The 257,155-nt window shown below is 41.5% G+C and overlaps 1 protein-coding gene across 3 annotated transcripts; it reads right to left on the bottom strand.

The window, feature by feature from the left end:
- Positions 1 to 14,901: 14,901 nt before the first annotated feature.
- MMP16 (matrix metallopeptidase 16) lies at positions 14,902 to 187,515 on the bottom strand. Of its 3 annotated transcripts, XM_053395711.1 has the most exons (11): positions 186,608 to 187,515; positions 112,125 to 112,273; positions 104,458 to 104,472; positions 99,457 to 99,579; positions 89,131 to 89,435; positions 74,995 to 75,156; positions 70,963 to 71,177; positions 43,310 to 43,448; positions 31,420 to 31,570; positions 23,346 to 23,461; positions 14,902 to 15,730 (listed from the first exon to the last, which is right to left on the bottom strand). In XM_053395711.1, exons 1-11 carry the CDS (start codon positions 186,737 to 186,739, stop codon positions 15,396 to 15,398), a joined length of 1,842 nt encoding a protein of 613 aa, XP_053251686.1. In that variant the 5' UTR covers positions 186,740 to 187,515; the 3' UTR covers positions 14,902 to 15,395. The 3 variants fall into 3 exon arrangements, with proteins under 3 accessions (XP_053251686.1, XP_053251687.1, XP_053251688.1); XM_053395712.1 differs by lacking the exon at positions 104,458 to 104,472 and having other exon boundaries at positions 186,608 to 187,511; XM_053395713.1 differs by lacking the exons at positions 104,458 to 104,472; positions 112,125 to 112,273 and having other exon boundaries at positions 186,608 to 186,626.
- Between the last annotated feature and the right edge of the window lie 69,640 nt (positions 187,516 to 257,155).

The following is a 257,155-nucleotide window of genomic DNA, read 5'->3' as shown; positions in this document are numbered from 1 at the left end:
ATGCTAGACTAGATGGACCTTTCAGCACAACTTTTCTTGTGTTTTAAGTCTAGTCCTTTATGCACAGAAAACAGATAACTTATCGCCAGGGCACTCTGGGTTGATTAAACAGTAGAGAGAGATGTCTGGAAGAAGCATTGCCGATGACCATATTAGCCTGCTCTTCACAAATCAAGAAAGCCATAAATGAGAGCTTGGAGTCATAGTGAACAGCTTGATGAAGATGCCAATGAAGTGTGTGACAGCTGTGAAAAGGTTACATCACATGTAAGGGATCATTAGGAAAGGGATTGAAAATAAAATTGCCGATATTGTAAGGCCATTATAAAATCTACAGTGCATTCAGAGTCGGAATACTGTGTGCAGTTCTGGTTTTCTTGCATCAAAAAGATTGTTGTAGAAAAGTTTCAGAAAAGGACAACCCAAATTATCAAGTCGCTAGAACAACTCCCCTATGAGCAATAGCTACAGTATTTGCATTTGCATGGTAGGAGTGTATGCAATTATCCATGATGTGCCTTCAAGAGGTAATGTCTAAGCTATAAAGGGGTCTTCAACACTTGTCCATAATTATTCTAATGATTTGTTTCCAAGTTGTCCTGCTCTAAGTGTAGAGATTGATGAGATGTGGGATAAGGTTTTTCCTGTGCTAGCACCTAAAATTAGGAAAATATTGAGGAAAGCAAAAAATAAACTGAAACATCTATGTCAAATAAAACACATTTTACACACACACACACACACTTTCTAATACCCTTTCTCAAGGAGGCTATTTTGGGAAAGTTGCCTTTCTGTCTAGCAGTTCAAGAGAGCCTTAGGCCAATTGTGTCAGTAGTAGCTTGAGGCCAGTGTCCCAAATTCCAAATATCATGCAAAGAGTTGAAAAGTGCATAGTTTGTGTTTGTGTTTTACTCAAAGTTGAGTAAAAGGGCAGACATGCACTATCAAAAATAGATTCACAGGCCAGAGGTCAACACTGTTTTACATTCACAGAGAAGCTAACCACTGACCCCACATTTGGGCACTAGTCATGTCATACGTTTCCTTCATTCAGTTTATCTGCTTTTACACTTCCTGTAAAAATTGTCCTGTAACTCTTATGTGAATTCTAGAAGTGGAAGTGCTCTATAAAGATAAACAAAGGGCATCCATGAAGTCATGCAAATATGCTATTCATAATTTGATCCTTCAGGTAGTTATTTTCTTCTGACTTCCAGTTTATACGCATGGGGGCACCATTCGGGAAGTGTAGCTGGAGTGGCAGAAGTGATTTCTCTCTCTTTGTGTTTTACTGAAACTTTAGCACATCTCTAGCCTCCCACCAATAGCATTTGAAAAGTCAGAAGGCCATCTATGTAGTTCAGTCCTCCAACTATCTGAAAAGCAAACTCAACTGAGTTCAATTCGAGATTCCCTCATCAATTACAATTTTTTATTTAAATAACTCTATGAGAAAAACCTCATTTCTGCCTAAAGAGCTCTAAATGAACTAGTAATGTTGCTTGTGTTACAATAAATTGGTTTAAACCCTTCTGTTTGTTGTCCTCCACACAAATCTCAGCTCTAACACAGCAAGGCTAGCACTCACAGCTGGCAATTTTCAAGGCTCCAGGGACTCCATTGGTCCAGCTCAATTATTCCCCTGAGCCATGGGGGGAAAGAAGCTGTGCATTCCATGTGTTTGTCTAATAAAACCTCCTAATCTAAGCAGCCAACAGCATGTAGGAAGATGTTTTTTTACAGGCTCTGCTGGTGGCCCTTAACATTTTCATGACAGCTTTAGCTTATAGCGAGACAATGGGGGGGGGTGTCTTCCCATATACCTGTGTTGAGTGCAATGCATTTATTGTCCCATGCTGTGGAACAGCCTTCAACAACTTGGTTTAGGACTTTCAGGCCAAACCAGCTGTTTGCGTGGACAGGTGGAGTCCCCCAAACCCTGGGCAGCCCCCATGTGGAATAACGACTTAAGACAACATGCTATGGGATTAAAATTGGCCACAACTTTATTATGTTTCAGATGTGGGTAGACCTTGGCTCAGGCATTGGGCGTTTATCCCTCCCAGTCCCCCGCCACGGATCTGGGGAACATCAGGGCTTTCCAGTGTGTGAGGAGGATGGGCTGGCTCTGGAGAACATATGTTCAAGCAGAGAGAGCCCGCCCCCATTACGCCGCCATTGCGGGGGAGAGCAATGATGACCTCTAGGCGTACGGCCAAAGCCTCCCCTCAAACAACCCCTTTAACGGGGAACTCTGGTATCGCCGCCGCAAAGAGAAAGGGGGATGTGGGTCACTGCTATACGCCCACCCCCATTTAGGGAAGATAGACTAAAGGATTCCGCCCAAGGCCTAATACCGCCCAAGTTGTGATGTTTGCTACAGGAAAGGCAAACCTGCCAATGCAGGAGAATTCCTTTCCGGCCCTTCAACAGTGACCTTGACGTAGCAGCACCCGCGTACCTGTGGAGAAAAGGTTAACCTGCAAAAGAAGACTTAACTGAGGGTGGGTAGGGTGGGAGAAGCTCTGGAGCCAACTGACGATTCCCAGGTAAGATCCTCCCCTTATTGTGTGGGCAGGGTGGTCCCTCCCCCACCTGGCCTGATCAACTTTGCAACGCCTCCCCAGACAGGATTGGGCAACTGGCTGAGGTAGGTGGAGGCCTCCAGGCATTCCACTTGGGGATGGTGAAGCCAAGCCTGTGCTAATGGTGCCACATAGGGTCCAGGGGGCTGTGTGGTCATTGTGGGAGTTGTAGTCCAAAACATCTGAATGAAGCGCACCAGGTTGGCTGAAGAACAATTTTGAGACAAATAGCATTTGAAACGTTTCATCCCTTTCATCAGCAGCACCATGATCTCCGGTGGGCAGGTTTCTCCACCCACTACATATGTATCCCCTCCACCACATGCCATAAGTATGAAGCAGATAAACGCAGAAGGTGCTCGCTTCCTGCTGTTCAAATCGGACAACAATCTAAATGAAACCACGACAGATTTAAGAAACGCTGCTTCTGCTTTCTTATTTATTGACAGGTTTTGTTTTTTTAATTACAACACAATGAAATGATGGTAAGTACATAAGATAGTATAAAAAAAGCAATTTTTAACCCTTCCCTTGGTTAAGACACTTACAGCAGACGAGAACTGCCCCACCCCGGACCCCCCTCCTCAAATGAAAACAAAAAAATAAATAGAAATTAATAAATAGAAAACAAATCACTGCACAGCCCTTAACTCTTTGATTGCCAGGACAAGAACCAAAAAGACAATTCTAGCATGTGACGTTTTAATTTCGTGGTTAAAGGTTGCCGCAGCAGTCAAAGGGTTATTATACTATTGTAAACATAAGTATTTTGTTCAAAAATGTTCAGTCATGTAATGAGTGAACAGCAATGAGATTAATATCATGACCCCTTGACCTTTAATTATGCAATATTATAAGGAGTTAAACGATAATAGCTTGGTGAGCTGGTACATAGATTAGTTAACCCATTTTTTTTTATTTAATAGTGCACTATGAGGCCTTCATTTACTAATAAAAGAATGTGTGTATAATAAAACACTGTTAAATGCATTGATCAAGAAATTAAAGAAACAATGAAAAAAAATCTGTCTAAGCACCACAAATTTTTGCCTGATTATATCTGACAGTCAATATACACTTTAGCACCATTTAGTCAGCCTTGGTTTTGCACACAAACAAGCTTTGTGTTTGTCCATAGAAACTACTTGAAAGAGAAAAAAATGGTATTTATTAAAAAATATTATTAATGCAAAGAATGTTGTGGGAGTCGTACAGTAACATAAAATTAAAGTAATGTAAAAGAAATCAGCTCTCTGAAAATGGGAAAATGCTGTCACTGTCTCTTTGCTTACATGCAGCACTGTGAACCAAACTCTGGCATAGAATATGTATGTGCACAAGCGGGGGAAAGTAAGACCGAATACCTTAACACAGGTGTATAGAGCTTGCTGTTTTGATGGATCTCATACAGTGTGACCACCATAGCAACAACTACCTGTATAAAGGAGTTAGTTCTGATAAAGCATTTAGGCATAATAGGCAGTTTCCATTCTGGCTTGTTTTTAGGGCTACCTAAAAGACATTTTCAGATGTTTTCTGGTTAAAGGCATGTAACTCAAAACCAGATGTGGTTTAATTTAAGAGTAGACCTTGTATGTGTAGAGTCAAGAAAAGGATTTTTAACCAAAAAAGGGGGAGTTAATACATTGATTTTATAATAAGCAGAACATATCAGAACACACTTCTGCTCCCCTGTGCTAACACATTTTAATCATAGCATGCACAACCCTATGTGCTAAATTCCACAGGGCATGTAATCCACATCTTACTGGAGTTACAAAGAAAATTCTCATTGGTCTTCAAGTCTCTTGATAGCATCTTGTGCCTAATACCCTGACTAAATATTTTCTGACAACATGTGTAACAAAATCTTGGGAGCTATTTATTTTAATAGGAGAGAAAGTCCACTTTGGAGGTTATCTGAAGCACAAAACCAACTGGGAATCCCCTGCCTGCTGATTCTTATCTCCCTGTAGACTCCCAATTTAGGAAGTCAAACACACATTTGGAACTCTGCAGAGAAAAGCAATTTAGGGGCATAGTATAGAATGGAGAAACAGTATGGAAGGGATTATCCCTTCTCATTGTTTTTTTGTTGTTGCTCCAATTCTCCCCCTCTCAATGTGGATTTTACTTCATTTAAATTGCCATTGGTCTTTTGGTGCACACATTTGCTTGTACGATTTGATTAGGTCTATAGAGGTGGAGGAAATCAACCATACATCTGTCCAAAGACCAGTTGCAGAAATATAAAGGGTCAGATGTGGGAGAAAAATTGGTTTCTCATCATGCACTGGGAACAGCGGATGCTGAAATACAGGAAGGCAGCCAAGGGTCAGAATATAAATCGTTTCCTAGATCATTTCCAGCAAAAGGCAAGTGACATTGAATAAATATGAATAATGCTGTGGAAACAACTAAATTTTTATTGTAAGCAAACAGACTGGCAGTAAACCAGCATTTAATTTAGGAGAATGGGTAACAACAACACTTTTCTGAATCATATACTAAAATATGCCCATATCCCCTGAAATCTTGAACTGCCATGTCATGTAAATGACAAAAAAGTTACCATCATGCTTCAGCCATGACAAGAAATAAATAGGTCACCTGTAAATAGCTCCTGTACACATATTCCACAGAATAAACTGCCAATATCTATAGATCTGCAGCTCTTCCTGCAAATCTACAAAACTTCCAGGGCTCAGATAAACAGTACGGGCTCTGGAGAGGAATTATTTAGCTGCAGAGGCTGGCAGCTATAAGGATAAACTAACAGAGGGCACAGAGAGAGTATCTCACCATCTCAGGACTCTTATCTGCGGGGAAAGGAACAGGGGCATCCCAGACTCAGTTCTTATTAGGCCGAAGTGATTACGATGGGTGATCAGAGCTGTGCGATGGAGGCACACAAACACTGTCCACAGGGAATTCTACAAAGCAGCAAACATTTGGACAGCAAAAGGAAAGGCTCAACAACAAGCATTTTTAATAATAAAACTGAAAGGCACCTGTGCAAATGAATGCTAATTTTGTTGAAACCCAAGCCTATGTAATGCTGTCATCCCAGCATTGGCCCACATAAAATAACACCAAGCCAACTTGACTGCCTTTTACATCACTTTGGAGGCAGGGGAAAATCACCAAGCTGCTGTCTTTAAACACTCTAATTGAAGGGAATGGTTTCTGGTGGTGCTATTTATTTTTCTCTTGTTGGGGTGCAAGTCAATGGCTGAATGAAATTAAAAGTCAAAGATATGTCTCACCATGTTGGGGGGGGGGGGTTCGATGTTAATCCAATCTAAATGGAAAGCACAAAGATGCCAGTCAAATAGTGAGAGTATACCAAATCTGCGCAGCAACAGCTGACAAAGCAGATACACACACAAAGAAGAATTTTATTTGGGGCGAGTTGAATATCTTTATTAGGTGGCCAAAAACATTGCTCGAAGAAAAGCAAAATGCCCATTTTATGAAGGAACGGAGGCCTTTGTTTGCAGTTGATTCAGACCTGTTGACTTAATTATCATATCCCAGTATATTTCAGCTGGTTTATAGATTGGTCCACTGGACGACTTTCCAAAGCCTATACAATACGCTTGGATTGACATTGTTCATTTTGCCCTGCTGGAAGCTCGCTGTTTCACATAGAAAACAAGTATAATGAAGAGCACATGCACATCTCGGGAATTTATTTATTTATTTCATTAAAAATTATATACTGCTGATGGTTTTTGGTTTTTTAACTACTTCAAAGCGGCTTACAAAAAAATTGAGTGTGATGTTTTCCATATCCTTAACCACATAAATATTTTAGCATAGAAATGTTTATTTTTATTTGATAACTTTCATGAGACTATAACAACTTAGAAAGCTTGGGACACTTTTCTGCCAAAGCTGACTTCTCAGTCCTATTTAGCTTTTTAGAGAAAGCGCTTGAGGTGCTATTGGTGGACAGCAGCGGCACTTTTCTATGAAGATTAAAGTGCCAGGGTTCCTGTGAAAGCCGCTTTATCTTCTTGCCATGCCTTGTCAACAACACAGGACTGGCCGTGCTATACAGCATGGTGGTACAGGCTGTTTCAAACAGCAGGACTTAGAGGATAGATGAGGACAGGAATTGATGTTCGAAATGGTACAGAATTTTTAAAGTGCTGGCCCTAGAAGTGTTAGTGAATAGGTTGCCATTTGGTGATCAGCTTCAAGCGGGATAATTACTTGGTCTGGCACTATAACAATGGCACATTTGTTTATTTACTAAAAGATCTTTACCTCTCCCTCCGCCCAAAAAACAACAATCAGGTATCAGGGCAGTGAATAAAATATGACCAATAATGGTCATACTGCCATAGATAAAAGCATAAAACTCAATCTAAACAGCTTTGTAAGAGAAAGTAAAACCACAATAGGACTAAACAGCTAAAACACCAGTCCCAACATGTAAGTTTTGACCAGGTGCCAAGAGAATAACAGAACCAGCACCAACTATACTTCTGTGAGATGTCGTAATAGACAAGCATCTGATCCACATTGACAAGACACATGTAGAAGGTACTTTAAGACAGTTTTCTTCAACCCTGGATCTCCAAACCTTGGACTGCAGGTCCCACCACCCCTGACCATTAGCTATAGTGAGGGTTTCAGTTGAACGTCTGGGGAACCAAGGTTGAAGAACACAGCTTTAAGAAAAGCCTCCTTAGCAGCTCTTAAAACAGATGTGAATCTGTTTTGCAAACCTCCTGACCATAATTTCATTACGGGGACAGGCCCTCTTCCATCACAACTGTGTTGGACTGCTTCACAAGCACTTCCTTGAGCTATTATGCTTTTAGTTGGCTATTCATTTATTTCAGGCACCCTTTACACATTAGGTTGGTGTGTGTGTGTGTGTGTGTGTGTGTGTGTGTGTGTGTGTGTTATGTGGTTCATTAATGAAATCATGGCCATGTCAGCAATAAAATAGCATGGCCACAGGCTTTACAAACGGGACACGTGAATACAGTTACTTGAAACCTAGTGGCATACATGTCATTGGTTACCATGACAATCAACGAGCCTTACTGAGAAGCGGGTCCATTTCCTTTGTATGTTCAGTAGTTGGTAGAATTGCCACAATAAAGTCACGTATGGGGTTATTTCAAATGATAATGACACTGCCGTTGCCCTGGCTTCCTGCTGGGTTTTGCACATGATCATTTTGTAGCAATAGCTTATATGCATACTGGCACAGTCCAAAGATTATGTATTAATGAAGCCCTTGCTAAACTGATGCCCTTGAGATGTTTTGAACTGCAACCCCCATCATTCCTAGCCTGCATGGTTGTGCTTGCTTGGGCTGATGGATGATATAATCCAAAACATTTGGAGGGCACCAGGTTGGATAAAGTGGCATGGATACAGGCTTCTCCTTGACAACAGAGATTTTTTTTTAGGCCTGCACTGTGTTGTTCTTAACTGAGGCACTTTCAACAACTGTTTTAGGGGTAGGAATACTGCACACACTTCTAAAGTCCCTGCCTTAAGCTTGTGTAAAAGGGAACATGAACCGTATCCGTTTTGCTCTCATTTTCGGCCTCCGTGTTAATACCTAACTAATCGGCACTTTATTTATACGGGTCCACTAGTCCTTCATCTGTGCAATATGACATGTAAGAAACATAAGGCCTAAGGGTTGAAAAGAAAAGAAAAAGTAGATGTCTCCCCCTTCTTGTTGAATACACCACCCAACGTCTTTATTTCCCCAGAACTAAACAAACAAACAAACAAACAAACAAACAAACAACTAAGGCAAACAGGAGTGGCATGTCTTGTAAGAGAGATTTGACTTGCTATATCAGACAATGCTGGGTGGCAATCGGTCCCATCTTGTTATTCTGGCTGCACTTACTGTTTGGCTGACCTGTATACCAACTGGTTTTACAAGAGGGCAGCAGATTATAGAATCTGCATTGTTTGGCCAGCTGTGTTATCTTCTAAAGCCACAGGCACCTGTTACACATTGGAGGCTACAAGCAAACCTTTCAAATAAACAGGCAACCTCGTTTTTTTCTTCCAATATATGCAGTTCAAGCATCTATCTGCAAGATGACGAGTACTTAGACCTCACTCGAGGGTTTCCATTTTCTGAGTTCTTACCAACAAGCCAGAATAGGATCCTGTGCTTTGTTAGATATTGAAGCTGGCATTTTATTCAGATCAGCATGGTGGCACCAGGAAACAAGCAGAGGTATTCATTATAAAATGAGCACACAACCCAACATGAACTAGCAGGGCCAGCGTCCAAATGCAGGACACTAAAATGTTCACCAGTGGAATAGTTGCAGGGATATGCTTCCCCAAATCAGATATTGAATAACAGAATTGTAGCGGGACCATGAGAATCATTTAGTCCAATGCCCTGCAATGCAAGAATCTTTTGCCTAACATTGGGCTTGATGTTACTAAGGTCTTACTCCTCTGTACATTTACTTGGGAGTAAGCTGCATTGAATAAATGAGATTTCTAAATAAGCATGTACAATAAAGAAGTATGGAAATGGGCTGCGCAATAATGGATTGAATAGATAAGAGAAATATATATTACATAGGTTCACAGATCACATGTAGGTGAGTGAGACAACACCATTGTGAGTGGTCTGTTAATCATCTCAGTAACCAAGTTAGACAAGAGAATCTCATTACTAAACTGAATTGCATTGTTTAGTGTTTTCATACACTTTTGTTCTATGTTTAGCTGCATTTTTATGCTTCTTAAAACCATATCCTGCCTCAAAAACACCACCAAGAAGTTATAAAATGCATATTATGTTTAAGTCAGGGAGACTTAGAAAGGGCTCCTTTGGAGCAAGATCATATTCCTTCCAATTCAGCATACCAAGTAATCACCTACAAAAGTATTTACTTAAATTTCATTCCCCCCTCCCCCATAAATGTTTAACCCAGAAAGATTTTTTTTCCTGGTTTATGGCAAATAATATTGTGCTACTTATCCATTTACACAACACACCATAATGATAAACTGCAATAGATTGATGACATCTATATTTTTGCATTGCACTGATCCACATTGTGGACTGTGACAATATGACTACAGATGCCTTATTCAAAACAGCTTCTCTCCACTGATCCCATGTATTATAGATATGAAACTCATGCTTTCACTGTCCACTTCATGCATCTGATGAAGTAGGCTCTTGCCTACAGAATGCTCTTGCTACAACAAATTTGTTTGCTTTTGAGGAGCCACGGGACTCTTTCTGGTTTTTATTGAAAACAGATGCCATTTATTCAAAATTCAATGCTGTTTTTTCATGCTAAAATTGGGCAGACCCATTTATTCAAAATTCAATGCTGTTTTTTCATGCTAAAATTAGAGATCATGTTAAGGTTCTCACCAATAGATGAGCGAGAAAGCAGCCTTTTAAAAGGGTTGGATGGACTTCAGACAAAATGCTAATCAATTATCAGTTTCCCCCCGCATTGTGACTTAAAAAAAATCTTGTTGGAATTCAACATCTAAACTGGTAAATTCACATTCTTATTTTTGAACTTTTTAAGTGAAGACACACAAATTTCTAAAATTAGCTTGAACACATAGGGTACAAGATCCTGGGGGAAACTATCAAATGATTGCTTCATAAAATAGAAATTTGTAATAGAAAAGCTAATACAACTTTGACCTGCATGGCAAAATCATGCCCAAACTTTTTTTCAATTCACCTTCTCTCTGTATATAATATATAATGCACTTTTAAATATATCGACTTATTAAGCATTCACATAACCATGATGTACCTTATATCAAGCACAGCACATTATCACACTTACCTTCCTGCATAATAATTACTGTACGTTAAATCCTCCAAATATAAACATTTGTATTACCTTATAAAAAGAGCAACCAGCAACATGCTCAGCTTCTTCATTGCTTTCCAGGAAATCACTGTACTGAAATTCTATGCTTCCATGAGATCGATTTTGAAAGTAGAGCAAAATGTTCAAGTGAATGAGGGAACAGAAATAAATTGAAGCACTGTACTCATGTAACGTATAGGCTACAGTGAAGATCCAAAATGTAGTGAACAATGATATTCATGCACCGATTCCGTGAATGTCCTTCCACTTTTCAGACACATATAAGTGAGAGCTGCCGATCACATTCAGGCAGCTATCAACAGTCACTAGGGAATCTTGAGGTTTTAAGACAGTCACAACAATTGTTTAGGATCTCCAGTGTTTACATGGGAATGCCAACACTCACCAAATTTTGGATTCTTCTAAGCACTTCCAAGTATTTAAAGAACAAATGTGAGTAGGAAGTGTGTAGAGAGTGCACGGCTGTGTGCTCTGTTCCTATCCCAAAGTCCCTGCTGGCTCCATTCCTGGCCTTCCCAGGAATGAGAGGGAAGATCTAGAAGGTCTTCTAAGTGTGTTTAGCTAAAGGTGCTCAGATGCCTCCTGGAATCAGGAACCTGGTATTGCAGGCAGGGCTCCTGATCACGGCAAGGCTTCTAATCTTGTCCAGCCAAATGCACCTAACCTGCCCCCTCCTTTAGACTGCAGGGATGAGGCAGATGAAGATATTGGGGGTGAAGTTGGCCCACAGCCCTTCTACACACTTTATGCCCTCACACATTCTTTGAATGACTGAACAGGGCTACAGTAACATAAAAATCTATTGCCTACAGTAAAACAACAGCAAAACTAAAACATCTGAATTAAGCTCATCTTAGCTTCAGTTATCCCAGGGTCAACACCAGGACAAAGGGACAGGTTCTTTTTTTTGCCTATAACAGACCATGATTTCTAGATTTCTGCCTGAGGCAAAATAGGAACCATTTCATGGTTTTGCCAGCTAATAGGTATGTTTAGAAAGCAAGGTGGAGCAGAGGACTTCACAGATTGCTCTATGTTTGCAGATGTGGTCAACCAAGGTACTCCTGTACCAACAACTAAAATGGATATACTGGTGAAATGCAATGGTTGCATAGTGGCTCAGCCTTTAGGATACTGCACACAGCACCTCTAAGACTCTCCAAAATGCTATTGGCATTGCATATGTGCTACAAAGCAACCCATTTCTCCTTATTTTTGTTATCCAGCCACACTTCTATATATGCTCGGAGAAAAACAATACCTTGCAATGCTGTATAGGATGCCTCACATGATTATAAAACAGACCCTCAATTCAAAACAAAGCAAAACCCCAAATCATGTTCAATTGAATAAAAAGGCATACTAATCTTCATGCTATGCTCAATATAAATATAAATTCAAGGCAGTCGAGCTATTTGTTACCAAAAAATAATGTGTATATATACTTACACTCTCTAAAAAATGATTCAGTAAGGTGGATTAGGAAATCACTAACAAACGGTCTTGAGTCTAGTATAAAAAACTTTGACGTAAAAGCCAATGGTGGCCATTTTCAAGTATTTTAGTGTGTTTTAGAATGTCATCATCTATAATGAGTCATTTGCAGAAAGGACTGGTTTTATACAGAAAATTGAACCAAAATTAAACAGAAATTCATTTCCACTGCAGTTCATTTTTAGAGTGTGCATGTATACATAGCAACTGTTCCATCTAGGTACTATCTGCTACAAATACTGGGCACATTCCATAGGGAAATTTTCCTGTACCAACTGCCCAGTGAAATACATGGGAGCTGAGCAAGAACGCTGCCAGGTGCTACCTGTTGGTTTCCACCAGTCTTGGGGATGGGGGCTCCTCCATGTATTACAGCCATTTCCCTTCTCTAAAATAAGTGAATGTTTGGACAATGTATAGATAGGACTCTTTTTGTTGTAAAAGCCTAGTCCCAATCCAAATTAGATCAGCCACACCAGATTTCCCACTGAGTTTGTGCCGGTTTGCAAGTTAAAGGTCAAAGAGCAAAGACATCAAACAGTACACTGTAAGGAAATTCAGACAGCAAAGGTTTTTTTTTTCTTTTCTTTTCCACAGAAGACTATGTTTAACTCAGTAATGACAATCAACAGATCAATAAAGTTCAAGGCAAGCTGTTCATTGTTTCAAAAGCTACTCCCCTGGAATCCCAGCTTTCATAAAAAGCCAGGTATCTGACATGTGGGGTGCATCCTTTCTGAACACCTTTAATAAGTTCACAGCCTAGTGACTGTAAAAAGCCTGTCACTGCAAGAAGCAGTTCCTAAAATCAATAAAAAGAGGTCTGTCAGTTGCTGACTTTTCTCTAGGAAAAAATATTGATACATAACCTGCCCTGCAGGTCACATGAAAATGACAATACTGCTGTTAGCACAAATATTACACATGATGACGCAATGCTTTGGTGCTCCCTTGGTTCTGTCAGTGATTTAATGCACAGCTAAATGCCAGAGGACTTGTGACCCTTTGGGAACTAAGGCAAACGCCCGATTGGCAACACTTTGCAATGGGAGGGGCAGCACCATGAAACGCCAGAGTCCTTGCTCTCTGGTTTCCATTGGAACTGTTATCTGCACCTGCATATCTACATGATGCAAGGCAAACAGAATAATCCTGCAATACAGTTTAAAAACACAAGAGTTAAGCAGAACACAAACTCAAGCGCTACGCTAGTTGTTGGACAAGCGAGTTCCACCTGGTTCCATCATCAATCCCATGCTCCTGTTGCTCTCAGACTGGAGAAAGACAAAAGCTTTTATGAGAGTTGAAGGTGATATGACAGGAGCATTGTTTCTTGGGATGTCGAAAGTGATTTCTCTTTTCCCCGCTGTCATTTCTAATCAATGGGTTTTGCAGCACTACAGAGACTGCAAAAACAATGAACAGAGATACATCCCATAGCCAACGTTGCCTCTATCATACTTCCTTCATCTTGCTAAAAACCGCAGCTGTCTGTCTCGAGACTTACTCGCTTCTAGCTTTTCAGTCTCAGCCACTGTGGTTCGCTGTTACACTGCCCATACCCATGTAAAAGCACTGTAGCAAAATGAAAGGGAATCTGCATGGCAACACATTGGTGTCACACATTGCAAACATTGCCATGTTTGTTGGTGTGTGGTGGCAATGAAAACAAAATATTTAGGATATACACTATCAATAGCATAAATGGATGTCAGGTCCTTGTTACTGGTGGCTACCATTGCATGGAGCAATGAAGACTGGATAAAAGAAGCAACAGAGATGTGGGAGGACTCCTGCAATGGCTTGGCATAGCACATCTTGAGAAACCAAAGACCAGCTATACTTGCAGCCACTTGTATTCTGTCTGCTGCAATGTCTTGTTTTAAAATAATGATTATCTAATATTGTTTGCTTCTGTTATATCACCATCAACAGAGTGAGCAAATCATTTTTTTAAAACGCTCTCTTATTTTAGGTTATTCTAATTGTGTGGTATCTAATCCACTTAGAGACCTACCAACCTGCCATGTGACCTGCCAATCATGATGACTTCTGGCATACTGGTCTCAGCTGCCATGTTTTGTTATGGTACTATATCGCGCCATATGGAAACTAGAGTGCATAAAGTCACTAGAAAGGAGGAGAGGCAGAAACAGAAGTCAATGATGCTAAGAGGGAAGGAAGGAGACGATTTGCAGAACTGATATGGTTTATGGACCACCTACAAAGGAACTTGTAAATCACAGGAAATAAGTTTTAGAATCCAGAATCTTTTTAAGCTGTGCGTTCCTATAATTTCCAGACTGCCAATGTTCACAGCCCTTGAAACTCTGAAAACCTATAGTTCTCAAAGGGTCACAGATTACACAAACCTAATACTAGCATTATGTTTCTCTGTAACATTAAGTGTCACTTTAGTTCACTGCAATCTACTTCACAGGCTTGCTGCATTCTGCTATGGTTTCAACATTAAGTGTTCTTGACAGACCTGTGGAAGGCCTGGGGCTGCTGGCCTGGTACAGCTCGGGGGGGGGGAAAGAAAGGAAAAAGAAGAGGAGGAGGCAGGAAACCAAAAAAATCTAAACCAATCAATAAAAAAGATACTATCTGAATATAGTAATGAATATAAATGTGTTAAAACATTGAGGACATAGCTCAGAACAGCTGTATAAAACACAAAATGAATGTATCATTAAGGCTGTTACTATATTGCAGATATTTTGGCCCCTTATTTGTTGGAAAATGGCTGTCCAAACAGTCTGAATTCCTGTGTGTCATCCTGGTCTCCCACTTAACAAAAATTATGAGTAGGAGTATAGGACTATATCCGTAGCTGACAGAAAGCAATCCTCTTTGGAGACAAAGCTGTTTTGGGTCTTCACACTTCCTGAAAGTTCCATTGTGATTGTTGTGTTATAGTTGCTCTATCTTTTCTCTTTTTTTAAAAAAAAAAAAATTGATTACATTTTTTATTATTTTTTTTTTGTTTTTTAAACCTCACGCAAAACTCTTTCAAAGGGGAGCAGGCTTCAAAGGGGACAGAAAAAACCCCAACAGAGACACTGGAGACGCTTCTTGTTTTCCCATATTTTTGCTGTAATATTTCCTCTTCTTTATGGAAAAATCCCGATAGTTTTGCATTGGGTGTACTGAGCGTGCAGAGAGGAAAAAGGCTAGAACCGAATGACAAAGAAAGACAAAAGGACTGGAGGAACGGCAGATACTGTGTACGATGGAAGCTTCCCACTGGAGTGAACTCTTACTTCCTGTGCAGGGTGCAGGCAGCCCCCTGGGTTTTAAAGATCAGCCCTGGTCGAGGGGCTGGACAGATGCCTGCTCCTAGATAGGAAACTGCATAACAGCTCTTCGGTTGATCTCAAGTTACCACGAACTCCTATGAGAGAGAGAGGGAGAGAGAGAGAGAGAGAGACATACCCCTACATCACACCCACTCTTGCATAGAGCGTTTGCAGTACAGTATGTGGCGGGGTGTTCCTTTCCTCTTGAACTGGAACACAGTGTAAACCAAGACAAGGAGGCACAGGGCCAGGATGCAGGGAATGACAATGGCTATGGCTTTCACAGTGCTGGCTGTGTTGTCCAGTTTGATGACAATGTCTACGTCATCCTGAGGGCTGTGTCGGTCTTTGTCCCGGTCTGCTGGTCCATCACAACCCATAAAATCTTTTAGGATGGATCTGGGGTATCCAGGTTCTACTTTGAGCATCTGGTTGTTGAATTTCCAGTATTCTTTGCCTTTGTAGAAATACGTGAAGCCTGAGGAAGAAAAGTGTGAATGTTTCAATGAGTTGCAATTTCGTCATGTCCAAAGTCAACAAAAGACAAGGAGCTGCTGAAACTTTGGAGTTAACAAGCAGGATTAAAACTGACATTTGGAAATTAATACAACGTATCCCGCCATTGCCAATATCCACCCAATAGGATCTCGCTACTCCATACCTTATTTGCAGCAACAATTGCTTCAAAACTCCCATATCTTCATCGCACCATTCTGCACAGTCAAACCTCGGTTGTCTAACATAATCCGTTCCGGAAGCCTGTCTGGATTCCAAAACATCCGACAACCGAGGCACAGCTTCCAATTGGCTACAAGAGCTTCTTGCACTCAAGTGGAAGCCGCCTTGGACATTCAGCTTCCGAAAAATGTTTGAAAACCTTACTTCTGGGTTTTTGGCGTTCAGGAGTTGAAACGTAAGATACCAGGGGCTTTCGGGATCTGAGGTTTGACCGTACAGGGTTCTGCCAATTATTGTGAAATAAAAAATATATCTTTGCTACACCCTGCATTTTAAAACTTGTACCTGGCAAGTACTTAGAAACCTCATGGCTGAACATTAACTCCCAACATCTGATTAGTGGATAAATAGAAAGGATGATAGAAAAGAGCTTTAGAAACCCCATACTTGTCATCAAACATGCTTTTCAGCTTCGGTTGTGTGAAATGCTACTGTAATATATGTTTAGGCCTCTTCTGATACATCTTTCTGGTATTTATTCCAGAAAGCATTCTCCTAATATGGACTGCTGGGATTTTAAAAAAAAACCTATTTTATTGTTGGTTTGTATTTTAGGATATTAGTTGTGGTTTTATTGTGAGTGGACTTGAGTGCACTTTACTGTACCAAACTGAGATTGAAAACAAGTTTTGAAAATTAGATAAACCTTAATTTTTATATTCAATAAAATTTGTCTGTTGAATAAACTTTGTCACAATTCTAGCTGCAGAGTTGGTAAATACAGTACCCATATCTGCATAGACAATACCAAAGCTTTTTCTTTGGGGCGACGCTGGGGTATGCATACTCCTAAATAGTTTGTGAAACTTTGTAATTTTCTCTATTTACTGTATTTATTTTTCCTGATTTGAACTATAAAATGGTGATTTTCTTGAGTCAAAATAAACATTTTTTTAGGAAAAAAAAGCACTGGACAATATTGAGCTAAATTGACCAGTTGTCTGACTCAGCAGCTTCATATGTTCCTATCATAATGCCATCATGTGTTCCCAATATACATACTCAAAGAAAAAGAAAAAAGATAATCGGAATAGCCCTTCCCTCACAGAACATTCTTTTTCTGACAACTTTATAGGGCATGTTGGTTTTTTCAAAAAAGACATGTCTTAATGTTGAAAAAAGTACGTCTGCTGAGAAACCAACGCATCAAAGCAATCCTTTGTTATGCACAGGAAACTGTATATGCATAACCCAACAAAACTGGGATTTTTTTTTAAAGTCCCATTAATTTAAGTGGGGAAGATTGAAGCATAATTTCGCTTGTGTCATGTCCTAAATGCCTATCTTCCCTAACTTTATGAAACAACCAAGACGGATGCATTTAGACCAGTGGAGCAGTGGCGTAGTGTGGGGGGTGCAGGGGGGGCCGGCCGCACCGGCCGCAACATCTGGGGTTAGGGCAAATCCACGGGTTAGGGGGTGCAAATCCACGGATTAGGGGGCGCAAATCCACAGGTTAGGGGGCGCAAATTACTTGCCTTGCCCCAGGTGCTGACAACCCACGCTACGCCACTGCAGTGGAGTGATTTAAGATCCTTATTTAAAATTGACATTTAAATAGGATCATAAATTATGCTCACCCTGAGTCCTGTTTGCTCAAAGAGCCCCTACCCAGCTTGGGAACATTGGTCAATTATAGCAAATTACAGCACTGTGCTAGACCCACCTACATTGCTCCTCCCTCTCGACTGTCTGGGTTGATTCTGTTCCCTATTACTTCTATGTCTTTGAGAGGAAATGCTGTATTAACTCTGCCAATGGAAAGCAGGTGTGCACAGCTTCAGATTTTCTGCAGGGAGCTAGAATTTGATCATTCAAGTGCAATCCAGGATAATTAAAAATGGTGCCTAATTGCAGAAATGCTGCTTTCCTGCCAAATAATCCAAAGCATTTGACTGGCCCAGATGAAAAGTGGCACCGATCCAGTCTGAAACAAACTTTCACAATGGGTGAACTTCCTCCTACTGTTTAAAAACTGTGCACAAATAGCTGGAGCGTTCTCTATCTTTACTATGTCACAGTTTGCATTCTGCAGTATTATAGGTCCCCAGAAAAGAAAATAAGAAGAATGGGCTTCATTTGTGATGCAAATAGTACTAATTGGAAAGTTTAGGTTCGATGCTAGTTTCAACTGCTTACACAAAAATGGGTTTTTGAAATTGCACTGCAGAGAGGAAAAACCTCTTTAGAGCATCTCATTTTCTATTCAAAATAGACCCAAACGCTTTCACCCATCACCATTTTTTGTTAGTTTCATGATGGAATAATATAAAAATCTTGTGCTATTGCTGTTATTTATTTTAATTGTCCTTCAGAAATTCTAGTGCGTAAGATATTACATGGGGTACTTGGGACTGTTGCAGGGTTTATTATCTCATAAATTTGTCCATTACTAGAAAACAGTAGCACAATGGAAATTGTCTTTCTTCCCAAAACTTTCTCCTTAAATATTATTTCCATATTAATTGACAACATATATCCTGTTGCCCCCACCTTCTTTGTTTCTTATATTCTGCCCATCAGCAAGTTGTGTTGCTTCTCCTGATACAACGTTGCAAAAGCACAGCCCTACCTTTCTGCCTCCTCAGCAAAATCTCTAATACACTTCCAATCATGTCTTACCGACCCACTGCAATATTCTCTGCATTTCCATTGTCACACCTTTTCTCAACTCTGTTCTAAACTCTACCACAAAATCATTTACCTTGTTTGTTCTTCAAACAACATTCCTTGTCAAAGTCTGTGTGACTTTCTGTTTCCTCCCATGTCCACCACAAACACCCAGTCCCTTCCTGGCCTTCTCTCAACCATCATGAACCAGTGTATTCCTGTAACCTCTCCTTCTACCCCATTACTCTCAGCCATCTAAAGGTCTCCTGCTCCCATAAGAGTCATCCACATGGTTGGCAATTTATATGCAAACAACTGGAGTACCTCTTTTTGGTGTTTAACAAAATAATATATGTTTACATCAAGTGTGCTACTGAAAATCAGCATAATTTGCTCACTCTGTTGCTGGTTGGGTTGGAAAATGCATAACTTGATGATGCTGTAAAATATACTGCATGTTACAGTGAAGGAGGAGAGAACTTGAAATAGGGAGAAATGTCATTTTTGGTGGCAGCTCCCCTTACCTAATTGTAATGCATAACTCTGCCCCAAGTCCTGCTAAAATGTATAAAACTTCCTTCTAAAGCTTTCTGCATAACTCAAAAGCTTACACATCTTTTTTTCTCAAACAGAGCTGGTCCTGTTGAAGATATTTCTTACTATCAAGAAGCTTTCAAAAGTAGACGTAAGAATAGGAGACATATATCTCAGTTTCTGTTGTTTTTAATCAAGCAACACAAATGTTTCTCCCCTCCCCCAAAATGAACAAGGAAGCTAAAAGGATTAGCGCTATATTAATGAAAGATGTTGTTTAATTGGAAGCAGTTCCTCTGAAGTTTCTCCCCTGAAGCTATCTGGTACAATTTCAAGTCAAATCTTTATCTGAAGAGTAGAAGAGAAATGGTTTCAGGCAAAAATTCATCAGAGTTCTCTGAAAGTAGGTTGTGGGGTTTCTCATTTGCTTGTTTCATTGTCCGTTGATGCAATCACCAATTGAGCCATGCAGGGATCTTGACTTTGGGGGACAATTCACAGCACTGTTCCTTGCAGGCTTCACCAGGCAACTTTCAATACTTAGTTTTCCTTCTCCGAGAGCCCAGAGGATTTCTTACATTTAGCCTCGAAGAAACGACATTAACAACAACACAACACAAAGGCAAAAACGGCTCGCTCCTTAATTGTATTGTCTGCCTAGGTCTCAGGTATCTTTGCTGTTATTTTAGTAACTGAAAACCAATGAAGTTCAGTGTGACCTCAGGGCCACTTCACACACTACAGAAAAAGAATGAATCCCCATGTCTCCTCAGTGAATTGACCGTGATTTTGCTGAAACATTTCAAGAGAACCCACTCATCTCAAAATGCCTCGGAAACACTCTGCTGTGAAGTGCAATTGGTTCAGGTTTCCAGGCATTCATTTACTGTATGTTTTCAGACACACAGGTGCCCTTTACAGAAAATTTACTGACCTGCACTGAAAATATGGAGGTCCATTCCCCGCCCCGCCCCCCGTACTGCACAGCTATTTACACATAAATAAAATGGAAATTATTGCATCCTGAAAGCAAAGGCTGGAATCTCTGGGCTAGTTTTGTAGCCCTCTGACTGGGAAGCAGCGAAACTCCACTCACATTCTATCACAGGGGACAACAACACAACCCCCCTATTATTTCTGGTGTTGTTGTTTTTCTTTGCCATCACTGTGCAAAGTATGAGTGGAGAAGTCCCTGTCCTAAGAGGCTTACAGTCTATCATTCAACATAGATAAGACATAGGTGAAAGGAGAGGGAAAAGGCAAGAGTGCTATCATAGAAGAATATGTAGCTATTTCAGTTTCACCTACTTAGTCCTATATTTAGGGCTGCTACCTTTGGTCAGGCAAAATACAAGACAGATTGCTGGTTGGGGGGCACAATACTCTCATGACACCAAATCCTGCCCCCCCCCGTGGAGGCGGGTTCCTCACATTCAGCTTCCCACCTCCCTCAGCAACTTGGCCCCACTCTTTCACTCAACTCACATAGACAGCCAGGGGCCGGGGATAGATGGCCAGCTGCCATGGGCAACTTGAGTTGCAGCTCCAGCCTCTCACCCATGCTGGCAGCAGAAGAGCACGGAGGAAGAGGGAGGAGGAAAGGGCAGGGTGGTGCAGAGGGCCAAGTGGTGGGGCTGAAGAGGGGCAGCAGCAAAAGGGAAGAAAGGAATGGGCGAAGGAGACCACTTCTTTCCTCTTCCCTCTATTGTCGCTTACGCCAGGCCGCGTTCCTCATCAGCTGCTCTGACAGCGATGCAGCCGCCATTTTGGGCCAGCTGTCTCTCTCTCATGCCCGACAGTGTTAAGGAAGGGAGGGGTGCTCCTGGGGTTGGTGGGGATAATACAGTAGATATAGTAGTGGTGAGGACATTGATGATGATAATTTATTATTTACATCCTGTCCATCTGGCTGGGTTTATTTCTTTGACATCTGATGGGAGGGCGTTCCACAGGGCGGGCACCACTACTGAGAAGGCCCTCTGCCTGGTTCCCTTTAACCTCACTTCTCGCAGTGACAGAACCACCAGAAATCCCTTAGAGCTGGACCTCAGTGTCTGGGTTGAATGATGGGGGTGGAGATGTTCCTTCAGGTATACTAACAGGGAGCGAGGAGAAGGGAGATGGGCAGGGGGCACCAACCAATGAATGGGATCTACCCTCTGCCCTGTCTGCCTAAACCCTCTCTCTCACTCTCCACCAGACCCATCCTTTCCCCGCATATTCTGAGGAGGATGAACTCAAATATTGGGGAAAAGGTGTCCTGTTTGAAATCCACACAGGGCAGGGGGCACTTTTGTCCAGAACAGGGACGGTCACATTTTCTAAGGACAGGTGGCAACCCTACCTTATATTATAGTGATTAGAAGGTGCAGCAAAGGCTTTATTTGCACATCAGTATGATGCACTGAAAATATAGTGGTACCTCGGTTTTCGGACATCTCAGAAGTCGAACGTTTCGGCTTTTGAACAGTGAAAACCCAGAAGTAACTGCTTCAGTTTTTGAACGATTTTCAGAAACCACATGGCTTCCATATTGAGTTTTCCGGATGGAAATGCATGCTTTGGTTTCCGAACATTTCGGAAGTCAAATGGTCTTCTGGAATGGATTACGTTTGAAAACTGAGGTACCACTGTACTTGTGATATGTCCACAACTCCCACTTGCATGTTTATTGGTTAAATGTAATACATTTAAGGAAGCCAGCTAATACAGCATGAGATTACTCTTATCAGCTCTGATTCACATATAGAGCATATTTGTGTGCAACAACAGCACCATTCACTGCTGTGAATCTGGGAATGCTCTCCCCAACCTCACACACACCTTACAGAAGTGAATGAAGATGCCTTGACACATTTAGCACTCTGTATTTACACTGGAGCCAAATTTAATTGAAATGCATTTCCAATCCTACCTAGTGCATCAGATACTATATATACTTTAACACAAGTCTTTATAGTTTTCATGGCAATAAATGTAAGAACACAGTGTTGCACAAACTAGTTTCCTGCTGCAAAAAAGAAAAAGAAAGAAAAAAGAAACTTCCGCCCTCACACACCCAAAATGCTCAGCTCAGGAAAGATTTTCTATTGATGGATGAAACAGACTTAAAGCAAGGAAGTGATTAAGAGTATTCCCGAGAAGAAAATGTTGTCTGCAGAAATTAGATATTTGAGCCAAAGGAAGGAATAAAGATTCTAAACTAGGGGGAAATGTCTCATAATCTTTTACAGGGGAGACACGTCCTGAGGGAAGAAGGAAGGGACAAAAAAAAACCCAATCTCTGTTAAATCAATCACATGTGGAGAGCTAGAGGTACGTAGCAAGTGAAACTGGTTGCAATCCCATATCTTTATTTCACTCTCAAGACCACATCATCAAATTGTTAAGGGCAGTAATTAATATGCACATAATGACGACTTTCAGCATCAAGAAAAGTCTATGGTGCTTTGTCTTAGTCCAGGGGTTATAGTGGTTACATAAATGTGCAATATAGTTTAGCTATAACTTTGCAATAAATAATTTAGTACTGATGTAAACTTAGGTTCAAAACCACTGGGTCATCCTTTGCTCTTCTTTATTTTGCATCAGATAGCAATGAACTTGTGATAACACTTTGCAATTGTGTGCTCCACAGCACAAAAGTAGATTCACCTGGATAAAGCCAATGGGGCAAAAATTTGCACAACGCAAGCAAATTATACTCCAGACTAAATCCAGAAGCGGTGAGCCAGTGTTTGGAGAATAAGGTTCAAAGTGATAGAGAAACAGCATACACAAGAGATGGGCAAACTCTAACAAGAAAATCCCATTCTGGATTAATTTGGAAATGACTCTATATTATTGTAATCTGCAGCAAATAGCAGCTCTGGGTGGCAAATTTTCAGTGAATGAATGACATGGGGAGAAATGTATATTTACACTTCCCCTGTTCCACCATCTTGATCTATGAGTCTGAAGAAAGAGGAGGGGATTCCCAATCACTGGATTCAAAGATTAATATGGAAAAAATCTGAGAACAAATAGAATATTTTAAAAATTCCTAGAAATCCAAAATCATCTATTTATAGGTGTGCTGACATGGGGTTACAAAGCAGTGTAAATTCAGGTAGCAAGGCACAGGTCGAAAAAGTGAGGTACTTAAAAGATGGTCTGCAGATCAGGAAGATTGTTTTATTAAAGAACAATAACATGCACAAGAAGCTACGTACCATTTTCTTTGTGGACAAAGGCTCCCTGAGGTGATTCCGGGATACCTTTCCATATTGTGATTGGTTTGGGATAACCAGGATCCATAGTTCTCATATCTTCACTGTACCTCCAGTACCTAATAAACAAAGCTACATGATTAGAATATGCATTAATGAATGCCTATTTTCAATGTCAGAAAAGAAACACTGAGTGCAATTATGAAATCAGGGCAACAACATCCTTCCTGCTTTAGGTACATTCCCAGGTAACAAAGGCGTTTTATCTGCTTGCCGATTGGACAGCTGTTTCTAGTAAGGGCACAGTAGATAAAAAGATTTGCCTAGTTTGAAAACCAAATCAACAAGCGCCTTCTGCATAATCAGAACAACTCTGATGCCTAGGGGTTCTACAAAGCCGCACAAGGAGGAACATTATATGCAAAGATCCATAATAATGTTTCAGTTGAAGTTTTAATCACACACAAGCCATTAAACTCTGAGTTAAGGTTCCCACAGCAATCTTAACTCTTCTCTTATGAATGCTTTACAGGAGTCTTTTGTTACCCAATCATGCAATATGCATTAAATAATTCAATATGCTGAATTCTGTACATGCTAAATCTGGGTACAGAGAAATATTTGCAGTAAAACAAAACAACAACAGCAGCAGTAGTGCACAAATTCAGAGTTGCTAAGGCTGTATTCCTATGGATATTTACACAGGAGTAAGCCCCACATAATACAGTGGACCTTACTTCTGAGTAATGTGCACAAGATTACACTTCAATACTATTTTAAAGCAAGGTGTTGTCAATATGCTTAAGATGTGAAGTTTTATTTCTCTGTTACATCTGAATCAGGAAAAGCTGTGAGAGACGCAGAGGGGTATCTGGATGCAATGTAGGGGCAATAAAGTGAGTCTGAATCCTGAGAAGACGGAGTCTTGTTGGTTGGGTGGTTACCAGATTTTGCTTATTATGTGGGCTGCTTGTGATTGCCTAACCATGTTCTTGCAATGTGCTGTGAGCAGTGCTCAGCACCAAAAGGTAGAGGAAGCCCCAGTGTTGTCCCAGCCAAAGCAAAGTGGGTTACAACTTTGTAGGCCACACAAAGGGTCGGTCATGAAGGAAGCGCTAAGCCAAAACTTCTGCCCTATCAGTTCAGGGTTCTTTTAATCCTGCTTGTCATGGTTTTTTAAAAAATCTGGCTTTAAACATGCAGCTGCACTTCCACCTCCACCTGCATGACAGTGAGTCTTTCAGAAAACAATTGGGTGCTCTTCCGTGTGCATTGAATTGAGCAGCTTATCTTATAGAAATTGCTGGGTTTTCCCCATAATATTTCTAAAAAATAAATCTTTATTTTAGAGGCTTCCTCCCAGCAGAAGTTCACTGTGCATGCCAAATATATTTTGTTGCTGATCTGCCAAAGGCTTTTTGTTTTCAAGATTAAGCTTAAAATCATGTGCGATGTTTTGAGACGAAGTCATTTTAGTTATTAGAAAAAAAGGCTTCTATCCATTCCCTAAAGCATGAATAAAACTCTTTTTTCTTCATGTTTTATGATAGGTGAGAAAAGAGATGAGTGGTCTTTCTGCAGTATTTTCACAGTCAATAAAAATTCACTTTCGGTCACAACTATGTGTCAGAAATTACATATGAATGAAGAGACACACACAGGAGGGGGGAGTGTTTCAAAACAAGAAAGCAATTTGTATAATTTTCATTGAAAATGGCCATTTGATCCTACACTCTCAAATGCAATATGCATTAGTCTTCCTCAGGTATTAATCCCATCATAACATTAATGGGGAATGTTGCCACATTGCTCGACCACCTCTAGACATCTATGCATTGGGTTAGATGTCTGTTCTAAAGAAGCCTGTGTGTGAGCTCATCCATAGACTTCTTCACAACAGATGTCCCAGCAGGAGCGTCCTTGATACTGGGGAACTGGTCAGCAGTGTGGACCCACCCCCTGGTAACTATAGACTATATTCTTCACATGATTCAGACATGGAGGCTATCTTAAGTTCTCAGTTCATCAGAGGTTTAACAAAACAGTCTGAGACATGCTAATTCAGAAGTAAATTTGATTTACTTAATGGCAATCTGACCAATAACTGAGGTCTTTGGGGGAGCGACTGTTAATGGTCAGATGCATGGCTCATTTTCTCCAGGAGCTGTGTGCTCTATACTGTGAGCCAAATTTTATGGAACTCCTTTCCAGTTGAAGTCAACCAAGCCCCCTCCCATTCAAATTTCTAGTCCCTACTGAAGACTTTATTTCAGCAAGCATTTCAAACACCAGGACTGGTGAGATGAGAATGATAGTGAGATTGAACACATTATTGAGAAGAAAATGAAGGCCTTTCAGATATGGCAAAGAGATAGAAACTATGCCACTATGAAAAAAACCCTATGCCAATGCTAAGGCTGAGGTTCAAAGAAGAACTAGAGAACTAAAGAACACCTGGTAGATAAAAAAAAGCTCAAGAGATTCAGCACTTAGCTGACACTCATGATGCACAGAGTTTCTTTAAAGTCACAATGACCACCTATGGACCAATAAATAATGGCATATGCTCCCTACGCTCAACAGATGGTACCACACTTCTAAAAGATAAAGAAACTATTGCATTACACTGGAAAGAACATTACCAGCATCTCCTTAGCCACAGCTGCTGAGGTCTTCTCAAAACTTCCACAAAAACAAATTAGAGATGAGCTTTCAGTATCTCCAAATCTGGGAGAGTTGTGTACAGCTATTAACCAAATGAAAAACAACAAAGCCAGCAGACCTGATGGGATGCCTTCCGATGTCTTCAAAGTGGGCGGAAGTGAACTTACACAACAACTTCACAACCTCATTGAAAAAATCTGGGAGAGAAAGCAGATCCCAGCAGACTTTACAGATGCCAAAATTATCAACCTTTTTTTAAAAAAGGTGATAGAATGGACTGTGGAAACTATTGAGGCATCTCTTTATTAGCTGAGGCCAGCAAAATTCTTGCAAGGATCTTAGCAAACTGTCTTCTAACTATATCTGAGGCTACACTTCCTGAATCCCAAAATGGTTTTTGACCTTCTAGGGGGACAGTGGACATGATTTTCACCACTCAACAGCTTCAAGAAAAATGCAGAGAGCAAAACCAACCCCTGTATATGGTGTTTATTGACCTAAGGCCTTCAACACTGTAAATAGTAATGCCCTGAGGACTGTCCTTCTGAAAATTGGCTGCCCAGATAAATTTGTGAACATCCTCCAGCTCCTCCACGATAATATGACAGCAACAATCGCAGATAACAATGGCTCTCAAAGTGAACCATTCACAGTGGGATCAGATGTTAAACGGGATTGTGTTATCGCCCCAACTCAATTTATTATTTTCATTGTCATGTTCCTACACATTGTTGAAGGAAAACTCCCCAGCGGGGTAGAAATCATATATCAAACAGATGTGAAAGTTCTTTAACTTGGGTAGTTTGAAAGCAAAGAGTAAGGCTATTGTAACTTCCATCATCAAGCTTCAATATGCTGATGACAACATAGTGTGTGCATACTCAGAGTATGACCTCCAGAACATCCTAAATATCTTCACAGAAGCTTACGAAAAGCTTGGCCTATCACTCAACATCCAAAAAACCAAAGTGCTGCACCAACAAGCACAAAACAACCCTTCTGCAGTTCCACAAATCCAACTTAACATTTTAACATTGGAAAATGTTGATCACTTCTACCTGGGTAGCTATCTTTCCACAAGGGCTGACATTGATGCTGAAATCCAGCATTGCCTGAGCTCTGCGAGTGCAGCTTTCTCCCGAATGAAGTGAAGAGTGTTTGAGGACTGGGACATTCTCAGGGAAACAAAAATGCTTGTTTACAAAGCTATTGTACTACCAACCTTACACTTGTGAAACATGGACCACTTATAAATGTCATCTCTAACTCCTCGAAAGATTCCACCAAGGTGTCTCTGAAAAAAATTGCATATCACTTGGGAAGACAGGCGAACTAATGCCAGTTTACTGGAAAAAGCAAAGATCACCAGTGTTGAAGCAATGATTCGTCAACATCAACTTCGTTGGACTGGTCATGTTGTACGGATGCCTGATTATCATCCTCCAAAACAGCTACTCTATTCTGAACTTAAAAATGAAAAGCATAATGCTGGTGGTCAACAAAAGAGGTTTAAATACTTTCTCAAGGCAAATCTAAAAAAATTTAATATAAACACTGACAACTGGGAAATACTGGTCTGTGAGTGGTCCAGTTGGAGAATAGCCTTTACCACAGGCGTCATGGGCTTTGAAGACGCTCGAATTCAGGACAAAATGGAGAAACATGCTAAGAGGAAGGAACGTTTGGCAAACCCTCACCTTGATCAACTCCCACCCAGAAACCTATGTCCCCACTGTGGAACGACATGGGGATCCAGAACTGGCCTCCACAGTCACTTACGGACTCACTGTTAAAACCGTGTTTATGGAAGACAATCTTACTCAGCTACGACTGATTGCCAAAGAAGAAAGAAGATTCCAGTAGGTATTTTAACTGAATTCTGTTTTTATAGCTTTAATCTTTATTGTGTACTATTCGATTTAAGCACTATATAAATGCCCCAAAATTATATTATATGGGGGAGTGTATTTATTGATTTTGTTTTGCTCCTGTTTTTATTATATAATTTATGTTTTTATCTTGTATGTTTACTTTGTCAGCCATCCTGAGAAGTACGGATGAAGGGTAGTTTACAAACTGAATAAATAAAAAATAATAAAATAAATAAATGTATAAACCAAATCAAACACAGAGCTGAATTCTCAGGATTTTTTTAAAAAAAATTTAGAAGAAGGGTGCCTGCACATAGATTAAAATCACTGAACAAATGAAGTCCATCTTTCCATGTACAGATAAAGAGATTCACTAGTGGCAAAATTCAAAAATAAAATGGGTTTGATCACCATGGCCTCCAATTACAAAGCCTCAAGTGAGTTCAGAAACAGGGTAATAAGGGGAAGAGAGCCAATTGGTTTTTATAAAAAAGCAAAAACAAAACCAACAGGCATTCAAGCAAAGTATAGATAAAGTCATCTGGCACTGTCTCTTGCACAGCTCTAGCAAATTTAACTGAATTCTGCCGGGCAAACCCTACTTCATGGGATTAATTCAAGATTGTACTCAGTAGAAAAATCAGCATAGATTTATCCAGCATGGTTATGTACTTTTCTATTTATTTCACTTCTTTGGGACTTCCTCATTCATGTGTACATTCTCCTTGTGGTTTTCCAGGCACATTTTTCTCCTATGAGGACTGCAGCATATTTTCACGGTCTTAGCAGGGAGGCCATTTTGCTTCTTTGACTTTGGCATCACCTCTCGCCTGTCTCTTTCATGCCTGACAACCTCATTGCTACTAAAGAAGCAACGGTGGGTTGTCCTAATTCAGAAAGAAAACCGTAATAGGCTTATTCATGCAATTAAAACCAGCAGGAGGATTCAACTCTAACATTACATTAAGAAGGGGGGGGAGGAAGGTGATATAAACAATATGTACTGTGAAGCTTAGTGGGATATGGGCTTATTCCCACTGGTGGTCAATATCCTGTAATAGCTCAATTATCTTAGCATGGCTCATGTTCTTCGATCTTCTTCTTACATACTGTATTGCATTTATGTCCTGCTGAGGTTCATTATGCTTGCTACAGTTCTAAGTAGCAGCCTCTCCATCAGCAGAAGTTTCCTTTGATAGTTCCCTCTAGGTTGATTTTTTTTAAGTATATTGCTCAAGCTAATAGTATTTTAGGAAGACCTTGACTTAGCATAGCTGCCTTTGGAAATAAACCTACTATACAAAACCTCAATCGAATAAAACTTACAGAAAGTGTAAGTCACAAATGCAGAAACAGGATGCCAACCATTGTCTTGGTCCCAAGAACCTGCAGGTTGAAAACTGTTGCCCAGGAATAAACTTTTAAAAAATAACAAATCTCCCTATCTGCAGGAGACAAACTATAGGACAGGTTTTGTTCACAGTAGATGCTGATTGCAATATGCTTGAAATTAAGCATACTTTTCAGGCGTCAAGATGTTGCCTACTTCTTCTCCCAAGGCTGGTACACAGAAAAGAAGGCTCCATTTATAAAACTGATTGTGACAGTCTTCATAATATAGACTTATATAGCTCAGAAAGGCAAACAAAATTAGCAGCACAGTTGGGGAAAAGATTTAAACAGCATGCATGCTTGCAGGGATGCAACTGAGAGTCTCACACACTCCATAGAGCTCCTACTGCCTATGGTGCCCAGTAAAATTGTTGGTGCTGTATTCTTCTTTCTCTCTCTTTTTATTTCTTTTTATCTTTATTTCTTATTTCTTTATTTCTTGTGTTTTCTCTTTCACATTTTCCTTCTATCCACTCTACTTTTGCCTGCGTTTTATCTTTTGAGAAATGCACAGGAAGGTGATGGATGGAAGGTGAAAGATCCTGTATGAAGATCCTGGGAGAAGGAAGGGAAGCTACCAGGTGACTCCTGGGAAGGTCCATACCCTTTTGTGTGAAACAAGCGTTAAGTTCCACCTCTGCTAGAGCGCTTTGTATTTTTTCTTTCTTCTCCTCTTTCTCTTTTTCCCCTTTTATGTTATTTTCTTTTTTCATTTTCATTTAGATTAATCTGTTTTTATTGTATTTTATGCTGAAAATATATATATGAAAATATATATATGAAAAAACACCAGGAAATCTAGTTACACACACAGGGTTCATTCCCTGAATTGCATATATACACAATGTTATTCAATATACTGAGAGCTTCTATATATTCAAGTGCTTCCAAGTGGATTTGAATATTAGAGGAAGGCCCATAACTATTTACAGCTGCACAGCTGTGACCTGACCATGAAGGAAATGAGGAAAAGTCCATTCCCCTGTGGTTTCTATAAGCATCTAGGCAACAGGAGTTGCACTTTGGTCAGTGCTACACATTCAGGAGCTCCAAATCTCACACAGAACTTCCAAATAAGCAAGGACATCTCAGTGTTAAGGTAGCTCCATATATATCTCCCTTGTGAAAGGTTGAAATCATTGAGATACTATCAAAGTAGAAAACATGAGATAGGCAGAAAAATATTTTGGTGGTGCCAAGATCCCCTTAAGACAGATAGAAGTCACAGCATGACTTCCCATCGCCTTTAGGGTCCAAGGGGGAATTGATTCATGCCCCTGTACTAGACGTTCTGCTCTCTGCTAATCTTTCTGCAGAAGGACAAAACACTAGGACCAATCTTTGCCACAGATTCATCTTGGTCCAAAATAAGGCAGCAGGAAGTTGGGGAGACAGAGCAGCAGGGAACTGGAGCAAGGTAGAGCTAAATCTCCTTCCTCTTCTATCAGTGCTTGTTTGCCATGTTGAGGTAAACCCTGCTTAACTACCAAGAGCACTGAGGATTAAAACAATGCATTAACAAAAGTCACAGTTCATTTTAGAAGCAATCCATGCACAACACTTGCTTCACACAAATAACATAATGCATAAAGCTAAACTGCTCTGAGAGTACGAAGCAGATTGTAGGTCTTCCGTCATCCTCCATTTCTGTCGCCAAACTCATACTGAAATTGTAACACTTTGTTTTCAGTGTTGTGACCCTAAATTCTTTTGTGCTAGGATTTCAAAAGTACAAGCACAGAAGTGAAGGGAGATAGAAAAATATGCAAATTCATTGAAAACTTTCAGTACCTAGGTCTCTGAAGTTATTTGACATCACCTGTAAGATGTATATAAAACAATTAATTGCAGGCTAAATGAAAATAAATGGCAAATGAACGTGCACAGTAGAACCTGAAACCTCAGAGACTTGCTTCCCTTGACAGAGAAGATTTATAATAGTTGGGCAAACACAAAAGATACAGATCTTAACCTGTGTGGAAGCGTACATATAAAGCCCTGAAATAGTAAACAGTCAACCCAACACTAAAAATTCCATGTGTGTAATATTTTTCACAAGGCCATTGGAAAACAAAGGAACACAACCAGTCATACACAAATGCTATGAAAATAACAGGTTGATTAGTCCCTTCCAGGATGACTATACCAACCTATCTCCTTTGAAGAAGTAGGTTTTCCCAACGTCTTCCCACCAAATTGCTGAATCAATACCATGGGGTGGAATCCCACTGCCCAATGTTATCAAGTCATGAGGATATCCTGGCTGGAGAGTGGTGTCCTTGAAGACCCAGAACTTGTTACCTGAGAGCAGAGGGAAGGGAGAAAGATCCACATTAGCTTCTCGTACTATCATTTGTTGATAAATGCATCCAACAGGCTCTTTCCCTTGAACTCTCCCCAAGAAATATGTAAGACATTAATTAGAAAAAAGAACACAACAGAACACAATGCAGATATCAACATATGAACCAATATCCAGACATTGGCTGTCATTCCTCAGAATTCCAAATATGCTGCAGAATCCAAAATTCCAAATGGAGCAGGCCGCCACAATTTGTGCTGTGGATCACCAAGCTGAAAGCAGCTCGTCAACCATGAATGGTGGCCCACCAAGAGACTTCATATGCTGCTTGGCTGTAAAAATGGGTTGTGGTGAGCTGATGATTCATGGCTACTGGGCTGCTTTTAGTAGGTCATGAGAGGTGGAGGCCTGCTGTATTTGAATTCTGCAGCATGTTATGAGCTGCCACGGAGTGAAAGGCTTTGTCTGTGGTAAGATCAAGAAATGCCCAAGTTTAGCAAGCTGCTTGAGCTACAGAACTGGAAAAACTTCAGCTGATGATGTAGTTCCTTAGAAGCAGGCTGTCAATTTGTAGTGCGGACATGCCGCAAGACACCCTTAGGCATAGAAGCTAATGGGAAAGTGGATACATTTCTCAACACCAATCATTTTAGAAAATGACATGTACAAAAATGGGAACCCATATCCTTTCTTGTGCTTAACAAAGTATCCAGGCAGACTTGCCTCACGTACACATATCGGCCCTTAGGCACTGTTTTTGTTACAAACATTTTTAAATTCACCCCAAAGATTGAGGATCAAGTCTGCGCTAGAGTCACTGTGATGGAAAAACCAGAGGGTTGCTTCACGGTTTGTTTTATAGATATCCCTCTGCGGCATTAAATAAGGGAAGTCTTAAAGAGTAATAAGAGGATGCAGGGGGAAAATCAGGAAATAGTTTGGTTTCTTCGGCCAGTATCTTTGAGATTTACAGCATCTCCTTTTGTCACATTTTTAATTAGGAAATGGGATACGGTTTCAATCCTTCCCATGCTCAACTTGCGAACTAAATCTTTCATCAGCTCCTTTGCAACTGCTTAAAAATCCGCTTTCAAGCATGAGAATGCTCCTACTCCTACATTTCAGATACATTCTTCTTATTCAAGAAAACATTCACGTCATTCTATTGCCTCCCCAATATGCATCACTAGCAGTTGGGGTCGTTACAACTTACCTGGATGGAAGTTGGGTAGGGCAGAGTGATGGTGAGGTTGGGACTATGAAGGCACTCCAGTGGGAGGGCAAGAGAGGTTCTGCTGGTGTGTCTTGGTAGCCCCAACCTCACAGTGCCATCCAGGTAAGCCACAGAGAGCAGCACTGTGGCTCTGATCTACCACACAAATGTGGCATACTGATATGCACCATTGTTTTGATGCTCTCCTCCCCAGTGGAACACATCCAAGATATTCAGGATCCATTCAGGTGCTTTTAAACTGCATTCATAGCGAAGTGGTGATGATGCACGTGCTGCTTCTATCTCAAACCATGTCACAATGAGTGGAGAGAACTGAAGGGGGATAGTAGGTGTGTTTGTCTGAACGTAAATACGTTCCCTGTGATTGGGAACAGTGTGTGAACAGGATTTTCGATCACAAGGAGGATTGCAATTATTCTGTCCAACATATTTATGACCCAATGAATCCAGCCCAGAGACCAGTGCCTCCTCAATAAGCATCACTGCCCTTTCACCCTTTGTGTCCATCTGTGGGCCACTGTTGGCTTTCAGGTTCACGGCACCAGACTGTATTGCTTCGTGGCACACAAGTTGCACAGACATGTCTTACACTGTGTGACCCTTTATTTAAGCAAGGCATGGTTTCCTGAACAATAACTACAAAAGTACCTAACACTGCATAGGCAAATGGAACTGCGAGTTATATTTGCCTCTCAGATCCTACCCAGCTGATACCTTTTCCTCTGATATTTAGGACTAAACAAATTTAAACTCTAGAAGCTATCCGGATATATGTTATTTGAGTCTCTTGGGCAATGGCAACAGTAATTATTTATATGCAAGATTTCTATTGGTTTCAGACTGATGGAGATGTATTATGCATGCAGGAGATGACGGGCTTATACTGCCACAGCTGTCATCATTATTTGTAGCATGCGCCGTATATAACAAACTCAAGATTTACATGACTGCAGGTTTTCTTTGAGAGAGAAAGTTTATTTTCTGATTCTTCAGCTCAAGGAGTTATATGAGAAAGCATCTGGATTTCAGTAGGAGAAGGAGGTCAGAGAGCTGCACATTTCAGGAGTTTCAGCAAAGAAACAGAACGAGAGCCTTCAATCTGAGAAGTGCATACTGAAAAGGAATTTAAGATAAGAAGCAGGCAAAAAATTTTTTAAAAAAATTATCAAGTTGAAAAATTTACCTGTGGGGATCAGTTCCAACGTTATCTATCACCCTTTGTGGTGAGCACAGTTTAGTTTAGTTAGGTGGGTGCTGAACAAGGCAGGCCATAATATTTGTATTGTCTCTACCATGCATTTCAGCCCAAATGTGTGTACTGTCTCTCCCCCTCTCCCTACAGCCCTTATGTTGGAGGGGTAATATTTGATAAGTCCTCTAATGAACTCTCCAAACAGCATTGGATGAGTCACTATCACATCCTCTGTTTGGAATCTGTACAATGGGAATATCAATGCCCTTTATCTCAGGGCTTTAGAAAGGTTAAGTATGAGAGATTCTAAAGTGTTCCATCTGTATGTTAAAAGTGCTATAAAATTAACATTGACATTTATATTTACCTCATGTAGCAAAGAGATTAAAAGTGTTAGCAGGGTACTGGAAAGTTCCTTATTTCAAATCTCAGAGCAGTCAGGAATCATTAGGCAAGTTGCTATCTCTGAGCCAAAGCAAATACTTTTTAAAAATTTATTATTATTATTATTATTATTTGTTTTTATTACCCACCCTTCAAGAAGGTCTCAAGTTGGGTTACAGCATATAGAAACACAATGCAATTAAAATAATAAAAAAACTAACCCCACCCATAACCCCCAAACAATAATTCAATATGACACATTACAAGGAGGGTACCATAGCCAATTTTCAATAGAAAAGTTCTATTGTTCAATTTTCTTTTCTTTCTTTTTTTAAAATAATATTTATTAAAGTTTCAGAAAAAGTTACAAAAGTAAGAAAAAGAAAAAAGAAGAAGCAAAAAATACAAAATACAGAAAAAATAAAAACAATTAAAAATAAATCAATCTTTCCATGTCTTGTCTTTCATTTACTTGTTTCCCTGACCTCCTCACACCTCCCTTTTTTGTATTCCAGTTCAGTTAGTTAATTCAGCAAATCCTTTCCCTCTTTGCTTCTATCTTAAACTTTTATCTTAATATATTACAACTTTACATTCTCCCCTGTTAACAATCCATTTTTACATACTCCTTTGTAACATTACTGCTAAAACCACTTAACTTCATCCCAGCATCATTCTAACATTCATTAATTTTACAGTATTTCTGTAGGTAGTCTTTAAATTTCTTCCAATCTTCTTCCAACGACTCTTCTCCCTGGTCTCGGATTCTGCCAGTCATTTCCGCCAGTTCCATATAGTCCATGACCTTCATCTGCCATTCTTCCAGGGTGGGTAGATCTTGTGTCTTCCAATACTTTGCAAGGAGTATTCTTGCTGCTGTTGTAGCATACATAAAGAAAGTTCTATCCTTCTTTGGCACCAATTGGCCGACCATGCCCAGGAGAAAGGCCTCTGGTTTCTTCAGGAAGGTATATTTAAATACCTTTTTCATTTCATTATAGATCATCTCCCAGAATATTGTTCAATTTTCAAAGAAAAGACAAATAAATCTGCTCTCTCAGAAGCATTGAGCCTGGTTCCAAAAGTCATAAGGAGGATTGAAAATATGTCGAAAGAATTAAAAGACCTGCTAGGTGTCTTCTTTGAATAAACAGTCTTCCATCTATGTGATTTCAAGGGCCTTCAAGAGCTACTCCTTTGTAGTAGGCGCAGATGCTAATCTTTCGGTTAAACTCTTTTACAGTGTTGCAAATATTGCATAACACTGCAGACAACAGGGTTTTTTTCCTGGCCAGCCTTCCTATTAAGCTGTTCTATGGCACAGTGGCACAGACAGAACAGGTGAGAAGCTGGGCTGCAAACGTCTGTTGCTGTTTTGCATTTATCTACAAGACTTCACTTGATCCTCAAGCTCATTCTATCTGTATCACATATTCATTTTGCTTTCAGCATGCCTTTTCCTTACACTTGCTTCACTTAAATAAAATAAAATCCCTGAATTTCTATGCAGGCAGTGTTACTTGCTTCTTACCCATATCCTGCCAGTAAATTTTAGCTTTCAAAATGAAGCTGTCAAATAGTGGGATGAGTGGTGTTGAAAGTTATGGCAGCACCAGTGTGAATTTTACAACAACTTTGCTACTGCTGCATTTGGGCTTGGCACAAGTTTTAGCGCCTTTGACAGTTAGCTTTTAGCACTGCTTAAATTTCTTGTCACACTAGGAAGAATTTCACAATCTGCATCCCTGCCAGTTAAAAAATATTTACAGACTTATCTGGCATTTCCTCATTACCTATCCTACAGGAAAACTACCATGGAATGCTATGAAAGAATATTGCTATATTTTAATTAGGTGTTCATGCTATATTACCAAACAGCAAAGTTTCTGTACATTCTGAGCCGTTATGCAGAAGATTAAGTACATATCTAAGCACTAAATAGATAAATAAAGATGGGTTTTATGCTATTCGTTTCATTTTTTTCACTCAAGTATCAACTTAAAATGATATTTTACACTTCCATTTGGGATAGTAAAATGCTATTTTCAATCAATATTTGAATGGCCATACAGCACTTTAATGAAATCCAGCCAAGATTTCATAGAAGGAAGATACATTTCAAAATAGGTATATTTTGAATATACCAACTGTACTAAAGAGATAGGGTTTCCTTCTGGCCTCACCTGCGACTGGTGTGTGGCCTTCTGAAAGTTGACCCATGTTTGAGGGGGTTCGGGGCCGTGCAATGTCACCATGCCATGCACGCATGATGTCAGCACACCCCACAGCATGCTCACAGTGTGTGTGCATGCCCCACGGGATGCTGATGCCACTCGTACACACAACGGGGAGGGGGGGCTGACGTGTCATGAAGATGCCCCATGGAGTGCATGTGCAGAGCTTTGATGGAGCCTTGACCCCCTGCCCTCCTACTTGGTGCCGGTGCCAGCCAGCCTGCCCCAACTCACTTCTACGCATTCAATGTACAGTCATACCTCTTGTTACGTTCGGTTCAGGTTACGTTCTTTCAGAATACGTCCCGCGGTGAACCAGAAGTAATGGAACGGGTTACTTCTGGGTTTCATGGCTCGGGCATGCGCAGACGCTCAAAATGGCGTCACGCGCATGCGCAGAAGTGGTGAATCACAGCCCACACACACGCAGACACTGGTCACGTTCTGCTCATGTTGTGAACGGGGCTCCAGAATGGATCCCGTTTGCAACCAGAGGTACCACTGTATGTGGATATACAGTTTTAATAGGGGTCTTCAGGCAGATTTTATCATTATACAACTCTAATCACTGACGTGTGAATTAAAAACAACAACAACTCTCAGTTGTCGGATGAATTTTAATTAATTGACCTTCCTCTATAAAATAGTACATTATTAGGAGTATAGATGAAATGAATCCAGCTTGAGCCAATTATCCCTTTTTTCTTTTTTCTTTGGTACGCAGGGCAAGAAAAAAATAACTAAGTGCTAGAATGTCTAAGATTTCCCATTCACTGTATTATGAAACAATATTTGAACCATATATTTTAAAAGCTTCATGTTCTTGAGAAATTTCTAAAACTGATTTTTTAAAAAATATATATATAGGGGTCAGCTGAGAAAAGCCAGAAACATTGGCTCTGCCCATTGGCTCTCTCCCACACAGGCAAGGCATAGCCTTTTGAAGTTCCACTCCTTCAGCCTCAATGGTGAAAGAGGCTTGGCAAAGCTCCCCCCTTTGGCTTGGCATTACAAGAGTTTAAATGGTCCTTTGGCTGGGTCTTGGCTTGAGAGAAAACGGCTCAGGATTCTATAGACCTAATTTGAGCAACAAATTCCAAAAGGGGAACGTAGAATCCAAATGAAATTAAAATAACTAAATAGAAGTCACATGCAATCACAGACTGAGCAGACAGCAAGGCTGTGATAGGAGATAATGATATAGGAAACACAGGGTGAAGACAGACAGACTTTCTGTGTGTGGTAGAATTGGTTTTGACACTGATCTGAGCAAGTGGTGCTCAACCAGAAGTGACCCAGGAAAGACAAGGCACCATGGGACGTCACTGTGCTCCATGAAGAAAGCCAACCACAAGGATTTCACAGCCTATACTGGCCTCTTACTGAGCCTTCCCACAGAAATTAGTAGCTCCTCCCATCCCCGTTGATAATCGTTTATTTTGTTTGCATTGGTTCAGAGAGAGTCTAGTTGAAAGAACAGTGCCTCAGGATATGGACTTAGAGGCAGTAAATTATGGGAGGGGGAGCATTTAATGTTCCTATCAGACATGTTCTTTTGCCATTTAAATTGGTCTCCTCAGATTCAGGGTAGGACAGATTCAGGTTGCAAAACAGACTCTCCTCTGTTGTGTCTCATTTTGCCCTGGGACCATATTGTTCCAAAGTTCTGGGAAGGGGGTCAGATGATGCTCCTTCCCTTTGAAGATTTTCCTAAATAGCCCCAAGTGCTGTGCTGCCACAGACAGTCACCTATACTGTCTAGCATGCTGGATGTCTAGCATGGAAATGTGACCATGTGGTAGAATCACAGAATTGTAGAGTTGGAAGGAGCCACGAGGGTCATATAGTCCAACCCGCGGCAATGCAGCAATTTCCCCCCCCCCCAATGTGGGGCTCAGACACACAACCCTGAGATTAAGAGCCTCATGCTCTGCCAACTGAGCTATCCCAATGTTTAAGATTAGATTCATAAATTTGCTCCTGCAAATCTGAATTTTCAGCAACAGTATTGCATTGCATGTTAGTCTGTGACGAAGAACCTACCCCAGATATAGGACAGTGGCTTAGCTATATCAAATGGAAGAAGGGTGGTAGGAATGTAATGTATATCCACAAAAAACCAGCCATGCCAATGGGAACTGACATTTCCTTCACTAAGTGATTTTCATAGGACCCATAATTTGTTATGTAAGGGACTTTCTTAAGAAAGAATGCGGACAAAATATGTTTGCCATATTATAATAAAGGCAGTTGTTTCAAAGTTGCTTAAGGGTTCAAAGTAAAACTAATCTTCTAGAGAAGGATTAGAGGACAACATGCTTTTGAGAGGTGTAAAATGATTAGATAAATCTAAAAGAAAAATGGTTCGGCAGACTCATCTTACTCTGAAATTTCATTACATGGTAATAAAACATGATTGAATTCTGTGGTTTGCATGCAGTAATATAAACATAACACATGGGGAGGAAAAGATTCAGGCCTTTTCTGAAGATTAAAAATGTTTTTGTCTGCAATGTGTGTCTGCTGGCTCTTACAACAGATGCCAATGGACCATATTACAAAAGCAGTGAACATGACAACAAATTGGCAGTGTTTACTTGGGAGTAAGCAACATATAGTTAAATGGTGATTACTCCCAAGAAAGTGTGCACGGGACTGGTGACTAAGATTCATTATTTCTATTTCAGAGCATAGGAGAAAAATGGAGTTGGGCTACAGTAGATGGTTTTTCTTCGTCAGGCCATCTATCAATCACTGTGAAAGAATATTCAAAGTCTGAGCTAATGGTCCTTAGCAAACAGGAAGAATGCAGCTTTCATCATACATATGAAGATACATTGAGTTGGTAAACTATGTTCTACTCAGAGTACTCACTGAAATTAATGTACCTAAGTCAGCCATCTTTATTCATTTCAATGAATTAATTAATTCCAAGTATGACTAACATGGGCTACAACCTAACTCACTTATGGACACTGTTGGGGCACTTCCCTGTCCCCTAAAACACTGAAGTTTCAAGTATGAACACTAGAAACCAATTAGACAGAAATTCTCCACACACTCTCACATCTAGAAAGTCAAGTGAAGACATCCTTGAAACATACTACATGAAAGCAGGAGCTGTCCTCTTCACATGCCTGAACCAGACCCAGCTTGGAATGAGGGTGGGTGGGAATGTCAGAAAACAATATGAAATCTATATATGCAGAATGCAAACTTACTAGTATTATAAATGCACTGAAATAAAAATGCATGTCTTTGTGTCTTTGTAAAATGATGCCAACAGTATGTCTGCTTAAAACTCCAAACTCACGATGCATTAACATTCTCTCTAGTGGTCTGACTTTTGCTGCTAGTGCTCACATTTTCTCTCTTTCTAGTGGTTTCACTTCCATTGCTTATGTTTACTAAACTGGTGTGTGAGTGGGAAGCCTGTGGTCTCTTGATATACTGGGCCACAACTCCCACCTTCCCTAATTATTGGTTATGCTGATTGAGGCTCATAGGAGTTGGAGTCCAGCAACATCTGAAGGGCCATAGTTTCCCCGCCCCTGATGCAACTAAGCAATGGATTACCATGTGCATGAATGGTGGCATTTATGAGAACAATCACCAGGGAATGGTGGTGGCCTCACAAGGCCTCGATCCTGGCCAATTGCTGGTTAACTCAATCACCTCCAAAAAGAGACAGCTATAGCTATACCTGGAAACCCACCATTCTGTATCCCACCCCCCAAACCTTGATAATTATTTTCTCCCAAGGAGCAGCTACAGTAAAAAAAGGAAGCCGAAAGAGAAGTTGATGTGCCTAACTCTGGCCACAACAGCAACAACTGCAACTTACCTCAGACAAAGGGGAAGACACTGAGGAAGCTATTGAGAGAAAGGGGAAAAGGAAAGCAGTTTCAGGGGAGAGCTATAAAGCGGTGACAGAGCAAGAAGTATTGGGGTCTAGAAAGAAACAACAGAGCTGGGAATAGGAGAAAGAATCAAAGAAAGAAAGCCATGGAGTTGGGGTGCAGGAGAAGATGTAAGTATGATGGGGTGGGAACAGGGTGTTTCTGAATACCAGTCCCTGGGGAACGCAAGTGGGAGAGTACTACTGTGCTCATGTGCTGGTTATGGGCTACCATTTTGCATCTGGCTGGCCACTGTGTGAACAGAATAGGCTCTGCAAGGCCTACATTCTCAGCATGCCCAGCAGGTATGGTAAACTTAATGCACACAACAGAGCAGCCATTTTGAATTAAGATGGATGATACTATGCCATGTTTGTATCATGCTTGTGGTCTGATCCAGCAACCCTCTTCTTAACATCTTTGCTAGGGGTTTTAAAGGTCCCTGATGGCGTTTCATCTACCCTCCTCACAAACCTTTTGAGCTACAGTATTTTTCAGTCCTTATTAACTACACAGTTAAATTTGAGCGTTTTCATCTAATTCCCTTATTGTTGTTAATGTAAAAAATGCTCGTTTAACAAATCTCGCTTTATAAATAATCATATCCTACACGGATTTTCACTCCCAATGAGCAGGTTGCAATGATAAACTAGTATTTATTCAACATACAGTATAATTTTCACATTACACTCAAATTAGATGCATATTTAAGACCTTTAATTTTAAGGAACAGCTGACGCCTGGTGCAAAAAAAAGTGGGAAACACACCGAAAAATTGGGGGGGGCACAGGCTGCTGAAAAACAGTTCATTCCACATGCCATATTTTCTGGGCTTTATGCAATTTTTAATTATGACGAATATTTGCATAAAAGCAGGAACTTTATTAATAATTCATTTCCCACCTGAACACTGTAATGTCACTGTATTGGAAGGAAATAAATTATAATATAACACAGGTGACATGATAAGCAAGATAAACAACTGATGCTTAAAATAAGTAACTCTGATTAGAAGGGGGGAAAGGAAAATTAGAGGGGAGAAGTGTATCTTTCTATAGTTCATGCTATTTAAAGCACAAAAATTGCACAACCAGCAGCACAGTCCCATGCATATTAATCCAGAATTGATTCCCGCTATGATCAGTGGAGCTTATTCACAAGTAAAGGTGCATAAGATTGCAAGCTGAAAACAGGGTAGTTTACACTGGTGGTGGGGGAGATACAATTTAGCTATGATAAAGCGTGTTCTCCTTCATGGAGAGCACGTGTTGCGGTGGGGGCCGCCAGGACACTCCAAAGTTAGGGGCGGGCTAATTGATCGTTGGCCACTGATGCGATTGGGGCTTCCCTTGTTGTTGGGAAGAAGTTAATGTTGCCATTTATTGATTGACAGCCAGAAATACTAAAACTCCTTGCACGAGGCTAGGGCTTCCTCTTTTTGCCCGTGCATCGGATTGCCCGTCCCTCCCTCCCTAGAATAGGGTTGTTTGGTAGGAATTTTGTCCATCTGACTGATTGGCTGGGGCCATTTTGTTTTTGCCTATTGCGTAGCAAATCGTCACAACTTGTAAGGTTCGCGGTTAGGCATTGGTTTATGGTTTGGTTGGTTGAGGGGCATGGATTGGCTGTGCCTACCCCTCTAATGCTGCTACTGCAAGGGATTCCGTTAAAGGAATTGGGAGCTAACTATTGCTTGTCCACTCTGTCAAGGGGGCTCGGGCCATAGCAATGAGCTCCTGGTTGCATTTGGGGTGAGGGCAGGTTCCCGGCTCCATGTAACCCCCAAGTGTATTCCCCTATTCTGACTTTCGCATCGTGCGGAATGTCAGTCTGTCCCCCATGGTGGGGGCAGATAGTCGCAACCAATGCCTACACAACCACTCACAAATTTGTATTTTAATAAAGTTGTAGCCAAAATTATGCCAAAAATCTTAAACAAAAATTTCTGTGATGTGTGAGTTATTGGGGTGGACCTGGGGACCTCGACACACAACTATAAAACAATGAACAGCAATGTAGGAAAATTCAAGTAGCACAAAGCCCATAAAAGAATAAAAAGTTTGGGAAAATAAAAAGATCTTTGCCAGAATGATAACAAAGTGGGTGCCAAGCAAGATGCTCTGAGGAGAATGTTTTAAAATTGTAGTTTGACCACTAAGAAGACTCTCTCCATGGTAGCTCCCTGCCTTAACTGAGATATGGAAGGGGGCACACATAGAGATCCCTCTATTGAATTTCTTAAGAGTATGGGAGGGTATGTATGAAGACAGGCAGTCCTTCAAATGCCCTGTTTCTAAGCTGTGATGGTCAAAAACTGTTGCTTTGAATTGAGTCCAGAAGCAGACCAGAAGCTATAGATACAGCACAGACACAGTAATCTGGCAGCCATATACTGAAGTAATTCTAGTTTCCAAACCTTTGAAGATACTCCCATTGTGTCAGAATTCTAGTCTAACCCGAAAGTTACTAGTGATATCACTCATAAATTCAGAAACCCTTTCTCCAAGTGGGATACCTTCCTGATAAGGTCCCAGATGAATACAGAGAAATCTGTGGGGAGATCTTGGCTATAGCTTCCCCAGTTGCAGTGGGCAGCATTTCGTAGGAAGATTCGGCTACTGTCTTAACTCTGATTAAAAGAGCACTTTATCTAGGAGTGTAAACAAGTTATATTCCAAAAATTGCTTCTGTAGTTGGTCATCCTCATTTCCATGTAATAACTCTCCAAATGCAACATGTCAGCAAGTTTCTTAAATGAATTTTTACTCGGCTCTTCGTGTAATTTCACTTCTTACCTTTAAAGAAAACAAAATTCCCATCACTGTTTTCATAAACTGCATCAATACTTGGCGGCAGCCCCCTCCAGAAGTAAGTAATCTGCATGGGGTATCCATCCATCACTCGGTTGTTTCTGACACGCCAAAACCACTGATCCTGGAAACAAACAAATGTACCTCTTATAACATTTGAAGGCACCACTGTTTCAAAGATACAGAATGTTACTTAGCCTTACCTGCGGACAACTATTTTTTAAATATATTTCTGTATTTCAGCATGTGTTTTAATTAGCACTGGCCTATTAAATGCAGTGGGACACGGGTGGCGCTGTGGGTTAAACCACAGAGCCTAGGACTTGTCAATCAGAAGGTTGGCGGTTCGAATCCCCGTGACGGGGTGAGCTCCCATTGCTCGGTCCCTGCTCCTGCCAACCTAGCAGTTCGAAAGCATGTCAAAGTGCAAGTAGATAAATAGGCACCGCTCCGGCGGGAAGGTAAACGGCGTTTCCGTGCACTGCTCTGGTTCACCAGAAGCGGCTTAGTCATGCTGGCCACATGACCCAGAAGCTGTACGCCGGCTCCCTCAGCCAATAAAGCGAGATGACCGCCGCAACCCCAGACTCGGTCACGACTAGACCTAATGGTCAGGGGTCCCTTTACCTTACCTATTAAATGCATTGGAGAACTCAGGGATGCACTGGTGCACCAGTGGCAGCACCAGATTGGCTCTGCCACTGTGTCTGTACAGCCCAAACATTGCCTCGCCCACCACCCACATTTCAGTAAACAGCATTGCCACTACTAAGAAGCTTTGACCTCCTGACGTATCTATATTACATAGCATCTAATCATGGCAATCCTAGGAATATGCCATATGCCCCCCTCCATTTTAAAAAAAGGTGGATGGTACATCAAGACTGGCATCAGAAATACACTGTTTTCCATGCATACATTTTTGAACGGTATTTAAACAAAATGCTTCTGCTTAAGGCCCAAATTGAACCTACGGAAACACACAACGCTAAATAAGGATAGTGAGCAAAGAAAGGTATGCTGGCTGGGGCTGATGAGAGTTGTACTCCAGAACAACGGGAGGGCACCAGGTTGGCAAAGATTAGTCTGGGAGAAAGATGGTCTAAGAGAACACACTACAAGATAATATCCATTGAATGAATGGCCATTGTTAACCTGATGTTTTCATAACACAACCCTCATTCCAACTACAGTGTTAATGGGGAAACTGTCATAGTGTCATCAGTTGTTTCCCTCTTTTTCTCTTTCTTCAAAGCTTTTGGGAAAATAATGTATACATGTGTACAGGTATTAGAGGTTACCGTGTGTATATACATCTACACACACACACACACAAATACATACATACAGTCTTTTAGTATTGTTACTCTGAGGTGAAAACAAAGAAGTCATCACTATCCTCAAGTGAAAGTCAGGTGGCTCTTCAGCGTTTTTTCACTGCTTTTGAAAAACATGTGTTTGTTAAATTGCGAAGCAGCATCAACACTAAAGCAGTTCATCTTTGTAAGTGAGAAAAGAAAAGAAAAATAAGATCACTATTTGGTTGGTTATCTTCCAGGATTTACAGTACTATGTTAAATGCAGCTATAATTATACAACTGGAAGACAATTTTCTTCTTCTACATGGCTGTTCTTTCCTTAGTCTTTAATGGATTACTGCTATTTACCTAATGTATTTCTCCTTCCTAAATGACTTTAGCTCTTTTATTAGTGCTTTAATTTATACAAACAAAGGCAATCTTCCAGGCTCAAGTCTTCCTTGAGGCCAGCCAACTGCTCTGCTCCTTCATCCTAAACATATGGGTAAATTTCAGCAGCACAGGAAAAAATACGTGACACATCTTCAGATGCCCTTTTTCTTATTTATTTCACAAATCCAAGATTCAGCACAAGTGCTAAGAATAATCACTAGTAACCTGACACAAATTAAACTGAAGCCCTGAAATATTGTACTGCACATGCCTTCCTCTCTGCAAAAGGTTCCTGCATTTTCCAAGACTGGTTGCTCATGGCACAAAGAACACTGCCGCATACAAAGCCAGCCCACTGGTCCATCTAGATCAGGGATAGGAGATCCTTTTCTCTGCATTTCCTTGTGGCCAGCCTTCCACATGATGGTGATGAGAATGGACAAAGTTGGCAGTGTGTGGGATCACCCCACACTTTCTCATGCATGTGCACACACACACACACCCATTTGCCACTGCTCATCTGTTTCCAAATCAGCTGGGCAACAGGTGTAAGAGATCACCAGGAGCAGCTGCTTAGAACTTCCCTCCCTGTGATCTGTCCCCTTTCAGGAGACCAGGAAGCAGATTAACAGTAGTGAAGACTGAGCTTTTCCTTTTGAATCAATCCAGGCACCTTGAAATGTTGGCGCTCAACACTTTGCAGTTCACCTTTCCCAACACAGGGAGCTCACGAGCTCCTTTGATGTTTGCAATGATCCACCCACCTCTCCTTTCTGCTACTGCATGAAGTGGGAGTTCCCAATGGGAGCATTTTTGTGATCATGTATGGACTGCTGTAGGGACGCGGGTGGCGCTGTGGGTAAAAGCCTCAGCGCCTAGGGCTTGCCGATCAAAAGGTCGGCAGTTCGAATCCCCGCGGCGGGGTGAGCTCCCATTGTTCGGTCCCAGCGCCTGCCAACCTAGCAGTTCGAAAGCACTCCCGGGTGCAAGTAGATAAATAGGGACCGCTTACTAGCGGGAAGGTAAACGGCGTTTCCATGTGCGGCTCTGGCTCGCCAGGGTAGCTTCGTCACGCTGGCCACGTGACCCGGAAGTGTCTGCGGACAGCGCTGGCCCCCGGCCTCTTGAGTGAGATGGGCGCACAACCCTAGAGTCTGTCAAGACTGGCCCGTACGGGCAGGGGTACCTTTACCTTTTTATGGACTGCTGCTGAAGAGGGACGGCACTCAGGAGATGTTGGCTGGCTGGTTCAAACAGTTGTGCAGACCAAATACAGCCCATGGGATTCCGGTTCTCTAGTCCAATGTACACTAACTATCAGCGGCTCTCCAGGATTTCAGACCAAAGTATTTCCTGAGCCAGCCTGAAGATTCCTACTCCCATGCCTCTGGGAACTTCAGAAAGTCACTGCGGTGCTATCTGCAGCAAGCACCTCAAATACTGATATATATATTTTGAGGACCTTTCCCTAATATACACATTTATGTAGGCTATTTTCATTAAATATTTGCAGTTTTATGCACACTTTCTTTTAATAAATACATTTTTGTACAGTTTTTTTGGTTTCATCGAGGGAAAGGATATCAGTTGTTGGGAATCACAAATGGAGGAAGTGCTGTTGCATTTGTGTCCTGTTTGCAGTGTTTCCATAGGCATGGTTGGCCACTGTTAGAACAGGATGCTAGACTATGGCCTTCCAGAGCCACCTTCAGTTCTTATGAAGCCAAATAAGTCAGATAAACTCTATGGTGTCTGGGTGTGAAAGATGCTCTAGTTAGTGACGAGTATAAAGTTAACAAAACTCTGTTGAGGATTACAAGACTTCTTTCTTGGGGGGAGGACGCTAGTATGAAAACTTGGCATAATCAGAAATCCTGAAAATCTCAAGAGAGTTTTGTTCAATTTTTATCCATTGCTAACTAAAGCATATCTCATATGCCCACATCATAAAGTTTATGTGGCTTGTTAGGCTACCCTTTTCTACTGTGAGCCACTCCAGGCTTTAAGATCTACTGCAGCACTTAAGGGGGGACAGTAAAGCAATTTTTAGGATTAATTGCTCAACATCAAAGATGAAAAAAAGGCAAACAGAAAAATTAAATTCTCTCTTTGGGAAACAGATCTCTAGAAATGCCTAACCAAAATGCATTTCTCAAATCACAGTTGTCAACCACCTAAAATTTTATTTAAGGGCAAAAGATGAGGCTAGGGAATAAAGTTAAGGGAAGGCCTGTTCAAAATGGGCATTAGGAAGCACATTTTCACTCAGACACTAACAAATGCCTAGAACAGTTTGCAGAGGAAGTTTTTGAGGCGTCATCAATCAAAGGGGGACTAGATGCTGCTCTGGGAAAAATGACGCAGTGGTAAGTCTCATAGGGCAAATTCCTTTTTGTCATCCCTAAAGATTAGGTTTGGTGCTATTATTTCCTTTCCTCCTTTTTTCTCTCTTACACAAAGTTCATTTATATTTAATATGATGTGAAAACATGCAAGCCAGAAACAGATTGCTGTTGAAAAGGATTGATATTTATTTCTACCTCCATTAGACCACAATTTTCTTCCATAGCCTTCTGATCTTTAACTCAAGAAGCAAGGCAGTTCACAATACTCAGTTGAATTTCACATTCATAAAAGAGATGTTGAAAATGCTGTTTTCTCCCTACTGAAAGATTGATGTCTTCAGTTTATATATGAACAGTTGAGATTTTTTGAAGGAAGCAGTGCTTTATTACAGAGAGTTTTTGCACCCCATCCTCACTACAGATCAGAGGACAGGGCAACTTACAGCACAGCATACAATATGAACAGTAAGATGACATATAAAGTGAAATGAAATAATGCATCCATTATAAAAACAACAATAAGCCTCAACTGCAATCAATATCAACATATGCATGAGGTAGCTATAAAATTTAATACCCAGTAGTCAAAGAAGGAAGTGGGGAAAGGGAGCAACGGATGAGAATATGACAGAGTGTATGGCTGGAGAATATCAGTAACATTCTCTTTGTGAATGAAGGGGTAGATACAAAATCAGATAACAAGGAATTGTAGAAAAATCAAAGTATGAGCTTTTCTTTTATATGAAAGCCCATATATCAGGACTGCACAACTTTATGAATTAGTTAGTTATGTTAAATAGTTCCCAAACAGAGAAATAACTAAGATCACTAAAACAAGTTGTTGTTTTTTTAATAGAAAAGTAATAAACCAAACAAATTACTGGCAGCACAACCAAAAAATACAAGTTAAATCAGAGCTTAGGTTTGTATCTCTGTTTGCTAGAGAAAAGGCTCTAGCATTAGTGGATGCTAATGCATCACCAGAATCCAATGCAATAGCTCACTGCACAACAGATTGTACAATCCATTGTGCAATGAAGTTACCAGCAACCTGCTTACGAATTCTCTTGTGCAATGGTATTCCATAGGCAAAAGACATTTTACCAGCAGAACAATGATAGTATAAGTGATTTTCTTGGGGGGGGAGGGGTGTTGCAAAGTGCACATGATCACATTACTGTAAATGACTTTAACAATGGATACAACCCACAGTTACAGCGCTAAAACATTATACCATGTTCTTTTGAGGTGAAAACCTACCACACCACTTCTTTCAATCTATGTGGATGACATAGTTCTCCACATATTTCCCTAAAGCTTTGAAGTTTATGGACACGGGCCAAACTTCCTTACCCGGCTCCAATTTGACAACATGAAATAACATACTCGAGGGATGCTAGAAGCTGACATGTCAAAAAGAATACTATCACAAAGTGCTGCCCCTCCTTGCCCCCTATTCAAGCATCTGAAGTTAGTGAAGGCGCTCAACAGTCACGCTGACAGCTCTGGTGTTTTGTAAAACCCATCAACCTACACGTTACCTGCCGTGAAGGTACCTATCTATCTTTCTGACATCCGCCCTTTCTGAATATAAGCCTCAGTGCAGTAGAAAATCATAGAGCTAGTACATTCCAGTAAACACTAAGAACCTGAATCCAATTTTATCATGCTATGTATTTCTTTTTTTTTTAATCACCACTGACAAAAGATTCGTTGAAATACAGTGGCAGCGCAACACTGAAAGCCTCTAATTTTCTGTTCAAGGTACTGCATATGCATCAGCAAGAGAGCTGTGGCACAGACTTCACGCTAATATAATGCTTCAAGAACCAGGTCTTTCAAGAATAAAAACAGAGGGCAATTTTGCACAGCAGTTATTTCTTGATGTGTGTGTAAAGTATTTATTTTATTTTGACAATATCTACTTTAGAAGTGAGGCAGAAGAAGGAGTTATATTTAATCTATGCTTTTTGACCTTAAACAGTGAAGGCTGTGCCAAAATAGAGAACAATTTAATGCTCCAAAACATCTTTATTTTTCCCTCCGCTTCCTTATGGAGAATGAAGGAAAAGCCTGCATGTCCACTCAGAGGACTAAAGGCCAAATGTGATGGGATGAAGCCCACGAAGAGGACAGTGTGCATATCTTTAAAGGATTTTAGTGGCAGCTGTGCTGAGGGGAATTCAATATGGGACTTTACCACTATGGGGAAGGGGATTTCCCTTCCCCCTCAGTAATTTGTCGAATGAAAAAATCATTCCTCCAACTGCTATATTCCCTGGGCCAGTTGGGATGTGTAGAGAGAAATGTACATATGGAATCTGTAACAGTATATGGACACGTATCTCCAAATAGCAGCTGGGGGAGGTGGGCGGATGCCAACCAGAATTTTCATTGGGTAAATGTCATGGTGGAAAAGGTTAATTCTCCTACTGAAGCACTGTATTCCCAATCTGCCTCCTTTAAGGCAGATTCATGGATCTTATTCACAGATCGTATGTTGTTTGGCCCCAAATATAGATTTTGCATAGTTCTAGATGTTCTGTGGAATAAGCAGTTGAGTACATCTTGAGAAAAGATTCAGAACCCACAAACTGTGATTTAAACAACATTTTGTGGATATTACCTCAGTTCAGGTCAGCCTCCATTGCAGCTTAATCCAAATTCAAACTGAATAAATTTGGAAACCTTAACAGTAATTCCTTGGTCTCAGTCATGCTCCATACCTTTCATGTTACTGACTTTATATAGATATTATGCTAATAAATATATGCACTATATAGACTTTTTGTATAACCTTCTAGTAATTTATGCAAACGTGCAGTGCTTTCTTTCATAACCTCCAACAGGCCTCCTGACAATTTCTGGTTTTATTTCAGTGTCATGGCTAGGTTCCAGTGCAGGGAATTCCATTCTGTCTATTAACTCCCCGTGACCACTGCAAATCAATACAATGTTCTTTATGTCCATAAAGGCTTGCTGCTCTACTGGTTTTCTGTTTATTGAATGCTCATTTAATATACCAACACATTTGCCCACAAAATACAAAATACAAGATCAGTGGCACCTTGGGTACTGCTTTTGTGCAATAGGTACTATATTTGAGGGAGACAGAAAATATTGCTTTGGTTCAATGCTCCCATTCCAAAAGAACTTATGCAGCACAAACCGTGCCACAAATTATATCTTTGGCATTCTATGGACAGCATAATACAGGGAAGTCGCAATATGGGCAAAAGGCGACAGGAAACCACATTCAGTTAAGCACTCTCTGTAGTTTATGGGCATAAAAAGCACACTTTACAACTTGTTTGTTATCATTTCATTTTGCTTTACTGTGAAAAAGCTTCTCACTAAACATAAAATATCATAGAATTGTAGAGTTGGAGGGGACCCTGAGGCTCATCTACGGTAGTCCAAGCCCCTACACTGCAAGAATCTCAACTAATGCACCCATGACAGCCCGACCTCTGCTTAAAAACCTCTGGTGGTCATCTGACCTCTGTTTAAAAACCTCCATTGAAGTAGAGTATACCACCTCCCAAGGGAGTCCATTCCACTGTCGAGTAGCTCTTACTGTCAGAAAGTTATTCCTGATGTTTAGTTAGAACCTCCTTTCTTGTAACTTGTACTTCATTTGTGTCCTAGACTCTGGAGCAGGAGAAAACAAGCTTGCTCCATCTTCCATGTCAAGCCCTTTCAACATTTGAAGATGGCTCTCATATCTCCTCTCAGTCTCCTCTTCTCCATGCTAAACATACCCAACTCCCTTATAATGCTTCCATTTCCCCCTTGTTACCATTGCAATAAAAAATCAAGAAATAGCAGAAGATACACGACGCTAAACATGATAAATATTTAACAGCAGCTGTACACCTTTTCTTGAAAACTTTAGGTCAATCAGAAAATTATAAGGTTTGTAAATGGTCCAAAACTACAATCCTCTTTTTTGTTTCTCAGGCTATATAGTTCTTGTATCTCCATATTGTTAAAAGTATCTAGCTTCCTCACTGTGGATATTACTCTTATTCGCTTGTTAATGTTCTTGTAATGTCTTCACATTCTTTTCTAATTTCACTCACTTCTGCCTTATATGGGCTTTCCAAACTAATCTGTAGCACCAAAATCCCCATTTCATCAGACTTTGTAACAGCAATTTGGAAAATCTTCCATAGTGTAGAAATTTCTCTTCCAGGTTCTTATAGTCTGAGGACGCAATTCTTAATTTATCCCAAACGAAAAATTAATGTCCTTAAAATCTGCTACAGCTTTCCACCAAGCACTGAATTGATGTCCTTTGTTGGATTCCTATTAACATTTGTGAACCTTTTTCTCTTACACTCTGGAGAAAAGTGTGTAATGACTCTGCCTAATATTTATAATGATTAAAATACAGATTGATGTTGATACACTTCGGTCCAGTTTGGATGTTACATTCCTGGCTTAAAGAGTTATAGTTTGTTAAGTAGGGTATAAGTGTTGGATCCAGGTGCTTTCCTCTCCCTTTATCCAGTGGATCGATCCTGGTTTGTTCCCATTGTATCCATTCAGGCATCATGCTAAACCAGAATTTAGTTTGATGTGACTAAGTCTGGGTGATCCTTGGGCTTGCTTGTTCCCTGCTCATTTCTTCTAGTGCAGTTGTTTGGAAGCATTCACTACTATTTTTGCTTAGCTGCAGTTCACTGCTCTGTCCATACTGACAAACTGTGGTTAAGGCTATCTATGGTTTGTTTGAAATAAGAGAATTTGAAATCATAGGTTGAAGTTTCCCTCTTTCAAACAAACCATGGATCATGCCATGTTTCCCTGCTTCGTTTCCCAGTGGTTGGTTTGAGCTCACTTAGTAAACAGATGTTATCTGAGGAGAACCTGAGCTTAGAGGGTTAAACAGCTCAGGGTGTACGCCCTGCCTACAAGTTGGGAGGAGGGGGGAGACTATGCGTCATTTCCGAGAGTCTCCAGCCTTTGTTCTTTTTCTCTACTTTCGCTTTTGAGGAGAGAGGACATGTTTTCACGATGCTGTTCGCTGTGATAGATAATGGACAGTCTGCTGTAAATAAAAACTGCTTCTAGCTGCTAATATCCTGAGTGGACTTTATTTAAGCACACTGAAGAAAGTGCTTGAGTTTACAGCTTTCTCTTGCCGCTGCTTAATCTCTGCGTTTGCTCAGAGCCTTTGGAATGTGGCCTTTGAAGTCCGGAGGCCTAGCAGAACTGCGCAGCCGAAGCGGGCTGGACGCCAAGGCTTATCTGAGCAATAAACATTCTTCATGTTACATCACATTTCTCTGCTTACAGATGCAATTGAGAACAGTAGTTTAAACAGACGAAGACTGAAGTGCTGAAGCTGGACTCTGAAGCGCACAGACTAAGAGACAGCTAATTTCTAGCTCAACAAAATATTATTTTATTTATTTATTATTTAACAAAAATTATATACCATTTACTAGAACAAACCCCTTCATGGATCACTGCCTTGCCATGGCAAAGGGGCTTGAATAACTCAGAGAAGCTATGAGCTATGCCGTGCAGGGCCACCCAAGATGGACAGGTCATAGTGGAGAGTTTTGACCAAACGTGATCCACCTGGAGCAGGAACCGGCAAGCCACTCCAGTATCCCTGCCAAGAAAACTCCATGGACAAAGACAGCAATGACAAACTCAGACAGCATCTTGAAAAGCAGAGACATCACCTTGCCAACAAAGGTCCGTATAGTTAAAGCCATGGTTTTCCCAGTAGTGATGTATGGAAGTGAGAGCTGGACCATAAAGAAGGCTGATCGCCGAAGAATTGATGCTTTTGAATTATGGTGCTAGAGGAGACACTTGAGAGTCCCATGGACTGCAAGAAGATCAAACCTCCCCATTCTTAAGGAAATCAGCCCTGAGTGCTCACTGGAAGGACAGATCGTGAAGCTGAGGCTCCAATACTTTGGCCACCTCATGACAAAAGAAGACTCCCTGGAAAAGACCCTGATGTTGGGAAAGATTGAGGGCACAAGTAGAAGAGGACGACAGAGGACGAGATGGTTGGACAGTGTTCTCGAAGCTACGAAAATAAGTTTGACCAAACTGCGGGAGGCAGTGGAAGACAGGAGTGCCTGGCGTGCTCTGGTCCATGGGGTCACGAAGAGTCGGACACGACTAAACAACAACAACAACAACAAGAGACGACTATGCAGTTTACAATAACTATCTAAAACACTGATTTAAAATACCAAATACAAAACAAACACAAAAAACAAGTTCCATAAAAGTATAGATTTTAAAATGCTAATTTTAAAACACATACTTATTAAATGCATGTGTCAAAATTACAGGCCCAGGTAGGCTTGCTGGAACAATAAAAAAGTTTTTAGCAGACACCAAAAACAATACAGTTAAGGAACTAGCCTAATATAAATGGAAGAGGAATTCTAAAGTGTAGGCGATGCCACGCTAAAATATGAATCCTTTGCAAGTGTGGAATGATAATTATGTGGAACTTGTAAAAGGGCCAGTCCCACAGATCTAAGCAGTTGAGAAGGTTTATTAAGTTAATTAAGCCAGAAGCATTATCTCCGAAGAGCCCCTTTGAGTGTTTTCCCCTGATTGCATGTAAGTGACCCCTAGGCCTGCTCCACATGGACGTTTTGAAGAGCCATTATAATGTCTGCTGGTCTATCATGCAAGCAGGATGACAAATAAAAGGCAGGTGCTAAAATGCAATCTTCAAAAACATAAATAAAAGCTTTATTCGCACCAGTATTTCAATCAAACATTTAACAGCATTTAATTAAATAAATATGCAGGTCAAAGAATCAATCTTGCACTGAATGCGGGAAACCAGACTTATTTTGACATTTAACCACCTTGTACTACATTTCTCCCTTTTGTCAAAAGACAGCAGCAATGGTAGCATCTGTGCTAGCTACCAAGTTCTAGGACAAACACTTTCCTAAACAACAGTAATTTAAAGTAAGTTTTATCTTGGAAAGCTGCGCTCAGGGACAGTACCTCTTTCAGCAGGACCTCGTTTCAGTAGACCTCTTTCCTTTTTGTTTTTGTTGTGGGTTTTTAAAATTCATTTTTCTGTCTGAGCTTGATGGGAGTGAAAAGAAATTAAATGACTTCCCCAAGGCCAGAAAGAATTCAGCAGCTCAGTGTATATTACAACCATCACTGCCTCCACTCCAGTGTCCTTTATTCCAGCCAATAGACTCTGCAACTCTTACATATTCAGCCAAATGCCACATTTTATTAGTTTGATCTGAAGACCTGCTTAGAACAACCACGCTTCTGTATGATTTGCAAATTAGGCCACGTAAGATCAGGAGAATTGAAAAACAAGGGAATACCTGCACACAGAAAAGATGTCTCTTAGCAAAATCAGTTACGTTTTGGCTGACGTATCATAACCAGTTCCAAATATTAACTTGCCAGCATGCTTAGTTTATTTGTCCACACCTTTCATAGGCAACCAGGGACACCTACCGATTATTTCCTCCTTTCTTATAAACCAGTACCTTAGAAACTTTGTATTCTGCTTTCGCTACAGTGGAATAAAATGTCGAATTCAAGCCAGCAGAGCCAGCGAAGCTCTGAGGAATTTGGCCACCTTCCAGGTGCCCGGCTTGAATTCTTGTTGACCTCCTGTCTTCCTCCCGGCAAGATCAAGGGAGGTCTCCAATCGGCGATTCTTCCCAACGTGAAGAAGAACACACCATTCCTCCCCCTCCCATCCCAGGGAGGGGAAAGAGACAGACAGAAATATATTTACATGTCTTTATTCCTGTCTTTCCAGCAGTACAGAGAAACCATGTCTGTACCCTCTCATCACAACTGCAGAGAGAGAATAACTCCACCCATGTACTTCCAGTACAGGGTCATGTGACACTCTGAGCTAACATCCGGTGCTCAGTACACTGTCCCTTGTTCCCACGGTACAGTCCCAAAACATCCACATCCTGTTTACCATTCCAGCCACCTGGAGCTCGCTTCTGCATTGCTCCTTTTTCGTAACATAAAAAGCAGCCTGTTTCATAAAGCTATAGCAACCTAGGCTTGGTAAGTGGGTCAGAGCTGGATGGTTTTCCTGCCCGCAAGAATAATCATCACTCTGAACACTTCTTTTCAGAAAAGTCATGTGCAGAGCCATGCCACCTTTGCTTTAATAGTAGAAGCCAAAAGGCCTAAGGCTGGAGATGCATAAGATAACATCACAGTAATCTAAGACTGTGTTCCGTAGATGCCCTTCCAAGTCTACTTTCAAAACTGATGATATACCAGCAAACAAATGCTAGCTGAAGCCCTTCGGTTTTGCCCTTCTCTGCTGGACCTGTCATTTGCCACCTCTACTGCTCCCTCCACCCAACTATCATCTTCTAACCTCTGATAAGAGAAGTTTCTGGCAAAGCGTGTTCTCCAATAAATGAGAGCACGTGTTGTGGTGTGGGCCGCCGGGCCAGGCCTCTGGTTGCCAGGCAGGTTAATAGTTGTTGCCTGGCATTGGGATTGGATAACCGGGTTGCTGGGGCAAATTGTATGTTGCAAATTGGGTGGGTGGGACCATAGTCTTTAAATATCAGTGCACTCTGGTTTCTCTTTCTCTTTGCAGAGTGCATCGGATCACCCGCCCGCCCGCCCTCTTTTCCGGTTGACCTTGCTTTGCCTGTCATGGGGTCGTCTGCCTTGGCGCAGGGGCCTAGTAGGAATTTTGCCATTTGGTGATTGGCTGTGCCATTTGGTTTTTGCCTACTACTCAGCAATTCGTCACAACTTGTAATGTTGTGGTTAGGCATTGGTTATAATATGCTGGTGGTGGAGGGGTCAGGTTAGGCCATGCCTGCCCCTCCCGTTGCGCTGAAGGGAATTCTGTTAAAGGAATCCTGGGGCTTGCCATGATTTCGTCCAATCCCTGTCATGGGAGCAGGGCCGCCCAATCCCTGTCATGGAAATCCTTGTCATAGGACCGGGCCGGCAAGCTTTCGGGGAGCTGCTGGGGTGAGCGGCGTGGGTCCGACGCTTAGCTCAAATGATCCCCAAGTTAGACTTTCCCTTCTACTGGCTACCGATCGGACCTCGGGATGTCAGTTCTGTCCCAGGCGGGGGGACAGATAGTCATAACCAATGTCTAAACAACCACTCACTGATTTTGTATTTTAATAAAGTTGTGGCCAAAATAGTGCCCAAAAACCAAAACTAAATTACGTGTTATGTGTGAAGTTATTTGAGGGGTGGCCTGGGGACCTACACACGCAACTGGCTGGCAGGGTCTTGTTAGCATACCTCAGCTGGAGGTAGAAGAGGATTCAGAAATAGGTGAAGGGGACAGCAGTAGCAAACTATGGAGCCAGCAGGGAGCTGAAGGATTGAAGGAGTGTCTTCAAGTTGTTGGGCTATTTGACAACTCAGGTGGTATTATTATTATTATTATTATTATTATTATTATTATTATTATTAAACCTCAGTCCAAAGATCACAGGGTGGTTTTAAAAACACAAAAATGCATACCACAATAACAAACAAAAACAATACCCCCACCCCATTAATAATAATAATAAGAAGAAGAAGAAGAAGAAGAAGAAGAAGAAGAAGAAGAAGAAGAAGAAGAAGTAGTTATTTATACCCTGCCCTTCCTGGTTCAAAAACCAAGCTCAGGGCGGCTAACAACAAATTTTAAACACTTAATTGTAAAAGCAGCATAAAATACAGTATAAAAACATGAACAACAAAATTCAAATTTCAGAAATCAATTTAGGGGAAATCCATCTAATAAACATTAGATAATCACCAGGGCTAGCTTGCTGAATTAGTCAATTTAGAAAGCTATAGGTTGGCCAAAGGCCTGGGATGAATGTTTTTGCCTGGCACATATAGATATATAATGAGGGAGTCAGGTGAGCATCCCTGGAAGAGAGCATTATACAAGCTGGGGGTCACTGCAGAATGAAGCGAGCTTGAAGTTAAGTCTGAGCTAAACCAAACCCCTGACTTGGCAATCTTCTTTATAAATCACCCAGGGTGAAGACCTGTTTTCATGGCCTGCAAACATAGCAAACACTTTGTCTCATATTACATAGGAGGAGGAGGAGGTCGCATGCTCTTTTTGATGCCCCAGTTATCACCCAGAATGAAGACAATGTGCTGTGCTCTGAATTGGCCATATTTGTTCTCAAAGTGCTAAATCTAATAGACTATTTGACATAATTACATTCATAATGTGATTCTTGATGCAAACAGATTTTTTTTTTTTAAAAAAGTAAGCTTGCGAGGGGTCTTCCAAAGGACTCCAGGGACTCCAAAAATGTATTTGTGATGCCAAAATCTTCTTCTGTGAACAATCAGGACAGTTTTATTCAGAGCACCTCTGCAGAACCCCATCTAAATTATCTTTATTACATCTGTCTTGTTAAAAGCCAATATAAATAATGGTGGCTGCACTGATTCCCAGCCTGGTTGCTGGCACTGGTACAATCCCACAAACACTCCAATCTGATGTGAGTTGGGGGCATCAGACTGTATTATTTGGCTATAAAATAGAGGGGGGGACATATAAAAGGAAATAATATTGAAGATTAAGTCAAGGACTCGCCTTTGTATTCAGAATCAGTCTCCAAAATGCCAAGTCTACTAGCTACAGCTTTAGTGGGTCTTTGAAATTCCTATTGCTTGGTTTTTATAGGAACCTGAGTAAAGAACATTAGCTCTGTTGCTGCAATCTCACAAAGCCAATTGGATCTTTAAAGCAGTGAAATGGTCGAAGTCATTTCAAAGTAAATAGGGTGTAAATGTAAGTGATTCAAGAACTGGACAGCAATGGGGAACGCACACCTTACATCATTCATTTGATAACTGCAGGTACAGCTTTTCTACCTGCCTGCAGTCGTCATGGACCACTGCCTCTTAGTACATTAGAAGCATGACCCAGCACAACAGGAGTCAAGCTGGGAGGGGATAAAGACCATTCTGCACCGTTTTCATTCAATACAAGTCCATTTAGGGGATCAGCTGCACTATTTCAGCAGGTCCAATTCCTACCCTGCAGACACATCATTCCGTGCAGACTAAACAACTCTCATAGCTGACACCATGAACAGGCTACCTCCTCCTGAAGCACCCTTTCCCATCCTTGAGTCCCCAGATGTTGTTGCGTTACAACTCCCATCATCCCTAGAAGCAGGGCCAGTGGTCAGGGATAATGGGAGTTGTAGTCCAACTACACCTGGAGATCCAAGGTTGAGAAAGGCTGTCCTAAAGTGTCCTGGAGAATGAAGTCTCTGCCTTTTTCTAGGGTGCTTCCTGTGGTCCAGATGGCATGCTGCATCCTGAAGCCAGGAGCATGGGGTGCTGCCCCTTGAGGTTGGGACTACACATTACAACCAAGTTGTGGCCCGCACCAAAACCAGTTGTCCCAGTCTCTTTCTCCTCCCCCTCGTGTAACATTCAGAACATAGCATCATCATGTTTTGAAATCCCCTTCCAGTTGCTGGGGGAAGGAAATGCACAACGTGATGACATTATATCTCACCTTTCCTTTACTAAGCTCATAGGGGAGAGGGGAAAGAAGATGCGAGAAAGTGCCGGAACTGTGGCTTAGTGCCAGCAGACGAATTACATAGGTGGTGATCTTGCCTGAGTATTCAGACCTTTCAGATTCAAATTAAAAGGGACATCTAGAGGGTGACTGGCTATGCACTAACATTGGAACAAAAATGCTGTTGGAATTTAACTAAAGTTAAAGATTTAAATATACCCAGAGTATGTCGTATAACATTTAACAGTTAGATGCAGCAACTGAACTAGTCATAGCCCTCAAACAGGGACGTCCCAAGCATACCAAGACCACAACTACAAAAACGACTGTGGTTTTGCAGTTATCATAATGAATGAAATTGCCTGACTGGGATGGAATGCAACAGAAACCAAAGATCTGTGACTTGAGTGATGTCTTTGTTGAATTTTGGAAAGGTGTGCACAATTTTGATATCAATACTACCACCTCCTTTTCTAATTTGGTCATTTATACTCTTGACCCACATATTTTTATATATTTGTGATTTGTAATCATTAATATTGTTTAAGGATGAATAAACTAAAGCAAAGAAACCCTGAAACTTTCTCTCTTTTCAACACAAAGTGGCATGTCCTATTATTTCTTCCCCCTTCTACCTGTTGTAGCTACTTTTTTTCCATCTCTTGCCACTTTACAGATCCAGCTTTTTCCTTTCCTTTTTATTTCCACAGATAAGAAGCCTTTCATGTTCATCATTCCATTTTATTTCTCTCCTAAACCACTGGACCCCACTCTCTCTTATTTCCCACCAACAATCTAATCTTGGGTTCCCTGTTTCTAAATTTGTGTCCTGCAAGTTTGTTGGAACCCTAGTATGAAAAACTCAGCACATTTCATTAAAGAACTGAATTTTTAAGTCTTGGATTTAGAAACTCAGGCCATCTAAAAATATCTGTTTTCATCCAAATGAAACAAAATTGCAATTCAGTAGCACCAATCTATTAAAAATGCTTGTGTACTTCCATTTTTTCTAAGAATATATATTCAATATAGTTACATACTTGAGGATTAGTCATGCTGTGAATATAGATATGGAAACTAAATAGGAACTATCACGCAATCATACAATCAGACACCTGCTATGCTTCCAGTTAATCAGTGTTATTTTTGCAATACTTTCAATATGAAATCATTATTCATTTTTTCTACATAGCTGGTCAGTATATCATCATCATCATCATCATCATCATTAAGTACAACAACAGCTTTTACAGACTTTTTAAAAATGGAAACGTGTAATTTTTAATACCTGTGTAATGCTATTTGTATGTATGTTGTTTTATAAAGTAATGAATAAAAAACTGGTCCTTACTCCATGAAACTTGCAAATCTTACAAATTCACAATACGAACTTTGAACCCATGTAACCTAAATTGAAGACTGACCTCTATACTGACGCTTATGGACAATGAATACAATAATCCATTGCTGTATGTCAGAAGTAAGTTCCATTAAGTTCAACGAGACTTACTCAAGTAGCCTAGATAACATTGAATATCATTGCATGATAATAAGAAATATAGAGAACCAACATCCCTAGGAGGTCATCAATAATGTGAGAAAACATGGCTGGAATTACTTCCCACCAACGGCATAACAATGTACAGCACAGCTAGTTGTTTCAGAACTTGAACTGTCCATTGGACTGTCGATAACACTTAAAGTGTATGAGATACAGTGGTACCTTGGTTTGCAACCGTTTTGGATTACAACCATGTCAAATCTGGAAGTGCGTGTCCCTTTTTTTATTACAACCCATTTTTTTGGGAGGCCCCATTGGCGACAGTGTGCCTTGGGTTACAACCTGCTTTGGTTTACAACCGGACATCCAGAATGGATTATGGTTGTAAACCAAGGTACCACTGCATAGCAATATTGTTTGTTCGTAAGGACCTGATTGCCCAGCCTGATACTCCTTCTCAATGCTGGAGTGGATAAAAAGCTATGATTCAATAAAAAGATTTTCATTTTCTGACAACTGTTTTAAAATATCTTAATTCAAAGCTAAGGGAGTAATAATCTATGGATGACATTCCAGGAAATGGATTTAGGAAATGCCATTTTGTATATTAGTGTATCATTCGTGGAGCTCATCTAGGCCATTATCTACCTGAGCTCTGGGTTACCAAAGTCTGGGCTATGGCCATACTAATCAGAAGCACAAATAACAAGTTTCATCGATAATACTATTTCATCCATCCCACCACAGAAAAGGTCAATTTTTTTCTACATAAGTAATGTATTTCTCCTAAAAATGGAACACAAAAAAGGTTCTCTTAGCACATAGGTGTGGGAGTATGCAATTCTTCAGATATTTGGACCCCCAGCCAGTTAGGGTGGTTTGCATGGCAAAGCAGGAAGGAACAGTAATTTTACTGAAGAGTTTTTAAATAGACCTCTGAAGCCTTTGTCCTCGTAATTCCTATCCCTATCTGCATGTTCACACTTATCAGTGCCTTCCCATCTTCCACTGGGCACCCACCAACCCCCAAAATATACAGTGGTACCTCGGGTTACATACGCTTCAGGTTACAGATGCTTCAGGTTACAGACTCCGCTAACCCAGAAATATTACCTTGGGTTAAGAACTTTGCTTCAGGATGAGAACAGAAATCGTGCTCCAGCGGCGTGGCGGCAGCAGGAGGCCCCATTAGCTAAAGTGGTGCTTCAGGTTAAGAACAGTTTCAGATTAAGAATGGACCTCCAGAACGAATTAAGTACTTAACCTGAGGTACCACTGTACAGCTCACATACAAAGACATAGAAAACAGAGTGTGGGATTAACTGGATTCCAAGAGGAGGGTTTCACTTCCAGCCAAGCGTGAGGGGATGTTACGAACTATGCTTTTTATATCTTCTGCAATTAATCAAGCTTATGTTTTGTAAAATTGTGTTAATCTTCTATGATCACTACAAGCTTTAAAAAGAAAAAAAAATCCAGTTATAGGAACATTTGCTACAAATTATGTAAGGGGTACTCTAATAAATTATTTTTCATTCAGAAGTCCTCTCCCATCTTTGAATGAGCTTGATTAATTAACATAAATAGGGATAATACCTCTACAGCTGAATGTATTATAGTGTTATACTATTTCGAGAAATATGTACATGCCCATATGTATTATTCAGATGTAAATGCAACTGAAACTAGAGAAGTGTTCCCAAGGGAGTGAAAGCAACGCCATTAAAGATGCTGTTCTGAAGGAATTGTCTGAAGCTTGCAATATTTCCAAATGCAACAAGACAAGCACAACAACTAAATGAAGACTAACAGTGGTCAGAGGCCATTATGTGCTTCGCTCCCTTCCATGCCAGCCCACGAAAACAAAACAACATCACACATTGCACAGAAAATAGTGCTAGCTAAAACTCAAAATTAAATGCAACTAGAGCAAGGGCAAACTATGCAGAATTAATTATACCGTATTAAGAAGCAAAAGTTAACATGGACACTATAGTCACATCCACACCATGCACTGAAAGCATATGTTAAGATTCCTGCTCCGTGATTGCAGTCATGAGATTGTTGTCTATCACATAATGGTGTATGTTTTGACTCCACAGAGTGGGAAGTGACGGAGACAGGATGCTTGTGTTACTGTGTTCCGTGAAGTGGGACTATTGTCCTTTGTTCTTTCTCTTTCCTGTTTGATACTGAAGAGGAAGGAGATGAGTTAAGATGCTCTGAGTATGTATATGAAAATAAATGTAGATTAGCCAAATGCTGAGCTACTGAGTTCTGTTACATGAACTGTGATAACTCTGGAGGTCCCTAAGTGTGCCAATGTCTGTTGGCATCAGTTGCTATGATGTTCGGGCAGAAGAAAGCTTTTGAAGCTCCCAAACGATCAACCAGGAGGGAGAGAACATGCCAGTCGGGCATGTGTCTCTACCAGGGTCCTACTCGAGAGTAGGACGACTCCTGACAGCATATGGCTCCCCTCCAAAAAAATATATCCTGGGAACTGTAGTTTGTTAAGGATGCTGGAAATTGTAGCCCTGTGGGAGGTGAACTACAGTTCCCATGATTCTTCTTTTTTGGGGGGGAGTCCATGTGCTTTCATTGCATGGTGTGGATGTGACTTATGGTAAGACAAGGAAAACAAAGAATAAATCAATTAGGGAAGGACTGGGGTTTAAAGAAATTTCAAAATGTGCAATAAGGAATGGTCAGATGTAACTCAATTTCTAGTGTAGGCACTGAGGAAACTCTTACAGACCCCAATCTTCTTGAAAGTAACTGGTCTCCAAAATTACAGAGTAAGGAATGGATGCCTACTGTTTATCGAGTGATTCAATAAAGGGGTGGAGTTAGTGATTTTTCAGAGTGGGAGCAAAATTTCTTGAGGTTCAGTGTCGGTGGCAGCAGTTCTGCGTTTTTTTTGGGTTTTTCGAAGGGGTAGGATAGGACTTCTGCCTTAGTGTCAGTGAACATTTTCTCTGCAGCCACTAGCTACTATTTTCCCCACCAGAATGATTTCACTTTGTACCACAGCATTTGTGGAAATAGTAGCAGTTGCTAGGAGGTGTTGCCACCACCCTCCCAAAGCTCCTAGAACAGAACTTTTTTACAGAGGAAAGTTATGTTGCTGCCACTACCAGAGAAAACAGCAAAATATAATAGGTTGTCAATTTCTGCTGCTGCTAAGGGAAGGCCTACTGAATATTTTTATTTATTTTTATTTATTTATTTATTTGCTGCTTCCTAAAAAGAACGTCCCCACCAGATTTTTTTGGGGGGGGGGAATCATTTCCCTTGAATGTTGAGCAGAAAGTTCTCCATTGAGAACTTTAGTTCAGACCTTATTCCTGGTGGTCTCTGGGGTTGTCTTGCAGATTCTCCAACTCCCTGTGTGATTGGGTTGAAGCACTCAATAAGAAGCAGCCAGATATCATGGCTGTAAATGCAGCTTCTGAATAAACCACAGCGCCTTCCTCTCTAATCAATGTATTTAGTATTAGGGTCTAATATATTGAATGGAAAAGCCAAGAGAACAAGGGTGTAAAAACCCTGAAGTGTTACTGTTACTTACACTTCCTAGAGTGCTTCTAGAGGCAATTCCAATTGCTTCTCAAAATGTCTACCTAAATTAGTTGAAAGGCTATCGTTTTGTAGTAACAAGAAAATTTAATTAAGCCTTGTGCTTGACGTGCTCTTGCAATTATTCCCCTTGGTTCCATTATAATGTATTTTAATACTACAAGATAACACTTGTTTGTGGTAAAAAAAAACCTGAAGAAACGTCTCAGTGTAATTTTAGATTATTCCTCGCTGTGAATATTTGTAATTATTTTTGTCAATTATGCACTTTTTTTGTTCTCCCGCCAACAGAATATTTTTAATCAGTTCATGCAGTGAACAGATTTGAAAGCAACCTTTCCCCTAGGCCCCTTAAGCAAGCTGATTCCTAAGAATATAGAATATTTTCGATGAGATCTACATTTGATCTATACTAAGAGCGATTTTGTTTGACTAATTACACAGACCTTTGGGGATGCAGAAGCACCACCTTCGAATAAAACATCAGCTAACCTTTTGATCTTTGCTAGACATGTGTCTGTGCATGTAGCCGCTGCTAAAGGAATCAAAATGGATTTCTGTGAAGCTGTCTATTATTTCTATTAATTTCTGAATTGCCTTTCACATGAGTCTCAATGTGATCTGGAAACGTAACATAAAAACAACTGACAGCAAAATTAGGTTAAAGATACAAAATCTTTGTGCAACAAAAATATATCCAGTTTCAATAGTAGTATAATACTATAATAGTAGATACCTGTTGTATCTCATAATTAAGGGACTAGAAACCAGGTGCAGGATGAAATCTTCTCTTAGCACAGTCCCTCAAATTTCCACATCCTACTGAACTTTGCCTTGTCTCTCTGTTGCATTAATCATGGTTAATGCTAACCAGAATTTCACCCCAAACTAAGAACTATCGTATGTAGCCATTTTCAATCACTGTTTTCAAATCCCATGCAAATTATTATTATTATTATTATTATTATTATTATTATTATTATTATTAATTTATTTATTTTATTTATACCTCGGCTATCTGGCTGGGTTTCCCCAGCCACTCTGGGCGGCTTCCAGCAAAATATTAAAATACAGTAGTCTGTCAAACATTAAAAGCTTCCCTAAAGAGGGCTGCCTTCAGATGTCTTCCCACCTCTGTCATCTTCCACTGACCTATTGGCAGTGTCAGCGCTAACTCTCCCTCCGACATTGTCCTCTACTCCAGGCACGTCCAACTCCCAAGAGACTGGGATCAGTATAAAAAAGTATAAAAGTATATACTTTTATAAAAAAAACACTGACAGTGTTCTATGCATTGTCATTGGAGGGAGGAGGAGCATACGTGGGGTGGGTGGATTGCCCAGAGTTATTGAGGGGTGTTTTTAGGAGGGTAGTGCCCAGGGTTGTTGAGCACTTTTGGGGGGAGGATTGCACACAGTCTTTTAGCTTTTTCCTTGTAACTTTTTGTACACGGTAAGGATCCCATGATCTACCAGGAGCAGCTAGGGATCTAATGGCAGCTCGCGATCTACTGGTTGGACATCCCTGCTCTACTCCCTCAAGCAGCTGCTACAATCTCTGAAACTCCACTCCAGAAGAGCAGCAGGGCTGCAGGAATAGTGAAGAGTTTGGATTTGATATCCCACTTTATCACTACCCGAAGGAGTCTCAAAGCAGCTCACAATCTCCTTTTCCCTTCCTCCCCCACAACAAACACTCTGTGAGGTGAGTGGCACTGAGAGACTTCAGAGAAGTGTGACTAGCCCAAGGTCACCCAGCAGCTGCATGTGGAGGAGCGGAGACACAAACCCGGTTCACCAGATTAGGAGTCTACCGCTCTTAACAATTACACCACACTGGTTCTCACCACACCAGTAGGTCTTGAACTGTTGAGACCATCTCTGCTTTAAGAATAAACCCCTGGTGCCTTTGGTGTTGTGTGGAGTCCATCATTTCAACAGCGGATGCAACTGGGTGGGGAAGAGAGCTGCAAACGAACTCCAGATGTGTTTCAGTGCAGTCCTTGCTGGATTTTTCCGCAACTGTACTAATGCCACAAACTGACCACGTGAAAAGAAAGATTCTCAAAGCACACAACTCCAGTTTTTTGGGTGGGTCACACTGGCAATAGATATTAGCAGTGGAAGGGGTGATTACAATGAACACTCCCAAGAACAGAGGCAGTCTAGCTATCCATGTTGGAGCTAGAAAGTGGGGAGAATTTCCAAAATAATATTTGGCTGTTAAAGGCAACCTTCGGCCGAATTCCCAAGGAAACCTCCCTGCCCTGTTTGTCCAGGCAGATAAGGAGATGATGTCAGTATGAGGTACTCAAGATATCAGGCAGTCTGAGGGGAGCAGGTGAGGGGGGGAAGCTTTCATAAAATTAACCATGGTTTGATAATCTGTGGGACAATTTGTGGTTTTTTTATGTGAAACTATATATAGCCACTATAACTGTATTATTAGGGTATGATATTTAATTTTCATGGCTACATTAGATGACTGCCTGCTGAAAGTCCAGCTGATTCTATTTCACTTTTGCGTTCATTATTCTAAAAAAAGATCACTAATTGTTTCTTTCAATCGCTCAAAAGTAAAACCCGCTTACGTGTGCGTTCTGTGCAATTTTGACCTTCTCTCTAACTGCCACACAGTTCAGCAGTAAAATGTACTGCTCCACTACTGGAATCCACAGTTTTTATTTGAATAACATACTTCTGTAGAAATTTCCCAGGCTTCTATTGACAGGCCAGACATTCACAGAGTCAAGCAATCACAAGACAGCTCTATTAACAATCTTGAAGAGGTATGGGATAAATAAATACCTATCACTTTAGAAACAACAATAATAAAATACTGGTGCTTTTCCTTCCCTCCTCAATGCCACTTTATCCTCCATTCTTAATCTTTAATTTCCTATCCCCAAATCCCTTTATAGTGAAATTACTAATCTGCTAATGAGAAACAGCATATTCATCAAAACCAATTAATGTCATATTGTTTGCAGTGATACCTTCTCTCTCTACCCCCTTTCCCTTCAGTTTAATAGGGCTGTTGCTGTTAATGCTCAATCTAAAATGGAATTTTAATTACATGCACAGAGTTTCATATGAAAGATAGTGCAGACTAAACTAATGGGCAGAGGTGACGACAGCTACCATTTCACCGCAATAAAGTCAAATTTGGCCTGTCTTACATTGCATGAAAAAGACGTTGCAATGTTTCTTGACAGCTGCAGTGATAGGAAACATATTTTGCTTGAATTGCTGAAGGAGCACACATTAATTCTTCACAAAATATTTTGTTGCTAGCCAAAGAATACTCTTTATGGTGAAAATAAAGCAGGACTCTATAGGCAAGCCAGTGTGCACATTAGATTTAATCTGCTAGGAGCCCTGAGGCTGCCTGCATTCAATGCGAGTCCTACTTAGAGTAGACCCATTGAAAATAATGAACAAAACTAACTTAGGTCTATTAATTTCAATGGGTCTACTTTGAGTAAAACTTAAGCGACTACAACGCCTGGTTTCAAAATCCCACTCAACCATGAAACTTATTGAGTGGCATTGGAACAAGCTATTGTTTCTCAGTCAAATCACTTCACAAAGTAAAATGGAAAACCACCAAAAGCACATTGAAAGAAGGATTGATAGACAAATGGATAGACTGAACAGTACTCGAAGAGGGAAGCAAGGGAACAGGGATGATTTCAAAGTTGGAATAAAAAGGAAGTGGGTAGCCTAGCCTATGTACAATTAAACCCACCCCAAAAGATGATGCATAGCATCCCACCTCAATCCAAGCAGGGAGCCACTGACCTGCTCTTCTGCATAAGCCGCAAATAATGACCAAGCACCATCCTCTTGGGTAATTTGGAACACTCATGTTTTGATTTCACGCCAAACCACTTAGAAGTTAGACTACAGTCAAGCATTTAACATTTTGTTAAATAAATAAAAACAAATGCATAGTACTAAATGTATAGTACTACTTTGAACTTATGCTGGATATAAAGATGGTTGAATTGTATATAACAACTGAACAGGCACAAAAAGACAACGATGGGTGATATTCAACTAAGTTTTACTCTGAGTAGAACCACTGAAATTAATGAACCTGACTAAGGACCATCAATTTCAATAGGTCTGAATACCACCCCAGAGTTGTGCATTATGACCATTTATCAGGTAACTGAATACCATACAGTATTTTAAATCAATGGTATCAATTTATTGTTCTTTCCTCCTATCTATCTATCTCAACCATTTACATACTGCTTCACACCTCAGTCTGTAAGTCAGGTCTGGGGAATCTTTAGCTTACCCCATGGCCAGCCTTGCTAGGGCTGGTGGGAGTTCTAATTCAGCAACAACTGGAGGTCCAAAGGTTCCTCACACCTGCTCTAAGTAAGGTAAAGCTAAAGGTAAAGGGACCCCTGACCATTAGGTTCAGTTGTGACCGACTCTGGGGTTGCAGCGCTCATCTCGCTTTATTGGCTTTATTGGTACAGCTCCTGGGTCATGTGGCCAGCATGACTAAGCCGCTTCTGGCAAACCAGAGCAGCGCACGGAAACGCCATTTACCTTCCTGCCAGAGCAGTACCTATTTATCTACTTGCGCTTTGATGTGCTTTCAAACTGCTAGGTTGGCAGGAGCAGGAACTGAGCAACAGGAGCTCACCCCGTCGCAGGGATTTGAACCGCCGACCTTCTGATCAGCAAGTCCTAGGCTCTGTGGTTTAACCCACAGCACCACCCGTGTCCCTTAAGTGAGGTAGGGTAAGGTTTAAAAAGTTACAATAAAAATAAAATCAGTTATCCATAAGATCAGAAAACATACTTAAAATGCCTGTTGAAATTAAAAATAAAACTTCTCATTAGGTGATGCACATTCAAGAGTGGGGAGGCCTCTCTGATCTCAACAGGGGTTCCACAGAGTTGGGCCCAGAGTACTGAACACATGGCTCCTGGTGGATACAAGCCGTACATCTGGGCCATGAGGGATCCTCTGAAGACCTCAGTGACCGATTGGGGATATAAGGAGTCAGGCACTTAAAGTATCCTGGACCCAAGATGTTAAGAGTCTTGTAAATGTATAATAAATGCAATGTATAATAAATTCACCATTTTAAGGTAAATTCGCATGAACCCTTCCCAGGCAGAAAGTTCAATTGAATTAAATGGGGCTTACTTCTTAGTAGACCTGTATACCATAATCAGTCAAATGAAACTAGTCTGCCTTAATAAATACTGTTATTATTTTATAATTAAAAGATAGAACCTGGATAGAAATTACAATTGATCTCTTTGTCTAAAGTCACAGGCATAGGCAAGGAATAAGATTAGTATTAGTGATGCACTGAATAATTTAGCTGTGTGTAAAACAAATTAGGGCATGTTCCTTTGTTCATAAGATGGATGGTGCAACAAAGAGGTAGGTATTTTAATATCCTGCTTAATGTCAGCTTAGAAAATGAGATTCTTCCTTAACCTTTCTGCTTCATTCACAAAGATGGATGGCCACAAGGCCCTACAAAGAAAAGCACACAAATGTTTGAGGAGATGATTCAAAGAGTTGGGGCATCTCTTAGAAGTGGGAATCAAAGAAGTCACAATTTTAAAAAAGGAAAATATGCTTTTTATGCTTTCAACTGAATACCTGAAATGAAATTATATAGAATCACCTACCTACGAGTTATCTATTTTTTGAAAAGGAGTAACCACAGGAAACCATGACGTACATTCTGTTAAGTGGCACTATTATGTAATGCTTAGTTACCTAAAGCATTTCAATTTAATCAACTCCAAAATGCTTTAACTCTTGAGATATTATCACTGAAACTGACACATTTGCAATGAGTCCTGTTACATATTATGCAAAATGGCAGAATCACCTGTGTTGAATCACCATTGGCTGTGGATTATGGCGGAAAGTACCGATGCAAGTCCATCAGTCCACTTGATGTACACTGCCAATCTAAGGTTACTTCTATGGAGAAGAAGCAACCAATCCTCCAAGGGGTGGCATTGAATTGGTATTGAGAACAGAATTTCAGTCAGTAGGAAGAAGACGAACATTCATACATCTGATCCTTTCTTTCTTCTTTCTTTTGTTCACACAAAGTCTCTTCCCATACTTCCTGGAGTATATCAACATTCATTGTAGGAAAGAGTCACCAACCTTTTTAGGTAGGTGGGCACATTGGGATTTTTCAGCTAAATAATGTAGATTATGTTCCTACGCTTAATATGGAGAATTTGCAGAACACTATCCCTCAGAAAACTCATTGAACGTACTGAATGATACATTTTGGCAACATCACAGGGTGGTGTGCCAGATCGATATTCTTTTCCAGGAATGAGATTTGCTTTTGTTTGTTGTGTTTGAATCATTAGTGAAATCTTTGCTCCACCATGGCTGCCCAAAAGGCTTTCCAGTCCACAGGATGTCACCATATGGATGCATCTCCAAACAATATGACAACCGAGCCAACCAAAGAGCAGCAACAGCACAAAAAGCCCACAACACCTGTGAAGGGCCTCTTATAACACAGGCTTCCACTAGAAAAAAAACGTATCAAGGCAAGCACAGCACAATGACAAACAGCCTTTATAAAGGGACTGATCTAATTATAAAGTTAAATTACAGGGTTCTTGTAAAGAAAACACAATAACAGCAATGAGCCTGGAAGTGGCTAAGTTCCCAACAAAATCATCCCTATTAGCTTCTATTCATGACTTGAATTATGCCTTTTTATCTCTGCACAGCATTCAGCATTTACTTACCATTAAATTTTGAAGCATTGCAACTTTCTGCTGACATTAATTCATTCCCCAAAATAGAAGACTCCAGCCTTTCCTCTGTTAGACATTTAAGCCATTCAGGTGCTTATTTCCTTGTTTCTTTCTTGAACTTTAGAACAGCAAGAAAGCTCAGGAGCAGAGGCATGATGAATGAGAGGCGGTTTTCGAAAAGGCAGAAATGTTGTCACTTAATCTAACAATAAAAGAGCAGCCTCCTACCTTGAAAACAAACATTTCCCGACGAAGAATGGCTAGAGTGTTAAAATTTCCATCGCAGATGTTGGGCTTGGCTCCAGGGTAAGAAGGCTTGTCTCCTGTGGGTGGCCGTGGAGGTTTAGGCCTGTCATTCTTCCGTGGATCTGCTGGAGGGACAGAACGATGTGGGGGCACTGTTGGCAGAGGTCTTGTTGGTGGCGGGAGTTTGTCAGGTGGCCCTTTGGGGGAAAAAAATGATACTAGCAGATTAACGTCTAGGAGACTGCATACTGTTCAGTTGATGATGCCATGAGCTGAATTGCACAGGAGCTGCAAATTAAACCCACACGAAACAAGCAAATTTGCACAGAAAATCTGGCAAATAAAGGGAGCTGGTATCTCAACAGTGGCTTGCTCGTGGCCCTTAAAATTATGGTGTGGCTGAGTTCCACAGCCTTTATCGCCAATCCTACCAATTAATTGGGATGGAAATGTTCAAACAGTAATCTGCAGTTAAAGCTTAAGTTAATTAATCACACTTGAGTAGCTGATTAGAGCTTGCAGCCCTGTAACTTTTTCCGTTTTTCTTTAAAAAAAATGATTGCTAAACTTCTTAGCAGCAAAGATAAGTCTTAATACACGGTAGCAAAAAATGTCTGCTGCCAGTGTATTTCCTTCTTTACTATAAATTGGGAAATGGACAAATTGGAATTACTTGCTAGCTTCAAGGCCAGACTACTCACACTGAATTAATTAGATCTAATCAACTTCGCATAATTCCGGTCATGCTGAATGTGCATAATTTGGGTTACTGAATTTTTGCTATTTTGATTTGCTGTAAGTTACCAGTAGCTCCAGCTATTTTATACTGCCTTGTTCACTGAAGCCAAATCATACTTAGGGCAACCACTACTCTCCCTGGACAAGAAGTTCTCAAAGAAGAACCTGTGTATAACTGATTCTGAACAGCTGGTGCCTGATTAAAATTGGGATCTAATGTCTAGTCATCACAAATAGTGGCTGAGGAGGCAAACTTGTGTTTGGACTGCATCATTCTAGACTGCAGGTTTCACTGAACATCCGTTTCCTCTGCCAAGGAAGCCATCACTGTGGTTTACAAAAGTATGCATGGTGTGAAATAAGTGGAGATAGGCATTTCTCTTCCTCTCTAAGAAAACTGCAATTTGCAGTCATCCACTAAAATTGACTGGCAGTAGATTCAGGGAAGACAAAAACAATGTGTTTCTTCATGCAAAATGTCGTTAAGTTGTGGAATCTCCCGCCACAAGATATTTGCCAAGGACAATAACCTGTGGGTTAGAGCAGGTGTGGAGAACCTTTCGCTCTCCAGACATTACTGAGCTGAAACGTCAGTCACCACTGACCATTGGCCATGTTTGCTGGGGTTGATGAGAGGGCAATATCTGGAGGGCCAAAGGTTCCCCACACCTGGATTGAAGGATTTCATTTGACAGGTCCATGGATACTCTTTCAATTGTCATGGTGAAATGAAGCCACCAGGTTCAGAGTGCTGGTTGCTAGAAGGCACTTCGTAGTTATGGTGTCATGCCGTGGGGTGGGGGACCAAAGGTGGTTTACATTTTTAAACTACTAAAACAAATACAAAATATAAAACGAAGAGTGACAAGAGCCAATGGTATGTGATTCTTGGCCTGGGCTTCCTTACTTCTGCTGGTCAGGGATGCTGGGAGTTCTAGCCCATCTTAAGTCCACTCTGGGTATGACATAGTTGAATACAACCCTAAATACTTATTGACAAAACCTGCATAACAACTATCCTTAACAAGTCACTGATTCAGTCCACAGCTTCTTACCTAAGGAAACCAATGAACCAGTGAACAATATTTAATCTAAACAGTAAAACAAAGGCCATTGTTGATTTTATCACTGTGGCAGCAGAATCAGGTATCTTCTAGGAGACAATATCTGGTTGAAAAATGCTAAATCCAAACTAAAGTTTCCACGTGCTATTTGCTAGTGATGTCATGTTTAACTTCCCAAGGGCAATAAAACGCTTCAAAGTACAGCTTACAGCTGCTAGATACTGGTATTTAGTATGAAGGCAAAATAACCTTGTCTGGCCCTTCTGTCTAGACTCATGAGGTCATAGAAAACATCTTCTTCTGCTTAACCACACAGGAGAAACCCAACCATTTAATTTCCTCTGTGGAACAGCCTGGATATGATAACACATATGCAACAGAGTGGCATCTACCATGCTGCTCCTATATAATCTTATATCAATGCACCCAATGCTTAGCACCCAGTTCAACAGTGCACATTGGAGCAAGAGAATATTCCTCTCTGCCTGAAGCGGCTTGCATACTAAAAAAACACACACATATTTCTCAGAAAAGAAAAAAGTAAAGGACAGAGAAAGAGGAAGGAACAGCAAACATTATGGTGCAAATAAAAGTCTTAAACAGAAGTTTAAATCAAACTTTAAAATACAAGAAGCCACAATGAATAAATGAACAGAATTCAAAGATGTCAGAAGGCAAATAAAAAAATGGCAGTGCTGATCCTACACCATTTTGGTGGCACCTGGAGTGGGGGGCGAGTGCAAACCCAAATGATGTGTCCATCCTCATCCCATCCAATGATATGTGTTTGCTGAATTTATCTCTGCATGGATCTAAATTGCATGCAGAATATTTGAAAACCTTTGGGCAAAACTCAACCCTGAAAAGGGTTGTTGTGGTGATTTACTACCTTAGCAGTGGTATCGGCTCATTATAAATACTACTTGTTATGCTTATCTTTAGGGGGATGATCTGGCATTTCTAGTACTTAATGGAGAGAAGAGCTCAATTTGCCTGGTGTGAAAGAAAAAAGGGAAATTATCTGTAAGGATATATTGGAATGAGTGAAGAGAGGAGCTCAGTTGGTAGAGCATGGCTCTCTTAAGCTCAGGGTCATGGGATAGAGCCCCATGTTGGGTGAAAAGATTCCTGCACTGCAGGGGGTTGGACTAGACAATCCTCACAGTCCCTTCCAACTCCACAATTCTGTGATTCTGTGAGTCAACTGCAAGCATGTGCTTCAGTGAAGCAATCAAATGGAAAGGATGACTGGAGTGAAGAAGGACCAGGAGCTGAAAACAAATAAAGACTAAGCCAATGGTTTGTCCTGGAGGAAGTCAGCTTACTATGTTTCTAAGATGACTAGAGCAGATATAAGCAATAAGATAGAAGAAAGAGGAAAGAGAAGGGCAAAGGAAAGAGGAAATATTAATATTTTAAGAGAAGTCTAGGTTCTCCTTGAATAAAAAATATTTGTACTACTTGGTTAAATATTGAAGAACATTGTTGCTGTTAAGTGTGGATTTCAGTTCAACTTGTGAACAGTATTTGAAACATGGTGGTTTGGCAAAAGCCCTTGGCTTTATCTCAACACAGAATCAAAATCCCTTCAAGGAAATGGATACAAACAACAAGAACAAATAGTTATTGTAGTTTGCATGTTCATATTTGTTCAGTTGTAAGCACAACCCTCAAGCTACAAAGTCTGACTCGAAATTGTAAGGTAATTCCCAGAAATGTTTAAGAGACATCTACCCCTCCTTTTAACGTTCTAAATATGCTCTAATGCAGGCGTCAGCAAACTTTTTCAGCAGGGGGCCAGTCCACTGTCCCTCAGACCTTGTGGGGGGCCAGACTATATTTTTTGGGGGGATGAACAAATTCCTATGCCCCACAAATAACCCAGAGATGCATTTTAAATAAAAGGACACATTCTATTCATGTAAAAACACACTGATTCCCAGACCATCCGCAGGCAGGATTTAGGAGGTGATTGTGCCAGATCTGGCCCCCGGGCCTTAGTTTGCCTACCCATACATGGAGCTTTTAAACAAGTGGATTTCCCCATTCACTTCAATGAAGGGAACAGATAGTGTGCACACAAGGAGTGCATAAGAAGATGTGCAACCTTCAATGGATGCATAGTGTGCACAACACTGTAGGAGTGTATATATCTGGAAGTGACCCATCCCCATTAAAAAATTTTAATATTTTAAAGAAATAACCAGCATACCATATATCTTTTGGATTCCCTGCAAATCATCATTAGGTAGTTTGAAGTTGTCGGTTTCCATGTACTGGTAAAATGGAGCCATGATGGCAGTAGGGTCATTTGAATGCTCCAGACCCAAAGCATGTCCCAGTTCATGAACTGCAACTAGAAACAAATCGTTCCCTGGAGGAAAAGAAGAAAGAAAGAGGAAAGTTTCAAAACTGCCTTATCAATGCATTCACTGTATTTGACACAAAGCACTTCTTGAATGACTTCAAACCATTTCGTCTACAGTTTAGACATGACCACCCCACACTTCCTCAGGCTCCCTGCTTTATGAGTCAAAAGCTTCCAAAGGAATCTTAAGTATGCTCTTCTTCTGTGTGATTGACTCGTGTGTGGCTGACTATACGTGTGATGCTGGGAAATAAATAATAATAATTTGATTCAAACCTGGAAAAGGTGGGAAAAAGCTGGAGAGTCCTCTTGGTTCATGAGGAGACTCTCCCCAGAGCCCAAAGATGACAGCAGTGAGGGAGGAGAAAACCCCAAAGGGACGGGACACAGTGGGGTTTTGTTTTGGCTATCCAGTCTCCCCACCTAGCTGTGAATGCATGTGCTAGCACATCCTCCAGCCAGCCCTAGAGCAACAATTCTAATTGTGGATATTTATGGATACAGTATTTTTGGTCTGGATTGGAGAGAGTGTGGCAGAGAGGGAGCTTAAAGAGTGTTGAGAGGGTGCTCCCCACTCATGCAATTTTCACTTATTTGTGCTGGGCCCCTGAACATAACCCCCATGTAAGTGGGGGAAAACCTGTACTGAAAAATGTAATGAAAGTGAAAAATAATAATAATGATTTCCACAACTATATTTTTGAAGTTTTTTAAACATCTGGGAGCAAACCTTTCATGGTAAGGACATAGTGAAAAGTAGCCTTGCTTGCCTTCATAAAGCTGCATATTTCATAACAAAGGCTATAGTAAGTAGTAACAATTCATCAAGTATATGAATGCAAGCTTATTTGCCAATTATTATCATTTATTAAATCTGGATACTGCCCTTCATTCGAAGATCACAGGGGATCTCATTTTGTAAAAATACAAAATGAGAACATAAAATACATAATGAAAACAAGAACAAAAGCAAACCAAAAACCACCTTCCCACAACACATTTAAAAGGACAGAATATTAATCAGCAAAAGGCTTGGTTACAGAGAAACATTTTCGCCGGTGCCAAAAGATAAGCAATGAAGGCAGCAGGTGAGCCTTACCCCAAATATCCCAAATTGGAGAAGTGCTTACAAAAGCTGAATAATGACATATTACCATGTTAAGTTTCAAGAACCCCAGAACTAGACTCTGCAATACAACTGGGGGACTTATTTTCAAAGCACAAGTTTCACAAATGAGTGTACCAATATATGTTTCAAACGATGCTTTCAAGATCCTGGGCAGCTGAAGTAGTGGTATGTGATGATGATTGTTGTTATTTAAAAAATTAAGTCTGTTTTGTTTTATGAATCATTCCCTCGAAGCACCATTTTATCAGAGTTCAAGGTCGCTCTTCCGAATTAGAGCATAGGGGGACAGACTAAATTAACCAAGTGTTCACAATGATGAGAAAGTCAAGGGGAATTTCAATAGAAATTGAATTGACACTTCCTTGCTTGGATTTAGCTGGTTTGTTTCCTCCCGGAGCATTGTCTCAAAGCTATTTCATTGTCTAAATGAATATACACAATGGGCTTATATGTGAGCCAAGTTTATTCTACTTTACTGTTGTCCTGTCTACCTGTAAAGCCATGTGAAGCTAAATGACTCGGTATTTTATTTACTTTATATATAGTGTTAATTTCTGGATGAAATCCCCTCAAGGTGGAAAAGGATGATATAAAATTACATTACATTCAAAGCTTTGTAATAATAATGATACCATTAATGCAAAGGGGTATAGTTTAAGGTACACACAGCCAGGACTTTGCTGAAGCTAAGCAGTACAGGATCTGGTTTGTGCCTGAATGGGTGACAACAGCAACAGATGTAAGGTTCTGCACTTAGACAGGGAGAACTACTGGCAAGGACCAGCTGCACAAATATAACTACTGGCTTGCCAATAGTACATGTGAAAAGGATCCAGGGGTTTTAGTGGGCCACAAGCTGAATATGAGTCAACAGTGTGATGCAGTAGCGGGGGGGGGGGTAATGCTATTCTAGGCTGCAACAACAGAAGTATAATGTCCACATTGGAGGGCGTTGCAGTGCATTGGACTAGATGACTATTTGAATCCCTTCCAACTCTACAATTCTATGATTCTATGAACCTGTGAACCATAGACATACCACCTTGGATTCCATGAGAGAAGAAAAGCAAAATATAAATTTAAGAAAGAAAGAAAGGTCAAGAGCAGTTCTTTCAACTGGCCCTGGAAACACACTAGTATAAGGCCAACGGGCACAAAATTGATTTAAGGTGTTCAGACCTCTTAGCCCCAACAAGCACTCAAACAGCCACATTGTGCGAATGAGTTTGATTCTAAAGAAGACATAATTTTATTCTATCTTTATGTTGACCATTATTACATCACTGGATGTTTGAAGGCATTCAGGAAACCTGATAAACCACGAACAAACAGCAAAAATAAATCCTAGTTTCCAGTAACGAGCAAATAGCATTCCTCCCGTAACTACTTTAACCCACTGACTTCCTCTATAGGCAGTTAGGCAACCTGCGAAATTTACATTCCATGCATTCATTCATTTCATTTATATACCGCTTACCATAAAAGCATCTTGAAGCGGTTTACAATAACTAAATACATAGGTGTGTTTAAAGATATGCATACACACACAGCCCATAATAAAGCTATGTCAAATAAATCCATCTAACATGTAACAAAATACATAAAGAATATTCGTGTCCATAAGAATAATATAAATATAATCAGAGCACTACAAGGCAGTATAATATAAATTTTCAAACATCACAACAAAGATACAATTTTCATCCAAGCTCACATTACCACTACAAGCATTCAGAAGAAGAAGAAGAGTTTGGATTTGATATCCCGCCTTTCACTCCCTTTAAGGAGTCTCAAAGCGGCTAACATTCTCCTTTCCCTTCCTCCCCCACAACAAACACTCTGTGAGGTGAGTGGGGCTGAGAGACTTCAAAGAAGTGTGACTGGCCCAAGGTCACCCAGCAGCTGCATGTGGAGGAGCGGGGAAGCGAACCCAGTTCACCAGATTACGAGTCCACCGCTCTTAACCACTACACCACACTGGCTCTCACTACCTCACTACCTCAACCAATACCTATACCTATGTCAACCAATACCTATGTCAACCATACCTATACCTATGTCAACCATGTAAACGTGAAGCACTCATACTCAACAATATGACATCCCCCATAACAAAGGGTCACTGCCAAGCATTTGTATAAAATGAATGCCTAATAGTTGAGACACTATACACACTATACGCATGCCACTATATACTATACACATACCCCACCCCTGCTGAACTAATAGCCCTCTCCCATCTCTCACCTGAGAAGGGCCCAAATCTATATCAGAGCTGGATCTCATGCTGGAGGGAACAGAACTATTTTGATCCACTCGCTCCCAACTATAGTATTACAACATACCCAATACTGCAGAACTTAAAAACCTAAAACACGTGGGGTTTTGGTGTGTGGTTTTTGTTTGTTTGTTGCATTCTGTCATATTATATTTTGTACCACTGAAAGTTCAGGCACTTTCAGATGCTATAAACGATTAAAAGAAGAAGAAGATACAATTCAAGTTGTGTACTTTGTGATTCTTGGATCTAATTCAAACAAGCAGTCATACCGTGCATTGAAATCCACCCGTTGCCCTGAAATCGAGTTGTGCTATTATATGTGTTCTCACTGCCTAGGTTGCACTGATCATTCCAGTTACCTCCTTCTGTGAGGCGTTTAGCGCTCCACAGAACAGCCAAGTATAATTCATGGGTTGCCCACCCCAAATCCCATGGAATAAAAACAAATGTATATATGTTCAAGCCAATGTGGAAATAATAGTTTGCCTATGACAAATTTAGACAAAGGTTTTCTAATCAAGATGGGGAATGACTAGACAGGCTGAGGGAGCTCTTGGCTAATCCATAGAGCTATTCATTTCTCATTAACACTGTGGAGGAAATGCTCTGAACTGTCTGTATTAAACATAAATGTAGCATATAAGTTTGGGGGTAATGGGGTTAACTTGTACATGAAGTTACTCTATCATTAAGGGCAACAATTGGGCAAATATGTAATGAAGAAGACACAGTGGCGTAGTGTGGGGGTGCAGGGGGGGCCGGCCGCACCGGGCGCAACATCTGGGGGGGGCGCGCTCGCCACCTCCGGAGTCGCCAAAGAGCCTCGGGCGCAGGTTGTAGCAGAGCCCCATGTCTCGCGGAACCGACGAGCTGTGCGCACGTCCGGGCTGAAGGCGTCCGGCAGGCAGCGGCTCTCAGCGCTCGCCGCGGTCCCCGCGCGTCAGGACCACGGAGGGCGCGCCAGGCAGCCCCTCCTCACAGCCCCCCCCCCGCCGCCGCCACTGCTGCTGCTGCAGCTGCTGGGCCATGTTGCATTTTCCTCGCCTCTCTGCCCTCCTCCGGGCAAGCGGCGTCGTTTGGGCGGCAGCGCCAGCGGCAACTCGCCTCAGATCACCTGACACGGACCCGCCACCGCCGCCGTGGCTACCTTACCGTAAATACCCCAGCTCAGGCAGCAGCAAGAAGAAGCTGGCGGCGGCGGCAGGTTAGGGGTTAGGGGGTGCAAATTACTTGCCTTGCCCCGGGTTAGGGGGCGCAAATTACTTGCCTTGCCCCGGGTGCTGACAACCCACGCTACTCCGCTGAGAAGACACATTTGTTATTGATATAGTGAGAACAGGATACCTTTTTTCAAAACACAGCTAATAATCTATTACGTTGAAAGTGGGTGTTTACACAAACTGTATATGGCAAGCAATGTTTCTGTGCAGGCCAGTTGCTACTGAGATGAATGAAAACTTGTGCAGGATCAATGCTCAATCAATTCCATCCTAACTCACCAGCTTACTTGCATCATTGCTGTATCAGATACCAAGAATGTGAATGCTGCACTTTCAAGCATCTCTGCCTGAAGTCCTCTCTCTTGCTGTGTCTCAATGCCACATGTGATATATCTACAGTTGAGACACTTGGCTCCCCCAGGGGATTCATCTCTGAGATTCTGCTGGTGCAGGTTCCTGCAGCACAGCTTGGGTCCAGTGTATCAACTGAGCTGGCAGCAATGTGAAATTTACTAGAAGCTGATTATCTGCAGTTCAACAGAGGTTGGGATTTTTTTTTTCCTCCATAAATTTCTCCTGGCTGTTAGCACACCATTGAAAATGAAAATAAATAAATAAATGACTGAGATCAGCCTGTATAGATTTGAAGTATCTTTAATATGAACCCTGTGTTTCTACAATACTCAGAAATTGGTGAGCTCTGTTAAAAGACAATTAATTTATATTACTCTACTGGATTTAAGTCACTTTTCAAATCGGGGAGACTGATGAAAAGAGGCCATGGGTGGACATAAATGTGAAAATGTATGCACAAAATGCCAGTATTGCAGCTTAATAAGCATGAAGGTTTTCTTCAAGTTTCTAAGAGTTAAAGCAGATGATCTGCAAGTTCCCCATATTATTTAAAATAATGCATAAATCACAAGCTTGCAAAAAAGTAAAAGGCATGCTCCTTTCCTGAAACTCAGATAATTAACCTTGATTTTATTCTGCTTCTGAGAGAGACACACACTGCATGTTAAAAATGAAATGATGTACATTTAGAACACAGAATATGTGTGGTAATCTATAAAAAGAGGATGTCTCTGTAAGAAACCATTTGTCCCTCAGCTAAGAATGTGTGGGAATACCAGAGGAAAGAGGTGATTAGCTTTTAAGCTCCTCATCTTCTAAGCCATTTTGACAATGCACAGAAATTGCCCTTCCTCAGGATGTTTACAAGGACTTGCCTCTAGTAAAATGTACTGAACTGTAGCCTTCCTAGCTGTCTTCACATCCCTAATGTTGATTCATTCAATCTAATTTAATTCTTGATTAAATCAGATTAGCTAGATTTGGTGATTTGCTAAGCAATTGGGTTAAACTAGATGAAGTACATCTCTATAAGTCTCTAGGAGGGACGCTTTCTATACTGAGATAAAATGACAGCCAAAGAAGGGTAATAACTCTGAAATGAACATACCTCCGGATTTAAGAAACACTGTTTACTAGGGGCATTGCATGATAAGAATTATTATAACCATTACATTTTTATATAATGTGTGTGTGTTGTTCTGGCTCCCGTCCAAAACCAGTCAATTTTTTGTAGTTAAGTAAAAAAAAGTAAAATTTCATTACAGCCGTTTAATGGTACAAACTCAGCAGCTAGGCAAGAACCGAATTTAAGCCAGGTGCTCTTACAATACAGAGGAATAGCAACAATACGTCCAGTCAAAGAACAAAGGAGAAGATTTGAGAGTCCAAATTAGCAGCAGGAGTTGCAAGACTACATGGGAGCTGTGATGGGAGCGGCTGCAGAGACCACATAACACCGGTCTTGAAAGACCTACATTGGCTCCCAGTACATTTCCAAGCACAATTCAAAGTGTTGGTGCTGACCTTTAAAGCCCTAAACAGCTTTGGTCCAGTATATCTGAAGGAGCGTCTCCACCCCCATCATTCTACCCGGACTCTGAGGTCCAGCACCAAGGGCCTTCTAGCGGTTCCCTCACTGCGAGAAGCCAAGTTACAGGGAACCAGGCAGATGTCCTTCTCGGTAGTGGCGCCTTCCCTGTGGAATGCCCTCCCACCAGATGTCAAAGAGAACAACAACTACCAGACTTTTAGAAGACATCTGAAGGCAGCCCTGTTTAAGGAAGCTTTTAATGTTTGATGTATTATAGTATTTTTAATATTTTTTTGGAAGCCGCCCAGAGTGGCTGGGGAAGCCCAGCCAGATGGGTGGGGTATAAATAATGAATTATTATTATTATTATTATTATTATTATTATTATTATTATTATCCAATAAGTTTCCCTGCCAACCTGGCAAGCTTTGAAGCAGAGGTGGAGAAAGTTCAGCTCTCGTGAAAGACCCTGCCCCTATGAGCATTCTTGAACCAGAGAAAGGTGCTTTTTTGAGGGAAGCAAGTCTCCTCCCTTCTCTTGATGCACCACCTCTCCTTGGGAGAGGTTGCTAGGAGTGCCTCCTCTTCAAAACTTTCCTGTCCAGTCACAGCAGGCTGCATCCCTGAGCACCCTTGAGGGAAGGGGCAGCCCCAGGTCTACTACCTCATCAGGTCTGGATTCACCTGGGGGTAGAGGGCACTTAATCATGTGGGCTCTGCTACATAGCCTCTTACCCCAACTTCTCCTTCTGAATCCCTCACTTTCAGGTACCTTCCATTCCTGATCAGATTCCAAGGGCTCAGAGGAACCATGACATTTTGTACATAAAAAGAAAATTCTGCTCTGTCATTTACCTCTTGTATTTTATATTCTTATTCCTAGATTTATTGTTTAAAGTATGATTGAAAATTATCCTTAATTGTGATATATTATGGAAATGTCTGCTCTTCTTTGGTCTGAACTTTTTTTTATGTACAGTGGTACCTCGGTTTTCGGATGTAATCCATTCCGGAAGACCGTTCGACTTCCAAAACATTCGAAAACTGAGGTGCAGAAAAAAATAAAATAAAATAAAATGTACACACAGTGGAAGCCATTCGACTTCCAAGGCGTGTTTGAAAATGGAAGCATTCCAGGTTTTTGGCGTTCAAAAACTGAAATATTTGACTTCCGAGACATTCAAAAACTGAGGTACCACTGTATTTCTGTCTGTATGGGTATGCACGTTTGCACAAGACAGAAAGGAATACTTGGCCGGGATTCTTGCAACATACGAGTTTATATTCTTTATTTATATAAATATTTTAATTCCAAAACAGCTATCTGAAAACAAATTATAGTATAACTGAATCACATCATCAACCCTTGTTTTTAGAGCTAACCAGTACACACACAAAGAATGAAAAGAAGGGGAGAAAACAAAAAAGGAATAACATGAATGAGAAAAAAGAGAAGAGAAATAAGTTTGTGATATGCAAAGTATTTTTTTAGAAGAAAACAGAAGCACAGCAGAATGATGAGGCGATCAATACATGAAGATAGAGTGGCCATGTGTCCTGCTTTACAGACAACAAGTCCTCTATTTCAAAGGCTATAGGAGGACAACAGGCTTTGAAGACATCCTCTGTTTGAAGGGCTGTGTGGACCAAGTCTAGTTTAAAGATAAAGAACCGTAAGAAGGAAGATAAGGGACCTTGAAATTGGCCATCAGCTGTTATCACCTGGGCAGCATACTGAACAGGTGCCCAGTCCACTATGGTGAGGGATACTGTATTTCTAATTAAATTAGTGTGTGTGTGTGTGTGTGTGTGTGTATCTATCATAAATCAGCATATGCAAATTTCATGCTAATATCTGCCCACTTTTTCTGTCTCATTTCAAAGGGATGTTTGAAAGTAAGACCACCATAAGTGGGGCAGGGTGGTGGTGGGAGGAGGTGAGTTTCCTTATATCCACATTTCTTCTAGTAGATATCATAACACTACTTGATAACATATGGGTACGGGGGATATGTCATCTGAGCAATTTAAAAGCTTGTCCTCTAATATTAATGCCCAAGAATTTTAGAAGTACAGGAGACCTGATATAAGGTCGCTTTTCACCATCTAATGCCTGTCCCCCATCAGGCTTTCATATCAGAGATACATTTAATCAAAGTTGGAGGATGCAATAATTTACGCAGCTGGGACATGGATACTTTGAAATAAGAAAGCCTATTCTTGCTACCATCTCTTAATAGCTCAGCCAGCAAAGCATGAAACTCAACCTCAGGGTTATGGGTTTGAGCCCCGTGTTGGGCAAAAGATTCCTGAATCGCAGGGGGTTGGACTGGATGTCCCTTGCGCTTCCTTCCAACTCTATAATTCTACGATTCAAAGTACAAAAGTAGATAAAACCTCCATCCTGTGGCCTTAATTATACCCAGCATGACCCCACTGTAGCCTCCAAGACTGTTTCCCCCAAATCCTACCCTCCTGTCCCATGCCTGACATAATATTTGATGTCAGGGATGAAGCAGGTGGAAACACAGTTACCAAGGAATGATCAGAACCCTTGAGGAGCTTGGTGCAGGACCCTTGTTGTCGGTGCTGACACCCAGCAACCTGCAGAGATCAGCTGTGCTATAGAATTCCCCACTGGGAACTTCAAAGCTGCCCTTTGCAGCAGAGGGAAGTTGCCACTGGCAAGTCCCTCTTGATGCAATTAGCTGCTTCAGGAGGGATTGCAGACTGGGAGGGGGGCAAAGGAAAAGGGTTAAATTAAAAAATCACTTACACTGCAGTCCCAAGCATGTGCGCTCTACCACAGGTGGTTGCCATGCAAAGCTACAAACAGACACATAAGGCACAGAGCCAAGGAATGCATGTAACATAGTACGTAGTTTGGAAGATGAGTCCCACCTCTCCCGAATTCCCAGGAGAAGTGAGGGCTCAGCCAACAAGGATCCTCTTAAACTCTCAGAAGGCCATTGACCTGAGAACTTTCACAGCTTACAGCCCTGACATAGGCTGACTCCATTTTCTTTTGCAAGTGTTGTAAGAATGTTCTGTAATAGCTTTTGGAAGCCATGACTGAGCTTTAGCAAATGTCTTCAAATAGTTTAATGGTACTGGATGGTTCGTTTGTTACACTGCCTCTCAACCAATACCGGGTAGCTTAGAAGCAAAAGGAAGTGCTACCTCAATACAATGTTCAAGTTGCTTCTTTTGGATGGTGTTTTGTTTTCCCCACAAAACTTTATCGCCCTTGTTGTTTGGGAATTAATACAAATGCTTTCAGATCAGGAGTAACTCCGGCAAGATTTATGAAAGCAGCAGCAACAATATATTAAGGTTTTACTGAGCACTCCAAGAAGTTGTTCATCTCTTTTGAGAAACACAAAATTCAAATTGCCTTCATTAGCAGAGCAATATAGTGTGGAAAATGAGCCTGGTACTTTTCAAGGGGGTTGGCGATTTGCATTTTTGCTAAATAATCAAGCTGTTGCATTCTCCCAGCCTCTTGTAGGACAGAGGAACATGCGAAGAACAATCACTCAACCAGCTAATCCTCTTGACGCTCTGGAGTTCAATTTCGTTTTTAAACAAACTGTCACTGAAGTTCTCGGCTGTTTTATAAGATATTTTAAATGACAGCAGACCATACAAGGACTGTACTCACAGAAACCACCATTTATGCCAGGAGCTGGGGCTGGGGAGTCTAACTCTGAAGAATACCTTATACAGTGGTACCTTGGGTTACATACGCTTCAGGTTACATACGCTTCAGGTTACAGACTCCACTAACCCAGAAATAGTACCTCAGGTTAAGAACTTTCCTTCAGGATGAGAACAGAAATCGTGCTCCGGCGGCACGGCGGCAGCGGGAGGCCCCATTAGCTAAAGTGGTGCTTCAGGTTAAGAACAGTTCCAGGTTAAGAATGGACCTCCGGAACGAATTAAGTACTTAACCCGAGGTGCCACTGTACCTTTAATCTAGTTATATATTTTGCTCCACTGTGACTTTTGGATGTATAAGATAGTGTCTTCACAAAGGGACCTTGCCTGGGGATTTTCGTACCTCAACTCAAAAGGTTAAATGCATTTTTAATTATTTAAATTTTAATTATTTTAATTATTTAAATTAGTTGTTTTGAGAATTTGTATAAGCTTAATTCTGTTGAATTGTGATTCCCCACCCCCATGTAGTTTCAGTGACATTTCTTTAGCGAAAAATTTAACTAATAACTACAAAGTTACAGTAGCCATTACTGATTTAGTACCGGATGGAAGTAAACTGGAGTATGACTGGAGAGGCTAGGAGGAGAAGGTAGGAAAAGCCCTGTTTTGCTAACAGAACTCTGCGTACAGCTCATATGTTTGGGCCTAATTCTGTGAAACTCCCTCCCATTTGAGATCAGACAGAACCCCTCCCTGCTGAACCTCTGGTACTTGATAATGACCTTTTCCAGAAGTCATTTTAAGTGAGTTTTCAGATTTAACTTCACTGAACACAGCTAAGGGAGCAATTCAATTTAGCACTAAGGAGATCACTCCCTTAGCATAAGGCATAAGCATTTCTGCTTGCCTGATGGAACAATCTCTTTCCTCCCTCCTGTGTGTTTCGTTCAGGAGTTTCTCTCAACACTCTCACTGAGCCATTTTTCTCTTTTTGGGGGGAGGGGAGGACCCTGTTGCACTTGGAGAAGTCTTGCATGGGCTTCTGCTAGCAGGTCTAGTTAGCTGGAATATAAATTGTTGATATATACATTGTTGAAGGGCAGTACAAGCAGTGATAGTTGATAGGTGTGCTGTGCCAGTTTACATTTCCTCTTTGTATAATTTTCTTTAGCAAATTGCACAAATTCCTGCTGGTGTGAATGCAATTCAAAAGCACTATAATGTACTGTATTGATTAATATCCAGCAATTTGAATTTGTTATTGAATTATTATAGTGTTCTGCACTAATGGCCACACACACACACACATATGTCATCATCATCTTGTTTGATAACCTGCAGAGTAGATTATTTCTTCTTGTCTAAGAAACACGTTCTGAATATGCTTCCAGGCATCACGTTGTAGAAAAGGGACATTGGGGCAACACTCTGTGATGTGATGTTGACCCAATAATGCCTCAAGTGACATTTATGCCTGATGCTGAGAACTGCTGCACCAGGAAATAGCTACTTCAGAAGAGGAGAGTGCTGATAATTTGTGATGCTGAGCTAGCACAACGACGATGCCACCCTCAGTGGTGCAGACACTGTAACTATACCCCACCAATCACAAAGGTTTAGAATTTGGCAATTAGAGCCTTACATCTACAAACATTTCACATATCCTAGTATCATGACTTATTGCTAGACAACCGAATATTATTAAACTGTGGTAACAGTGGTTTGGCAAGATGAAGCAGCACAGCTGCAGCCACTCTAATATCTCCCCCTTGAAAGTGCAACTTTTCCTTGCATCAGTATCTCTTCAAAAGCCTAGAGATACAGTAAACAGTGCCTCCCTCAGCGCAGCTGCCATGCCCCTTGCACCAGCTTGAGAACCCAGAATTTTGATCCAAGATGCTTTGGCTTTAACACCAACTCCTACACAGCAAGACCCACAACAAAGCGAAAAAGAGTCAATTCCAAAACCATTTGTAAATTTGATCTTTAGTGAGCAGATCAAAGGAAATGCATTGCAGTGGGTATCTGGCGTGTTTCTCCGGTTAGGTCTTTAATTAAAATTCTATCCCATAGCATTTTCTTCTGCTGCTGCTTTGCTATTGAGGTTCCTGGATTACCAAATGCTTCCTCTGATGCCGAGGTGAGATTTAAAGCTCTAAGTACACAGTAAACCATGAGCGGTAGAGTTCATTTTGCTGTCAAGGGGATAGGATTTCATCTGACATAAGTGAGAATCCTATAGGTTTCTGTGATAGTTAAGATCAATAAACTGCTGTCTTATTGAGCCTGCCACGCTGAAAAAAATTGCACCATTTAGATGTGTTACTATGCTGGACTCATCCTAGGTAGTATTAGATTAAATCCTTGTTACGGATATTTAAATGCAAACATTGTTCAATAAAAGGCTGAGTCGGGGGGGGAGGGTGGATCCCTGAAAAAGAAAAGAAAAAAGTCTCCACAGTTACCCCAAACCAATCACTAAACCTCAAGATACATTTTGTGTGCTCATAAAGCCTTAATTACCACTTCTAGCCTTGTCTCCTTGAAGGACCTTTTAATTTGAGTTCAGGATATAGTTCCTTCCTTTTACAGACATCACAAAGCTTTCCCTAACCATCTCAGATAACTATCCTGCCTTAAAAACCACATTGTTTGAACCAGACATCATGCAGCAAGCAAATCCATTTAATGTGCAGTGCAACCCTAAAATGAGGCTACTCAGAAGTAAGAGCTACTGGGTTCAATGGGATTTGTTCCTTGGAGATTAAAATATATATATTTATAATAAGGAGCAAATAAACACATCTATGTTTTCTTTGATATGAACCAGTATGATTCACCTCACCTGCAACCTCCAACCGAATTTATACATAGTGAAGTAGTGAGTGGATGTATTTCTCAATTTCCTACAGCTAATTAGATATTTATTTCTGTCCCCTGCCCATCTTCTTTACCCTTCTTGGTCCCTTCTTGGTTGTGCAAACATTTGGCAGACCAAGAGTTAATACAGTTAATGTCAGAGAGTAATTGAGTTTGGATAGTTATGAAATCAGGTGCTATTCCTTCACCATGTGTAGAATGGGGTGTCCCAGATGGAAATGCTAGGGTTGTCATTTTTCAAAAAGTAAAAATCCGGACAATAAAGTTTGACAAAGTTTTTTAAAAGTTGCACCTGGTTTTCAGCATCGTGATATATCACCAGCTAAACATCATGATATACTGATATATCATGATGTCTGAAATAAGGATGGAGCTATGTAGAGGCACTGGATGGCTTCACAATTTTCCCCACATAGTGATTTTTGCATAGCGCTCTCTCTCTCTCTCTCTCTGTCTCTCTCTCTCTCACACACACACCATGATTCACAATATATTGCCAGGTCAAAAATTATGAAACCGATATCACAATATGGACTTCAAATCAGCATTGGATCAATATATCCCCCAGCCCTAGTATCTGTTCACGCACCAAAAGTTACAATATATGCTATTAGCTTTAAAAATAATAATTCCCAGACATAACATTAACCAGGAGATAAATCTTTATATCATTTTATAGCATACAGTATGTTCAAAATAAAGCCAAGCTCATTGTCTCTGTGAGATAGGAAATTGTGCGACAGGAGATTCCTAGCGTTCCTTTTGCAAAGTTAAATCCAATTGCCAGCAACATTACCGACACTGAAATGCAGCCATGGTGGCTGCTGGGTGCCACATTTAGGTATGCAATCAACCTTCGGTTCTGTATGTACATAATGTACTAGAGATAGAAATGGAGGCTGTTTAAGTATAACTGGGTTCTTACCATCATGATTAGGGTTTCCCAAAGTCCATGGCTCATCTGAGTCAAAATGAGTATCTCCCCCAATTCCTGGCCCGGGAAAGTAAGCGTGAGCCAAAAATCCTCCCTCCCCATCAAAGGGAGAGCTGTCTCCATGAAAACCTGATGCAAAAATGATTGTAATATCCACGTCCCTCTTGCCATTCTCTAGTTCAATGTAAGGAACTTCCTCAAACGTCAGAGGGGTTACATTCTGCCACACGTCAAAGGCACGGCGAATAGCTTTACGGGTTTCAGCATCTCCTACTTTCGGAGTGACGTTCTTTATGCTGCAAACAAACAAAGGTAATGTCCTTATTAGTAACACTGCTCACTTCTGCTTCAAAAGCAATGAATTGTTTTGACACAGTCCGTACTGGGGGAGGGAAATCAGTCTTAAGGGGAAACAGTCAGCATTAATAACACTTAACATTAGCATAGTTCAGAGCACTACACATACATATCCTAGTTAAATATACTCACATGTATTACCTAGCTGTATCCATACATAAGGTTAAGTCAGGATTCTTACCTCCAATATTGCAGATGAGCTGATTGAGGGTGTATAAGGCTTGCCTAAGGCCATCTTTTGAGTTCATGGCAGAGGCAAAAGTTTGAACCAGGGGCCTCCTTAGTCATGCTCAGTCTCTTAGTCACTCTGTTACACAGTGCTTAAGCATTATTAGTAAGTGACTGTTACATCAGATCTTAGTTATCCGATCAGCAGCAGCAAAATTTCTCTCTTCCCCGACTGGTTAAAAATAAACATCTCTCACAAAAACTTATTTGACAGGCAAGAACTGTCTGTTTTCATATTAGATAATAATTACAATTATTTAGTCAAATGATGGCACTTCATTCTGATCAAACAGATGCAAATTATATCTTATTATTGATTATAATTAACAACAGCATAACAGGCTAGGCACCCACCCAAGAAGCACTACACAAAGCATGATAATTAACAGGTACTTTTTAAGGACAGTGAAGCTATTGACTCAATTCTTGGTAACTTAAGTATACAACTATCTCTAATAAAATACAACTGTCAACACCAGTTGTGACGGTAGATCTGCTCCCAATGCCCCACTGGCAAAAGAAACATCCAAACAGAGGAAGAACTCAATGCTGCAGTTTCTACCCATGCTAACCCTCAGGAAAAGGTATATAATAGTCCAATTGGAGAAACTGCAACAGGACCCATGACTGGAAGGAGGCCAGAGTCTGATTTTTGAGAGAGAGAGAGAGAGAGAGAGAGAGAGAGAGAGAGAGAGAGAACACCTTTAGACCCTTCCGGAAAGAATGCTTCCAAGCAAAATGTGCAGGTAATTTTCTAAGCAATTTCTATGAAATATGCCAGCCTACTTGCTCCCGGCTTCCAATCTTTTTAGCCAAAGACTGAAGTCAGAGATGTGATTGACAAGTGGGTTGTTTGGACACCAGGCTATAAGAATGCCTGAGGTGTGAAGGAGCCGTTGTTAGTCTTCAAGTTACCACAAGTCAAACTAATTTTGTGGTCCTTTATTTCATGGGCTTCATTTTGGGAGAAAGGGGGCCCCAACCACCTTAATCTGGCCTTGCGTAGTGCATGGAGAGGAGCTATCACATTACATTGTATTTCCTGTTGCATGGTGGGTGAGTGGGTGTGACAAAGCCACTCCCGAATTTAGGAGGGGGGGGGTGTTGCGGGCTCATGACCCCGCCCACACGCACTCTCGCGGGGCTGGTGCCAGCCCCGCGGGAACCAGGGATTCCCTTTTATTATTCATCTCCTGCAGCCTCAGCCAATCGGCTGGCAGCAGGGGCGGGCCGACCTAGGGGCACTTAAGGTCGGGGCAGCCCTTGGCTCGCCCCTTTTCCTCCTTCGCAGCAGCTGTGTTTTCCCACCCACCCGCCCTTTAGGTTTAGCATTCAGACTTTGCTATGGGCTTTGGCTGGTCGCCGCAAGGGGCCTGGTAGGAGTTTTTCCATTTGGCTAATTGGCTGGAATTTTGAAGCCACTTGGTTTTTTCGCCTACCTCGTAGCAAACGTCACAACTTCTTGGTCTTGGCGGTTAGGCATTGGCCGGGGTATTGTTATGCAAATGAGATCGGGGGGAGGAACGCCATCACCTCCCCCACTTCTTGAAGGGTAGTTCGTTAAAGGACTCCGAGGGGCGTCGCCTCGTCCGAAACCTACGGAGGCTAGGGCCTAAAGCGCGCTCCCGAGCGGTAACTCCTCGGGGAGCGCCTAGGGATGTGCATCTCGGGGGCTCTCCCTGCTGGTGTTTAACCCTTCCCGGTTAGAACCGGATAGTCTGTTAGGGCCAATGCCTAAGCCAATACCGCTCTTTCCTGTAATCAATAAAGTTGTGGCCATTTTTCGCCCATTAACCTAAATTCTGGTGTCCTGTGTCTTTATTTACTCCATCTGTGGGAGGGGGAGGGAATAGCCACGCAACAAGTCTCAAATTACTCAGTCAAACATGAAGGAGAGATGTTCCTGGGACTCGCATGCCACTGGGCTAACATGGGAACACAGCCAGAGAGTCACACAGAAGGCATCTATATCTTTCACCCTAACATGCTCCCTTGGTTTCTTTTCTTTTTTTCCCCAAATTAATATTTTTAGAATAACATTTTCCCCACCCCCCAAGTATGTAACAAATATATATGGAACAAAGGCTTCAGAATGAATATTCTAAAAATATTTCAAAAGGAAACATTCCAGAGCGCAAACATGTTATGTAACAGTTATATAAATTTCCTCCAAATGTGATGCTTTGTCAGAGCAGAAAATTTTCATGAATAAAATCTTGGATGATTCATTGATGCAACATTATAAATCATGCCAGATTATAAGGCACTGCATATCTCCAAAAAGTGCATATAGAGCTCTCATGTTTCCATTTTTTTAAAAAAATTAACCCTGTTATGTTTTACCTAGCCCATTCATAGTCACTGAAAGATCAGGGATTAATTAAGGCTATTAGAACATAAAATGGCAAGTGGGGAGTTGATACCCCTGAAAGCACATAAAATTCAGTGCACAGAAGCAAAATCAAGTTGGGAGAGCTGAGTATGTCTGCAAGTGATGAAGTAACGCAGCCCTCCTCAGTAATCCAAACAAACAGTAATTCAGATGTCTGGATTATCCGAAGACTTTGGATGCCCTCCAAGGCTGGCTGCTGCTGATAGAGGAATGGCTGTCGCTGGCCCTAGCTAAGAACAACAATGCCAAGGGGTTAAGTATTCTTGCCTACAAGCAGGCTGCGTGAGAGTGAGTGCTGGCTATTTGGCCCTTTCTCACTGCTCCCATTCAGTTATAAGCAACCAGTCACAAGCAGCCAAAGCGTCCATGCCACTTTAGTCCTACATTGCCACCATCAGAAGTTATTTGTTTTATATAATTGTAATTCCTTTCTAGTTGCATTTTGACCCAAATTTATTTATTTGTAAGAATTTCTAGACTGCTTGATACACACACAAACCCCCTAAGCTTTATACAAAAGTAATGTAAAAACAATAAAACTGTATAATAAAAAAGCAGAAACAGGTAAATACAGGAATTCAGAAATAACTGGTCCAGTCTTGAGCCCCCAAAATGTCAAAAATTGAGCCCTTGCAATGTCTTGCAATGAAGTGGAGGCACCCCGTGGAAATGCAATGGCCAACTTTATGCGACTCTTCTTAAAAATGTGACACATTTCCAGAGAGTGCCATATTACTCAAAAGATTGTAGTTTAATCCTGAGTACTTGGTTAAGAACAAAAGAAGTGCAGGTAGAGATTGTAGTTTAAAGGAATTACAGCAAATAGACCAGACTCAAATGCGGCCACAACATTTTTGTTTTGTTTTGTTTTATGATTTCATTTCATTTCATTTTAACATCTTGCTGCAGAAAGGAATACAGGCATCTCCATCTTCTAGCACTGGCCTCTGGATTTTTGGCGTACGCTACAAAATTTTGAAGGAGGGCAGCAAGGAGAATCTGTCTCCAGAAGAAATGGGAGGTTTGAAGCAAGAATTAAGTTGAGTTTCCACATACATAGTGGATGAAGGTGGTGGGGGTGGGCCTGACATCCTTCTTCAAATCTTCAGTGGAACACCTGAGTGGGGTCGGAATTACAGCTTGGAATCAGTCACAACAAATACAATCTCAGCTCCACTCTGCTAAAGTGATCTGTTGCAAAACCCAATTGACTTTAATAAGGTCATGATTTCACGTACTGTTTTAGCATCAAGAGCAATCAGTAAATTACAGGCCTAATACTTAGCGGAGAAAGCACTTGTGGTATGCAAATATCATCAGTATGGTGGGACAGCAGTTAACCACCAATGTCCATCTTCTGAAAGCAAAGATTTCCAGAAGACTTTGAGTTTGGTGACCCTTCTAGAATCAGATTCCTCGCCGTAAGGCAAAAAAAAATATAAATTCTGTCCTTGAGCAGAGGACGTTTTGCAGCCATAAACAGAAAAAAGTGACGTTTTGATACATGAACTCTAATAGTAATAACACAAGAGCACAATTTTAAGCATATACACAATTCCGTGTGATAGATGAGCCTGCCTTGTTGATGACAGATGCAGGGAAGGCTGAATTGGAGAAATACATAGTTTTGTGCCATTTTCAATAAACAGGTAAATTGTTAAGTAGTCCCTTTCTGTCAATTTTGCCTTTCCGTCTAAAATGCAGTTGTTCCCAGACATCCACAGTCATATATCTAATCTGTCAAAAAAAAAAAAAAAGCAGCAGCTTGTGACAACAAGCACTATTCTCAATTTGGTAACTACTTTGAACATTTGGTCCTTTTTACAGTATTTTCAATGGTATGGGGAAGACTTCCTTCATGGCAAATCCCTTTCACTGTTACACAATTTGAATAGACACCAAATAAGATGCCAGAAGGCTGTTCTCATATATATAAAAATATAAACACAAACACACATACTACACACACACATATTTTGTGTGTGTGTGTGTGTGTGTGTGTGTGTGTGTGTGTGTGTTTATATAAGTATAAATGTATGTATCAGCCTTTACTGCTTCAACTATGGGTCACAACAGAGAAGAAACAGTAAAATAAACTAGTGAATACAACAACAAAAAATTCCTGTTTCACCTTCTCACCCCTTGCTTTTTCCTGTAAGACCTATTGCAGTCATTAAGAGTCGTCAACAGGCTCATCACAGCTATCTGCCAATCACCCATTCCCACCACCCTTCTGAGTAATACCCCTCCCCACCTTCTCACTATATAGAAGGATCTGGCAACTTCTGTTTCAGTGTATCTGAAGAAGTGTGCATGCACACGAAAGCTCATACCAAGAACTAACTTAGTTGGTCTTTAAGGTGCTACTGGAAGAAAAGAAAAAATTTTGTTTTGAAAAAAATTCCTAAAAGCAGTACAATTTATTATACTAGTGAGAAGGAAGAAAGCTGGTTTGAACTTTAGAAGCTACCAAGGTGAATTCCACCACTGCTAACAGAGTCAATCTTTTCCAAGAAGCCCACAGAAAAATCAGTTTTCTGCAATTCAGATCAATTGGCTTCCCCATCAAGAGAAAGACGTGTTTTGTGACTGACACCAAATTGTTCAGGATGGCATTGACTGTGAAGAGCTCCAACAGGATCTATTTGAACAGGTTGGCTGGAAACTATGAACTAGTTATGACTGTACCATAAAGATCGACTGGAGTTGTGATCCAACAGGTGGCTGTGCAGTGGTCAGTCCAAAATGGAAATGATTATTAGAAAAAGGGTTGAAAAAGAAGATGGTAGCATCTTTGCCTTGGATCCAAAGATAAGTTAACTGAAAGAAATTCACAGAAGGAAAAGTTTCCCAATCTTGCATCTCTACAGCAGTGCCTGCACCTCTCCCGGCAACCACTTGTGCCCTCCTGAATAATGTGGGATGGGGCACAGAGGGCTGCTGAGGGACTGAGTGGATCTCTACCTGCTCTGAGGCAATTAGCCCATCCCAGCTATCTCTCATGTGGCACCACACACTACAGAGATCCCCCACCCACAAAAACCCACCTGGAGAGGTTTTTAATGGAAGGGAATTTTTCCTCCTGGAAAGTTCTTTCAATTAAGTTAGCTTAGGATTCAATGAGTTATATCTACATCTGTTGGATTGTCACTGGATGCCACTGGTTGTCCCCCTAGTCAGTGAGGTTCATTTGATATCAACACAAAACTCCTGTAGGATGCTCTTGTGGTAGATTCAGCAGGTACCTATGGGCCTAACGTTTGTTTGCTGAAAGTATTCGTCACCTCTAGGGGGTGAAGTCAAACTGCTGCTTTAGTAGCACTCAAATGACCTTCCCAGGGCAATAGCCTTGGCCACGTGCATGGAGGCCCTGGGCTACCCAGATAACAACAACAGCAACAACTTATTATTTATACCCCGCCCGTCTGGCTGGGTTTCCCTAGCCACTCTGGGCGGCTTCCAACAAAAGATTAAAATACCATAGTCCTTCAGATATTAAAAGCTTCCCTAAGCAGGGCTGCCTTCAGATGTCTTCTAAAAGTGTGGTAGTTGTTTTTTCCTTTGACATCTGGTGGGAGGGCGTTCCACAGGGCGGGCGCCACTACTGAGAAGGCGCTCTGCCTGGTTCCCTGTAACTTCGCTTCTCGCAGTGAGGGAACCGCCAGAAGGCCCTCAGCACTGGACCTCACCCCGTCCCCTCAGCCTTACTGATGTGGTCCAAAGAAAGCAGAACAATGTGCTTGGCGCCAACTTGGCCGCAGGAGTTGCCAGAAGGAGGCATACAAGATGCCATCCAACCATCTTAGGGACTTCACTTCAGATTTGTGTAGGGTTTACTCCTTAGCTTTTTCTTCTCCATAAGATATCCAGCAAGGCGGTGGAGGTTTTGGATCAGAGTTTTCCTTCTCAACTTGACGAGCCCCATCAGCCTTCTTCCCTCTGCACCACAAGCAGAAACTGCCTGCTTGACCGTTGGACCCACTATTGGTCTCATGTGCTCAATCCAATAGTTATTTTATTATGAACTAATTAAATTAAACCTCCACATCTAGTGACAGCATGCCTCTGAATAACAGTTAACAGTTATGAGTTCCTTGGAAAGCTCTGACTGGCCACTCTGGGAAACAGGACCTGCGACTGAATGAAGCCTTGCCATTGCCCAGCAGGGTCCTTATCTTCTTAACAGACCCCACCTTACAGAAGAAGCCTGCTTCACACTTTGAGAACTTCTACTGAATTCTCAACATAGTTCTTTGAATTATTGATCACACCCATTAAGAAAGCAATTTCGTACAAAGTAAACTCAAGATACTGGGGGAAAATCTTGCTGCCTGGAATACACGACACAGAGAAGAAACAACTAAACACAATATAGGCAACGGAGTGAGGTGGAAACAAAAGATGGTCCAAGAGGGTGTGCAGTTAATCACATTCATTCATTATCCGGGGGGAAAGGGATAGCTAGCAAGTGAGTTTTCCAATTTTTCTGACTATACGTAACAGCTCAAGATGCAGACATCTAAAGCAGACAGCGAGCTCTGTAGCACTTAGTCTCAAAACAAGGTGACTGGCAATAGAATGGGAAATGAAATCCAATGTTGGTAACCGCATAGTGGGAAGAAACCCTAACTTGGCTGTAAATCACTCAGGGAATATAAATCATCAGAATTAGTGTCCCTAAAAGGGAAGGGGGAGAGACTGCTAAAATAAGGGAGGAGAGGAAACAGCTTATTTAAGATTATACCCTGATTTATTCTGGAAGCTTAGGATGAGTAACATCACATTATGATATTAGCATAAAACATTATTCCAGTGCCCTTCTTTTCTTAACTGAGCTACGTTACAAGATTGTACAGGATTTCTCAGAAGAATACACAAGAAGGACTTTGCATGTTTGAAATTTAATATATAAATACAAATGAGTATTGCTCAAGCAAAAAAACAAAAACAAAAAAAAGCCACTTCCTAATCATGTTCAAAGAAAATCCAAACATTTCAGGCAAAGATGTTCTAGGACTATCTCTTCTGCAAGCAAGCTTCATAATATCCCATGTTAAAGATGTAAGGTTGTTTTTTTTTTAATATGCCAATGAAAATATACAGAAAATGAGCAATAGCATGAATAGGTAAAGGTAAAGAGACCCCTGACCATTAGGTCGAGTTGTGACCGACTCTGGGGTTGCGGTGCTCATCTTGCTTTATTGGCTGAGGGAGCCGGCGTACAGCTTCCGGGTCATGTGGCTTGCATGACTAAGCCGCTTCTGGCAAACCAGAGCAGCGCACGGAAACGCCGTTTACCTTCCCGCCAGAGCAGTACCTATTTATCTACTTGCACTTTGACGTGCTTTCGAACTGCTAGGTTGGCAGGAGCAGGGACCGAGCAATGGGAGCTCGCCCCGTCACAGGGATTGGAACTGCCGACTTTCTGATCGGCAAGTCCTAGGCTCTTTGGTTTAACCCACAGCGCCACCCACAATAGGGTCCCATTATTTATACTCCTCATCAGACTAGAACAAGGAAATGCCCTATGAAATTAGGATGAAATTAAGCAAATTGTTTTTGACACTAAAAATTCATTGATCTTTGGAATCATTGGAATTTATACCAAAGTAATGCTTTATACCAAAGTAAGGCCCTCAGTCCATCTAGATGGGATTTGTTTATACTGCAGATCTCCAGGGCTTGAGGCCTACCTGGAGACGCCAGGGATTGAATCCAAGACCTTTTGCCTGCAAATCATGTTCTCTGTTCACTAAGCTATAGTCTTTCCTCTATGGAACCTGCTCTCCTGGGAAGCTACTAAATCTAATAATATAACTCAGTTCAAAACAGTACTAGACAAATCAATAAAATCAATCAATAATGATGAGCAAAGAAGTTCAAAGGATTCACATTCCCATAGTGATGAAAGATCTAAGTACCCTAAATTTCTGGAACTTGTAACAGTGACAGCGCTCACCCATTCTTTGGTTGAAATCTACCTCTGTCACACCAGCCTTAAACATGGATGGCCGTAGCAAACTTCAACTAAGTTACCCTGGCTAAATAGAAAGGTCACAGTGTATATTTCCTCTAATGGACCAGCCTCCACTGTAGAACACAGGTGGAGCCTGTGGGTATTCTGCAAGCTTAGACAGAGTCAATCCCTTGAGCCACTACATCCAACATGCCTCCTAGCTACACTGGCTCTTTGTCTGCATCGTTAAATGTGCTTCTGCCTCTGATTCTGGGCTGTTCTCTGCCACAGCCTTTTCCTGCTCACTAAACCCTGTTGCTTCTTCAGCTTCCAACACCTCCTCCTCCCAGTCTGCTCCCTCTTTTCCATTTGACCAGCGTCCCACCACCAATCCCCTGGCTCTGAGCCTTCTTCCCTTGGGGGTACCCCCAGAGGACCAAAAGCTGCTGTCCCCCACCATTCTTCTGCATCCGGCCAGTCCATGACGCATGTTCTAAAAGTGTTAAGAGAATTACACCTACACACACACACACACACACACACACACAAATACTTCTATAAAGGCATGAAAATGCTTCCTCAGCCACTTGCCAGTTTTTAATCAATCTAATTCCACTTTGGCATAGACTTGAAGGCCCCCAAATCCAGAAAGCACTCCCCGCCTGCCATGACCTGGTGAGCATATTTAGATGAGTAGACCCCACAAGGGACGCGGGTGGCGCTGTGGGTAAAACCTTAGCGCCTAGGACTTGCTGATCGCATGGTCGGCGGTGCGCTCCCGTCGTTCGGTCCCAGCGCCTGCCAACCTAGCAGTTCGAAAGCACCCCCAGGTGCAAGTAGATAAATAGGGACCGCTTACCAGCGGGAAGGTAAACGGCATTCCGTGTGCTGCGCTGGCTCGCCAGATGCAGCTTGTCACGCTGGCCACGTGACCCAGAAGTGTCTCCAGACAGCGCTGGCCTATAGAGTGAGATGAGCACACAACCCTAGAGTCTGTCAAGACTGGCTCGTATGGGCAGGGGTACCTTTACCTTTAGCTTAGACCCCACTTTTGTTCTTCCTGAGCAATTTCCCCAGAAAAGTTGCCAAGGCTGTTGAAAGATGTTCATAGAGGTTTCAAGGGAGGCAAGAGGTTAATTTGATAGTGAGAGCTTCAAAAGAACACTTTATATAATCACGGACCATTTGGACTCCATAAAATCATTCATTGCTTCTGCAGCTCATGAGCATTTTCTCCCAAGACATGCAAATCAATATTTTCAAGCTGCATACCAACATCATTGTCTTTGACAAATCATATCTCAGTAATAGAGCTGCATTTATTTATTTATTTGCAATGCTAAAGCACTTACAAGGGAAAGGGTCACGGCTCTGCTTTCATTACCTGTAAGTGATATGTTTGTGTTGCCACTTCTGTCCTGTTAATGCGTATCGCTTTCGACGAATATTAAATCTGGAGTTGCCTCGTGTCTGATCAGGCACACCGCAACGAGGCTTCTTCATCCAGCTTTAAACAAATAAGGAGACAAAGGAAGAGATCAGTGGCACACAGTGGCAATAACTTCTTAATGCAGCTGACAACCGCTAGCTCATTTCATTAATAAACAGCTATTCTCTCTCTCCACCCTTCCAAGATACGACTCCCACCCACCACACACTTCCACATCTATTCATCTATTTCCTGGCTGGCATTTCTAAATCGCACATCCCTTTAGAATACCCATACAGGGAGACAGAAAGGGGCAAGCAAGCAGATTGGTAGGTGGGGTTGCTACCTGTTCATGATTTGCATGGATCCTTCGTATTCAGGAGCTCTGTGCAAATTAAGCAGGAAATCAACAATGGATGGTGCTTTATGAACTGGGCTCTGATTATGGCTACCTTCAGTTTCTTTTATTTCAAAAAAAAGTGCCTGGAGGGAGAAGGCAGCTCCCTGAGAGAGTAGAGAGCAACAGCAAGAATGATTTATATGTAAAACCTGCTATTAATGGAAGCTGCGGAACCATGGAAGCTGGCTCCCCCCACCCCCAATCAGTCTAGTTTAGTGTGATCTGACTGGCAGGAGCTCTCATGGTTTCTGACAGGTCCTTTCCAGCCCTACCTGAAGATGCCCAGAATTGAACATGGGATTGAGCATGCAAAGCATGCATTGCACCACTGAGCTTCAGCTCTCTCTCTCTCTCTAACCCATATTATAGAAATATAATGCACATTGGAGGAATGAGTAAATGCCCCCTATCTCATTTGCTTACTGTGCCACAGGATGGCTTTGCCGGACATTTCAATCTACCTGCTGAATTTCTAAAATAGCAAAAGCACCGTTTTCTACACTGATCTCTCTCTCCCCACCTCCCACCCCATGCATATCAGGGCATTGATTGAATCTGCACATGATGTGCACAGTATAAGCAGAGCTCTTGATACAATCCTTTTTGCACTGCGTTCTCATGAGTCAATGCACTCATGTGCATCGGCAACATGCGGGGGAGGTGATGTAAATTACAGTAAATGTGCAGTGGAATGAACAAAAATCAAAAGATAGGACACATGACAGGTAACTTTGACAATCAAGTCATTTGGAAACCCCATAACTGGAGAGAGATTCAGACAGGAAGAATTTCATGAGCATTCCTAGTATATTGTGTTCCTTACTCTGAAAACTAAAATTGCTGTGTAAGATAATAACACATTACTATTACTATTACTATTATTAGGTCTGTGACTGGACCTAATGGTCAGGGGTCGCTTTACCTTTTAAGATAATAAAGGTCTATAACGACCATTAGGCTGGGTTGAATACCACCATTATTAGAAACTCACAATTATACCTAATCACAACGACAATGCCCTAATGTTGCATTCCTTTTGAGTCACTGAAACAGTGAATAGCTGAGCTGTTTGTATTTTGCCATGTAACACTAGGAAGCTGCTCTCACTTTCCAAGGTTCACTAATAACTACAGGAGCATTTACAGGCAAATAAAATGCAATTGATTCAAAAAGTAATTCCACAGTTTGGATATAATCCAATACAGAATTAGGACATAGAATTGATTTCCCTTGCCTGAAATTAGCTGAAGTTGGTGCAGGATTGTGGCCTTTGTGTTTAGATGTCTCTCTCTTTTTCAAGTCATTTTTTAAAAATCTGAACAAGCTTCGTTTCATTTCATCTCTAGCCCAAAAACACAGAGGGATTGTTTGGTCTCAGGCTCTGACATAATTGAGCTTCTCATTAGTTTCTTTCCACTAAGAGCAAACAGCCTTAATTAGCAAAATACAGTTTCTCAGTGGAACAAGGGCACAACAACTTCCTGGGCAAAATCCCCTGCATTAATTGGGTGCAAACTCTGTGGGAAAGACCAAAAGATAACCACCTCCACCCACATGGCCACATTCTTCACCTTCAGCCTTCACTTGCATCAAAGGATCAGGCAATGATAAAGTAGCTCCCATGCTGCAGAATGCGCATGGCAGTAGCAATTCAGGGTTGATCAAAACTGAAATAGATCAAAAGTGAGCAGGGAGAATAGGTGTTTGACTTCCAAGGAAAAAGCTAATGAATATTAGATAAATATTAGACTTTCTCTGGAAGTCAGCCAAGCGAGTCAGTCTGAGGGTTTTTATTGTTGTTGCCCTTTTGGCATACAGAAAGACTCCTGCATTCAGCTCAATCCAATATAGAAAAACTGGTCTAGGAAACATTAGGATATTGTTAAGCCTCTGTAGGCAGGCACTCCCCACCCCCACCATTTGTAGCACAACATAACGAGGTTAACTGCAATTCCCATCAGCCCTGACCAATGGTCTTGCCAGCTAGGGATGATGGGAGTTGTAGTCCAAAAACAGCTAGAGACCAAAGTTTGGGAAACCCTGGCTTAGATTAGGTGGGGTAATCATATAAGGGTGGTAGAGGTACAACGGATCCTGTTTTAATGCAGAAGAAAGAGAACCACGTGGAAAGGATGTTCTTCCCATTATTTTAAATGTCAAGCAACTATCAATACCCCATATAATCCCTCCACTAGTTGGGGGGTTAACTCAGCATTCACTGAGCCTACACTAGGTAGAGGGAGTCTTATTAGCTTACAAGGCAATCTTACATGCAAATGATTACACTTAAATATGATAGCCATCTAAAGGGCTGTCATGTGGAGAAAGCTTGTTTTCTCCTGCTCAGGAGGCTAGGACCCAATCCAATGGATTCAAGTTACAAGAAAGGAGATTCTGACTAAACATCATGAAGAACTTTCAGACAGTAAGAGATGTTTGACAGTGGAATGGTCTCCCTTAGGTGCTGCTGCTGGACTCTCCCTGCCAATTCTTTAATTCTATGAAATATGCTCTGAAAATAGGAGAGATGCATTCCCCCATTTGATAATTTGTGTAAAATGGCTGCAATACAAAGAATGACAGAACTAGACCCAGTATGGGCTTTGTGGCCCCAAGTAGCCTCCCCCCCCAAAAAAAAGTATGTAGTCTGGCATCCTATACAGGAAGCCACAAAAAGGGTAAGACAGAATAGAGACTGCTTATCACATAAAGCATCTCCTAAGTCCATCCAGGCATATAAAAGTTCTTTGGTGCGGACAAGCCCTTCAGTATACGTGAACAAACCCTCAGGATTGCAGCCTGTCATTTCATGAAACTGTCACTGAGTCTGAATAGGTATCCAAAATACAGAGGGAACTATCTTTTCTCTTGTCCAACAGGCGCTTTGAGCTCAATACTAGCAAGAGAGATAAAGAAAAGTCTTTTGGAGTCCTCACAATGGAAACCATGTATGCTTACTCTGATAAGAAGAGGCTTCCAATTTAAAATGAACGCTACTAAGAAACCATTCATGGGCTAAAGAAAACAGATCCTTTCTTTAACAAACAATAGTTAGCAGATTTACAGTAACAGCGATGCAGGGATTCAGTCAAATTAAATTCAGGAAATATTATTAGCTGTGAATTCTAATTGCTAGTTCCGCAAACAGAAAATCTCATGGAGTGGGTTTAGTAAACATTTACTAAATATTTAAATGAAGGATGGAGCTGCTTCTCTGACACAGCAAACATTTATTTCTTTTCTCTTGTTGTATGGCTAATATCTTACATGCTTAAAGAATGTACCAACATAAAAATGCAGGTGTCTTCTAGTGAGGTTGAAGGGAAACCAACTCCTTTTAGGCAAAAGTCCTTTCTCCACCCCACAAATAGGCTGAAGTAGCTGGGCTGAGAAACAACAATGCCCCACTGATAAATTCAGAATAAAGACATCACAGAGTTGACCCTGTACAGTGCATAGACATACGGTGAGGCTCACCACCAGCTATCAAGACAGAGACTCGTGTTGAATCTGAACAAGACCTGCAACTTCTGAACCAAGGATTTGTGTCTTGGATAAGTAAAAGGGGAACAACTTTAGCAATTGGCTTCTGCTATCCCCCACCACACACATACTTGCATTGTGCAAGAGTCGGCCTTGTGATACTTACTCAGTTGTGTAACTGCTTCTAACTCCAAAGACCCGACATTTGAAAAATGTTGCTTGATAGCTATCTCCACAATGCTGTTCAAGCACAACTGCCAGAACCTTGCAGACCTTTTGCCTCAAAAGGGAGTGAATTGTAGTGAACTAAAATCATCTGGACTGAACCTACCTTTTAAGTCCACCAATGTAAATTCCCACATATATTTTGATACCTAATTCTAGGCAAGTACAGTTAACTCTGAACATGTGTGGAGGACACAGCACTACAAAATGGATTTGCTTTTAAAATGTTAATGACAGGTCATATCAAGTGCAGCCGGGATATTGCGATCGTTAAGAAAAGACAGCTTAGGTGATGCATTGGATCTGTATAAAACAGGGCTGGGGAACCTGTGGCCCTCCTGGTGAATTGCTGGCCTCCGACTCCCATCATCCCTGATCATTGGTCATGCTGACTGGGGCAGAGGGGAACCAGAGTTGAACAACACAAGAAGGTCCACAGGTTCTCCACCCCTGCTATAAAATCTTTAGGAATTTGCTTCCACTTGCATAGAAAGGTCTCTTTTTCAGATAGCTAAAAAAGACCATCACAATATATTATTTTGATCAGCGGCTGTGACTGATAGACTAAGGGGTCTTCTGAAGAGTGCATGTATGTACTAATTTGTATTTAAAATAAGACTATATTATGTGTTTTTTATAGATTGTATGCACTATAATTTGTAATAATAAAAGGGTGTGATTTATCTTTAAAAATAAACATAGACATCCATAATCTTTCAGATGGTTTTAGCCTGAACAAATGTAAGGGCAACATGCGGTTCTCATGCATTGATACTACAGCTATTACACCAATAAGCAGCACTCATACACATTGCAGTAAGCAAATAACAAAAGACAGATGGTCTCACCTTAAGGTGATATCACTACATCAAACGAAAGAGGCAAGGGATAAAGCAAAAACAAGAACTATTATCCTATGTTAGAAATACTCTACATACATTTATTACACATAGAAATAAAATCTGGAACACAGTACAGAATTATTTGAGAAAAAGGTTGTTGTTTTCAAAAAATATTATTTTTGAAGTCATCTGAATCAGAGATCACCCATTGTTTACACTCACTGCAGATGTAATGGAAATACCTCTTTCCATTACGGAGATTTAAGGAGATTGAGATTAGGCCACAGGACTGTAGCTACATCCCCTCTCTAGAGTATATTTATTTATAAAAAGCATTTATACACCACCTTTGGGCCCTAATACAATTTACTACATTAAACTCATTAAATTATTTAAACCAGAAAGCATTAAAACAAGCCAATCAACAGGCAGATGGTAATTAAAATAAGTCCAAATCTGGGTTGAATTAAATGTTTAATGCATTTGCATTTAAATACACAGGATATGTGAGCACCAATTTAAGCCTCATGTGTGAAAATGACCTTGGACAATGTATTTCAGCGTTTCAGGATGGATAAACATTTTGTAACTTATTTTCCCTCTCATCTTAGCTGTGGCTGAGTGCTACAGTCCAGCCAATAACAGTAAACTATGGTTAAGACTAACTAGGGTTTAACTTTAAAAGGTAAAGGTAAAGGACCCCTGACAGTTAAGTTCAGTTGCAAACGACTGTGGGGTTGCAGCGCTCATCTCGCTTTACTGGCCGGGGGAGCCGGCGTTTGTCCGTAGACAGTTTTTCCAGGTCATGTGGTCAGCATGACTAAGCGAAACCAGAACAGTGCACGGAAACGCCGTTTACCTTCCCGCCGGAGCAGTACCGATTTATCTATTTGCACTCTGACATGCTTTTGAACTGCTAGGTTGGTAGGAGCTGGGACCGAACAATGGGAGCTCACCACATTGCGGGGATTCGAACCGCCGACCTTCCGATCAGCAAGCCCTAGGCTCTGTGGTTTAGACCACAGTGCCACCCGTAGGGTTTAACTTAACTGCTGTTAAATCTCCTACCAACTTCTGACTGCATTAAAGGCAAGAAAGGGCTCAATTGCCATGATCCCCTGACCCACGCTCCATCACTGTTTCTTCCCATCTTCATGGCCAAAATGACAGGCACAAGATGTTTCTAGCTGTGACTTTAACTTCCTATATGCACTACAGGGTTGATTCATAAAAAGGGAATCCACTTTTTTCCAGCATACTTGTGAACTAGGTTGTATGTTGCCATGTTCAAGAGTGGGGACGGAGGAAGCTGCTATCTGGACAAGCCCTCTGTGAGCCAAATCAGTGGCAATGTGTGTTGAAAACAATAATGTTTGCTCCCTTAGATATTACAGAGACAGACAAGGGCTGTAAATAATCCAAATGGCCCATTTTCAACCCTAAGCTTCAAAGCCATGGCTGAGAAGAGCTCTCAGGCCTTGTCAAGCATTTGATGGCATTTTTTTGCAGAGAATATTCTTCCCGTCGTAAAGGGCTTTGTGCTCAAGGGAGGGATTTAGCACAGAAGACAGAATCCACAGGTAGGCAATCAATATTCAAGTTTCATTCCATATCCTTTCATCTCACTAGAACTATTTATAATCCACAGAACATTTTAACCCAAATTCAATTACCCTTCAGAGTAAAGAATTATCATGTCCTATAGCCTTTGTATGCATTTGCTTCGCTTTCCGTTGCAGTGGTCAAAAGAATCGTCCAAGTCACTGTAACAAATACTTCACTATCGTTAGCTTTCAACAAGAGGTATGACTCAATTTATGATGTATGTCGAAGCACAGCTATGGCAAAGAAATATACTGCATGCTGATTTCTGTAACCTAGACACATTCTGTCTAGGACTCTCCTTATTTAATGTAAATGAATTTCACAAACCCTATCTTTATCCCAAGAACACATTTACACTTGTTAGTAATGTATACATTTTAGTGAACTGCATACTTCCCACTGTTTGTTGCTGCTATATTTGTGGATTTCTTTCTTGCATATACTTTTGAGCAGTATTTCTCATTTTTTAAAGCATCATTATTATTATTATAATCATCATCCCATGTCAACTCCTCCACTTCGTAAATGAAATCAGGAACTGATAATAATTGCCAACTGAATGCACATAATCACACATGACAAGTTACACATGGGATTTACTCAGTTTCTCACATAAAAACAACTTCCATGACATCCAATGTAGAGTTGCTCCATTCTCTATCAAATGCTGCTCCACACTGAATAGAATTGTAGATGATTTCCAACATCACTTTTCAAAAAGGAAACAAGTCATGGCTGCTTGGGCTGTGAAATAGTTGTGTTTTCTGGTCCATGTTAAATTGTGTGATAACCTTTCCAGAATAAAAAAGTTTTTAAATGTTTGCGATAGACTCACAGGAAATATTTAGGAATACATGAAGGGAATGGTTATGGTAGAACACCTGCTTTGCATGCAGAAGTTCCAGGTTCAATCCCTGGGCGACTTTTCCCATTAATACTGACCTACCTGGCAGTTGTTCCTTGATAGTTTCCATGCTGCCCTACCAATTTTAAAGGTGAAAGGCCATAATCTCCAATGTTCATTATAAACTAGTATCTTTTGATCTTGTGAACTTTGAAGATCACAAAGATAGATAATAATTCTAGATTAGCCTTAATTCTATTTAGGGTTATCTAGATGCAAAACATCTAAAATATATACTTTCAGGCGTATCCAAGACACATTGTGTTTTGCAAGTCCTTTCCCTCCTGCACACTCAGTCAGAACTTAAAACTACATCAGCAGGAAAAAAAATGCTTAGGAGGACTGAAGCATAACAAATGCTACAACAGCCAAATATCACAAACTACTATGTGCTGTTTGCACAAATAGAAGCAGAGCTGTTTAAGGCTGCATGCTAAATCTTCAGTTCAAAGCATTCTTCCTCGTGTGTTATATTGAAATAGAGCAAACAGTCTTCCAAAGAAACAAAGCTAATTCTGATTTTCCAAATGTTCCTCTTTCAAAGGGAAGACTTTATGAAACCATTATAGAAGGAAATCAGAAGAATTAAGCTGAAGAAATAGGAATAAAGAAAATAAGAAAATTTAAAGAGATAGCCTGGCATTTTTCTTGCACAACATAAAGCTTATTAAAATAATATTTTTCTTCCACATATGTTCCTCTGGCTTTTCCAATCTATATCATTTCCCAGTTTAGTAAGACTGGAATTTCCCCTTGATTTTACTATACTTTAATCTGGTTCTGAATAAGAGGGAGACAGACTTCTAGTTATATGAAGTCAGGCAGATACCAGGCAGATTTCAGACAGCAATATCATCCCTAGGCTGAGGGCACCATAAACAGAAACTCCAATTAAGTCTGTAACAATTCAGTTTGTTACAGCAAGCTTTCACTGCACTAAACCTGCCTCTCCTACAGGGGGCATGGAAACTTCATGTCCAGCTTGTCAAGAATCCTAATGGATGCCTTCCAGCAGGCTTTCACAAATACAGTTTTGCAGAAAAATTGGATCCAATGTGATGCTAATACAAGAACTCTGAGAGGTGACATTGTACAAGTATTTTGAGAGCTGACATTGTTGCACAAGTAGTAGCACTCAAGCTTAAATGTCACCACAGGTATAACAATAACAACGCCAGTTGCACTAGGGGTTTCATAGTATCTTTTGCAAGTGCAAGACAAACATTGGATTTGGCTGTTGTGCTACAATACGGCTGATAGACCCTAGTGGAATGGCTGTACAGTATTACAAGTGGGCTGCCACAATTGGATATCACCCATTGTATTTCATCAGAAAAATACCATGAGAAGTTAGGTGATGCTTGATAAATATAGACTTCAGCAGCCCTCTAGCCAAGGCACACTGCTCATATGAGCGTGTTCCTAATTGAGGCACATATTTTAAAAATTAACATTGTCTTGATGAAAATGCATACCAGATGGTTGCAAAATGTTATCACTTCTTTTTTCCAGCTTGCTATGAAAAGTTAGGTTTCCATACGTTCCATCACAATATGAAAACCTGGAAACAACTGAACAATGTGATTTGTATGAAATTATATTGTTTGTGAGCAGAATGGATGCCCTCAGAAGGTGGTGAACTCTCCTTTTTTGGAGGTTTTAAAGCAGAGGTTGGATGACTATATGTCAGGGAACTTTAGCTATGATTCCTGCATTGCAGCAGGTTGGAGTCCCAACTCTACAATGCTATGATTACATAAGTGGGGGCCAAGGATCTCAACCTATATCACTTTATAAAAGTTTGGATGGGCTAATTGCCTTAGTTAATTGCCATCCTTTCTCCAGGGCCCTTGCTTCTTCTATCCTGGTCTAAATTAAAAGCTAGCAGGTGATATTACAAAAGTAGCTTTGAAGCAATTCCAATAATACAGGTTGTGGGTCTGTCCATTAAAAGGTTTCAGAAGAAACTCCTCTCTATCACCAAGCCTTTGGATTATGGTGAAAATAAAGCTAAAACCTATAAGACTAAGGGATAAATCTAATGCACATCTATTCCCAAGAGTTTATTAGTAGATTTAGTTTTCCTTTAAGCTCTTTTAATTGGCTTGCAGCTCAGCTCAGGAAGTATTTAAGATGATCATCGCAAGTTGCACTCAGCCTGATCAAGAAGATTCTGCTTTTAACTAGAAGATTGCCTCTCAAAAAACTTATATTGGCTATCCTAATTGAAAACAACTTGATTTTTTAAGGGGATTTTAGGTGCAAAACTAAGCACTTGGAAAAGCAAACATCTGAGAACTACTGAATACTCAAAGATACGATGAAAGGTAGTAGAGCAAAATTAGTCAACCTGCTGTAGTCATCTAATGCTATCATCACCAAATGATAGATAGATAGATAGATGATAGATAGATAGATAGATAGATGATATAGATAGATAGATATCACATTTATCGCTGTAAGCAGGGATTCACAGTTTTGATTGCCCTGGTTATCATGGCAAGTGAGATGAAAGGAACTGCAGGCTTCCTCTCCATTCAGAAGTTCTATGCACCTACTGGGAAAAATGCTGTCCCAGTAGTAGGTGGCATGATCTCCCATTGTTGCTGCTGCTTACCAGGGGGCAGAGGGGGAAACTTGAGGTTGGTGTGGCACCACTCTACCACCTAGTTTTGCCCACCAGTTAAACTTGGCTTGTTATGTTTGGGGGGAGATAACAACCTAGCTCACTTGCCTTCAAAGGTTCTAAAGCAGAGCTAAAATAGCTCCATGTCCTGTTCCAATAGCCATGCAAAAGGACTGGAGAAGTACGTTCACACCCGTTTCCTGCTAGCAGGATGAATTCTCCTTTGTAATTCTTTTTGGTGGTTTTAGCTGATGGAATTTTCTTCTCCGCCTCCAACTCACTTAGCAGTTCAGAAAACACACTACTGAAACTGCTGATGCCAATCTCGGATTGGAAAAATCATTTCATTCCACTCACTCATGCATTATTGCACTGAAAAGCAATAAAGAGCAGGCCTCATGGGTGCCCTAAGGGAAGGTGAATGGGTCAGAAATACTTGAACTTTAGGAATTTAGAGAATCCAGCAACAGGCATCATCTTAGCCGTAGACTGAGAAACTACAGGATGCCTTCTAAGAGCTCTAGATTTCAGTAACATATTTCAGATTTAATAGACAGGGGAGAGATTAGAGACAGGGTTCTCTGTTAAGCTAACATGAATGAGCCTTTTGACAGGAGAACAGATCTTCAACTGCTTGAAACTTTTAAATGCCACATTAGTGGCAGTTTGGGAGAAGTTGTACATTTCACCAAAGGAAAATCACCTATTGCAAACTGACAGTAAGGAAAGTTATAAATGGAAAAGGAAAAGATAAAAGAAGTACGTTTTCTCAGTGGTAGTTGCTGCTACCAGACTCCTGGAAGCAGGGATACTGAATGCAGCAAAACAGTTTATATGGAAACTTCATTCTGGATTTGAGAAACTAGGATCACTATCTAGTTTACAGATTGACCACAAGAAATTCGGTGCTACACTATTAAGTGGTCTTATGGCCATGTTGATTTCTTAAAGTTCCCTACACAGATGCACAAATCACCATACTGGCTTGGATTCAATTGTTGAGCATCCTTATTTTAAAACATTTTGAAATCTAGGCTGAAAATTAATGCAGAAGGTCACGTCCAGGGATGTTGGCATACAAAAATGCAAAGCTAAAAGGAACTAAAGGTTTTCCTTACAATTTAATAGTCAGGTGAAAGTACTTAGCATTATAGCTAACAAAGTCATTGTGCAAGTGGAACGGCTTCTGCTCACTCAACAGATTTCTGCTCCCTCATCTCCCCCTGTGCAGCCCTCACATCTGGGGTTCCACCAACTCTCTGGAGCAGTTTTGGGGATGTCTGGCAGTGTTTAGGGGGGAGGAGAGAGAAGGGAAGATCCATAATGTAGGCAGAAGTTGTTCCCCTCACATCATGACTTGATCAGATTCAACTCTTAATCTGATGTCAGTAGAAACAAGGTGATGTGTAATAACTTTTAAAAATAAAAATTAAGATACTGCTCACAAAAAACAAAGGGGGTTTTGCCATTGACACCAATTGGCTGCAGATTCCAACCTTACATATTTTTGGGAATGTCCCACTGGATTCAAACAAAATCACTTCTGGGTGTTTGTATACAGGACTGCAGTCTTAGCCTAAAATCCTGTGTCTACCCAATTATTAGCATTTTTAAAATATAGTGCCATTGATGTACAGAGGTCTGTGCAAAGAACATATAAACTAAATCCTGAAAATTTGGAAGGCAACATACGACTGGGGAAGAAACAAGTGAAAATAAGCAATCTGGGGGACAGGGATGGAGGACAGAATGGGAGAGACAATTGTAGCAGCTTGCCTTTCATTTAAGAATATAACATAAAAAAGAACCTTGCTAGATACGGGCAAAGGCCCATATAGTCTTAACATCCTGTTTCACAGTGGTGAACTACATGCATTTGGGAAGTTCAGTAGCACTTGTGATTCCCAGCAAATGGTATTCATTCACTTTGTCCTTCCTATGACATTTTGGCCTGTGCAAGGTTTCCAGTTTACATAAGTACCAGATAAATGATGACACATGACTACATACATTTCCTCACAATGTTTCTCTAAACATATGCTTTTTTTGCTTCACGCCTATACTGTAAATATGCTTTCAGTGATGGCTGTTTCCCAAACTATCGTTCTAAGAAACTTTCCAGTGTCAAAGCAAGGGGTGACAGCATGTGTGACAGAGAAGCCTATTTTCTATCTACTTTTGAAAGTTATGCCACATATGAAAGCCAATTTCTTCCTCCTAATGTTTCCCACACTAACCTATCAAATGCTTTGTCACCACCATAAAAAATTGTGAAGTGAAAGTATTTCTGTTGAATGTTTATATAAATATTGATTTCCCATGTCTGTTTTTCATCTTCCTTTTCTCTCTTTTTGTGAAATGGACTCTTACTGAAACTTCAATTATATCCTATAGAGTTCCTACATTTTTTCACCAAACATATGTTATATTCAGAGTTACCATTTAGATTTGCAGAGATATCTTAGCTGGTCAAAAACAAAAAAAATTGCACTTCGAGGAGTTTAAAGAAGCAAGAGCAGTCCAGTAACAATTACTTACTCGATTGTGTTCCTGTCCACTTTTCCTGTCATGTTAATGCCATAGAACTGCTGCATAGCAGCTATAGCAGATTTCATTGTCTCTGCAGTGCGCAACACTGACATTCTGGGGTCAGTTGGTGGAAGATAGCCGTACTTTTGTAGCCACACCTATAATGACAAGCATAGTTTGTATTAGGGAAGATTTGCAATCTACTATCCCCTAGGTGCCATCTAGTTAAGCTTTTCTTTCAAACGTTAAAAGATGCAATTCAAACATAGGAAGAACAAATCAAAATGCATTTTCTTAATATTCACTAAGAATGAAATACAGTGCTTATGATCCAATTATTGCAGTGGAATGTGCACACTCTGATATCTCCAGACTGTATCCATAGGCAAGAAAGGTTGTAAGAATAATTATTATATATATCTTATGGATCAGAATAAGGGGCAGCATGGAAGGACCATTTGGTAGACAGGGATGACCTATTTTTATAGAATTGGGTTGTTATTGTTGTTTTAAATGTTGTTTTACAACCCAAGCAGACAGTCCTCACATTACTACCCAGCATCTTCCGGCAATCAGCACCCTCAAGTCCACTGTCAATTATGTCTGCTGAGGTCTCAGGTCAAGGACAACAGCAGTCCCATTTTTTCCTTATTATTATCATCATTATTTTTATACTGTCCTTCATCCGAGGATCACAGTGCTGTTTACAATATAAAAACACAAAAATACATACCATAGTGACAAACAAAAACAATACCCCCAATACACAGTTTAAAAGTCCATAGATTGTTTAATTAGCCAAAGATCAGGGAGAAGAAGAATGTATTTGCTTGGTGCCTATGTAACAAAGGTACCAGGCAGGCCTGCATGGGGAGAGCATTGTATTGAAGCAATGTGGATGCTGCTGACACACACCAAAACATGGGGGCTACACTTGCTTCTTTTAGCCACAATGTTAAAAGCACAGGAAATCTAAGGCCACATTCGTACATTACTATACTTCTCAGAGTCATCAACAATCTATCAAGGGAAGCTCTGTGAGATGAACAGGAATCACCTAACAATTATTGGAACCCTTAGCAAACTACAACTCCCATAATTCTTTTGGGAGGAAACCACAACCGTACTGCTTTAAACGCATGGTGTGGATGTAGCCTGAGAATGCAGTTGGGGGAAGGGGCAACAGTAGCCCCTCAATCCTGGCCCTTTAAACAGAGTCCTAGAACTCACCCTTCACTGTGAAATGAAGCGCTCACAGATTAACATTTTTATTTTGTATTTCATTCAAGACTTTATAGAGATCTTTTAAGCAATACACACACAAACCCTCTCTCTTCCATGTGCTGAACTATAACCAACAAATAGTTGATAAGCATCTGACCTAATTAGCAGTGATGTGGTCTGATTTTCCACATTCAGCTAAGCCACGTTTATCTCTTACACATCCTGGTTTAATTTCCTTTCAAGAAGAAACTCTCACCTTCAGGCCACATCCTTCTTGGATGAAGGCCCTCCTCTAATGTTGTTCTGTTCCATTTGGAACTGTTTCATGTGTTTGTAATGATTTTACCCGTTTTTATAACTGTATTTTATTGTCATAGCCCACCCTAGCATGTTGTAGCAAAGGTAGATTGATCTTATAAATAAATAAAAGACTGTGTCTAGCTTATGTATTTAAAGGTTTGCAACTTACATATTTAAAGGTTTGCAGCTTCCTATCTTGTACCTTGTGAGGAAGTCGTCAAATCACAGTGTGCTGATACTGGGCTAATCACTGTAACTTTCACAATTAGAGTGACAAATCCCCCTCATACTTCACTTGCAATGTCAACTTACACACCATCACTAGATGGAATAAAGGACTGTAAGCTTCACATAAAAGTGAAATGTACACCAGCTATAGAAAGGCAATCCTTAAATATCCACTGTTCATACTAACCATTTATTTTGAAATAACCTATCAGTTCTTGAGGTCTCTAATCCCAAGTCTAGAAGAACATTACCAGCAAAGCATCCCTCTAATGCTAGTGTAATGTCATGAATGGTGTTTGGGCATATCTATGGGTGCTCCTGATCTTGATGTCAGCATCGCCCTTGAGCCAGTACCACCAACTGGACTCATGCACTTCAGCCCCGACTGGGCTAGGCGAGCTGGGTAGCACTTCCAGAGACCACCTTCTGCACAGGAACAGGTCAAAGTGCTGTGGACTCACAGCTTAGAGTTGTGAGCACCGGATTCACTTCCACAAGAAGGCAGCCATTGCACAGCAGAGTACAGCAGAGTATAGCAGAGCATAAACGACTCGGAGAGCGGCTCTGTAGAATAACTACTTTTATTCTATCTACAACTATCATACAACTATATACAGAGCTAAATGAGGTCTAAGCATAAAGAATGCTAAACTGCACTGAGTGTCTGCAGCTGCTCTTAGCAGCAACCTTATCTCTACACACGATCTCTAACACTCAGTCTCTCTCTCTCCGACACACTGACTGACTGACTCTTTGATGTGGTACTGGAGCAGAATAAGTAGAGAGCAGAACACTGCCCCTCCTCTCTGGAGAATCAGCAGAGATCATCAGGAGATTCTTGGATATGGGAGGGGTGAAATCTCCTCACTTAAGCCTGATGTGCTGCCACAGGAAAGCTTTAAGACTTCTCCAGCCACTGACCACATTAATAGTAAGCCACCCTTCAGAGGGACACATGTCACTGGTGGACATGGCTGAAGTACTGCATGCATACACTCACCACAAATACAGACTACACAAGCAACCACACACAAATCCACACATGACAAATGCAAGTACAGAGCACACGCACAGCACTGGGAGATAAAGCTGGTGAGACATTTCCCATGGCTTGCCAGTCCAGATCTGGGACACAGGTTCATGGCAGATATGGCTACCTGTGGCTACTGGCCATGATGGCTATGCCTCCACAGCTGGAGGCAATCATCTGTTTTAGTATTTCAGCTTTCAGGTGTTTATTTATTTTATGATCAAGCAGTGTATAATTTTTTAAATAAATAAATAACATAAAAAAGAATGGAGAGTGCTCTTGTGCTTGGGTCCTGCTTGTGAGTTTGTCACTGTGAGAATAGGATGCTGGACTAGATTGACTTTAAAAGCCCTTTCCTAAGACTGCTGCAGCTTTAACAAGGAGCAATAGCCTGAACATGAAATTACTAATGCAGTCATTCAAGAGACAAGCTTTTTGCCCAATCTGTTTTACACCCTACATAGACATGTTGACGGAACCTTTGTTAAGGAAGTATTATTTATGAACAGGACTTATATGCCTCCTGACAACAAAAATACTCTGGGTGGGTTCCCATAAGGAAATCACCTTGAAAGGAATTAAAACCCTTTTCCTCAACAGGATTTCTTTTGAATAGAATATTATTATTACCTTTATTATATATATATATATATATATATATATATATATATATATATATCCAATAACATTCTGTTGAACAGAAAACCTGGGGTTTCTGAGTATGGTGGTAGGCCACTATATACAATAGGCACAAGACTCTGTTTGAATTTTCTTCTGCAATATATTTGAGACGAGGGGAAAAAAATTGGAATAGTTAACATCCAACAGTATGGAATTATCTGTGTAATTTTCCTATAGGTCTCTCCATTATTTGCAGATGGAGAAGAAACACAGGAATTAATTTCAGCAAATTGCTTCCATAAACGCTGGTACAAAATTAAGTTAGAATTGCTTGGCTCTTCAGCAAGCCTATTAAATCATATTGAGCAATTTAGGAAACATGCACATATTAAGTACACATCAGCCCAAACAGCTTTGTTATTAGAAGGGTCTCAACACATCTGCATAATACAAAATGCACTAACAGATGGTGGTGGGTTAATTTGGCAAGGCCCATAGAGGGATAGTCTACTGAAATCAAATCAGGGGGTCGAAAGGTTGAGCTGCAAAGTTCCTTTTGGGGAAATGATTATTTAAACTGAATCTGACATTTGGTTTTCCAGTTCGGTTTTCATAAAATAAGTTTACAGTTTCCAGTGCTTCAAGCCTGCATCAGCAGATTTGAGGTGCTGCCCATCAAATATCTGCAAAACAGAGGAAGAAAAATTGTGCTCCACTGCCTGCAAAAGCAGCACTCTTTATAAGTTACCTTTTAGTCTATTCAGTTTGCTTTCTTAGAGGTGACTAACAATGTGATTCTATGCATCTTGGCTTGGAATTTAGCTCCACAGAGTTCAGTGCTGCTTTTAGCCCTCCCCAATAAGTGTGTGCAGCGCTGGAGCCTCGGAAAGGATACCTTTGGAATCACAAGTGAATATTCTTTGAGAGGCTCAGATGAGCCAAAAAAGCCCGAGGTTCCACTCGAAAAAAATCATTTCAAAAATGTCAAGAACTAATTTGAAAATAAAAATAGCATGTTATATAACCATATGCACAGAAACAATTTTGGGAATTTTGCAGCGTGGAGAGAAAAAGTCGTGCACGTTGCTTTCGCTGGTGCCAATGGCCCAGTGCCCACTGGCTTCAATGGAAAGAGAAACGAGTACCAAAGTAAATGAATGAAACAGAGGTAGCCTTTATGCCATGGAAGATTATTGCCTCTCCCTTCCCTTTCACACCTTTTCGAAAACTAATCATATCACCACTCCCACTAACACATAGGCCCACTATGTTAAAGCTAAATCCTGATCCATCCATTTTGGTAAACAGAGCCAATGAAAGGTTTTATTCATTCATTTGGCTTTATTATTTTTTTTAAAGCAAACTCTTTTCAAAAATTTGCAGAAACATTAGCAGTCCTGAATATGTAGTTATGCCCAACTTGCTGTATGAAGCAACAAGATCCACACATTTTTATCAAAAGGAAGGGACCCTCAATCTACATCTTGCTGTATGCAGAGCAGGAGATTATAGAGATCACATTTGTGCAGAAAGAATTAAGGAGATAGTGCAACTCTCCTATGAGGAAGGTTCACAAAATTTGAGGCTTCTTAGCTTCAAACAAAATGGGGAGTGAAGTGAGGACATGATAGAGGCTTACAATATTACGCAAGGTGTAGCTAAAGTAGACAGGAAAGAGTTTTGCTCCTATATAAAAAAGGTAAAGGACCCCTGAATGATTAAGTCCAGTCAAAGGTGACCATGGGGTGCAGTGCTTATCTTGCTTTCAGGCCGAGGGAGCCAGCATTTGTCCACAGACAGCTTTCTGGGTCATGTGGCCAGCATGTGCTTCTGGCACAATGGAACATTGTGACGGAAACCAGAGCGCATGGAAATGCCATTTACCTTCCCACCGCAGCGGTACCTATTTATCTTCTTGCACTGGCATGCTTTTGAACTGCTAGGCTGGCAGGAGCTGGGACAGAGCAACAGGAGCTTACCCCATTGCGGTAATTCGAACCGCCGACCTTCCGATCGACAAGCCCAAGAGGCTCAGTGGTTTAGACCACAGCACCACCCGCATCCCTAACTCATCTCCTAACTCAGAACCATCAAAGGAAGTCAAATGTCAGAAGATTCAGGAAAAGAAGTACTTCTTCACACACCCAAGGCTTCACACATAGCCATACTTAAAACTGTGGAATTTGATAATGAAAAATATAATGAAAGCCATCAACTTCAGCCACTCTGAAGGGGTATTAAATACTTCCATGCAGGTAAAAGTTATCAATGGCTACTAGTCTTGATGGCTATTTATTATCTCCAGGATCAGAGGTAGCATGACTCTGAATACCAGGTTGCTGGAGAACAACAGCAAGAGAGTGCTGCTGCAGTCATGCCACAGTGGGAATATAATGCTCAGGTTGTTGGGCTTAGGTGCTTTTCAGCAGTCTGTTCTCATGTCTTTACATAGCCATTTTTAATTTGGTGCCCTGCTTTACGAACAGGTCAGACCACATGATTATAACATGAGAGTTCTATGTTCTGTTCCTCCCTTCTCAGTTCATTGATGTACCTTCCTGCATGACTGCTGTGGTCAGGACTTGGCTGGGAGTCTAGCAGAAAACAGTTGGTTCCTTTATAGCTGCAATTCTATACACCCACAACCTTGTGTTCTCTCCAGATGTTTTGGACTACAACTCCTATCAGGATAAGCCAGCATGGCCAGTGATCAGTGGAAGTCCATTCTAAAGCAATATATTGGGAAAGATCGCTATTAACTGGGAGCAAGTCCCATTGGACTCAACAGAATTTACATATGAAAAGACCTGCATAGGAATGCATTGTGAAATTATATCCAAATATGTGCATGAGACCAAAGACCTACTCAGAGTCTTTCATAGCTAGCTTTTGTTTTTTACTTAAACAAAACCTGTAATTATGCTAGAGTACACTTTAATGTAGGAAACTAGAATGCAAATATACATGTAATAATGAAATAAAATAGCTTTTTGTTGTTGTTTTATCTCATTAATAATTACAAAATATCCAAAAGTGCTTATGGTTTGCTCTCACATGTCACACATACTAATGAGGCAAGACTGTACAGAAAAGCCAAGATCTGAACTCAGCTTTTACAATGATGAGCCCAACCTAAGTCCAGTGCATTATACTGCATCTTTCAGTTATATCAGTTTTGATGAGCTGGAATGGTGCAATGGCTGAGAACTATGAGGGACCTGACTCTGATGTCTGCTCTTGTAATCCTGAGATATTGCTCCTTAACTACATCTAATAAAATATGTAATCTAATAAACCCATGTTCAAAATAGGGTTGATGATTAAATATAATAGTCCTTGTATTCTTGGAGCAATGCTATTAGCATACTATCTATATGAAAGTCATTTTTAAATATTCCAAAATGGCCTCTTAGTCAATACTTATTTTGATTCTCAGTGGTTGCACTTCATCTATGGAACACTCTCTCCTCTGAGATGGAGAGCCAGCTCTTATGGGTTTTCAGTGTCAGCTGAAGACTCACTTTTTCGCTCAGGCTTTTGCTGGTTATTAGTGTCTGACTTTAGTTGTTGCTATATTTCTCTTAGTTATTACTTAATGTTTCATTTTCTCTTGCCTTATTAGTTTTATCACACTGTTGTTTGTGTTTATAGTTCATAGTACCCTGCTCTGGAACTACTTCTGTGATGAAGGGTGGGCTAAAAATATATTTCACTATATTTACTTCTTCACACAATGCACAGATTCATAACTGGTTAGGTCCAGGTTGTGGTAAAAACATCTTTGTGTGAAGGGGGCGATACCTCCCACCCGTACAAGATGATGCTGAGACCACTTCTTATGGAGCCCATCCTGGGTTCAGAATATGTGACTGCTACTACCCACTTACAAATGTCCCTGTTTTAAGAAAAATGTTTGAGAGGCTAATGACAATCTAGCTCCCCATTGTCTGGGAAGAAATTGATTATCTGGACCAATTCCAGTCTGGGTTCAGGCCTGGTTTTGTGACCAAATCTGCCTTGGTTGCTCTGACAGATGACCTTCATCAGGAAAGGGAGAAGGACAGGGAGACTGGAACCCTGTTGATTCCCCTTGATATCTCTGTGGATTTCTATACCAACAACCATGGTATTTTGCTAGATCGACTCTGTGAGTTGGAAGTGGGAGGCTCCATATTATGGTGATTTGGCTCCTACTTCTAGTGTAGTTTCCAGAAGGTAGCATTGGACAACCAGGCCTCAGCTAGGTAACAATAGTGGGAGAGGACTTTTGTGCTCATGTCCTGTTTGTGGGTTTCCATAGGCATGGGAGTGACTTTTGCTGATTCCTCATTCCTCTGCAGCTCCCTGATGTACTCCAAAGGTTGGGGGCACCCTTCAGAACAGTGTGGGAGGTGGTCAGGGATACAACCCCATGTAATCCTGAATCATAGGGAGCTAGCATTACCTTTTGTAGTTGAATAGGTTTATTCTGCTTTAACATATTTGGCAGGGAGCCGCACCTGAAGGGTTTACTGCCAGCATCCAGCTATATTGACCCAATGAGATGAAAATGCAGATTGACAGGGCCAGATTGGTATCAAGAAAATACCTCTTTGCATAACAAACCCAGTAGGATGGATGACTGAACACCTCTTGTATCAACTTGAAAGCTCCCTTGTGATGCATTGTTATGTGATCACCAATCTCAGATAATCTTTCTTAGTTTCGTTTATATGCCACCTTTCTGCCCAAAAGACCTCCCAGGGTGGTTCATAAAAGTTTAAAATACAAATGGTAAATTTGAACAACACCGCAAATTAAGCTCAAATGGCAAAGAATCAAACAACACAACAAATTAAGCTCAAATGACAAAGTTTAAATAACGTCCATCGCCCACTCCCCCCAAAAAGTCAGAAACGCACATCAAGATTAAAAACAATGACTTGGATTCAAAGATGAGTTAATTTGGGGTAGTTTATGGAAGGAAATTTTTCCTCCCCTTTCTCTGACCCTTGAAAAGCCTCTCTGGAGTGGACCCTCCTGAACAATGTGGGATGGGCCACAGGGGGCAAGGAGGGGAGGGGAAATTGTTCTGTGAACCTCCTTAAGTTAAGCACCACAATTTCCCTGGGTCTTGTGCCACGGGCGGGGGTGGGGTGGGAGAGAGATTCCAGCCAAGTCAATGTATTCCTCTGCTTGCTCACCCTTCTCCTTAAACTCTTGCTGACACTGGGTGAAAGTGTTTTTCTACAAGGCTGCCTTTCATCATTCTGCCTAAAATTCCCATTGCATCTTCTTAAGAACATCTCAGGGTAGCATAGAACTTCACACTTTTGACGTGTGGTGGTATAATAACAGAAACCACAAAGGTTTGCCATGAAGATTAAAAAGTACTTCTTTGGAAATAAGTTTAAACACAAGGATAAGTAACATACCCAATGGAGAGACAAGTACAGTCAAATAAACTTAAGAGTTAAACGCCACACACTTTCCTTCCAGCTAAATAGTCCCTATCAATTTAGGAGTCACTAACAATTCTGATGTTAGGATGACACTCTTGATGCCCTTCAGAATGGCATTCATCCCTTTGACCTCTGAGAGCATGCCTTGATCTGCCTACCAAAGCAAATCACTGGGCAGATATAGCTTGGGCCTACATGACTCCTATTGCTCAAGTTCAAGGATATTAGAGGGTCTTAATTCCCCTCTACAGAAAGAACCTATGTGCCACCCTCTCCATCTTCAGTGAATTCTACTACCTTCCAATCTGATCCCTGGAAAAGTTAGACTTAACAAGTTAAGCCTAAATGCAATGTTCCTACTACAGACCTTCATAAGTGAATGGTACCTCTGGGGCTGGTCAGGGGGTGCTGGTTACCAGGAGCTGAGGAGGCCTTGGCATAGCTGTCAAGTGTCCCTTATTTGAAGGGACAGTCCCTTATTCCAGCGCCATGTCCCGCTGCTGTCCCTTATTGATAGATGTCCCTTAAATGTCCCTTAAATGATGTCCCTTAAATTTCAAAGGAAGCAGCTCCTCTCCCTGCCGGCCAGGGAGGAGGGAGGCTCCAACTGTGTTGCTTGGCTGTGTTGCTCACCCAATAAGAAGTCTAAGAACGACTGGGGGGTGGAGCTTGCATGCCTTGTGTGTGGCTAGTTAATGCAAGCTGAGGGGGTTTTTGAATGCTGGACGCCATTTTGTTGTACGTGCTGCTGCAAACTTTGCAGTGCAAAGCCAGGCCGGGGAGCCATCTTAAGTTGAGGCTGCATAGGCCTTGTGGTGCATGTGATTCAGATTCTATTTAGTTGAACCTCTGGTTACGAAGTTGGTTGGACAGTGTTCTCGAAGCTACCAGCATGAGTTTGACCAGACTGCAGGAGGACAGGAAGACTGGAGTGCCTGGAACAGGTGAGGCTGCAGGTCCCTTATTTTGGCTGCTGGTCCCTTATTTTCAAATCTGTAAGCTGACAGCTATGGGCCTTGGAGTAAGCAAGCAAGCAGCGGCAAAGACCAGGGGTGGCAACAGCGGCTGCCCAGAGGGCTCCCAAGGAGAGGGGAGAGGAGAGGAGGCTGAGGGAACACTCCACAAGGGAGGGAGGTTGGGAAAGGGGTGAGAGACTGCCAGCTCTGCAGGCAAGGGTTGGCATAACTGGGCTCTTGAGGCCCACAGGAATGCTGCAGAAAGAATATAGTTGGTCAAGGGAGCTGTGGACTCAAAAAGGTTGAAAATCTATGCCCTACACAAATCCAGAGTGGAGTCCCTAAGACAATTGGATGCTGCTTTGTATGCTTCCTTCTGACAACTCCTACAGCCAAGCTGGTGGCAAACGTATTGCTTGGCTTTCCTTTGGACCATATGATCGAGGCCAAGAAGAGAGTCTTGTCATCTTGGCAGCCCAGGACTTCCATACACACTGTCCAGGCTTCTGCCCCAGCACTTCAGTGCTGATAATGCAGCCGTTTGATTTCATCCTCGAGACAGACGGATGCCAACAAGTTCCTTTTAGTTCTTAACATTTCCATCCTTAAAAACAAAGACACACACCCCTACAGCTGAACTTCCAATAGGTGTTTGCACTGAGCTGTCCAAAATGATGACCAAGCTGCTTCCCTGAGTGGTTACAGTTAATTCAGAAGCCAACTATGATGGACAAGTTGAAATTATTCCCTCTGGCGTGCATTACCTTGTCAACATTAAATTTGGCCTGCCACTAATAATCAAGCGCTACCCATCCGCTTCCTCCAAAGCTCTGTTGATACTTCATGATCATGATGAGTGAATATACCTCACAGACAAACAAAAATCCTTATGTTATGGCAAGCCTCTAAATCTAAGGTGACAGGTAGACTTTGCATTGTTTCTAGCAATATGAGAGCTAACTGAATAGGTGGGATTGGCTGCACATGGAGCCCATCTTTTTACTGGGCGCATCCAGCCTTTCAGTTGGAACCACACTGACAGCTAATGCCTGCCAGCAGTGAGGGCTCACAAAGTCTTATCTGCCCTGCAGGCAACTGCCAAAAGAGCAGCATCTAAGGGCACTGGACCTTGGGGGAATATAAAAGATATTCCTACTCATTTTCATTTGGCGAGGTATGTGCCTGGGAAGGGATGTGATGCTTCAATTCCAGCCTTCCTCATGGTCCTTAATGTCACAAGTGACCCGGTGATCTGAGTGGAAGTTTTACAATCAAATTTGCGTCTGGTGAAATATTCACTGGATGCTCTTAGAATTAACATGGCAAAAGGAAGGGAGAGGGGCACACATCATGGAGTTGATGAGAGAATAACCCTTTTGTAATACACTGCAAGCAAAAATTGGATTCCCTGCTTCAGAGGTAGCATGTGCAATGCCTTTGGCTGTCTTGGACTACAATTTCTATAACCATTGGCTATGGTTACTGAGCCTGATGGAAGTTGCAGTCCATATTATCTGGACAGAGCCAGGGTTGGGGAAGACTGCTCTAGCCTTAGTGAAAAAGCAACATGACAAGGAATAGACTTAGAGAGGGCTGTGTGTGCCAAACAGGTTTTAGGCAGGATTCTTGTTTCCTTCTTTTGTTATTATATGGCTTTGTATCTAAATAGGTATATTTTACAAATTATGTGTATGAATTTGTTGGGTTCATTGCTTAGTTTTGACTGGACTGAAGCCCTGAGGACAGGGGTGGCATCAATATCTGATAGCCCAAAGCATGTTTAGTCCACAGCAAGCACCAGTGAGTTTAATCCTTAGCAGGAGTGCTCAGCACTTCAGCCTAAGTTTGCAATTGCAAGTAAACCTTACTAATAGGGTACTATTCTGACCGAACCAAATACATTTATGCTTAAAAACATATTGCTAGACTCATGCAAAAACTAAATTAAGTACAATAAGGCATGCCAGCAAATTGACTTGAAATAAACTACAACACACACACACACACACACATAAAATAATAATCCACCAGAAGGCCCTTGGAGCTGGACCTCAGTGTCCGGGCTGAATGATGGGAATAGAGACACTGGGCCAAGGCTATTTAGGGATTTAAAGGTCAGCACTTTGAATTGCACTTAGAAACATACTGGGAGCCAATGTAATACACACACACACACACACACACACACACACGTATACACACAAACACACACAGCACATGCAGGCTCAGAATGCCTGTTATAGTTTTGTTTTCCCCTGTAGGATATCTAGAAATTACTAAAATGTCAATGCTACCCATTTAATTAGTGTGCTCCAAATATCTAACTCAATCTCATTTTTTAAACAGTTCATATGAAGGTCAAAGGAAATATAAGTGTTTGTGCTATATTTGAAAGGGATTGCTATTCTTGCTCTCAATGTATATTCTTCTCTCTCTCTCTCTCTCTCTCTCTCTCTCTCTCTCTCATCATTAATGGTAATATTTTCCAGTATCATTTAAATAACTGACCTGATCACTAAACATAAATGTGATCCTAATAATATTACCACTTGTATTCCATGACCACTTCTGATATTACAGCACCAGATAGATCCCCTGGACAGGTTGCAAGTAAGAAGGCGAGCAGATGAGGGCTGGTCTAGAGGGGGTAGGAGTTGGAGGCAGTGCCCTATTTTCCCAAAGAGACCAGCCTCTACTGAACAGCAGCCATTCATTTTTTATCTACCACACAACTCTCCAGGAAATAGTGGGAAATGGTGGTCATCAGAGGGGTTTGCTTTTCCACAATGCCCTGAAGTTCCACTATGTCTGGGGCATTGTGGGAAATTTAAATGGCCGCCCAGGGTAAGGGCATCAGTGCCAGTGGCAACTAGCCCTAAGCAAGAGAAGAAGAAGAAGAAGAAGAAGAAGAAGAAGAAGAAGAAGAGGAGGAGGAGTTGGAGGAGGAGTTTGGATTTGATATCCCGCTTTATCACTACCCGAAGGAGTCTCAAAGTGGCTAACATTCTTCTTTCCCTTCCTCCCCCACAACAAACACTCTGTGAGGTGTGTGGGGCTGAGAGACTTCAAAGAAGTGTGACTAGCCCAAGGTCACCCAGCAGCTGCATGTGGAGGAGCAGGGAATCGAACCCGGTTCACCAGATTACGAGTCTATCGCTCTTAACCACTACACCACACTGGCTCCTGTATTCTCGCTGTGCCTTCCTCCACTGCTGATATCTGGACGCGTGCTCCAGAGTCCATCACTGGAACTAGCTTTCCACTCCTCTCAGAACCAACTCAGTCCCCTCCCAAGTAATCAAAATAAAATCTCCAAACTTCTGGGTTCAGGTGGCAGATGACTGCATGCTTGGGTTGGTAGAACAGGGAGTGCCTGTCAGCCTCTGCTCCTCTGTGAGCCATTTGTCTAACAGATGAGCCAGCAGTCACCTTCTTTTATCCTTGAACTGGAAATTCTGTACACTTTCTGATTGTTGTAACACAGGGTGTGTTTTTTCTGGCGTGTGTTAGCATCTGTGCACGTTTCCTTCTTAAATAGCTAAGAGGAACTTTGAAGGTATCCACTTTCAACAGTAATTATAAAATGGAACATTTCTATTGCCATCATTGTACGAACCTGGCAAATCAGCTCCCACCAAACATTGTGCTGTAATCCTAGTCACAGACGCTGCCAGGGTATCTCCTAAGCAATAAATCAAGTTTACAAAGCCAAAGTCTTATGTCAGAATTATCAGCGCAATATATTATGGAAAGGAACCACAGAGCTTTTGCAAAGGCAACACGCTGAATATTTATCACTACAAAATATATTGCATTTCACAGCACAACATCACATGTTGCTCTAAATAATTAAAAGCAAAGTACATTTGTCAAAATAACTACACACAGTACATCTGCGATGACATCTTAAAAGAACTGCACAGCTACACAAAATTGGTTCTCTTGCTATTCACCCAAAATGAAATTTTATAGGGAAATCAGTACAATTTTTATGACTCCAGAATTACTTAGCATATGGACCAATATTTCCCTGTTTAGGAACAGTTATTGGAATGTACTGAAACTGGGAAAGAGCTGTAGTTTACTGGTGAGACATATGCTTTGCATGCAAAGGGTCCCAGGATCAATGTCCAGGTAGAGCTAGGAAACACCACCGTCTGAAGCTCTGGAGAGACACTGCTAGTCTTGAACACCAATAGTAGCTAGCCTGGTGCCCTCCACCAGATGCTGGACTGCAGCTCCCATTGGCATGGCCAGTGGTTGGGGATAATGAGACTTGCAACCCAACAACATCTAGAGGGCTGCAGGTCAGCCATGCCAGGTGTAGAACTAAATGGACCAAAAGTCTGATTAATGTATGGCAGCTTCCTATGTTCCCAGTGTTCAATGTAATCTATATTTGCAAATCAGGTCTTATATAGGACAAATGTTACATCTGCACCAGCCACCCTCAGTGGTAGCTGGCCTGAGAGATTACCAAGAGCAAGAAGAGGAAATCACCAAATAATGTTTGGCCCTTATACCAAATAGTTTAAGATGGCAATTGTTATCTAACCTCTGAAGCAGTTAAATAATTTATAGTCTGATCAACAACCCACTTAAACTCAAATACTTAGTTTTAAACCAATTTACTCCCATTGAGACACAACAGATAAAATCCAATTACTTTGGGTTAATTGAGATGTGAAGCAGGGTGCTAGTTACTTATAGCTACGATTGCAATGCCATTATGAATCACACTCATGTCACCATTCAGTCTGCCTGGCTTTCTTGTGCAGCAGGATGATGTCAAGAAAAATGGTGCCTAGCACATACATCATTTCAATATTACACCCCCCCAAGGAAATAAAAGCATATTCTTAATAATAAAACTGCTGTTAACTGAATTGTATGCCTTTCTTCTTCTTCAAATCCTTAAAAATACCAAAATTAAGAGAAACGTAGGGATTTCCAAACTAACAGGTGAAGCATTTGCTCAAAATAAAAGCAATATTTACATGAAAAAATTGGCAGTGCTAAAAACATCACTGTATAGAGAGGGCTGTTGGTTTTCCCAGCAAAAGCATCAAAACAAAGTTTTGCATCCCTGATTCCAAAGTAGGGTACAATGGGGTTCAATTAGGAGCCATAGTTGACTCTTAGAGCATAAAAATGCTTCATTATTCTTTCTTAATACACTGACCTCATCGGCTATGTGTCCTTCACAGATGTAATTTTCACAAATTGCTTATATTTCCTGTTTAATAAAGTGTATTTAATTCCTTTTTCCTGTGACAAGAACTTTTAAGCAATGTAAATGGGAGGACGGGGTTGCTAAACAAAAAAAGAAATGAATAGACAGCAAGGTTGAGGTTCACACTGAAGGAGCAGTCAGACCATAGGACTTCTGAACTAGGTGTTCCTTTGCACATTTGCAACAATTTCACCAGGCTTTGATTAGACATCTCCAACAATATTCATCCCACATATGGCATCAGGCAAATTGATACCCCACTAACAATGGTTGGATCTGCCTAGCCACATCTATCGGCCTTACGACTTCTTGTGATTAAATCTTGATTATTTAAATTAATTGACTCGCATTTGATGTGTTCACTCATTTTTTAATCTCAGAAAACAGTGTCGTCGTCCCTCCAGTCCCACTGGACATATGATGCTAGAATTTTAAACAGACTGGCACTGCTTCTGTTTTATGGTGCCCCTGGCAACCTGGTAGATGCTTTATTCTGCTGTGCTTGTATTTTTTATTTTGAAATTTTTACTGGTGATGTTTTTTTTTAATTGATTTTGAACTCTTGAGGAAAAGCTGGATGAAATCATGTTTAAATAAATAAATAGAGTCCCCTAAATAAAACTTGGCTTTCTCCACAACACACACATCATTAAGTCGAGTCATTTTTGGCACATCGGCAGCCTAAAAAAAAAAAAAGTACAATTTTTTCCAACTAAATAAAAATCACCACAAGCAAGCTACTACCGTATTTACTGTCATAAGTGTATGCATTTGGGATTTCACAGGAAGAGACACAGAGTTTCAGCTTTCTGGTAGAGAACCTGCTTTGCATGCAAATTGTCTCAAATTCAATCCCTGGCATTACCAGGTAGGGCTGGTCTGAAACTTTGGAGAGCTGTTACTGTTGTGTATATCATGAATGGGTCTCCAGATCTTGTTGAACGCCAGCTCCCATTAGCACCAGTCAACATGGCCAATGGTCAGGGATGATGGAAGGAGAAGTCCAACAATATTTGGATCACCAAAGGTTTCCCATCCCTTCTGTAAAAAAATAGATAGACAAAGCCTTCCTATGTTCACGGGCAGCTTCATACATCAGATGAAGCCCATGCCACAACAAATACTTTAACCTCCAAAATCAATCACTATTCCAGAAGCACAGCGCTCAACAGACATTGGTGCTAAGCCCCACAGATTCACTTAACACTGTAAACACTATCATTTTACTGTAACTGATCTCAGGAACAATGCCTTTGGTTTTTATTTCACCACGTTCTTATTATATTCCTTTGCCGTGTCTGCAAACACTTAAAGATTTTATGCTTTGCACAGCTGAATATCAAAGCAGTGATATTAATATTACTAGGAGGACCTATGCTCCACTGGATAACTGCTTCAATTAACAAAATGAATTGCCCACACTTTGGATTTTACAAAGTCTTAAAGTAATGCTGGCTGCTGCTTCTCCGCCCCACCTCAACCCCCATCAATGCTCTTGGAATTAAATCCAGATCCAGATGTCCTCCCATATGTGTAACAAATTCCTGCCGACTCCCACATGAGGAAAGGTTTAGGTCTAATGCTCAAGGAAAGTCAGAAGTTTATTATCTAAATGGGATATTATTAAAATTAGCATTAAAGCTTACAGATGTTTTATTTTTCATGATACCCAGTTAAATGAAGTGACAGTAAACAAAGGACAATTATTTCCCTTTTTGTTTTGATCAAAACATGACAGTTCCTTTGCTTTGAAGGGGAGACACTAACTGGAATATATGTTTGGCCAACATGGATTTGTAACATGGCAATACTTGCTAGTAATGTCCTCTTTAGTGTATTTGTCAGCAAATTTGCAGAATATAGCTCAAGGTGGTGCTCACTTATAGCCGTTAAGAACAAGACATATTTCCTTAACTCACACATGGGTTTTCTTGGCTTGGTGGTCAAGAGGATATGAAGCAAGAATCATTTTCTCTCAAGTACTTTGCTGATCGCCGAAGAATTGATGCTTTTGAATTATGGTGCTGGAGGAGACTCTTGAGAGTCCCATGGACTGCAAGAAGATCAAACCTATCCATTCTTAAGGAAATCGGCCCTGAGTGCTCACTGGAAGGACAGATCCTGAAGCTGAGGCTCCAGTACTTTGGCCACCTCATGACAAAAGAAGACTCCCTGGAAAAGACCCTGATGTTCGGAAAGATTGAGGGCACAAGGAGAAGGGGACGACAGAGGACCAGATGGTTGGACAGTGTTCTCGAAGCTACTAGCATGAGTTTGACCAAACTGCGGGAGGCAGTGGAAGACAGGAGTGCCTGATGTGCTCTGGTCCATGGGGTCATGTAGAGTCGGACACGACTAAACGACTAAACAACAACAAAACTTTGTAAGCTCCCTCAGAATGTTCTCAGGACAAACCAAAGAGGGTTTGTAAGAAGAAAACAAATAAATGGATGTTTTGCCTTTTACATGATGTTCATGCCAAACTTGAGCAGGTTGGCCACCAACACGAGCTCAGCTAGAACCGTTCTTCCTCCTCCTCCTCCTCCTCGCCACTGCACCCGGTTTTCTTGCTCACCCACCTCTTGAAAACAGTGGTGGTGAGGAGGAGGAACAGAAGATGCCACTGCCTGCTTACTCATTGGCTCTCTGCCCAGCAAGTGTGCAGGCAGTGGCACTGATGAGAAAGATGAACAGCTGCCACTGCCAATAATAATAATAGTGAGGATTTAGAATCACAGAGGGAGTAAAGGGGACCCAGTGGAGAACATCTTGCTTAAAGGCTCTCCAAAACCTAGAGCAGGCACTGGAAAGGAGAATCCAGTTCACTATTACTGCACAATTCAAAGATTAACATTTGAGGATGGAATAAAAGGAACAGTAAGATTTTCATTTCTTAAAAAGAGACATAACAATAAAAGAACTATTGTAGCCAATTCCCATTTTAGGAATGTTTCCAGCAAGAGCGTCAAATCTTATTATGTATTAACAGCATTTTTAGTTTACAGCCAAATATGCATGTTGACAAGAAGAACAACTCTAAAATGAGTCTCCTCTGTTCTATCAAGATAGGCGAGATTCAATTAAAGATATAGCAGCAGCAAAGGAATAAATGATCACAACTGAATGATTCTTTAACTTAAGATGTACTGATCTTAAACTTGCACTCTCTCGCACATAATGTATGTGAGTGCGCATTATCATTATTCTTTACTGTGGAGCAGATAGACTTTGACTATGTCTGTGTGAGGTTCTTTTCTTTAAAAAAAGCCTCAGATTTCAAAAGCTTAAAATAATACACAGCAACACATACTGATTCATTACAAGAGAACTTTTGGAGTGTAGATTTAACACATTGTCAACGGGGCACAAATCAAAAGACCGACAAAAAGTCACTGGTGGCCTTTCTGAGACAATGAGGTTTTCATGCAATACATGTGTACTACTCATTTGTCATACACAATCCAGATGTTTTTCCTCCTGTTATGAAATGGCTACAGTTTAACAGCACTGGAGAGTCAGCTTCAAGTGAGGAAAGACAGCGTCTGACTATGACTGAGAAGCTCAGTGTTCAAACTGATACTGAGTCTCTAGGTGACCTTGGGCCGAATCATTATATTTCAGCCTAGCCGTCCTCACAGGGTTATTGTGAGGGATTAAATGAGGGGGAGGGAACCATAAGAGCACCTTGAAAACCTTGGAGAAAATGTGGGATACAAATGTAATGGAACATACAGTCTCTTGGAAAAAGTTATTCTTGCTTTCTGATCCATTGCTGTTTTTAACGGCTGTGTGTGCAGTGTGATTGCAAAACCATTATGGGCAAGTACTGGATATTATTACCTGTGAGATATATAAATGGTCAGGAGCTACACTACTCCCCTGCCTACAATGATTTGTGATGACTTTTAATACTGTATTTACTGCTTTGAAAGCTGAGAATACTGGTACTCAATCACAGAAGCCTTCACCTTATGAAATAACCTTCATGTTTGGTTTTTTGAACAAGGGCAAGCCTATCCCCACTTCTCTTTTGCCATTTCTTTCAGCTGCTGCATTAATCTAATTTAGGCTTAGCTTTACTGACTGTTTTGCTACTTTCTTTGCATAGGGTTATGAAAATGAGGGAAACCTAAGTCCAGATACCTGTCCAACTACCACTTGCTATCTCTCAGCCTAACCTACCTCACAAGATTGTTGTGGGGGGGGGATGGGGTGGCCAGCCATATTTACTGCTCTAAGCTCACTGGAAGAAGGCTGGATAAAATAATAATAAATTGCTACGCACTCATAGGTTAGTTTCAAAGATGTGTCCGTGAAGAACACAGATTTCACTCATGGAAGACGCAGTTCTATACATCTATGCTGCATGAGAAAAGTAAAAAATAAATTCAGAAATGCTCTTCTGATTGCACAACCTCCTGGAGGAGAATTGCTAGAGAGAACCCATTGTGTTGCACTAAATGAACCCTGCTATACAAACTGTTGAGTAAGCATTAGCAGAATGGTGTTAGCAAGTGACTATTTTTTCTTTCATTCTTTGGATTCAAAGAAGTCCTGACTGGACAGTACTTCTGGATCTATAAACCACACACAGTGAACATAAGCATTTTTATTATTTCAGGAGGTGGAGAACTTAAATCACTCTACCACTGAAGGCGTCTCCTTTTAAAATATATGATTTGAAAAGGAGCCATTCCAATAGTGTAAGACAATTCACAGAATAACAAGTTTCTTGCTGCTTTGTAAAGTGCTGAAGCAATTTGGGGACACTTGTTGTCAATACAGATACTGGAGCTATCCATTTATCCAATGACAGTATTTCCTTTATATTAAATCTCTGGCTTACCTATAATGATTATACGAGATGGATTTATGCGAAAGAGTCTGAACATTCCATTATGCCAACCGTTCCATCCTTAAGTGTCGTAAAAAGTCATCTTAATAAACATCCTTCAATGAGGTAAGTTAATAAAACAGGTAGAATTTTTTCAGGAGCGGCTTTTTATGCTGTTACTGAATAAAAGGTAGTGCAGTTTAGCAATTTAAGTGTAAATACTTAAAGTGTCCGTCGCTATGATACCTTGATGTTGAAAAGGTGTTAAAAATGTCCCTGAAGGTTATTCAATTCCCTTGCTTAGTCATGAGATGTTTTCCATTATTCCTATTAGAATTTCCTTTTCCTTTTGTGATCACATTGTAACAATAACAGAAATAGAACATTATGCTATGGCCTGATCATGTTATTAGGATAGACACATGGCTGCTATTGAAGGCAGTAGCCCTCTCTTAGGGAAGGTTCAAAGGTTCGATGATACACAGGTTCAATCCCCAATTCCAGGTTGGGCTAGGAAATCAGAGTATCCACTGAATTTGTAAGAATCCCAAATCATATGCTAAATTAGGCCAATTCGGAAAGACTTTGAGCTTGCCCAAGCGAAAGAGGGATCTCTTCAAACTATACCAGGGACCTTCAAACAATTTGGGATACTTTGTGGAGATTCCATTTTATAAAGCTCTGGGGAGGAAATGAAAACATTTCTCATAACTCCCTAGCAGTAGTCATTCCCTCAGAAAGGGCTAACATGTCTGCAGCTTTAATCCAACTCTGCCCCCAAAACAGAGGGGAGATATTGCAGCCTTCTCATAATTATTTATTTTTCCCATAATAGTGAATGAGGGGCCATGATGAGGCACAAGATCTTCAAAATTGGAATTTGGATGCAAGCCAAATCAGACAGCCTACAAATTAGTGTGAACCAAATCAGGCTCCTTTTTGAATCACCAAATCAGGGTCTGAACCAAGTATTGTGGTCTGCGCATATTCCTACTAGGAAAGATTCCTATCTGCAACCAGCCTGGGCAGCGAATACTGGGCTAGATAGACCAAGAGTTTCACTTGGTATAAAGCAGTTTCCTATGTTCGCTTATTCTGTCCTGTTTAGTGGCTGCTAAACACACTGTTGTGACATTCTGGAGTATTTCGCTTTCCCCTACCCCATTTGGTTAGCTGCCACTAGAAATAAATCTTACTGGGCAACAATACCACATCATGCATTTTTATCATTAGATGTCAACAAGGGCAACAGGGGAGGAGAGAACAAGACATAGAGCTTTTTTTCCCTTTAGTGCACCCCTTTGTGTGCCATAAAATTATTTAAAATGCAGGCCACATCCACACCAGATATTTAGGGTGGAATTCAACTCCCTGCTATGACTAATGTTCCATCAACATAAGTATTCCAGCTTGCTTGATGGAATGAACCCCCTCTCCACCCCCACATGCTGTTCTGGGGTGCTCTCCCAACCTTCCCCACCCCAAGCCAATTTGTGGGATGTAAGGGCACATTGGGAGAGGAGGTGGGGAAACCCCACTGTGCAAGTGGAATACCTTGCAAAGAGCAGAGGTGAAATAATAATAATAATAATAATAATAATAATAATAATAATAATAATAATATTATACCCCGCCTATCTGGCTGGGTTTCCCCAGCCACTCTGGGCAGCTATAATAATAATAATAATAATAATAATAATAATAATAATAATAAATGTGGTAAAACATCAAACATTAAAAACTTCCCTAAACAGGGCTGCCTTCAGATGTCTTCTAAAAGTCCCATAGTTGTTTATTTCCTTGACATTTGATGGGAGGGCATTCCACAGGACGGGCGCCACTACTGAGAAGGGCCTTTGCCTAGTTCATTGTAGCTTCACTTCTCGCAGTGAGGGAACCGCCAGAAGGCCAGATATTGACAGACTGGGGTATGTGTGCCATAGGGCCTCACCTGCACCACCTAATATAGGTTGCTGCCCTCAGTGTTAAAGGAAGAGTTAGAAGACAATCCAGTCAACCTTGGTTCATGAAATGGAAGGGGTGCCATTTTGTCTCAAGCAGCAAAGTGTATTTGGCTGGGCCTCAGGGCTTTTTGGCGGGATGTCTCACATAGCCACTGTCACTACATGATGCAACTTCTCATGACTGCGGGAGAAACAAAAATTTTAATATATAAAAATATAAGCATTAAAGGCCTAATGACTACAAGACCTTCTGTATGAAGTCTAAGAATTCAGAGGTTGCCCAATGCAGCAGTAATTTGGGTGCCAAAGTCTTTTTGAACAGAAGTTCCAAGCACAGCAACAAGCAAAAGAGATTATAAAAAGGTAAAGGTACCCCTGCCTGTACGGGCCAGTCGTGTCCGACTCTAGGGTTGTGCGCTCATCTCACTTAAGAGGCCGGGAGCCAGTGCTGTCCGCAGACACTTCCGGGTCACGTGGCCAGCGTGACAAAGCTGCTCTGGCAAGCCAGCACCAGCGCAGCACATGGAAACGCCGTTTACCTTCCCGCTATAAAGCGGTACCTATTTATCTACTTGCACTTAGGGGTGCTTTTGAACTGCTAGGTGGGCCGGAGCTGGGACCGAAAGACGGGAGCTCATCCCGCCGCGGGGATTCGAACCGCCGACCATACGATCGGCAAGTCCTAGGCACTGAGGTTTTACCCACAGCGCCACCCGTGACCCACCAAAAGAGATTATAGGAGAGTGTAAATAAAGAACGAATTGTCTGAAAATCTCAATGCCAAACTTGCAGATTTTTTTTCTAATACCCATCTCACACCTTAATTTCAGCTAGAAGTAACTTTGCTTCCCAGATGATTTATTGCTATTTATCAGTAGATCTGGAACATTTATGTCATGATTAATAAAAATAATTTCAGGGTGCATGATTAACTATACATCACCCACATTGTATAATAATTGGCGATTTTGCTGGTGCCCCAGGGACATAGCATATCTAGGCATTTTGATTCCAAGAGATCTTTCTCAAATGATTAAAATTAACTTGAATAGGTTGACAAATAATCTTTCCAGTGATTTGAAAGGAAGGGCATTACTTAAATTTAGTATCTGAGGGGAAGATTAACACACTTAAGATGAATATTCTGCTGCCGACAATATGGTAATATGATATTTCTCTATATATTCCCCAAGTGTATTTTCAAAAGGTTAATGGGATATTTAGGAAATTTATTTGGGATAATTCTCCACCACATTTCTCACTTAAGAGAATGCAGCTGCCAGTTTCCAGACATTATTTTATACCATAAAGCATATCTTTTAGCACATACAACTGATGGAGAAATTTCTCCTTCTATTTAGAATTTTGTGGGCATCCCTATTTGGATATACAGCTTATATTAAGTTAAACGTTTAACCCAAGATAGAGGTACTAATAGTTATTGTATCCTCAATGTGAGCTGATGGTGAGCAAATGGGGCACTGCCCCGCCAACCTCAGTCTGCCCTCAGCCAGCCTCCATTTGCCTGCCTTCTTTCTTACAGCTGTATCAAGGGGTGGCCTTGCCTCTCATTGGCTGTGGCTCCACCTACTTGCCTTCCACCCAACCAGTACCTATGAGCACCAGGCACCACTGACAGTGCCAACAGATGCAGAAGCTGGGGTAAGCAGGCTTTCTTCCATCTTTCATTTATTTTGCTTGGAGTTCCCACCCAGTAAGACTCTAGTATGGTGATCTCGAATTGACAGTCCAGTTAACACTGCATCCATTCCACCCAGAGTTGAGAGTGGAGTGATATGAGTTAGAAGCTGGAAGCAACAGGCTGGGAAGGCAGAGAGTCAGAGCAATGCTTGATTTCTGCTTGAATCCAAGGCTATGGCTACGGGAAGCAAGCCCCTCTTGAGGGGTAAATGCTGTGAGCCCCTCCATCATAGACTCAGGCTGTATACAGTGGTACCTCAGGTTACATATGCTTCAGGTTACAGTCTCCGCTAACCCAGAAATAGTGCTTCAGTTTAAGAACTTTGCTTCAGGGTGAGAACAGAAATCACGCGGCAGCAGCGGGAGGCCCCATTAGCTAAAGTGGTGCTTCAGGTTAAGAACAGTTTCAGGTTAAGTACGGACCTCCAGAACGAATTAAGTACTTAACCTGAGGTACCATTGTGTGTGTGTGTGTGAATGAACCATATATAGTGGACGCTCGGGTTGCTAACGTGATCCGTGCGGGAGACACGTTCGCAGCCTGCAGCATTCGCAACCCGTGTGTCTGTGAACACGCAGGTTGTGATTTGGTGCCTATGCGCATGCACAAAGCACAATTTAGCACTTCCGTGCATGCGCTGGAACCCAGAACTAACTGTTCCAGTATTTCCAGGTTTGGCGCTGTGCGCAACCCGAAATCGCGCAACCTGAAGCGTCGGTAACCTGAGGTATGACTGCATCTTAAAAACACCAAAGTCTCTGCTGTGCCTCCTTCCGAAGAAACCAAACCCCGAGTAAGTGCCTAGAACTCCTGGAATCTCGCACTATGCAGAGATTGAGGTGGTGTGCAAGTGTGTAGTTTACATCAAGCACATGCATTAAGTAGCAGCCATTTGATAAAGAGAAAGGGTGACATGGCAAGCAGCTAGGATCTGCATATCACCAGGGGAACTTCTAGGATACAAGATCATCTCTTTCCCCTCACCCTATTAATAGCAGAATTTAGCTCGTTATCTTCTTTAAAATTAAGAAGGTTTGGGGCTCTGATTCAATGAAGGGGATATGCATGCCCATCACTCCCAAACTTCAATTATTTCTTTGCTTGCCTCAGGTCCCTAAGGTTCATATTGAATTAATTCTCCAACTAGTTTGCACCTTTGTATTTCTGTCAGGACTGAAAAGTTATTTTTAGCAATTTAATTTGGCCTCTCTCTCTCTCAAGTTGTCAGAGCAAGAGGCCTTCAGAAGGCTAAAGATGAAACATCTGCCTCGTATTCCCTATCATATAAGAACCTTATATAGTGATTATTTGTTTTTAAGTATTCCCTTTGATATGAACATTTGCAACAGTTATTGCTTTTATCAATCATGAGTGAATCTATATTATTAAATCCTCACAAACAAGAATCACCACCAGCCAATATATCAATATTTCCTAGCAAACACCAGAAAGTTAATTATACTAATTTCACACACTAACGATTTTGCCATCCGCTTATAAACCTCTGGGGCCCTCTTTTTCTTTTATTCGTATTAACCATTCCAAAACAAACTTGAAAATTGCTTCACAAGCCATGTTTTGTAACCTGGTGCTATTGCTATATTTCATTTAAATTCTCATTTAGCATGACACTTGGTAAAATTGTCTTTCGATAAGGTTGAGAGTTGCTACATAGTATTTTTACATGTGTCATATTGGGTCAAGTTCCATTGAGCAAATGGGACTTTGATGATCCTATCTGAAGAGAAAAGGGTCCGTTGTGACAACCAAACCTCTTATATTCGGTATTATTATGCCTACAGCACTTTTCAGCATGTGAAGTACAATTATTGTTCCATTTACTTTCATCTCTTATATGACTTGCCCAGCAGAACAAGGATTTCTTTACCAACAGGCTGCCTCATGGAGCTTTATAACAAGGGGGGGCAGGGAGGGAAAAGTGCATTCAAAAAATGGCTCTTCTGTTTCCCTTGAAAAAAGATATCCTTAAGTTACAAAATCTTTTTCTTTGCTCCTAATTTAAATTATGGAAACTCTGCGTTTGGTAACTAATTCCATATAGTTCTCCTTTATTCTGATTCTTAGAGCACCAATGGTTTTGTGACCCGCCTAAATATGGTAAACATAAGGGATGGAAGGAAAAATGTTTATACACCATCCAGGCTCACCTTTATGAGCCATAATAAGGATTAGGTGTGCAGCCAAAAGCAAGTAGGTAGGGGAAACACGTGGTCTCCCAAATTCCAACTCCCATCAGCCTCCGCAAACATGAGACTGCAATCATAAAATTTCACACTCTCCCACCCTTTTACACACACACACACACACACAAACACACACATATATATATATAACCCCAGTGCATTCAGTTCTGTACTAGGTTAGAGATTATTTGAGCCACAATTAGAACATTCTTCATTCTTAAATCTGATCAGAGCCGCCTTTACCCAGGGGTGCAGGGCACCCAGGGACCAAATTCTGGGGGGCACCAGGTGCCCACTGCTTAAGCTGCCTAAGTATTGAGCTGCTATGTGGCAGCGGGGTGAGCAGCACCTTTGACAGTGGCGACAGGCAGGCGGCGCAAGCTCAGTCATGTCAAAGGTGCTGCTGACCCCGAGTGAAACATTGCAAATTCTTCCCAAGAAGAATTAATATATGTGCACTTGCAAGGGCTCTCCCAGCTCCTCTAGAAATAAGGTTGATCCCACAATGAAAGGCTCTCCCATGCATGCGCGCAATGCCCGCTCATCTCATCTTCAGACACCTCCCTATGACCATAAACGCATGCGTAGAGTCTTTACACCAACTACCAATGTATTCTTTGTCTTCTTTAGAAAAGCTGGTTTAAAACACACACAAAAACTTCCTTTTGGAGCCATGCAGGCGTGAGCACTATTTATCAAATGATAACAGTGACATAAGCATAATAAAAGTTAATTTGGGGGCTAAGCTAAATTTGGGAGGGTGCTGGGCAGATCTTTGTAACCCGGCGGTGCATATGCTTAAGACGGCCCTGAATCTGATGTTGTTGTTGTTGTTTAGTCATTTAGTTGTGTCCAACTCTTCATGACCCCATGGACCAGAGCACGCCAGGCACTCTTGTCTTCCACTGCCTCCCGCAGTTTGGTCAAACTCATGCTGGTAGCTTCGAGAACACTATCCAACCATCTCGTCCTCTGCCGTCCCCTTCTCCTTGTGCCCTCCATCTTTCCCAACATCAGGGTCTTTTCCAAGGAGTCTTCTCTTCTCATGAGGTGGCCAAAGTATTGGAGTCTCAGCTTCAGGATCTGTCCTTCCAGTGAGCACTCAGGGCTGATTTCCTTAAGAATGGATAGGTTTGATCTTCTTGCAGTCCATGGGACTCTCAAGAGTCTCCTCCAGCACCATAATTCAAAAGCATAAATTATTCGGCGATCAGCCTTCTTTATGGTCCAGCTCCCACTTCCATACATCACTACTGGGAAAACCATTCCACTAGAAAGTTTTTGCCACAATATGCTTTGTTTTTCATTTTTAGCTAATGCTCCAGATAGGTTGTTAAAATTTCTACATGGAGAACAGCATATATAAACCACAGAGTCTGAACATTTAGAGGACACAGGTGAGGTTAGAAAACAGTTTTAGAAGACAGCATTATACAAGGCACTCTTGTAAATTCTTATTTTATTAAACTCAATGTAGCCACTGAGTCCATCTGTCTAAAATAAAAGCAGATTAAAGCTATATTAAACATAACAGAAGGTCAATGGTAATCTTCTTAACATGATTATTTAAGCTTATACAAATATATTAAAATACTTACACCCTAATCCTAAACATTTATATTGGCATATCTGCTTGCAGCACTAATATAGCATCCTGCTTTCAGGTGCTGAGTTAGCACAGCAGTGGGTATGCTCTTTGTTAGGAATTTTTCTGCTGAATTAAAAAGTTTTAGGACCAGACTGTGAAGACAAATGCCATAAATTTTAACAGGCTATTTCTAGAATCCCCAAAGTACAGGAGCTTAAATGGTAGACAAGAAAACTAGTGACTCTCTTACCATGCTTTTGGCTAGAAGACCATGTAACCCCAGTTTAATACAGTGGTACCTTGGGTTACATACCCCTCAGGTTACAGACGCTTCAGGTTACAGACTCCGCTAACCCAGAAATAGTACCTTGGGTTAAGAACTTTGCTTCAGGATGAGAATAGAAATCGCGCGGCGGCGGGAGGTCCCATTAGCTAAAGTGGTGTCTCAGGTTAAGAACAGTTTCAGGTTAAGAATGGACCTCCAGAACGAATTAAGTACGTAACCAGAGGTACCACTGTATTCTCTTTTTACCAAGATGGACAGGCCTTAATTAATCAAACCAATGGCTGCATCCATTTCTGCCCGCCCGCCCGCCATAGGTTACTACTTCGACTTGATCTTATTAGTGCAGGCACTGATAATGAAGTTTTACTATGCAAATCACACCCTCCTCATGTAATTACCATTGTGTGAGGAGGGAAGAGTGTTCCCTCTGTCACATCACATTGCTATCCTTGCCCCCACAGTGCTTCACACATTGGAGGCTGAACTGCTATATACTCAGGCTCATCACGCAATTTAGAACCCTGATCTTCCCTATTACAGAAATTTAGCCTGCAGTGTGTGAAGGGCTGTGAGATATGCAACAGTGACACAATGGAGGCAGTGGGGACAGGGAGCATTCCCTCATGTTCCCCCTGACATGATGGTAATCCCCTGGGGGAAAGCATGCTTAATAGTTCTAGAGTTACTTGCTACTTGGTTCTATGTTCTGTCTCCTGAACACAACTGAGCAAATAGCTAAATCAGGCAAGAACTAGGTCCACAGTGAATACTGGTCCACAGTGAATACTGAAACTGGAATCTCAGAATGCAGGAGAGGAGATTCAGCTATTACTCAGCTCTGAAAAGGGAAAGGGATGAAGCTCTGCAGATGTTTTTGGACTTCAGTTCCCCTAGGCTGTAGACAGCATGGACAATGGTGAGGGAAAGTGGGAGTTATGCTCCAAAAGCATTTGGAGAACGACAGGTTCTCTATCCCTTCTTTAGCCTTCTTCCTTGTCCATGAAATTGAAATTGCTTCTCAGTACCACTCAAGCGGCAAGGTAAGCCAGGAGGATGGGAAACTAGACTTGGCTATTCCACAGCATTAGCTAACTGTATCATTTACTGTTTTGCAGTCTCTCATATATGATGAAGCATCATGGTAGCCTTTGTTTTGCTGACTTAAGCTTCTTTGCTGAGAAATCTCATATAACACACACACACACATACATACACACATATGCAGAGCAACTCTTTTATGGATAAAACTTCTAAAATATTATTACATATTTCATTATGTAATTTAGGTCATCTTTCATTAAAGCAAGCAAGCAGAGTGCTAATTGTTAATTCAATCATGATTTGCCAGAGAAACTCAATACTTTTCCCTCTGGCAAGTACTGGAATCTGGTTAAGTAGTAATAGTGTTAAATTACAGTAATCCGAACAGCATGAAATCAAGCGATGCAAATTCCAGTAAATTCTCAAGTTGCAGATTTGAAATCTGGTACTGGTACAAAATCGCTTCACAACACTTGGGGAGGGGATAGGGTTCATAGAAACAGTTTCAGACACCATAGCGACACTAGCCAGTATCACATTTCATGTTAGAATCAGTGATGATGTGTGTGTGTGTTTAATAGAAACATTAAAAGCAAAAAATGTTAAGGTACCTAATCGTGTTGGAGGTGCTGGAGGAGACTCTTGAGAGTCCCATGGACTGCAAGAAGATCAAACCTATCCATTCTTAAGGAAATCTGCCCTGAGTGCTCACTGGAAGGACAGATCCTGAAACTGAGACTCCAATACTTTGGCCACCTCATGAGAAGACTCCCTAGAAAAGACCCTGATGTTGGGAAAGATGGAGGGCACAAGGAGAAGGGGACGACAGAGGACGAGATGGTTGGATAGTGTTCTCGAAGCTACCAGCATGAGTTTGACCAAACTGCGGGAGGCAGTGGAAGACAGGAGTGCCTGGCGTGCTCTGGTCCATGGGGTCACGAAGAGTCGGACACGACTAAACGACTAAATAACAACAACAAACCTAATCGTGTACATCTGCTTTTCTTAATTACATCTCTTTGCAATTTCTGAAAACCTACACAACAATATGTAGGGGAACTTCTTTTCCATATCAAAAAGAGAGATTTTTTTTAAAAAAAGTAATCATCACCAGAAAAAAGAGTGGTCAACATATTTACAAAAAGTTATTATTTCTTAAATCTATTGTTTGGTGCTTGCCACTGAGCTTCCTGCTCAAACTCCTCTCTTACAGTCCCAATTATATTTCCTCCTTTCCCCTCCTAACGTTTCCTATTCCAGGCTAAGGCCAAAGACTATCAAAGCCTTCTCTGCTCCTGTCCCAAGACGACTCCTTGCCCTACCATAGTATATCCTCTTCACGCCAAGTTCCATCTCTCTCTCTTCCTTTCTCCCTATCCCCCTTAACAGCAACAGAATGCATTGCTCTGAGCCAAGTCAACCCTATGCCTCCTGTCACGTACACATTCTGCTGGTGCGGTGCACACACGTCCTAATAATTTGTTGTTGTTTAGTCGTGTCCGACTTTTCGTGACCCCATGGACCAGAGCACGCCAGGCACTTCTGTCTTCCACTGCCTCCCGCAGTTTGGTCAAACTCATGCTGGTAGCTTCAAGAACACTGTCCAACCATCTCGTCCTCTGTCATCCCCTTCTCCTTGTGCCCTCCATCTTTCCCAACATCAGGGTCTTTTCCAGGGAGTCTTCTCTTCTCATGAGGTGGCCAAAGTATTGGAGCCTCAGCTTCACGATCTTAAGAGTGGAGAGGTTTGATCTTGCAGTCCATGGGACTCTCAAGAGAGTCCTATTAGACTCTTGAGAGTCCTAATAATAATAATTGGCAAAGCATTCGCCTTCCAGCATTTCCATCCCTGCATTTGGGTGTCCCCTCTCTGGGAATTATCCGTAAGAAGGAAGCTGTGGCTCCCAGGCTCCATCAACAGTTTGTGCACATCCTCCTCCTCCTCCTCACACAACAAAGGTACCTCACATCCTGAAGCTGAAAGCAGTGAGGTGTTGAATAATCCATCAGTGACACATCACTTGACATATGTGTGGATGCGTGAATCAGCTCTTAAGAGGTGCCATCCTACGTGATGCAGCAGTAAATTAAAAAGTCTCTCTCGTCATTACCAGGGATCTATGATTTCCAAGCCTTTTCAAAGCTTACTGTGGCATCAGGGAGAGGTTACATGGTTCTCTTGAACCTAGGAAAGTTTGAAATGGGGCTTAGACATTTGAAAGCAGTGAGACTCCTCATGGCTTTCCAACAGCCATCAGAGTCAGAATGGTATAGGGAGTTGTCCTTATCCTACCCTCCCACCAGTGAAGGCACTAAGAAAGTCACTAGAGGTCAAACAGCTTTCTAAGTTTCTACAACACTGAGTGTGTAACTAGTTGCCAGGGATGACCAAACTTGGGATCTGAATATTGTGATGTAAAAAATTTTAAACGAGAAGGTGTACACTGTACAAATACAAAAATACAAGGGAAGGGGTTTTTTTTGCCTGTTTCTGGACAAAGTGGAGCAAAACCACCAATGCTAGCAATCCAAGTATCAGTGGAAGCAGTGGTTTCTGTATGTCAGAGATGAGGAATCCATGGCACTGCAGGTTTTATTGGGCTTGAACTCCCATCAGTTTCAAATAGTGTGGTCTATGGTCAGGGATGACTGCAATCAAACAACATCTGGAAGGTGAGAGGGTTCATATCCCTGCTATATGTGTTGCTTTGTAAGAAAGGGCTATCACTAGTAATAATTTAAGAAACTATTTCAGATTCATAGTTATACAAACTAATAATACTGGAAGTATTAACATATCATCCCCCCCACTCCATGAAATAAGGGAAATGTGCTACTGGTTACAAATGAAAGCTTTAGCTAAAATTACCAAAACATTGCCTGTAAGGTACTCATGAAACATCTGAGACAGCTTTGTTTCCTTGGTTGGGGAGTATTCTACATGCTTTCAGGTAAACTGGCTAGATGATATGATTCTTTCCCTCTGGAGTCATATAATATGGAAATAGCTTTTCAGAGGATGACATACATTGCCCAGGTTGAGAATAACAAGTACTTTCTCATTTTCTAAATATGTGAGCCGACAACTGGGAAAGAACTGTTTATAATGTATTGAACTAATGTAACTTACTCTGTTCAGTGATAGTGCACACTTAGATCTTACAGGCAGAATGGTGGGAAATCTGTCTTCCAGGAAAGAATCTTTTAAGAAAACACACATATCCAATAAAAAATTAAATATGTCAAGATTGCCTATCTATGAGGCAAAAAGACTTTACAGAGTTCTGTACGGACCAGATAAATGTCTGCCAGTCTGAGAGGCAGGAAGTCCAAGGGGAGGGAAAGTCCTTTATCATACTACTACCATGACAACATTTTACTTGTGGTGGCAGCAGTGTCACAGCTGGGCTAAGTACACATCCATCGCTTCTGCTTGGCATCTTTTCTGGCACTGTTTACTCTGCATGGGCTGCAGCTCCTTCTCGAGGCAAACTGTTTTCTCTCTCACACACGACTTAGCGCTTGAAACTGAAGAGGATCCATTGAATATGTGCATTTTATGATAAATGATAAATTCACCATAAAATGGCATTTACCATTAATTCTTAAATGCTTCTTTACTTAAGCCAGTGCCTTTGGTATTTGGCACATTTTATCCTTTCCCACCATCATTTACAGGTAATGAGTTCACAGTTAATGTCCCAAAAAGAAAACCTTGTGACATAATTGTTTCACAATCAGCATCTTAAGAGGCACCAGCATTCACTGAATTTCCAGACATCTGCTGTTTTCATAAAAATATTTTTTATGGAACTTCCTTTCATCATTTTAACTATCATTTGATGCAACATTGTGGTTTATTTTAAAATTAAATGCCCACAACATTTGTCATTCTTTTAGAATACCACAAGGTTACCACTCTGCTAAGCATAGATGATACCATGAGGTCAACTAACAGAGAACAAGGTCTAGGTACAGAAGTGCCTTCATATTTCATGATATTTCATGCCAGCAGTGGTTAAATTTTAGATTACCTAATGAAACAACCATGTTTTGAAGTCTCTGGCTGTGTGTAATGAAAGTATATCTCTAGGCTACTATGTTCAGGGTCAAATACAGAGGGGGAAAGAGAAATCAATCATTTACATAAGCAGCCCATCTAGCAGTCCTAAAAACCTGCTATTTGCTCGGTTTTTAAGCAAAGCATGAGGGTGACAAGGTTAAAAAGGAAGTTGGACTGCTTTGTCAAAGCTTTTCTGAAATTTTATTTGATAAGCAGGCTAAGACATCCCAGGAAAATGTGATTATTAAAGTATCTGTATAAGTGTGATTGCATGACAACTGTTCAGTTAAGTGCTGTATTTAAAACTGTCTTGCCTTTCCATTTCTACTACACATATTGGAAGCTAACATTTCTCCTTAACCTGTTAAATATTGTTATGAGTTTGGGGTGTTAAGGTGGATGCCAGACCCCTCTAATCTCTGAATCCAGCAAGTATTAGAATTTAATCAGTGCTTCGAATTCTTGGAATAGCCAGGCTAGCCTCCTGGTGAGATGATAGCCTGGGAGATGAGCCATTAAGGGGGATTAAGGGGCTCAGTGCAAGATGGCAAGTGGGTTGGGAGCCCTCCCTTAACACATAAAGCCATAGTTTAGGGTAAAATGTTTTGGGGCAGTGATAGGACCAAGAAGTAAAACAGCAAGCTGCAAAGAGAGAAGAAGAAGAGTTTGGATTTGATATCCTGCTTTATCACTACCCAAAGGAGTCTCAAAGCGGCTAACATTCTCCTTTCCCTTCTTCCCCCATAACAAACACTCTGTGAGGTGAGTAGGGCTGAGAGATTCAGAGAAGTGTGACTAGCCCAAAGTCACCCAGCAGCTGCATATGGAGGAGCAGGGAAGCAAACCTGGTTCCCCAGATTACGAGTCTACCGCTCTTAACCACTACACTACACTGGCAGAGCAATTTTGAGACCAATGTATTATTTCTGTTGGCTGTGGCTATGGAAGAAACAAGACCCTTTTGGGGTGTTAATGCTGTGAACCCCTCCATGGTAGGCTTAGGTTGTATATATGTTTAAATAAACCATATATCATAAAGACACAGCAGTCTACACTGTGCTCATTTCCAAAAGAACCCTGATTATGTGCCTGGAACACCTGGAATTCTGCACCACTTGGAGACTGGGGTGGCGTGCAACAATATAATGCTTCCATACTTTTCACAGAATCATAGAATTGTAAGGGACCCCAAGGGTCAGCTATTCCAACCCCTTGCAGAGCAAGAATCTCAACTAAAGCACCTATGGCAGATGGCCATCCAACCTCTGCTTTAAAACTTTCAATGAAGGAGAGTCCACAACCTCCCAAGGGAGTCCATTCCACTGTCAAACAACTCTTACTATCAGAAAGTTATTCCTGATATTTAGTTGGAATCTCATTTTGCAATCATTTGAATCTATTGCTTCGAGTCCTAGGCTCCATATCAGGAGAAAACAAGCTTGCGTCATCTTCCACGTGACAGCCTTTTCCATTCTTGAAGATGCCTATCATATCTCCTCTCATTCTCCTCTTTTCCAGGCTAAACATACACAACTCCCCTAACCGTTCCTCACAAGGCTTGGTTTCCAGACCCTTGATCATCTTGGTTGCCTTCCTCTGCACACATTCCAGCTTTCCAATGTCATTTCTCAAATTTTAGTCTCCAGAACTGGATACAAGACAGAATAGAGTGGTTACTATTATTTCCCTTGATCTTCACACTTTATTTTCAAACTCTGTTATGGACAATTCTGGGATTTCTCAAAAGCTTATCATGTGATCCTCAATGAGAAGTTCAGTGATGGAAAGCACTGTTTCCGAATGTTAGTGTCATAATAGTTAGCTAAAGCTTTGCATGCTTATGGGGAACATACTTGGCTAAAGCTATATATGCTCATACTATCTACTGCACCAACAGTTTTCCAGATGGAGAATACACACAGTGGCATTTGTAGCACATATGGCAAACAGGACCTGGCACAACACAATTTGATCCAGAAGGCTCAGGCTCTCTCGCTCTTGCCTCTGGCACTCTATAATCTGGATTATACACATAAATCTGTTTATGTCTAAAGGATCACACCGAGTGCAGGCTAGACGACCTTCAGGATCCTTCAGATCCTTTAACTTTGCATACTGGTCAATACCTGCACTGAGACCCCATGAAACATATTCCATTGTTAACTACATACAGTGAGCAGGCTCAGCAGTCTTTTGTGTGAAGTATCATTATTTAAAGAAATGCAGCCATGGGATAAATTCCTACCTTAAACATTTCACAAAGGAAAACAGTTTTTCCACTGTTTTGATTACAGAAACCTGCTCCCATCTCAGAATCTAGACTAAATAAGAGACAGATGTGCTCATTGCATGTATGGCCCCTTAATACTTGTCTGTCCTGAAAGTGCTTTAAATTTATTTGTAGTTTGTTTTGAAATAGATAAACCAGAATATGGATCATGCTGGCTGCAGCTAATTGGCAAATGGAAGTCCAGCCACATATGGTAGGTCACGGGTTTCTCACCTTGGTTTAGTAAAGGATGAGAGCCTAAATGACTGCAATAGAAAAGAATGTAGAATGTGACAGTGCAAACCAGGGTTTCTCAAACTTAGTTCTCTAGCTGTTTTGGACTGCAGTTCCCCTCATCCCTCACCACTGGTCCTGCTAGCCAGGGATGATGGGAGTTGTAGTTCAAAAGATGGGAGTGGCCAGACCTGGTGAAATTTTAATTCCTTACCCCTACGGTTATGATTCGTGGGTTCCCACTTAATTTTATTTTGATTTTAAATGTGATTCAAATTGTATTTTAAACTCATCGTTTGATTTTGTGTTTTTAATATATTTTATATATTTGGTGTTAGCCGCCCTGAGCCCAGTCTCAGTCCAGGAGGGCAGGGTATAAATTATTATTGTTATTGTTATTATTTAAAAAAACAGCTGGAGACCAGAGTTTGGGAAACCCTGGTGTAAACAAACATATATGTGTAAACAAGAGTGTAGGTGTGGGTAGAGACAAACTTTGTGGCACTGCATGGTCAATTGTATGACTCCCATATTCCCCCTGATATAGCAAAGCCAGCAGTTGCATAAAATACTGCACACAGGGAATGAGGGACAGAGATGGTATGCCCCACGGAGGACCTTAAGGTCCATAAATAGCAACACTTAGAGGTCCCGGGCCCCAAGGAAGTTAGATTAGCCTCAGCCAGAGCCAGGGCTTTTTCAACACTGGCTCCGGCCTGGTGGAACGCTCTGTCTCATGAGACCAGGGCCCTGCAGGATCTGATTTCTTTCCGCAGGGCCTGTAAGACAGAGTTGTTCGGCCTGGCCTTTGGCTTGGAGTCAATTTGATCCCCCCCTTCTTTTTTCCTTTCTCCTCCTGTGATGAGGCTGCATTTTAATGTTTTAATGTTTCAATGTTTTAATGTTGTATTTTAATCTTGTTTTTAAGTTGTATTCATTCAACTTGTTTTTATTATTGCTTGTTAGCTGCCCTGAGCCCGGCCTTGGCTGGGGAGGGTGGGGTATAAATAAAATTTATTGTTATTATTATTATTTAAGGTTTTGACCATGCATTTACTAAGAGCATGTCAAATTCCACCCCAGGTTGCAGTAATATCGCTAACTCTGGGGGGGGGGGGAGCAGTTCTGAGTTTTCAAAGAAAAGAAAATACCTTCAGCCACGTACTAGGAGGCTGCCAAATTCTGTGTGGCTGCTATAGCAAATGCTTGCTTCCAAGCCGTATTTCTCTCGCTTTGTTTCCTCCTGATGGCTAAGGATATAATCAATACATTTTTATCCTTCCCACGGAACTGTCAGCTCTACAGTGTTAGAAAACGGAACATTTTCTTTTCATATTCAGCTTCCTTTCACACATTGATTTTTCTTCCTGTGCCTGGAACAGAGCAGAAACTTTACATCCCCCCATTTGTTGAAACACAAACAACTTCAGCTTAAATCACTGCTCAAAGCAGCAGCTTATCCAAGTTGAGCGTTTGCTTCCTGACATCAAGACAGATTTGGGGAATATCAAGTGCTTTGCAAGCATTCCTCAACAGGTAAGAAGGGAACTAAACGCCTACCTTGCAATTCATAAATTTAAGAATTTCTCTTGCAATAACAGATACTGTGAGACATCGGTGGATGGACAACTTATTTCCTGATATGCGGCATTCAGTGGAACCTGGAAGAACCACAAACAGAAACCTACGATATACGATATCTTTATTGTCATTGTCCCATGCAGAACAGCAGGATTGGGTAAGAAAAAGAGCAAAGGATGGTGCTGATTTGATATGGAGAACTTGCCTACTCAAACTCTATCAAGCAATGAACACCAGATAAGAGTATCTTCAGACTTTGCACTATAGGGCTTTGCCATGCTTCAAAGAAGACCCAAGAAGGCCATTTCTTTTTTTAAAAAAAATAATTTTTATTAACCGGCCAATCAAATCAAATTAAATCACATCACATAAATTCCGAATTACAAAGCCGAATTTTAAATTTTGTTGGGGGGACGCATATTTCAAGATCCGAAGGGGGATTCTGATCATCTTCTTGCTGCTGCATTAATGTCCAAATCAATCCAAATCAGTCCAAACAGAGTTCATAATTCTATCCAGTCTTATCTTGCTGTTTCCACATCACATCTTGTTCATATATTTTCTCTTTTTTCTTTATGATCTCTTCTGATAGTCTCCTTAAGCTGATAAACACCAATAATAATCCTGTGTGAATTTTTCCGTTCTTCCAATCCTCAAATCGAGATGGTTTCCATATATCATCACCTTCATAGATAACATCGCTCTTTCCATCATTAATCTCGCAAAACTGTCGCTCTTAAGTCCCTCTGAGGAGTTTCACCCACAATATATAAACAGCTCTATTTCTCTCTTTCTCCTCCCAGACTCAAGACCTCCGACAGAACTTCCCAATATGGCGACGGCATTTTTAACCGCATCATTCCAAAGCTCTTATACATTCCACGCTCTTCTTAAAACATGCTTTGGTTCGAAAGTTTATCTCCACACAGCCTTAAATCCACAGCTTAAGTCTTTAAAACGACATTTCTGACTCGTGAGGGGAGGGGATCCTTGTTTAATCACATAAGGAAAGAAAGGAAAGTTTTCCCCCCTCCCCCATCAGTCATTTGCCATACCGTATGTTGGCGTATCTTCTCATGTTTTATCAGAGATCTCTTCTGTTAGCAGTCTTTACTCCCCCTCCTTCCTTGAAATATGTGCATTCCTTCATCCAAATTGTTTCTTTTGAAGTTTTTGCAGCTAGTGGCGCGGATCAGGGACGGCGTCCAGGAGCGCTGGAATGCCACAGGAGGGCTTTGTGCCTAGTGCCCCCATCCCCACAAATTCGGGAGTGGTATAGGGCACAGCATGCAAGGGCAGTTCCCACCACCATCCGGGGGGGGGTAGGGAGGCTAATTACTCCCATCATAGCCTCCAAATTACCTCGTGTGGGTCGGAGAGATGTTATTGTCAGCCATCTTCCGATGCGCCCCCTAGTGGCCCCCCCCAAGAAGGCTATTTCATTCCTCTCCACAAAGTAGTTTACAAAATCCCAGACTCCTCTAAACTGGCTGTATTCCGCCCATCTGCCAGTTACAGACAGGGATACATGTCCCCTCAAATGGTAAATATTACAGTAATAGCTTTAGCAACCAAGTGCAGCAGGATGAAGCTCCTTCAGTAGCTCATCAGATGCAGTTTAGCTCAGTCGAGTTAAATTAAGGTCACAGGTTGAAGTACAGCTCCCTTCAGCCGACGAATTCTGGGATAAGCATGGCTGGCTCTATATTGCTACAGTAGGTCTGAAAAATGTGTGAGAAAGCTTGTTTCCATTTCAGCTTATTTCTATATACAGCAAGGCTTACCACAATAGCTTTCATTTACTGGAAGTTTGCCTCAATGCAGTTTTAATTGAGTTCTAATCTACCTGCCTCACAGACTGTCCTATACCTACAGCAGTATGCTTAGAGGGGAGTTTTTTTGGGGGGGGGTATTCCTCTGTGAATTACTTAAGCATGGTTTCAGATGGATCTCTCTATTCAGCATGCAAAAGTTTCATTTTTACAGTGTCAAGAAGAAACATTTCAAAGCATGCTGACTAAGAATGAGAGCTGTCCATGGTTTGACTTTCATCTCTTTGTCTAATAACATTGCATAACCTCTGTCCTTAAAATGTGTGGGCTCAGTAAAAACTGGCTTACCTTGCCAGACTGTTGTAATGGTTTTCTAGAGTTTGAATACCACCCAATCAACTAAGTTTTACTCAGAATAGAACTACTGAAATTATGGGACCAAACTTAGTAATGTTCATTTATTTCCATTGGTCTAGGCGGGGTAAAACTTAATCAACTGCTACTCTGAAGGACTTTGAGCACTTAAGAATGCAATACTAAATACTATTTTCAAGGAGCTAGTATTAGCGTGGAGAAAAGAGCAGAAGGGTACAGATTTTTACTACAGGCTATAATGTAACTTAAGTGGGGATAGGCAAGAAATGAAGATAGGTTTGCTGTGATTTGAGGTTTTCTAACAGCCTATTTCATCAGACGCCATCAAAAGCCAATGAGCTACATTAAGCTGCATCTTGAAATCTTTTGCTGCATCTTCTGCCTGTCCATTAAATATACTATTTATATTCTTTTGCATAGAAGAGGATAAGATCTCCTTCTAATACTCGTGTACTATAAATATAAGGTATAGATGCCTTATCATCTCGCTGGCAAGCACAGAAAGTATAGAGAGCAACCCATCTTACTAGTGAATGCTTCTAAAATAAGAGCAGAGCAGAACTCACAGAGATGATGGACGAGCAGAGTCATATCGACCTGCTATGTGAAAAATAGCCCACATTACAAAATTCCACCCGCAAGTAATGTTTGCACATTCTGAAAAGACTTGCAAGGTAAAACATGATTAGAAAATAACTGTGTGTGTGCACGCACACACAACGTACTATAACTTTGTTTTGCCTCATGTGAGATCAGTATAAACAGTGGCATTAATCGCTGTCATTTATAGCAAATGGTTATTAGTTCAGCCGCATTGAGTAATAAACTGCATATACCCATCTGCCCATCCAGCAGCTTGAGTGAGCATGCTGAGGCTCTAAGCCATGGGTAGGCAAACTAAGGCCCAGGGGCCGGATCCAGCCCAATTGCCTTCTAAATCCAGCCCACAGACGGTCCAGGAATCAGCGTGTTTTTACATGAGTAGAATGTGTCCTTTTATTTAAAATGCGTTTCTGGGTTATTTGTGGAGCCTGCCTGGTGTTTTTACATGAGTAGAATGTGTGTTTTTATTTAAAATGCATCTCTGGGTTAGTTGTGGAGCATAGGAATTCGTTCATTTTTATTTTTTATTTCAAAATATAGTCCGGCCCCCCACAAGGTCTGAGGGACAGTGGACTGGCCCCCTGCTGAAAAAGTTTGCTGACCCCTGCTCTAAGTTCTGTGCAAGCCCTTTCCCATTTTTTCCAGTATTGGGGAACGATCCAGACATTTTGCCCATGAAGCATTTTCTGACACTGAAGAGCAGTACTCACACAGCTGCACTTGAGCCCTATTTGACTTTGGATCACAGCCATACCACACGAAAACAATACACTGTAGCTGCATAAGCAGACGGTTGTAAACAATAATGAGATTCACATAATCATTTATTTATTTATTTATTTAGCGAAAACTTTCTCAGTCTGAAAATGTGAGCCATGGCTTACGCCCTATCACGTAAGAAAAGAGAGAAGGGGATGATTATTTTCTTACTATAACCACACCATAAAACTTTTGGTTTTCCTCTTGTAGAAAATTATATCTCTCTATTTTCTTGTGTTTGAGCCACTTCCTCCACTATTTGCAATATCTGTATACTAATCTTCCATCATAACATTCCTAACCAAAAAGAAACTCAAAATAATATCAGTCAAAACAACAATTTAAACCACAAATCAACAATTTAAACAAAAACAAAACCCAGCAGGTTAAACAAGGGCATACCATTACATTTTCAAAATTGCCAGGTAAAAAAGGCGTAACAAAATAAGGTGCATTTACTCTCCTCCAAATGGGAAGAACTATGCCAACCTGACCTTAAGAGGGAAAGAACTGCCCAGCTTAGAAGCCACTGCAGACAAGACCCTGTTCCTAATTTAAAACAGTATAATGATCTATAGCACTACCAGAACACAGAACAACAAAAAACAGACAAGGTGAATCCAAATCTAAATTGGATCATAACTTTGGTTGGCCAGGTCAATTATCCTTAACCAACTGTTCATCAGCTGTTTCAGTCTCCCGCTGTTTCAACTCAACCTGCTAATTTCAGGAAGAGATCATCCTTCATTCTATCTTGCGCTAGGGAGGAACTTGTACTTCTGGTCCATGCCAATTTTACACATTTCCATCCACAAATCCATTCCATCCCATTTTCACATTAACTAATGTCCTAAGAGGGTGGGGATGTGAACAAACAGCTAGAATGAGGATCAGGTAGTCTATTCCTACCTGCAAGGAAGGGGGGAGAGCTCTGAATAGCACTCCATTCTTAGGAATAAACATGAAATGTTAATTCCTGGAGCTGTGTGTGTGTGAACCAGGAAGGCATAATGAGACTCTCCAGCCCTTTATTATCACAGTATTTTTGAGAACCCAGATACAGAAAACAAAATGTACTGTGACACTCTGAACATATGCAGTTGACACTTGCATTTTAATGAGCAGATACCATTTAGCCACAGACAATGGTCTTTCCTATCACTAATACATATGCTTTAGTTTTTTATTGCTGCATAAAAATGCAATTATAGAACAGCTACATGGAGTAGGGGGTGGAATCACCAAAATCAATAACTGAGATAGGCATCTCTGGGCAATAAATTGTAAATCTGCAATAAATGATTAATTAGGCCTTACTATCCCACAGCTGCATTCCCAGTTTGGGAAAATGGAAAGTATATTGCACATAAGCAGCATACACCAAGAGTTTATCTTGCCGCAAGACCATATGGAAGACTGTCCCCATAGATTCTGTATCCTGTAGTGGCATAACATCTGCTGTGCATAGCAACACTTATCTGATGTAATAAGGCCTTCTGTTCTCTGGCATTCTGAGTCATAAAACATTCATTTTTCACCATCCATAAGTTCATCTCACAGTCCATTCAAGGTGGGTTGAACACAATTAGAGCTTCAGCACATATAATCATAATGAACACACGTTTGATTGTTTTGTGATTTCAGGGTGGCCTTTGAACTTCAAGGTGTCTGAAGAGGAGGGAGAATTGCTGCAGAAAAACAGAGGTCTTGCGTCCCAGTGGCTGCTTAGCTCCAAAGAACCTTTTTTTCTAACAAAAGTGGCTGTCAGAATTTTATGACACATATTTGCAAGAACGTGGGTGACACATATTTGCAAGGGACGTGGGTGGCGCTGTGGGTTAAACCACAGAGCCTAGGACTTGCTGATCAGAAGGTCGACGGTTCATCTCCCCGCAACGGGGTGAGCTCCTGTTGTTCAGTCCCAGCTCCTGCCAACCTAGCAGTTCGAAAGCACGTCAAAGTGCAAGTAGATAAATAGGTACCGCTCCGGTGGGAAGGTACACGGCGTTTCCGTGCGCTGCTCTAGTTCACCAGAAGCGGCTTAGTCCTGCTGGCCACATGACCCGGAAGCTGTACGCCGGCTCCCTCGGCCAATAAAGCGAGATGAGCGCCGCAACCCCAGAGTCGGCCACAACTGGACCCAATGGTCAGGGGTCCCTTTACCTTTACCTATTTGCAAGAAGCGTTCGGTCCAACTTGAGGGATGCAGTGTCTCAAGAAGTTCACACTATTAAAAAACTTTTGGCCATGTTTGTAAGGCAAGCTAGCCAAAATATTCATTATATAATCATTGAATTGTAGAGTTGGACGGAATCATAAAGGTCTTCTGGTCCAACCTCCTGCAACGCAGGAATCTTTTTGCCCAACATGGGGCTCAAACCCACAACCCTGAGATTGTGAGTCTCAAGCTCTACCAACTGAGCTATCCCACATAGTTCACATGCTTCATGATGCCTTGACTACCCTTGCTCTGGGGCCTAATAGATACACCACCAGGAGCCTTCCCTGAACGTAATGCCCCAAAGTACATTTGGATGCAAGGACAATGAAAGAGGTGGTTATGGAAATCATTAATTGGAGCAGTATGACACTGTGAATTATTGAAAATTGGGATCAGGACTCCAAAGGTGTTTGGACCCAAGTTGTGAAGAGCTTGGGAGTTGGAATTTCTGCAAAAGTAGAAGTGAAATGACAAGCTGTGCACAGACTCCAATGTCTGCACTGGAGTAGGTTAGAATCAGGGCAATTGACTGTCTATGACTTGACTGCTATTTAATTTTCTGTGAAACAACCAAAAAAGCCCTTTTGCGGGTAGCAGTAGGACATTTAGTTACAGAGAGAGTTCATTTCAGAAAGTCATGTACTGCCATATATATATATATATATATATATATATATATATATATATATATATGTGGTATTTTATATTTCCTTAGTCTGTTTGGTTAGATTTTGTTTTAAAGAAAAATTGTAAAATTCAAGTGCTGGCCCCAGTTTCAGGATAAATGCCAAGGAGAACTGTTCAGTCTGGTGAAAAATATTCACACATACTCATATTAACATTGCATGGTGAGCCAGAAATAAAGGATTACAACGGTTTAGAATTTGATGCCGCTGTTGTGAAATAGTGATGAACTAACTTAGTGGTGGCGATTTCATTGTAAATTAGCCCAAGTCTTTATCTTCATTTCCATTGTTCTAAATTGGTTCTTTAAATACTTGACCATTATTTCAAAATATTGGATGGGTCCACTGATAATCAAAGGGGAGGATGTGTGAGGAGAGAGCACATGGCCCTTATTGTCACATTCATACACTTTTTCTGAAGATAATCAATGGGGTCAATTAACGGACTGGGGCACTCTGCTGGGAGAACTAGTAGGGCATAGGAACCTATAGCTGTATAGTCCAAGACAGGCAAACACAGAGGTAAGAAAGGCAGGTTTATTCAGGAAAAGAGGCATGCACTCAACTCTCTGACTTTGGCTATCGGTCTTCACCCATTTCCTTGAAAGCTACAGAACCTATTCCAGAAATTTTCAGTGTTTTTCCCAAGGCTACTGCAAGGCCTAATGAAACTGTAGCAATAGCCATTTGCATTGACACTAGGTACAATATTTTTCGCTCTATAGGACGCACTTTTGCCCCTCCAAAAATGAAGGGGAAATGTGTGTGCATCCTATGGAGCGAATGCAGGCTCCGCTGCGCTCCCCGGGCTTCAGGCTTCAGGCTGCTATCCACAAGCCTTCGGAGTGTGGGGGGAACTCCCGCTGCGCTCTGAAGGCTAGCAGATAGCTGCCTGAAGCCCGGGGAGCGCAGCAGGAGTTGGCGCTGCACTCCCCGGGCTTCAGGCTGCAGGCTGCTATTCACAAGCCTTCTGAGTTTTCAATTTTCAATGACTCACAGTGTCATACAGCTATCCGCAAGCCTTTGGAGCGCGCCCCCAGCCCTGCAAGCTCCAGGAGCGGCGGCAAGGCTGCGTGCAACCTTGCCGCCGCTCCCGGACCTGCTCTGGGGGCTGGGGTCGGGGAAAGCTTGGGCTTCCCCCACCCCAGCCCCACGGCTAAAAACAAAGCCAGACAGCGAGCAGGATCCATCCCGCTCGCTGTCTTGGCTTCTGCCAAAGCCGCACGCAGCCTCTCCTAGCTGGAGAGGTTGCGCGTGGCTAAAGAGGAAGCCAAGACAACCAACAGGATGGATTCCGCTAGCTGTCTTGGCTTCTTTGCTCTTTGGGGCTGGGGGGAATATTTTTTTTCTTTATTCCCCCCCCCCTAAAAACTAGGTGCGCCCTATAGTCCGGTGCGCCCTATGGTGCGAAAAATATGGTATTTTTTTCACCAGGACTAGAGAAGAGGGCAGCTATGGTGGCTGGGAGAACTAGTGTAGGAACCGTGCCAAACTAGTTATGAACTGAGTTTGAATGTTACTTGTAATTCTACTGTATTCCAAACCCTCAAATTCTACTACAGAGAGCTGCTTCCCTTGCCTTGCCTAGAATCATAGAACTGTAGAGTTGGAAGAGACCACAAGGATCATCTAGTCCAACCCCCTGCAATGCAATAATATTTTACCCAATGTGGGTCTTGAACCCACAAACCAAAGACTGAGAGTCTAATGCTCTACCAACTGAGCTGTCCTAATGCTAGCATGTCAGCCAAGAGGTGCACCTCATAGGTTGCCTGCCTAACATTTGTAGAAATGAGTTTAGGAATTACAGTACAAAAGGAAGCTTTAAAAAGATTATATAACATAGGGACAAAGTTTCAAGGGGGGTATATAATGTATTGTAAATGAGAAACAGTATGTGGTCACATAATTAAAGACAAAGTGAATATGTGAAAGAGGTTGATATCAATTGAAGTCAAGCCTGACTTTGTATGCTTAGCTGTGGACCATGTAGTATAATTTACAGGAAAAAATAACTCCTGCAGTGGAAAAATATATATTACAAAGTACTTGCAGTTACCAGAATGTCTGGTCACTTACCAGACAAAAAGAAAGCACCACATTCACTACTGGAATTACAGAAGTGAATATAGTTTTAAAGAGGTGTGGAGTACTAAATACCTTACTGCAGCCATACTACTTACTGCAGTCCACTCATCTATCATGTTCAAATAATAGGGCTGGCCTACCTTACAGGGTTATGGTAAGAGTTGCTGAAAGAATGACTATAAAGCTTTTCAAACACTCAAATGAAGTTCCATGTTTAATTATTTTAAAAACAAACTAAAACACATCTACCCTCAAAGGGCTTGGAGGGAGTGGGCAATTCTGTTAGTCTAGACTGGCCACAACCTTCAGAAGCAACTCAGCTTCATTTAAATAAACATTCACATCTTTCTTGATTAAAGAACAATTTATGTGATGAAGGAATGATATAATGGATTGTATAAAATAGCAGTATATAACAAGGAGGGAACCAATCAGAAATGGAAGCTGAGGGAAGTCCAGGAGGGAGGAGGTGATGATGTGTAATATGTATGTTATTGATATGAGATGTTTGTAATGATAGAAAAGAAAATCAATTAGAAGAAGAAGAAGAAGAAGCAACTCAGCTTCCTCGTGCTATCACATTGTGAATTGTCAGCTAAACCATCATTTTGCTCCAGATACAACATTGTCACAATATTCAAGGCTCCGTCCTCATTAGCTACAGCAGAAATCCAGCCGTTATAGAGTAAGCAAAGCAAATTATAAACATACCATAAAATATTTTATTCTGGTTCTTCTGAACAGGGACAATATATACACTCACTGTATGTAAAACATGCTAGAAGAAATCAATGAACTCAAACCACATTTTTACAATAAATACAATTTCTCCCTTTTCCCCCTTTTTTAACAGAAGTACAGTAGGATAATAGGCCATTAGGCCAAACCACCTAGAGAGTTTACAGAATACGCTTGAAGATTTTCAAAGAGGATATCCTCTTTAGGGTGGAGCAGGGACTGGATATCCCACACTGGATCTCTTCCAATTTCATGACTGTATAATAACTCTCAGCTTGCAAGGATTGGCAATTTACAGCCTGCAAGATTTCTTGTGATCAGAGGTCTGAGAAGGACACACAGAATGCAAGAGACACACATTTATTGCATGAGAACAGATGCAAACACTGAGCACAGGCTTTTCATGGCTTTCTGTACTATCTCAGCTATTTGGATGGGAAAAGTTACTTGTCCGAAAGTCTTTTCCAAGTCAAGTGTCCTTACGTAAATTTCATTTTTCCAGCCCATTCATTTGAATGCAAAACAAACACAAGGCAAATGGGGGGGAATAATCAATTATGTATCATTTGCAAACTGAAAGCAACAGCAACAGTGAATACCAATTATATTCACTGGATTTATTTCCATTCTGGACCTTGATGAATAAGCAAAAGTTGGCAATTCCCATTTCCATTGGAATTCTCTGATATCTCTAGTATGAAGTCAGGCACTTACACAGAGGTGTGGGTTATTTTAACTAGCAAGCTACCTGCTGAGTCAAATTCAGATTAAATTTCTTCCCTAGTTAATATAAGTGACAGTTGGATGACTTTCAAAGTCCACTTACTATTCGCCAAGGAACATTTCATACAACTGAAGCCCCTTTTTAGAAGCAAACCATTCTGCTGGTGGGGGGGGGGATGGAAGGTTCTGGAGGAGTGCAAAATTGGTCCATCTCTGAGACAAGCATCAATTTGGGCAGTGACCTCCATTGCATAATACCATGGTGTTGAAAAGGAGAGAACCAGTGCTGAAGACATTTTCAAAATGAGGTGGGCCACTGAATCTTCTCCTGTACCCTTGAGACTTTTGTCTCTCCTTTCACACAGATATCAAAGATGCTATGGGATCGTTGTTTTAACTGAGCCAGGATGATGTGGAACTGGCAGAATAATTTACAGGTTTGCTAGGCCAGCCCACAACTTCCCACCTTCAAAAAGCTTCTATTCAGAACCTCCTTCATATACAGCAAACAACTGAGTGATGAGAACCCACCATGATATTTGCCTTTGAATACAGTAGTTACGTTTAAAGGGGTATTTCAAACTGTGCAATCACTACTCATAGCAAGGAGATACATTGTGCACTATAGCACAAGCAACAAAATGTTTTTGAGAATGAAAAACTTGGTTTGAAATAGACACATGAGTTATTGGGGTTCAAATATCTAAAGGGCTGTCACATGAAAGATGGAGAAAGCTGGTTTTCTCCTACTCTGGAGGGTAGCACTCGAATTAATGGTTTCAAGTTACAATATTCCAAACTTTTTGACTGTAAGAGTGGAACAGTCCCTCAGCAAGTTGTGGACTCTCCTTCATTGGTTGATAAGCAGAGACTGCCATGAATGCTTTAGTTGAGATTCCTGCATTGCAAAGGTTTGGACTAGGTGACCCTCGGAGTCCATTTCAGTTCTACAACTCTCTGACTCTACGGCTCTAAATCAAAAACTTCCTGCCAAAAGCACACTCAAAAGGCTTTTGTGCACCGAGTAGGATTGTTTATTCCTTTCCTTTATACAGGAAATATAATCAGTATTTTTGAAGCTGAAAAGTGTTTACTTAATCTACAGCTAACACAAAATATGTCTGCTGTGGTAAAAGAAAAGAGTGTTGTGCGCCTTAACAGAAACAGCTCATTCAACTTTAATTGAAAACTAAAGATATATAAACCTTACAAATTCTATTTCATTACTTCTTTCTGTTCCTGGTCCAAACCATTTGGGTTATGGAGACTTCTGGGTTAGCGCCAACGACGAATGGTGGAGTTCCTCCGATCGGAGGAACGGGCTCCGTGGAAATTGGGTCTTCCTGCCGTGGCGAAGGCGGGGGCCCGCTAGAAATCCCAGGCAGAGAAGCCTGGGAACGTGGGGTTCGGCAGAGCACCAAGAGCGCCTCCCCTACTCACGAGGAAACCCCTTTTCGGGGCTCCGGAGTGAAGTGGGGTGAGCAGCGCGGTGCTGCGAACCGATCGCTATTTCCATGGAGGGAAGCCGCGCAGCCATCGCCGGAGAGCGCTGACTTTTTCCTGATGACATTTGGACTTTAAATCAAGTACCCGTGAGTAAAAACAGAGAATTGGATCAAGAAATTTGCAAAATTTATGAATTAGGCACAAGCGGGAAGGTTTAAACAGGAAGTCCGCCTTCCGCTTTTTGTATATAGACTGAAGCAAAGACCTTGCAAACTAACAGCCTGGAAAACTGCTTTAAAGTTGGAAATTTCCTGCATCCACAACTAATAAAACCCCCTTGAGAGCAGAAGAAAAAGGGGGGGAATTTGACTGTTTAATCCTGCAGGAGGAGAGTAAAGGAATTTAAGTTTCCATCGTCCCAAACCTGGGGACGGGGTGTCGGGACAGAAATTGTTTGAGACGTCCATTGATTGAAAGTGGAGTGCTTTGACAGATAGTTAAAAAAAAAAGAAGAGAAACAAATTAACTTCAACGCTACCTTCTGCATTTCTGTATTTTAAAGATACAAAGTATTTGAAAATCGAAAGGATTTGAAATCGAAAGTAATCTCCTTTGTTGGATACATTTTAAAAATGGATACAAAAAGAAACTGTGTCCCCTAGAGGGAGCCTATCAGTTTGTTGTTGTAGTTTACTTGGACTTCACAGCTGCAAGATTTGGATCGTGGGACCAGTCGTTTGACCTTGAATAAAAATGTGTTGGGAGGAAAGTTTAGAGTCTGCCCCTGGCATGACAAATGCCTTGCTGGAGCAGCTGCATGAGAAAATGAATTTGATGCATGAAAAATTGGACTTGATGAGCGCTGTGGCCAGCGAATATGATTTAACAGGGAATAAGGATAAAGAAGTTATACAGCGACCAACTCAAGAATCTGGTTTGACAAGGCAAGTCCAAGGGCAGATGAAGAAAGAAGAGGCAGTGATTACTCCTCAAACAACACAAATGGAGAGATCCAAAGTCCTGCAGGAACAAAAGATACTGATTGAACTTGGAGAGTGCTGGGAAGTGTTTGAAGTCAAGGAAGCTCTTAACTCTAGTGGGACTTTGAAACAGGTGAACAACTATCTTTTGGATAAATACTTTTTGGATTACAAAGATGACGACGGGGAATGGGACTGGGGGGAAGAGGCCAGCCTGACGAAGGAAAATGGAAATTACTACTGGATGGAATCCTCCGGAGACCCACTCCCCAAGAAGCTAATAACAGACAAAGAAGTGCGCAAGCATAAACAAGGACAAGAAAATGTGCAGAGGGGGCCAAGAAGAGACTTAAGGGCCTCGGATATAAGAACACCAGATTGATGGACTGGATGTAATGGACAGAAAGGACTGACATGACCCGAAACCAGGAAGAAGGGACGTTGGATAAAAAATTAGAGATATTAAGGGAATTTTTTTTTTTTGTTAATTTTGGAATTAGTGTAACATTAATGAAATATCAGGGAACATGTTGGAAAGGAACCAAATTGGCTTTAGCAGAAATGATTTAAGGAGATATGAATGAATATGATGTAAATTTTGAAACTTTAAAATTTTTTATGATAAAACAAGGTTAAAAAGATTAAGGTAAATTGAATAACAGATTATATTAAAAGATGGAAAGGTTATGTCGAATTAATTGATAAAATAGATTGTGAAGATTAAGCATTTAAATTAAAATTGAGAAACATGGGAAGAATTTGCTGGAATAACGAATTAAACTAGAATACAAAAAGGGAAGTGTGAGGAGGTTCAAGAAATAGGCAAATGGAAAGTTGTAATTTGAGATTTGTATTTTTTCTTTTTTCTTTTTTTGGGTTTTATCTTTTTCTCTTAATTTTTGCTGTATTTTTCTGTTTTTCTTGTTTTTGTTTTTGTATTGATGAAATTCTGAATAAATATCATTTAAAAAAAAACAAACCATTTGGGTTATGAACATCAGCCAAACAAAGGGGGGTGGGCAGAGAAAATGTGGCAACTTCGTGGTATCAGCCTTCCTTACTAGAGTATTTGTATTTTAAAGGTGTCCAATGGGCGTTTTAAAGTCACTCATCTTATTTTCTGCACATTTAGTCCTGAGTACTCATTTCCACTCCAGCAAGATAAGTGTCCTGTATCTTATTATTATCCATCTTTTAGACTTTAAAATTTAGAGTGCTCACTACATTAAGAAGTTCTACTAGCTTCAAGTGGGATGTGTCCCAAAAACAGATAGAGACCGTTTTTCCAGACTTTGAAATGGAAAGAAGTCAAAATTCCCAGAAGCTGGTCAACTGAGGTTCTAAAAATATGACAGCTCCTTTAAAACAGGCAAGTAGCATTGGGCAGTAGTATCGCAGTAAGTAGCATTGTTGCAGGGCTGGCAGCTAAATATTGCATATTTGTCTCCTACCCCCTCAAAAAATGGAATAAGCATGTAGGGCCCCTTTAAGAGGAAGGGAAGGATATAAGAAATAAAACACAAATGTGAAATATATTCCAGCTCGGCCCACTCTTGCTGCAGGCAGCGACCTGTGCATCATTTGGGATCTGGAGTAGTCTGCCTGGAGGAAGGCCAACCCAGCTCAGCTGGGAGACAACCTGATATATTTGGAATGCTGCCATTATTGCAACATATACAGTATAAGGAAAGGTTTATTAATATTTTGGTGGGTTTTCAAGCAAAAGTATTGAAATTATTATTAATTCCGCAATGAAAACTCAGGCACAAAGCCACACAAAACGCAAGTGTAGATTTCACGGAGAATTTTTCAGCTGCTGTGCAAGCCTGACTGCAGCTGAAAACTGAACAACAGTTCAGTCTTGCCCTCCCCCATGCTTCAGGGGAGTTGTCCATCTTTTACCAAAAAAAAAAATGCTCTGCAAACATTTGTGTACTTATTCACAAAGCAAAACCTACCCAAAAATGCAAAACTGCTCTGGTAATTGAGGGCAGGCATCTTGGCACCATCATGGGGGCATTCAATCAGTACCATGTGTGTTCCTAGACGTGGGAATCACCAATCCACAGTGCCTCTGTCTTCCCCAGGTTCAAGGACAGCACAAGCTTTTGTGGACTCAAGCCAGATGCAAGGATGGCAGATGCTTAAAGCAGAAACACGTGGGTGTCATTCCACATGGGAGACTGTTTCTGTGAGATGGTCTCCAACTCATCTCACATGCAAACACAGCCCCCGTCTACACACCTTTTTTTCTGGAACATGAGAGTCTTATGTTGGTGCAGTTCATTCAGACGAAACCATTTATTTATTCGTACATTTACACAAATTGCATCCTGACCTTACGAGCTGTTCAACAATAAAATGGACTACTTCATAAGTTGGTGGGCTCTCCTTCACTGAAGGTTTTTAAACAGAGCTTTGGTAGCCATCTGTCAGGTATTATCTGGGATAGCTCAGTTGGTAGAACATGAGACCCTTAATCTCAAGAATCATGGGTTTGAGCTCCATGTTGGGCAAAAGATTCCTGCAATGCTGCAAGGGGTTGGACTTGATGACCCTCGTGGTCCCTTCCAACTCCATGATTCTATTAAGATTCCTACATTGCAGGGGGTTGGACTAGGTGGCCTTCGTGGTCCCTTCCAACCCTACATTTTTATGATTCTAAGTATTTCTACTCCCTCAGTAACTACAGTTTGTCACATGGAATGACAAACTGCTTTGTTTGCATGCTCTCCCCGCAAGCAGCTAGCCCACCATGACATAACATACAAATCAGCCTTCATCACCCAACAATCTCTCTAGCAAAATCCCTAGTTGCTTCATAACAATAAAGTATCCAATGTACACAGAAAAGAGTGGGGACAGTCTACCACTGGTCTAGCCTCCATTTCTACAATGCACAGAATTCTTCCCATCTTCACTTAGTATAATTGCTAACTATGGAAACATATAAAATGATAAAACAGAACAAAACAAAACCACTGAAATTGTTGCAGAATAATTGTAGGGCTCCAAACTGACCGGCAAGTCATTGAATGAACAAAATGTTTCCTTCTGCCTCTCCTCACGGGCAAAATAAGAAGATCTTAGGCCAAAGTGAAAAAGAAAAAAACACAAAGCCTTCATAAAAGCAAACTGATCCTGCTGGCTAGCTGTTGCGAACCCCTGGGCTCATCAGCCTAAGCTACTGATGTCACCTTACCGCTCTCCTCAGCCACTCAGCGGGAGCCTGTTGCTATATTTTTCTCCAGCGCAGCTAAATAATTCATCAGGGCACGGTGCTTTGTGAACAGGCCAGATTGCAGGCATCAGGCCAACACCAAGGTCGCCATGGAGACATGCAAGCACCAGCCTCCTCCTATCCTGCCCTGACAACGTGAGGCACGCAGACTATAATAGCACAGCCATACAGGTTACCAAGATAAATGGATCTTCTTCTCTAAATGAGATGTGCAATATGCAACAGGGTCTCCACTGCTTCCTTTCCAAGGACTTTGCACCCAGTCCAAACAATTTGTGAAGCACTGTTTGTATCCACACTGGAACTGTTTTGTGGAAGACTTAGGCAGCCATCCTGACTTACAGTGGTACCTAGGGTTAAGAACTTAATTTGTTCCGGAGGTCTGTTCTTAACCTGAAACTGTTCTTAACCTGAAGCACCACTTTAGCTAATGGGGCCTCCCGCTGCCGCCGCACCGCCGGAGCACAATTTCTGTTCTCATCCTGAAGCAAAGTTATAATAATAAAAAGAATTTATTATGTATACCCCGCCCATCTGGCTGGGCTTCCCCAGCCACTCTGGGCAGCTTCCAAAAAAAAAAAAAATTAAAATACTGTAATACATCAAACATTAAAAGCTTCCCTAAACAGGACTGCCTTCAGATGTCTTCCAAAAGTCTGGTAGTTGTTGTTCTCTTTGACATCTGAGGGGAGGGCGTTCCACAGGGAGGGCACCACTACCGAGAAGGCCCTCTGCCTGGTTCCCTGTAACTTGGCTTCTCGCAGTGAGGGAACCGCCAGAAGGCCCTCGGTGCTGGACCTCAGTGTCCGGGTAGAACGATGGGGGTGGAGACGCTCCTTCAGATATACTGGACCAAATGGGAAGTCAACTGGGCTGCAACACAACCTATGTAGCTGTAAATAAACAAAAAGCACAAAACCACTGGGGAAGATCAATGGTGGAATACATGCTTTCCATGCCAAAAGACCTCAGATTCAATTCCTAACAAGGCTCAGAAAGATTCTTGCCTGAAATCCTGGACAGCCACTACCAATATTGAGCTAGATGGACCAATAGACGGACTCAGTATAAGGCAGCTTCCTGTAAGGTTACTAAAAGAAACGCCATGGTGCGTTTGTAGCAGCACAACTGGACACTTTCATCTGCCCCAGCTGCAACAAAACATGTCACTCTCGTATTGGTCTCTACAGCCACAGCAGACGCTGCAACTTCCAACAATTTGACTTCACTCCCAAAAGTGCACTCCTCCATTGTCTCCCTAGACAGACGGATGCCAACGACAACTGTTGGCAACGACAACTGAGAGCCAGTGTGGTGTAGTGGTTAAGAGCGGTAGTCTCGTAATCTGGGGAACCGGGTTCGCGTCTCCGCTCCTCCACATGCAGCTGCTGGGTGACCTTGGGCCAGTCACACTTCTTTGAAGTCTCTCAGCCCCACTCACCTCACAGAGTGTTTGTTGTGGGGGAGGAAGGGAAAGGAGAATGTTAGCTGCTTTGAGACTCCTTAAAGGGAGTGAAAGGCGGGATATCAAATCCAAACTCTTCTTCTCTTCTTTCAGTATTCCAGGTGAATGTCACCTACATGCATTACAATGAAGCTGGATATGTTACTAAACTCAATGAAGAATCCTGATTAAACCCAAGACTGAAAAGTGGCTGCATTACTCTACAACCTAATTCCTGCTTTAGTATTAATTATAATCTGGGTCATAAGAGATAAATTTACACACTGTTAACAGCCCAGTGGATTACCTTACAACCAAGCATATATATAACAGGATTGCAGCCTATGTGCACTACTTTTTGTATTTATTTCTATCTTGCCTTTTCTCCTTACTGGGACTCTGGGAAGCTTATAAGATCGCACCTCACTGGACACAGCAGACTTGCATCCCAGTAAATACAGTACACTGAGCATTGAGCTGCACATGAATTTTTGGTTTCATGCAAGCAAGTAATCATGGATAAACTTCTCTCCATCAGATCTTCAATACTATGCATCCAAGTGACTTTAATAAGACTAATATTATTGCAGGTATTTAAAACTTGGGCTTTACTTTCCAGGAGGAGAAATTATTTACACCACTGAAAATGGAAATTGCACCAGCAAATCTTCTGAAATTTGTACATTCGCCCTTCACTTTATTCCCCCAGAGGTTAAGAATGGATAGCATATAGAAGAATGGGTTCCCCTCCCCTTCGTATCTTTTTAAGCACTGCTATAAATGCCTCTTCTGAAGTAGTCATGGTTGATTAAACTACAACTTAACTTTTTACCCTACAGTCTTTCTTCCCCTCAAGCGAGATATCATTTTCTTCACATGAAATTGCTTTCCAGGCATCTCTTGACAACCTCTACCGCCCTTATAAAGAAAAACTCAAGTGCATAGGCAGCGGCTGTCTTTAAGAAATTAAGCCAATATTTCTGTACTTTTTTTCGAGATGCTAATAAGTAGTTTCAATCACACTACCCTATAGCACTAGTAAGCAGATGACAGAAGCTGGGACCTTTGGTACAAATGCACTGACCGCTGCACAGAGATGGGATCTCCCTGCAGCCTTATTATTAAGCACAAGTTCTTAATTATTTTCAGTCACTGAAAATTAGAATTGGCTCTGTGCACTCTACTATTACATTTTACCTACTGTATCTATGGTACATACATAATGACATCTGATGCCAACAGTCAATGCTGGCCAGTGGCATTGACAAAACCCTTCTAGCTTTGCATGATACGCAAACTTCTCCTTTAGCCATGGTATAAGAAAGGGTCCATCCGTCCCCAGATTTGGACTCCTGGGCTGGAAAGCTCTTTTATCTAAGATCGTCCATTTATCCTTATCCCATTGCCGCTTCTAATAAATCAATTGCTGGCATTCCCAAAAAAGGCTTTAGGTAAGGCATTTAGCCTCACATCCCTCCCCGTGATCAATAATAGAGATAATACACTGAATTACCTCATGGTAAGATTTACAGCGTTTTACAAAACACTGTGAAATTAAACAAATCAGCAAGTTCTCTATAAATGCTAAGTGTTGTCATAATCATCACTGTAAAGCCTTCTAATCGGAAGCTTTCTCCAAATTCCTAAGCTCTTCAAAATTACCAAAGTTTAAAATAAATTTTGAAAAATTCAGTGTAAAAAAACCAGCAGTATTAATATTTACGTCTGGTTGGCTTGTCTAACCGTGAGAGTTTTTAGCAGGTGTTAAAAAGGGTATATGCAATGGGGAACCCTCAATGTCCGTGGCAAAACATATATGTGTGTTTGATAATAAGAGCCTACAGGATCAGAGTCACACAACTCCTATGAGAAAGGTATTCTCACCTATAATATTTACTCTTGGGAAGCAGCGCTCAGGAGAATCTTGAAACAGGGCAGCCAACTGAAGTTTTTCTCTTTATTGTTTTAGTCTCATTGACACAGAACGTTATACCTCCAGCACTAAAATTTGCCAAAACAAATGGAAGCATCAACAAACTCAACTGATACAAAATCTGTCTTAAAAAATTCCTCCAAAGCTGCTGTTTGCAGCTTTGGAGGGTAGATTTGAAAAAGTTAAGTAGCTGGAGTAAGGCTGCTGTGCTATATGAACTTACCTAGGAGTAAGCAGCAATAAATGCAGTGGGTAGATATGCATAGAGTTGCACTGGGTAGATATGCATAAGGTTGTGCAGAAAATGATCATTCCCCCAGCACAAAGATCCTGATCTCATCTTGGGGAGGGGTGGAATAGATTATTAACTCTTTTTTAAAAAGCCCACTATGATAGTGCTCACTGATCTCCAGCATCACTTCAAGCTTGGCCCTCAATGGAGGATGTTCCAATGGCCCTATTAAGACTTTCAGTCTGAAAGCAAGATAGAAATGTAAGTAAACATAAATAAAATATAAGGCACTACACGGTTATTACTGGCAGAAGATGGTTCTGTTCAAACCATTTTTCTCTCAAGCAAAATCATGTCAGACCCTTATTTCTCGAAATGGGGAAAGACAACCTCACTTAAAACACCATTATTTCAGCAGCATGAGTTTTCATTAAACCATCCTTGCGAGTTGTAGTCAATGATAGTGCAGGAACAAAGAGCACTACCTGGTCACCTGTAGGCCAAACCTAGACTCCGAAGGGGCATTACTGACCCCTTAAGTCTGCATACTCAAAATTCTCCCTCTACTTTTCCTTTCCAGGAGCAAACATTTGGGGCAGTTGGAACAGGGCCAAGAAAGCAAAGGTTAAATAGAAAACCACTATAGTATCAGCGAAAGGGAACCAGGACATTGCCTCTTTGAGTGGGCAGAAGTCTGAGCATTGGGATAGGAGAGGAATTTTATTCAGTTTGGATGTCAAGATGAGCCAACCTAATTGTCACTTTCCAAAACAATGCAAGAACTGAAACACAGCCATCCTTAGAAATTCACATTTCTCCAAATTTTGCAATGCAGTTTTCCAGCCAGATACTATTACATATACTGGAGTAAGGGGTTCATAAACATGCTATAACAACATTTAAAAGTTGCATTATTTTGAGAAGAAACTGTTTTGCAAAAATGTGTTATTAGGCAAAAGTGTACACAAATATGTCTATTAGGAGAAATCTGGATCAAAATGCAGATGAATTTTCATGGTAAATTGGTGTGGAAATGAAGAGAACTGAACTTAAGAATGATAGATTGAGGAACCGAAACAGAGTGATATGCTTATACCCAGCTGTGTATGCCTTGAAAATTCAGACAAGAGTTTTTATTTGCTGGTTATTAGCACTGACACATTACACATATCTGTCAGGATTTTTAATAATGCAGTAGGAAAATAAGGATGTATAGTGAAGCATTAGCAATAAAAAGGCAATGAATGTAATTACAAATGGGAACAAAGGATGGTGCATAAAATTTTAGCCCCAACCCTTCTGTCCTCAGTATAACAAAAGAAAATCAGAAACACTTTTAAATGCCCTTGATTGCAAAGCACTTATCAAGTGCAGAAAAGACCAAGCAAGTTCATGAAGAGATTCAGACTTCAGAGGCATATTTACATTTCTTGCACATTACTGATCTAATGAACAAGAAAGAAACTGAACATTCATCTCAATTTCAAAAAGACCGTTGAATATTTTTCCACACAACGTATTCCCCTTTACAAGGTCAGACAAGATGTGTGATACTGACAAAAATTGTTCACACAAGGCTAGAATGAAGTTTACAGGAGGAAAAGGGTTGACCAAAACAGAAAAACAGTCCTGCAAGGATAGAATAAGGCATTAATAAATGCCAAGCGACAGGCCTGACTGGGTTTTATTTCTGGGCTATTTTATTGCACCTCCCAGTTCCTGCTGGGGGTGGAAATAAACCACAATCTCTGCCTTAGTATTATGCCCAAACCAGAGGTCATGATTTATTTTGCTCCAATCAAGCAAGATCAGTAAGCCAAGAACAAACTGTGACTACAGATCATAGCTATTCAGGAGTAAAAGAAGCCATGATCCTGGTTCAGATGTAATGTTAATCCAGGGATCAGAGTTTGTTTTCCACAAGCATGAGCTGGGAAGAGTGGAATAGAGCAAAACAGGAGTAATTCAATCACGTGTGGTAAGCCATAGGTTATGACATGCAAAGGAAGTCAGCCAGAGCTCAGCTGCAATCGTTGCTACCCATAAGGATCATGTGGCAATTCCCCACACTGAGATGTTAAGGGCTGAATATGCCCCAGGCACCTAGATTTTGGATGACCTAAATTATGGGCAAATATATAGAAATCAAAGGAGTTGTTGGCGTGCTCAATTAGAGAATAAAGCACATCATCTCTGCAGCATACACCTATTCTTGTTCCTACTGGCTGTTGAAAAGAGTGCTCTTCAGACTCAAACCTCTACTCCTCACATGGTGGTGTCAAATACTAGCATGCACCACAGGATGGTAAGCTTTGAGTTTGTTGATGCTTAGCTTTTGAATTTCCCCCCACCCCCAGAAGTCTTGCAAATTATACCATTGTAGTCTTTAAAAGTCAGCCCTCTGAAAAACAGCATGCAACAGCACTCAAAGGAAGCCCTTTGGCCTTTCAAAGCAGCAACTTTTAATAGCAGCAGGAATAATGCACAAGGAGAACAAAGCAAAATATTTTGATGCAGACAACAGACTGGAGCAGAGATGAGGCTGTCATTGAGTGGCCAGGAATTAATAACTGTGCCTAAAAGGATCCCTTCATTTAAGTATTTATATTAGCTTTAGTAAAGAACCTTTTTGAATGTTTTAATGTTAACCATGGCTTATTGCCTCTACCCTGGTTAAGATCCCAAATGTACCTCCAAATCAGGGTTTAGTGTGTTATGCTAAGTATATCAAGTACACCGCTTCTGTAGACACACCAGTGAAATGTGCTTGTCACTTTGCAGTCAGAGAGCTGGAAAAACTGCCATACAGTGCAACCCTCAGCATGTTTCCTCAGAAATAAGTCCTTCTGCCTTCAGTGGGACATAATTCCAGATAACTGCGATGACTATCACTCAACATCCAAAACACCAAAGTGCTGCACCAACAAGTACAAAATGACCCCTCTGCAGCACCACAAATCCAACTCAATGGTGTATTGTTGGAAAATGTCGATCACTTCTCCTACCTAGGCAGTTATCTTTCTACAAGGGCCAACATTGATGCCAAAATCCAGCATTGCCTGAGAGCCAGTATGGTGTAGTGGTTAAGAGCGGTAGACTTGTAATCTGGGGAACCGGGTTCGCATCTCCGCTCCTCCACTTGCAGCTGCTGGGTGACCTTGGGCTAGTCACACTTCTTTGAAGTCTCTTAACCCCACTCAGCTCACAGAGTGTTTGTTGTGGGGGAGGAAGGGAAAGGAGAATGTTAGCCGCTTTGAGACTCCTTCAGGTAGTGATAAAGCAGGATATCAAATCCAAACTCTTCTTCTTTTTCTCTGCGAGTGCAGCTTTCTCCTGACTGAAGTGCAGAGTGTTTGAGAACTGGGACATTTGCAGGGAAACCAAAATGCTTGTTTACAAAGCTATTGTACTACCAACCTTACTATATGCTTGTGAAACATGGACCCTTATAAACGCCATCTCCAGCTCCTCAAAAGATTCCATCAACGGTGCCTCCAAAAAAATTTACACATCACTTGGGAAGACAGGTGAACTAATATCAGAGCACTGGAAAAAGCAAAGATCACCAGTGTTGAAGCAATGATTCTTCAACATCAACTTTGTTGGACTGGTCATGTTGTGCGGATGCCTGATGATTGTCTTCCAAAGCAACTACTCTATTCCAAAATTAAAAAATGGAAAACATGCTGCTGGTGGTCAAAAAAAGAGGTTAAAAGACTCTCTCAAGGCAAATCTTTAAAAAAATGTAGTATAAACACCGACAACTGGGAAACACTGGCCTGCGAGCGCTCCAGTTGGAGAACAGCCTTTACCAAAGGTGTCATGGACTTTGAAGACACTTGAATTCAGGATGCAAGGGAGAAACGTGCTAGGAGGAAAGCACACTTGGCAAATCCACACCATGATCAACTCTCACCCAGAAACCCATGTCCCCACTGTGGAACGACGTGTGGGTCCAGAATTGGCCTCCACAGTCACTAATGGACTTATTGTTAAAACCGTGTTTCTGGAAGACAATCTTACTTGGCTACGAGTGATTGCCAAAGAAGAATTCCAGATAACTGTGATGAGTATTGCAGAGAGAATCAGCATTTGTTTTTCAGGCTAATAACAAAAATTACATGCTGCTGCCTCAACCAGAGTTGTTCTTCACAATCAGGGTTCTAATACCCTGGGATTCATTCCATGGTTTGTTAGCAACTTGAATGGCTTTAAGTACATAGGGCATCTTGTTTCAGTTGAAAGAAAAAAATAAAAATAATGACCTGAGCCCTTACACCCTTTGGAGTGCTATTAGTCGTCCCCTGCATTACAGATGCACAACGCACCTCAATTAGAAGCTGGGCCTTTGATGTTCTTGGTCAGTGGAAGTTGGTCCAACAGGGCAAATGGGGAACTGCCCACCAACTTCAGTCTGACCTCAGCCAGTTCCCATCTGCCTACCTTCTTACTTACATCCAGTCCAGGGAGTGGCCCTGGCTGCCAGCTTCCTCCTCCTTAGTCTCAGTTTTGCCCTTGTAGAACTCAGCAGGGAGGAGGATGGGGGCAGAAGTGGAATGTGATGACTCCATCTGTCTTTGTCTCTGGCTCCAACTGCTGTTGGGTTCCATGCCTTTTGCCCCACCAGTCCCAATGGACACCAGCCATCACTGTCACCAGTCTATACCATGGAATACTCTTCTAGCAGAGATTTGACAGGCATCCTCATTACTAACTTTCAGGTTTGTCTTGAAGACCTTTCCATGTCAACAGGCCTAATTTCCCGAAGATTAGCCTGACATTTTTACAATTATTTTGTATTGATGTTATGGTGTTTTATGTTCAGTTATATCTGCGTTCATTGCCGTACATCACCGTGATATTTTACGAGTGGGCAGTTTAGAAATATTTTAATAAATGAAATAGATAAAATAAATGGGCCTCCTTCTTGACACTGATCCTAAATAATCCTGGCAAATATGCTGACAATTTATTAGAAACCAAACACTCACATGGGATACCAAACTATTCCTGATATATAGCAGAAATCCAGCTCACCAAACATAACCACACTTGGGGAAAACAATAGTTGTATAAATGTGTATCTGGATGCAGCATTGCAACCACAGTTTTTAAGCAAAAAAAACATTAGCTGCTTTGGATACAGTTAGCTAATATTAGAAATGAAGCAAATGCATGAAGTCTCTGTCTTCCATGCCATCTCTCCCTCTCCCACCAAAATAAAAGTTGGGAATACATTATAAAGGTCAACTGGAGATTGGACGCCTGAGGGAAATGGTAGGGCCTGAAGAATGGAACAGAATATGAATGAGGGGAGGAAATTCAGTTTCTGCTTGCCACAGTCCACATCCTATTCCTGAAACAGCCTAAACAAGGGGAGTAACTCACTATGCACCCATTGAAGAATTGAGAAACCTGATGATCATCAGCTATAGTCCCAATTACCACAATCCATGTTGAGATACACCAAGGAATGGCTGTGTTCTAATGAGATGGTCAGAAAGAATCTCATGCTAAATGGGAGCCTTCAGTTCTATGTTTAAAGGTCAGTGGTGCAATCCAGTGAGAAATTCTCCTGCACAACCTCCGCTGACATGAATGGCCTTTTATTCCATGAAGGTTTGTGCCGGATGACCTCTCTGTGAATAGCCTCTCAGCTAATGACCTGTGAGGACAAGAAGAATTTCCCCCAGTTAGATCAGCTTTTCGACAATGCCTTCCCCATCTTTCAGCATTTCCTGCACTGCTTCTAGAACACATTCCTTATTACAGTGATGCCTATGACCTGCTACTTCATGTTTTCAGGGACTGAAAAATCTGGATATAAGAGACAGGAATCTACTAAACTGAATCTTTATGTATTAAAGTATAATAGACCTCGGATGCTCTGTCAGTTCCTCTGCTCTTCTAAAAAGAGTCTCAAATAGTCCCCAAGCTAAAAAGTTATTAGTTCTTATTACAACTGAAAAGTTTATTAATTAATCAGTAGAGAAACATTTGTCAAAATATTCAGAAAACAGATCTACTTGGTTTTATTGTGGGTGCTGCTACTTTGCTAATGAAGCTCAAAACAATTAAGACCTTACAATTGTCCCCCTTAAAAGCTTCATCGTAATAGCCCAAATCTCCAGCGAGTACCTTCCTTGTACTGATGGAGGACTCAAAGGAAGATCAAAGGAAATATAGAAAGTGCTTTCTGCTGCTGAATCCCCCCTCCCCTTTACCAAAAATTATTAGAAGTTGCTTCTGCATGAAGGGAGAAGACTGGTATAAAAATACTGAAGACTTAATCCAAAGAAGCTGGATTTCCCTGGAATTCATCTAGAATCAGTGGTTTAGCATCCTTCAAAATGGAATAGAAAGAGGATGGGAAAGAGTCAAAGAATGACTCAGAAACATGCAGAACAAAAGTCCCATCTTCAAGAACTCAGAGTTAGGCTCTGCTGAGACGGCACAAAAATACCGTGCCCGCCAAATTCAGGATAGATCTATGGATTTGGTTTTACTCAGGACTGACCTGACCAACCCATCATCTGATGCACCACTCAACTACTCCACAATCCTTTTGATATGCAGTAAGGCTGCAACTTACGTGAGGGTTATGTTCCAGGAATAGCACCTAAGGCAAGAGTTACCTATAGTCAAAACACATTGGCTGCAATAGTATGCTGGCTGTTGGCCATATTAACAATAAACAAACAAAACAAACATTGGGTGCAATGGTGGGTGGGATGGTGACAGTCTTTTTTTTCTGCGACACCTCCTCCCTTTCCATCCCCTTTTTTATTTTTCACTTTTTTCCTTGCCAAGTGTGTAAAACCCAATGTGTGCAAGTTAAAATGTGCACAAGTTGTGGACTTACTGTATTCTCCAACCCTCTCAGATGCTCTTTTCAGAGCCTAGTAACCAATGAGGGGTTCTCAACTATGAAGAACACCAAACAGTATTTCATTTTGTACCTAAAAATTAGATCTGACAAAAACTGTACAATTGAAAGATCTTGCTCAAACAACTGAAGCGGCAATCCTATGCAGACTTTCCTGGAAGTAAGAGCTACTGAGCACTTCTCAGTAAATATTCATAGCATTGTGTTGTGAGCTAGGGATGGATGAGAAAGTCACTTCAGTTTTCAAGGCAAACATTCTAATCTAAAACAATGCACAAACCCAAACACAGCCATCTTTTGGAATTCACTTTTCTCTGAATATTGCAATACTGTTCTCCTACTAAGTAATGTGTACAAAATGCATATACTAGGGCAAAGTGTGTAATATTATAGATAATTGCTTTGCAAAAATACAGACATTGGGCAAAACTGCATACAAAATGTGTATATTAGGACAAATTCACACAAAAATGCTGATGAATTGTCATGATGACTTTTTTAAAAAGCAAATCCAGAAATGTGAACTGAAGGAAAATGAGAAACCAAAATTGACAGATTTTCTATTCCTACTGAGAACCTTCCCATTTGATGTAGCATGAAATGGGTGCACTGTAGATATGAATAATTACTGAAGGGCTTTGGTTTTTGCTGTGTGTGAAACAGCAGTGAACTAAGTTCCCTATTTGCTTTTTTACCTTTATTTCCTTTCAAGACCAATATCAGAACTGCAGGCGCTTCACGAATGCCCCCTTTCCTCCTCCTCCTACATGGCTTCAGACCAGAAACCAAAAGCAACCTACCCATACCGGTCTAAATCGGGACAGATATATATACAGATAGATATATTAAATCCATGCTAGAAAACAGCTCACAAGCAAGTCCTTTAGAAAAACCAGCATTGCCTTTTCCCCTGAGCAGGAGCACAATGGTTCAGACTTCTCGTGGGAATCAAAGGGTAACATGTGGTTTAGCGACACAGCTACTGTAGCAGTTAAAAAGAAAGAAACAATTTTGTGCTTTAACAGTAATTCTCGTGTCAAAATCAGTTCCAAATTCCTCTCACTTGCAGTAGCACCAAGCAGATTTTGCCAAGTGCCTCTTCTGCACTGAAACCCTCAGAAACCTTGAGAATGAAAAAAAGATTTCAAATCTTTGAAGGGCCCATCTGTTTTTGGATTGCATAGAAAGCTCTCTTATGCTGTGTCCGACTGTTGGGGATCAATCTAGGTCAGCACTGTCTATACTGACAGGTAGTGACCCTTCACAAATGGTGTTTTTCGTTTTTGTTTCTTGCCAATCCCAGCCCTACATAGAGTTGCTAGGGATTTAACTTGGGACTTTCTGTACATAAAGACTGAGCTCCAACTCTGAGCCAAAGCTCTTCCCCAATGCTTGGAGGAATACTTGACTATATGGATGAAGAAATTAAGTCTTAAGGTATACATACACCTGTCATATTATCCATCACTAAAACTCAGCCAAGGTCTGGAAACAAACAAAGAAATGATTTAGCGTAAACACAGAAATCATTACTACATAATTAGTGAAGTAGCAGTTCTAAATGTTACTACTAGCATTAATGCTAAATGTGAATTCTTTGAAGATGGGAATCCTTAAATACCATCACCAGTATGTTAAAATATGCTTACAACGAATGACAATAAGCAGCAGTGTGGTGTGAATGGTTGCCAAGCAACCAAATAAGTGAAATAAACACCATCAAAATAGCATACAACCTCCATTCAAAAGATAAAGCTCTTGGCACAATTATTTCTTATGAGCCACCCAGTGCACATATGTTATTGGGGGTGGGGGCTGTACAGTATTTTTTAATGTAAATTTTCCTAAAGTAATGTTATCTGGAGATGTTATCAAAGGTCTACATTTTTGCAAAAAGATAGTTGCAGACCCACGTGCTGTGAGCCCCCAACCCCAGACCATGCATGTATCTGAATAGCCTCTCGTGACAATGATCTTTGTTTCAAATTAGGCCACAACTGTACTGATTACAGATGGCTTAGGCTTAGGCACTGGGCGTAACCTGGTCAGGGCCTTCTTACCCATAGGGACTAGAGGTGCAGGGCACCCGGGTGCCGGGCTCTCAGGGGCGCCAGGCCGAGAGTCCAGGGCCCAAGAGTTGAGTCTAGAGAAGAGGCCGCCCATCGGTTGGAGTGTCACAGTGGGCTCTTCTGCTGCGGGTGGCTCTGCACCACGAGTTCAGGGGCAACTGAGCCAGCGAGACGCTGAGGCAGCCGGCCAGCTCTGCCCTCCTGCGTACCTGGGACTGGGCAACCTGGGGGGGGGATGCCGGGCAGATCTTTCCATCCCGGCGCCGCATATGCTTGAGACAGCCCTGAACCTGGTTCATCCAGCCTGCCTGCTGGAAGATTTCCATGAGGATTTCCATGAGGAAGTCTGCCTGCTGGAAGATTTCCATGAGTCTGAGTCAATGGCAAGGAAGTACTATGACATACATCAAATTGGTAAGACACCCCAAACTTGCCTTTGGAGGAGTGCTATGGCCCTAGCCCCAACTGGGCATCCAGATAGGAGTGTCCCCTCCAGGATCCCTTTAATGGGATACCCCATTCTCTTCAAGGGGCAGCCAGAGGCTTACAACCTCCCCTCCAACTGTGACTTATTTGGCCTTATATGCCAAAGTTGTTATGAGGAAGGCCAAACCCCCAGGACAGCCAACAGACCTGAAGAACAACTTACCTCCTGGCCCCAAATATGATGACGATCACAGGGTCCAGGTCGGTTCCTTCATCTCACTCAGCAGTGTCAACAAGTATATAGATAAGGTTGATCCAGTTGACATCATATACTTAGGCTTTCAAAACACTTTTGACAAGATACCTATTAGGGTTCTTTAAGGGTGTCAACAAGCATATCAACATAAGTGATTCGGTTGACATAGCATACTTGGAATTTCAAAAAGCTTTCAACAAATTATCTCACCAAAGTCTGAGTAGTCTGAGCAGTCATGGAATAAGAGACATTGCAAAAGGAAACACAGAGTAGGAATAGGTGAACAGTTCTCCAAATGGAGAGCTGTGAGGAAGGGGAGTTCCCCAATGATCTGTATAGGGACCTATACTTTTTAACTTGTTCAGAAATGAGTTACAGTTAGGGGTGAGCAGTGATGTGGCCAAGTTTGCTGGTGGTGCTAGATTGCTCAGAGTCCTTAAAACAATGAGACTGTGAAGAACTCCAAAAGGATCTCTCAAATCAAGTGAATGGGCAGTAAAATGGCAAGTGCAATTCAATGCAGGCAAGTGAAAAAGGATCCACATTGCAGGCAAAAATCATTTTACATACATGCTTATGGGGTCTGAACAGAGAAGAGACTGACAAGGAATAAGACCTTGGGGTCCTAGTGGATAGCATAATGAGTGCTTCAACCCAAAGTGAGGCAGTTGTGAAAAAGGCAAATTCCATGCTAGGGATCATTAGGAAAGGACGTGAAAATAAAATTGCCAATAACATAACACTATTATACAAAGAATGTTGAGACTAGACTTGGAATACTGTGTTCAGTTCTGGCCATCTCCCCTCAAAAAGACTATTGTAGAGATGGAAAATGTCCAAAAAAGGGCAACCAAAATGATCAATGAGATAGCACAAGTCCCTTAGGAGAAAAGTTTGGGGCTTTTTACTTTAGAGAAAAGCAAATAAGAGGAGACACGATAGTAGACACATAAAATTTTGTATGGTGTGGGAAAGTGGTCAGAGAAAAGCTCCTTCCTTCTTTTATACCAGTACAATTCATGGACAGCCAACAAAGAAAGCTAAATGTTGGACAGTTCAGGACAGAGAAAAGAAAGTACTTCTTTACACTGTGCAACTACACTGTGCAAACTTGACTAGATCATGGATAGCGAGAGTTGAGCCCCTGGTCAAGAAGAACAATGTTGCAGGACCAGAATCAAGAAACCATTTCCAATCATTTTGGAAACCAGCTTCAACTTCACAATTTGAGAATAGGTCCAATAATGAGCACAGTTCCTTCTAACAGGCATTACTACCATCTCAGGGTGGAATGCATGAAGAAGAGCAACATGAAGACAGTTAATATGCTCCAAAATTCATAAGAAACAGGATATTCTTCACTTCTTCTTTTGAGTTTCCTGGGATGGTTTTTAATAAGCTCTCATTAGAATACTTCAGCATCCCAACGTCCTAATAATAACACACCAAAAAGTGAAGAGGGGTGTTGCTAACCCAATTTCTCCATACTTATTCCTAACAGAAATAGTGGCTCAAAAGCGCACACATAGCTTTCAGACTTTTACTTGGAATTAAGTCCCATTTAGTTCAGTGAGACTTACTTCCAGCTAAATGTGCTTTAACATACTTTACTTGGAAAAAACTTCAATTTTAAAATTGACACAGATAATTTATTGGTAAATATGCATAGGGATCAGGGTGTTAGATAAATGCAGAAACCTAGAAAGGTCATGTGTAGCAATTCAGTAACAGCAGACCATTAATTGTGAAGTCTGTTAGCAGTGAAAAACAAGGAAGTTTGCAGCCACTGTTTGCCACGGGGAAGAAAATTCTACATTTTTGACAGCATTTCTCAGAGGTTTTGATTCCACTGTGTTATGTTCCATAATAAGCAATTAAACTGCCACGATTATTAAAAGGGGAAGTTTAAAGTCACTTAAGGAACTGCTTGTAGAAAAGCAAGGCTTGCTTTGAAAATCTCACTGGATTGCTCCTAAGTATTTACCAATGATGTATATGCAAGGCGGAACAACAGAAATAACATTGTGGTGGGAAATGGAAGCAAAGCTCTCAATCCTAACCATGTTTAATTAAAAGTAGGTGTCACTGCATACACAGAAAGTTAAGGATGTGACCTCTCAGCAACTACCGGATTTTCAGTTAATATTGACTCCTATAGGGGTTGACACCAGCACATCTAATTATAATGATATAGATTTATGAGGATTCTATGGAATTTTGACTTTCATGCAACTGTGATAAACCGGGGAGCAAACACTGGGCTAGAAAATAGCAACACATCTGATCAACTCTGATAAGAATTACCTCCAGACAACTAGGCTTTGAAATTTTATGAAATTTGGGGGACGGGGGCTATTTCTTAATTTCAAAAATGAATGATAAGTCAAGGTGACAGATGGGCTAATAACTTTTGTAGATTTGCAAGGCTCTGGAATTAAACTTCCCATCATGTATTTTTAACTTGATAAATGTGTAATCCAAGCCTCACCAAGAAGTTGGCTGAGAGTTTATGTGCTGCTCTGCTGGCAGAGAAGGCAGGATGATGGTGTAATGACACTTATATCACTGCAAGCCCACATGTCAGTAAAAAAACTCCACCAGCACAGATGTTCTTCTGGATGAGTAGCGGGATAATAAGATATGGAAGGGGAATAGGAGAGGTGGGTGTTGGCACATTACATCCAAAGTCCTTTCACTTCCTTGGCATTCCCACAAAAATGGCACGCCTCTCACTGTAGCCAACAGGTTGTAAGAAAAGCAAAATGGCAGTAACTTGACATGGCAGTTTCTCTGCCAGTAGTCCTCTTCTCCCACTGCTGGAAATGTGCAATAGCCAAACCCTGCCCATGCTCCTAAAGTCTCTTATTTATTATTAGGGATTACAAGCAAGTTCAGGTTGCCAAATCTACAGAGGAACATGAAATACTGATCTATGGACACTGCAGTCCAAGTCATTGCCTGCCCCCATGTTTCACGGCACTGCAATTTGTTGTTGCACCATATATCATGCATGTTAACAGCAGCATCCGCATTTTCTAATAGACCCACAACTCCTTTCTGTAGCAAAAAAAGAGCAAACATGATTTTGCCACACAACCCACCAGCCTCAGAGCACACAGGGGAACCATGCTGGGAGAACCATGACTAGGCTTCTTCTTCTTCCTCTTTTGTCCTTGCATTATCTCCTATTCTAAAAATGTGTAACAAGTGCCATCTTCAAGAGGTTTTTATTTTATTTTATGCGAACCAGTTCAAGGTTTCCATCAAGGAAGAGATATATTAAATAAATAACTAGGTATCATCAAATAAGTAGAATAATGTGGTATTTCCACCCTCACTAAAGCTGGTTAGAAGAAGACGAGAGTCTTCTTCTCATTTAATAATCTCCCTTCCTCAACCTGGCTATTATGCCACTGTTAGAGAGTGGTCTGCCTCCCAATGCTCTGGCTGGCATCAGTCAGGTAGTTGACTTTGACCTATATCCTCCCTGTTCACTACATCCTTCTGATGAGGCAAGTTCTTCCTTGCAGCAGTCAGTGGAGTGGGGTTGCTTATCTGGCTTCCCAACATGGAAGTTGCTGCCCGTAACTAAGCAGGAGAGGGGTGAGGCAGCAGGGAGGTTGGCATAGCACAGGCTCAGCAGCAGAGCCAATCCAATGCTACTGTGCCATGCCAACTTTCCCCTCTCAGTCTACTGGCAGCAACCTCAGCACTGGGAAGCCACCCACACTGCCACACTGGTAGCTACTCCTTCCTTGCCGATTTCATGCTACTATGAATTACTTTTTATGTTGCCATAGTACTCTAGATTTGCTCTGCGGCAGCAGACTAACACAATCTACCCTGTAAAATTGACTCTTAAGCCCAATCGTTGAACAAACTCGAGTGTAACAAACATTCAAGGATGACTTGACTCTTTGCGATGGCGTTAACCATCCATTCAACCAACCAAATCAGGACACAGAGTATTCAAGAGTAACAATTAAGCATGATGCCCCCAGTTCAAGAGCCTGCTTTCACACATATTGTTGTGTGCACCCAAACCAAATCCTCATTCATTTCAGAGACAGCAGATTTCTGCACACAATCAAATGAACAGATGAATCTAAAGCTCTTAAATCAATGGCACAGCCCTACATAACATGCAGATTAATTAGTTTATCATTTAAAATGATAAATTGCGGTCAAGGCCAAGACTGCCAATTCTGTATACCAAGTTCTGAACTGCCAGTGTTTATCGCTCTACTGAACAGGATTTCACATTGTCTATTGCATAGCCTTTTTATGTGACTAACAATACAGAAGTATGTGTCACAACCAGAGGTGGACCTAACTGCTCCGGCACCCGAAGTGGCAGGGGTGGGACGAACTGCCCATGGGCGCGCCGTGGTGATCCGCCCATGAGGGTGCCGCGGTGAGCTGCCCATGGAGTCCGCCTGGCGGACACAAGCCCCACGCTGCCATTTTGGGCATTGCGGGGCCCTGAGCACTGTGTCACTCCCAAGAGAGATGCGTGGCTTGGGCACGCTGCAGGCCAGACCCCGTGGTAAGTGCCGCCCCCCACAGTGTGTCATTTTGTCACCCCCTCAGGGGTGACACCCAGGGTGGGACACATACCCCGCACCCCCTTCCTATGCCCCTGGTCACAACCACATCACTGAGGACTACCCCCTTAACAATGTCAACAATTATTTGATGATACTGAATACTGACATTTTTAGAGCTCTCACCTAGCAGAATTTGAAGCTGCAACTCCAACAGGACATACAAAGAAAGGCATATACACATACACATAGTAATCTGAGCTCCAGTAATTCTAGAAAAATATCACTAAAATACGAGATGGAAACCAGAAGAATCAGCCATTTCCAGATCAGGTATGGAGAGTACATGTTTGGAAGCCTCCTGCTAAAACCAAGTAATTGTGTCATGTTATACTCATCTACTCAAAGGTAAGGCACACTGAGTTCAATGGTGCTTGATCCAATGTAAGTATAGAACTGCAGCCTAAGGGTTATAGCCAATGTTAGTTCTACTCAGAGTAGACCCATTGAAAATAATCACCATGACTTCAATCACTAACTTCAATCAGTCTTGTTGGCATTCATCTGCCTCAAGAGACAATGGGGTGCGCCTCCAGGGGTGAAGTCAAATTGCTGTGTTAACAATACCTAAATGACCTCCCTGGGGCACAAGCCTGGGCAGTGTGTATGGAGGTCCTGGGCTGCCCAGATGACAAGACCCCGCTCTCAGCCTCACTGATGTGGTCCAAAGGAAAGCATAGCCATATGTTTGGCACCAGATGGCTGCAGGAGTTGCCTGAAGGAGGAGCACAAGTGGCCACCCAACTGTCTGAGGGACTCCATTCTGTAGGGTTTACTCTCTTAGCATTTTCATCTCCCGAAGATACCCCGCAAGGCAATGGAGGTTTGGGAGCAAAGTTTTCCTTCTCCTAGATGGACTACCTTCCCAGGTTGAAGAGCCCCATCTGCCCCTCGCTTCCCACTACAGCATGTGCAGAAACTACCTTCAGTCGGTCTACTCTGATTAAAACCTAGCTGGGTAGAACCCAGTGTTTACAAAAACAGATATTCACCATAAACCATGTCTGTATGTGCAACAGGTGGTGAGTGTGTGTGTACGCGCCCTCCTTTCAGTATTTGTTTTAATGCTACAAGAATGACCAAACAACAATATAAATAACACAGATCCATGTTGAAGTGGCCCTAGTGAAATTAAATTCCATTTCCTATGCTACCAACCATGTGAGCTTAGCCTCCATAAATCCATTACAATGGACTCTGGTCTACAGCAGCCCCTTCACTTCTATGTTTGTTTAAATTGCTCCTGGAACAGAATTTGCTGTGCTCAAGTAGGGATGGGTTCTCCGTGATTTATTGTCCTGTGCAAGTGTTTTATGGGTCTGGTGCTGACACAGAGAAATCCATGGCACAGAGTCACCTAAATGCTGCCAAGTCCTTCCTTAGCCTCACGTTCCCTCTGCATTGTGGCTCCGGCTACTCCAGGGTGGTTTTTTTTTTTTTTTACAACAACAAATGGCACTTGAAAAGCTCTCAGCCTTACTGAGAGATAAATGTAAATTAATTTCCCTTCAGCCTGGTAGCAGAGACCATGCTGATCTCAAGGAGGCAGAAGACGATAAGGCAGGACACCGCGCTTTGCTCTCAAGAGATTTATTCCAGGACCAGAGAAATCCCAGCCACCTGCTCCCCAGACAACCAAGTGTGCTAGCCTCCAGGAATGGCAAAGATCCTTCTATGCCTGGATTATTCCACTTTAGCTTTCGAAATGGCCTACAGAACAGAGTGGTGGTGGCTAATGTCTACTAGGAGGGCATGGCTGCTAACTGTAGGCAGAGCCAGAAGTAAGAACTGAATACACACCCTCTCCACACCTCTCTTTTTCAGGTGGCCAGAGGCAAAAAATAAAAAAGGAGAGGGTCCTTTGTTGAACAAAATCGAACTCTTTAATTTCACAGATTCAGGTAGGTAGCTGTGTTGGTCTGACGCAGTTGAAATATACATATATTGTCCAGTAGCACCTTAGAGTTTGTTCTAGGTATAAGTTTTCGTGTGTATCTGAAGAAGTGTGCATGCACATGAAAGCTTATACCTAGAACAAAATTAGTTTGTCTCTAAGGTGCTACTGGACAATTTTATATACAGTATGTTTAGATACAGATATAGATATAGATATAGAATTTCACACTTTCACACATGACCTTCCAATTATACACTGGCTCTGAAGCACGACCATGAAACATTGTATCAGGAAGCAGGAAAACACTAAACCCACTTCTCCAACTTTTCTTCATTCATAGTTTTCCCTCCGTACTTCACTGCAAGTCTAGTTTCTCCCCCTTGCTACTTACTGGTGTCTTCCTAGATTCCCTAAACTATCCTCTCACTCCTCATGTCCTAGCACCATCTGCTGCTGGCCTGCGTCCTGCAGAGTAGGCAGCTGGCACAGCAACTAGCTGTGGCAGGAGGAAATGCTCCTGGAGCTGGAAAGCCTACCTGACTCCCTGCATGTGGCACTATCTAGGCGTGATGCTATTGGGTGGCTTTCCCCCCCTCCCCCTTGGCAGTCTCCTCCACTTCTCATTGGAAGAATGAGCGTAAAGAGGGGAATAAAGGATGTTCTCGAGAGCAGAATGAGTTTTGCTAAGTGGCACTCCCGCCACAGTCAGCTCCAAGAGCCATAACCAGAATTAGGCCAAAGGGTGTCAGGCATTGCTCACACCTTTCAGCCTAGCCGTATGACAAGACATCGGGGGAAAGAGTTGGCAATACAGGGTTGTGGGAGGAAGCCAAAATGAAATATAGCCAAGACAGAATAGCCAGGTTAGCCCTGAAATAATAGATAAATGTGACCAGGTTTGGGAAATTCAGTCATAGACAAGTATCCTTAGAAGAGAAAGACAAATTATATTATTGACATACACAGAAAATGTGAGTCTTGTGTGGTCAGACTAAAGAGAGTCTCCTCTTGTGGCTAAAAAAAGGGGGGGGCACACATCCAGAGAAAGGCTTGAGATCCTGAGAGCCAGAAGTACAGGAGTTTGTGTGGAAGAAAATTTCAAATGTGCATGTAAGAGACACTTTGGGTCTGAAGAAGCACTGGGGTCAGCAAAGGATTGAGCTGCAGGTGTGTAATCAGTAAGACAGATCAAGTCTCATACAGGAATGGGAGTTATTATGGTTTGTGTGGTCTCTTTCAACTCCTGAACCAGCAGCAGTGGGTGAGCAAGATGAAAGGAGGCCATGCATAAGGATGATAGCATAAGGGACAAACTGGGACTGATTTGACAGACAGATGGACAGACATTATGGTGCGAAGCATATGAGAAAAGGACAAAAGCTGAGAAAATGCTGCACACTTAATAATCAACCACACTTAGGCTGTGACTCTATACACACGTTAAGTGCAGGCAAGCCCCACCGAACTCAATAGGCATTACTGCTGAGTAGACATGTACAGGGTTTATGCTGCAAAAGCCAGATCCAGTGTCTATACATTGGGCTGAGGCTAAAAACTGGGGGCGTAGTAGGGTGTGGATCCCAGCTGAAGTCTAGCCGTGAACCCAGAGCAGATCCTCTCCAGATGCTGTTCACCTTCTCACATTTTAACTAACTTCACAAAGTTCCTCTCCACCTCTTAACAACGCCCGCCTCCCTTCACCGCCCCGTTTGCAGCTGCCTGAGGGGACATCCGTTTAGCCATTACAGCAGCCCCTGGAGCAAAAGTCCACAGAAACGTTTCAAAGTGACAAAAGAAACCTTGTCCTGTTCACTGAATGCCTTTTCCCTCTCCACTTTCATTTAAACAACAACGCCCTGATCTTAGCAATATAAATTCATGCCCCCTCCCCAACTTAAACCCCCATTCTACTTTTAACCTACCACCCGTCACGTATGGATGCATGCGCGTTTTGGAGAGGTCCACTTCACCACCACCCCGATCTCTTTTTAAAGTAGGGGAGGGAGAGTAATGCCAGGGCGCAATGGTGAATCCCCCGGAGCCCAGCATCGTGGCTTTCCGCCGTCCTGGGCATCAAGGGATCCTGAGACCAAGAGGCGGCTCACCAGAAACGGGAAACTCTGTTGGCTGCAGGAAGGAAAAGCGTCCTGGCTGCGCTCGCAGAAGCGACTGCTGGGGAGGTTTGGGATTTCTCCTACACCCTATTATTTTTTATTTTATTTATTTATTTCTGCACGTTGAATGAATGCAAGAAGCAACCCAGAAAAGAGAGGAAACACACACACAGAGAGACATAGATGTGCATAGATCTTACCTCTACATTGAAATACTGCTCCGCTCTGCACCCAGTAGCCCATAAAATCCAAAGCAAGGCTTGCAAGAAAAACACCCTGGAATGATGCACGAAATCCCCCCGGCTTGCAGTGCTGAAGGCGAGTAAGATCATAGTGAACTGTGCTTCAATGGAGAAGGCAGAGACGGCGGGCGAGCGGGAGAGAGAGAGAGAGCGCGCGCTCCTTGCCTTCGCTGCCTTCCTCCTCCTTCTCCACCTCCTTCTCCCTCTTCTCTCTCTCTCCCCTTCCGAACAGCCAAAACAAAAACAGAACACGCACACTCGGGTGGGTTTTTCTCTCTCTCTCAAAGGGGAGAAGAGGGGAGGGGGAGAGATTCCCCTCGCGCTGTCGAGGAGGAACAGCTCGACGCAGGTTCACCTCCAGAGGCAGCAGGAGGAGGAGGAGGAGGAGGAGGAGGGGAGAGGAGACCCTTCAGTCCAGGACGCGGCGCGGCGGCATCGAGCTCGGTCAGCTCTTCCACATCCTCCTCCTCCTCGCTCGTCCCGTCCGGGAGGGAACGCGGCGTCCAAGTGCAGCTGCGGCTCCGGCGAGGCGCCTCGTTTGCACAGCAACCGCCTGTCTCCGCCTCCGCCTCCGCCTCCTCGGGCTGCGGCCCCTCCTCCGGCTCGCCAAGGCCTCCTCGGCTGCCTGGCCGCCCGTGCTCCGCTTCCCCGGCTGCGCTTATGCCTCTCGGCTCGCCCCGCCACTCCAGAAACGTTCATCCGTCATCTACATAACTCCTCCTCTCCTTCCCCCTCCTCCTCTCCTCCTCCTCTTCTTCCTCGCGCGGACCTGAGAGGGGACCGCCCTCCCCAGGCTCCTCCGGGGGGAAAGGAGGGGAGGAGGGGTCCGCCAGCGCCTGCGTGGATATCTGCCGCCTCGGCTCCGGCCAAGGCCAGCCCTGGACAGGGTTTGGTGGGGAGAGGCAAGGAGGAGGTTCCTTGTAGGGCTGGGTGGAGGAATAAATGGGATCGCAAAGGAAATGGGCCGCTGAAGGGGGGGGGGGAGGGGGTTTGGAAGAAACACCCACTCCCCAGAGTGAGACGCCTTTGTGCTTCAGTCCACACAATGGGAGTTAAGAGATGTCCGCTATTTTCCTTTTTTTTCCGTGTAAAAAAAAAAAGGAATCTTCTGATTGAGTCGCAAAGTCACACCTTTGTTTAGGCTCTTCTCTTTTTGTCACACAAGCACGGCAGGTAAGGTCTCTTAACACCCCGCCCCCCAATATGTATAAATATTCCAACAACAACATCCCTGTTTTGGATTTCGGGAAGCAGAGTTTGAGGACGACAAGGTTGTCAGGACTAAGGGACGAGGGAGTTACGAAGGTGGTGGAATCATCTCTTAAAGAAGCAAAGAGGGGAAGATGAAAGGGCGTGAGTTGCCTTGATCTTAGCAGAGACAAAAGGCGAGGGTTGCGCTCAACGGCGTTAAACTCCCCTTGACTTTATTTCTCAGTAAACGCTCAGGTTGCTGCAGGCAGGGAATGGGGACGTGTTAACAAGGTTTTAGGTAGGAAACAACGGTGACCGTTGTAAAGAAAACAATGATTCACACAGCTTTGGAGCAGAAGCAAAGGGTTAAATCTTTCACTGTGTAGCAATGGGGGGGAACTGCCTTAAGGTTGTAGAACTGCCTTTCTTGGAAGTTTGCAAGGGAAGGCTGGACAGAGGCTTTGAATATATTATATCCTACTTTGCATATGAGGGTTGGACTGGGATGATTCATTGGTTCACCTGCTGCTCCCTGATGGTTACCTGGATGGAAGAAGGAGTGTCTTGAGAAGAGGCTGTTCCATTTTGTTTCATTGGAATGTGATGATACAAGGAACAGACACACTTCTCCACACTGCTTACGAATTCTTCTTATATCTCCTGACTTCCCCTGGCCACCCTCTTCCCTAGTAAAGGTAAAGGGACCCCTGACCATTAGATCCAGTCGTGACCGACTCTGGGGTTGCGGTGCTCATCTCGCTTTATTGGCCAAGGGAGCCGGTGTACAGCTTCCGGGTCATGTGGCCAGCATGACTAAGCTGCCTCTGGCGAACCAGAGCAGCGCACGGAAACGCCGTTTACCTTCCCGTTGGAAGGTATCTACTTTTTATCTACTTGCACTTTGACGTGCTTTCGAACTGCTAGGTTGGCAGGAGCAGGGACCGAGCAATGGGAGCTCACCCCATCGCGGGGATTCAAACTGCCGACCTTCTGATCGGCAAGTCCTAGGCTCTGTGGTTTAACCCACAGCACCACCCATGTCCCTTACCTCTTCCCTAGATGCTTGCAAATTCCACTGAATGCACATAGGGTTCATTTTCATGGATACTGGGGATATTGAGCTGTGGGCTTTGGAGCTGCTATAAAACATGCAATTCTCACATCCTCTTAGTGGACTAAGAATCTGGTCCATGATGTGGGATGGTCCTATGAGAGCTCAGCCTCACAGAGAGGATATATGCTTTTTAAAAAAAATATTTTGAAAGAGACTAGGTCTTGGATGATGATATGAACTTAGCAGTGATACTAACTGGTAAAACGGTGAATGAATTTAACCTATTGATTTTTCAGACCCACCGAAACCTTTGGTTGTTATCCTTAGTTTCCAGTATATCATCCATAGAGGTCAATTTCTGTTTGCCAGTACAGTACAACTGTAAATCTTTTATTATCTCTAATATTAATTAATGATGAATTCTAGAATATAGCATTTAACAGATATTTCAGATGCACAAGTGCTTGTCATAAAATGATTGGCAGTCAAATCCTCAGCCAGTCCTGTGTATCAAAATTTACTGAAATAAGGCAATGAAGATTCCAGATTCAGTCTGACATCAAGTGTCTCATATGCGACTGGGTGAAATAAAACTGCGAACAAAGTAGCAATAAAAAAAACTGCTTGCATCTGTGTATCACAGAGCAATGGCCCCTCTTGCAGAATATGTCCCTGGGATCTAGTATACGTATCCCAGGGTACATGTCCATATCTGTTATACATTTTAAGGGACATTTTACAAGCCATTTTAAGGGCACTTTATAGAATTGGAACCTTTTCCCTATACAAATTATTAGAGGCCCCCTGGCCTCATTCATCTCTTTTTCCATTTTTTAAAGGGAAAATGGCACAGGTGATATAACTTGAGAACATGCACATGGAGTGTTTTTGACCCAGAAGTTCTAAATTTTTAACAAACCCTTTTCCTGGTAGTAAGTCATTCACTTTACTTGATAGTACCTGTGCCCATGGCAAAGAGCAACAAAGTAATATGTCAGCAGCACAAGTGTTTCAGCTTTATTGACCCATCTGTAGAAAACAATCAGTTCTTCATATTTTGTATCGGTAGGATCAGATGCTGGAGGCCTAAAGTCTGTGTAACCTTGTTGCTTTACATGTGTTCAGCTGAGTGCTCTCTTCCCCACCAAGATATTTTGTTGCTATGGCAATCAAAAATATTTCCGTTACGCTCAGTTCACACACTAAGTCAGTCCCACATATTATTTCAAAGGTGATAAAATGGAGGTTGGTGATCTGGGGACACCATACAAAGAGGTTTGGGGGGGGGTTAAAAAAAATTCGCATTTTACAAAAAAAAATCTCATTTTTTAAAACACAATTGTGCATTTCCTGCAACTCATTTTTTTTAAAAATGAAGCCTTTAATGACATCATTATCTTAAATAGATATGTCTGGCCTATATAAAGTTATAGAATTGTTAGCTTCTTCCACACTAGAGGGAGATATGCATGTATTTCATATTTCATATTTAAACTGAAGTTATATCTACTACAACGTCTGCTGAGTTTTGAGTGATTTTCTTTTTTTCATTTTGCATGAAAAGATAACGTTACAAATATTTTCAGTGAAAATAATCACAACTTGAAGCAGACTTATCCTCCTTCATTTGGTTATATCTAGAGAATACACTAAATGTCCACTATGGAAACGAAATGTTCCGTTTCATGAAATGATCCAAAATGCACCAGACTGAAGTTTGTATGGATGTCATGACTGAGAATGCTGCTTTCTTTGGCAGGATCCCTTGGAGAAGAAACGTGTAGTCAGGTCAAATTCAGAATCAATGATAAGACAGTCAAAAAGTGGATCATCTGTAGTTTATGATAATATTGTTATAGGTTTGGGGTGGATGATATTGGTGTGGTCCTTCCAGCCCTGTAATTCTGTATCCAGTGATGTTTAGAATCTAGTAAAAGAAACTGTGGAACCAGTCAGACCAATCCCAATCCCTTAGCTGGCCCATTAAGTACTGCCATTTACATGTCCAAAAAGGTTGCCTTCTTGCTATTTTGACAAATAGGTGGGTCTTTTAACAGCTCACCTGGGTGAATGCCACTTCATCCTAGGATGGAGAGCATTAGGCCAAGGAGGCCTATGGGAGTGAATTTTTGCTGATGCTAGAAATTGAAGACACGGAGGCTTGTTTTGCTCTGTGCTGGAACCAAAACTATCACTTGGAGATCTCCCTATAACCTAATGGGGGAGGCAAGATCTGTTGGGATGTTAATGTTGTGAGCCCTTCCATGCTCTGTTCAGTTTGCATATATGTATAAATAAAACATATATCCTAAAGGCACCACAATCTCCATTGACCTTCATGCCAAGGAAATCGGGCCTTGCATAGGTGCAGGAACCCCCAAAGCTTCTCAACACTCAGAGATTGGGATGTGTGCAACAAAATTGATATAATTATTCCAGGAAGTCAAATGGAAACGTGGGATGGCCCAGTTGGGATGCAGGAACAGAAGGTGAAAGGAAGCAATGTTTGGGATCATTCATCAAAATCATGCAACATGGAATGAGGGGAGTGACCAAGATAGGTCCTAGCTATTGCTCTCATGATCAAAGCTGGATCTAGAAAAACAACTATTCTGTACTGCTCATGTCTAGCATTTTAAATTCACAAAGAGAAGGTCAGACATTAGCAGCAGGGAGAGGGGAAGTCATGATGGAAGAGTGAAACATAGTGATACTCATGTTCACTGGGTGTGTCCAGTACAATGCAGCCCAGGGAGTCACTTGCATTCCTAGAAGATAAAAAAACAAGGCCTGGTATGGTGTACACATAGTAGCTTTTGCAACCTTACCGTAATATTTAGGTCACAAAAAGGCAACATGCTTTCCAGGCTGCTGGATCAGTTTCCAAATAAAGACCAGGGATAAGGAATCTGCTCCCTTGAAATCTTGTTGGACTCCAACTCCCATCATTCCTGGCCATTGATTATACTGTACTAGCTGGGGATGATGGGAGTTGGAGTCTTGCAACAATTGGAGGGCCACAGGTTCCCTATCCCTGGTGTATGCCATCAGACACAGTAGTAAGCAGTTTCTGAGTCAGCTTTTTCTTCCCCTTTTGGCACTGACATTTTTATTCCTTCAAGCAGATCAGATAGCCATTCTTGGAAGAAGTCATCTGAACTATTTGGCAAGCAATCCAGTTTTGAAAGGAAAGAAATAAATGCTATGGAAAGTATATTAAAGACTTTTCTGCCCTAGCTGCACACTAGACTTTCTGCATAATTGCACAGGAGCTGTAATTGTGAGCCCTCTGAACAGTCAAATACTGGTCTGTTCAAAGTTGCTACCAGGGAACAGAGGTGGGATATACAATGCAAAATGCAGGGAATAGGTGCTAATGTAATGGTGAGTCAGATGGGAGAGGCAAGGTCATGTAGCCTTGTCGATATGGAAACAGCAATACTGATTGCATACGTCAAGTGATGGTATAGCAGCTCAGTGAGGACAGAAGAAAGGTGATGCTATTCTGAGAAAAATAGGATGAGGTAACAGAACCAAGAAAGAAGCCGGAAGTTTAAAAATCAGCATGATGTGATTCCAGGATGGAACAGGTCATGAGATCACTTATGAGAAAGGCTTTTGAGAACCATGTTATTCAAAAGGATATTTTGTTGATGCATATTTGAAATGATGCATTTGTTGGGCAGGTGGAAAGAAGATTAATGACAGGAATTCTGCCATTTGTTGTGTTCTCTATGTCCCTGGTTAGCAAAGTGCGGTGTCTTATTTTGCCTCATCTACTTAGCTGGAATATGAGTTTCTAAATTCTTTGCAGAAATGGATCACCAATGGATTATTGCCCTTCTAAAGGATATAAACAACTTATGGACATTTTAAATCAACAGAGGGGAGGAAAAAAACCCTAGTGAGTTGTGTTTTGTCTTCCAATGAATGGCCAAGGCTAGGGACTGCATATACATTTATTTATTACTTTATTACATTAGCACTCCAGCTTTCCTTCAAGGAGCTCAAGGAAGTCTACTTCCCTCCCCATTTTACCATAACAACCCTTTGGGATAGGTTAGGCAGAGAGTTTGTGACCAGCCCAAGGTCATCCAGTGAGCTCCATGGCCAACTGGAGATTTGAATCTGGACCTGCTTAGTTCTATCCAATACTCTAACCACTGCATCACACTTCACCATTTTCATTTATTCCTTTATCAGCTTTTGTCTAAGGAAGTCACTGCAATATTATTCTATTTTACCCTGTGAGGTAGGTTACATTCAACAATATGGTCAGGAAGCTTAGAGAACAAATTTCATGACTGAGCTGGCTGCAGATATTAATTCTTGCTTTTCCAATCCTCTTGACTAAAGAAAGGGATGGTGAATCTGTTTCCCTCCAGATGTTGTTAGACTCCAGCTCCCTTCAGCTGCATCCATCATGGTCAGTGGCCAGGCATGATGGGGACTGCAGTCCATCAACATCTGGAGGGCCACAAGTTCCCTATTCCTGGCTTTAAAAATATGGCCATGTCAAAATTGACAGGCAACATATTAGGCACAATGATGTCAAGATTGGCAAATTGCCTGATGTACAAATAAATAAAAGACAAACCATGGTCATTGCTAAAATGTTGGACTACAAATCTAATGTGAGAGCCTTTCCTGAAGTTGGCAAATAAGACGTATAGCAAAAATTCATTATAGGGCTGTCATGTCCAAATACAAAATTATGCCACTAATTCTGTAGATTTCATCATTCTGTTTATTGAGACATATATCTGTCATGACCTGAGAGTCCAGGATTGGGAAAGACACTGAGTCAGAGGCTATAGTGTTACCAAATAAGGAATCAAACTGACTTCCAGGCTCTAAGCCTGGTGCTGTTGATGAGGGAACCACTGAATCTGAAGCTGGCAGGCAGGAGGCCAGTGAACCAGATGCCACAGCACCAGAGTCTGTGGAACTGCCAGGATCCTCTCAGTCACCGTCCCCTGAGCCTGAAGAACAGTGCCACCCACGGTATGTTTCTAGTCCATTGTCATTGGAAGCCCAGGAGGCTATGGGATGAGAAGTGCCCGTATTTAGGCTTGGGTGTTGCCACTTACAGAGACTCTATGCCTCCAGAGGGGACAGAGACTAGGAGAGGTGGATTTGGACTAGAGACTCCAAAAGGCCTCAGTTCACTTCCAGTCCTTTTTGGAGCAAGTTGCTCAGTAGGAACTCTCCATGGTGCTGCAGCAAGTAACCTGCCTTGCCCCATGGCCTTCTCTGCAGGACCAGAGCAAGCCAGTAGCTGTACCTTCAAAGCTCAGGGAGGTTAGCAAAATGCTTTTACACCTGTTCACTGGATCTTGGACAAAAATGCTTTTGTGTGACAGCAAGCTCTGTTTTGCCACTGTGAACTCCTAAGAAGAAAATGTACATAAAACTTTTGCTCGTTCAGCAACTCTGCCACCCTAGGTGCCCAGCATGGTTCTTTGCCAGCTGGGAACAAAGAGGGTTGAAATTTTTCATAGGATGTGGTATTCCATTTTTGCTTCCTTCTAGTACCACCTGTGTGTAAATCTTTGACTGCTAAATATTACTTGCACAGATAGCCAAATACTGTGAGCTGAATGTATTGAACTTATTCTTTGTTCACATATAGCTTGTTTTGATGTTGATGATTTAAATTCATACCTTGCCCTCCCTCCCAAAGTAGTGCAAAACAGCAAATACACAAATACAAAAAGTCTAAACAATACCCATTACTAGCAGTTTTTGAATGATTTGAATCTTTTTCTGATATACCTCTTGATTTTTCAAGCTTTGCAAATCTTCTCATAGGTGTGTAGCAAACAAAACAATTTAAGAGCTCAGCAAGATGATTGAGCGGGTGGCACACCTGGAGGATGTGGACCAAGTGGATCCCTTCCAAATGGGATTCAGGCCTCATCATGGGACTGAAACTGCTTTGGTTGATGATCTCCAGCAGGCTAGGGGCAGAGGTGAAAGCTGTTTCCTAGTTCTATTGGACCGGTCAGCAGCCTTTTATACCACCAACCATGACATCCTTCTGGGCCGTCTAGAGCAGGCATAGGCAAACTCGGCCCGCCAAATGTTTTGGGACTACAACTCCCATCATCCCTAGCTAACAGGACCAGTGGTCAGGGATGATGGGAGTTGTAGTCCCAAAACATCTGGTGGGCCAAGTTTGCCTTTGCCTGGTCTAGAGGAGCTGGGAGCAATGCGCTCTATATGGGGCTACCTTTGAAGATGACTCGGAAACTACAACTAATCCAGAATGTGGCAGCTAGACTGGTGACTGGGAGTGGCCACCAGGACCATATAACACCGGTCCTTAAGGTTCTTCACTGGCTCCCAGTATGTTTCCAAGCACAATTCACAGTGTTGGTGCTGACCTTTAAACCCCTAAACGGCCTTGGTCCGGTGTACCTGAAGGAGCATCTCCACCCCCATCACTCAGCCCAGACACTGAGGTCCTCCTCTGAGAGTCTTCTGCTGGTTCCCTCACTGTGAGAAGTGAAGTTACAAGGAACCAGGCAAAGGGGCTTCTCAGTAGTGGCCCCCTTCTTGTGGAATGCCCTCCCTTCAGATGTCAAGGAAATAAACAACTATCTGACTTTTAGAAGACATCTGAATGCAACTCTGTTTAGGGAAGTTTTTAATGTTTGATGTTTTTAGAAATGTTGTAAGCTGCCCAGAGTGGACAGGATATGATGATGATGATGATGATTAACATTATGGCTGAACAAAATATGGCAATATGCAGGTTTCAAACAGTACAGCACATGCATCTGGATGTGTAAATAGCTTATACAATGATACACAACCACTGGTGTGCAGTTTCTCAGAAAGTGGGTGAAGTCTCTCCTACCTTCTCAGCCCCCTTAACTTTGAGAAGGGCAAGGCATAACAGGTAGCAAAGATAGCTCACAAAAGACAGAAGAGCCCTTGCCAGTCACATACAATATTTACTGCAAATTATTTCCCCAGGAACACTATTTGTCATTTCCTATGTGCCCATTTCCTGTTTGGGAGCATGGGATTTTCATTTCCCCCTGCCTCCCAAATTGAATGATCATTCCCAGAGCATAAAGACTTGGGAAGCTTTTGTTAAGTGTCCTGCCTATAAGGTTCCCTAATAATTTGTTTGATTATAAAACCAACTGTAGCAAACAAGGCATGAATCTGCTCTTGCTTTTAATGCATTTTGTGATCCTGTAGTAATTTTGTTAGTAGAGCAGCTGCTCTTGCAGATGTGCATCCCATGCATGTAAAAACATCCCTAGATTGGGGCACAGTCCTGGCAACTTTGACATGCCAACTAATTTGGAAAACTTAACCAAGCATTTGAGACTCGGTAGAACTTGAATAATGGCTGGGGATGATTGAGTTTGATTAATACACGCACAGCAGCATTCAAGTGACAATCACACACTTGGTTTAATTGCATGGTTTGAGACTTATAAAATCTCATTAGGTTTGCTCAGCTGCTGTGTCACTACAGGGTTGATTCCAAACTCCAGCACACAGTAGGCCTCATTCATTCTGATCCTGTAGAAAAGGTATTTATACCTTCAAGTGCATTGTGCTATATTATGATCACAGATACAATCCATTAAGAAGAAAGCCCCATGAAATGTCAAAAGGAATGATGTTTTTGAGTGAATATAGTGCAGTGTGTGTTTCGAAGAACCATATTATTCTTTATTTCAGGATAACAGTGCAACTGCATATAAATGAACCCACTAGAGGGCAATAACACTGCTAATCTCATTGATGTTTCTGCCTCACTCTTTTACTGTGAAAGTAACACAAACAAAACCAGCTCTTTTCCTAGTTGGGCGTTTGTTTGATTTTTAAGATTTTATGAATCCAGCACCTGGAAGCACCCAAGGCAACTTAACGTCATTAAAGCGAAAGAGATTAATATTAGCTTTAGAATACAGTAAAATTAAAATGGATATAAAAATCTCACAAGGAGCTCAGGAACTGCACCTGACATAATGCCAAGTCTTCCAATATTTTTGGCTCTACAGTACGCAACTGAAACAAACACAGCTGAAACAAGGAACCTATGGACAGCAAGGCTTGGGAACCACCTACATTTCAGCTCAGTACAGCACAGAAACTGATTGATTGGATTTCTAGAATGTCCATCGCACAATACTAGGCTGGGTCACATAATAGCAGACAACAAAGGGGATCCGTTCAGCCCCAGTGGCAAAAAAGGGTTGTGTGTATGGGGATGGTAAGTAGTAGGACTGTTTGTTTGTGTGTGTGTGTGTGTGTGTGTGTGTGTGTGTTTGTTTACAAGGTGAAGAACCTCTGGCCCATCAGACTATGCTGGGCAAAGCACACCCACCTGCCAGTCACTGGGCGTAATATGACATCAGACAAAGAGATCTTTTATCTCTGATATAAGCACTAAGTACTAAGATCAGAGATAATGTATTTCTGATCTTAGTGCCAAGCAACACAAGCACCATTCCTGAAAGCAAAAGCTTACCTCTGGTCTTAGTGCTATGGGATGATGTTGATGATTTATTAGTCACTTTCCCCCTAGAAATTTGAAACCAGAATGACTTTAGAAACAAGCAAAAAGAAAGAAAGAAATGCTCACCATCAATTAAAATGAGCAGATTACGTGGTGGTGCCCAGAATCTGGTGTGATGTGTTGTTGAACTGATCGGAAACAATGACTACAGCAGGCATAGGCAAACTTGGCCCTCCAGATGTTTTGGGACCACAACTCCCATCATCCCTAGCTAACAGGACCAGTGGTCAGGGATGATGGGAGTTGTAGTCCCAAAACATCTGGAGGGCCAAGTTTGGCTATGCCTGGACTACAGCCCTATCAAACTCAACAGATATGTAAGTGGACAATTGCTAAGAAGGTTGAAAACTTAAAAAAAAAAATGAAACTAAGAACAGAAGAAGAACCCTGTTGGATGGGTATCCAGTCTCGAATCCTGATGTCACAGTGGCCAAGTAGATACAAAGAAGGTGGCAAAGAGGGAACATCTCTCTGTTACATTGGGAACTAAGCTGGTGCTCTTGTTCTCCAGTCCAGTTGGCTGAAGTTGTGTAGCTGGGGAAGAATGTGAATGGGGATGGATAGCTGGAGGTATATGCTGCGGGAAGCAAGAAACTGAAAAATGGATGAATGCATGGCCGGAGAGCGCTGACTTCTTCTTGTGATTTGGACTCCCAAATAACAACCCGTGAGTAGTACGGAAATTGGATTTTTAAAGAATTTTTTTTGAAGAATTAGGTACGATCGGGGGAGGTGTAAACAGGAAGTCAGCCTCCTCCTCCTGTAAATAATCTAAAGCAAGGACCTGCTAACTAAGGTCGAGAGAATTTTTTTCTTTTATCATTTGGCAAAAGACATTAATTTCACGATTTGGCACTAGAAGAAATCTTACTGGAGGATAAGAGCTAATTTTGGGAGTCGAAGTGCCACCCCCCCCCCGGACCCGGGAGTGATCCGCGAGAGAGCCTGTTGAAGGTATTGGAAGAGTTTGACAGCTGTCAAATTAGCTGTCAGACGGAAAGAGAGAATTTTGTTTCTGTTGCTTCTGCTGGCTATACTTGTTACAATTTGACTATATTTTGTTGAAAACAAGGAAGAACTGATACAAACTAATCTGATTTTTGGTTTTGAACTGGAAAGAACACTAAGTAACCAAAATCCCTCTAGAGGGGGTTTTGGGACATTACAAGAATGGCTGAAGGAGGGGAAATTCAAGCTGAACTGGACAGAGTCTTTGTTCTCTTGGGAAAGTTACAAGGCCAAATTGATGTTTTGGCTACAAATGTTACAACTCTGGACTTAACAGTAAACAAATTCATTGAATCTGACAAGGAACCGACTCAGGAAGGTCATGCAGCTGAACAAGAAGAGAAATTTGAGAGCTTTGAGAGTGGGAAGAAAGAGATATATGGTGTTCCTGAGAAAAAGGAAGGAGGAGCTGTAATTTTACAGATGGTAAAGGAGAGCCAGAGGCCTGGCATGATGGCTGCAAAGGAAAATAAGAACTCGATGGTGAAAATTTGGTTTGAATTGAAGACTGAAGAATGGAGAGATCTTCTTGTGTGGAGATCTGAAGACCTATGGATTACAAATCTGATTAAGATGGAAGTTGGAGCTTTCGGGACATTTGGATTTAAAAAGAGTAAGAAACAAGACTTAGGCTCCACTTTTGAGTATGGAGGTCTGGTTGGAAGAAATATGGACTTTATTGGACTAGAGCTTCTCCGAGATTTGGTATTTAATACTAAGGACTATCCAAAGCGCCGGCAGAGAGGAACTGAGAGAGAATTGAAAGCCTCGGACGTGAGATCCCCAGGCTGAGAGTAGATTGACTGATGGACGATTATTGGGATTGGAACCGGGAAAGGGGGGGTGGAGTTTGGGAATCCAAAGGGGGCATAATTATAATTTGTTTTGCTTTTATTTTGTTTTGATATCTGTATGAGAATTGGGGAAATCGTGGAAGGGAATTTAGGTCGACTTTAGAAAAAGGTTTTAAGAATGAGAACAGATGTGTAATTATTGATGTTTATTAGTTATAAGTTATAAATTTATAAGTTAAAAGTTTAAAAGTTAAAATTGGTTTTTCTAAAATGACTGAAATGGAAAAAGGTTAAAAATTGGGGACAAGAACTTGTTGAGCCAACAATTTGAACTGGAATACAAGAGGGGGAGGTGAGGGGAAGTCAGGAAAATATGTTATTGAAAGTGAAGACTTTGAATTTTATGTGTTTTTAAATCTTTTTTTTTGTGTTTCGTTTTCTTTTTTGTGTTTTTGTGTGTTTTTTTGATTTTTTGATAATGGAAAAATCTTAATAAATATCATTTAAAAAAAAAAGAAACTGAAAAATGGATGAATGGTGTTGACATCCAATTGTACATGTAATTGTGACTATTCTCCATCCACATGTCATTATTTCCTAGTGCCGGATTACCAAATAAGAGTAGGCACCGTCCTATGGGCCCCACACCTTTTAGGGACCCCATGACAACAGATCAAAATAGTATTGATTTGGTAAAATAAAAAACATATTAGGGGATAATTTGCAAGGGCCCCCCTAGGCAGTCGTCTAGGGCCACCTACAAGGTTTAATCTGGCACTGCTGCTTCCAGTGGGATCTCTATTTTGATGTGCACTTGAATATATTTTTCTGCCACTATTCTGTGACCCCCTGCAGTTGATGATGGTAAGCAGCAAGTATCAGTAAATTTGGGGGAAAGAAAGCTCTGAGTGGGTTTTCAGATCCTTCAGTCTTATGGCTCTAATGGAGTACCCACACCTTTAATAGTTGTGTAGAAGAGGGAGTTTCAGTAGGTGCAGCCTGTTGAGAAGTCTCCCGCTGGTCACTTGCTTAATTTACTGAGGTGGGGACAAAAGGGTAAGCTTCTGGGAAATGATGCTGGGCCCCAGGCATCTAGTACTGGATGTTGCCACATGGACCTAATGGTTTCCAGCATCTTTTGGATGTTTCTGCCAGTGCCACCAAGTTTGGAAAAGGAGGAGCTCATGAGAGGGTCTCAGGCTTCTGAGTCGAAATGTATCCAGGATGTAAACTACAAGAAGCTGATGTCCAAACACATTTCCCTTTTGTGATCCCATCAGTATCTTTCAGGATGGGTGGATGGAAGGCCTTCCTTTACAATAAATATTTACAAAATCTTTACATTGGCCCTCCCTTGTAATAAATCTTTACAGATTTTTGAGAGATCATGTAATCAGGGCTTAATTTAACCGCAACACAAAATTGTGTTGGGACTATATTCTTGCGCTCCGATTATTTAAAGGAATAGAGTGTTGAACAATATGGTGATGTGTCACTTATCAGTGAATCTGATGATTTGCTTCAGGAGCTGGAAAGATGAGAAGTTAAATGATGTCCTAATTTGGATGGTGCCCAAATTCTATCCTGAACAGCATATCATAACAAACAGAACAGCTGGACAGGAAGAGGCTGCATTTGTAACACTATATGTTGCCAGTGTATTAGGAAAAAAAGACAGTTGAAATAAATATCTTCAAGAATATGTAATTCATTGTTTGTGAGACCAGGCGGGGCGGGGGGAGCAATTAGTTTAGGAATGAAGAATCTCGTATAAATGGGTTTGTTCAAAAGCTCATTGCAGTCAAGGAAGCATCACAATTCTGACGAATTAAGGCATAATTTGTCCTGGGCGTCAAGCCTCATATTTTGTAGTAAATAATATGTCAGAACTACAAGCACTAGTAGTTTGTGGTGTTTACTTACTCCTAGGTAAATGCACACCATCTTGCCATCTGAAATAATTTATAACATACAAGGGTTGTTCATTTCAGGATTACTTGTACAGGAAACATACCAGGCAGGTTATGATAGGCTCTGTACCCAGTATTCAGAACAAAGGAAAATGTATTTAGACAGACAAAAGTCCTAGTCAGACATTAAAAGGACACATGGGAGAATAAAGGGTATTTTTTTCTTGGGGGGTGGTGAACATGCACCAATAATCCTAATTTCCTGTCTCTTCTGGCTCCACACCTGACCATATTCAGTGGGCCACTCTGAAGGAAGATTCTTGGTATGTTTGGCTGTTGAGCTGAACACACTTAAAATCTTCCCCACTTCCCCAATTTCACAGGGGTCCAGATTGTGGGAAGGTTTCTAAGCACTCAGCACACTCTGCTGAAAGTGAAAAGAAACTCAGTACAGATCTTTGGTACATGAACTTTGCCTTGACCAGCTTGGTACGAGATGGTAGGAGATGCCGCTTGTAAGATCTCCAAATAAAAGGATCGGCTGTTGTGTTCAAACTTCTAGGGTCCTGGAGTTCTTTAGGGTTGTTGTTCCTTATTTTTTAAAAGACTGATCAGCAGCACTAAACACCAGAATATGAAATATCTGCCATCGCCTGAAGTGAGATGACTGGAATCCAGACATGAAATGTGAATTTTGGAAAATATAACTTGAAAGGCTCTTTGGAATCTTACCATTTCTGGGTTCATTTTCCCTATGACAAAATGTGTCTTTTAGAGTTGCTTCTAACTGAATTCTCTCTGCTACTCTAAATTCCAAACTCTGAACTTTGGGAATATTTTTCTGCTGTAAGAAAACAAACAACAACTACATAAAGCATATTCGTGTGTGGTCTCACCAGCTGTGGCACCTCCACACAGTCACATATCAGAAGCGATGTCCAGAAGAAATGTCTTTGCAAGTGCAAAGTTCATTCATACAATGAAGCCTTGCAACCCACTTGCTCCCCCAACCTAGAACAGCTAGACCTCAGTTGGGAAGGATGCTGTCAAGACATCAAAAAATATACTTTGATATTAGGGATGGAAGAGAAATTCACTTCAGTTGTCATCTCAGTGTTGGGTTACCATATTTCAAACACATAAAATCTGGACATAAAAGTTGTGGAGCTTTTTTGGGAAAAGTTGTTGAGCTATTTTAAAGGGAAATCACAGTTCTTCATTTCCTCCCACGCCCCCAAAAAGTGTACAAAATTTACATATTTACATATTAGGGGAAGGTGTGCATAAAAATCCATAGACTGGTGAAAATAACATCTTATTGTATCTTATTAAGCTGAAGTGCTTCCAAAAATGAGTACATTTGCAGACAAAATGGTGAATATTAGGAGAAATCCTCCACACAATGCTGACATTTTGTAAAAATGTTTCTAAAAGATTCACAAGCTGATGCAGAACTGAATTTAAGATTAGGAAAAGGTAAACTGAGAGAAGCCAGAGTTGCCATGTCTAGCTCCATCTTTAACTGATGTAATTGAACCGTGATTCACAGTGTTTGCTTTTAAAGTAGTAATAATATCCATGCTGTAATAATACGCTCTTCATGCTGGTTCAACTCTTCCCTTGCAATTGAAGCTTGTCAAGTCAAGCATGCACCCAGCTCTCACTGATTCATTGCACACTGACCCAGCAACTGCAGATAACAGTAACATTTCCAGCCAATTAGAACTTGAGACGCATGAGAGTGGTGACCTTAGGTCAAAAGGTTTTGCATCCTGTTACTATCCTTTAGGTGCAATTTTACTCAGGGTGCCAAATACGTAATGTATAGTGAAGTGTTGTGCTTTCAATTAGAGTGCAGTTAAAATGAAAAGAAGATACCCCTTAAATCTGGCATCCCCAAATTTGGCCCTCCAGATGTTTTGGGACTACAATTCCCATCATCCCTGAACACTGGTCCTGTTAGCTAGGGATGATGGGAGTTGTAGTCCCAAAACATCTGGAGGGCCGAGTTTGGGGATGCCTGCCTTAAATGTTTCAGTAATTGTGTTTTCAAGTTTTCAATACCTCACTTATAAAAGCAGTCATAAATGCTCATGGCGAGAATGCAAATTCATTAGCATAGTTTTGGATTCTGCCCTATGGATAAATAACAGTGATGCATAAGACTGGCGTTCAGGCATTTCTTCCTAAAAACTGACAGCCCAGGCCTAAATACATTTATTTCTCAGGCTTACTGTTGGTAAGAATAGGAAATGATTCATGAAGAACCTTCTCCTTAATCCCCACTGAGATGGCTGAACTGCCCATTCGAGTGATTTGAGTTCTCGTGAAAGCCTTTCATGGCCATTTCGTATGTGGCACTTTTCTTGCATTCCTGTGCAGTGTTACAGTGGTGCCTTGGGTTAAGTACTTAATTCATTCCAGAGGTCCATTCTTAACCTGAAACTGTTCTTAACCTGAAGCACCACTTTAGCTAATGGGGCCTCCTGCTGCCGCTGCGCCGCAACTGCACGATTTCTGTTCTCATCCTGAAACAAAGTTCTTTACCCGAGGCAATATTTCTGGGTTAGCAGAGTCTGTAACCTGAAGCGTATGTAACCCAAGGTACCACTGTATTTGAAAAGATCCGGGTGATGCTCTTGAAATAGCAACAGAGGACAATGGGACACCAAAGGTTCTGTAGTGTGCTGCCACCACTAACCTACAACCCCCTATGTTCAACTTTATCCAATCCCAACTACCTATGCCTACAATGAGGGAATTGTGAGTTAAATTGGTTCCATATGCCTGGAGAGAATATATATAATGATATTGTTCCAAAAATTATTTCATATTAGTAGCACTAAGCTGTAGTTATTAAACATAGCATTTTGAATGAAAGACTGGAGAGAAAAGGTGTCTCGACTTTGCATTTAGGTTATATATCATATGATGATCTGTCTCTAAATTTGCCTTTTAACTCGATTTGTTTAGTTCTCCAGAGACTGAAATTGGCCCAGTGAAGTTAACAAATGGATGGCAGTGAAGTGAAGTCTAGAATATCTCTTTATATTGTTCTGGCTTGCTGACTTTAGTTCCGCTCCTGGCTTCAAGGAGCCTACCTCTTTGTATGATTCCTTGTTCAAAGGCTGAAGTACAAGTGTATTTGATTTCCAGCCATGTCTTCCATATTCATGATATCCCAGAGTAGTCAGGGAGTATCTAAAGGTGGCAATTATTTATATGGGGGAAAGCAGAGAAATGACATAGGCTAGCTGGAGCTGTCCTTAGGCAGACGAAACACACATTTCCCTACAGTATCTGTTTAGTTGGGTGTAACAAGAGTATCTGGAAGCATATAAAACAGTTAGGGTTATGAGCAACCTTGGATTGAAGAGACAAGAGCACTCAACTAATGCAAAAGGTTGTATAATGGAATGGCACTACATTGTGCAGGGTTCACAGCTAAACAGGTTCAGGGTCATCTCACACATAACAGAGACTCAAATCAAGCTTTCCACTGATTGGACAGTCACTGTACATGTGCCTGCAGCCAATCACAGCTTCCAGATTAGCATTCCTGTATTACACATGCGGAAGAATAATTGTCACATTTACACTTTATATTTCTTGGTGTACACTTAAAACATCTCTGGGTATCCTTTTTTGAAATAGTTGTCACTAGAAGGAACTGAACATTCCCAGGACAGAATCTTGTGTTTTGCCCCCCTATGCTCCCAAAAGAAGGCATTTAATTCAAACATATTTTTTTATTGTTGGGCATATGGCATATGTTGATTTTTTTAAAATTTCAGAGCTAGCCAACCTGGTGTCCCCTAGATATTTTGGACTCCAACTTCTATCAACTCCATGTAGCATGGACCAATGGTTAGAGATGATGGGAGTTGCAGTTCAGCAACACCTGGAAGGACCATATTGGCTACCCATATATTTGTGTTTCATTCCTTGTATTTTAATACATTTCTTATTGTATTGTGACTTTAAATTGTCATAAGCTGTCCCAAGGGGTGGTGGTATGTGTATGTATGTGTATATGTGTGTGCACATGTGCATTGCAGGACAATTTTTTTTAATTGTGCAGTGCTATCCTATGCAGGTTTACCTAGAAGTAATTCCCACAGCATTCGATGAGGCTTATTTCCAAGCAAATGTGGATTGGTTTGCAACCTCAGATCCCTTTCCTCCTTCCTCCAAGCACCGATCAGCATTGTCAAAGCAGATTGCACATAGACCTGCAGAGCTGGCTTTCATGAACAATCATTTGGCTATCAAGCCCCTAATATCCTTGGCTTGCTGACTCTGGAGTTCAGCCAGGATACAGTTTTGTACTATTTCTGACTTTCCCCTTGCAGCTGAAAAACACACTCAGCAGCAACGCTAGGAGGTTTCACTTTAAATTTAATTTATATGGTGAGGATTTAAGCTGGCTTTTACTCTTATCTCCACCTCCTGGCTCCCAAGGAAGAACTTCAATAGGATAAACAGAGAGGCAGAAACTTAATGGGAAATAGACAGCATGGATTTAGAAGGGCAATATCATCCTTAACCTTCTTGACTCTCTCAAAGAGGTTACAGCAAAGGGTGGCTGTGGCCGTGCATATTTCATCATTTATCAGTATTTTCAGGAATCTTTTACTCAAAATGGCATGAGCTGTGCCTCCTGCAGTAAAAAGACACCATAAAGGATACCAAAGGAATGTATAGGGAAGGACATTTTAATATTGCAGCACCAGTAATGTATTTCACTGAACCTTATGTGGGTGTTCCTGATAGTTTGCAATAATAAACATGCTGTTCAAAGCACATGCACCCATTTTTTAACAGTCCACTGGATATTTACCAGACATCCAATGGTCTGCACACTTGGGAAAATGGCTGCGGATGCTTTGGGCTGAGAGGTTATTTTTTATAATAGAAAATCCAGGAAAAATAATAATATTTCAACAGTTTGCTTAGTGGTGTATACTGTACATAAGACCAGGAGAGAACTCTGCAGATGTGAATGAAGTCTGTGGCCAGATTAGATCTAGCTCATTTATTAGCCAAGTGATAATGAAGCAGTGATAAACAGGAGTGCTGTGCATGTGCCCCACACTCCAATTCGGTGCCCAAATCTAACCTGGGATGACCCACACTAGATTCAGACTCTGAACCAAGTCAGGTTCCTTGCGCAGCCCTAGGCTCACTAAGGATCGTAAAACCTAATTAAACACGGGACTCACTGGGGAAGAGAATTGGGAGGAGGAGAAGGGATGTAGGCTGAGAAATGCCTGCATTTCCTTCTGTCCCCTGCTCAGCTACATGTTTAATCCGGGTTTGAAACCTGACTTAAATATGTGGTTGGCACCAAGGAGAAGAGTGGAAAGGGCACATGTCTCCATCTTCCTGTTAGGATAGTTCTGTTCCACCTTAAAGGGTCAGACATGATTGTTGTGTATCACATGCCTGTTTACTTCCAGTTCCCACTGGGAACTTCCGTTTGTATATAGCTTTTGTTTTCTGGCTGTTTTCCTGGACACGGAGGCAAGCAGTCATGTTTTTCCTTTGTTCTGAACTACGTTGAATAAAGCTGTAAATTTGCTCTCCTGTCAGCATCTTTCGTTGTGGAGACTATGCTGAAAGGGTGAGCACAGGTCTTAGAATGTCTCTGAGGCTCGTGTCGCTAATTGACTGATGCTGTTGCATGGGAGACCAGTGATCAGCCGGAGACAACTGGGGGCCTGCCTGATGCCTCTGTCTCCCTGACAGTATCCCCAACACTTCCTCCTCTCCTTTCTGTCAGACATACTTAGAGGGGTGTGGAAACCAGCCTGCCGTACAAAAGTAAGAGTCATGTTATTTGCTCTGTACATTTTTTCCTCTGACCCCACCCACCAATGACATGTGGCCCCCAGACTATTGCCTCGAAGGGAGCGTTGCCCCCAGACTGAAAAAGGTTCCCCACCCCTGCTGCAGTACATTTAATCTCTGCCCAAAATATGCCCATCCTAAAGATCTTGATTTGATCTTGGTTGCTTCGTGCTGCCGCTGACCCAATTCAGCCTCTGCATCTGCAACCGAAGAATAAAGGAAGAGAATGAAATGCAGACATTTATTGCCACGAGGCAAACACATGGCGAGACTGAATTCATCCCAGATCTACTTTGAGACCTAGTGAGCAACGGAATTGAACATGAACTTAACGCTGAGTTTCTGCGACTCAGTTGACTTATTGCAAGTCACGGTGAAAGTCACAGGATGTTTGCAGCACAGTCGGATAAACTGCTGAAATTGATTGGACAAAGATCGAGCATTTGAAGACATCAGAAAGAATGTGCCAAACCCTTTCTTCATATTTATATGGGGGCTTCTGTAATTGGCTGCAGTTAGAATCTTCTCCTTTGTCCTTATTTGGCATGGTATAGGGTCAAGGTGAGAACCATTGACTTCAGTGGGAATAAGAACACAAGAAGAGCCTGCTGGATTAGCCAGTGGCCCATCTAGTTCAGCATCTCACAGTGACCAACCAAATCCTGTGGGACATCTGTGGACAGGACCTGAGCACAACACTCTGCCCTCCTGTGATTCCCAGTAACCGCCATTCAGAGGCATGCTGCCTCAATTGGAGGAAGAACATATTTTAACTTATGCCACATTTTTATATGAGTGGTACCTTGGGTTACAGATGCTTCAGGTTACAGACGCTTCAGGTTACAGACTCCTCTAACCCAGAAATAGTACCTCGGGTTAAGAACTTTGCTTCGGGATGAGAACAGAAATTGGGCAGCAGCGGGAGGCCCCATTAGCTAAAGTGGTGCTTTAGGTTAAGAACAGTTTCAGGTTAAGAATGTACCCCCAGAACGAATTAAATTCTTAACCTGAGGTACCACTGTAATGTTATGCCACTGAGGTAGGAATGAGCTCTGATGGAGCGTATAGTTATTCCCAAGCCTAGCAATTTCTCAGCCACATTTCTGCTCTGCCCAGGTATTTTTCTAGACTCTAGACTTAGTGGTCATATGGAAGTTCCCTCTTTAGATGGTAATTTGTATTACTTCTGGATTTAATGGTCTTGCAGCACTGTATTTTTCACTCTATAAGAAACACCAGACCACAAGACGCATCTAGTTTTTGGAGGAGGAAAACAAGAAAAAAAATATTCTGAATCTCAGAAGCCAGAACAGCAAGAGGGATCACTGCGCAGTGAAAGCAGCAATCCCTCTTGCTGTTCTGGCTTCTGGGATAGCTGCACAGCCTGCATTCGCTCCATAAGACGCACACACATTTTCCCTTACTTTTTAGGGGGGGGTGAGTCTTATAGAGCAAAAAATACGGTATTTCCCTTTAATAGACAACAGTGTGCATTAAATGTGTATTATTCAAACTGGGATGCCAACTCAGTTTTATTCTGCTGAGTGGGGCCTTAGACTTTGCTGCCCCAAGGCCCTGCCCTGCCCTTGTCAGGGTCCACCAGTGGTAGCTTCCACTGGTTCAAAGTTGCATCTGTGCTGGTATAGATACAGTACATCCGTGCATTTTCAAGCATAGCACAACATAGGTGGACATAGGAATCATCCCATCCCTGCCCTGCGTACATACATAGCTTAGGAATCTGCACTGCTAGAAACTTTAGAATGATCCCCAAAGTGTTCCTTAGCAATCTCCCACTTGTTAGATAATGCAAAAGAATTGAAACATGCCAGAATCCTCAACAAGGCAAAGGAGCAGCCCCTGAAATACCAAAGAGTTAATGCTTGATCAAACAAACCCTTTCTCCCTTTCAAAAGCCACATCGCAAAACAAAAATCCCAGTCTATATTCCATTGTACAGCAATAAATAGATTAGAGCTATGTGCATGTGATGTTGTTTGTAGGCTGGACATCAACATAATAGGCTTAGGAAGCAAGAGCCAGACCAGCAGTAGTTCCAGGAACACAGCGTGAGATTGATTGAAGTGAGCTTTGTACCATCTGTAGTTAGGATATGCCCGATTGATTCATGCATCTGCAAAAAGGAGTAATAAATATAATGTTAGAAATAAAGAAGTCTCCACAGGAATGTTGAGATGGAAGGCATGTGTCTTGCTTGAGTGTTCAGGGGACTGAAAGGAAAGGAAAGCACTTGTAGGAAAAGAAATGTATCCTATGCAGATAAATTATAGGGGGAGATTCTGGTGTTCTCTTTTATGCACGGATATTGATTACTTATGCTGGGCTCTCATATATCTTGGCTTCCATTTTGTCTTTGTTGTGTCCCCAGTGAAGTGGTCAGGTGAACCTTAGGTCTGCATTTGGATTGAGGTTAGATGCCTTATAGAAAGCCCTTAAAAAAGGTAAAGGTAAAGGACCCCTGACAGTTACCGGTAAGTCCAGTTGCAGTCGACTCTGGGGTTGCGGTGCTCATATAACTTTACAGGCCAAGGGCAATCCACCAATCCCTGCTGTGTGGACGAGGGTGGACCACACCCTTTGGAGTGACGCCTTTCAGGGAGTGGTAGCTGGCAAAGGGTGGAGCCTTTGCTCCCTATACACTGCTCAAAAACTCCCCCCTCCCCACCATGGCATTTAGGTTTGGGGTAGGGTGGGGAAGATACATTTCATTCCTATGCAACCTCTCTTTTTTTCCTGCCTAATTGCCATAGGAGGGAAGAGGAAGGGAAGGTTTTTGGGGGGGGGAGGAAAGGAAGGGAATGAAGAGAGGGATGGGAAAAACAGGGAGGAAGAGAGTGAGAAAAGAAGGCATCATAGAGATACAGGAAGAAAGCAGGGAAGGAACAGAGAAGGGAAGGAGGCAGAGAAAGGAAGAGGCAGAACAGAATTGGTTGTCCCAATGCTACTTATTTCACAAGATTTATATACTGCTCGATTGCATATAAAATATATATACAAAGAAAGCCAAAGTGATTAAAGAAAATAATGCAACAATGAAATTATCAGAAATAATTCAAAATAATTAAAATCAACAATCAGCTAACCAACAACAACAACTCCAGATCAAAAAACATGCCAGCACTCTGCATGTCTGAATAGCCTTGAGTGAACCAAAAATGCTTTTAGCAGGCACTGAAAAGAGTCCACTGACAGTGCCTGCCTGGTCACTTTCTAACAAATGTGGGATGAGTATTATGGGGCACCTGTGGCTTTGGCCCATGTATATATGATATTGGTCCTGTTCCCCCCGGTATGCATCCCCCATGAGGTTCCCGTTTTGGAACACAGCTCTGAACATTAAAAAAAAAAAAAGGTTCCCAGCCTCTGTCCTAATCCAGTTTGCAATGTGATTATTTCTACATGCTTTTAATCAACTTTTTAAAAAAATTATAGGGAATTGCAGTTGGTATCTTTTTAAACAGAGACAATGTCAGGCCACTCACTTCCTACATCTGAAATAATAATAACTACTCATTAATGCAGATGGAATATACAGCTGCCTTGTTTTGCTAACATCCCGCCCACATTGTAAGGCTATTATGCAATAAAATGTGACTAAGGAATAGCAAGAAGTTCTGAAAAAAATGGGAAGGGGAAATGGATTCCATTATCATCTCCCACCAACCCATTAATCACTTTCCTCCTTTTTGGTAATTTCTACACTCCATTGCAAGGGTAGAAAGTGAATAAGAAGAGGTAGCATGTTCTCTGTTGCTAAGGCAACATGACTGACACTCCCTGGCACTCCCATCCTCAAAAGAACCATGTGACTCTGGTAGGACTCGAACTCACAACCTTTGAATTACTTCACTACGCTAGAAATCCAGTGTGCTATCCATTGTGCCACAGAGCCGCGCAATGTAAAATTTGGTTGGAGAAGAATGCCACAAAATTCAAAGAAGCATGCATCCTAAAGGATTGCCATGTTTTGGTTCCCGTATTGGTTTGGCCACCTCATGAGAAGAGAAGACTCCCTGGAAAAGATCCTGATGTTGGGAAAGATGGAGGGCACAAGGAGAAGGGGACGACAGAGGACAAGTTGGTTGGACAGTGTTCTCGAAGCTACCAGCATGAGTTTGACCAAACTGCGGGAGGCAGTGGAAGACAGGAGTGCCTGGCATGCTCTGGTCCATGGGGTCACGAAGAGTTGGACATGACTAAACGACTAAACAACAACAAATTGGTTTGGGAAGTGTGCATTTGTTAGGGTGAGCCAAACATAATTTCTCCCCTGCCTTTTGATGTATCCAGTGCTTATGCAAGCATTTGGAAAGCTTGTAAAACCAATCTTCCTCCTCCTCTAGCCTTGCTTGCGTAAGCTTCCTCAACCTGATTTTGGTCAGTTCTCTGCTCCCATCACATCATTATGCAACACAGCCCAATATTTTTGGGGGACTGGGCAGGGAGACGAAGAGGAAGTTGAGTTGTATGCCCTGCCTTCTGCTCATGAAACCATGGGATGCTACCCATTCTTTCTGCAAAAAATAAATACCCTCTCAACTTCACCACTATACTGATAATCTCTTTATTGACTACCTGACTGCTGTTCAGGAGGCTGCTCTTAACCTAGCAGCTTGAAAATAATTCTGCCACATTCTTCTCTTGCCTTGTTTCATTCAATTTCTTATGGCTTAAGAAGCTTGACAAAAGATAAGTGTGCTTCCATATGACTCAGGCATTAATATTCACTCCTACAGACATGATTATCTCTGCCCATGTGTGACTTTGGAGAAGCATTTTTCATTTCGACCAATGCAATTTGGGGGTCTCATTTTCTAAATTTCATGGTTAAGTTCTTTCCTGAGCTGCAAGGGGAAATTTGTATTGTCTCTGAGGGTGCACTGACTTGCCATCTAAACAAAGCAAAAATGCATTGTTAATTGTTGGTTTAATGCCCTTAAATATTTTTGAGATAACAATGAAGGCTCCCTTCATCCCTGCTTCCAGCAATGTGTCAATCACTTCCACGAGGTATGTGTCAGTTTGCATTTCTTAGTGCAGAAAGTATTGCTCTGATGTGTGGGAATCTTTCCTATTCTAATTAATTCAAGAGGGTTCTGGAAGCTTCTCTGTGTGAAAGAAACAAGCAGAAGGTTTGTGATGTTTGGGTTATACCTTTAGAGAAGCTGAGTACAGCTGGTTTAAACTGGTTCTGTTATCTCTTCAAGGCTATGCTGACTATAATAATAGGCCAGAAGGATCCTCTCTCTCTCTTTTTCTGTCTCTTTTTCCTTCTGGTGTGGTGTTCTGTATACTGTATAGTGTTAAGGTTTAGTCTTATTATAAATTATTGTAAATTTAAGTTAAGTCTGCTGCAACTGGATTTCTTATGGACAGTACCAAACCTGAATGTATTGGATTTGTAACCATTATACTCATTTGCCTTCAGTAGCAGTAAAGCTCTGCTGCATGAAATATAATTGCCTTTGGTCTATTTTGGAGGGAATCGTGCAACGTGTTGAAGTTGTTACTCTGCTAACTATACATTGGAAACTACTTGGGATCAATATTGAGTAGAATTGCATAACACCCCATGCAGCATGGGTGCATATCTGAATTACGGGTCTCTATGGGTAGATCAACTGCATAGGTCTTTCCCACCTAAAGTATGAAAGTGAAATTGAAGGAAGCCCAGGTCACAGTAAGTGCTGAAGTCTCCAACTGGATGGTTAAAAACCCTTTTCTTATTTACACTGCCTAAGCAAATAAGTTAGGCTATTGTGTAGATATGTTTTGAATAACAATATACTTCTATAACAGTTTTCTTTTTAATTCTAAAAAAGAAAATACTTCCTTGGGGATTCATTAATTAGATCATAATCAGATGAAAATGTAACTGCAGAAGATTTGTGGTTTTGTTTCCATCTGCCCCCAGGAATATTCTAATATTTTAGAATAATGCTGTTTTGCTTTGTTAAAATCCACATACTGCAGTAACACTTTGTAAGAACTACATCTAATGCAGAATAATTTGATCTGTGATTACCATATTAAGGGGGGATTGCTCCAAAATTTTGTGAATAATAGGATAGGCACTGGGAAATGAATACAGCTATTATAGTTTTTCTGGAGGGTGCTTCCTGGTATCAGGACAGAGCTCATGCAAGGTTTCCTTATACAATGGGTCCCCTTCCAAACCCATAAGGCTCTGAATTTTTAGAATGCAAGAATTAGTCAAGAGGACTATAAACTTGTCATTTTCCTGTAAAGAAATGTGCTGTTTTACCGGAGCAAAACCTGCCTACCCTGTATTATACAGTTTCTAATTGTAGCAAATTCAAAATCAGTTTGGAGAGAGACCAAGATTTACTCAGTTTAGTAACACATTTCTTGAGCATGACATAATTTATTTTAAAAGAAAAACACCTTTGTATCCTCCAGATAAATGGAACCACTGTTTTACTAGATTAATGGCTATCTGTTTTGATAAAAGCAAGAGCTCCTAGATAACATCTTACAATTCTTATTTTATACTTTTTCTATTCTCTCATTTATGAATCTCAAAAACATTTCAGTTATTAATCTGCAACTATCATTTTAGGTGTAAATGGTTCCATTTTATGATCTATGTTATTCAGGGAAACGGTGACAAATTGATTTCCCCTTACCTCACACATGAAAAAGCTTCCCTTAGTCATCAGTCTATGTGTCTTGATTAACTAGGAAAATAATGAGCAGTGACAAGACTCAGTGCGCCACATTTCATTCTTAAAAATCCCAGGTCATAAGCCTTGACAGAGTAAATGGCTGCGCTATGAATTAGATATGAGGAGCTTTAAGAGGTACAGACATGATATCCACTGGACTCTGTTCTTTAGTCAGCACTCTCTATATTTCTTGCAGAAAGTTCTTTAAATCTGTATGAAAAGATGGCTACTTATGTTGCTTCTTGTAACCAGGAACCTTTTTTTGAGTACAAAATGCATGTGGTGGGCATGAGTCACTCAAAGCCAGACATATTTATATAGCACTGACTTCAGTACTTAAGCAAAGACTTAATACCCTCCTGCTGAAATCACCGGGACTTATAAATGCTTCACAAGGGCTGCTTTATATGCCCTATATATTTTTCTTTTACATACTGTTCTACTCCTTGTTTCCATCCCAGATATTCTGGCCAAAATTAAAGATCCTGTGAACATCCTAAAAAAAATTATGTAGGGATCTGCTACCATTTTGCAAACTCATTGAAAATTAGGTTATATGACATTGCGGTCATATAGGTAGTGAATCACTTCAAAATATGATTTTATTTAGTGGCATCTATAAGCAAGCAAGACCTTTCCCCTGATTACCTTCATCATACCATGTAAATTGTGTTTTTATACCTCATTTAGAATATTAAAATTGTGTCTGTCTCCAACATTTTTCTGATGAAAATAGGGATGTCCTATTTAACAACAACAACAATTTTATTATGTATACCTCAACCATCTGTCTGGGTTGCCCCCCAGCCACTGAGCAGCTTCAAACATTTATAAAAAAAATATAATAAAACATTAAACATTTAAAAAACCTTCCCTATACAGGGCTGCCTTCAGATGTCTTTTAAAGGTTGTATAATTACTTATCACATAACACCATATCCTCCAACATTTATCTGATGAAAATAGAAACATCTTAAAGAAAAGCAGAGGATTCCAGGATCAAAAAATCTGTGTCTGTCCCTGGAGAACAGGGACACTTGGAGGGTCTGCATCTCATTCATGCTTGATTCTTTATTTTCCTTTTGACTTTATTATCAAAAGCTTATTGTGTTGAACTTTACAATTCTTTGTTTTGATGTTTGTTTTCTTCTTCATGTGTATTGTCTGGTTTCTGTTGTTCAATAAAATAAAATGAAATAAAAATATTTGTAACAACACCATGAAAATATCCTCTCTGTGTGGTGATCTACTGCAGAGAGAAGAAGGAGAAGAAGAGTTTGGGTTTGATATCCTGCTTTATCACTACCTGAAGGAGTCTCAAAGCGGCTACATTCTCCTTTCCCTTCCTCCCCCACAACAAACACTCTGTGAGGTGAGTGAGGCTGAGAGACTTCAGAGAAGTGTGACTAGCCCAAGGTCACCCAGCAGCTGCATGTGGAGAAGCAGGGATGCGAACCCGGTTCACCAGATTACACGTCTACCGCTCTTAACCACTACACCACACTGGCTTGTCACACGGCAGTCCATTACAAACCTGGGCCAGGAGTTATCTTCACCCGCTGAACAGCAGCCTGAAAGGGAAGTGACCCCACCGGCAGGTGATCAGCTTTCAGGGACGTGAAGGAGAAGGCTCTGATGGGAACCAGCTGGCTTCAGCCTTCCTAAGCAGAGCTTTCAGCAGCAGTCAGATGTTAGAAACAACACTTGTAGTTCCTGGCCCTACCTTGCTGCTTCCTGCTCATCTTGACCCTTGATCATTTGATTCCCTGACCCCTGGACCATCCCACCACATGGATTGCTGTTCACCTGACCCTAGGGCTGGACCTGACTTTGGATGCTGACTTTGCTCTACGGGCAAGTGCAGCTCAGAGACTATTCTGGTTAACTGGTCTCCTACTCCACTGTGCTCTGCATGTTGTTGCTCAGCAGCGAGACAACAACAGGTCAGGGAAGATGGGAATTGTAGTCCAACATCATGAGGAAGGCACCATCTTGGCTACACACAGGACCTGTTTGAAGGGCAAGCCTACTTTGTTGCACGGACTGATTCTGGATGCTTCCAACTTATGAGATGACTTATAGTTCAGCAACACCTGGAGGGTCACACCTGTTCTGTGGACTAATTGACATACACACACCTGCAATTCCACATCTTACTTTAGATAGAGCTGGAGTGGCACTAAAGAGAATGAAAATCCTCCCAGCTTAGCATTTTCCATATGATGCCTATTTTACTGGGACAGCTGTTGCAATCTTATTAGTCTCCACCAATAGGCAGACATATTTTTCAATTTCTATTCATTTCATTTCCCAGAAATCCAGGATATAGTTCAGGGGCTGCCAACCTGCCCCCCTCCATATGTTGCTGGACTGTAACTCCCATCACCCTAACTGTTGGGCATGCCACTTGGGGCTGATGGATGTTGTAGTCCAACAACAACTGACAAGCACCACATTGTTTATTCCTGGTATAATTAATTGAAATCAATGTGACTTGAATTTGTGCATTTATGTGCTAAGAGTGGCATCTGCACACTTTTTAAAATGTTTTTTCTTTGCAAGCTTTTACACAAATTATTTTAAAGTCTGTGTTAAACAGAAGTCCATTAGTAATACAACAGTTTTAGATATAACCTGTAAAAGGCTTCCCATATTTTCAGTTTAGTTTTATTTTGGATTTGCTAATATCATTTGAGAAAGACAGCTGAGCACTCAGGCCTGTGGCACTTTATCTCCTGCTAATTCCTTAGAGAAAATTTATGAGGTTTACAGAATACATCAGTAGAAGAAAAGATGCTTTGTGTTACACAACATTGTGCTTCTTCCAGGTTTAATGTAAAACAACTGTAGCAATAAAAAGGGAGAGTGCATTTCTTCTGTGTTTCAGAACAAACCAAGGGTGCCCTTTGCCTTGCCAGATAGTGCCTGCTCCTGTACAAATTAATGAAAACAAACTGAATTCCAATCATTCAGAGAGAGAAAGAGAGAGAGAGAGAGAGAGAGAGATGGTATTACATTAAGCTCTCTGTGCTATTGTATATTCTTAAGAAAATACACAAATTTAAACCCAGGATTCCTGGGGCGCATATTTTTTCAAAGCTTTTCAATGAGACCATTCTACATAAAGGAACAAACTTGTTTGTATGAAGAGGGTGATTGTGAATCACACACACAAGGCTCATCTTCCAGCACAGAGTGAGTCCTTTAACAAGGGGATGGGTTACACACGTACGCACCCCTCCCCACCATAATGCTGATTGTTCATTGTTCACCTCCACCATAAATTCAGATCGAGTCCACACCCTCCAACATTTCTCCAGTGAAAATAGGGATATCCTATTTCATAATATAATAATTATTTTACAATTTATACATTAAACGTTTTAAAACTTCCCTATACGGGGCAGCCTTCAGGTGTCTTCTAAAAGTTGTATAGTTACTTATCTCCTTGGCTTGGGGTCGCATAACTCCATACCCTCCAACATTTCTTCGATAAAAATAGGAATGTCCCACCATACCGTCCAACTTTTCTCCAATGAAACTAAGGACATCCTACCATATTCTTCAACATTTCCTTGTTGTGCAAGTGGAACAATAGTGTTGAATACAAGTCTGTATCTGGAACAGTATGACAAGGAGGACACAGCATCCTTTGACAGCCATAGTGCCACATTTAAGTTAAAATCTGTTTGGCAGGTATCTAAGAAGCCATCTTATCTCACAAGCCTGGAGCAGTGCCCCTCATCAACCTTTCCAAAGGTATCCAAGCAATTTATCCTCAACTAATCCAGAGGCCTCAAAGCTCAAATACAGTAGGATAAAACTCTTAGATAAAACTCATTTTTTGATAAAAATGAACAGCTTGTCTTATTTTAAAAGTGACCATATGGAACAATCCACAAATAACTTGCTGGAGCGGGGGGGGGGGGGGGACGGTTACTACTTCCCAGTCTGAAAGTGTGGTTTTTAGAAAGTACACTACTGGTCTGTGTAGTAAAACCATAGACTGTTAGGTAACTACTGTTTGATTTTTGATTTTTTTATTACCATTTTATACCACCTTATCTTCTAAGGACCTCAAGGTGGTGTGCATGGCTTCTCTCCCAATTTCATCCCCACCACAACCCTGTGAGGTACATACTAGGTTTTCCCATAACTCCTGACATTTTTTCTTGGCACCAAACCGTATTTGCCAGGTTCTGCCTTGACTCTGTATTCCTGATCCATCCAGGGATTCTGGGTCCCTGGTTCATTCAATTTCTTCAAATTCTGTTCTCAGTTCCCTTAAAAGCCATCACAGATCTTCCTATTCTTCTCTGGTTCTGTCTGGAATAGAGCAGAACGGTGAGCACTAAGGGCAATTCTATTTGAGATGTCATGAAAAGGCACATTATGCACTAGAATTAGTAAGTGGGCATGGATGTGCAGTTGTATCAGAACCTGATTTACGTCTGTTTGAAAAACCTGTATAAAGTCCCAAACTGCAGGTTTCCCTTTTCTGCAGACCCCAGCCTCTGATTTAGGCAACAATCTCAAAAGGTGAAAACGTAATGTAATCTCCCTGACAATTGAAATATTGATTTCCTTGCCCAAAAGAGTGCTAATTAGAATAATACATTTTGTTACACAAAACCTGCCTGCTAAGATCTGAAGCATAAGCTGAGCCATCCAGCAGATGCTATGGCCATTTGATTCACTGACAAGTGTTTACAGATGTTTTGAGTGCCGTAGAATCAGCAAGAATGAAAGCTGGAGATCTGGTAACCAGAGAGAGACCAACTGACCTCAGTCTCATTTTTAATCTAAACCTGGAGTGCAACAATGATACCGTGAGTAGGACAGTGGGTCATAAATGATTGAATTTTAGGTTGACCATCTGGGGCTGAGCTCCACCACAAATTTAAAGCACATTGAAAACACATAACCTCTTCCAAAGAATCTTAGGTTTAAACTGTCTTGCAGTTTGTTTTAAGAAGTGCTTGAAAAGGCCTGTAGTTGCTACGTGTGGGAATGTTGAGGATAGTAGGAGAGGATATATTGATTTAATATTATTCTTCTTCACTCATGCTAGTGAGCTGGTAACAGAGTACATTCCCCTATATATTTCAGGAAATTAGTTGGTAGATTTGTTAGAATCTCCTAAATTAAGCAATCCAGTCTGGCTTGTCCAGATTGGATTTGTTCCTGGTAAATCCCCTTTGTTCCTTCTTAAAAAAATAAATACACAACAGTCTTCTTTTAAAAGTAATAAGATGTTTACTTACATTCAGTTCACAGTATGATCCTGAAGGCAGGCTTTAGCTTGTAGTTACAGAAGAGAGTGTGGATTCATCCCATATGTGGACTGAGCCCATGTGCTGCTGGCTGAGAGCCAGCAGACAGCAAAAGAACATCAAGATGGAATAAAGCAAAGAAGGAGTGAGAGGAAGAGGGCTGCGTCCCAGGGTCATTCCCACCTACTTGGTCACACGCAGGGGGAGGGTGCTCCAGACCAGGTGTGACAGGAAGTCCTCCTGGCTGGACTAACATTCCCCTGTGTGTCTACTCTGGGAAAACAGGAAATGTTGTACTTGACTGCTTATGTTACATCCCACACTATGGACATATCAAGGAAGAAAGTGGCTGAAATATTTTCAGTGGGGATAGGTCCATCAGTTTAAGGGCTAATCCAGCAATCATAATCAAGGGGTGGACTGAGAAGAATTGCTGGATAGATTTGATTCAGAACCTATGGAAGTTGAATAACAAGCAAGGATGTAATGTGGCATCAGGTGTAAAGCTCTAAATGATGTGGCCTCATTACCTGAAATATTGCCTCCTCTGGGGCTTGAGATCTTCACCAGAGATCATTAACCAGGTTCTCCCACTTAAAGAAACAAAGTGAGTGGTTACTAAGAAAACGGTCCTTTTTAGTGATGGTGTCTCAATTAGAAAATGCCTACCCCAACAAGACTCACCTGGTGCTTACATTAAGATCCTTTTCATACCAGCTGATGAGCTTTTATTCTCCAAGCATTAGGTTCTTGTCCTTATTTCTACTGGGTTTAAAATGCTGTTATACCACTTGTGCCGGTTTTTAGGCAGGAAAGTGATTGGTTTTCTTTCCAAATGTTTTCAATGTTTTAATGAATGTTTTAAGATTTAAAGTGTACACTGTTCAAACTTAGCGTGAACCTCCCAAAGGACGTTGTTGATTGGACAGTCAACCACTGTTCTGAATAAATAATTAACAACTTGGCAAAATAAAATAAAATGCAGAGCTAAAATGAAGGCTAAAGAAAGATGAGCCAGAGAAATGGGAATAGAATTTGGAAGAGGGAAAGTGCAAGCACAAAATTAGAGGCTTGGGTCTTTGTCAATTTAAACTCAAACTATTACATGCTAATGCTTTATAGGGGAAGGGGGGAATATACCACTTTATTTGAGGGAGGCAAGTGATACTAGGGGTTTAGAAGAGCATGAAGGGACATAGGTATACCTATATTCTCAACCATACAGAGAAGCAACAGTTGCCCAGAAAAGGCAACAGTGGAGGATTTGGGGGGTTGACGAAGCCTGAGTCTAAGTGTCCTGTTGTATGGGACAAACATCAAGGTGACTTGTAAAGTAGTCTAAGCTCAAATGCTGAGATGTCTATTGGATCTGTTAGCTTGTAAGGCCTGGAAAGTCTCTGTCTGAGATTCTGGCCGTGCCCAGAAACATAGGAAACTACATTATGCTGAGTCTGCCTACTGGTTCATTGAATTCACTGTTGTCTACACTGGTTGGCAGTGGCTCTCTAAGGTTTTAGACAGGGTTTTGTCATGTGCATCTGGATTTCTCCCTAATTTGTAAAGGAAAATAATTAATTTAGCTGGCTTGGAGTGTTTACCCTAATTATGGGCATGAATGCAATGTTTTGGGCACAAGTATGAGACGATGTGGTACTTGACTGTCAGTCTCTATGGTGACTGTAATGCTGAGTGACTTACCAATGACAAGATGTTTTGATGGGTGGAAAGTCATGACATGAATCCCAGAAAAAGGAATGACATATAAGGGTGAAGACAGACAGCTAGACATTCTAAAGTTTGGTGGAAGTGGGTTGAATATCCATCTGCAGCATTCTGAAAGCTCTGATTTTAGAGTACAGAAAGTGTTTTCAGACAACTTACTTCTGCAGAGGGCAGCGCTGGCCCACTTAAATGGCCCTGCCCCATCCCAGACCACCATCGATTGGCCAGAATTCAAAACTGGGTCTGGCAAGAACCCAGGATGCTCTGCAGCAGCCAGGGGGAGGGGCCAACAGCCACAAACAAAATGGCGTGACTCTGGGAGGACGGGGGAGCCGCTGCATCAGGTCAAGTGGCCATTTTCAAACAACTTACTTCAACTTCATAGAATGGATGTCTATTTTCACCCCAAGAATGTGATGACAAAATCCAATCAAAAGTGACATTTTAATGATGGTGTAACGCTATGTGCGGCCATTGAGCTCTCCATTCTCATTAATTTGTTAATGGAAAATTGCTTGGCCCCAAAGTTATAGACCTAGAGGGGAAAAGCAATTGTTTCTTCCTGCCTTAAAATCACCAACACTTTCCATATTTCAATGTACAGGTAACAAATTTGAAGAAGAAACAATAACATGTGCTAGAGCTTATAGAGAGAAGCAAACGGGATCTATATCAAATGAGTACCTTGAGTCAACAGGAAAGGTCAAAGCAGAGTTCCATGGAGATTCAAAGTATTATTTAGATATGACATGCTTCCCGAATGTTAAATGCTGGTTTCAAAAGGAATTTGTCATTGCTGTTTGTTTTTTTAATTACGATTCTCAGAAGCAGATGTTTGGCATTCATCATTATATCATGGATTATGCTGTTAGTTCCTTTTTTTATTCCTTATAATTTGACAATTGCTAACTTCTCAGTTAACTCAAGTGACATCTGCTATTACCACTTTTGCTGGTAAATAATACAATTGTAAGGAAAGTTAAGATTGTGAGTGCAACATAGCCAGTCCATTTCAGTGAAAAACAATTCACCTGATCAAAGGATTTGGCATCAAGTTTAAGAGAGTTGGTTTAGAATTGTATTGGCCTGACCCATCAAGACTCATTGGCTGCGAACTCACATTCTTTTCAGTGAGCCTTGCCAATAAATATCAGTGCAAAGTGAGTAGCAGAGTTGACAGATCATTTTCAGGAGACACTGGACTGTTGGGGTTGACCTGTTGAACGCCCAAGTATAAGTCCCCCAAAGAACCAGGAGAACAGAGGCAGCTGTGAGGGTTGGATGTGATGGGTCAGAAAAGGGGAAGTGTGACAGAGCAGACTGGCAGAAATTCTCCCATAATTTAATTTTGGGTAGTTTTATTGCTTGGAATTTGAAACACAAGCTGTTAGCTTGGTCACAAAATGTTTTGCATGAAATACGACTGATGCTTTTAAAATGGCTAGCTGCTGTTGGCTACAATAAAAACAAACAGGACCGATGTGTTGGTTGCTTTAATTTTGTTTTCCCAACACAGTTTGGCTCAGAAAAGTAGCAGTTGTGACTGTTTCATATTGTCATGACCACCTTTAAGATTCAGTGGTGTGGTGTGTGTGTTTTTAACAAAACCTGGGGTTTTATTCAACACAGTGCTAAAGTGAATATTCCATCAGTGCAAGAATTTCTCCTTGTACAATGGAACATTTCCCCCCTCTCTTCCCCCTACATGCCTCATAAATCTGTTCTGGGTTTTCCTCCTCCAGATCAGATTTGGGAATAGAGGAGGAAAGCAGGAAAATCCCATTACACCAGTACTCATCCTTAGCTGAAGACCACCCATAATGTTTAGAGGAACCTTCCCCGCTGTTTTGCCCCCCAGATGCTGTTGAATACAACTTTCATCATCTTTGATTATTAGCCATGGTGGCTGGCTCTGATAGGAATTGTAGCCCATACAAGTAGAAAACACCAGAATGATGGAGGCTTGTCTAGAGTTTGATAAATATGGACATATCAGGTTCAAAACCTGATTAGCCTTCAATCTCTCCAAGTGACCATAGTCAATTCAACCACTCTCAGACCAATTTATTGCAGTGTCAGTTGGAGTGTGGATCCAAGATCAGTTAACATTAATGTTTCCGTACGATGAGATGTGTAAGATACACGCAGAGAATAACTCTAAAATTCACAGTTCAGCAATATCTTTATTGGGCGAATCAACATGTAGGAACTGGCAGCAAGGTCTATCATCTGTTCCTTCTCCCTCCCCTGATGAGTCCAGCCACTTCTAGCTGTAAGATGGTAATGATTCAAAGTGGGGAGTATCTTTTGAGAGACAAGAACCTTGCTCTGATGGGGATGGGCCCCTGAAAGTGTGACAATAAGACATTTTCAAGTTGGAAGAAGTAATGCACAATTCCAGGCACACTGAAGCGAACTGTGGTGATGAGTTAAGTTTATTTTAGTGCATGATAACTGGACTTTCCACGAGAATAGATAAGTGGAAATGCAAGCTGAGCAATGGAGATAATTAATGGTGATAATGTTTACCCTTCCTTTCATGAAAATGGAGTTGCTACTACAAAACTACACCAAGAGAGAAACGCTTGCTGATTTCGTTGTCTTCATTAGTCGCATGCAAACTGTCTCTTATATTCCATATAAAATGAAATCTATATGTTAATGGGCAGTTTTTCACTCCCTCCCCTTAACTCGAAATGCATGGCAAAAAAAGCCAGCTACATCTCAAGAAATTATTTTCAGGATAATGGCATTATGCTCAGAGGGTGAAAAAAAGCCACCAGTGGTGTATGAGCGCCCAGAGAAATGGTATGAATAATTTAGGGATCAATTAGCTCCTCATCTGTTAGGAACTTTCCTAATTCTTCACTGACAGCATGTTTCTTCATTGCAGACAGCAATAATTTCTATATTATTTATGAAAGACAACATGCAGCCTTGGCTTTCATCACATGGGCTGGCCTCATTTATCAGCTCTGACGATATGATGTAGTTAAAAGGCTTGGCAGCTCAAACTAATGAAATTTTATGTAAGTTAATTTACCCAGATTGGACTGTATATGTTTGTGAGTATCGATTCATATGTGTAACATTTATGCTTGACTTACGAAAACTGTCTCTTGCTGTAATTGGCATCTACCAATTGGAGGATGAGTCAGCATACACTGGGCAAAGCCTCAGACTTGGCTCCCATTTTCCAGTTTGGGCCCTGGAAAAACACTATCCCTTGGCTCCTCTGGGACAAAATGGTTCCCTTCATCCGCATGAAATAAGCAGCAGTCCCTGGAGCAACTGAGTCAGCAGAGGGGGAAGGTATTAAACAGCAAAGAAGCTTTGTACAAGAACTTTATTTTTAGGGCAGCGATAATATAAGTGAGACTTGCATCCCTTCCATAAGCACGGCTCCTCTATTATCCCTGTTGAGAGGGAACAATCCTTATAGCTATGTTTCCTTGCTTTCCCCACTGCTGAATCAACAGCAAAAAGGAAGTCTTGCATCTTCCATGCTTGAAGCAGGATGATTCTTCTAAGGGGGACCATTGCTATCAGAATAATAGAAGGGTTGGAAAAGATTCCAAGCAGTGGCGTAGCGTGGGTTGTCAGCACCCGGGGCAAGGCAAGTAATTTGCGCCCCCTAACCCGTGGATTTGCGCCCCCTAACCCATGGATTTGCCCTAACCCCAGATGTTGCGCCCGGTGCGGCCGGCCCCCCCTGCACCCCCCACGCTACGCCACTGATTCCAAGGATCATCTAGTCCAATCCCATGCAATTCAGGAAACTTTTGCCAGAAAGGAACTTTAGTAAGGGATCTTGTGGCAAAGATCTTCACCTCTGCCATGTTTGGGTGTTGTTGTTTTGAAAAGGTAGTTGTTGTGGTGCAGGTCTATGCCTCAACAACTTCAGGAAGGTATAAGGTGAATATGCCCATTGAGCATAGATGCTTGCTAACTTGTAGCCCGATCCTGAGACTTAAAGTAAAAGTCATCACATCACAATGAAATGATTTTATGCTGGAGAGTGTTGAGGTACACCTGTGTCAGATGTGCCAGTGCATGACACTCTAATCATAAAGTCATGCAAAGTGGACTGGTTTCTCTGGCATCTGGTAGAATCCACTACATAAAGAGCCCTTCTGTACTTCACAGCCAGTACTTGGAGGTGGCATCTGAGGATACTTTGTAGGCTTCTTTTGCAGATGACTACAGTCCTTAGGAATGACTGGAATAAATTTTCCTGTTGAATAATCAGCTACAAGCTCACCATCTGAAAATCATCACCAATGGCTCATCAATAATATCATCATCTTTACAGGAAATTAATTACCTGTAATTTTGGGGTGTGGGGTTTTTCAGTCCTCTAGCCTGTCTGCCTCTAGCTTCCAGTTATTCCTTATTGAAGATGAACTGCAGAATATTGAATTTTAGTAGCAGCAGGTATTTTGGAACACAATGGTTCGTTTGCTATGCAATGTTTCCTCCTGTGACAATTAATTATTTAATTAATTAATATGCTGATTAATGCTAGATAGGCTTCCAAGCAGTTATCCTGGTTTACCATGGGCTGACCTAGCTGCATGGTACTTACTGATTTTAGATCAAGGATCTGTGTTAGTATGTGAAGTGGAGAACCCATAGCCCTCCAGAGGTTTTTAGACTTCAGCTCCCATCATCCCTGATCATTGACCATCTGGAGGCCCACAAGTTCGCCACTCCTAGTATAAAGTTTAGAGTACATTGGGACCCAGTTACTCGAGTAAGAGAAAGCTGCTATATGATCAATGAAGTGATGGCACTTCACAGAGTGAGTTCACACATGCATGTTTATCACTGTGCATCATCAAGTGATAGGTTGCATTTGTGAAACAGACTGAACACTGAAGTGTTCTATCATCTGACACCACTGGGTTGTATCCAGCACTGCTGTTCCACTCACACAGTTGACTTGCACAATAGAACTCCCTCTATCTTTCCTCTCCCCTGTGTGCATCCTCAAAATCTGCTCTAGGGGGCTGGAGGACCCTCCAGAGCAGATTTTTGGGGTTCATGGGAAAAGGAGAGCAAGAGGAAGTCCCACTGGATACCAATTTTTAATCGTGATGACTGTCAAGTGATGAGGCACTCAGATCTGTCTCAAGACATCTTGCTGCCCAAGGTGAAATGCAAGATTGTCCCACCACCACTCTTTCCATAAACAGAAGCCAACTTGATTGGTTGTTGAATCAATACTATAGAATCACAATGAGACAATGCAACGGAGGACAGAAGGTTCACTTAAGGGATACAGTGCAGGTTGTCTGAGGCGGCCACCTCACTCTGCCTTAGATACTTAGGTTTGTTTAAATAATGTTTAAACTATTTAAGAAAACAGATATTATCTTTCTATTCTTCCCATTTGTTACTAATTTTAAGATGTAGTTATACTATGTAAATATCAGGCATTCCCATCCAAGGGCTGGCAAATACTTGAGGCAGCAGGTGGTCAGATAATGTAGCAGCACAAAGTGATAATTTTATACGTAGCCACCTGTCTCACCACACGAGGAGCCCAGACTGAGATGGAGCACATTTGCAGAGACTGGCCTGAGTCTGCCTCCCTGATGTCACCTGACTCCCATGAGGACTCTGGGGTCAGTATCCAGGCTTCAACTGCCTGAGAAAACTGCTTTGAAGACTAATGACAAAAGACTGAATGTCACATGAATTCATGCATGCATAAATGTCTTCAGTCATGTTTGCGGTAAGTGACAGTGTTTTTCTTCTGTGGTGGTGATTATGCAAACTTAAATTCTATGACTGTTCACTGAGAGACACAATAAGTACTGCTTTTATTTGCTGTGATTAGCATTGTCAGATTGCAACTTGGATAACATGCATTTATCTTTCAGTGAAGGAAGATGTGGTGGCAGGGCACATTATTTGGCTGGAGAAGCACATTGCAAAAATTGGAGGATTGCAGTATTTGAAGGCTGGCTATCATTTGTTTGCTTATTGTTTTAGAAATTGGGAAAATTCACGTTTAAATGTGCACTCAGTTTAAAAAATCCCCATCCCTCCCCATGACCCTTTGGTCTACTGTCTTTCTGTTGTTTGAATTACTGCAAACATATAGTAATGCTAACTACTACAAGAAGAGAAGAAGGACAGATAGCAACAGCCATGGCTCCCTTTATTGCCTTTCCTTTATTGATGCATTTAAAAGTAAATGTACATTCTCCCAGGTCCAACCTGGCAAAGCCTATCACACTTTGGGTAGAAGTCAATATTGTGCTCCTCAAATCATTCCATCTGCACAAATATTCTGTACACCAGAGCCAATTTAGGGGGTATGGTGGGTGTGCAGGGGGAGTCAAACCCAGTTGTGCAAATGGAGGTCCTTGTGCAGGTCTGCTGTTGATGGGAATCCTGCCCTGAACATGAAAAATGAAAGCCTGAAAATGAATTTCTTTCACTCTCTCAAAACGTTCCAAGTAGGAAAACATAAATATTTGTGAGTCTTTTCCATTGGAACTTCAACTTCAATAAAAATAAGATAAATCTGTCTCCTGTTATATGAATTTCTAAGTGGTATACCTATGCTATCTTTTTCTAGAATCCATTTTACCAGAATCGTTGGGAGCTAGTAGAACTGCCATAAAACTGTTTGTAATGCAGCTATGTGCAAAAGAAAAGAAATGTATGATGCAAAAGAAATTATATCGGCCTCCCCTGAAAAGGCAGGTACATTCTGGACATTGGAATCAATGAAAAGACTTGAGCAATTGCTTGTTGCTCCTCCATTGATAATCCCAGCAATGTTCTTTATAGTTTGAAGAGCAAGACTACATTGTACATCACAGTTCATAGTTGCAAGGTTACATCTTCCACAGATTCTCATTGGTTAAGTTGATTTATCAATTTTATTGTTTGCTCTAGCATTATATTTCATTTACTTGTGCTTTCTAAAGCAGTTTGTTACACCTTCGGTCAGCAGTTTTCTATTAAAGTGCTTTAAAGATAAATTCAACGAAGGACATAAAAAAAGGAACTTTTTTCCTACACCTGTTCCATATTACAAAGAAGACTTCTAGTTTGCACCAGGAATGTTAACCACAATGATCCTAATTTTACAGCTGATTACACCCTAAGTATTTATATTAAAATATGGATTAATCACACAAAAGAAGAGAATATTATGTAAAATGTTTGTCACAGCTAAAATGAGCCCTTTAGTTTTAATATTTTATTAGTGTTTTTCTTTTGATAATGTGCATCCCAGATGTTGGTTCTAGCAACCTATTAAACTAAAGGATTTGAGCATGTTTGTAAACTACCATTATATGAAGCTATTATTTATCCCCACAATTCTTTGGGGGGCAGTTATGACAGCTAAATTAGTATAAAACTCATACATTTGTTTTGTGGCTAATATCCCCTTATTACCAGCACTGCTTCATTTCTTCTCCAAACTTTAGCCTACCCATAACTTAACTTGTCTGATGTTTGGATAGCGTGAAATTTAGAAGAGCATTTATTACCTTCTTATAATAACAGCTGGAGATTAGATCTGGGAGGGGCTCCTGACAAAGGGGTTGCTAACATTAGATCTACCTCAGGATCGCGTGTTTTCTGTGTAAGCAGTCTTGGCCTGTACATCAAGGACTATTGATTCCCCATTGGTTATAGGGACTGCCACAGGAACTTTGCTCTTCCTTCCGTTCAGAGGAGCCTTCATCAAGGCTGAAGTCCAAGACCCAGAGCAGCCTGGTGCAGTAAGAAAATGCTTTAATTTCTCTTTGGCCCAGTATACCTGAAGGAGCATCTACATCCCCATCGTTCAGCCCAGACACTGAGGTCCAGCTCCGAGGGCCTTCTGGCAGTCCCCTCACTGCGAGAAGTGAAGTTACAGGGGACCAGGCAGAGGGCCTTCTCAGTAGTGGCACCTGCCCTGTGGAACGCCCTCCCATCAGATGTCAAGGACATAAACAACTACCTGACTTTTAGAAGACATCTGAAGGCAGCCCTGTTTAGGGAAGTTTTTAATGTCTGATGTTTTATTGTATTTTTAATATTTTGTTGGAAGCCGCCCAGAGTGGCTGGGGAAACCCAGCCAGATGGGTGGGGTAAAAATAATACATTATCCTCCTCCTCCTCCTCCTCCTCCTCCTCCTCCTCCTCCTCCTCCTCCTCCTCCTCCTTCTTCTTCTGGATTAAGATGGCATCTATTTCTTTAGCTGCAAAGATGAAGCTCCTCTATTTTTGAATTACCGGTAAATATTCATCGTTTACTGTGATGGGTCTGCACATGCTTACCCAATAATTCATGAAAAATAGGTGACTCCTTTTTGCACTGGTACATCAGCAACATAGTGAAGGATATTATCCTTCCCATCAGGAGCTGCCTTGATGACTTTGGGGATTTCAGCAGATTGCTACTTGAGGTAGCTGTTCCATTTCACAGTCACTTGTAGGAGTCTCCCAGGCCCATCACGCAAGATTTTACAGACAAGTCCTGATGAAAGGTGACAAAGGAGATTAGACATGTACATCTTCAGAGACACATCTTGGGTTTATGGCTAAATGAATAGTTTAAAAGAAAATTTGCAAACATTAATCCTGCCAGACTCTATTTATTCACTGTGGAGTCAAAGGCTTACTGTAAGGGAAATTAAGTGAGACAGAAAGAGGGGCTGATATCAGGCACTGAAAGGGCGGGAAGAGGAATGGCTTTGTTCTATGGGGTCTACATGTTCCAACTAACATAGTAATTTTGTTTTTTATTCATTTGATATTGTATATAGCCCACCCTTCCTCTAAACTGGAGCACATGGTGGCTCACATAACAAAGCATGAAACAGCCATCTCCCTGAAGCAAGTCCCACTGGTTCCAACAGGAGCAGTTGTGTCCCCCACTTTCTATTCAGCCAATCCAACAGAATATTAAAATACAATAACCTATTAAACATTAAAAGCTTCCCTAAACAAGGCAGCCTTCAGATGTCTTCTAAAAGTCTGGTAGTTGTTTTTCTCTTTGACATCTGGTGGGAGGGCGTTCCACAGGGCAGGTTCCACTACCGAGAAGGCCCTCTGCCTGGTTCCCTGTAACTTGGCTTCTTGCAGTGAGGGAACCGCCAGAAGGCCCTCAGCACTGGACCTCAGTGTCCGGGCAGAACGATGGGGGTGGAGACGCTCCTTCAGGTATACTGGACCAAGGCCGTTTAGGGCTTTAAAGTCAGCACCAACACTTTGAATTGTGTTCAGAAACTTACTGGGAGCCAGTGTAGGTCTTTCAAGATGGCAAATAAAAGATTAGCTGTGCTCATCTGGTGTTCCTTTCTCTTATCAACCTCCACCTAGTGGCAGAGGAAGCCACTTGGGTGCCTGGGGTGGTGTGTCCAGGGGCGGGGCAAGCAGCCCATAGGGGTGGGGTGCACCATGGGGCCTCCGGAGTCTACCTGCCTCCTCCCACTCAGCCACCCTACTGCCTGGGGGGTGGAGGCAATGGGTGGACCATTTGGGCAGCGCAGAGCCTGTGTGCTCAAGCCACCGCATCTCTCCCAGGAGAGACACATGGCTCGGGCATGCTGCAAGTCCCGTGGTGAGCGCTGCCTGGCATTTTGTCGCACACACACCCCTCAGTGGTGACACCCGGGGTGAACCACACCCACCACACCCTTCTTCCTCCGCTCCTGCCTCCACGAGTACAAATACCATAGTATATTGAATGGGCTTCATTGTTGTATTTCAGAGAACAGAGTTTGTGGAACAAGACTTGCGGTTTTCCCTATCCACCAGTGGCAGTTAACAGGAAAATAGGTGAGGGGGTTGAGAAAAGAACCATGGATGATAAAGAACCACTGCACTAAGTGAAGCCTATGAATGAGGCAGTATTGCAAAGTGACAATTGCTCCTATAAGATTCAGAAAGCTGCTCCCGTCTGATCAGAAACTTGCTGACTGTAGTGTTCTACCAAACAAAATTGATGGTTTCTATTTACAATTTACATGGCTGCCCGTGATTCACAAATGTCATCCCCAGAGCTTCCAGCAACTATATATTAATAATCTTCCTATGCTATATTTTAGTATTTTATTCTATACAGCCGAATGCAGTGGATAAATGACCTCCTGTTCTAAAGAATAATGTAACACAATGAAATAGTGTTGATTCCCTCTTAATCAATTGAGTGATGTCTTTGACGCATCTCAGTTGGTATCTGCTGAGTTTGACAGTAGCGGGGCAGCATAATAAAGCCATATGCTTGGGTATTGCATATTTTATACCCAGAAGCCTGCAGATATATTTTCCTCATGTTACCAAACTTATAGCGCCTGTTTAGTGTCTTGTCAGGGCACAGAACTGGGGGGGGGGACGACGAGCATTTCCTTAATTTTTTGCCTTCAGTATCTGTTTGTCTAATAAACCATCACTCTAACTTATTTTTGGAATATAATTTTTAGCTATAGGAAAGGGTAATGCGATTCCACCCCTTGGGTGTAGTGCCATATGCAGAGAAATCAAATCAGGGGTATCTGGCAATGACAAACATGCTTGGAAAAGACACTTGACAAAAAAACTATATCTACAAATGGCAGTTTTCCTGCACAAGTTCCGAAAAATGGAATGTGGGCATATGTGTGAAAATCACTTGAATGCTCCTGTCTTTTTGCATGTATACCTGCTTACCCCACTCAAAAGCTTGATCCAGCAAAGACAGCAGATTACAAGTCTTTGCTTGGGCTCCAGCATATGTAGATGGATGAACACATTTAACGTGTAAGCAAGAATGACATCTTTAACTCTCTTGTGTAAATTGGCTTTATGCGTCTTGCAGAAAGATAAAGCATGCACTGGTTCTCAGGGTTAAACTATGGCCACTTTCACACAATACATTTAAAGACTATGATATCAATTTAAGCAGTCGTGGTTTTGCCAAAAGAATCTTTGAAGCTAGTCATTACAGGCAATGAGAGTTGTTAGAAGACCCCCCCCCATTCCCCTCACAGAGCTATAATTTGCAGAGTTCCTTGGGAAGAGGGATTGAGAAACCATTCTGGAAATCGTAATTCTGCAAAGGGAATGGGGAGTCTCCTACCAACTCTCAGCACTCTTAAAAAGCTGCAACTCCCAGAATCCTTTGGGGGAAGTCACAACTATTCAAAGGGGTATCGTAGTGCTTTAAATGTGTGATGTGAAAGGTTCCCACCTCTCTACGTTTCAATCCCCACCATCACCTTTATTTCTGGTACCTTTAGAACAGGGGTCAGCAAACTTTTTCAGCTGGTCCACTGTCCCTCAGACCTTGTGGGGGGGCGGACTATATTTTTTTTGGGGGGGGGGATGAATGAATTCCTATGCCCCACAAATAACCCAGAGATGCATTTTAAATAAAAGCACACATTCTACTCATGTAAAAACACTACACAGGCCCCACAAATAACCCACAGATACATTTTAAATTAAAATACAAATTCTATTCATGTAAAAACACACTGATTCCATGGGCTTGATTTAGAAGGTGATTGGGCTGGATCCGCCCTCCGGGCCTTAGTTTGGCTACCCATGCTTTAGAATGACTGCTTTCTTTTTTTAACACAGTCTGAATGTGCAGTGCAATTCTGTACATGCCTACTCTAAAGTAAACTGCACTTAGTTCAATGGGACTTACCTGGAGATATGGTTGTGCAGGATTGCAGTTTAAGTTACTAAACACTGCTTTGGCACACTGAAGGCAATCCTGAAAAAATCATGAGCGATTGCTTGCATATAATTTGAGCATCTAAGATCACTGCCTGTGTCTTCAAAAGGTTCCATGTGCGCTTCCTACAGATTTCCTCTTCCATACAAGAAGAAGAAAAATGCTGCCAGGAACAGAAGTGCAATGCAGTCTGAGTTTCCCAGACACCGGGACAGCTACACATTGCTAATCTATACGAAATTGGTGCTGAATGAAAACTCTTGCCACAATTCATGTTCAAATTATTGTAAAATGGATTTTAGTTATTTGGTACTCAGTTTAATTTGAAGCTCATTTGTATGCACTGGTGGGGCTAAATTAAAATGAGGGTCATTTCCCTGTCTCTAGAGGATCATCCAGTGTCAATATCAAGGCACGGGGCTGTGTGCGTTGCCATTGTGAGTGCTGTAGCATGTTAAGTGGATAATGAGTGGATACTGCTCTCATGTATGGTCAACCTGTCAATTGCCATGGATACATTTTTTTAAAAGACAGCAAAGCCACTGGCACAAAGATCTCATCTTTTTGAAGAGGTTTTGTTACTACATAAATCAGATGCTGGCTTCTATCTGCATTAAGCCTCCTTGATGTGATTTCAAAACTGCCAGGAGGACTACAATAGAGGGGGATTAAGCAGGCTATCATCTCCCATCAATCCAAATGTTAACATCTGGGATCGCAGCGTGTCATTTTATTAGGAGATTTTAGATTGCTGCATAGTAAATTAATTTAATAGACCACCAAGGATAATTGCTAGACTCTCTCATTTATTTGACATCAGCTAATCCTGACGACTATTGGTTTTGCTGAGACGCTCCAATATCCTTCTTTCCTATCATCGCTGTCAGTGCTTTTTCTTTCTTTTTTTACCACTAGAAGATTTGGAAACCTGGAGCTAGAAAACTAAATTCGCCTCATATATGACCCCCAAGTTTATGGGGCATGTTTGCATTCTGTGGAACACTCATTTTAAGTCATTATAGCCAAGCCAGATTTAGGTTTGATGAGACCCTAAGCAACTGAAAGTAATGGGGCCCTTTATATGTCCAGCTGTCCTTTGTAAACAACAAATTGTCGCTGTTTTTTTGTGTTCAATATATGCTATTCGGTAATTTATGGACCTAATAGGTATCAAAAGCCATTTGCACATAACAAAATATGTATTTTATCAAAGTAATTGTTGAACTGAAACACAATTAAGAAGAAGTATATGGGGGGGGGGGCTAGAGAGTGGGGCCCTAAGCTATAGCTTGTTTAGCTTATATGTAAATCCGGCACTGATCATAGCTGCTACGATGCCTCTTGTTTCTGGAGTCTAGGGACAACAGATCCCTTCTCTCCCTTTCCAGTTATTATGTGAATAGGGGCCCCCCAGTCACTATAACCATATCATCACTGCACTGCCACCCCTTTCTAGAATGCAAAACAGGGCTAATTCGGGATTCAATCTCTGTTACCCTTCTTGGGGTCTGTCTTGGGTTTGAATGAGATACATGTGCAATAATGTACAAATATATTAAATTAGACTTGTTCAACCACCGTCAAATTTTAAATCAGTATGCCTCTACTGCTATCAGAGTGAGTACTAGTGCTTTTTGTGTATTTTATATTGTGTTTCTATGCTGTGAACCAGCCTGAGATCTAGGGATAAACAGCGGTATGCAAATAATAATAATAATAATAATAATAATAATAATAATAATAATAGCGAGTAGCATCTGGGAAAAAATCATTGTTAGCTCAGAACATGATCAGAATATGGATGTATCTGACTTGCAATACTTGAAAACATTCCAAGTTAAGCAGCATTCCCTCGGAGGTTCTTTACATTTTGACTGAGAATATAAAATGAGAGTTTGAGCATGCATGGTCAACATTTTGGAGACCAAATATCCAAAACCTAGCTTGGCTTGGGAGGGGGGTACATTCTGAATATTTATTTTAATGGTTTACCTCTTGCTCTTATTGAAACTCTTATTAACTGCTTTCAAATGTTGCCATCCACAAACAGAGCCAAATGAGGGATGGAGGAAGACCATCTCATCTGACCACGCCCTCCACCTCCTAGCAGTAGAGGCCACTGGAGGGGGGCCACACACCTGGGCTTCTATGCGTGGAGTCAGTGGTCCTTACTAGGTGGGTGGGAGAGGTGGAAGAGCAAGTGAAATATACTCGGAGTTAAAAATGGATTTCATGCTCTTTATTCAGCTCATAGTGGTGAGGAAGAATGGAAGTTCCCCCAGAATGTCTGCTTTATATACATTATTTACACAATGGGCCCCACGTGATTGGCTAATTCCAGGGTTCACCTGTAGGCCAATCAGGTTGCAGATTCACTTCTACCTGGAGCTGGATTGGGTGGCTCCTGTGGACCAATCAGACTGCTGCATTCTGAATCCTATTGTTCTAGGACCAATCAGACTGCTGTCTTTTGGATCCTATTCAACTCAGTACATAACAGCAAGGCAGCAGGGAGCTCAGTGCTATGTGGGCACACTGGCAGGAGCACAAGATTGGCTCCACCAGTGCAGCCACACAGTGCAGATTTCTCCAACGCCTTGCCCCTCTCCGTCCTGCTAAACACCAGCAACGTTGCAGACAAGAGGCAATTCAGTGCCTCCACCAGCTACTACTGCCCCCTAAGCATCCATTCTTTGATTCAGGCATCTGCAAAGGAAAAGCTATTCATGCAAATGCCTCCGTGTGATCAGAACCCTTCTGTGATTGGGGTTCTGATCACATGGAAACCTTTGTTTATACAGCTGTGCACTCAAGGCCTTCGTAGTTTCCAAATGTCAGAGTCAACACCTGGAACAAGCTTATTGTATTTCTGAGTATCTTCTCAACAGAAATAATTAGTTCAAATAGTTTTGTGTGGCTGTTGCTCCTCCCCACTCCAGATCTTAGCCCTTTAAAAAAAATACCGCTGTTTTTCTTACAGTTCCAGATTTGAACTACTTACAACATCTACACAGAAGTTTGATACAATTGCAGTCTCTGTCTTGTAAGATCTGTCTCACTTGGAGATTTTTGACTACATGTCAGTTGATGGTACATATGCAGGCAAAGGCTGAACACATTTCCTCCATGTGAAACAAGTTAAGCTTAAATGAACAGACAGATAAGTGGAACAACCCTTTTGACTACATACAGTTCTCCCCGAGACTGCCTAGGGTTATTACATATCTGTGGATTTAAGATGGGAGAGCAGAATATGGTAGTAATTACATCAATCCTGCCATCTTATATTGCTGTCCTTTTCTATAGCATAAATAGCAGCAACTGTAACTTTCATGTGGAACTTTTCATTTCTTGACAGCAGATTCATGTTGCGTTTTTGTTGCCAAGAACAAAAAAAATGAATCCATAAATAAATATATATAACTTTTTTCATTCTGAAATGTAATTCAGAAGCGATGATAAAATAATTTTAAAACTGTATAAAATCACGGTTAGAGACTATCACAGGGACTTATTGCTTAATCCCTGTGGTACATTTTCCTCTTCAGACCTTATCAATAATGGTACAATATCCAGAAACTGTAGTAATCATTTCCAATTTTGTCTTTAAAGAGTACGAACATTTTTTAATGAAGAATTAAAAATATTAAATGAGAGTTATTTGCTTGTGCTCTTATTTCTAAGGTTTCTTATCCATCTTTTACGGCAAGGTCTCAGGGCCGGTTGCAGCAATATAATGATAGAATTACAAACAAGTAAAATAAGTGTAACAGTTTATATACTGTTAGTAAAACAATGGCAAGCAAAAGCAGCACAAAGTAAAAATATAGCAACAGCCTGGTGGATCAGGCCCCTGGACCACTTAGTCCAGTATCCTGTTCCTCCAATGACCACCAAATTTTTATGGGATGCCTGCATATAGGACTTGAGCGCAACAGCACTCTCTTCTCTTGTGGCTTCCAGCAACTGTGGAGAAACCTCCTCCCTCTGACAGTGGACGTAGAGCATCATTTTATCTTCCATGTCTAATCCTCTTTTAAAGCCATCCAAGTGGATAACCATCACTGCCTCTTGTGGGAGTGAACTGTGTGAAGAAGTGTTTAAACTACTCAGTACTTAATTTTTTTAAAAAAAATAGATTGAAAAACCGCAGAGGGGGTGGGTCCCACAAACCAAGTGTGCTTGTTTGTTTACAGTTGTGAACCCCACTGTTGATCTCTCTGTGTTATGCTTTACTAAGAACAGAGTTCTGGCCTCGTGCCAATCAAACAGCCCCTCAAAATTATGCATTCAGGATGCTGTTGATCCCACCAGAACAGTCTTCTGTGAGTTAGCATGCAAATCCATGATTCAGTTAAACTGATCTACTTGGATTAACTACTTTGCTCTAATTAACCGCAAGACAACAAGATCAGTTTAAATCCAATTATTTCACCTGGAAACTTGCTTGCGGTTTATGTGCAAAGAAGAGCACTGCTGCGATCAAACACACATGAGGTACCTCAAATTGCAGCAGTATAAACCAAACACTCTCGTCTCTCTGGTTGTGGGAAGAGACTTCTTAAAAAGGAGTGTTTGTATGTGAAATGCCTTAGGCCCAGGGGACTTATGCAGCCCTCCAGGCCTCTCTATCTACTTTGTGGCTAGCAGTCTAATAATAATAATAATAATAATAATAATAATAATAATAATAATAATAAATTATTTGTACCCTGCACATCTGGCTGGGTTTCCCCAGCCACTCTGGGCAGCTTCCAACAGAAGGTTAAAAATACATTAAAACATCAGTCATTAAAAACTTGCCTAAACAGGGCTGCCTTCATATGTCTTCTAAATGTCATATAGTTGTTTATTTCCTTGACATCTGATGGGAGGGCATTCCACAGGGCTGGTGCCACTACCGAGAAGGCCCTCTGCCTAGTTCCCTGTAATTTCACTTCTCGCAATGAGAGAACCACCAGAAGGGCCTTGGCACTGGACCTCAGTGTCCAGTCTTCTTGTGCGTCTGTCCATACAATCAAACATCTCCATACCCCTCGTGTCCTGATTTTTCTGATACAGCCCTGGAACGTCAAAGCCATCATGGCTTCTGCTTTGATCCCAAGGTGCCCCGATTTCTCCTAGCCAGCATAAGGGGGCCATGGGGTGGCAGAGACATTGGAAAAGAGGCATGTGGGTTCCTTCCCTCCCCCCACCATGGTGCCCTTCCAGGACCTTTTTGACTACAACTCCCATCAGTCCCTGGAAGAGAAGCCTGAACCCACTTGCTCACGAAGTGTAGGAGCTTCAGCCACTGTTGTCTTGGTACAGTTTCCCTAATGCACATGTGCTGCATGCGCAGGGCCCATGTTTCATTTTATTCATTACTGTTATTATTGCTATGCATCTATTTGTGCCCTGCCTTTCCCCCCTAACAGGGATTCAAGGCAGCTTACAGATAAATGTAAGAACAGCTTAAATGCACAGAGGGCAGACATGCTCTCCAACATTTCTCAGATGAAAATGTCCATATTTTCATTGGAGGAATGTTGAAAACTATGCAACTCTGAACTGTATGTGTGATTGCTAATATCTTCTGGAGTATTGGAACCGATCTGAGGTACCAGAATGAGGCTGAATGTCAAAAGCTTAAAAAGCACTTCCAAGTCAGAAACAAATCTTCAATTTCAAGCTCCTTGAAACTTGCAACATTCTACATCTTATCTTTTCCAGCTCAAAGAAAAAATCCCTTGCCCTGTTTCAGCAGGAGATAGTCATCTATTAGAAGCATTACATATTTGTTTCCTTGTCATCTGTGTCTTCTTTGATATTATGTGATCAAGATGTTCCAGATTGCTCCCTGGCCTTGGCTGTACTTTGATTTTTGCTGTAAGACAAAATTGATTTGGTTATCCTGATTAGACCATGCTGTGTCAAAGAAACCAAGGTGAGTCTATTTGCCAAAACCTGCAGGCCACCACGATACACGGCCAACTGCTCTTGTGTTATCATCCCTGTCCCGATGAAAAGATGAAAAGAAGAAGAAAAGCAAACTCTGTGTAGAGCCAATCAGCGCAAATCTGAACCCAACACTATGAGTTAGCATATGCCACTGCCAATTCTGTACACAAGAGCATACCCAAATACTGAACAGAGGATTGTGTAAGAAAAATGCAGATCGCTCGCTGTCATAATGTTGTCTTTGGGTACCAATAGATAAAACTTCAGCAACTGCTTGGAAAGGCAGGGTAGAGACTCACTTTGGCTTACTTCCAGGGACATAAGAACTTAAATAGAATCTGCTGGATCAGCTGCAACAAAGTATGTCTCTCCCGTATTGGGCTCTATAGCCACAGCAGGCATTGTAACCTTCCAACAGTTTGACTTCACCTCAGAGGCATACTCCTCCATTGTCTCCTGACAGTAGAAGAATAAAACAATAAGGAAATCTTGCAGTGCAAATTGTAGGCAAATTCTGAACCAACCAGGAGCACAGCCAGGAATTACAGCGGAAGAACCACCACAGAAAAGGCATTGCTTTGATCAACCCATAAATATTATCCCAGAAGGATATAGCATACAGTGGTACCTCAGGTTAAGTACTTAATTCGTTCCGGAGGTCCGTACTTAACCTGAAACTGTTCTTAACCTGAAGCACCACTTTAGCTAATGGGGCCTCCCGCTGCTGCCGTGCCGCCGGAGCCCGATTTCTGTTCTCATCCTGAAGCAAAGTTCTTAACCTGAAGCACTATTTCTGGGTTAGCGGAGTCTGTAACCTGAAGCGTATGTAACCTGAGGTACCACTGTAGTTGAGAGTGCTTCACAGGTTTATATGTAAGAAGGATATGCCCTACTCCTGATGTCTGTGTGTTAGGGGTGGACATCTCAGCCAGGGAGTGAGTGCTTGCAGAGAGGCCTATATTCCAAGCTCAGATGTCCATGTGTCCTGACTAGGGATGTACAAGTGGGCCTCAGTGTGCTCTCCTGGCATTCATTCACACTTTCATCTGGTCACCTGCAAGTGATTTATTTTGAACAATTCTTTCTTCTGTTTCATTTTCTGATGATGCAAAAAGAATGAATAATTTTACATTTATTGTAGTTCATGGCAGACATGCATATCTTAACCACCAATAGTTATTTACAAATCAATTACCTTCCCTGTGTGTACACTTCCAGAGCTAATTAAATTCCATAGGGGTATCCATGTTAGTCTTTTGTAGCAAAAAACAAGAGTCTTTTGGAACCTTAAAGACAAAGTTAATGGAGTGGCCAATGCACCTATTGCTGCAATTCTGACCATGTTTATTCAGATGTAGGTCCCTTTAATTTGAACTGGGCTTACTCCCAGGCAAGCAGAGTTAGGATTGCACCCTCACTATCTTAATTTTACAGTTCAGTATGAACTTATTCCTGCCTTGTTCCCCTCACTCAGGCATTAGAGAAGGACAGCTTAGCACCCTATTGATATTTTTCTCTGTGTGTCAACGATTATATGAACTCCTGTAGGCATGTTAAATGTTCTAAAGACGTTCTCCTTTACTTGGTGTAACTGACATAAGGCCCTTTTGTAATGCAACATTATAATAAATGCATATTTTGTGTAGAAAATAGTCATGTTTGTGCATCTGCTGGAACATAACTCTCAAGCTGATTTATATTTTAAACATTTGTAGTAAACATGCAAATGTTTGTAGAAAACATGATGTTGTGTTTGACAGCTTGAAATCCCCAGACTTTATCTGAGGAGCACAAATAAAGTAAGAGAGAACACTTCTTTCCATATGAGAAGAGCAATAAACAATGGTGTGTTTAATTCGTTTTGAAAATTCACAATAGGAAGTACCGTATTTTTTGCTCTATAAGACTCACTTTTTCCCTACTAAAAAGTAAGGGGAAATGTGTATGTGTGTTATGGAGTGAATGCAGGCTGCGCAGCTATCCCAGAAGCCAGAACAGCAAGAGAGATCGCTGCTTTCACTGCGCAGTGATCCCTCTTGTTGTTCTGGCTTCTGAGATTCAGAATATTTTTTTCTTGTTTTCCTCCTCCAAAATATTAAGGCTGCAATTTAACTCCTCTTCCCTGGCCTAGGAAGAAGCATCACTGAATTTAATGGGACTTACCTATGAGTAGACATGATTCAGATTGTGCTCACAGTGCCTAAGCGATCAGGTGCTGCAAAATAGAACAGTTGTTCAAAATGACTTGCATTTGAGATTTCCTACGTGGACTTCTACCGCATTTATCATTCCAGGAAGAGCCAAATAAAAGCATCAGAAGACCCTGCTTTGACCCCAGCGGCAGAAGAAGGGGGCGGTGGGGGTGGCTTGCCCCGGGTTTCATCCCTGAGGGGGGGTGACATCGCCGCTCTGCCCCCCTGGGACGCTCACCGAGGGCTGGGTGGCACCCGCCTGGGACGCTTGCTGCTCATTGCAACCCCCCGGGACACTCACCACAGGCGGTGCCCCTGCAGGCGGCTAGCCCGGCCCCTGCGGACAGCTAGCCCTGCCTCCCATGGGCTGCGCTGGGTGCAGGTAGCTCCGCCTCTTTTTGACCCTGCCAAAGGCCCAACTAGTACAGCATCTTTTTCTCACAGTAGCCAACCAGACACCTGTGAGGACTCCAGAAGCAGGGCATGACTCTTCTCATTTGTATCCCCTAGAAACTGGTATTCAGAGGAATGCTGCTTCCCACAGTGCAGGGAAAGCATATCCTCCATGAATTTGTCTTCCCCCACCCTTTCCGAGATAGTGGCCATCACCACATACTGGGGCAGCAAATTCCACAGTTTAACTATGTGCTGTGTGAAGTAGCATCAGATAGGTACTCATGCACCAGGCTGTTTCATAGTCAGAAATTGCTAAAGGCGGGTTCTCCTGTATCTAGGCCGATTGTGTCCCTCACTGTTCCAGGCATGACAAAATATGTTGACTAGTTTCCCACAACAGCTGCACTTGAGATTCTGCTAAACAAACTCAAAACTTAGAGTGTGTGTTGTGCTGGAATTTGAGCAAATCTGACATTTATGATAGGCATGAAGAGCTTCATCCAATGCATGTTAATGCCTTGTCAACACATCTCCCTTGAATGCCTGTAATAAAACGTCTCATTTTAATACCAACAATAAGCTGCTTATTAGGATGGATAGGAGCGCAGGGAGCTTAAAACAAGTCACAGACTTGGTCCATATACGTAGCTTCATACTGTCTATGCCTGGGATCTTTTGGGAGGAAGAGTGGGGTATAAATTGAAAATGAATGACTGAATGATTCTCTGATGGGCAGCAGCTCTCCAGGATTTCACAATGGCACGCGCACCACACACACACACCTTATCAAGAAATGCCAAAGATTGGACCTGGAATCTTTTGCATTCAAAACAGGTGCTCCACCACTGGCCTTTCTCCATAAATACAATAGATACAGATAATCAGTAAGGTAAAGGTCAAGGTTTAGGTAAAGGACCCCTGGTTGGTTAAGTCCAGTCAAAGGCGACTATGGGGTTGGGGCACTCATCTCGCTTTCAGGCCGAGGGGGCCAATGTTTGTCCACAGACAGCTTTCCGGGTCATGTGGCCAGCATGACTAAACCGCTTCTGGTGTAACGGAACACTGTGACTGAAGTCAGAGTGCATGGGAACACTGTTTACCTTCCCACTGCAGTGGTACCTATTTATCTACTTGCACTGGTATGCTTTTGAACTGCTAGGTTAGCAGGAGCTGGGACAGAGCAACGGGAGCTCACCCTGTCATGGGGATTCAAACCGCCACCTTCTGATCAGCAAGCCGAAGATGCTCAGTAGTTTAGACCACAGCGCCACCCACATCATTTCATTCCTGCCTTTGCACGACAATTGAAAAAGACACATGGGATATATTAGCCCTATCCAGTGCTATTTTTTTCTAGAGAAAGAGATGCTGGAATTCACCATGTTCTCTTATAATGGCAATGACACCCACCTGACAGGTGCCAGATCTGAGTTCTGGTGAGCTCCAGCTGAAGAAAAGCCATGGTCCTATCAGGCATTAAAGGGCTTATGTCATAAAGGAAGGGCAAGAACATGTTTACTGGCCAGGCTCACTTTGCTGCATCCCCAACCCCTCACTCTGCTACTGTCACACGTGAAGGTCTTGAGGAAGTAGAGTACTCATGCCGGCTCGCTGCACAGTTTAGAACCCTGATAATGCAGGGAGCTGACACAAGTTCAACTGGCTCTCTAGCACAGCCCTTCCCTTCCAACAAATGGAAGGTCATGGGACTGGGCGACAAGGACAGGACCAACTACTGTATCCTTACTTTCCCCTCACACCACCCTAATTCATAATAATATTTATTGCTTTTTTTAAAAAAGGTGCTGGTACTCACAATGAAGTTGTTACAGTAAGTGGCGCACTTTTAGCCTTTGAACAAAAGGGTGCCGGTACTGCATACCATTGTGTACTGAAATGTTTTTTAAAAACCACTACAGTGGTGGCGTTATCCCATTTTTTTATTTCCAAGGCTGTCTCTGCATGGTAGAAGGCTACAAATAGCTTTGTTTATAGTTGTTGCATGTGCTGAGGGCAAGCACGTTCCCAGAAGTCTCCTCCATCTCAGTACTTTCGAGAGATACATATCTATTGTATCAAACACTTTCCCTTCAAATGTTTCACATTTAGGCAGTCTCTTTCCATCACAATGGATCTGAATTGGTTTATGGCTATAATCTGCTTGTGATCCAGTTTTCTCCCCCCCCCCGAGCTTTGCCAGTCCTGATCATTGATCTGTCAGAATCTGACAGCTTTATTTTGCAGAGTTACATGGAAAGTTGGACTCAGCGTTTCCACTACCTCCCCCTCAACATTAGAAATATTAATTTCATGGGGAGGGGAAGGGAGCAGAAGAATGAAGAGGAGCCTCTACTTGAAATGAGCCAAACAGTAATTTTTTCATTGTTAGATATATGATGATCTTGCTCTGCTTTCAGAGCAAACATACTAGCTGTGCACTGTGATAACGTCTTCCAGGCTTTCCCTCTTTTAAACCATCAAGAAAATTGAGTTTGAACATGCTTCTCTCTCCTTTACAGTATGATTTAATGCTTCTCTTAAGTATTGATAACAAATGCTGGCATATCTATATGATCTTTAAAAGCTAACTTAAAAAGGACTAGGAGCATGAATCTCTGTAGCAAGATATCACTCCCAGAATCCTTTGTGGAGGCCAACAGCTGGAATCCCTCCACTTGGGAACATACCGTAAGTTGCATAGGACCCAGGGGACACTGGCAGGAGTCTGCCTAAAACTGCGTAGCAATCAGAAGAATGATTCATGGCTGGGAGAGGGGTGAGCTCCAGAGCCACTTAGGAAGTAGCATGAAACCAGGAAGGAAGCATGGCAGATTATATTATATATATAGAGAGAGAGAGAGAGAGAGAGAGAGAGAGAGAGTGTTAGTTTGCATTTAAAGGGAAATTTACCTAAATTGCACTTATACAAAAAGAAACATAGCTATCCTTTGAAACACACTCTTCTCCCATTTTTACACTGCAGTTTTCCAGCCAAGTGATGTACACATAATTGCATCTACTAGGATAAAGTGAGCGTATAAATGCATATTGTTGTTGGCATCCATCTGTCTTGAGAGACAATGGAGTGCCCCTCTGGGGCTGAAGTCAAACCTCTTGAGAATCACAGCAGAAGCTGTGGCTGCAGAGACCAATAACTCATAACTGCTGCCTCCCATGTTGTTTTACTGTGTAGGCTGAACTGAAGTGACCTCTCCGGGGCACAAGACAGAGTAGTGTGTATGGAGGTCCTGGGTTGCTCAGACAACAATAACCTTCCACCCTCAGCCTCACTGATGTGGTCCAAAAGAAAACAGAGCAATACATTTGGCACCAGCTTGGCTGCAGGACTTGCCAGAAGGAGGTGTATTGGGCACCATCCAACCATCTGGGGGACTCCACTCCAAATTTGTGCAGGGTTTATTCCTTAACCTTTATTCACCTGAAGATGCCCACAAGGCAGCAGGTATGGATTTTTCCTCAGGGTTTACTCCTGAAGCCTTTTTCATGAATGAGTATAGCCACAAGGCAGCAGGGGTTTAGGCAGTGGCGGAGCTTCATGCTCCAGCACCGAGGGGCAGAGAGCAGGTGGGGGCGGGGCTGGCATGTGTCCTGGGGGCGTGGTGCGCCACCCATAGGGGCATGGCACCCAGCGCGGGGGGGGCAGCCGTGATGGCACCCTGCCGGGATCGCGCTGCCGGGGGAGGTGCGCTCCCCCCGCACACCTCTTCCTCCGCCAGTTGGTTTAGGATCAGATTTTTCCTTCTCCTAGATGGGCTACCTTCCCACGTTGATTAGCTCCATCTGCCCCTCACTTTTTTCTACAGCACGTGCAGATACTGCCTTCTTATCTTTTGGACCCATTATTGGCCTTGTCAACTCAATATTTCAGAGCCTGTCTTCGCATGCAAGAGAAGTCCCTAACTCAACAAGGATTTGAGACCCATCAGATACCCTCACCTAATTTAGCATATTGTTGTTGTTTAGTCGTTTAGTCATGTCCAACTCTTTGTGACCCCATGGACCAGAGCATGCCAGGCACTCCTGTCTTCCACTGCCTCCTGCCGTTTGGTCAAACTCATGCTGGTAGCTTCGAGAGCACTGCCCAACCATCTCATCCTCTGTCGTCTCCTTCTCCTTGTGCCCTCCACCTTTCCCAACATCAGGGTCTTTTCCAGGGAGTCTTCTCTTCTCATGAGGTGGCCAAAGTATTGGAGCCTCAGCTTCAGGATATAGCATATAGTAGTGGTGAAAAGCATACACAGATGCATTGTATTATGGGAAATAGCCATAATGGCAAGTTACCAGCTCTGCAAAGCTATGTGTCACCTCAACTGTCACAGGCCTTGTGCCTCTGGGTGACAGTTGCTGGGAATTCAGGTGGGCAGAGTGCTGTTGCATGTCCAGCTTGCAAGCTTCCCACAAGCATTGGACTTGCCCTGGTAAGAACAGGGTGCTGAACTAGATGAGCCACTGACCTGATCTAGTAGGCTCATCTTATGCTCTTATGGAAATTCTATTAAAATATGTATATTAGGGAGTCTGCATGCTCACATGGTCCCTAGTTAAGCCAACATTTGCCTTAGTGTGCCATGTGAACCGCAGCCATTGAAAAAAAGAGAGTTAAATTATCTGATTCCTGTGGTGTTTCTATAACATTTGAAGGGAAGTCATCTCACTGGGTGGCCTCAATTGAGTGCCTGCTTCCTAAAACAGTATCAATAGTTCCCAGGCAGGGCACCGCTGCTGGTGCAGGAAAAAATTAGATTAACTCTCCCACATTCTTGCTTCCTTGATGTCGTGGTTGGAGTATCCAACAAGAACTGAGGGGAGCCAATTTTAAGCCCTCCTTTAGCCATTAAGCTCATTGGATAATTGGACTAGTCACTATCTCTTAGGCTAGCCAATCTTACAGGGAGCACTAAAAGGGGTGAGGGGGAAAGCATCATCAACTTTCATTTGAGCTATTTGAAAGAAAAGTGGCATAAATTATAAAAAGGTAGGGCGGTGCCTAAAAACACCTTTTGGGGGTAGGGGTGCCATGAAAAGGCCCTCTCCAATGTGAATGCCCTTTGGGCATTCTGTGTCCATGACCACAGTGGCTCCACTAACCATCTACGCAACATCAATCAATCTTTAGGTTCAAGTCGAAGAGCACACACCATCTTTGTTTTACATGCTTTAATGCATATGACATTCTCTCTACTTCTCCCCCTTTCCAAGAACTTCAGAATTCTCCTTTAGCGCCACCGAAATAAGGCAAGTCCTTATCTTAGTATTTCACCCTATAAGTGGGCTCTGATTCCATGGTCTGCCCAAGAATAAACGTTGTGCTATGGAAGAGTTTCCCTTGCTTGTTCTTTTTTATGGCAGAAGAACGCTCCCTCCCCCTCAAATCAATTCTGATCCACCTTAATTGCAAAATCTCTGCAGTGATCAAGAAGCAATAAAATGATCAAGGAGTAGTAAGTTGGCTTTGCCAATAAATGAAACAAAAACAAATAATACAAATATTAAGATCTGTGTGAGTCAAGATGAGCTTGTTGTCGTAACAGATGCTCTGAGAACATCTGATGCTTACCAGGGAGGAATCATGCTGAGTAATCGGTCTCATGGGAGATGAAGTAATATGTTAGAGACTAATCCCTATACAAAGTACGATAGCACTGCAGAAACTCTGCAGACGTCGAGGGAATGCCTAGCCTGGATTCACAACTGTTTATGCATCATCTTAGGCTGTGTTCACGTTAAACCATTTACAGCACAAAAATGTGGGGTTTTTTCTCAATCCAGTATCATTCATGCTCAACCTCAACATGCTGCTTTCAATCTAGATTGGTTCTAGATTCTGCTGTCCACAAAGGTGGGTGTGGTTTCTTGATACATGTTCAAAAACTTGATTAGGTCATCCACCCTGTTTCCTCTCTGCACCTGCCTCAGTGAGTGAAGAAGCTGTGATTCTAGTATGGCTATATACTGTACTTAGACTAATAAAACTATTATTGTCTTGTTGATGATGATGATGAAATAAATAATGAAATAAAGAACATAAACGGTATTGTTCTATTGCCAATCTGGTTGATTTCAAGACCATGCAACCTGACCACTGCATCGTGAATGTTTTAGAAGTTGCAGGTAGCCTTGGTTAGAAATCCTGCAATGCCCTCCTAGGAATAAACATTCTGGGAGTTTGAAGACTAAAAAGTGTGAGAAATAGGAGGATTCTTATTGCCAGCCCGGGCTTTTGCCTCAAGCATAAATATTAACTTCCTTTTTTTATGTGCTCCAACCTTTTTCATACTTGTTTAATTATTTATCCAGCTTTTCCTAGTGTTTCAGTTTCTGCTTATTTCATTCCTGTGATGTGTGTAAAGAAAATAAAACCATCACAGGCAAAACAAGAGCCTTTCTTTTTAAAAGGTGTCAAAATGTCAAAATGACATTATTACTCTTTTGGAGCCTGCATTTTTCTTGTATCCACCTCCTGCTTTCCTATTTTCAACCGAGATTACACTGTCATTCCATTTGAGAAAAGTGATAGAACAGTTGTTATTAGAAATATGAAGATGCATGTTTAAGTAGTTAAAGATATGCAGTGTAGGGCAACAATTTCATATCTAACATCTCCTTGAGGTGAAGAAAGTGTCACCTGATGTTTGCTGAATTGCATCCAGGGATTTTAGGCGCAGGTTGGAGCTTCCAGAAATGGGCAATCAGCAATGTACATAAGGGCAGTAGAGATATTTAAGAACTGTGTGAGGGGGGAACCAAGGTTTGTAATGTATCAATGGACTTTGCCCTCCCTTTGCTCCTGCGGCACACCACCCACACCTCTCCCAAATCAACCCTGCTCATGCCTTGGCTTTTTGCTCACCAGCATTGCTCTAGCTTCTGGAGAATTGCAATACTGTACTATGCATGCTTACTCAGTTATAAGTATAAAGATCAATTGTCCTTTCTCCAAGTAAGTATGCATAGAAGTGCAGCTTTGGGGTGCACTGGACAATGGGATAATCACCATAAAACACACATAGGACTAGGCTGCACAAGACACTTGTTTTCTGCAGAGAATGGTTGCCATTCCTAAAAGTGCATGGATTTCTAAGTTCATAGGGGAAGGGCATCACATCCCACACACTGCCTCTTCACCAATCTGTTCACACTATGATTATCCGTCTGTTTAGTCTGAATAACTCTCCAGTTGCTTCTGTATTTGCAAACAGATGCAAGTAGGAGGTTGACTGAAAGCTTCTAAGACTCAAATTTGGGGATACAAGACACATTTGCAAACATACCTGCACACAGCATAGTCTTATCTATATTGTTTGATTTGCAAATCAGCTCCATTTAAAATGAAGCCCAGGAGTGATGCTTAGGCATGTTAATACATGCCTTATTTTCCTTACTATAAATTGCTGTTGTTATACTAGATGTAACTATTATGGTTAACACTATGCTGCGAACTACATTGTTACTTTGATTTGCATTTTTGGGGAAAATACATGCCTTTAATATTTTTTCTAAGTTTTGAACCACTAAATATATTCTTCTGTAGAATATATATATATATATAGAGAGAGAGAGAGATGAGAAATGTCACAGTTATTTTGGAGACCCAAAAGTTCCTTGAGTACAAATACATTTTGGCAAAATACACCAGGATTAACTTACTTACTAAAGGCTGTATGCACTGCTGGTTGTAACCATGGTGGACCCACTGAAATTAATGGACATGGCTAACTTGGGTTAATTGATTTGAATGCGTCTTCTACTTGGTTGGAGACAATGCTAAAATGTTTATATTCTGTCCCTTCCATGGAGCCCTCAAGGCAGCTCGCAGTCACAAATTAAATACGAAACACAATCTAAACCATCAGAAAATGATCAAATTAAAAGAGAGAGCTAAGAACCAGAGCCAGAGATCAAAACACATCTACAATGGACTGAGACGGAAGCCAGCACTACAGTCCTATACTTGTCTGCTCAGAAGTAAATCCTACTGAGTTCAATGATAAACAAAGGAAGCAGCCTTATACTTAGATCCTTGTCCATCTAGGTAAATATTGTCTGCACTAAATGGCAGTATCTTTTCAGGGTGTCAAACAGGAAATCTTACCCAGGCCTACCAGGCAATGTTGGAAGCCCCCAAGGCAGTGACCCCATGGCCACCCTACCCTTCCCGCTGCCACCAGTGGAGAATCAGTGCAAGCATCAGGGCCAATTTCCAGTGAGATCTCACAAGACCTAACTGAAATCTCACAAGTTCTTGTCAGAAATTGGTCCTGATGCCAGTGCCACTTCTCCACTGCTGGCGGGGGCAGCAGGAGGGGGCACAGCATGGAGGACGAGGTGGCAAGGTGGGGTAGCACTTCCTGTTTTGCCTCAAGCGGTGACACGCCGCCCCTGTGTGAGTAGATATTTGCAGCTGAAAGTTCCCTGTGAAGAAGGATTGGTTGTTAAACCACTCTGGTAATTGTAGTTCTGTGAGGGGAATAGGGTCTCCTTATAATTCTAAACACCAGGGGTGCCAACTGAAATAAAATATGGGGGGGCAGGCAATTGATCACAAGATTCAGCACATGCACACCATTTGAATGGCAATGCCCAACAGATCTGGAAGGGGGCAGCCCTTCAAATATTTTATTGGGGTGGATGAAGGGACCTTGACCTCCAGAAATTGGCTCCAATGCTCAGTACCCTTTGTTATGTACTGAAGTTCTCACCCTGGGCCAGCAGGGGGATACTGTAGATAGTTTTCACTCAGGTCCACATATGCAAATAAGGAATTGAAAGTGACGTTCCGTGATTGGATAGTTACAGAAAGTTGTTAATGTTGCTTTGTAGTTGAGCTCTATATAAGCAGTTTGGCTGAACCCTTCAGCCCAGTTCTGTTCTGGCCTGTGAATAAACAAGAGCTGTTTGAAGAATCGCTGTGTCGTCTGATATGTTCACCCACAACTTAACACCCTTAATAAAATACAGCTTCCAAGATTTGGGGAAAGCCATCACGGTTTAAAGTGGTATGATACTGCTTTAAATGTATAGCACATGTGGGTTCTGAGAGTTGTCAAGGAAGCCCTAGTCCCCTCCCAGAGCTACAATTTTCAGAGTGGCTTAACAATCAATCCCTCTTCACAGGGAACCATGGGAATGTAGCTATGGGAGGGGAATAGGCCTCTCCTAACATGTCTCAGCACCATTCGCAAACTACAGCTCCCTGAATTCTTTGTGCGGGGAGGGGAGGGAGCCCTGAGTGTTTAAAGTTGTTTCATAGTGCTTTAAATGTATTGTGTGAATGTGGCCTTAGCCTGACCTGGTAAACCAGTTTGCTAGGGAGACCAATCCTGGGTTAAGCAGACTAAGTGATTTAATAGAAGGCAGATCCCTAACTTTGCTGGAAATCCATTCCAGATTCTTTAAGTGATTGCTTGCATTTCAGTGGAGCATATACAGTCCTATGGCATTAGTGTTTAAAGGGTGCATGATCTTTCTAAATTCAATCTGAAGAACGCCCTCCTGTTTCACTGTCAAATCAAAGTTTCACGTACTCAAGCAAAACAGGCACAGACATTTTAATTAAACATGTCACAGTGCTGTTCTAGGTACAGCATCAACATGACACCCCCTCCATCTCAGGGAGAGCAGTGGGGTAAGCTTCAAAGCAGCACATACCCCGCCGAGCTTAAAAGCAGGGCCCAAAGTATTTTTGAGATGTGCAAAGATACTTTTACCACGCACGAACACATTAAAAAGAATCCCTCCAAGAACTCATGGCCCTAAATTTTTCATGACTTCATACCCACATTGTATAATAGTAGCAAACATTCCATGCTGAGGCTGTGCAATGCTGCAGAAGCTCAATTTTAGATAGCAAACAACGAGGTAATGAGGCAGAGTCTAAAACAAGGCAAGCCCATTGGAACAAAGTAGGAAGCCATCAAGGACTATTTGAGAAGAAGATGGGGATATCAGTTCAGGCGCTGAACAAATAAAACAAAGCAAAAGTTCCAATTGCAATAAGGTAATATGATTTCTAAAACCATGCAAACAGAGTTGTCCCAAGACATTGGTTCCAATTCTTTCACTTCATTCTTTAATTACATTTTAAATAAAGGTTTACACCTTAAGCAAACATACATGTAAAAAAAGCCATGTGGGCTAAAGCACAACCTCGGCCCAGTATACCTGAAGGAGCGTCTTCACTCCCATCATTCACAGAGGTCCAGCTCTGAGGGCCTTTTGGTGGTTCTCTCCCTGTGAGAAGTGGGGTTACAGGGAACCAGACAGAGGGCCTTCTTGGTAGTGGCACTCGCCTTGTGGAATGCCCTCCCATCAGATATCAAGGAAATGAACAACTATCTGACTTTTAGAAGACATCTGAAGGCAGCCCTGTTTAGGGAAGTTTTTAATGTTTGATGTTCTATTGTGCTTTTAATTCTGTTGGGAGGTAGGGTATTATTATTATTATTATTATTATTATTATTATTATTATTATTATTATTATCTTCAAAGATCTGGCAATCATCTGATCATCAGGTCTTGCAAAGTGCTTTGCAGGGAACTTTGCAAGACCTGCTTTTCAGGCACACTGGTGGTTGGTGGTACCTGTAAAACTTCTTTCAGCTGAGCCAGAACTTTAGCTACTCTACACCTGACATCACATATAACATCAGGGGCAGGCCAGGTGGGAGTGGCTTTGTCCAAATGGCTCCAATAAAGGTCCCCCACCCTTTTTGCAGCTTTTAAAATTCTTAATCCCACCAGTGTTCCTATCCATGCCCACCAGGTATAGGTCAGAGACAAGGTGGTCCTCTAGTCACTTTTTAATTTTTGCTAAACAGAAGCTATTGTATTTGGAAGATCATAGAATCATAGACTTGTAGAGTTGGAATAACCCAGCCCCCTGCAATGCAAGAATCTCAACTAAAGCATCCATGACAGATGGCCATCCAACCTCAGCTTACAAATCTCCAATGAAGAAGAGTCCATTCCACTGTCAAACAGCCCTTCCTGATGTTTAGTTGGAATCTTTTTTCTAGTAGCTTGAAGCCATTGCTTCAGGTCCTACTCTGCAGAGCAGGAGATGCCAAGCACAATCAAATTCCCCTGCATAAAAAATACTTTCAGGATGGCCACTTCATTCTTTCTATTTTATAATCCCATACCCTGACATCCCAGCTTCTGCCCACATTGGCTTTGTTATCACTGCTGGAAAGACCAAATGTTCTTTGCAGGCTGATGAAAACAGATGGATGTTCTTTGTTGCCGCATTAGGTTCATATTGTTGAAAACACTATTGTTAAGTGGGGGTGAGGGTGGGGAGAAACCTGGCAATTATCTTTGTCTCATCTGAGGATTAATCACTAGGAAATGGGGGGAGAAAGAGCAAAAGCAATACTTTGTTTTGGGCCAAAGTAGTATTGGAATGGTAGGGCAGGTGTTGGGGAAAGGTTAAAGAAAATGACCCTCTTTTTTGCTTCCTCGTTGATATTTTGACATGGTGACGTTCAGACTTTTTAACTTTCACAGTACCCTTTCCACATTGATATCATCATCATCCTTTTTAATTTGTATACCGCCTTTCTATCTTACAATCCTCAAGGCGGTTTACAAGCTGAAGAAACAAAAAATGTACATCTTATAACAATCTAATGCAATACAAAAATGTGATAATAAAACATAACTTTAAAATAGGCAACCTCCATCAAAAAAGTCTGCAATCCCCTCAAAATAAATTGAAGTAGAGGGCAGAGATGAGGGAGAAATTTGATTCAATTCACATTGAAATGCAAACCTACCAAATTCATATCTTTCTGAGACAATGCGTGAATCCAGCCATCTTTCAAAATTTTCACTTCTCTAAATTTTGCAATGCGCATAAATGCACTAAAAACGTTGGTCTCTGTGCAGTCTGATAGTACTAAAGGTCTCAATCAATGGGAATTTAAGGGTTTCTCTTTTCAGTTGCCCTTTGAAGTTCTTTGCTCCAGGATGGGCACTCTAAGGTCAATTACAGAGAGCCCTGGGAGGATGAAATTACCCTTCCCAGCTTCTGAAGGTTGCCGTTTCTGAATTTAGGTTTGTGTCCATTTATTATTTTGCATAGAGATTGGCTTGCATGTCCTATGTAGAATGAAATGGTAGCCCGTGAGGAAAGAGGAAGGTTCAGCTCCCCTCACCTGCACAGACACACCAACAACAAAATGGTTCCCATAACCACCATCATTTCTAGCTTGGTTGCTTGCATTTAGAACAGTCTCCAAGATATGGTATGTAGGTTGTTCATCATTTTCCAGAGTGGCTGTTTTGAAAGTCAAGAAGATGATGCATTGTTTATCCATCTCATAATTTCCCCTCTCCTGCTGATTGTCCACTCCTTCTCCTCACTTCTTCCTCCCACCCAAACTTGAACCATAGGTGAAACTCAGCTGTATGAAACTAATAAGTAGAGTTTTTCTCCCTTGCTTCCATTCATATTCTGGTGCAGTACTAATTATAGTGCATAGGCCTTGCAAATTTGTGTCAGCATAATAGCTCATACAGTTTTCAATTAAAATGGTCTAATTGATAACTAAATTAAAAGAGCTTTTCACTCTTGTGCATTCTCTCCTTAACCCATTCTGTTTTGCCTGGCTCCAGTAGAAACATTGGTGCAGAATTAACTTGCATACTGTACACCAGCATTAAGCAGTTCTGTGCAGATGAATAAGGCAGAAACATCTGCCTCCTTTAACTGAGCATTTGTATACTTTATCCTACATTAGCAGCTTGTTTAGGGATGGTAATTGGTGCAATCCATTAACACGTCACAAATGAAAAGGGTGTTTTTTAAAAATCTGTGATGTACTCTGTAACCAAGTCTTTCACTGCTGACAAGTTCCTAAACATATTTTCATCATTATTATTCTTTACACAATGTGTTTCCAGACTGCTTTTCATCCATGAGTGACAAGCATTAATTCATCTTGTGTTTTTATATTGTTGCAACCCACCTTGGGACAATAAGGAGAAGGGCAGGTGAGGATGATGTTGTAAATGCAACTTTCCAAAAAGAATGGAATGATTTCCCCAAGATATTAAGTCAACAGGAGAGTAACTTAAATAGCTTCAGAATATCACCTACAGCTGGATTGCTGCTATTGCTCCTAGACAGTAACTGTCTATTCAGAAGTAAGTCCTATTGAATTCTTAAGCACTGGGAGTGCTTCTTCTCAGGCATGTGGAATTAAAGTAGCAATGCCAGAGTGATTTTTTTACTTTATTTTTTGGGTTGCTTAATTTTGGGCAGGTGGTGTGTGTGTGTAAGATTTTATTTATTACTTATTTAACATTAAAGTGCTTTTTCGGGCACAAGGGGAAATTGCAGTGCAAAATCGCACAAGATCATGGCATTCAAAATGGCCACCATCCTCTTGGGAGAAAAAATGGGTGTCCCGTTTTTCCCAGGACGCTTGCGGGGTATGCGCCACTACATCCCCTTTCCCCTCAGTCTAGGAAGTCGTCATACTGTGTCAGACCATTGGTCCATCTACCTCAGTACAAGTTCTCCAGGGTTACGGGCCAGGGGTTTTATCTGAGCCCCACCTGGAGCTGTCAGGAATTCAACCTGGAACAGTCATCATGCACAGCCGAGGCTCTACCACACACCGGCACAAGCACCTAGCTTTTGGTTTGCAAACCAATTGCAGACTCTCATCCTTTTTCCATTTTCGAGACTTTCTTTACCCCACACTGGCCTTTAACTTCTTTCCCAGCTGTCTTTGCATTGGGGTAACTTAACATGGCAACACACATGGAATGGCCCTGTTTAGACAATCCATTCTCACCGCGGACTCCCAGCTACATTCAGTACTTAGTTACTTATGACCACCCCGCCCCCTAGTGGCAGTTGATACTGAGAATGTGGGATGTGATGTTCATTCCTATATTTGCCCATGGAACAGCATGGGAGCCGGAAAAGAATATTTAAATTAAGGATACAAAATAAAAATAAAAAAGATGAAGAAGAAAAACACACTTTGGTGGTGCAGTTTATTGACTTACGTGAAATAATAATAATATAATAATAATAATTTATTATTTATACCCCACCCATCTGGCTGGGGTTCCCCATCCACTCTGGGCAGCTTCCAACAAAATATTAAAATACAGTAATGCATCAAACATTAAAAGCTTCCCTAAACAGGGAACATTTACAATATCAGACAAATAATGGGAAATGACCAGAAAAGAAAAGAAAAACCTTCCATCTCCCTATATTTTATCTGATTTCTCAAAAATGGGAACAGGTTGCATCTCAGATCAATGTACTTAGAATAATAGACTCACAGAATTGTAGAGTTAGAAGGGACCCCAAGGGTCATCTAGTCCAACCCCCTGCAATGCAGAATCTCAACTAAAACATCCATGCCAGATGGCGATCCAACCTCTGCTTAAAAACCTCAACTGAAAGAGAGTCCACAACCTCCTGAGAGAGTCCATTCCACAGTCGAACAGCTCTTACTGTCAGAAAGCTATTCCTGATGTTTAGTTGGAATCTCATTTTTTAAAAAATTGAATCCATTGGTTCGAGTCCTAGCCTTCGAGAAAGTAGGTTTGCTCCATCTTCCATGTGACAGCCCTTTCAACATTTGAAGATGGCCCTCATATTTTCTCTCAGTTTCCTCTATCCCAGGCTAAACATACCCAACTCCCTCAACTGTTCCTCATAAGACTTGGTTTCCAGACCATTGATTAACTTGTTTGCCCTCCTCTGCACATGTTCCAGCTTTTCAATAATCTTAAATTGTGGTCCCCAGAACTGGACACAATTTTCCAGGTGTGCTCTGACTTCTCCATACAAATATTAACATGATAAATAGAATGCGGTTTTAAGAAAGAGTGTTCCACATGGCCTGAAAGATAGTTTTATATTGCATTAGCAACCATTCTAATAAAATGATTTTTAATAGAACAAACACATATTATTAAATATTTATTTCAATTGCTGTGATACTACAAAAACAATTAAATCAGGGACATGGAACAAAAACCCCACAATTATTCTAATGTTTATTACACCAGTAACTTTACACATGGTTGTTTTTGTTGCAACTGCCTATTTTCCCCATCCTCAATAACATCTGATACTACTCATTACCGATAATATCACCTAACACATAATAATAATAATAATAATAATAATAATAATAATAATAATAATAATAATTTATTATGTATATCCCGCCCATCTGGCTGAGTTTACCCAGCCACTCTTTCACAGTATGAAAATATATGCATGTAATTTATGTAAATAACATGTAAATGATGCATAGACGCACACTCGTGTAACACAGTGATAGCCAGTTAGTGATCTTCTTTAACTTTCAGTGTTGTTTTAGTGTATTATAATTGCTGCAAACATTTTAAATGGAATTCCAGTATACAAACATTTTTATTATTAATAAAGGAACATTAATTGTGATTTTGGCATCTTCTTGAATCAGGCACCTGGGGCAAGGGCCCCACGAGCCCCACCCTAGTCCTGCCCCTGCTGGGCTTCATTGGCTGGCATACTGCCACTAGCACACCCAGAAGCCACACCTCTCTGCAGTTGACATGATCAATGCATGTGAGAATGGGGCTTTCTGCCTTTATGAAGGTAAGGGCATATAGAAAGGGATTGGTGGCTTCTGACTGGCCTCACACAGAGTTCTGTAGAGAAGGTCCAATTATCTGGGTCTTGTGTTCAGTATAAACTAGGTATTTTCATGCATGCATCTTTTCAAATAAACTAAGAATAAGCTAAGAATTTCCCTATCAAGGCCAGCACAAGGCTCTCGTCTTCATAAATACAACATGGGGAAAAAAAATAAAAATAAAAATAAATGCCCTGCAGTCACTCCTGTGCCTTTTCATAAAATCATAGAGTTGGTTGTCCAGTCCAACTCCATACCATACAGGAAAGGCAGCTAACAAAGAAGAAGATGATGAAGATGAAGATGAAGATGAAGATGAAGATGATGAAGAAGAAGAAGTTTGGATTTGATAACCCGCTTTATCACTACCAAAAGGAATCTCAAAGTGGCTCACAATCTCCTTTCCCTTCCTCCCCCACAACAAACACTCTGTGAGGTGAGTGGGGCTGAGAGACTTCAGAGAAGTGTGACTAGCCCAAGGTCACCCAGCAGCTGCGTGTGGAGGAGATGTGAACCTGGTTAACCAGATTAAGAGTCCACTGCTCCTAACCACTACACCACACTGGCTCTCCAGAA

This window comes from Podarcis raffonei, chromosome 7 (genome assembly GCF_027172205.1).
Source record: "Podarcis raffonei isolate rPodRaf1 chromosome 7, rPodRaf1.pri, whole genome shotgun sequence".
Classification (NCBI taxonomy): Eukaryota; Metazoa; Chordata; class Lepidosauria; order Squamata; family Lacertidae; genus Podarcis; species Podarcis raffonei.
Note: the sequence above shows the minus strand (reverse complement) of the source record. Positions and strands in the feature narration are given on the sequence as shown.

Bases quoted from the DNA above. Each gene is read 5' to 3' on its own strand.
- MMP16 (XM_053395711.1), bottom strand. From the start codon at position 186,739: ATGATCTTACTCGCCTTCAGCACTGCAAGCCGGGGGGATTTCGTGCAT. The intron at 89,436-99,456 runs GTAATGAAAGCA...GTTTGTTTGCAG, and splicing joins CACAAACATATCACTTACAG to CATAAAGAACGTCACTCCGA. The intron at 71,178-74,994 runs GTATGCTGGTTA...TTTCCCCCAAAG, and splicing joins GGGAATCCAAAAGATATATG to GGCCACCTGACAAACTCCCG.